The sequence below is a fragment of the Daphnia magna genome, linkage group LG4 (assembly GCF_020631705.1).
Source record: "Daphnia magna isolate NIES linkage group LG4, ASM2063170v1.1, whole genome shotgun sequence".
NCBI lineage: Eukaryota > Metazoa > Arthropoda > Branchiopoda > Diplostraca > Daphniidae > Daphnia > Daphnia magna.
In genome coordinates, this window is record NC_059185.1 from 2,650,572 (window position 1) to 2,879,174 (window position 228,603).

General features: G+C 39.7%; 36 protein-coding genes and 7 long non-coding RNA genes across 110 annotated transcripts; 20 read left to right on the plus strand and 23 right to left on the minus strand.

Moving 5' to 3' along the window:
* Positions 1–2,155: 2,155 nt before the first annotated feature.
* Positions 2,156–7,600, plus strand: LOC116920734 (rab5 GDP/GTP exchange factor). Of its 3 annotated transcripts, none has more exons than XM_032926835.2 (9): positions 2,156–2,279; positions 4,571–4,783; positions 4,843–5,267; positions 5,331–5,558; positions 5,620–5,947; positions 6,033–6,090; positions 6,175–6,306; positions 6,369–6,479; positions 6,552–7,600. In XM_032926835.2, exons 2-9 carry the CDS (start codon positions 4,572–4,574, stop codon positions 7,044–7,046), a joined length of 1,989 nt encoding a protein of 662 aa, XP_032782726.2. In that variant the 5' UTR covers positions 2,156–2,279; position 4,571; the 3' UTR covers positions 7,047–7,600. The 3 variants fall into 3 exon arrangements, with proteins under 3 accessions (XP_032782726.2, XP_032782724.2, XP_032782723.2); XM_032926833.2 differs by lacking the exon at positions 2,156–2,279 and adding an exon at positions 3,982–4,368; XM_032926832.2 differs by lacking the exon at positions 2,156–2,279 and adding an exon at positions 4,375–4,511.
* A 516-nt stretch (positions 7,601–8,116) lies between these two features.
* Positions 8,117–12,217, minus strand: LOC116920733 (vascular endothelial growth factor receptor 3). 2 transcript variants are annotated; one of them, XM_032926831.2, is made up of 14 exons: positions 11,630–12,217; positions 11,398–11,554; positions 11,153–11,325; positions 10,937–11,090; positions 10,694–10,867; positions 10,431–10,610; positions 10,212–10,354; positions 10,012–10,153; positions 9,717–9,944; positions 9,505–9,652; positions 9,241–9,433; positions 9,042–9,164; positions 8,854–8,983; positions 8,117–8,791 (listed from the first exon to the last, which is right to left on the minus strand). In XM_032926831.2, the coding sequence occupies exons 1-14, from the start codon at positions 11,930–11,932 to the stop codon at positions 8,406–8,408; spliced, it is 2,634 nt and encodes an 877-aa protein (XP_032782722.2). In that variant the 5' UTR covers positions 11,933–12,217; the 3' UTR covers positions 8,117–8,405. The 2 variants fall into 2 exon arrangements, with proteins under 2 accessions (XP_032782722.2, XP_032782721.2); XM_032926830.2 differs by having other exon boundaries at positions 10,212–10,357.
* A 3,570-nt stretch (positions 12,218–15,787) lies between these two features.
* LOC116920737 (coagulation factor XI) lies at positions 15,788–18,056 on the plus strand. Its single transcript, XM_032926838.2, has 8 exons — positions 15,788–16,021; positions 16,137–16,206; positions 16,333–16,400; positions 16,496–16,581; positions 16,710–16,833; positions 17,024–17,351; positions 17,438–17,574; positions 17,655–18,056. Exons 1-8 carry the CDS (start codon positions 16,004–16,006, stop codon positions 17,820–17,822), a joined length of 999 nt encoding a protein of 332 aa, XP_032782729.2. The 5' UTR covers positions 15,788–16,003; the 3' UTR covers positions 17,823–18,056.
* Positions 18,057–20,316: 2,260 nt separating this feature from the next.
* On the plus strand, positions 20,317–22,932 carry LOC116920735 (trypsin Blo t 3). The gene is made up of 8 exons (XM_032926836.2): positions 20,317–20,477; positions 20,586–20,655; positions 20,795–20,859; positions 21,002–21,087; positions 21,219–21,345; positions 21,646–22,228; positions 22,322–22,455; positions 22,538–22,932. Exons 1-8 carry the CDS (start codon positions 20,460–20,462, stop codon positions 22,691–22,693), a joined length of 1,239 nt encoding a protein of 412 aa, XP_032782727.1. The 5' UTR covers positions 20,317–20,459; the 3' UTR covers positions 22,694–22,932.
* Positions 22,933–28,694: 5,762 nt separating this feature from the next.
* LOC116920736 (trypsin Blo t 3) lies at positions 28,695–32,591 on the plus strand. Its single transcript, XM_032926837.2, is given in 9 exon segments — positions 28,695–30,240; positions 30,365–30,425; positions 30,513–30,580; positions 30,716–30,801; positions 30,924–31,062; positions 31,330–31,915; positions 32,008–32,098; positions 32,100–32,139; positions 32,222–32,591. Coding segments are annotated over 9 exon segments (1,245 nt in total). The 5' UTR covers positions 28,695–30,222; the 3' UTR covers positions 32,378–32,591.
* An 8,261-nt stretch (positions 32,592–40,852) lies between these two features.
* On the plus strand, positions 40,853–41,731 carry LOC116920728 (NADH dehydrogenase [ubiquinone] 1 beta subcomplex subunit 11, mitochondrial). The gene is made up of 3 exons (XM_032926829.2): positions 40,853–41,101; positions 41,312–41,445; positions 41,506–41,731. The coding sequence occupies exons 1-3, from the start codon at positions 40,898–40,900 to the stop codon at positions 41,654–41,656; spliced, it is 489 nt and encodes a 162-aa protein (XP_032782720.1). The 5' UTR covers positions 40,853–40,897; the 3' UTR covers positions 41,657–41,731.
* Positions 41,681–59,185, minus strand: LOC116920712 (E3 ubiquitin-protein ligase RNF220). 3 transcript variants are annotated; one of them, XM_045172190.1, is made up of 10 exons: positions 58,702–59,044; positions 58,368–58,508; positions 57,231–58,059; positions 43,305–43,552; positions 43,000–43,230; positions 42,801–42,921; positions 42,584–42,730; positions 42,361–42,512; positions 42,206–42,280; positions 41,681–42,133 (listed from the first exon to the last, which is right to left on the minus strand). In XM_045172190.1, exons 1-10 carry the CDS (start codon positions 58,711–58,713, stop codon positions 42,062–42,064), a joined length of 2,028 nt encoding a protein of 675 aa, XP_045028125.1. In that variant the 5' UTR covers positions 58,714–59,044; the 3' UTR covers positions 41,681–42,061. The 3 variants fall into 3 exon arrangements, with proteins under 3 accessions (XP_045028125.1, XP_045028126.1, XP_045028124.1); XM_045172191.1 differs by lacking the exons at positions 58,368–58,508; positions 58,702–59,044 and adding an exon at positions 59,063–59,185; XM_045172189.1 differs by having other exon boundaries at positions 58,368–59,044.
* Positions 59,186–59,334: 149 nt separating this feature from the next.
* On the plus strand, positions 59,335–61,016 carry LOC116920721 (AH receptor-interacting protein). Its single transcript, XM_045172196.1, has 8 exons — positions 59,335–59,468; positions 59,522–59,619; positions 59,684–59,884; positions 59,948–60,137; positions 60,195–60,381; positions 60,459–60,601; positions 60,661–60,740; positions 60,807–61,016. Exons 2-8 carry the CDS (start codon positions 59,542–59,544, stop codon positions 60,942–60,944), a joined length of 1,017 nt encoding a protein of 338 aa, XP_045028131.1. The 5' UTR covers positions 59,335–59,468; positions 59,522–59,541; the 3' UTR covers positions 60,945–61,016.
* Positions 60,805–63,349, minus strand: LOC116920718. Its single transcript, XM_032926816.2, has 6 exons — positions 62,777–63,349; positions 62,595–62,711; positions 62,364–62,525; positions 62,090–62,302; positions 61,238–61,934; positions 60,805–60,863 (listed from the first exon to the last, which is right to left on the minus strand). The coding sequence occupies exons 1-5, from the start codon at positions 63,227–63,229 to the stop codon at positions 61,740–61,742; spliced, it is 1,140 nt and encodes a 379-aa protein (XP_032782707.2). The 5' UTR covers positions 63,230–63,349; the 3' UTR covers positions 60,805–60,863; positions 61,238–61,739.
* A 308-nt stretch (positions 63,350–63,657) lies between these two features.
* LOC116920714 (trypsin) lies at positions 63,658–65,920 on the minus strand. The gene is made up of 8 exons (XM_045172192.1): positions 65,806–65,920; positions 65,613–65,682; positions 65,427–65,494; positions 65,268–65,353; positions 65,037–65,169; positions 64,298–64,808; positions 64,084–64,220; positions 63,658–64,005 (listed from the first exon to the last, which is right to left on the minus strand). Exons 1-8 carry the CDS (start codon positions 65,821–65,823, stop codon positions 63,853–63,855), a joined length of 1,176 nt encoding a protein of 391 aa, XP_045028127.1. The 5' UTR covers positions 65,824–65,920; the 3' UTR covers positions 63,658–63,852.
* An 828-nt stretch (positions 65,921–66,748) lies between these two features.
* On the minus strand, positions 66,749–67,977 carry LOC116920723 (chymotrypsin-C-like). The gene is made up of 4 exons (XM_045172199.1): positions 67,885–67,977; positions 67,679–67,770; positions 67,465–67,594; positions 66,749–67,259 (listed from the first exon to the last, which is right to left on the minus strand). The coding sequence occupies exons 1-4, from the start codon at positions 67,975–67,977 to the stop codon at positions 67,050–67,052; spliced, it is 525 nt and encodes a 174-aa protein (XP_045028134.1). The 3' UTR covers positions 66,749–67,049.
* A 1,777-nt stretch (positions 67,978–69,754) lies between these two features.
* LOC116920720 (trypsin Blo t 3) lies at positions 69,755–71,874 on the minus strand. The gene is made up of 8 exons (XM_032926818.2): positions 71,745–71,874; positions 71,595–71,655; positions 71,430–71,497; positions 71,251–71,342; positions 70,980–71,109; positions 70,412–70,793; positions 70,192–70,328; positions 69,755–70,121 (listed from the first exon to the last, which is right to left on the minus strand). Exons 1-8 carry the CDS (start codon positions 71,760–71,762, stop codon positions 69,966–69,968), a joined length of 1,044 nt encoding a protein of 347 aa, XP_032782709.2. The 5' UTR covers positions 71,763–71,874; the 3' UTR covers positions 69,755–69,965.
* Positions 71,875–72,304: 430 nt separating this feature from the next.
* Positions 72,305–74,480, minus strand: LOC116920731. Of its 2 annotated transcripts, XR_006645372.1 has the most exons (4): positions 74,208–74,480; positions 73,874–74,076; positions 73,593–73,796; positions 72,305–73,529 (listed from the first exon to the last, which is right to left on the minus strand). It is a non-coding gene; the product is annotated as an uncharacterized LOC116920731 (long non-coding RNA). The 2 variants fall into 2 exon arrangements; XR_006645371.1 differs by having other exon boundaries at positions 73,874–74,479.
* Positions 74,481–74,695: 215 nt separating this feature from the next.
* Positions 74,696–77,164, minus strand: LOC116920715 (trypsin). The gene is made up of 9 exons (XM_032926814.2): positions 76,979–77,164; positions 76,844–76,904; positions 76,671–76,738; positions 76,471–76,562; positions 76,215–76,344; positions 75,771–76,035; positions 75,471–75,605; positions 75,242–75,378; positions 74,696–75,165 (listed from the first exon to the last, which is right to left on the minus strand). The coding sequence occupies exons 1-9, from the start codon at positions 76,994–76,996 to the stop codon at positions 75,010–75,012; spliced, it is 1,062 nt and encodes a 353-aa protein (XP_032782705.2). The 5' UTR covers positions 76,997–77,164; the 3' UTR covers positions 74,696–75,009.
* Positions 77,165–77,340: 176 nt separating this feature from the next.
* Positions 77,341–79,142, plus strand: LOC116920730. Of its 4 annotated transcripts, none has more exons than XR_006645369.1 (4): positions 77,341–77,597; positions 77,684–78,039; positions 78,122–78,644; positions 78,710–79,142. It is a non-coding gene; the product is annotated as an uncharacterized LOC116920730 (long non-coding RNA). The 4 variants fall into 4 exon arrangements; XR_006645370.1 differs by having other exon boundaries at positions 77,518–78,039; positions 78,122–78,277; positions 78,362–78,644; XR_004392833.2 differs by having other exon boundaries at positions 77,518–78,039.
* Positions 79,143–79,369: 227 nt separating this feature from the next.
* On the minus strand, positions 79,370–82,412 carry LOC116920726 (trypsin). Of its 3 annotated transcripts, XM_032926825.2 has the most exons (10): positions 82,189–82,412; positions 82,015–82,081; positions 81,009–81,128; positions 80,875–80,935; positions 80,702–80,769; positions 80,515–80,606; positions 80,249–80,378; positions 80,026–80,158; positions 79,801–79,937; positions 79,370–79,719 (listed from the first exon to the last, which is right to left on the minus strand). In XM_032926825.2, the coding sequence occupies exons 3-10, from the start codon at positions 81,024–81,026 to the stop codon at positions 79,564–79,566; spliced, it is 795 nt and encodes a 264-aa protein (XP_032782716.1). In that variant the 5' UTR covers positions 81,027–81,128; positions 82,015–82,081; positions 82,189–82,412; the 3' UTR covers positions 79,370–79,563. The 3 variants fall into 3 exon arrangements, with proteins under 3 accessions (XP_032782716.1, XP_032782715.1, XP_045028133.1); XM_032926824.2 differs by having other exon boundaries at positions 82,015–82,412; XM_045172198.1 differs by having other exon boundaries at positions 81,009–81,366; positions 82,015–82,412.
* A 427-nt stretch (positions 82,413–82,839) lies between these two features.
* On the minus strand, positions 82,840–85,980 carry LOC116920719 (trypsin Blo t 3). Its single transcript, XM_032926817.2, has 8 exons — positions 84,795–85,980; positions 84,668–84,716; positions 84,502–84,566; positions 84,355–84,440; positions 84,070–84,202; positions 83,498–83,942; positions 83,290–83,426; positions 82,840–83,213 (listed from the first exon to the last, which is right to left on the minus strand). Exons 1-8 carry the CDS (start codon positions 84,810–84,812, stop codon positions 83,046–83,048), a joined length of 1,101 nt encoding a protein of 366 aa, XP_032782708.1. The 5' UTR covers positions 84,813–85,980; the 3' UTR covers positions 82,840–83,045.
* A 175-nt stretch (positions 85,981–86,155) lies between these two features.
* On the minus strand, positions 86,156–88,232 carry LOC116920722 (trypsin). Its single transcript, XM_032926821.2, has 8 exons — positions 88,078–88,232; positions 87,947–88,007; positions 87,778–87,845; positions 87,583–87,674; positions 87,321–87,450; positions 86,819–87,140; positions 86,589–86,725; positions 86,156–86,514 (listed from the first exon to the last, which is right to left on the minus strand). The coding sequence occupies exons 1-8, from the start codon at positions 88,093–88,095 to the stop codon at positions 86,359–86,361; spliced, it is 984 nt and encodes a 327-aa protein (XP_032782712.2). The 5' UTR covers positions 88,096–88,232; the 3' UTR covers positions 86,156–86,358.
* Positions 88,233–93,251: 5,019 nt separating this feature from the next.
* On the minus strand, positions 93,252–95,137 carry LOC116920725 (trypsin alpha-3). Its single transcript, XM_032926823.2, has 8 exons — positions 94,735–95,137; positions 94,604–94,673; positions 94,456–94,520; positions 94,304–94,392; positions 94,071–94,200; positions 93,849–93,987; positions 93,613–93,776; positions 93,252–93,498 (listed from the first exon to the last, which is right to left on the minus strand). The coding sequence occupies exons 1-8, from the start codon at positions 94,750–94,752 to the stop codon at positions 93,349–93,351; spliced, it is 825 nt and encodes a 274-aa protein (XP_032782714.2). The 5' UTR covers positions 94,753–95,137; the 3' UTR covers positions 93,252–93,348.
* Positions 95,138–96,600: 1,463 nt separating this feature from the next.
* LOC116920710 (vascular endothelial growth factor receptor 1) lies at positions 96,601–101,032 on the plus strand. The gene is made up of 15 exons (XM_032926804.2): positions 96,601–97,258; positions 97,360–97,516; positions 97,585–97,754; positions 97,845–97,998; positions 98,062–98,235; positions 98,310–98,489; positions 98,564–98,706; positions 98,771–98,912; positions 98,988–99,215; positions 99,278–99,425; positions 99,503–99,612; positions 99,671–99,834; positions 99,910–100,032; positions 100,095–100,224; positions 100,301–101,032. The coding sequence occupies exons 1-15, from the start codon at positions 96,962–96,964 to the stop codon at positions 100,687–100,689; spliced, it is 2,709 nt and encodes a 902-aa protein (XP_032782695.2). The 5' UTR covers positions 96,601–96,961; the 3' UTR covers positions 100,690–101,032.
* Positions 101,033–101,960: 928 nt separating this feature from the next.
* On the plus strand, positions 101,961–107,146 carry LOC116920711 (vascular endothelial growth factor receptor 1). Of its 4 annotated transcripts, none has more exons than XM_045172186.1 (16): positions 101,961–102,095; positions 102,165–102,282; positions 102,355–102,523; positions 102,593–102,792; positions 102,872–103,019; positions 103,091–103,255; positions 104,342–104,506; positions 104,575–104,681; positions 104,735–104,998; positions 105,093–105,234; positions 105,299–105,526; positions 105,599–105,814; positions 105,905–106,050; positions 106,113–106,235; positions 106,294–106,423; positions 106,495–107,146. In XM_045172186.1, exons 2-16 carry the CDS (start codon positions 102,166–102,168, stop codon positions 106,788–106,790), a joined length of 2,616 nt encoding a protein of 871 aa, XP_045028121.1. In that variant the 5' UTR covers positions 101,961–102,095; position 102,165; the 3' UTR covers positions 106,791–107,146. The 4 variants fall into 4 exon arrangements, with proteins under 4 accessions (XP_045028121.1, XP_045028120.1, XP_045028123.1 ...); XM_045172187.1 differs by having other exon boundaries at positions 102,080–102,095; positions 102,182–102,282; XM_045172185.1 differs by having other exon boundaries at positions 101,974–102,282.
* A 1,182-nt stretch (positions 107,147–108,328) lies between these two features.
* LOC116920716 (quinone oxidoreductase) lies at positions 108,329–110,540 on the plus strand. Of its 4 annotated transcripts, none has more exons than XM_045172195.1 (9): positions 108,329–108,494; positions 108,680–108,723; positions 109,018–109,116; positions 109,178–109,330; positions 109,433–109,593; positions 109,683–109,771; positions 109,848–110,062; positions 110,131–110,226; positions 110,287–110,540. In XM_045172195.1, exons 3-9 carry the CDS (start codon positions 109,027–109,029, stop codon positions 110,455–110,457), a joined length of 975 nt encoding a protein of 324 aa, XP_045028130.1. In that variant the 5' UTR covers positions 108,329–108,494; positions 108,680–108,723; positions 109,018–109,026; the 3' UTR covers positions 110,458–110,540. The 4 variants fall into 4 exon arrangements, with proteins under 4 accessions (XP_045028130.1, XP_045028128.1, XP_032782706.2 ...); XM_045172193.1 differs by lacking the exon at positions 108,680–108,723 and adding an exon at positions 108,769–108,916; XM_045172194.1 differs by lacking the exons at positions 108,329–108,494; positions 108,680–108,723 and adding exons at positions 108,530–108,679; positions 108,769–108,916.
* A 1,417-nt stretch (positions 110,541–111,957) lies between these two features.
* On the plus strand, positions 111,958–113,498 carry LOC116920724. Its single transcript, XM_032926822.2, has 6 exons — positions 111,958–112,098; positions 112,185–112,368; positions 112,431–112,580; positions 112,639–112,791; positions 112,853–112,975; positions 113,036–113,498. Exons 1-6 carry the CDS (start codon positions 112,088–112,090, stop codon positions 113,318–113,320), a joined length of 906 nt encoding a protein of 301 aa, XP_032782713.2. The 5' UTR covers positions 111,958–112,087; the 3' UTR covers positions 113,321–113,498.
* Positions 113,499–114,029: 531 nt separating this feature from the next.
* Positions 114,030–114,972, plus strand: LOC116920727. The gene is made up of 3 exons (XM_032926827.2): positions 114,030–114,195; positions 114,271–114,475; positions 114,548–114,972. Exons 1-3 carry the CDS (start codon positions 114,185–114,187, stop codon positions 114,833–114,835), a joined length of 504 nt encoding a protein of 167 aa, XP_032782718.2. The 5' UTR covers positions 114,030–114,184; the 3' UTR covers positions 114,836–114,972.
* Positions 114,973–115,135: 163 nt separating this feature from the next.
* On the minus strand, positions 115,136–122,721 carry LOC116920708 (brefeldin A-inhibited guanine nucleotide-exchange protein 3). 3 transcript variants are annotated; one of them, XM_032926802.2, is made up of 21 exons: positions 122,475–122,719; positions 122,267–122,400; positions 122,057–122,200; positions 121,359–121,991; positions 121,197–121,303; positions 120,930–121,123; positions 120,579–120,865; positions 120,368–120,515; positions 120,166–120,299; positions 119,926–120,106; positions 119,727–119,840; positions 119,480–119,638; positions 119,158–119,410; positions 118,882–119,079; positions 118,722–118,826; positions 117,900–118,657; positions 117,716–117,830; positions 117,351–117,643; positions 116,462–117,080; positions 115,598–116,387; positions 115,136–115,535 (listed from the first exon to the last, which is right to left on the minus strand). In XM_032926802.2, exons 1-21 carry the CDS (start codon positions 122,569–122,571, stop codon positions 115,308–115,310), a joined length of 5,691 nt encoding a protein of 1,896 aa, XP_032782693.2. In that variant the 5' UTR covers positions 122,572–122,719; the 3' UTR covers positions 115,136–115,307. The 3 variants fall into 3 exon arrangements, with proteins under 3 accessions (XP_032782693.2, XP_032782692.2, XP_032782694.2); XM_032926801.2 differs by having other exon boundaries at positions 118,722–118,829; XM_032926803.2 differs by lacking the exons at positions 115,136–115,535; positions 115,598–116,387 and adding an exon at positions 117,165–117,214 and having other exon boundaries at positions 116,917–117,080; positions 118,722–118,829; positions 122,475–122,721.
* A 971-nt stretch (positions 122,722–123,692) lies between these two features.
* Positions 123,693–127,022, plus strand: LOC116934553. 4 transcript variants are annotated; one of them, XR_006646032.1, is made up of 6 exons: positions 123,693–123,923; positions 124,932–125,049; positions 125,115–125,195; positions 125,265–125,512; positions 125,591–126,102; positions 126,169–127,022. It is a non-coding gene; the product is annotated as an uncharacterized LOC116934553 (long non-coding RNA). The 4 variants fall into 4 exon arrangements; XR_006646030.1 differs by having other exon boundaries at positions 124,932–125,195; XR_006646029.1 differs by having other exon boundaries at positions 124,932–125,512.
* A 262-nt stretch (positions 127,023–127,284) lies between these two features.
* LOC116916507 lies at positions 127,285–129,004 on the minus strand. 4 transcript variants are annotated; one of them, XM_045172888.1, is made up of 5 exons: positions 128,588–129,004; positions 128,195–128,376; positions 128,007–128,139; positions 127,816–127,922; positions 127,285–127,751 (listed from the first exon to the last, which is right to left on the minus strand). In XM_045172888.1, exons 2-5 carry the CDS (start codon positions 128,357–128,359, stop codon positions 127,395–127,397), a joined length of 762 nt encoding a protein of 253 aa, XP_045028823.1. In that variant the 5' UTR covers positions 128,360–128,376; positions 128,588–129,004; the 3' UTR covers positions 127,285–127,394. The 4 variants fall into 4 exon arrangements, with proteins under 4 accessions (XP_045028823.1, XP_045028822.1, XP_045028821.1 ...); XM_045172887.1 differs by having other exon boundaries at positions 128,195–128,474; positions 128,588–129,001; XM_045172886.1 differs by having other exon boundaries at positions 128,195–128,491; positions 128,588–129,001.
* Positions 129,005–129,285: 281 nt separating this feature from the next.
* Positions 129,286–130,936, minus strand: LOC123471495 (galactose-3-O-sulfotransferase 2-like). 2 transcript variants are annotated; one of them, XM_045172884.1, is made up of 5 exons: positions 130,709–130,936; positions 130,518–130,586; positions 130,254–130,434; positions 129,547–130,190; positions 129,286–129,487 (listed from the first exon to the last, which is right to left on the minus strand). In XM_045172884.1, the coding sequence occupies exons 1-5, from the start codon at positions 130,849–130,851 to the stop codon at positions 129,382–129,384; spliced, it is 1,143 nt and encodes a 380-aa protein (XP_045028819.1). In that variant the 5' UTR covers positions 130,852–130,936; the 3' UTR covers positions 129,286–129,381. The 2 variants fall into 2 exon arrangements, with proteins under 2 accessions (XP_045028819.1, XP_045028818.1); XM_045172883.1 differs by having other exon boundaries at positions 129,547–130,434.
* Positions 130,937–132,089: 1,153 nt separating this feature from the next.
* Positions 132,090–132,934, minus strand: LOC123471496. The gene is made up of 2 exons (XR_006646033.1): positions 132,228–132,934; positions 132,090–132,162 (listed from the first exon to the last, which is right to left on the minus strand). It is a non-coding gene; the product is annotated as an uncharacterized LOC123471496 (long non-coding RNA).
* A 46-nt stretch (positions 132,935–132,980) lies between these two features.
* LOC116921938 (synaptogenesis protein syg-2) lies at positions 132,981–154,825 on the plus strand. Of its 9 annotated transcripts, XM_045172880.1 has the most exons (29): positions 132,995–133,484; positions 133,541–133,647; positions 136,101–136,449; positions 139,187–139,319; positions 139,671–139,936; positions 140,237–140,344; positions 140,621–140,890; positions 142,857–143,008; positions 143,271–143,472; positions 145,474–145,604; positions 146,169–146,328; positions 146,417–146,511; positions 146,571–146,684; positions 147,830–148,262; positions 148,894–149,139; positions 149,216–149,564; positions 149,650–152,070; positions 152,134–152,370; positions 152,426–152,552; positions 152,649–152,733; positions 152,796–152,990; positions 153,053–153,177; positions 153,267–153,391; positions 153,497–153,602; positions 153,653–153,790; positions 153,860–154,005; positions 154,083–154,159; positions 154,223–154,383; positions 154,437–154,825. In XM_045172880.1, exons 3-16 carry the CDS (start codon positions 136,251–136,253, stop codon positions 149,461–149,463), a joined length of 2,757 nt encoding a protein of 918 aa, XP_045028815.1. In that variant the 5' UTR covers positions 132,995–133,484; positions 133,541–133,647; positions 136,101–136,250; the 3' UTR covers positions 149,464–149,564; positions 149,650–152,070; positions 152,134–152,370; positions 152,426–152,552; positions 152,649–152,733; positions 152,796–152,990; positions 153,053–153,177; positions 153,267–153,391; positions 153,497–153,602; positions 153,653–153,790; positions 153,860–154,005; positions 154,083–154,159; positions 154,223–154,383; positions 154,437–154,825. The 9 variants fall into 9 exon arrangements, with proteins under 9 accessions (XP_045028817.1, XP_045028812.1, XP_045028815.1 ...); XM_045172877.1 differs by having other exon boundaries at positions 132,994–133,484; positions 149,619–152,070; positions 153,860–154,159; XM_045172875.1 differs by having other exon boundaries at positions 153,267–153,398; positions 153,860–154,159.
* On the minus strand, positions 149,794–151,418 carry LOC116921939 (retinol-binding protein pinta). The gene is made up of 6 exons (XM_032928311.2): positions 151,259–151,418; positions 150,988–151,147; positions 150,583–150,841; positions 150,399–150,506; positions 150,227–150,332; positions 149,794–150,131 (listed from the first exon to the last, which is right to left on the minus strand). The coding sequence occupies exons 1-6, from the start codon at positions 151,416–151,418 to the stop codon at positions 149,977–149,979; spliced, it is 948 nt and encodes a 315-aa protein (XP_032784202.2). The 3' UTR covers positions 149,794–149,976.
* Positions 154,826–155,290: 465 nt separating the features above from the next.
* Positions 155,291–160,725, minus strand: LOC116921942. Of its 15 annotated transcripts, none has more exons than XR_006646021.1 (22): positions 160,460–160,725; positions 160,160–160,396; positions 159,978–160,104; positions 159,797–159,881; positions 159,540–159,734; positions 159,353–159,477; positions 159,132–159,263; positions 158,928–159,033; positions 158,740–158,877; positions 158,525–158,670; positions 158,371–158,447; positions 158,101–158,307; positions 157,901–158,019; positions 157,639–157,823; positions 157,429–157,548; positions 157,229–157,359; positions 156,695–156,752; positions 156,457–156,589; positions 156,272–156,389; positions 155,910–156,205; positions 155,686–155,851; positions 155,291–155,625 (listed from the first exon to the last, which is right to left on the minus strand). It is a non-coding gene; the product is annotated as an uncharacterized LOC116921942 (long non-coding RNA). The 15 variants fall into 15 exon arrangements; XR_006646027.1 differs by having other exon boundaries at positions 155,976–156,033; positions 156,092–156,205; positions 158,371–158,670; XR_006646022.1 differs by having other exon boundaries at positions 157,901–158,040; positions 158,101–158,140; positions 158,206–158,307; positions 158,371–158,670; positions 160,460–160,724.
* A 76-nt stretch (positions 160,726–160,801) lies between these two features.
* Positions 160,802–163,044, plus strand: LOC116920702. 4 transcript variants are annotated; one of them, XR_004392823.2, is made up of 5 exons: positions 160,802–161,179; positions 161,248–161,326; positions 161,400–161,627; positions 161,683–161,771; positions 161,836–163,044. It is a non-coding gene; the product is annotated as an uncharacterized LOC116920702 (long non-coding RNA). The 4 variants fall into 4 exon arrangements; XR_004392822.2 differs by having other exon boundaries at positions 161,400–161,602; XR_006646028.1 differs by having other exon boundaries at positions 161,024–161,179; positions 161,400–161,771; positions 161,836–162,156; positions 162,219–163,044.
* Positions 163,045–164,608: 1,564 nt separating this feature from the next.
* On the minus strand, positions 164,609–166,666 carry LOC116920939 (retinol-binding protein pinta). Of its 2 annotated transcripts, none has more exons than XM_032927113.2 (7): positions 166,257–166,666; positions 166,021–166,178; positions 165,784–165,943; positions 165,439–165,697; positions 165,251–165,358; positions 165,074–165,179; positions 164,609–164,913 (listed from the first exon to the last, which is right to left on the minus strand). In XM_032927113.2, exons 2-7 carry the CDS (start codon positions 166,163–166,165, stop codon positions 164,759–164,761), a joined length of 933 nt encoding a protein of 310 aa, XP_032783004.2. In that variant the 5' UTR covers positions 166,166–166,178; positions 166,257–166,666; the 3' UTR covers positions 164,609–164,758. The 2 variants fall into 2 exon arrangements, with proteins under 2 accessions (XP_032783004.2, XP_032783005.2); XM_032927114.2 differs by having other exon boundaries at positions 166,021–166,182.
* A 1,308-nt stretch (positions 166,667–167,974) lies between these two features.
* Positions 167,975–170,528, minus strand: LOC116920938. Of its 2 annotated transcripts, XM_032927109.2 has the most exons (8): positions 170,387–170,528; positions 170,210–170,304; positions 169,754–169,906; positions 169,233–169,403; positions 168,982–169,157; positions 168,713–168,907; positions 168,400–168,639; positions 167,975–168,322 (listed from the first exon to the last, which is right to left on the minus strand). In XM_032927109.2, exons 4-8 carry the CDS (start codon positions 169,285–169,287, stop codon positions 168,173–168,175), a joined length of 816 nt encoding a protein of 271 aa, XP_032783000.1. In that variant the 5' UTR covers positions 169,288–169,403; positions 169,754–169,906; positions 170,210–170,304; positions 170,387–170,528; the 3' UTR covers positions 167,975–168,172. The 2 variants fall into 2 exon arrangements, with proteins under 2 accessions (XP_032783000.1, XP_032782999.1); XM_032927108.2 differs by lacking the exons at positions 169,754–169,906; positions 170,210–170,304; positions 170,387–170,528 and having other exon boundaries at positions 169,233–169,546.
* LOC116920937 (beta-1,4-galactosyltransferase 3) lies at positions 169,961–171,558 on the plus strand. The gene is made up of 4 exons (XM_032927107.2): positions 169,961–170,282; positions 170,373–170,633; positions 170,726–170,921; positions 170,981–171,558. The coding sequence occupies exons 1-4, from the start codon at positions 170,066–170,068 to the stop codon at positions 171,354–171,356; spliced, it is 1,050 nt and encodes a 349-aa protein (XP_032782998.2). The 5' UTR covers positions 169,961–170,065; the 3' UTR covers positions 171,357–171,558.
* Positions 171,559–173,631: 2,073 nt separating this feature from the next.
* On the plus strand, positions 173,632–175,304 carry LOC116920933. Its single transcript, XM_032927105.2, has one exon. It carries the CDS (start codon positions 173,632–173,634, stop codon positions 174,730–174,732), a length of 1,101 nt encoding a protein of 366 aa, XP_032782996.2. The 3' UTR covers positions 174,733–175,304.
* Positions 175,305–176,833: 1,529 nt separating this feature from the next.
* On the plus strand, positions 176,834–178,665 carry LOC116920928. The gene is made up of 4 exons (XM_045172895.1): positions 176,834–177,039; positions 177,124–178,075; positions 178,141–178,354; positions 178,412–178,665. The coding sequence occupies exons 1-4, from the start codon at positions 176,845–176,847 to the stop codon at positions 178,620–178,622; spliced, it is 1,572 nt and encodes a 523-aa protein (XP_045028830.1). The 5' UTR covers positions 176,834–176,844; the 3' UTR covers positions 178,623–178,665.
* LOC116926058 lies at positions 177,321–180,951 on the minus strand. 2 transcript variants are annotated; one of them, XM_032932839.2, is made up of 4 exons: positions 180,816–180,951; positions 179,970–180,729; positions 179,750–179,895; positions 177,321–179,683 (listed from the first exon to the last, which is right to left on the minus strand). In XM_032932839.2, the coding sequence occupies exons 2-4, from the start codon at positions 180,727–180,729 to the stop codon at positions 179,498–179,500; spliced, it is 1,092 nt and encodes a 363-aa protein (XP_032788730.2). In that variant the 5' UTR covers positions 180,816–180,951; the 3' UTR covers positions 177,321–179,497. The 2 variants fall into 2 exon arrangements, with proteins under 2 accessions (XP_032788730.2, XP_032788729.2); XM_032932838.2 differs by having other exon boundaries at positions 177,321–179,895.
* A 254-nt stretch (positions 180,952–181,205) lies between these two features.
* Positions 181,206–182,544, plus strand: LOC116920930 (alpha-(1,3)-fucosyltransferase C-like). Its single transcript, XM_032927102.2, has 2 exons — positions 181,206–181,367; positions 181,435–182,544. Exons 1-2 carry the CDS (start codon positions 181,206–181,208, stop codon positions 182,464–182,466), a joined length of 1,194 nt encoding a protein of 397 aa, XP_032782993.2. The 3' UTR covers positions 182,467–182,544.
* A 488-nt stretch (positions 182,545–183,032) lies between these two features.
* On the minus strand, positions 183,033–205,766 carry LOC116920927 (synaptogenesis protein syg-2). 6 transcript variants are annotated; one of them, XM_045172891.1, is made up of 24 exons: positions 203,916–205,766; positions 203,370–203,843; positions 202,980–203,070; positions 202,737–202,822; positions 201,408–201,544; positions 201,224–201,297; positions 200,837–201,144; positions 200,617–200,776; positions 200,017–200,549; positions 199,842–199,952; positions 196,987–197,335; positions 193,965–194,097; positions 193,348–193,613; positions 192,939–193,046; positions 192,393–192,662; positions 189,896–190,047; positions 189,435–189,633; positions 187,300–187,430; positions 186,577–186,736; positions 186,394–186,488; positions 186,221–186,334; positions 184,608–185,040; positions 183,731–183,976; positions 183,033–183,654 (listed from the first exon to the last, which is right to left on the minus strand). In XM_045172891.1, the coding sequence occupies exons 11-24, from the start codon at positions 197,183–197,185 to the stop codon at positions 183,407–183,409; spliced, it is 2,754 nt and encodes a 917-aa protein (XP_045028826.1). In that variant the 5' UTR covers positions 197,186–197,335; positions 199,842–199,952; positions 200,017–200,549; positions 200,617–200,776; positions 200,837–201,144; positions 201,224–201,297; positions 201,408–201,544; positions 202,737–202,822; positions 202,980–203,070; positions 203,370–203,843; positions 203,916–205,766; the 3' UTR covers positions 183,033–183,406. The 6 variants fall into 6 exon arrangements, with proteins under 6 accessions (XP_045028826.1, XP_045028827.1, XP_045028824.1 ...); XM_045172892.1 differs by having other exon boundaries at positions 200,837–201,544; positions 203,370–203,642; positions 203,781–203,843; XM_045172889.1 differs by having other exon boundaries at positions 200,837–201,297.
* A 5,435-nt stretch (positions 205,767–211,201) lies between these two features.
* Positions 211,202–213,184, minus strand: LOC116920929 (WSC domain-containing protein 2). Its single transcript, XM_032927101.2, has 4 exons — positions 212,446–213,184; positions 212,005–212,304; positions 211,664–211,913; positions 211,202–211,571 (listed from the first exon to the last, which is right to left on the minus strand). The coding sequence occupies exons 1-4, from the start codon at positions 212,966–212,968 to the stop codon at positions 211,409–211,411; spliced, it is 1,236 nt and encodes a 411-aa protein (XP_032782992.2). The 5' UTR covers positions 212,969–213,184; the 3' UTR covers positions 211,202–211,408.
* Positions 213,185–213,986: 802 nt separating this feature from the next.
* LOC116920934 lies at positions 213,987–217,196 on the plus strand. Of its 9 annotated transcripts, none has more exons than XR_006646035.1 (7): positions 213,987–214,333; positions 214,396–215,162; positions 215,222–215,422; positions 215,516–215,963; positions 216,023–216,743; positions 216,942–216,989; positions 217,099–217,196. It is a non-coding gene; the product is annotated as an uncharacterized LOC116920934 (long non-coding RNA). The 9 variants fall into 9 exon arrangements; XR_006646036.1 differs by having other exon boundaries at positions 213,988–214,333; positions 214,396–215,112; XR_006646037.1 differs by having other exon boundaries at positions 213,988–214,333; positions 214,396–215,080.
* The last annotated feature ends 11,407 nt before the right edge of the window (positions 217,197–228,603 follow it).

The window sequence follows — 228,603 nt, forward strand, 5'->3', positions numbered from 1 at the left end:
TCTTCCGCTAATGAAAACAAATGAGGCGAAAAGATGTTTGCTGGCTGCATATCCGCAACAACGAGAGAGCAAAGTGTATATTTTGTTTTGTTTATTCCGGAGGGGGTTGTGTGGGATGTCCAATAGGAAGCGAGAAGCCATTCTTCCGGATGGATGTCAAAATAGTAGCAGTACATTTTTTTTTTTGTTTTTTTTTTTGCTGTTGTTTTTGTTTTTCGTTTGTGCGGAAAAAATAACAAGGAAAGAAAAACAAATTCTTCCCCTCCCCCCTCTTTTTATTTTTTATTTTTTTGGCCAGCGGATATGATGAGATCATCCGTCAATTCCAGTATTTAAAAAAAGGAAGAAATGAAACAAATAATAGCAACAAAAAAAAAAGATGGCGCACCAATGCCAAGAAAACAATCGATTGATTTCGAATGTCGTTCATATCAGACATCGAATTGAAAACGAATTTTTCGAAAACTATTGAAGAGCGCCTACTAAAAATTTAAAAAAACAAATGACTGATAAACGTTCGTATTTTTTTCTTTCTTCTTGACACATTGAAGTAGCAGTTGTTATTTTTCTCTGTAAAAAAAAAAATTTCGGGGGAGGGGGAGGGGGAGGAAAAAAAAAATGGAAGCATTCCGGCGCGACTTATATAGAACGAGCGCTAGCCGGAATGCTTACGCTGGCCGCGACGTCTCGCAGTTAAAATTTCTGACTCTTTAAAAAAAAGAAAAAATGCGTTCCCCACTTGTGTTGCAAGGTGGAATAACAAGAGTGAGGGCAAACGGCATATCATCCGTGGTGCATGTGCGTGATATTTATTTATAAAACACCGAAGAGCGCAGCACACCCCCAGACAGGCACATGCCATCAACTAAGCGAACCGCAACCGGCAGAAAACAAACGCGTCAGGACAACAACAAAAAGAAAACAAATTTTTTTTTTTTTTTTTATGTTTTTCTTTTTCTTCTGAAAACTTAAGACATGAAAACGGGATAATTTAAGAGAAAATACCTCCCCCCCCTCCCCTCGAACTCCTTGAAATATTTTTTTGTTTTTTGTTTTTTTTCGAATAGAGAATTTTTCGAGTGTTTTAAAAGAAAAAATAAATAAATAAAAAAAATGTATCGAAATGTTTCTATTTTTGGGGGGGTTTCGATGCGACAATGATGGTACATTTAAAGCATCAAGCAGAACGCGAAAACAAAACAAGTTCCACGCTCTCCATCCATCATCACCGACTGGTTGGCATATCTTTCCTTACTTTTTATATTATGCGTCTCATCTTTTACCCTTTGATACGAATTTTGCCAAATTTTGACGCGTATCAATCGAAATTTGTTTTAAAAATGAGGGCGGGACTCGACGCTTCACACGTCCATTAAAAAACTTCCAAAACTCTAAATTGAACATTTGCGGCTGGTCTGTAAATCATTTCATAAATTGACTGCAGTTAAAAAAAATAATAATTGAAAGTTTAATGTCGGCCAGTGCACATTGTAAATAGGCCATTAAAAAAAAAAAGGGAATCGCATTTCAACAATAAAAAAGGAGCCCCCCCCCCTCCGCCAAAGAGAATGTCTGTTTCTCTACCGATATACTTTTATACTAAACTTTAAAACACACACAAAAATAGGCGGAGGGTGGAAATCATCTTGTATAATAATGAAAAAAAAAACGATCCATCCGGATCCTTGTGGACTGCTTCTGTACGTGAAGGATGATGGCGTCGAAAGTTTTCGAACATTAGAGGGGTTGCTGCACCCCTGCTCCCTTTTCTTCTTTTTCAATAAAAGCCGATAGGGAAAGATCATAACATGTCGGATGCACATCCAAGCTCATAATTCTTCCGCAGCCGCTACTCGTGTATATACCGAGGCCGTCTAAAGTGTAGGGAGGAGTGTTTGCTCCGTCATCGTTGCAACACCCCCCCTCAATCTGATAAACCATCACGTCGATACATGTGCGTGCGTATCAAATATACGGTGAGAAACAGCCCAGAAAAAAAAAATGTATTTCATGTGATCGCCATCAAATGTTATGTTTAATCAACCAATCCGTGATCTTAGAGAGTGCGTTGTCTATTGCAAATAAAAACAAAAGACAATCGAAGTGCAGAAAAGAAAAAGAAAAAAAAAAAAACAAAAAACAATCGGCGACAATCATGTCGTCTTTCTTCTGTGTGTTGTGCCCCCCTTTTTTGTGTTTTGGACGACAGCCATTTTGGCTGCCGTTGCCGATCGTTTCCGTCGTCCACTGTCCTCGTGAATTTCTTCGTAATCCAATCGGTACGTATTATATAGTATACACGAGCAAAGATATGATAATGATCTTCTTCTTATCTATTATTGATTTCTGAGTCGTTGTCATATTCTGATGTGTATGTAAATATCGATGCCTCGCCATCGTGTCGATCGACACTCAAGTCAAACATAACTTTTCGTGTATCGCCCCTTCAAATGTGCATCTCGATTTATTCTTTTCGAATTTTCCTCGTCTACTTTTTGTTGTTGTTGAATCGCAAAATTTATACGAAACTGGTGGTGGGGACAAAACTTTTCATTTTAAAGATACATCAAAGTGATGTCGTAATACTGTGAAGAATATAGTACAGTCACTACGCTATGCACTATTATGGATGATGATGGCTGTCGTTTTCAATCGGTGATCATCCGCCATGCAAATGATCGGTTTCCCTCCCTCTCTTTTTGAACAAAAAAAAAACAAGTTTTATGGTCTGCGTTGATATGGTGATGTGGCTGGAGGTTATTTTGCAGAGGCTTTTTTTTTCTGAATAGAAAACCATCAATTCACGTTTGCCGGACGATTGGCCACGACGAAAAGAAACCAAGCAAAAAGACTTTTTTTTTTTCTCTTTTACGTTGTTTAATAGTGAAACAGAAAGTTGAAGGGTTCGATCATAAACGTTTTTACACAGCGCCACCCCATTTCCTTGCTTCTTCGTATCTTTTGCATCGTGAGAGGAGCTCTTTTATTCCATGAAAATGTTGATCTGAAAATCGAAATGCATTCACCACCTAGTAGCATTGTTGCCACGTAAGCAGCAGAATACAAGTCTGAGCCATAAGCATTCTTCATCCACTTTACGATCATTTCCTTTCGTTTTCGTTTGCTTGTTGTCATTTCATTTTTCTATTTCGAGAAAGAGAGAAGGGATTCCTGACGGATTAATGAGGAAGCAAATCATGTCTGGAGGTATAGAGCCACTCATAGAGGGCAACATGTACGTGTCTATACGGCACACACACACACATAAGGGGAGGGCATTTGAGATGTGGCAGTTGACAGCGGGAATGGCATCCGGACGGCTTGGCATATCCTCAACAAGAAAAGTCTTCCCGACTCCGCACGTCTTCTTGTGTTTTCCTGTCGAGTCAAACAGGCAAAACGAAAAATACCAGTTCTGATTTATAATAATTGATTCATTCGTGCCACTGGGGGTGAAGATGAGGCAACGCAGCACACACACACACACACGCACACACAAAAGCAGAAAAACAGTTTTAAAAATACACCCCGACATTCGAGAAAATTGGAAACCTGGAAACCATCAAACACAACAACTACTTAACTAAGACTCGAGAAAAATGCAGAACCGAAATTCAGAAAACTCTTTCTTTCTTTTTTCAGACGTGTGCCACAGCAGAGAGACAACGAAATAGCAATTCGATGCACGTCATAGACATTCGTACACTGCACTCGGGAATGCTGACGGTTGCACGTGTAAAATAATACGAAAGAATCTTTTCCTACCCATCGTTGGGGTATATTGTCTCTACGAGTAAAATCTGTTGGCTAGCAATAAAAACACATGATTCTGACGTGACGTCAAAAACCTGTTTTCATAAATTCATTCCTACGAGACTAGACGATATAGGTTATTCCTCGTTATCTACATTGTGCCGCCATTTGCCCGTGTCCGAATTGTTTCACAATATTATTACGAGCTTTCTGTATACATTAAGATCAAATCATTGTCTAGATTCGGGTTCTGTATGCATAAATCAGCGCAAACAATTTACTGTCCATGTACTGCGTATTTATTCAACGTTTTGTGATTTCAAGGATCGTTATATATACGCACTAGTAGACTTGCTGAGACGGTAACATTTTTGACAGACTAATTGGAATGGATTTTTGTAGAAAGACGACGCCATAATTCGGTCATGTGACGCGTGGCTTGTTTTGAACAGCTTCCAGGTTTTCCTTTTTTTCCCTTTCTTTTTTGTCTTCTTGGGCCGTGTTTATGAATAATAAACTTCCGAGATTTTGCCGGTTAACGAGCTACTTGGAATAACCGGCAAGGGACCCCAAAAACAAAAACAAAAAAGGCACACGCATAACTACACATTACGGGTGAGTAGAGGCATCAAATTAAACGGTACCGCAAGGATTTTCCCTTCTCTTTTTTCTTCATTTATTTCTTCCTTTGTATTGTTAAAACGTCAACACACTCACATGCTTGCATAATTTTTCATCGCTCTTTATTAGACAACAAAGTACGTGATTCTAAAATATATGTCTTAGATAATAATGTCATTGTTTTATTCTTTTGCAGAATGGAGTCGGGAGGTAATCGTTCGTCTCGTTCAGGACATGGCCCCAAACTTCACATTCCCCAGTCCGATTTAATTTGTAAAACTGGATGTGGATTTTTTGGGAACATCGCGTGGCAAGGCTACTGTTCAAAATGCTATAAAGAATATTTCCTACAGAGACAGCAACATCAAGATGCCTTTGCCGCTTCACCATCTGGTTCGCTGAGCAGAAAGTATGTGTGACGTCACTTGTCACTCTCCAATAAGTTAATAATGAAAATATTATTTGCAGAGTTGAAAGATCAATGAGCGATGCCAGCACGTTTTTCAACAATCCTGAGCAGAACTCATCTACCCTCCCTCGCCATGGCTTTTCCAGATTTGAAGAAAAGAAAAGACACAATCAGGAGATGAGGACGACAGCTGTAAAATCCCTCTTCCGTAAGACACCAACAAAAGGTTTAGGGAGCCCAAAATCTCGGGACAGAAGAGCTCCGAGTCCAGAATCTCATGCATCTATTGTAGAACTGGACCAGTTCCTTCAAACACTACCTCAAAATGCTGCCCATCACGCCTACAGTTTCTTGAGAGTGCAAGCTGATAAATTGGATCGTTTGGTATCTTCGGGTGTCCTCACTCCAATTGAAATATCTGACAGGGTTCACAACATCTACCAACTATTTGATGAAAAGCTGAAAACTCATTCAGGCTTCTTAGGCATGTTATTATTATGGCATCAATCATTTCAACTTTCAAATGTTAATGAACTTTTTGAAACAGATATGACCAGCAGCTCTATGGAATCTCTATTGGATCAAAGCGAGCGCTACTTGACGCGATTGTTGTACAAAAAACTCTTTTGCCCTCCCAACTGCGATGACGAAGAGCGGGATTTGGCCGTTCAGAAGCGTATCCGCAGTTTGAATTGGATATCGGCTCCGCTTCTTGACTGCCGAATTAACGAGCTTGATTCGAAAGTTCGTGACATTCTCGAAAAGGCCATCACGCGTACGTTTTACCCAATTAACCCCAACCCCAAACGTCTAAATTCTAAACGAGTTATTTTTAGATCTCATTGAAATGGACGGTCAAAGAGCACCTCAGGACAAACTAGCTTCTATTATAAATTGCAGCAAGTTGGTCTTTGAAATGCTTGGTTTGTCCAACAGTTCAAATGCCCATCAATCAAAAGCACGCACTCAAGAGTGTAATAATAGCGACCAAGGTCAAACTGGAGAACTAACGGAGAATGACGTGAATGATAAAGAGGAACCACCTTCATCAACCGTTCACAACTCGCAGCCGGTGAGTGCCGACGATTTCCTACCGGCACTCATTTACGTTGTCTTGCGTGCGAATCCGCCACGCATCCATTCCAATCTCAATTTCATCACAAGGTACACGCGATAAGAGTAATCATTATTTTCGTTTCTTTTTGCTGTGAAAAGACAGTTTTTACGCCAAGCCATTACCTATTATTAGATTTGCCGCCCCTGGTCGATTGCTTCAGGGCGAAGGTGGATACTACTTTACAAACTTGGTATTTTATATTCCATTATTATTCACCTTAATTAGAGCATAATGATTTGCCCTCTTTTCTTGTGCGATTTCCTCCGCCCCCCAGTGTTGCGCGGTGTCCTTTTTAGAAAACCTGACTAGCGATTCACTGGGTTTGTCAAGCGATGAATTCGACCGTTACATGAGTGGCAAGTCCATCCCTTTTGCATCACTTCAAGCCGGTGTTATGGTGTCTGAGGTAATTAACATATTTCATTGAATTTTTCTATTGATGCCCTGGAAACACTTGTTCATTCCCAGGGGTTGCGGCTCATGTATCAAAATATGTCGACACTGTCGGAGCTCCGACACAAGCAAATTAATCTCCAACAGCAAATACTTGAGCTTAAAAACGACATGGAATCCTTCAACGTAAGATTTTAAGCTGCTGCGTTTATCGTTAGTTTTGTAATCACCGTTGTTTATTACACATTTTTGACACAGGAATGTATGAGCAAAGAAGTGGTCGAATGTTTGCAAATGTTTCCCGTCCAGATTCGGGGTAAACGAGCCCCAATCAAGCCCGATGAGGTGCAGCCCGAAGAGAGCGATACCCTCAAGTTGTTGCCTCCTCCATTACTCCCTCATAAAATCAATTCTGAATCGCCTCTTCCTCCATTGGTGGAGTCGATATCACCCAATTTAGAGCATCTCGTCCCGGTCAGTGCCGCTGTGGTTGCTCCCGTGGGGCAGCCGTCATCACACAAGCATGCCCGAGTGGCCGACAATCAGCAAGACGGATCAATCCAGGAACTCGATCTGTTCGCTCTTAATGAATTGTCGATAAATTGCTCGTCCTCTGGAGAGCCAAACAATCTGGAGAATGCCGACGATGACCCTTTCAATTCCCTTTCGTTGACTGTTCAAGGCCGGATCATTCCGTGTATTCCCTGCGACAACATTTCCCCCACTGGCCAACAACCTCCACCCACCAACTAACCACTCGAAAAGATCGCAAACTCTTCTTCTTTTTTTTTTTTTTTTTTGCATTAAATAGTTTTTTTTTTTTCCCTTTTTTGTTTTTCGAATTGAAAACAGTTGAAAAGACAAGGAATTTAATTGCGATTCCTATTTGCGAGTTTAACTCTTCGTATTTAAGTAACCTAAAGATTGGAGTGTTGTGCTTTTTCTTAATCTTTTGGGCAGCATAAAGTGAAACGATGATTGCCGGACAGCTTAACATCTGTTTCTTACCCTCTTCTCGTTCTTATTCTAGTCTTTTATTTTTAAATTGCTATCTTACTGCTCTTGTATCCTGCCCGAGTGCTTTGCCAACTGTTTCGCTAATTCCCTACTTTTATGCGAGGAATTTAACGAACGTGTAATGAAACTCGTTGAGTGTTCCAGTTCAAAGCTAAAAAGATGACAGTGAAACTGTCTGAATTTCGTTGAAAAATTCCGGGTTCTTGGCAATGTTTGTTTATCGTGCAGAAGAAATGTTTCAAGAACATGTTAAACATCGAGAGAGTGATCCAATAGAAAATTACGCGTTTGCGCATTCGCTTATTCACTTTAATTTGTGACGAATTATTTAGGTTGAATATTGTTCTTCGTTCTTTTGCCGAGATGACGGACGTATTTTTTCCAAGGTACAGATTGCATTCAATAACAAATCGGCGTTTATGTCTCAGTTTTATTTTAGGGGAAGAACTGGCAAACGAGCTCGATATTCTTTCCTTTGCAGATTTGGAGGATGGTTTTGCAAGGTCTGTAACGATTTTGGCCACTTCAAAGTGGTCGTTTGGTGAGACAGCGTCTCTCAGTTCATCGACATTTTGCATTTGGAAGATTGATGTTTACATAGTTGGAGACTAGCGACATCTGGAATTGCAACGCCATCGTTTAGTTTCATTGGGAACCCATTGGTCTTTCTTCCAGACAACAATCGTGAAATCGACTTCTCCACACGACACTCTTTTGGGCTTTTACTCGTAAGTAAATGATCTGCTTCCATTGTATTGAACAAAGCAAATTTTTGCTTCGTTAACTAATTTTCTTATGTCGAGAGTTTCGTGGGTGAAGCATTTTATTGTTCTTCTAAAAAGAAACGAGTTTCAAGGTACATGTTGAAGTTCAAGACAGGAAATATTCACGAAGCTAAAGCTAGATAGATTGTTAATCTACATTTTTGACGTCCATATTGTTTGTGTGGGAGGGGGAGATCCGTAGTCATCACAAAACAACGTGAAGTTGGAAAGCCTACAGTCGGAGGCAACATCTGACTGTTAGTTTAAGAGAACTTTTATGTAACGTACGTACGTAAAGTGTCAGTTGATTCAGGATTTTTGTCAAAAGTTTTTAAATTCTCTGAGGAAACATCGAGTAGCGAACCGCATTTTCTGTCTTTCGAGAATGTGATTCGTTGTCACATTGCAATTTGTCATTCAACTGTGATTTCTCGTTCAGCATCTTTGCCAGGCCAAAAAGATCCGTTGGTCTAGCAGTGTCCTTCTCTTCGTTCATTTTAACGTATGCAGCGTTTAGATTCAAATAGGTGGAACTGATTGAGGTTTCCATGTGACTGCAGATCGTCTCCTCCAGTTGACTGAAGGTGGGCCTTTCATTCGGTTCACCTTTCCAACAATCGAATAAGATTTCTCCAAAGAAATTGGGAGCGTAGTCTGGTCTCTCCATACGATATCCTTTTCGAATTACTTGAACCAGTAAATGACCAGCGTCCATTCCTTAAAGAGGAAAACGTTACGTTTGCAATCGTGCTGGCGAGTAGGGTTAGCTATAGGTTCACCTGGATATGGAACTTTACCCAGAGAAAACAGTTCCCACAATAGAACTCCGTACGACCAGACATCCGATTGACTGGAAAAGATGCGATCCGTCAGGGATTCAATGGCCATCCACTTGACTGGCATCAATCCCTGTGAATGTAAATAAAGTTGGTGAGTCAGTTGATGACTGCAGAAAAAGTAGTGTTACCTGGCCGGTTTTCTCATAGTTTCTTTCGTAGTACATTTTCTTAGCCATTCCGAAATCTGCCACCTTGACAACACCGTCGTCTGCCAGCAAAACATTGCGTGCAGCTAAATCGCCGTGCAACACCTGAAAATTCAGGTTGAAAACGATGGTTTAGAATTTGACACAACTTTAAACGACAGGAATCGTTGAATGAACGAACGTTTTTGCTAGACAAGTAATTCATTCCACGGGCGATCTGAAACGACCACGAAATCAAATCGCGAGTGGAAAACGGCTCATTTAAAGTTGTGACCAGATCGGTCTCTTCCTCGTTGTATTTTGTTGCATTTTTCAATTGTGTAAGGTCATTTTGATTCTCCGTACCAGAGTGGCTTTCTTCCAAGCTTAGGCATCTTCAAATATTAATGAGTTGCCATGAAAGATGGACAACATATCGAAACAAAAACTTTTCTCTATTGTATACCTTCCCACGTGGTCAACGTCGTCTGTTTCGTTCTCTGATTTCATGTTACCAAATTCATCTACGAGGTTGATGAATTTGTGGCGGTGGTTGACCAAATAAGCTTGCAGATTACCATATCGGCAGTACTCGACGATAACCAACAGCTCACCTTTTAAAGCACTTAACAGGTGATGGCCGCTTTTAATGTGAAAATGTTTCGTGACTTCCCTTACCTTTGCGTATGCGTTTGGTACAGGCCCCCAGCAAATTAACCACGTTAAGATGAGAGCCCAGATAGATCAGGATTTTCAATTCACTAACAAGATTTTCCAATGCAGCGATATTGGTCTGCGATTTGACCATTTTGACGGCAACAGTTTTAACTGTCTCTTGAGCACGTTTGACTCCCACGGCTTCTGCTTTAACAACACGCCCAAAGCATCCGACTCCCAGTTGAGTACCTGAACATGAAAATGGTTAGATTTGAATTGTAAATGAAACCCCGTGAAAAAAAAAGTGGAGACTAACCAAGTTTGAGACGATACCTCGGGAATTCCCATCGTTTATCGTAAGGTAGATATTCAGTTTGTTCCTCTAGTGATAGCTGGCGATTGATTTCTTTTGTGCTTCCTCCAAGTAGCTTCTTCATTCCATGCAACGTTTGTTTTTTCTGTGATTTGAAAACAATGAATGCGACCCAGGTTTTTTAGCAGTTATATTTCACTCACTTTATCGAGATGCATTTTGACGCCAATGCCGATTCCGAGTAAGATTAGTATGATTAGAGTTAAAGAAAAGGCGACCGTGAAAATTGTTGCTGTTCCTTCCTTTTCCACCAAGATAAATTCTGATGTAGGGTCGTTTGTTTGATCTGCTTTAAGTTAATTACATCCATAACGAGAATGAGAATTGCCTTCCTCTTAATAGAAGAACATTGCCATCCTTACCCTTGATCCGAAATGAAATTGTTTTAGTTACCGCGTCCTTGTATTTGTTGGCTTTGCATTGGTACGTAGTGTACGTGTTTTTGTTTATCTTAAACAAATGCAATCGACTTTCGTAATAGTTCAGGTTGAAACCACTCGTGTTGTGTTTTTGCTTTTCTCCCTCCGTCTGGATGCGAAAGCCTAGAATTACGTGAAAATAGGCAACAAATTAGCAACTTCATTGTTCACAATTGAAATCGATAGCAGGTGATGCTCTGACGAACCTTCAGGCGGGTCTGTTTCATTTATAACTTGGATTCCAATTGCATTATTGATCTGATAGGCCCATTCGGGAGGAGCAGGATATTTAACTTCGGGGAAAATGGAACGACATATCAGAGTGATGTTACTTCCTACCAGCGGATCTTTCGGATCGCCAACTCTCTCCAACTCCATTCCTAATAATGTGGTCCAGCCAATCAAAAAGGTAAAAATTTCTAAACCTCATTTTTGTTGTTGTGGAGTACCTTTGACAGTAATTGTGAAATGTTTCTCATCCGTGACGTTGTTCATTGTACCAACGCATTTGTAATTGCCGGTGTTTCCAATCGTCACATCTTTCAACGTTAGTCCGCGTTCCGGTCCATAACTCCAACTGGAGTTGGGTTCAGCAAGCAGATCCTTTTGAAACAAACCGAGTCCATCAAATATCGCTAATTATTAAACAATAAGTGTTTATTTACCTGAAGTTCTGGATTGATGACGTTGAGTGCTTCAATCTGGATGAGGGAAACGGTGACATTTGGATGGGTCGGCTTGCATGGAATTTGAACACCCAATTCCCCTTGATGGAAAAAGAACAGGTAATAGTCGGGGAAGTAACTCTTGTCGTTCATGGTGACGAGGTTTGTTTCATCTAATGGACGTAAACCACACGTGTAAACAAATGGTCGTTATTATGATAATGGGCATTCAAAATTGAACAAACCAAAGACGTAAATGTATTGTTTCATCTCCATTTCGCCGTAGATGAATGTAAAATAGCCCGTGTCTTGATGAGTGACGTTATCCAATGTCATTGTCCATGACATGTGGGTTTCGTTCCTATCAGTTGCCTGGCTGAAACGTTCAATTGCGTTCGTGATCTGCAATCACATTGTGAAAAGAAAATCCTGAGATCCTCGTCCTCTTAAATTAGACAAAGGTGTTGAATTTTATACTTGCGGATATCTGGCGAGGAAGGGTGGCATTTGCCATTTCCCGGAAAAATTCTTGAAATGACTTTCAGGATCGTCCGCATAAACGTAAATGCAAGTAATTGTGAGAGCGGAATTGGCATCGACTACGCGATGCGTGCCATTTGGAGTCATCAGCCAAATATTTTTGTCATCTCTGACATGTTGGACGCTACTTTCACCTCTGATCACTGGGGAAAAACACAGTAAAACTACTGCCAAGTGCATGGACATGAAGGAGGGCTTGCACAACCCACAATCAACAAAGGGGGTCAGTGAAAGAAACATTTGAACGGACAGTTTCACATCATTAACATCTTAGACGAAGTCAACGACTTGTGTACCTGTAGCGTGTGAAAGTCAAGCTGTTTCTAGGACAATGTTCCGGTGGCGAGTGGTGCCCCAAACACAAAGTTGCTGCAATAAAAACGGGAGTGAGGTGCCCTTTGCGTGACACTACCTACAAGTGGCCTTTGTTTTTGCACACGCGCGTAGTCGTATGCTAAGAATTAACCTTTTCTTGTTACGTCGTTAACTTCAAAGATTTGAATTAGACTTTCTGGGAAGTTAAGTAGCTGACGAAACTACTTCAAAACAAGAATTGAAAACCCCTCGTTCGTTGATTTTACACTTTTGATTTGATTGCGCTGCTTTATTGCATTCTTCATTCAACATTGAGGCGTTATTTTCTTTTCGAGCTACTACCTACTATAACTACTGTTTAAATTTAAAAAAAGCTAACAAAATGGTACAATGAAATAGATTCAAAAGCTGCATCTTTTACGTAGTGCACATAATCAAGAAATGCCCATTTGTTCTTGATCAAACGCAATCAAAACTATCGCGTGATACACTGAATTAAAGGATACGCAGAGCTATTTCTACTTTTTCAAGGCTTCGGTAAAAGTTTCTTTATAAAATTAAATCTAGATTAATGTCTCCTTCGTGTAGAGAGCCTATGGTTTTTTTACCAGTGAATTTTCAATAACGTGCTGCCATTAGTCTCCTTCACGAACAAATATCTTAACACCACCTTTGGATCAGGGGATTGCGTGGTTTTCTGCCTACATCGTACAACCATTTTTAATTAACGCAAGTTTCGTCAACATGTGCATCATCAACATGACACGTTTACAAATTGAAGTGCAATCAACACAGAAAGGTATTCGTTACAAAACATACGGTTATCAATTTAGTTCAAGGTTTTCATTTCCAAGGGCACTAGAATGTGTGGGCAAAGACATCACACGCTTTAGTTTCGAGCCACTTCCCCGTTTATGTCGTCCCACCTCCGCAGGTGTTCCACCGGTACAAAATTTTGTTTTTACATTACTGACTAAATTTTGCAAATAACAATTTTTTTTTCTTCCAAAGGTAGGGATAGGTGAGCTTTCTCGCACGTTCTCTCTAGAAATTCGAGGAAAAGCAATCAGATGCAGATACAATGTCAAGGTTAGTTTGCTCGCCTCTCCCTTTATTTTCCGGAGGCTAGGAAATGTATAATTAAGAGTACATCGTCAGAATTTAGTCGTTGAAAAGCGTTGCGTGGTGATGGGTGTTATGTGACTGGTGTTCGTTTCGCTGGAGTGCAACACACTGTAGATGTAGTCCTTACTGACAGTTGGTCCTTCTCGATTGGTAACTGTAACGAAGGTCATTTTTCATGGTTTAGCATTTTTGCTATGTTGACGATAACTATTATTTCGTGACTGTCTGTAATGTTTTTCCACAACCAACAGCTAACACGAGCTATCTGCACGATTGGAGCGCCAGATTTCTCGGTTACATGTTCCAGGGAAATCATGTTTTTAGTTAATGTTGATAGTAGTTGTACTCGTGCACGACAAGTGTAATGGAGTATTTGTTTTTCTGCATTATTAATTGTGGAACTGTTTTGTTTTTACTCTTCAGTAACATGTAAACTTGTTTTTTAATCTGGTGTTTAATTTTCAATTTATGAAATAGGTATTTGCAGAAAGGAACTGACATTCCAATGACGGATATGCAGTGCTACGGCTGGTCTTCTGATTTGGAAGGTTCGGTACTTCATCAGCCACTCCCATGATCGACGTACGGTTCTCGAGCTGCTATCTACCGAGTCCCGGGATATTAAGGTGTCCGTCAGTCCACAAAGTAGAGGTAAATAATTACATATTTTAACGAGATGTGACAATGATCACCATCTGTGAAACTAGTCTAGCTTAGTTTTTATTAAAATTTCGAATTTTTAACTTTCGTGTTTACGTAATGTTACCGTCAATTTTAATTGCCCCCCTCATTTATTGTAGGAGGAATTTGCTATGGTTTCTCTCGAATCTGTTGGACGCGTATTCAGGCGTTTCTGCGGGCTTCTGTACACGAAATTCCCTTTGGATGTTTTGTGAGTAAATGGCTGTTTGCTATAGACGCACTGCATGTTTGCTAATCGAACACTTGATCATTGCTGGGTCTTGTCGGCGCCGCACTTTATAGCCCATTGCAAGAAGAATTACAAGGTACACTTGTGTTAAGAAACTTATTTCTAATATCCTGATATTCGCATCTATGTATGGTAGTGTTCTTAATTTACTTTGACCTATACAGCGTTTCGATATGGATAAATCTAATTGATTGGAGTTATTCATGTGACAATAGATCGTATAATCTAATTGAAGGTAGTTCTCATTCAGATCTGTTTTCTAACAACCGACTAAGATTTCCAGCGTAGTCAGGTTTTATCATACGAAATATTCTTTTTGATTTGCTTGAGCCACAAACGTTGTTATACTGTTTTTGTAGCTGGAAAATCTTCTCTACGAGCAACTGAGAATTTCCACTCGTTGTTTCGCCAAACCATTCGATGCCCATATGGGCACAAGTTTCGCTAACATCAACATGTCGCGTTCACAAATTGAAGTGCAATCAACACAGAGGTGTTCGTTACGAAACAGTTATCCATTTAGAAGGTTACCATTTTCAAGGGCCACTGGAATGTGCAGGCAAGGACATATAAGTAAAAACTTTTGTTGCAAGCCACTCCCCCCGGTTATGTTGTCCCACCTCTGCACGTGTTTCTCGGCCCAGATTTGATTTTCCATTCCCGACTAGAGTTTTGCAGACAGCAATTTTTCGTTTCTTTCAACGGGAGGGATAGGTGAGCTTTCTCGCACGTTCTCTCTCTCGAAATTCGAGGAAAAAGTAATTAGATTCAGGTAAAATGTCAAGGTTAGTTTGAGCGCCTCTCCCTAAATTTTTTTGAGGAAAGGAAACGTATGTAATAGAGAAGACACTGTCCACTTTCATTCGCTGTAAAACTCCGAGTGAAGATGGTGTGATGTATGAATGTTGTGTGTTTCGCTATGCGAAGTATGTTGTAAAGCGTTTGTCCTCATCGGCAGTTTTCTGGGGTGATGTGTAATGAAAATAAGTTGTTTCTTATGTTGATGGTAATCATTATTCTGTGACTGTCTGCAATTTGTTTCACAAACAGCTATCGTGAGCTATATCTGCATGATTGGTCGCTCAGATTTTTCGGTTAAATGTTTGTGGGAAGTCACATTCTTATATTATTTTATCATGCTTATTGTAACTATTGACTAAGTATTTAGTTAATGTTGCTTTTAGTTTTAATCATGTTGGCATCTTTAGTGCTGCGTTATTGATTGTGGGACAATCGTGATTTGTTTTTAACACGTTAACAGCCCCAGCGTGCAATCGATCGAAAACATTTTCTGTATTTATGTATGTATATGTATTTTCTGTATGATCGTCGATGTTGTATGTAGAAAATGTCATTTTTCATTGGCATCCGATCATAAAAAATGCTCTCAATCAGATATTCAGTTCAGAAATAAATTTCACCATATTTTTAAATTTTTTAAAATATAAACTGAGTCACGAAAAGCCACTGCCAATCATCTCATTCGGATAGTATCTAAGCGCAGAGTGTTTCTACGTCAGTTGTGAGATGTCTGGACTGATTGAAAAGATGCATGTGCAACTCCAACTGTGCAGCCAGGTCCAACCAGGTTTATACATTTTGTTTAAAAATAAAAATAAATAATGCACTTATCCTGCTTATATTGCTGGACTATTCGATACAATTGCAACACATTTTCAGGATGTGTGTGATTCCTTTCCTCTTTTCTCTGTGTGTAAGCAGCAATCTGGATTCAAATTTTTCGGTGCATGTGCAGCTCGTCCTCTTTTCTAGCGATGACAGATGGCTGCCAAAGCTTGTAGAAAAAGTGCATTTGGATACCTAAAATTCAAATAAAAGCAGGCCATTCGAACACATCGATCGTTAGTGTGTCGCCATCTCTGTCTAGCTGTGCTTTCGAGAGTGGTGACGTTTCCCCGATCTACTGTACGTCCTTCACGATGAGTATCGCTATTTGGGTAAAAATCACTTTCAATTTATTGGCTGATTTAAAACAGATTGTCTGCAATGTTAAATCTCGTTATAATAAAACGCTTTTGAAATGAATTTCAACTATATGTTGTGATGGAATAGATTTTAGGCTTATTTTGCCTGGTCGGTATCGTGCAATCGTACAAACTCACTGGCATCAGAAGTGGCAATAGTAAGGCTTTATTCTTTTTTTTTATATTTTCTATTTTGTTTGAATCGGATATGAAACAAAATAAGTAGAAATAAGTTTGAGTGTTCAATAATTAAATCTATAATAATTTGTGTTGGACTGATGTAGAGACTGACCTTCCAACTATATCCATCATCGGTGGAACTCCCGCTAGCGCCGGGGAATTTCCTTACATGGTAAACTAATTACGAGTAATGCAAATGAAGTATTTTTAAGGAATGCTGGATGTAAGTACATCGTTATTAAATTATTTATTGATGTGTTTTTTCAGGCTCTTCTTCATTTGGATGGAGCTCTGTGTGGTGGGACTTTGATTGGAGATTCAGTTGTCGTGACAGCAGCTCATTGTTTAGGCAGGTAAAATGACAAGACTCTTGCTACTACACGACTATCAACGTTAAAGAAATATTCCTACAACGAAATTTCAATCCATGCTATATTTTTTCTTTCACTTTTGCATGGATCCATTTGTTTCGTGATTTCAGTTCCAATTCTAGTCTTCCCTATTACACTGTGTATCTAAACACATTGTCAATTGACGGTGACGGAGACGGCACAATCGTCCGAGGAGTATCTTCCTTTGTTAAGCATGAAAACTACAGTGGCGGCGTAAGCGTTTGCAAAAAATCTTAGACCTGTAGCATTCATTTCAGGTAGTTCAAAGCTAAACGTGAAAGAGAAACGGGACATTTTATTTCCTTTGAGTTGTCATGTTGTAGTAATAGAAGCACATTACGATTAATATTTCTTACTTCCAAGAGATCTAGCCTCCTTTTTACTAACCATCACGTGATTCCAGTATAACGACATCGCTTTGCTGTTTTTGAATGAAACGGTTACTACAATCGCGTACGCCCCTCTTCCAGTAGACGATTCACCCGTAGAACCAACCGAAATTCCACCAACTACCAAAAAACCAACAACCAAAAAACCGACCACCAAAAGACCGACCACCAAAAGACCAACCACCAAAAGACCGACCACCAAAAGACCGACAACCAAAAGACCGACAACCAGAAAACCAACAACAACCAAACCTAGAACCACCAGACGACCATCAATGAGAGCTTTCCCTGATTACTCCAACGCAGCAGCAGTGGTTACTGGATGGGGAATAATCTCTAATGGTTAAATACATTGGGAAAACTTTAAATGTACGTATTTGCTATTTCTTATTCCTAACGAACAATCTCTTCTTTCATCGACTCAATAGAGGGAGGCGCGTCAAAGAAATTGCTGAAGGCCGATGTCACTATTCTGGATAACACAGTTTGCACCAGTCAATACGGAAATCTATTCGATGGCTTTGCTATGTTGTGTGCCGGTGGAGACGGAACAGACACTTGCTCGGTTATTCCCTCAATTTAAATATTCTTTCGTCGAATTTGAGGTGCAGACAATGGTTTTCAAATGGCAATTGGATTTTCTAGGGTGACAGTGGCGGCCCACTTTTGGTCAACGGTGTTCTAGTCGGCATCACCTCCTGGGGCGGTGCTCTATGTGCTGATCCTGATCATGCCGGCGGTTACACACGAGTTAGCAGTTACGTTGACTGGATTGCAAACACCCAAGCGAATAATCCTAACTTAGTGTCCTAAATATTTGTGTTGGCTTTTGCCAATGAACCCGATTTCCCAATGAACAGCTTTCACCGTTATACAACTGAACTTGTTTTCAAAACCCTTTTTATCTTTTCACCTTGCATTCAACATGTTTTTTAGTATCACCAATATGCCTATCATAGTAGCCTATTTTTAGTTTGATTATGCATGCGTGATAAAAAAAAAGTCCATTATATTGGCTAAATAAATTCTTTACTGAGCAAGCATAAACCTGTGATTGCGGCTATCTTTTCTGATCAAGACTTTGTCCCCTCAGTGTTATTCAATATCAGTCGTTTTTTTTTTTTCAAATAGTCCACAGTAGCACAACTTATGAGATTAGCTGAAGCGGTTTTGATCGTTCGTATAGCCTAGTTAACATACGTCTTTGTTTATCCAATCTTATGTTTTTAGTAAAATCAATGGCACTTCCATTAACAGATTGTTAGTAGAGAGATTTTACCATGAAATGATGAAGAAAGATTTTTAGGAATGTCTTGCAAGAGAAAAAGATGCAGCTAATAGTGAACATTTTGTTTTAAAGAGGTTTCAGCCCTAGCTCATATCTGATGTACATTCGCTCTTATATAGCAATTTTGAGGCCAAGGAGACTTCAGTTCTTGTTGCTATCGCCTATCTATATGGTTTATCAAATCATTTTTGGTTGTAGGTCTAGTCATACTCACGCCGTTGATCCTCACGAAACATGTTCTGCTTGGCACCGATAACTGTCGAACGATTTTAGCTTATTTTCTCACCCAGCATAAACCTGTGAAAATTGGTACAGCTATACGTTTGGCGTCACTTTGGTAAACATCACGCGGTACTTACTGAAAACGTCTTTAAATACGAAAACGTGTCAATTATTAGCAGCCTAAAAAGTTATAAAAAACAAAACAAAACATATTTAACTTTAGCATTCTATACGGCCAAGGTCGCCAAAAATGATCAACTTTCTTTTGACGTGTTTGACGAACCGAAACTTCCAGAAAGAAAGAAAAAAGAAAATGATTGCCACTTCTCCTTTTACTCTTTCTATTTAGATGACCTTTCCTCCTTTTTTCTTGAACAAGAGAATACCGGTTCAATCCTTACGTAATCCTTCTGGCCTTCAGTCCTTTCATTCCCTTTCATCATGCCGTATGCTACACAGTTTGCACGTCTGTTGAAACGTTTTTGTTCGACCGTCATTGTGTGTGACTAGTGCATTAGTTCTGCGTTTAATGCTGTCTTGAGACTGGGCTTGAACTTTTTGAATTGAATAAATGTTCGCCTGTGTTTGGATTTCCCTAGAAGTGCAGCACAAAATATCAAATACCGACATTCGTTTGTAGTTTACGTTGCTCTTTGTGCATGGCGTTTAATTCTAGTGTGGCGTTCAGAAATAAAAACAAATGGCCTACTAATAAACACTTGCCTAGGAGATTCCTTGTTGTTTACTTCGGTTTACTTGCAACTTTTCTTTTGACGTAGCAGACGTTCGGAATTGCGTCATGTAATCATCAAAATGTAATAGCCATAAATTTTTTTTTACTCGTTCTATGTATTCACAGATTGGCGCATTAAGGAAAAATTGCACGTTTGCTACATTTGAAACTATTCCTTTAAAATTGTTGAATTCCACAGTAAAAAAAAAATAGATGAAAGGGACCTTTTAATTTTAATCTGAATTAATAATCTACATTGAAAGCTTGACACATTTATCGCAATTGATTCATGTCTTTTGACTGTATACAGTTCAGACTGTAGAATTTTTTGCAGAAATTCAGTTTACATTATTTTCCATTTAAATAAAAATTACCTGTTGAGACTGGAAAGCAATTTAGACACGACTTGCGCGAACCCCCAATTTGGTACAACTAAAAGCCAATTTAAAATGTGCAAAGAAATTTGGAAAACGATATTATGGTTGGGTGAAACTTGTTTGGCACTCCTCGAACGCTATTGGATGCCTCCGTTTGTCGTCATATTGAGAAAAACAGCACAAAATGGAACGCATCTGTCTTAGTGTCGAAGACCTCGCCTTCTGCATAGAAATTGACTCGCTCTCTTCTCCTCCGTTCTCACCACAGCTTATCAATGCTCTAAATCAGCAGCTCGCTTTCAGAACGTATACCAAACTTTTTTTTTTTTTATAACATAGTCGTGGCAAAGTTGCTGTCAATCATTGCATTTGTGTGACTTCTGGATACTGTACGACATCTACGTCAGCGAAGGTGGCCGAACCAAACGAACCGAGACACATGTGCTGTGCGTTCTTCCAACTTACTGGTTTCACGTATATATTTTTTTCACACGTATGGTTTTGGATTGCGAGAATATCCAATAGAATTTCAGCACATGTTCAGTACGTGCGTGATTCGCACCTCCATGTTTTTTTTATTCGTTGCATTAGTCATATTTACCTAAATTCTAACTTATCGATGCGTGGGCAGCCCGTTCCTGTTTTCCAGCAACGATGGAAAACTGCCACGGCTTGTGGGACAAACGCAGTGTGGATATCCCTCGAATTCAAATAAAAAGGAGACGCTCGGACACGTTGATCATTCGTGGATCGCCATCTCTGCCTATTAGCTGTGCTTTCGAGATACAGGCGACGCGCTTTTCCAATCTATATACTGTACATCCTTCACGATGAGTCTTACCATTTGGGTAAAACAACTTTCATTTGATTATTTTAAGCTGAAATAGATGTTGTCTGCAATGTTTCGACTTTAATTTTCTTTTCTTTTATGAATTTAAACTATGTTTGGATTACAGGCTTTAGGCTTGATTTGCCTGGTGGGTTTTGTGCATCCGTACACACTCCGTGGTTACAAAAGTGGCAACAGTAAAGCGTTTTTCTTTTGTTTTAATTTGGTATCAAACACAATAAATAAAAAACAGTTCAGAATAGCTTCATTTTTTTTGAAATTCAAAATTATGATACCTTTGAATCCATAATAATTTGTGTTGGACTGTATATATAGACTCCCTGCCAACTATATCAATCGTCGGCGGAACCCCCGCTAGCGCTGGTGAATTTCCTAACTTGGTAAGAATCACCTGCATGCAAATGAATTATATTTAGGGAAAGTTTTTTGTTTTAATCAATGAAATGTTACAATTTCTTTCCCACGCGGTATACCGTAACGTAATTAATTGTGTATTTATGTATGTACTTATTTATTTTTCAGGCCAGTCTTGATTTGAATGGAGGTGGTTGCGGTGGGACTTTGATTGGAGAATTGCATGTCTTGACAGCGGCTCATTGTCTACAAGGGTAAACTAACAAGACCGTTTACTATCCATATTATGGAAATATTACAGCAACGGCTGAAATTTTAATCCATGCTATATTTTTTCGAATCTTTTGGTCTCTTGTGCGTGGATCCACTTGGTCTGTAATTTCAGTTCTCCCGATGTTTCCGCCTTCACTGTGCATCTAAATACGTTGTCAGTGGGCGGTGGAGGGGAGGGATCCATTACCAGAGGAGTGTCGTCCATTGTTATTCACGAAGCTTATGACGGCAGCACTATGGTGAGTGTCTGCAAAGAAAACTTACTCGTATAGCATACCTAGCATTTATTTCCGATAGTACAAAGCTATATAAGGTAGAAAATGATTGCGACATTTTATTTCGTCTGAGTTCTCTGTTATAGTACTAGAAGCACACTACCCTGTTTCTGATAGAAAATGGAAATATTTCCCCCCATATATTACGATCAATTTGATTATTCTGTTTTCGAAACTTACTATTTACTACTTGCAAGTGATCTAGTCTAGGCTACTCATTTTTTATGGGACTGCCGTGTAATTAAACCTTCACGTTAATTACAGAATAATGACATCGCATTGCTGGTTTTGAGTGAACCGGTGACAACTATCAGTTTTGTCACTCTTCCGCAAGACGAAGACACGACAACCGAAGTCCCGACGGGAGAACCGCCAACGGAACCGCCAACGGAGCCGCCAACGGAGCCACCAACGGAGCCGCCAACCGAGCCGCCAACCGAACCGCCAACCGAACCGCCAACCGAACCGCCAACCGAACCCACAACTACCACAAAACCTACTACTACTAGAAAACCGACAACCACAAAACCGACAACCAAAAAACCGACAACCAAAAAACCGACAACCAAAAAACCGACAACCAAAAAGCCAACCACGAAAAAACCAACTACTAAAAAACCAACAACTAAAAAACCGACAACCAAAAAACCGACAACTAAAAAACCGATGACCACAAAAAAACCAGCAACTACCAAAAAGCCAACAACAACAAAACCGAAAACTACCAAGAAACCAACGGTGAAAACAACAACCAAACCTAGAACCACCAGAAGACCAGCCTTGAGAGCTTTCCCTGATTACGCCAACGCAGCAGCCGTCATTGCTGGATGGGGAACAACCTCTTCGGGTTAATTATTCTCTATTCCTTTTCGATAAACTTGGAATGTATTTTCCATTTCTTTTTCCTAACAAAAAATTGTTTCTTTCGTTCACTCAAAAGGTGGAAGCGGGTCAAGCGAATTGCTGAAGGCTGACGTCACTGTTCTAGAGAACACGGTTTGCGCCGGTCAGTACTCAAATTTCAATGGCGATACTATGTTGTGTGCCGCCGGACCGGGTACAGACACTTGCCAGGTTATTACCTAAAGAAAGATTCAAACTTTTGTTGAATTTGCAATGCAGACAACAGTTTTCAAAATGTTAATTGATTTTACAGGGTGACAGTGGCGGTCCGATTTACGTTAACGGCGTTCAAGTCGGTATCACATCCTTCGGCAATGGTTGTGCTGATCCTGATTTTGCCGGTGTTTATACACGAGTTAGCACTTACATTGGCTGGATTGCTAACGCTCAAGCAAATAACAGTGGCTGAATATTTGACGGGTTTTTACCAAAACCTCTCTAAGGTACAGGTTCTCTAAGGTTTCACCGTTCAAGTGCAACTGAACTTGTTTTTGAAAACCTTTTTTGTCTTTTCACGTAGTAGCCACATTCAACCTGTTTTCAAAATATCCCCCCAAATACATATTCTAGTATTTAGTTTGATTATACGCACGTGTGATTGAAAAAAAAGCATTATGTTGACAAAATAAATTCTTTATTGAGCAAGAATTAAACTGTGGATGTGGCTTTCTTCTTATTAACACTCTGTCACCTCAACACTAACCAACTTCAAACCAAAGCAAAAACGAAATTGTATCGAACGTAGCGTAGTTTAAATACGTATACGTCTTTGTCTATCCAACACTGTGGTTTTAACAAAGTCAAATTCACTTTCGTTAACATTTCCATATAGGCCTAGTAAAGATTTTATTGTACTGTGATGAGGAAGATTTTTAGAGCTGTTTAAAAATGTTTTGCGTAAGCAAAAGTTGCAAGAATTCGATTTTTTCGTCCAAAAGTAGGTTTAGTAGTAGCTCAAATCAGCTGTGGTTGTTTTTGTTGGGCGACACTTTAAAAGAGAACGAGGGTTTAGCAGCCATGGCCAGTGGCACCTAAAAACGTATAAAAGAACGAGGGTTTAGTTCTTCTTCTGGCACCTTCTCTTTTGGGCACCTTCCATCATAGGGCCTTTCCATGGAAAATCGTATACAGGTGTTTGTTCATTATTTTGCAACCTAAAAATGATTCAATAATATAGAAATAACATGATTAGCATTAGGATTTCTACGGCCAAGGCCGTCAAAAATGATCAAGTTTATTTTTACCAATTTTCAACCTGTAACTTCTAGACGAGAAAAACAGAAAAAGGTTGCCACTTCCCTTTTTATTCCTTTCTATTTAGATCACCTTTCCTCCCTTTTTATTTTTTTCTATTTAAATCACCTTTCCTCCTTTTTTTCTTGAGAAAGGAAAAACCCGGTAGTCTGTTTTGTACATCTGCCGGCGTTTAGTCTACTTCTTTCCATTCGTGTTGATCATGACGTATACTACGGTTAGACGGATGGGCAACTGTTACGTTGCCCATCCGTCTAACCTTTTTATGTGACCGTCGTCATCGCGAATCGGCCCTTGCATAAGTTATGAGGCTATATTGTCGTTACGCTGGGAATGAAATTGTTTGTCTTGAACAATTGTTGGCTTGTGTGGATCTTCCTAAAAGTGCAGCATCAAATATCCGCTACATTTTTTGTGTAAAGCTGAATTGATTTATCAAATTTTTCTTTTCACTTCAGGCATGCAAAATATATGGAGTAGTTGAGTTTAGCCTTTTAGAGTTTAGGAAAAAGTTTTAGATACGAATGGCGTGCACTCTCGATTCAAAACAATTGAACCAGTTGTAGATGCGAAATTCGGAAAACGAAATGTTTGGGTGAAACGCGTGCCACTCCCTCCTTGAAGGCTGTCGAAAAGCTACGTTCGTCTGTGAGACACTCCTACACATGGAACGCACCTGCCTTACTGTCGTTGTGGACGGAGCTTTTGCGCAGAAGTTGATGAAACACTCGTTTTTTGTTCTCGCCGCATCTTATCAATGCACTAAATCAGACTGTTCATTTTCAAATGCATTCAACCCCTTTTTTTATAATATGCAATGTAGTCACGAAAAGCTACTGTTGTTGCATGTTCATAGCAACAGGATATACTATGCTGGCTGTTACATGAGTGAAAATGGCTGAACTTATACGGATGTACGTGTGCATTTTTCCAAATGCCATGTTTTTTTCCAGATGCTGCTCTCTTTTTTTGAAAACTTATTTTGTTACGTATATTTTTTGAACATCCAATAGAATTTCAACACATATCCAGGACTTTGGCATTTGCGTCATTGTCATCCGTGCCATTTGCATTTCCAGCATATGCATGTATTTGTTTAAATGGTGAACTAATTAACCTCAATTCAAACTCTTCGAAGCATGAGCAGCCATTCCTATTTTCAAAAAATTGACGGAGAGCTGCCAAGGCTTGTACGAAACACCATTGTTGGATGCTCCTTCTTGAATTCAAATTAAAAAGGACGACGTTCGACAAGGTGATCACTCGTTTACCTGTGCTTTCGAGATATAGACTACCGGTTTCACTTTTCCGAAGACGCACAACATCTTTCACGATGAATCTCGCTGTTTAGGTAATATGAATTGCAATTAAGGTTCCTATTTTAGCCGAGAGTTTATATTTCTCGAAAAACGTTCATTTTCTAGTAGCAAATTTGTTTCTAAAATAACATGAATGTGTTTCAAACGATACAGGCGTTAGGCTTATTTTGGCTGGTCGGTTTCGTGCATCCGTGCACACTTCTTGACATCAATAGTGGCAATGGTTAGGCATCCAATTAAATATATCCTAAGCTGTAGTCTACGTTTGAAACTATAATATTTTGTATTGGATTGAAGGGGTTTCGACGCCAAACATATCAATCGTCGGTGGAGTCCAAGCTGTCGACGGTGAATTTCCTCAATTGGTAAGCTAATAACTATCAAACAATTCCATAATCGTCCATAATTGGATTCGAGGAGGTTCTCAGTTTCAGTGACAGGCTTGTGTTGCTTCTTTCCCTATGCTACAACTGCTACACGGTTAATAATATATACATTATTTTTTTCATTTTCTCAGGCCCATCTGATTTTGAATGGATATGTGTGCGGTGGAACCTTGATTGGACCATATCATATCTTGACAGCGGCTCATTGTTTAGAAGGGTGAAATGACAAGATCAGTTACTATAACCATGTTGACGTTATATTCTTACAATGACACAAATTAAAATCGACGATCTACTTTTCAAATCCTAACGTTCTCTTTCGCGTGGTTCCATTTTGTTTTGTTCTTTCAGGTTTTCTGAATCCGATATTCCAAAATTCGATGTGCATCTAAATACGTTGTTTTATTACGGTGGAGGAGAGGGCTCTGTTTCTAGAGGAGTGTCTGCTTATGTCATGCACGAAAGCTACGACAAATTAACTAAGGTGACCGTTTACAAAGAAAACTTAATCTTTAAGCTTGCTGACGTTTATTTAAGATAGTTGAAAACTGAATATAAAAGAAATTTATGCGATTTATTTTCTGTGAGTTCCTTACGATAGTAACTGAAGAATTGCCACTTTTTTTGCGATAAATAATAGTAATTTAATAGCTGCTGTAGGTTATACTTAAATAGTAAAATCGGTTATCGTTTAAGGCAAATTTTATGATTTTGTTTGCGAAAAATATTTTCGGTTTCCTATAGTCAGCTATTTTATGTTTATGGGAACGCCACATTTGTAAAACGTCACATTAACTACAGAATAACGACATCGCTTTGCTGGTTTTGAACGAACCGGTTACAACTATTGGTTTCGTCACCCTTCCGAAAGACGAAGCACCCGTAGAACCAACTGAAATTCCAACGGAAGAACCCACGACTGAACCCCCGACCGAAACCCCGACCGAACCCCCGACTGAACCCCCGACTGAACCCCCGACAGAACCAACGACAACCACAAAACTGACAACCACAAAACCGACAACCACAAAACCAATGTCAAAACCAATGTGTGTACATTGACTGGATTGCAAATACCCAGATGAATAATCCTGGCAAAAAATCATTTGACTGACGTCATTAAATTTCAACTGGTGCAGCTTTTATCTCGATCCAACTGGATTTGTTTAAAAAGCCTTCAAATTTTTTTTTTCAATATTCATTCAGCGTCATTTTAGTATAGTAGACTATCACTGATTTGTATTTCGTGATATTATTACGAAACATGCCCCAAGAATGAGGCATATATTACTGGCATAATACCTTCTTTACTGAGCAAGCACACAGAACTGTTACGGTGGCTCCCTTCATTTGATTATAACACTGTCAACTCAATTCCGCCACAAATTAAACAAATAAACCAAAACGGTTTAAGTTGATCGGGAAAGGATGCTTTAACAAAACATTGTGAACATTAACTTCAATCGAAAAAGTGTCACTCTCTAGATCTACTGCGTATACCGCAATTGTCGATAGAAACATCTAAATAAACATTTATGTTTTGGTAGCTTTATCCTATTAACTACAAGTCACACATAAAAATGGATATGATTTTCGTATTCCCTGTTTAATCTTGAGTCCGAAATAAGGGTGAGTAACTAAATTCTGCAAAAAGAGAAAGAAAAGTAGAAACCTTTTTAGTTTTTACCCTGGAATCATCATTCTTTTGTTTTTTTCCTTTTTTCTTTCTTTTTTCCAAAAATCGCCCCCATACCCTGAAAACAGGAAAGGTTACGTAATATCCGCCTTTACTTTGAACACTTCTTTGTTTGATTTGGACCTCAAATACTTCAGTGATCTGAAACTGTTCGGCAAGTTCACTTCTTAAGGAGAGAAACTGCTCTTTCCAAATCGAGTAAGTCAGTTTCCTCTGTCGCGACAAGTTTTAATTTGGTAAATCATCTTCGTGTTACATTGAACGCCATCTCTGTTTTCCATCGGACTTATATATCATTGAAAAATTGAAATTTAGCGAGAAACAATTGGATTCAGGTAAAAGTGTCGAAGTTGTCTAGATTGTCTGTACCTTTTAGTTTTTTTTCGGAGGAAAAGAAATGTGATCGAGACATCCTTACCAAACCTGCTCGGGTCGTTCCACTGTACTGTCGTCTGCTATTTTTAAAATGTGCAATTTTTTGTGACAGTTGGTTTGTTTACGCTTGATACGTGTATAACTATAGATTTAGTAGCTGTTTAACGGTTTTCATTGAAGATCGTTCGAAAACCCACAGTGAATTGAATCTGGCTTGATTGATTTACGTTCCGATTGTTATGTACTGTCTACCAACTAGTTGAAATGTAAATTGAAGCCTGGTTACCATTAGATTTTTTCAGCAGGATTTTCGAGAAATTGGCCAGGTTGCAGGAAAAGGCTACTCCGGGGCTATCAGCAAATGCCTTGAAGGTTCTGAACTCATCGAATTCAAATTGCTACGTTATAAAGGTGTGCATGTAATGCGAGACGTGTTTATTGGTGATGATGATTGGGACACACATGTTCTACTGTTGACTGACTTCTTGGTTATCCAAAAGCCATTACCAAGTTGGTTTGAATTCAAATAAGTAGGATGTCTTAACAAGGTGAGTGCTGTTGCAACATGTTGTAATTAAAGCCAAAAATATGAGTCCAATTAAATAGGGTGTCATTGGCGGTCTGATTTATGTTGATGTTGTTCAAATGAGTATCACCTCCTTCTTTTATGGTTGTGTCGTTCCTGACTTTGCCCGGGTGTATAACCTACTCGAGTCAGCGCTCATAGGAAAAGATTGCAACCATGTGTGGATCCCAAAATCCAGGGGTCGAATTCTGACTTTCTTACTTTACTTAGTGTATTTTTCCTTCCTTTACTTTCGACAGTCAACTTTCAAAGTCAAAGTAGAATTTTCAATTCCTTACTTTCACCGAAAAAGTAAAGTTTGATTCTGAGTCAGATTGAACTTAAAAACAACGTCTACTTTCAAAGTAAGGATTTAGACTTTCCTTGACTTTGAGAACTTAACTTACGAGAAATCTAATGGTAAGAATCTCAAACAATCAAGCCTACGGGCATGCATAGCAGACGAAAGCGATTGACAACATGCTAACTACAATTGTTATTGTTTTCACAGCCCTATTAAAGTGCATTACATGCGTATTTTATAAAATGGGTCCCGAAAAGTCGGCTGGAAAAGAGATAAATGTGATTCCAATTAGTCGAAAGAAAAGAGAATATTCGACGGATGGTGAAATTGAATCTCAATGAATGAAATTGTTTCTCAAGTTAAACACATACTATGCATTTTTTGCATTAGTGCAATTACTCAGTATAAACTGGATACTATCCCTGTCGAATCTGAATGGCTTCATAATTCTGTCTTCAGAGAAGTAGCCAAAGATATCATTGCGTGTTTGATAAAACGGTAGCAATTTACTCATCTGATTCTTTTTGTTAGCTTTTTTATCTTCTTCATCACTTGATTTAGTGTTCTCTTCATCACTTAAATAAGCCAAATCTTCTAAAAAATAGTCTATTATGGCATTTTCACGAGCCATGTTTAAAAATATTCAAAACCGCGTAGTTGTCAGCTTTTTCTGCACATACAGTCGTGCCATTCTCAAATTATCGTATTTTTTCACACAAATAATACAAATTGTATACATATAGTGTTGCCGCTGTCAAATTTCATGCGATTTTCCAGTGAAAATAGCTAACTTTAAAAACCAACTTACCGAAAGTGACCTCGCGAGGTCACTTTCAAAAATCAAACTTTCGTGAAAGTTAGGGACCAACTTTTGAGTTTTGAAAGTGAAGTAGGCTACTTATTTTTGACGAATTTGTTTGAGAATACCACTTTGAAAAAAAGGCCGAAAGAAAAGTAAAAAACGGCTACTTTGGCCCGTTTGAAAGTAAAGTAAGTTACTTTGAGAGAGTCAGAATTCGACCCCAGGACGAGCACTGTCCGCTAAATGAAGTTTCAACTTTCAATCAAACGGGTTAGTTTTCGAATATTTTTTATGGCTTTGGCTTCCGAACATTTCGTCCTATTTGGGTAAGATGGTGGCTACTAGTTTTAGTGTTTATCCAACCTGGGTTTTTTTCGTTTGGCTCTACAATAACAATCTGTTAAACGTCATACTTTTTGCGATACATTAACATCGTGTTTTATTTTTATTTCTTTCTGTTATATTTGAGACTAATAATTTTATTCATTTGATATTTTTTAATGGTTAGATTTACATTTTCTTTCTAAAAGTACATAGCCTGTTGGGAATGGAAGGTTATTCAGGTACGACTGGTGCGAGCTACGGGTTCAGGATCAATAAACGTGCGACGAACATGTGCTCGAGTGAAACTTAGGCTCCCTCTCTGAACGCTGCACGATAACTTCGTAAAATGTCACGCGGTTCGTTGGTGAGAAACTTGTAGCAACATATGGAGCGCATCTGTTTTACTGTCGAGGGGCTAGCTCAATGCATAGAGTTTGACTCACTAGTTCTCATTCTACATCTTATCAATGCTGTCAATCAGAAATTCACTTTCAAAATGTCTCCCAACATTATTATTGCACACCGCAGTCACGAAATGCTACTGTCGGTTGTTGCATTTTCATGGATCCCGGATGCTTCTACGTAAGCGTAGATGATTGAACTGGCGAAACAGGTGCACATGCTTTATTTTGAACTTGCATTGCGATACCCAATAGAATTTCAGCACATGTTCACGATCTGCGTCATTCCTACCTCCATATTTTTCTTCCGGTATTCGTCATATTAACCTCGTTTCAATCTTATCGAAGCATGATTTTGCACCGGCTGTTTTCAAGCGACGACATGCTGTCGAGTGCACCTCAAATTCAAGTTACGTTCGAACCAATGTGATCATTCGATCATCGCCCTCTCTGCCTTCTCGTGCATTTAAGATACCGGTGACACTTTGCAAGTACGCCAAACTTCTTTCACGATGACTCTCGCCATTTGGGTAAGACGTATTCAAAAATTTAACTTTTTCATTTAAAGTATGTGTTATTTACAATGATCCATTTCATGGTAGTCTAGTGAATTGTTTTCAAAATTTAATAATTATGTGTTTCAATGTTATATAGGCGCTCGGCTTACTTTGCCTGGCCGGTTTCGTGCATCCGCGCACACTTCGTCGAGGCAACGGTAAGGCTATTATTTACACGTAATTTAAACCGTAAGTAATTAGTACAAATTACACCTGAATCCATGGTATTTTCTACTGATCCACAGGCACTTCGATTCCATCCATATCAATCGTCGGTGGAACTCCTGTTAGCGCCGGTGAACTTTCTCACTTGGTAAGTTCGAGTTCGTTAATTACGAGCATGCAAATTAATTTTTTTTTAAGGAAAGGTTCTTTTTATTCAACAATTGAATGGTAATAATTGTTTTTGTTTGTATGCCGTTAAGTTATTAATTATTGTTATTTTCAGGCCAGTTTGGCTTTGGAAACATTTTCATGCGGTGGGACTTTGATTGGACCATTTCATGTCTTGACAGCGGCTCATTGCTTGAATAGGTAATGGCAGTACCCGTTGCTATCCATATTAAGGCAATATTCTCGCAACGACAAAAAAAAAATGTAACTTATGCCATGCTTTTAACTCCACCGCTCTACGTGTGAACCATTTGTGATTTCAGCTTTACGTCTTCCGACCGACGACTTTCCGATTTCACCGTGTATCTAAACACTTTGTCAATTAACGGCGGAGAGGCGGACTCAGTTACTAGAAAAGTGTCGACTTTTGTTTTGCATGAAAATTTCGACGACAAAACTAACGTAAGCGTTTGCGAACAAAAATTTATTTCTTAGTTTTTGAAAAAATATTGAACTATTTAATTTCTTGCGAGTTCCGCGTAATAGTAAAATAAACACATTACCTTGTTGGCGATAAGAAATAGTAATAATTCCACCGTACAAATAAAACTCGAAATCTTTAAAGATCAATTTGATCATTATGTTTACGAAAAATGTTTCCAACTTAAACGTGATCTGATCATTTTTTATGAGACTACCACGTTCATAAACCTTTATCATTAATTGCAGAATAACGACATCGCTTTGTTGGTTTTGGATGAAGCCGTTACAACTATCGATTACGTTACCCTTCCTAAAGACGATGCACCCGTAGAACCAACGGCTGAACCGACTGAAGAACCAACGGCTGAACCGACTGAAGAACCAACGGCTGAACCGACTGAAGAACCAACGGCTGAACCGACTGAAGAACCAACGGCTGAACCGACTGAAGAACCAACGGCTGAACCGACTGAAGAACCAACGGCTGAACCGACTGAAGAACCAACGGCTGAACCGACTGAAGAACCAACGGCTGAACCCACAACTACTGAAAAATCCACTACTACCAAAAAACCAACTAAGAAACCCACACCTACCAAGAAACCCACACCCACCAAGAAACCCACACCCACCAAAAAACCAAATACCAAAAAACCTACCAGGAAGCCAACAACGATAAAATCGGGAACTACAATAAAATCGGGAACTACAATAAAACCAACCGTGAAACCAACAGTAAAACCTAAAACCACCAAGAAACCAGCAATGAGAGCCTTCCCTGATTACGCCAACAGAGCGGCCGTTATTGCCGGATGGGGAACAACCTTCTCAGGTTAAATACTTTCTGTTCCTTAGACAAATTTAAAATACATTTGTTATTGTTTGATCCTAACGATCGAATTCTTCTTTTGTACACCTTTAAAGGTGGAAGTTTTTCAAACGAATTGCTGAAGGCTGACGTCACTGTTCTAGAGAACACAGTTTGCGCCAGTCAGTACTCAAGTTTCAATGGCGATACTGTTGTGTGCCGCCGGACCGGATACAGACACTTGCCAGGTTATTGCCTAATGAAAGATTCAAACTTTTGTTGAATTTGCAATGCAGGCAACAGTTTTCAAAATGTTAACTGATTTTACAGGGTGACAGTGGCGGTCCGATTTACGTTGACGGCGTTCAAGTCGGTATTACATCCTTTGGCAAAGGTTGTGCTGATCCCGATTTTGCCGGTGTTTATACACGAGTTAGCACTTATGTTGGCTGGATTACTAAGACTCAGTCCAACAATCCCGGCTAAAAATTCTATGGCTTATACCAGCAAAATGCTGCTGTTGTCTAGCTTTGTTCATTGTAGCTGGAATTGATTAGAAAGCCAAAGTGTTTTTATTTTAACGGGCCTCCAGCGTGATTTTAATAGTGCTGATATGTATGTCGTAATCATAAGTTTCCTTAATCTCGCGTTATGGTAGAGGTATGATATTAACATGATAAATTTCGTGTTATGCAAGCAATTAAGAACGAGTTTTCTCTTACTTAAAACCTTCGCTTCACTAGGCAGTGACAGAAATATTGCACTAAAAACTTCATTGTGTTGGCAAACGATTACGTACACCAAACAGAAGTAAATTCTTATTCTAGGAAATGTCAAATTCGTGATTTCTCTTCAAAATTTTAAAAACTGACCCAAAATGTCAAAATAACCATTAGAGAACCACAAAAATTCACCTTCGAATTCAAAGTGGTTGTGCTAAAATCACTTTGATTACGTTTTATTCAAAATCTTACTCACTTTTTACGAAATACTTAACGGAAAAACTAACGTTTAATTCGGAATCATAAATCAATAGAGGAAAGTGGGGGCAATTGAGACACAGGGTAATTGAAACAAAAATTGTTTCTCTCGCCGTATAAGAGGAATTTTCTTGAAAAAATTTGGGTTAATAGAATGAGAGGGTTTACAAGTTTAGAAAAATTTACGAGTTTTTTTATTAAATAATTTTTAAGATATCCCGAAAAAACTGTTTTTTGTTCTCCGTCTGTTAAATTTGCGTTTTCAATTTTTTTGTTTTAACCCCTAAAACGCTACATTTTAGTAATAAAATTAGTTTCAGATGATTTGCAATTCATTTTTCTACAATTTAATGCCATTTAATTTTTCCCTGCTCTCTTAAATAATTTTAAATAATTAAATGTAACGATGACCCTATTGCAGGGCAATTGAAACACTTTGTTTATATTCCCTGGTTGCATTTTTTTTGCAAGTATTTGACGTAATTCATTTGAACAAATGTAAATCATCATGTTAACACAACTACAATACTTGTATTCCCTGTTTTGGATTTATTTTAAAAAGCATGTTGCTTAATGGTTTTTTTTTAAATTTAATTATTTAAATATTTTAAACTAAATTACGATCTACTTTAAGTATATTTTCAAAATCTGTAAATCGCATTGTACCTAATGGTAAAATTTGATCACACTAGCAGTTGTGGCTGCTGAGATATCGTGATTTTCATTTTATGTGGGTATGAAGAAGCTTCCTTATGGGAAAACCCACGTTGCAATTACATCGACACACCGTTTCAATTGCCCTGCTACCATGGCAATTGAAACACTCGAAGCGACCTCAGTTTTTTACAATTTACTTCTATTAAAATTAATCTTTTCTCATAAAAAAAAATATCCTTTAGTAGCTGAGATAATAAGCTACAATTCTATATAATTTTTATATTAAATTTTTCAGTTTTTTTTTCAAGAAATACAAAAAACCAAAAAGTGTATCAATTACCCCCACTCTCCCCTACTACGAATAACCAGGGATTTTTAATGAAGTCCAAGAATTGTCTTTTTTGGCAAATTTGACGAAAATGAAGAAAAACCAATCACTTAATCGAAATCAGGGTTCAATTTTGATTGTGCCATGTGATTTTGGTCGAATTTCAAGAGATGTCGTTTTTTGCAGATTTTGACAAAAGTGGGAAGGCTATACCCTTCCCACTTTTTCATTTTTGGCCAAATTTTAAATTTCGCTTAAAATACATCATTTCGATTGAGAATTGAATGAAAATCACTCAAATCAAGTTTATTTATCCATTGGCTTCGTAGTTTTTGAAATTATCGTAAAAAACCGAACATAAAATTATTGCGCTAAGACTACGGTTTTCGTTTATTTTTAAAATGGCTGGTTTAACGAGAAAACCAATCACTTAATCGAAATCAGGGTTCAATTTTGATTGTGCCATGTGATTTTGGTCGAATTTCAAGAGATGTCGTTTTTTGCAGATTTTGACAAAAGTGGGAAGGCTATACCCTTCCCACTTTTTCATTTTTGGCCAAATTTTAAATTTCGCTTAAAATACATCATTTCGATTGAGAATTGAATGAAAATCACTCAAATCAAGTTTATTTATCCATTGGCTTCGTAGTTTTTGAAATTATCGTAAAAAACCGAACATAAAATTATTGCGCTAAGACTACGGTTTTCGTTTATTTTTAAAATGGCTGGTTTAACGAGAAAACCAATCACTTAATCGAAATCAGGGTTCAATTTTGATTGTGCCATGTGATTTTGGTCGAATTTCAAGAGATGTCGTTTTTTGCAGATTTTGACAAAAGTGGGAAGGCTATACCCTTCCCACTTTTTCATTTTTGGCCAAATTTTAAATTTCGCTTAAAATACATCATTTCGATTGAGAATTGAATGAAAATCACTCAAATCAAGTTTATTTATCCATTGGCTTCGTAGTTTTTGAAATTATCGTAAAAAACCGAACATAAAATTATTGCGCTAAGACTACGGTTTTCGTTTATTTTTAAAATGGCTGGTTTAACGAGAAAACCAATCACTTAATCGAAATCAGGGTTCAATTTTGATTGTGCCATGTGATTTTGGTCGAATTTCAAGAGATGTCGTTTTTTGCAGATTTTGACAAAAGTGGGAAGGCTATACCCTTCCCACTTTTTCATTTTTGGCCAAATTTTAAATTTCGCTTAAAATACATCATTTCGATTGAGAATTGAATGAAAATCACTCAAATCAAGTTTATTTATCCATTGGCTTCGTAGTTTTTGAAATTATCGTAAAAAACCGAACATAAAATTATTGCGCTAAGACTACGGTTTTCGTTTATTTTTAAAATGGCTGGTTTAACGAGAAAACCAATCACTTAATCGAAATCAGGGTTCAATTTTGATTGTGCCATGTGATTTTGGTCGAATTTCAAGAGATGTCGTTTTTTGCAGATTTTGACAAAAGTGGGAAGGCTATACCCTTCCCACTTTTTCATTTTTGGCCAAATTTTAAATTTCGCTTAAAATACATCATTTCGATTGAGAATTGAATGAAAATCACTCAAATCAAGTTTATTTATCCATTGGCTTCGTAGTTTTTGAAATTATCGTAAAAAACCGAACATAAAATTATTGCGCTAAGACTACGGTTTTCGTTTATTTTTAAAATGGCTGGTTTAACGAGAAAACCAATCACTTAATCGAAATCAGGGTTCAATTTTGATTGTGCCATGTGATTTTGGTCGAATTTCAAGAGATGTCGTTTTTTGCAGATTTTGACAAAAGTGGGAAGGCTATACCCTTCCCACTTTTTCATTTTTGGCCAAATTTTAAATTTCGCTTAAAATACATCATTTCGATTGAGAATTGAATGAAAATCACTCAAATCAAGTTTATTTATCCATTGGCTTCGTAGTTTTTGAAATTATCGTAAAAAACCGAACATAAAATTATTGTTCTAAGACTATGGTTTTCGTTTATTTTTAAAATGGCTGGTTTAACGAGAAAACCAATCACTTAATCGAAATCAGGGTTCAATTTTGATTGTGCCATGTGATTTTGGTCGAATTTCAAGAGATGTCGTTTTTTGCAGATTTTGACAAAAGTGGGAAGGCTATACCCTTCCCACTTTTTCATTTTTGGCCAAATTTTAAATTTCGCTTAAAATACATCATTTCGATTGAGAATTGAATGAAAATCACTCAAATCAAGTTTATTTATCCATTGGCTTCGTAGTTTTTGAAATTATCGTAAAAAACCGAACATAAAATTATTGCGCTAAGACTACGGTTTTCGTTTATTTTTAAAATGGCTGGTTTAACGAGAAAACCAATCACTTAATCGAAATCAGGGTTCAATTTTGATTGTGCCATGTGATTTTGGTCGAATTTCAAGAGATGTCGTTTTTTGCAGATTTTGACAAAAGTGGGAAGGCTATACCCTTCCCACTTTTTCATTTTTGGCCAAATTTTAAATTTCGCTTAAAATACATCATTTCGATTGAGAATTGAATGAAAATCACTCAAATCAAGTTTATTTATCCATTTGGCTTGTTGTTTTTGAAATTATCGTAAAAAACCGAACATAAAATTATTGCGCTAAGACTACGGTTTTCGTTTATTTTTAAAATGGCTGGTTTAACGAGAAAACCAATCACTTAATCGAAATCAGGGTTCAATTTTGATTGTGCCATGTGATTTTGGTCGAATTTCAAGAGATGTCGTTTTTTGCAGATTTTGACAAAAGTGGGAAGGCTATACCCTTCCCACTTTTTCATTTTTGGCCAAATTTTAAATTTCGCTTAAAATACATCATTTCGATTGAGAATTGAATGAAAATCACTCAAATCAAGTTTATTTATCCATTGGCTTCGTAGTTTTTGAAATTATCGTAAAAAACCGAACATAAAATTATTGCGCTAAGACTACGGTTTTCGTTTATTTTTAAAATGGCTGGTTTAACGAGAAAACCAATCACTTAATCGAAATCAGGGTTCAATTTTGATTGTGCCATGTGATTTTGGTCGAATTTCAAGAGATGTCGTTTTTTGCAGATTTTGACAAAAGTGGGAAGGCTATACCCTTCCCACTTTTTCATTTTTGGCCAAATTTTAAATTTCGCTTAAAATACATCATTTCGATTGAGAATTGAATGAAAATCACTCAAATCAAGTTTATTTATCCATTGGCTTCGTAGTTTTTGAAATTATCGTAAAAAACCGAACATAAAATTATTGCGCTAAGACTACGGTTTTCGTTTATTTTTAAAATGGCTGGTTTAACGAGAAAACCAATCACTTAATCGAAATCAGGGTTCAATTTTGATTGTGCCATGTGATTTTGGTCGAATTTCAAGAGATGTCGTTTTTTGCAGATTTTGACAAAAGTGGGAAGGCTATACCCTTCCCACTTTTTCATTTTTGGCCAAATTTTAAATTTCGCTTAAAATACATCATTTCGATTGAGAATTGAATGAAAATCACTCAAATCAAGTTTATTTATCCATTGGCTTCGTAGTTTTTGAAATTATCGTAAAAAACCGAACATAAAATTATTGCGCTAAGACTACGGTTTTCGTTTATTTTTAAAATGGCTGGTTTAACGAGAAAACCAATCACTTAATCGAAATCAGGGTTCAATTTTGATTGTGCCATGTGATTTTGGTCGAATTTCAAGAGATGTCGTTTTTTGCAGATTTTGACAAAAGTGGGAAGGCTATACCCTTCCCACTTTTTCATTTTTGGCCAAATTTTAAATTTCGCTTAAAATACATCATTTCGATTGAGAATTGAATGAAAATCACTCAAATCAAGTTTATTTATCCATTGGCTTCGTAGTTTTTGAAATTATCGTAAAAAACCGAACATAAAATTATTGCGCTAAGACTACGGTTTTCGTTTATTTTTAAAATGGCTGGTTTAACGAGAAAACCAATCACTTAATCGAAATCAGGGTTCAATTTTGATTGTGCCATGTGATTTTGGTCGAATTTCAAGAGATGTCGTTTTTGGCAGATTTTGACAAAAGTGGGAAGGCTATACCCTTCCCACTTTTTCATTTTTGGCCAAATTTTAAATTTCGCTTAAAATACATCATTTCGATTGAGAATTGAATGAAAATCACTCAAATCAAGTTTATTTATCCATTGGCTTCGTAGTTTTTGAAATTATCGTAAAAAACCGAACATAAAATTATTGCGCTAAGACTACGGTTTTCGTTTATTTTTAAAATGGCTGGTTTAACGAGAAAACCAATCACTTAATCGAAATCAGGGTTCAATTTTGATTGTGCCATGTGATTTTGGTCGAATTTCAAGAGATGTCGTTTTTTGCAGATTTTGACAAAAGTGGGAAGGCTATACCCTTCCCACTTTTTCATTTTTGGCCAAATTTTAAATTTCGCTTAAAATACATCATTTCGATTGAGAATTGAATGAAAATCACTCAAATCAAGTTTATTTATCCATTGGCTTCGTAGTTTTTGAAATTATCGTAAAAAACCGAACATAAAATTATTGCGCTAAGACTACGGTTTTCGTTTATTTTTAAAATGGCTGGTTTAACGAGAAAACCAATCACTTAATCGAAATCAGGGTTCAATTTTGATTGTGCCATGTGATTTTGGTCGAATTTCAAGTTTTTTTTTTTTTTTTTTTTTTTTAAAAGGGGGGGGTTTTTTCCTTCCCCCTTTTTTTTTTTTGGCCAAATTTTAAATTTCGCTTAAAATACATCATTTCGATTGAGAATTGAATGAAAATCACTCAAATCAAGTTTATTTATCCATTGGCTTCGTAGTTTTTGAAATTATCGTAAAAAACCGAACATAAAATTATTGCGCTAAGACTACGGTTTTCGTTTATTTTTAAAATGGCTGGTTTAACGAGAAAACCAATCACTTAATCGAAATCAGGGTTCAATTTTGATTGTGCCATGTGATTTTGGTCGAATTTCAAGAGATGTCGTTTTTTGCAGATTTTGACAAAAGTGGGAAGGCTATACCCTTCCCACTTTTTCATTTTTGGCCAAATTTTAAATTTCGCTTAAAATACATCATTTCGATTGAGAATTGAATGAAAATCACTCAAATCAAGTTTATTTATCCATTGGCTTCGTAGTTTTTGAAATTATCGTAAAAAACCGAACATAAAATTATTGCGCTAAGACTACGGTTTTCGTTTATTTTTAAAATGGCTGGTTTAACGAGAAAACCAATCACTTAATCGAAATCAGGGTTCAATTTTGATTGTGCCATGTGATTTTGGTCGAATTTCAAGAGATGTCGTTTTTTGCAGATTTTGACAAAAGTGGGAAGGCTATACCCTTCCCACTTTTTCATTTTTGGCCAAATTTTAAATTTCGCTTAAAATACATCATTTCGATTGAGAATTGAATGAAAATCACTCAAATCAAGTTTATTTATCCATTGGCTTCGTAGTTTTTGAAATTATCGTAAAAAACCGAACATAAAATTATTGCGCTAAGACTACGGTTTTCGTTTATTTTTAAAATGGCTGGTTTAACGAGAAAACCAATCACTTAATCGAAATCAGGGTTCAATTTTGATTGTGCCATGTGATTTTGGTCGAATTTCAAGAGATGTCGTTTTTTGCAGATTTTGACAAAAGTGGGAAGGCTATACCCTTCCCACTTTTTCATTTTTGGCCAAATTTTAAATTTCGCTTAAAATACATCATTTCGATTGAGAATTGAATGAAAATCACTCAAATCAAGTTTATTTATCCATTGACTTCGTAGTTTTTGAAATTATCGTAAAAAACCGAACATAAAATTATTGCGCTAAGACTACGGTTTTCGTTTATTTTTAAAATGGCTGGTTTAACGAGAAAACCAATCACTTAATCGAAATCAGGGTTCAATTTTGATTGTGCCATGTGATTTTGGTCGAATTTCAAGAGATGTCGTTTTTTGCAGATTTTCACAAAAGTGGGAAGGCTATACCCTTCCCACTTTTTCATTTTTGGCCAAATTTTAAATTTCGCTTAAAATACATCATTTCGATTGAGAATTGAATGAAAATCACTCAAATCAAGTTTATTTATCCATTGGCTTCGTAGTTTTTGAAATTATCGTAAAAAACCGAACATAAAATTATTGCGCTAAGACTACGGTTTTCGTTTATTTTTAAAATGGCTGGTTTAACGAGAAAACCAATCACTTAATCGAAATCAGGGTTCAATTTTGATTGTGCCATGTGATTTTGGTCGAATTTCAAGAGATGTCGTTTTTTGCAGATTTTCACAAAAGTGGGAAGGCTATACCCTTCCCACTTTTTCATTTTTGGCCAAATTTTAAATTTCGCTTAAAATACATCATTTCGATTGAGAATTGAATGAAAATCACTCAAATCAAGTTTATTTATCCATTGGCTTCGTAGTTTTTGAAATTATCGTAAAAAACCGAACATAAAATTATTGCGCTAAGACTACGGTTTTCGTTTATTTTTAAAATGGCTGGTTTAACGAGAAAACCAATCACTTAATCGAAATCAGGGTTCAATTTTGATTGTGCCATGTGATTTTGGTCGAATTTCAAGAGATGTCGTTTTTTGCAGATTTTGACAAAAGTGGGAAGGCTATACCCTTCCCACTTTTTCATTTTTGGCCTAATTTTAAATTTCGCTTAAAATACATAATTTTGATTGAGAATTGAATAAAAATCATTCAAATCAAGTTCATTTATCCATTGGTCTCGTAGTTTTTTAATTAAACGTAAAAAACACTAAATCGAAATAGAGCCAACTCTGCATGAATCAGATGTTAAATTTAATGGCAATAATGAAACTCGAGTCAATTCTTGTATATATTATTGAATTTCACCTCCTCAAACTTCAAAATAAATATCGCAAAAATGTTTTAATAAATATTTCTTTGCTAAAGTGCCGACATTGCGCAGTTATCCCGACCGGTCTATTTGTACGTAGCGTTAGTAATGTCTACGTTAGGTGGCGCTGGGTTTCGTCGTCTGCACCAATATTTAGCGACTTGTAGTGGTGGATTTTCTTGAAGAAAAATGGCGTTCATCGTTCGTCAATCAGGAAGGCTTGTAGGCACTTTTAACAACTATCTTCAACCTGCCCATATTGGTAAACGCTGCATTTCCACGTCTAAAAAGAACGATGAAACGGCTGTCGTAACTGAAAAAATTCCCTCGCATAAAGCCACCCAAAACTCACACGATGTGAATACCACTGCTGCAGCAACGGCCGCTAAAAAGGTTTAAATGACAATTTTATAATAGTCTCCCCAGTGAAGCTTTATCTATCGTTAAAAATTAATGTAACAAGTTTCAATGTCAGTTGATGTGTCGTTCCTTACGGAAACTTTACTTACATGTATTTCTATTTGTAAGTCTTGTTTTGTTGCTGAGGCCACATCGGTACCATGAGCCCTTACAGAACTGATTGTGTTATCTTCTTGTTTTTAGAAGTGGATGAGTTATGGTTTCCATCCAACAGACCAATACGAGGATGTTGCATCTGCACACGTGTTCTCATTTCTTGGTGTGACATTGTGCATGGTTCTAGGTTCGTTGGTATACTATTATGGGCCCGACAGAACGTAAGTTGAATACCTTGAGGAAATAATTTACCAGTTTTTCATGTTTTCTCGGTTATCCAGTTTGAAAGATTGGGCCCAACGAGAAGCCTACCTGCTTGTTCGAGAAAGGGAGGCAAATGGACTTCCTCTATTAGACCCCAACTATGTCGAAGAGTCCAAAATTGTGTTGCCTTCTGAAGAAGAACTTGGGGACTTTGAGATAATAATTTAACACTAAATAAATAAGGAAAGAAAATAACTGTAGATGATGCTTTGTGTATACAATAAACCAACCAACTGAAAGGTAGACTAAAAACATGTTCTACCTGGCACTGAAATGAAATGGGGACAGAAAACAATTGGGAAAAAGCATTGCAAGATGCAAGAAGCCTGCTATATTTACAACATAGAGGACGCGCTAAACAACACCAAGAAAGGGTTGGAGGGGAACGTAAACATACAGAAGAGAGAAAAATCAGAGACTGTAATCTTATTGAATGGAAAAGAAAAAGAACGTTTGTCGGAAGAAAAAAAGGACAAAAAAATCAGAAGAGTTTAACGTTGAATTCAGAAATTCAGTGACTTTGAGAAACCAAAAACATTACTATGACATCACAAAAAAAGGGGGGAATTCAATTCACATGTAAATTCGTCTGAGATGAGTCGGCGAGGTAATCAAATTGCACTGAGGACATAATTTCTTATTTCCCTGTAAATTGTTTTCCAAAATAATTAGCAAACTCTATTCATTGGTATTCAATTTGTTTTCAAATGTGTTTACCAATGCTTGAAGCCAGCACTCTTCACAGTGGACGTGCCAGCACGACGTCGAAACTACAGGCTGCCGATAGTCTCCCTGCAGAAGACAAGTATTATTGAGTTATTAATTTTCCAATAGAAAAAAAAACAAAACCAAAAATGGCTAAATTAAATCACCAGACAGATGAGACAGCGATTTTTCTGCTTGGCTTCTTTGTTCATTTCTTCTAAATCACAAACGCGATTCTTCAAAGCGTTAATAATGTGATCTTTAGAATCGGTTTCCTTGTATGTGGTCATCTGTGCATCCCGCTCGCATTTGACTAAACCTGCATCGCAACATTTTCGTTATTATTGACAACGATTGACAAAGTTGGGCAAAGCTGCTTGCACGCTTTACCTTCTTCTTGGGAGGAATGCTCAGCTGCGGCTGATTGGATGTCGTTCTCGTTGAACTGTGGCTGACCGAAGGCGGCCGTGTCGTCACCGTCGACCACCACATCTTCCGTTTCCTCATCGCCGGCTTTAGAAATGTGCATACCGACACCTTTAGAAGTAGGAAATGAGTTCATCTTTCTTTCATTGACTGACGAATTGTTAGCTTTCAGGGTAATTACCGCCAAAGCCTCCTTCTAGCAGAGTGCTGGCCCGCACACGACGCTGGCCGGCCCATTCGTATTCTTCGTAACTGTCGCCTTCGACGTCTAACGGCTCATCTTCGTCGGGGTCTTCTCCATTCTGTTTTCATAAATTTTGTGCAATCTCAATGAAATTGACGTTCCAAGGAGAATGTAAGCACGAAATAAGGAAACTTGCCCGTCTCAGACATTGGACCACATGCTGATTGAGTTCTTCAGCCGATCCGTACATTCTCTGTCCGCAAATGGGGCACGGAGTGCTGGAACATCCGGCTATTCCACTGGCACCGTTACCGTGTTGCAGATGATGGTGGCCGTTCTCGGGAGTGCCTTCACGTTCGTCAGCTCGACGTTTACGAGCTTTGGCCCTGACTCGATTAGTCCGATTGATTCGGATGCGATGAAATGTCTAAGTCGTTTGAGAGAATGAGAAATCAGTTTGTTTCAATGAGAGAAGCGTCCATTCGATTTCAAACCATTTACCTCCCAACGAGTATCCTGTTCACGTTTTTGAACTTGAGATGTGGCGGCTGGTGCAGACATGCCGGACGGACTGATGCTGCTGCCACTGGCGCCGGATGCGTGGTGATGATGCGACGATGAACGAAATGTGCGTGAAACGCGTTCAAGACGTTCCAATTCCTGGACGAAATGCACTTCCAAATCGGACGATCGCAGCGTGATGCCACAAACTGGGCAGCACGACGGATCCAGTGGAGACTTCTTCCGGCCTATTCAAATTGAATGGAAATTTATATTTTTATTATATATATATTTTTTTTCAATTCTAGTTTCTCTGTTGGCCGCTAGATGGCAGATTTAGTCTAATCGCCCCAAATCGCATAGAATTTTTTGTGAATGGGGTTTCTTTACAAGAAAAAATAAATATAAAAGAGGAAGGGAAGGGGGAGGGGAATTAATTTCCCAGTCGAAATACAAACGCGCTCGGCATAAGAAATAACAATCGTGTATATCGTGTATATAGATTTATAGTCTTTTAAATATTCCCGCCGCCGCCGGTAGAAATCTCAGCAGGCTCCGATCGGAAGGCAAGCAAATTTTTTTCCCTGGCGGCGGCAGTGACTCTTGCTCGGCGGCGGCAAGCCGGAGTTATAAGACTCCCCTTAAAGATCATAAAATTAAAAAAGAAACTCTCTCTCTCTCTCTCTCTCTCTCTCTTTCTATTGGTGAATGAGAGGAAGGAAAAAAAGAAGAGACCGCCGACCGGGCCAGCACAGCAAGAGACCAAAGGGAGACGATAAGGAGAAACGAAACTCTTTCTAGATGGCTGGAAAGTCTAAACAGCAGCAGCCAGCATTGAACACACACACACACAAGACTTAAAAAATAAAATACCATTTTGAGGGGGGGTCATCCGATGGCGATCTAACACACAACCGTGAAGTGTGTGAAGCCCGCGCCAAAAAAAAAAAAAAAAAAAAACGAGGGTTGGTTGAAGAAGAAAAATCACTGGCCCAATAAGACAACATTCTTCTGTTGTGTGAATTTCTCAAAACCGGAAGAGGAGGAGGAGTTTTTTTTATATTTTATTTAAAAAAAGACATTCTCGTGTGCCAGTTGAAATCAACTGTTACTTGCAATAAAACCAAGATCCATTTCCGCTTTTTTCTCGCGTTTGAAATGTTCCAAACACACACACACACAGAGAAAAAGACGAGCAACGTCATCCTTAACCACAAGCAAATCCAGCGTCTGTGTGATTTTGTTTTTCTTCTCCTTCTTCTAGAAACGGCCTGCCCTCTCGCCAGAAAGAAAGAGAAAAAAAACAGCTGTAACCCGAGATTCGTGAAATCGTCACATCAAAAAACATCATTTTCACTCGGTTTGTATCAAATTCGATCGCGTCGTTTCTTTTGTTTCAAAAAAGAAAAGGGGAAAAACAACAAAATAAAAAAGACTTTCACGACAGTCGGCGACTTCTTCTTCCGTTCGTCAAGTCTCTCGGTCGCAAGGTATTTCCACAATATCAGCTGACACTATCTCCCCCCCAAAAAATCCCAGTGTCTTTTTATACCCCCCCCAAATGAAACACCTACAACCAACTACTTACCAACTTAAAAAGAAGAAGAAGAAGAAGAGAAGCGTATCCATTTCGAAGTGAGTGGAGAGGGGGACTAGGTATGCAATACATTATGATGCTGCTAACGTGTGTGTGTGTGTGTGTGTGTATAACTTAAAACAAAGACCACTGAAGCCGCTTTAAATTACACGAAACGGTGGTGGTGGTGATGGTGGGAAATATTCAAAATCTTCTTTCCAACCGGATCGTGTGACACAGAACGAGAAACGAAGGCAAAAGGTTCGGTTTTGTGCGTTCCACAATGGCCGAGAGACGGTGGATCAAAGAGAAGCCAATCGGAAGCTTTGCAGCAGAGTATCAATTCGAATGTGACATCCCTCCCTTCATCGAATTATCATCATTTTTAAGTCAGCGACTAGCTCCTTTTTTTGCGCAGTGTCGAGTGAGAGCAGACACCAACATATTTTTTCAATAGATTCGAGCACAAAACGAGCCGTTTAGTATTTTTTAAAAAATAAGTTAGTCGAATAAAGTAGAATGGACGTAGCGCCGACCTATTGGAGAAGAAAAAAAAAGGGAGCATTTAAAAAGAAAACGACTTTTAGGGGAACTAAACAACAACATCACAGGCTGGAAGGGGGTCTCTCTCTCTCTCTCCATCATCCGCTCTTATTATATGAATGAGGATCACACACACACGGACACAAAAAGGAGAATCGATTGATGGCTTGGCTGTGGGGTTTCCAACTTCAAACTGACTCTACACAGACAGAAGGGAGGGGAGGGCCATCTTTTGTCGAGTGTCAAACAATTGCACGGTGCCCATTTTGTTTTGTTACAAATAAGCGACACGCACATCGAATAATAAAAAAAAATATATCAAATCGCTTTTAGGCCTGAAATGCAGGCAAAGCTGCTGATGTGACTCTAAATGCATCCGACAAAAGAATCACTGACGATATAGAGAGAGAGAGAGGGACCCTTCTCTTGTTGGGGAAAAAAAAATAAAAGGGGGTCCCCCTTGCGCTCTCGGTAAGAAAGGCCAAGCGGAAGCTCCTCTGCCAACTAGCACCACAGACGCGCACCTTTTGCCAGTAAAGTCATCCATCACGTCAAATTATCGATTCAATCGACCGTTGAGAGAGAGAGAGTCAATGTCGATTTTTTTTGGAAGGCTTTTGTGTTGCGCTTCTTTTTTCAACGGCCAAATGGAAGGCTAATGTCTTACAATAGTTCCACACACACACACACACACATCCAAATCACACCTGAAAACATTTGAATGGGAAACGGATTTTTTTTTCTTTTTGGAAACCTTCATCCGGTTCTTTTCTTGGTCGGCCCAAGAGGAAATTCGAAAATCTGGGGCTGCACTTCATCAAAAGAAAATTTAAAAAAAAAAAAGGCAAAACGTTTTGGTCGATTAAAAACGGGTGAAAATGAAAGCAAAAACAACAAAAAAATGGCTACGGTGGGTGATTCTTCGACAAGACAAATTGAATAACAATTAAACATAATTGCGTTTTATAACGACAGAAAAGCCCAAAACATTTTCAAAAAAACATCCGGATGAACCAAAGAATTTCAATCAGCCGACCCAGCCCATGTTTGTTTGTTTTTTGTTCCCCTTTCAGTCCTTTAGAACGTGATCGTAAATATCGCAGCGGGAAATTGAATTATTCAAAAATGGGCAAACCTCCCCGCAGTGAATTCTTTTTTGGCTACTTATTTGTGTCGAATAAAATTGACGATTATTGGCCCCTTTCTCTCGTCTCTCTCTTTGTAGACTAAGACTTATCTATTCACTACTTAAAACTACTAAATAGTGAATCATTCCCAGAGTCGTGAAAAACAACCGAAACTTTGTGTTTGTTTGTTTTTTTTTGTTTAATTTTAATTCCAACCGATCGGGAATTTTTTTCCGTCGGATAAACCACCCACAGCGTTTCGCTTTTGTTTAAGAAAACAATGTCCGCATTCAAATAACTTTGAAAAAAAACTAAACAAAAAAGAACCGGAATGTTTCGTCAAATATTTTTGTTAGGCCTACGAAAATTCCTCATCTCTTCTATTGAAAACATAAAACAAAAAAAACTTGTTCAATAATTTCAAATCTATTCATCATTCCAAAAAGACTCTTGTCTGGTCGGCTGCTGATTTCCGCTTTGCGCACATTATGGCACAGACGGATGGCTGGATGGAATGTTGTTCATCACATGGCCAAAAACATAAAATATTAAATAAAAGGGAGGGAAGGAATTGAGAAATCATCAAAGGGGTAAATAGCAAAACGGGGCACGTGCTGCACAGCAATTTGAATGATTGAAGATACGACCGGCTTTCATTCTCCTGTTCAAAACAAACCCCCCTTTCCCTTAAAAAAAAAATATCATATCATCAGAAAAGCCAGAAAGAACGGAGAGATACATCAAACGACGTGTAGACACACAGAGAGAGAAGCGCGGCCCTCTGTATAAATGGTAACAAACACGGACCGCTAGCGAAAAGGATGGGAAACAGCTGCTGCTATAGGAGGAGCTGTGTGTGTGTGTGTGGCAAATTGGATCATAAAACAGATTGTGCCGAGAGTTTGCTGCCGCCGATTTCGGTTCTCCCCTTTATATCTTCCACGGCTCTCTAGACGCCAATTAGTCGCTCTCTAATTGACAAACATCGGCGATACACGGCCTATAATATAACGGCGAGTATCAACACTCACCACACAAACACGGCCGGGCTGGGCAAGCGATTCTTCATACTAAATGTATAGGATAAGGGCGAGCGAAAGAAAGAAAGAAAGGGAGGGGGGGAATGATTTTTTAATATTATCAAACAGTTAACACATGTCGGCCGACTGTGCGTGTATGCATACTTAACAATAGCCGACACGACGATGGGTGTCAATTCCCCCCCTCCGTTGAAATCGAGTTTGCCTATCGCATTTTCGATAGCGTTTACTCAACAGCTGTCGTTGTATCGAAAAATGAGCCGACACCACACGTTTCATTTTGCTCTTCAAGTATGAATAATTAACAAGCCTTTTATTTTTTTCGTGTGTTTCAAGTCGAATATTCTGAATCATCAATGAAAAGCAAAAAAAAAAAAGAAGGAGCTTTTCCTTCTTAATTTATTAATAAGATGTTTAATAATGTCAGTAGGATCTCAGGGCTTGGGCAAAGAGGATGCTTATAAACACGACTATTTCTACCGCACAAAAGCGGCCGCCATTTTAGGTCTTCTCACAAACACGAGTCTCGAGTGGGTAGGCCAAAGACGTTCAACCAAAGAAATGACTTCTTGTTCCTACTTTTTTCTTTTGGCTTTAGGTTTTATACGCGTATTACACACACACACACACAGGGGAGCAGGAAAATATAAACTACCATTTCAAAAAAAAAGAAAAGAAAAAAGGCAAAGAGTAAAAAGAAAATCCCTGTGAAACCTCGCATCAAAAGGTAGTGTGTGTGTGTGTGAGTGATAATGCGCTACACACACAAGAGAACGAGAGAGGACACATTCATCTTCATATCGTCCGACAGGGACCGTCATCTTTTTCTTTCTACCAGAAGCTTTAGGCTTTTTTATTTTATTTTTGTCGTTTCCCGAGTTTGAAATAAAATAAAAAGTGGGGGGGGATGACGATGCCCGAAACAATCTCAATAAAAAATAAAGGAGGAAAAAGAAAACGACGACACAGGTGTCTAATGTTATTCCAAGATCTTCAAGTTGCGAGTCCATTCCACCCCGATCCCCTCAAACGGGCTCGACTCTTTTTGATGTCATCAAAACGTTGCCTCTCTCTCTCTCAATCCTCTGAAATGATTTGAATAGGAAAGAAGCATTGATACACTATAGAAGAAAGAGAGAGAGAGACCTGGCTTCTTACAACGCCCCCCAAAGGCACAAGAAGCTTCAGACAGTTCGCCAGAGTGTGACTAAATCTTTCACAAAGTCAACGAAATAAAAAGAGAGAGACATAGAAAGCCGCTGACAAATGGACGAGGCTCAATCACCTCCTTTTTAGAAATCAATTAGGCGCATAAGAAGAGTTAAAAAAAAAAAAAGAAAACTCTTCGGCAGACAAACTGCCAGAAGGAAAAGAGAAAAACAGTTTCATGTGAAAAATCGCACACACTTCTTCAAGATGCTAAAAAAAGAAAGAAAAAGAAAAAAAGAAGGTTCTGACATGTCTGATGTACATAAACAGAGGGGCAGGACATTTTGTGCGACGTCGCGTGCTGGCGCGGTGTTGATGTTCGGTCGGGTCTTTCGGACTTGTTTATGTGTATCGGTACAGAGAAGACACACACGGGCCATTCATCGCAATCAAAACGTTTAGCCACCTGGAAATAAGGATTTTTCTTTCTTGTTCGGCTACCGGTTACACATTTTCACGCACCAGCGAGTCGTGTGCATTGCACGAGATAAAATACGTGCAAAGGGGCTGATGTGTGTGCTGTGTTGGATGACAAGAAAGAAGAAAACAAATGACAACCACCTGTGCTACCGTGTGTCCATAGCCGTTTAACACAGTCGAAAATCATAATATGAAGGGGAAATCTCAGTTCCATTCTCTTTTATCCCCTTTTTTTTTTAGATTTTTTTAAACTTGTCAAGTCAAGTGAAAGAGACAGCCGGAAACGGTACCTCATTCTCCACACAAAACACACACATGTAATATGTTCTTCTTCTTCTTCTTCTTCTTCTTTTATTTTTTTTTTTTAAAGGGAAGCCTACGGGACCGCATTTTAAATGAAAAAAAAAAAGGGTCCTCGTTTATATTAGACACAGAGATAGCGAAAAAGGGAGTAACAGCAGCTGGATGCATCCGAGCGTTACCTGATGCGATTTACACGACCACGCGCTCCCGTTTATTGAAACTCGTACAGTCGTCATTTTTCCTCAATTTCTTCTTCTTCCCCCACCACCACCCTTCCCATCCTTCTCCCTCTCTCTTAATAATAAAAATAAAAAATAAATAAATTCAACCCACACCCTCAAAGGCGCATTCGAATCTACATCTTTTAAAGGAAAGAGAGACAATTCTTTAGTACGAGCTTCACTTTGAAATCAACAAGGAAAAGAGGAGAAATTGAAGGACGACATGAAGATAGAACCACTTATCACTCGTAGTCGTCGTCGTTGTAGTTGTCATTTTTTTTTTCTTTTCTCGAGGCCTCTGCAAGTCAGTGGTCGTATAATAATAACCCAAAACGGGTGTGTGTGTGTGTGTGTGTGTGTTAGAGGGAAGGAAAGAAGAAAAACGATGACAGCGCGTGAAATTGCCGCGACGATTTCCGCTAGCGTTTGGGTCGTCAACTTATATAACCGAACGAGAGAGAGAGAGAAGACGGGAGGGAATATAAATAAATAAATAAATAAAAAATAAAAGAGGGGAAAAAAAAAAACTTGGGTCGACGACAATAACAAGGGAAAACACATTTTACCACCATGCCGAACGTTCGAATTAGGATGACAACGAGGTGATTGAGCAACAACACGCGTGACTACATTTATACATCTGGCTCTCCCTTCTTCTTTTTTGAAAAAATAATAATAATCAATAAAAATAAAAAATGAAAAAAAGATTCTCAGATCCTCAAAAAGGCAAAAAAAAAAGAAACAAATCTTTTCTTCACGGAAGGTTGTTTGGGTCCGTGTGTGATGGGCATCCCGTCATAAAAAAATGGAGACGTACAATTTGCTAGACGGTTGTTTAGATATGTTCAGCAGACAACAACAACAGCAACAACTACAACTACTACTACTACTCCTAAAAATGAAAAAAAAAAATACTTATCAACTGGGACGCGTATCGACAACTCGGCGCTACACAACAAAAAAATTCACGCGGCTCGTAAAAAATAAATAAATAAACTTTTTCTTTATTTATTATTATAACGACCCGTTTTTTTTGGTCTGTTGTCATCATAAAAACAACAAGAGTAGCCGCCATTTTTCTTTCGATTTCCATCACACACACAAAAAAAGAAAAGGGTAATGTTTAACACGATGATTCTGTTCACGGAACACTATTATCTTGCCTCTATTATTATCACATCGTTTTTATGTAAATTGCACCGGACCCAAAGCGGAAATAGCCCCCACCCCCTTCTCTCTCTTTTTCCTTTGATCCTCTGGTGGTTGAGATGTCCGCATCAATAAAACATGACCTCACCACTCTCGGTGGGGGTGAAAGAAAAAAAAACAGGAGGACAATGGTCGAACGGATCCTAAAACGTTACACACACACACACACACACACAAAATAAAAGATAAAAAGAAAAAAGGGCAATATCGTTTTGGGTTTTGGCCCATCTGCTGGTTAAAGTATGTGTCAACGAGATAAGCGCGTCGACGGGTGCGTGTACCCAGGGAGGGGGTTTAAGGGTGTAGTTGGGAGTAGTGGCGTGAAGGAGACAATAAGCCAGCCAATCAACGAGGGATATACTTTGTTACCCTCCCTGTCAAGTGGAGAGAGAGACGGGAAAGATCTTCTTCTTCTTCTTCTTCTTCTTCTTCTTCGTGTTTTGAGGGGAGGGGAAGGGGAATTACGGCTGGACATCAGATAAAGACACCACATCGAAAATCCCATTGCCAAGTTATTTCTTTCCAAAATAAGGAAGGGGATCAAGGTGGGCGTGAAACAAGCGGGATTTACACCGAATCTCGCGTTTAAACGAAACTGCTGCCGAAGCGGGAAAATCAAAACAAAATAAAAAAGGAATTTGAAGTTCACAGAGTAAGGTGAAAATCAAAATGTGCAGACAAGCAAAGATAATTTTGGTTTTTTTTTTTCTCATATCCTCTCCCCCCCCTTCCCCTACCCACACTTCGTTTTAGAATCGTTCAACCAAAATCAAAAAAGAAGGGGGAAGAAGAAAAATGACAGGCAGAAGAGGAAGAAGGGGCGGAATCTGCTCAATTTCTTTCAATCCCGACGGGTGACACATTTTTTTTTTTTAAAGAAGAAAATCACTTGAATGTAATGCAATCATCTTTCCTTGCTATTAAAAAAAGAAAAAAACCCTTCTAGCAAAATGAAGAAGGAAAAAAAAAATCATTCCAATCACGTTTCTATTTCACGTTATTTAAGCAAACGCAGTTTAACACGACCGCCAAATAAAAAAATAAACATTCACGCAAACCCCGTGCTCCCATCGCTCGTCTAAACGTGCGTGTGTAATCATGTACAACACATAACCACCACCAACCACCACCACCCCCAACCCAACCATCGTTTTTGGATGTCCTCCCTCTTTTTAACTCAATGGAGCGGCAAAAATAAGAGCATTTCCCGCTTTAGGCGTTTCTTCGTTTGTCGGTAGAGGATTTTAAAAGAAAAAAAGAAAATAAGAAACAGTTTCAGCAACACGAATCAAGAGCCCTCTTTTTAATGTTGCTGTTAGATGCCTCCCCCCCACCCTCGAGCGTTTGGAACATTCCGGCGACGGGCTAAAAAAAAAAACGGGCGATCAATTTGATTTTTTTTTTCTGGTTGCCGCGCGTGAACGTTTCGCGTTGGAATTTTCTCATTTCGACCAACGACACAGAGCAGCGCACAACCATCGATTCGTCTAAATGACGTCATAGCAGGCAAAAGCGCGTCCTTTAGCCGACAATGTTTTATTTGTTAACAAGCCAAGGAAATAGGCGATCCGTGGTGTTGAAGAAGAAAGAGAGAAAAAAAGGGGGGATGGGGGGAGAGGGAGATGGATGACTTGTGATTACAAACCTTCGCTTTGCCTGCCTCACCCGCAAAATGTAGTTAGCGTGACGTTATTGCCACCTCGTCATCATTTGTCCGCCAGACTTGCGGCAGAACGTTTTGGGAGGGCAGGGAGGGGCGGGCTGGCAATAATCCACACACAACAGAGTCTTGGTCGTCTTCTCTCCCAACCCCACCGCACCCCCCCCCCCTTTTTTTTCGCAAGTAAAAGAGGGCCAATGATAATAATAAATCGGATAAATAAATAACCAACACGAGATTATTATTGGGAGGATTTCCACACAGCCAGGCAGCAGCAAGATGGCGTCCTAACCGCTTTGCAAAGCCACACACATTTGTGTGTGTGTAGTAGTAGTTGTGTTTGATGGGCAAAATGGATCCGATATTATCCACTTTTTGTAACAATCTCCTCTCCCCCCCTGTGGTGTGTGCCAAACATCGTAAATCCTACACTCGGACGCCATTTTCTTTTTTTCTCTTTCATAATTCTAAATCACACACACACACACACAAAATAAACGGGAACGGGGAGGGTTTACAACAATTGGCTTCCAAAATCCCTACCCCCCGTTCCATATCAGAACAAGTTAAAAAGTCGTTTTCTTCGTGTTTGTTATATAGTACAACTAGTACGTACTAGTAGTAAGTTCTCTATTGTGTCCATCCCACCCCTCTTTTGATCATGTCGGGTGGAGGGGGAGGAGGAGGAGGAGACAAGTCACGCTCTCTGATCTTTCTTCTTCACCGTATGTTATTTGCCTTTTTTGGCCAAACCCTCCCATCGTGTCCATTCTCCTCCCTCTTGCGTCAACTGCGGCCCAACTCGTACGGGCCTATTTGACCTTTTATTCGCAATGAAATTGAAGAGTTTCGATTTTGTTTTTGATTAAAACGCCATTGAAAATCACAAGAAAAAAGAAGAAAAATGAGAATTGTTGAAGATACGCACCCAAGGGGGGTGAAACGGGGAGGGTTGGCGGCTCTTCTTTTTGTTTTTAAAAAACAAAAACGAGGGGCGCACGAGCTTCTTTTTCATCAAGCACCTGTTAATGGCCCCAAGTTAAAAAGAATAGAGGGGGGAGGAGGCAAGAATGAAAAAGCCATCCGATGCAGCCCCGAAATGAAAAAGAAGACATCAAACGGGGGGTGCCCCTACCCAACAGTTGAAATTGAATGAAAACAAAAGACAGGTGCGTCCACAAACGCGCCACCTGTTTTTTTTTCTGTTTCTGCATCTCCCAACGGCATTATGCAAATCAAAGATGTTTCTCATCTCCAATAAGTTCGCCTCTAGAGGCAGGAACAACAACAAAGTTTCATCTATTCAAAACATTTTCGATTTTTTTCTTCTTTTTTACCTTTACGACGATCTTGTGAAAAGAAAAAAAGAAAATGATTTCCTTCTGGTCGACGGGTAAAAAAAATAAAAAAAGTTGACGACAATGAAAACTCGTTGACGACAGACACATTTCATTTCATTTTTTTAAAAAAAAGGAAAGATGGGGGGAACAAAAATGAAAAATGGCTTTGAAAAAGGAAAAAAAAAAATAAGGAGAAATAATAAAAACCGGATCTGCGCTTATTGGTGGGACAGTCCCTTGGTAGAATGAAGGAAAAGAAAACGAGAAATGATATGCGAGATGGATTCACATTAATCATTCGTTATTTCGTCTTTCTCTTCTTCATCTTTCAAAAAGGGAAAATGCCTAACAGTAGCAAAGTGACTCGACTGGGCCCCCCTTTTCGGCCCATTTTTGGTGGCGGCGGTTGTTTTCTTTTTTCCCTCTCTTTTTTCTTTTTTTTTCTAATTGAATATCATTTGATTTTGATTCGACAGTCTCTGTTTCTACCGACTGAAGAAACAAAAAACAAAACAAGGAAAAAACGCATCCGAAAAAAACGTGAAAGAAACAAAGAAAAAGAAGATAAATGACTCGACTGATGTCAAGTGAAAGGTTTTCCGTGTTGGTGGTGCCCCCCTTTTACCCGTTTTTGGGGGTGGAAAAGAGTTGCGACTCTTTTCATTTGATTTCATTTTTGAAAAAAAGAAAAGAAAAAGAAAATGCCACAGCGTGAACACGAGACTCTCTTTCTCTCCTTCTCCCCTCTTGTCTTGTATCGATGTGTGACAGGTGCCGTGAGAGGGTTCGCGACCGGCATCCCAAATGTGCCGCCATCTCCGTTTTTCTATAAGCCCCGCCAGTTTCTTGTTTTAATTCAAAATCTCGTTCCATTTAGAAACGTTTTTTTCTTTTTCTTTATTTTTTTCCCCCCACGAATGTTTCCACCGGTAGCGCAAAAGGAGAATTAGGAAAAAGATAAGGCTCTCTCTCTCTTTCTCTCCCTTTTCCCAGTTGATTCCAGTGTGTGTGTGTGTAGGTACGCAACCATCTTATTAATCGCCTGTCAATTGTCGGGCTATTCTCTTGCCTTCGCGGTGAATCCCATCAAAAGACAAGTCCCTTCCATTGTATCTTTTGATTTTGATTTTCATTTCCCTATTTTTTTTTGCGCTTGCGCTTGCGCGTGATGCGGAATCGACCAGCCGGATTACAACAAACATTGAAAGAAAGAAAGAAAACTCTCATCTGCCGTGTGTGTGTGTGTGTGTGGAAGGGAACGGGCGACGGACGTTTGCATTTCAGGGAGAGAGAGAGCGCGCGCGCGCGCGCCAGCGCTCACCTACAAAGTCAAACTCGCCGCCACAAATTCTCCGCTTTGCGGCAAAAGAGAAAAATCATTTTGCCCCTCCGCGTCTCTCACTCGCCCTTAACCCCCACCTCTCCTCCAAATTTTTATTATGATATCTATTCGTCCGATATACGACCCCCACGTTAAACCCAAAATAAAAAAATGAAATAAAAGGGGAGCCAGTCCATTTGTGCGCCTCTACCACCGAATAAGGCAAATACGTCGTTTCTCTTTTTTCTAGAAGAAGAAGAAGAAGAAGAGGAAGCCGATTGGAGTTTCAAGTAAAGAAAGAAAAGAAGAGAGCCCGAAAATAGAAGTGGTAGAGGATAACAATCCTCCATCTATATTGACACCCACTTGTCATTTGACACTGTTATTAAGCGAAGAGGAAACGGATCAAAACTTTGAAAAATCAAAGGAAAGAATAAATTCATTTTTGCGCCATTTTTCGAACGTGTCGTAAAAAGCAAAAAGAGTCCAATCACAAATTCCCTGGGCTAAGAAAAAGAAAAACGACGCGAATGTCAACGCACCGATTGATCGCCAACTCGGAAAAAACGAAAAAAATTTACTATTTTATGATCCTCCTTAAATTTTTTTTTCTTTTTCTTTCTTGCCAACAACACAGCAAGAGAAAGAGAGAAAGACAAAACGAAAACAATCTGATTTTCTGGGGGAACTGGCAGAGTGGCGCATCCAGTGCATAAAAAGATGGCGCCGCACTAGTATATACTACCCCCACACACACACACACACTCGTCCCGTCTTCGTGTTGCCGACAAAAGGGCGCGGCTCCCACAAGAAAACCCCCCAAAAATATTTTCTTCCCCCCCCCCCCAAAAAAAGAGAGGACATCATAAACTTGGAAGAAAAAAAGACATATTTTTATTTTCCTCTTTTAAATGACGAGATAGTGCCAAAAAAAAAAAAGGGAAAAAGGTTTTTGGCTCGAATGCAACAACGAAGGAAAAAAGGAAAATCATAATTCAACATGTTGGAATGATTTAAAGAGACGAGTGCATCATAATTCACAAAATGGAGTTGTACACGTTGCCCATCAAACAAAATGATTTGCTCGGGTCACGCGTCCACCCCTTTTTTCTTTCTTCTTCTTCTTCTTTCCTGACCAACGTTTTTACGACACCCCAAAATAAAATAAAATACAAAAATTCGGGATTTTTACGGATAGACTCGGACACGAGTGTCGTCGTTTATCATCGAAAAAGAAAAAGGTCGAAAAGAAAAGATGAGGGGAAAAAACAGAATTTTTGACAAAAAAAAAATTTTCTAAACGTCAGTCGCCTCAATAAAATTAAAAAAAAAAAAAATCTCGTCTTCAACGGACGTGACCGTGTTAGATTTTTTAACGCGTCTTCTTTTTTGACATGTGGCAATGAATCAATGCCCTTTCGCTCCTACACATTTCTATTTTTTTTTATTTAGAGAAGCAAAACGTTGCCAAAGACAAAATCAGCTTTTCTCATTTGTGTTTCGTCTTTTCCTCTCGTCTCTTCCGTTTAGCGCATCGCTTCACCTCAACCGATTTCTTCTTGGACAAAAAGACAAAAAAATTGGGGTGGGGGAAGGAGGAGGAGGAGGAGGGACAACTCATCAAATGGAGCGGCGCATGCTCTCACTCCACAATTCTGTTTTCCTCCTTTTCTTTTCTTTTTATGAGCGAGCGAGAGAGACACACACGCACAACACAACTCCTGTGTTGCCATTGGCTGAAACGGCCGCCGGTTCCACACGATAAGGGGGAAAAGGGGCGGAGCGGCGCTCTTTTCCCCCCCCCCCCACCCCTCTTCTGGCAACACATTCCCGTCGAGGGAAGAAGCCAAAAAACGCGACGCAACCAATGACGAGTGGAGACGGCGCCGACGCCGCCTCCCCACAACTGGACCAAACACGAAAAAAAAAAAAAAGAAAAAGAAAATGAAAGACTCACGTCGTGAGGTGCGGATGTCATCCGGAGTCGAACGTTCGGTAGCCGCATCCGAAAGGGGCGTTCCGGCAGCATCGCGGCCATCATTGTTGTTGTGATGGGCACTGGAAGACGAAGCGGCCGACGACGGATGAGACGACGAATCGGCACAACCGGCCGACGCCATCGTCGGTGACATGGCCGATGCGGCGGCGGCAGCAGCAGCTCCATTATGATGATGATGATGATTATTATTATTATTGGAAGGCGATTCCGGCTGACCTTGGATGACAACCCTCTGTCCATTGGAGTTGAAGACGAGGCGGCCGGCAGCCGCCATCGACGACTCCATGGCCGAATTGAACAGCGGATTGTAGCGGCTCAAATTGAATGGCAAACTCTCAATTTTACCACCACCACCAGCAGCACCACCAGCACCACTTCCGCCACCACCGCCGGAATGGGGGTGCCCCTTTTGCTGTTGTTGTTGCTGTTGATGATGCGGAGAAGTCAATCCGGCGGCAGCAAAAGCGGCTGCTGCTGCGCTGCTGCCGCCTCCTCCTCCTCCAGGATGAAACGACGAAGACGACGAGCAAGACTTTAAATTCTGAAGCTCTTCGGCCGGCGTGAGGGGCCGGAAGGCGCCCGTGCCAAACGGCAATCTCGGATCGAGAGACGGAACGTGATGGAAGAACGGATTCTGCAAGTGCAGAAACGGCCAAGCCAATCCGTGGTGATGGGCAGCGGCTGCGGCGGCGGCGGCGGCTGCAGCGGCGGCACCGACCTCCGACGGACGTAATCCACCCAGATTCACAGTCGAAAATGGATTATTTAAATCCTTGCCATCCGAATTCTGCAAAGCGCATTTCGATTTCCAAAATACAATTAATACTTAAAGTGAAGTCGCTTCCAGTCTGGACATGGACACAATTTCAGGGGGGGGGAAAAAAACAAAATTGAAAGATTCCGTTCAACGATAAGAAGCAAAAAACGAGGCAAAAGGTCAAAAAGGGTGGGGTCATGTATCTACAGACAGGAGAGGAAGGGAAAGCTTTTGAGAAGAAGAACATGGAGGCTCCTCTTCCGATGAAACTGAAATATTAAAAAAGAGAGAGAGAGAAAGAGAGGACAGAAAAACTTGGCGACGGGTTGTTGTTTCACCTGGGGAAAGGGTCGCGACAATCGCAGCGCTTCGCTCAGACTACTGGCCTGCGAAAAAGCCACGAGAGCCGCCGCTGGATGAGACTGATGAGTCGGGATCGGAGACGGACCATGACCGTGGTAAGCCGAGCTATTTTCCATCTGATTATAATTAAGCAACGGTTCACAAAAGCCCGAAGATGAAGACATTTTTGGTTTGTTGTTTTCTTTTGTTTTTTTTTGCCCACCCCACCCCCTTCTCTACGAGTATTTTCTTTTTTTTTTCCCACCCAACCAATGGCAATTTGTTTTTTTTTTTTTGCTAACCCTTTTTTCTTTTGAATTAAACACTTACTTTGCCTTGCATCGCCTTTTTCAAAGAAATGCGTAACGCTTAATGCAAAGAGAACGGCACAGAAATGATATCGAGGGAATTCGCAATTTCGTTCCGAATTTCGATGACGTCGTTTAGCGAAGACACTTGATAACGTGGGGGGTCAGGAGGAGGATGGGAAGTGCTTTAGATCCGTTTGGTAGGCAGAGAGGCGATTGATAAGAAAGAGAAGGGCGAAAAAAAAAACACTCAATCAATTCGAAGTAGGGCGATCAATCTCGGTGGCGAATTGATCCGATTGATATCGCGAAAAGACGAGAGCACAGGATGACAAAGATACTGGGCGCTGCAGCGCCAGAAAGAAAACTGGAGAGCAACTCACCTTAGACGGTCGTGTTGATCCGGCACATGGACGTTGTGTGAGCTGTCTTGGCTCCGCCCACTTATCTCGTTGCCATCGACAGAGGATTGCTTTTCTAGCCGCTAGATGGTAGTCGTGCGTAGGCTAACCTGGAAAAGGGAAAAAAAATAAATATTTTGTTTTCACTTTTAATTTGCAGATATTAAAACCATTGTAGGGATTAATAAATGAAATAAATTAATCATTAAACAAATGATTTGAGTGATGTTTGAAATGATTTGACTAAAGTCTTAAGTAAAAATCGACGAATTCGGAAGCAACATTGCCGGCTATTATTACTCGTACTAGTATTTCTTCTGTCAAAACAAACGGATTAAGTCTGTATTGATTCAGATCCAGCTTATTGAACGAAAATTAATTGAACATTGTAATAACAAGCGCACGTGAAGAACTGACGCACTAACTTGTTTTTGGTTTTAGGAGGAAACGTGGAAAGCAAAATGAGTAATCCACCCATACAAAAGAAAATTATACACGCTGGTAACCACAAAGTCAACGATTTCCCACCCGATACCAAAGTATTCTTCGTTCATTCGTTATTTCAAAACAACTACCGAAAACTAATGACCGTGTGTGTTGCAGGTGCGGTTTCATTTCATCGCCCAAGTTATTACCAAAAATTCAAAAGGAGAAATTGTAATCGGAGATGTTATTGATGACAGTCATAACTATTCTCAGCCCATCGAAATTTTGATTGGCAAAAAATTTAAACTTGAAGTTTGGGAGACGATAGTACAGACTATGGCAGTCAATGAAGTGGCAGAGTTTCATGTCGAAAAGAATGTAACGCTTTTGATAACAAGTTCTATTTGTTGAAGCAACTAGTTAAACTTGTTTGAATTCCAGCTGTGCTTGGCCTACCCTTTGGTTGCCAAGACACTCCGAGATGCCTATGCCAAAGACAAATCAAAAACCCATGAACATGCACCTTCTTCCCACTGTTGCGGGGCAATGGCTTTAGCAAATGGCCCCAAACTGGGCTACGACGACCTGAATCAACTCATGGAAAAACCCACTGATCTTCTCTTCAGAATAGGTAAGTTAGCTTGACTAAACACCAGGAAGGTAGCTAAATTTAATTTACATTTCACAGAGCTTCTCGGCGTTGATTTGCCACAATCGTATCAAAAGGAGACGTGGCAAATGGACGAAAGAGAACGACTGGACGCATTGCCCAGACTAAAGCACGAGGGTAACAACTTGTATCAAAATAAGAAGAATGCTGAAGCATCCTTGATTTATGCTCAAGCCATAGGGATAATCGAACAACTGCAACTCAAGTATTTCCAGTCATCTAATTGGACGTTCACAATGATTTGAAAAGTTTTTTTTTTTTTTGTATGTTTGTTTTACATAGAGAAAAGCCAGGCGAAGAAGAATGGGAAACCTTGGCAGACATGAAGATCCCTTTTCTACTCAACTACTCTCAGTGCCAATTGTTGTTAGGAAATTACTACGAAGTTATTGAACAATGTTCGCAGGTTTTAAATCACCAACCAGGTACTTTCTGATTCCTTACTTCTCAAAAAGTGAAAAATTATTTAATTATGTTTCTACAGATAATGTGAAGGCACTGTTTAGGAGGGGCAAAGCACATTTAAATGCCTGGAATCCCAAAGAAGCGAAAAGTGATTTTGAAGTGGGTGTCTCATTTTGATACTCTGTTTGCAATAAAATACTAAGAAAATTGTCTTACCTTTTTCAGAAAGCTGCTGTCATTGACCCTTCATTGTCGAAAGCAGTTCAGCAACAACTCAACCAACTAGAAGAGATGATAAAAGAGAAAAATAAGTCAGATAAAGCATGGTTGAGTCAAGCATTTGGGAAAACAACGTCATCCTAAGCTATTACACCAGGACTTTCATTGTTCACTTCATTGTTAACATACACAAAATAAAGGTTGATTGAAAACAAACCAGTTTTTTTATCTACAGTGTATCTTTAGAACAGTATTGATTTCCACCTTTCAATTAAATCATGTAAATTTTTTGTTTGTGATGAAATAAAATAAAACTACAAAACAAAATTTACAATGTTTTAATCTCAAACAGAAAAGATGACAAACATAAAATGTTTGAGATGAAATCAATCTAGGGCATTTTCTACATAAGACGTATTAGCGGAAGAAAATTGTACCTTAGTAAACGCTGCGGTTTTATTGATACTAATCGTGTTAGTATGGATTCTGCATCACTAAGCAACTAGAGTCTATAAAGTCACCTGATAAATCACGTATAACTCAACAACTATTAAGGTTTAACGGAAACTCTCTAGTACACTGAATTATTTCAATTTCACTTTAATATTTTACAGTGTTATTGAGCCTTGTAAATTTAAACATTACACCGATATTTAAAGATAATCTTTGTTGTACTTGAACTTCTATCAACACGTTTGTTTTCGCATTTCAGAAATCTGTCGTCTGCTAAGGTAAAACTACCATGACAACTGAAAAAGCGCGCGAAATATGAGCAGGATATAAGAAACTGTTGCAATATGTTACGAATTCCAATTATTCCGCTAATTCTATTTCTATTCTATCTACCTTAATCGGTATTCGATAACAACCGATGATTTCGTGAAAAATTAGATTATTTTACGATGAATGAAAGAATAAAAAAAAAAAGACAGGCTGTTGTTATGGGCGGGACGAAAGAATGGGTACTTGCGAAGGGGAAATATTTTTAATTAAATCTGCGCATTTACATATTCTTAGTCGTGTTTCTTCATCAGCCAATTTTCCACTTGCTAGCTTGAATAAGACCCAAGACAAATGGCTGGTAAACTGTGGTTCCAGACATACCCAGCAATACTCAACGATTTGTTCCATGACCTGGCCAAAAATAAATAAAATATAAATAATTGTATTACTTTAACTAGGAGCTTCTTTAAAATAGGAAAACTAGTCATCAAAATGAAATTATTTGTAAAAGTAGCCAAAATGCCTCAATGAAGAAAACGAGGGGGAAAAAATTTATTTTGTTTTACCTCAACCGTCAAAACGTGAATATCGGGAGCAACACCAACTGTAATGTAGTTGTCTAGCACAGCAATTACAGAAGGAAGAAACTTTGCCATTTTGATTTTCATTGAATGAAAAAGAATAACCAGAATCTTTAGGTTGCATGTTGCTGCAGATGGTGAATCTTGGACTAGAGTTGATTGTAACAAATCATTCACAAGAATATCATATTCATCATCCTGATAGAAGTATAATAATTTAATGCTTAAGGAATTTAAAAAAAATTGAAAAGTTTTCTACTTTCTTCCAGTTGGATGGGCTTTCCAAATCCAACGTCTGAAGTTTTAGGCAAATGTCAAGACATTTGTACAAATTCAAGCGATCATTGAATTGAGTATTTTTCTTCAAGCTGCTAAAGATGACTTCAAGCCATCCCCTTTGTTGCAGAGATTTAGGATTTTGCTGCCAAATAAAAAAATACAATTAAATGACAGAAGTGAGAAAATCCTATAGGTAAGTCTTCTTCTGTACATTTAGTATATGAGATATGCAGTCAAGACCTTTCTGCTGGTAGGCTGGTTCCCAATCATCAAATAGTACCAAGGAAACAGGTATGGCAAAGTCTACAGATTCATCAATGGCAGGTAACTGAAAAGAAAATGACAACAGGAAATTCATTATTATGAGTCAATTTAAGTTTCAAATATTTATACCATAGTGTTGCTGATAACCCAAAGGAAACAATTTACTGCTGCAGGGTATGTTTTTATTTGATTTTTTCCTAATTTTGGTTTAAGTTGTTGAAGAATTGCGTGAGAAACTCCCTCGCAGCAAAATGTATCACAAATGTTTTCAGCATCGAGTTTTAGGAGCAAAAGTTTGAGAAGATCTTTTACATTCTCCACTAGTTTCTGGGTATTCCACTCAGCACAAACATTGTGTTCACCACACAGTATAAGTAACTGTAATATATCTTTGTCATTCTCAATTAATTTGTCTTTAGAGGGAAACGAACAATTCGGTATCATCTTCTTCAAATCTGATACTGCAGAGTCTACTTTGGTAGCCCATTGACGCTGAAAACCTTCCTCAAAGAAACTTCGATCATTGGTTACCTGTACAGGCAAGAGGAAAGCTTCTCTGGCAACTTTGGCTAACTCGTTCATAGCGCAATGGTTTAATATTTCTCAAAAACGTGCACGGCTTAACAAAAACATGCCACTGAAGAAGCAATGGGAACTAGGTAAATTTGAAGTTACGGCATTGACATGGCATTGATAACAGATGCAGACGACAAAACGAATTCGCCACCTTACGTTAGAAATCGAAACTTGCTATATTATTACTTGAATTGGCTGTAACAGCGTGAACTTTCAAATGCCTACCTATAGTATTATACTTACTGGGTTTACTTAATTGGGTTTACTTTAACCTAGCAATATATGAACTAGAACGTGTCAATACTTTTTGAAATGGTCCAATACACTTGAAAATGACTGCAAATTTTTTAACAAGTGCCAGTTCTTCGCTCCCAAAACAAATAAATGTGCGGGGCTAATCTTGCTTTGCTCGGGATCATTAAGAAACAGTGTTATTTGCTGCATACCAATTTTATTTCTGCCATTCCCAATCAATCAAAAGAAAGTAAAATTCATAATTATGCACATTGAAATGCAACAGCTCAAGCAAAACAGAAAACTTCGTTACAGCCAATTTGAAATGAAAAATTCAGTTTCGTTATTTCGCCGGTTATCCAATGAATAACTGGGAACGATATTTCAAATTTTTCCTATGGATTATTGGCTCGCGTTTTCGCTATCCAGTCAACGTAGGTAGAAACTCTGGTATACACTCCGGCATAATCAGGAAGAGCGCAGCCGTTGCCGTAGGAGGTGATACCTATTTGAACTCCCTTGACGATAATTGGGCCACCACTGTCACCCTATGTGACAAATTTTATTTTTGTGTTAGGATCCTGTTTAAAAATTAATCAGAAGAAGCAATATGTTTAATAGCTAACCTGGCAAGTGTCTTTGCCCGGAGCGGCGGCACACAACTGATCAGCGCCCACGAAAGTGCTGCCATATTGGCTGGAACAAATCGAGTTGGCCAGAACGGTGACGTTGGCTTTCAGCAACACAGTAGAAATAGCGCCACCTTTTATTTGGTTGAGAAAATTCATTATTTATTGTTAAATATTTTTTTTTTTTATATGAAAATGAAATTTTAGTAACCAAAAGATGTTGTTCCCCATCCAGCGATGACGGCCGTCTCGTTCGTGTAGCTACTAAAAGCTCGCACTACTGGCGTTTTGGTTGTTATCTTTAACGTAGTTTTTACTGTAGTCTTTACAGTAGATTTCGTAGTGGTGGGTTTGGTTGTAGTGGGTCTGGTTGTAGTGGGTCTGGTTGTAGTGCGTTTGGTTGTAGTGGGTCTGGTTGTAGTGGGTCTGGTTGTAGTGGGTCTGGTTGTAGTGGGTCTGGTTGTAGTGGGTCTGGTTGTAGTGGGTCTGGTTGTAGTGGGTCTGGTTGTAGTGGGTCTGGTTGTAGTGGGTCTGGTTGTAGTGGGTCTGGTTGTAGTGGGTTTGGTAGTGGTGGGTTTCGTGGTAGTCGTTGGTTTCGTTGTGGTCTTTACAGTTGTTGTTAGGTTTGGGTTAAGAGTTGTTGCGGCTGGATCGGTTGGAAGGGCAATGAAAGGGACGGTGGTAATGGTGGTATTCAAAACCAGAATAGCCACGTCGTTATCCTGTAGACAATTCGCCGAATTTAATGGTCATGCAAGCCCTTTGCACGAAATTGTATTAATAGCAATAAAATCATTTGAAGTACAAAAGCTTCTAAAATCGTAAGCCCGTACGTTTAATGCACGATTCTTAACTGCAATCGTATATGGCTTTACGGAAAACTGTTTAGCTACAGGTTTTCAGTGCAGGATATTTCACTTACAATGAAATTGATGGAAAAATATACTTACGTTATTGTTGGCGTTGTAGTTCTCATGGATGATGAATTTCTTGACTCCACTCGTAACAGAGCCAGTTCCGCCGCCATTCACTGACAAAGTGTTTGCGAAAACTTTGAATCCCGAAACGGCTGTGGCAGGAAAACTGAAAGCATTTTACGTCGACCACAAATTAGGTACTCGAAAACGTTTAAAATTACAAGAACGTGTTTGGTTTCGGTTCTCTATACGATCATATCTTACTCGGAGAGACAGTGGGCAGCAGTCAAAACGTGATTAGGTCCAATTAAAGTACCACCGCACAAATAGCCGCTTAAACGCAAAACAGTCTGACAGAGACAAAAACATAATGCGATAAATGCATTCAACATCAAATAATATGTCGTAAAAATTAGCGCGTACCAAGTAAGGAAATTCCCCAGCCACAGCCGGCGTTCCACCGACGATAGAAATGGTGGGTAGTTCAGCTCCTTTGATCAAAACAGAATAATTCATGAAATGTAAGATTTAGAAAAATAACATTTAACAAATATCAAAGCACCCGTTACATTTACGCGTTCCAGGTGTTTTGATTTAAAAAATGCTTACCAGTATGGCGTCTTAGATTGGCCAGGGAATTTGAATGAACGAATCCAGCGAGGCAGAGCAAGGCAATAGCCTGTTAATTAAAACAAAATGCAAACGTTATAAAATTCAAACATACATAACGAAAATAAACAGAGAAAGGGATATAGACTAACATACAATGGCAGAAGGAGACAAAAATGAATCAAACTGTTACCGAAATGGAGAAACGCATCGTGAAAGATATTGGCGGAATTGGTTAGAACGAGACGGCGATGGGACTCGAACTGATGATCGGGTTGAAGAAGCATCGCCTTTTTTATACGGATTTCTAATACAGTTGGCTATTGACGTAGAACCTCATCGGCATATGCTGAGTGGAGCTACTGCCACGAGTACTGGGCACGAACCGGACCAACGTTTCTGCTCTAACAAATCTCACAAAACATATTAAAATAACTGATTAAAACGTATATCGGGAGATTATAGGAAAGTGAGTCACGCAATATTTTGTCAACCGCATGAAAAAAAAGTGCTTTGACGTGACAAGTATGGCGCAGCATGTACGGAAATGTCATTCAACCCCATCCGAAAAAAAAAAATTATACTAGATATTCCACAAAGCAAAGAAAGATAGAGCCAATACGATTAGAATCAAACAGGTGCGCTCCGGGCAGAGAGCTAATCATCAGCGGCCGGCCAACTAGTCACATTAAACAACGTTAACGAACGCGCTGTTGCGTGCTTCATATTGATAGCATGTGTTCCAACTGTTGGAATGATAACTGCTATAGAAATGGAATAGAAAAATAAGAGTTACAGGATCTGAAGCAACAAGGTCCCTTTTTTTCTTCTACATCAATACACAAATTTATCATTGAATAGACCAAATGCGTTGCAGATGTCAATGTGGCTTTCACTGGTAAGCTGCCCTTATTCTGCAGCGCGAGAAACTCGATTGGTGGTGTGCACGTTGAGCCCGCCCACCTTTCTCGATAGATCCACGAATGAGTGGATTGTTCGAAAATTCACCTAGTTCAAATTTTGGGTGCCTTACACGAAGACGTGAGCAAACTACAGTGGCCATTTAGGTGAGTATTCTATCAAGTTTTTTTCCTGTAAATGCTTCAAGGCTTCATTTAACTTATATTTACTGAACGCTGCTGAATGACTAAATTCTATTATGCCCCATCCAATGCAAACACACGGCAAACAAAGCTTAAAAGACAATCACAGCAATGACGAATATCTACCGTTTCATAAAAACACCAAAACCAATGGTGTTGGTGAAACGGTCGATACACGCCAAAGTCAATTTTAAAAGAAATTCCATGTCGTGTTAGTCTGGCTGTCTATATATACTGAATAGCGCCATATTTCTACGCTGGGTTGTTGGCCACCGTTTTTGCGATTCAGTCAACATACGTTGTGACACGTGCATAAATTCCAGCAAAGTTGGGATCAGCACAGCCGAAACCCCAACCCCAACCAAACCCAACAAGTACACGAACATGGTGCTTTTGTGGTTGGCCGTTTTGTGGTTGGTAATTTCGTGGTTGGTCGTTTTGTGGTTGGTTTCTTTGTGGTCAAAGCTGTTGAATCCGTCGGAAGTTTAGTAAAGGCAATTGTTGTGATGGGTGAATTCAACACCACAATGGCAATGTCATTTTTCTGCGTGTTAGAATATGCATTTGGTTGGTAAATGAGCAGTTGTTGGCCAACAATCGAAACATAAACCAACAGTTTTTAATTTTTTTTTGAACCCATATAGGACTCTAATCTTCATTTTTGCGTTGTTGGTATAGTTCATTGAAAATTAAACTTTAAATAAAAAAAAAAAAAGGGAATGCGATAATAAACCAATAAAAATACTTACCGTACCAACGGGGTTCCAATTTTCATGAATGATGGCTCTCTTCACTGTTCTAGCGACGGAACCCGTTCCGCCATTCCACGTCAAAGAGTTAAAGATTAAGCTATACCTGCTTACAACTTCAGGACGTAATCTAACAGTGATGAGGAGTAAATGTTAATGGACAAAAGAGACGACAAAATCAATCGAATTTGCTATACGACTAAAGGCTTGTTACCCTGATAGACAATGGGCAGCCGTCAGGACGTGGGAAGGTGCAATTAAAGTTCCACCACAAACGAGGACGCCGCTGTCATCACGCATGGCACCCTGTAAATATCAGTTAACCTGAATTTATGACGTGCAGCACTTTCTACTCCATGTAAATGATCTATAAATCATTGCAAAACTGGGTGATAGAAAATGATGGCTATGGATTCATACCAATGCTGGAAATTCGCCACGAAGAGCTGGAGTTCCACCGACGATATAGAGATGCTTGGCTGGCGATTTTCTTTGAACATTATTCAAAACCATAAAACAATTAAATGACAGTAAATTTCATTCAGGTCATTGTCGGATTTGAATAACCCTTCATGTTTACGAATAAAAGCACAAATACCTTCATTAGAATTAGCGATTCTCCATGACAGCACCAAACCAGCAAGGTAAAGTAAACCTGCAGCCTTAAGTTCAAACAAGATTTTTAAATGGAATAGAAAAATCTAGTTTAATTCTTTTTTTTTAGGCATAACACAGAAAATAAAAAAATTCTTTACCCATAAGGTGAAATGCATCTCGACGAAAGACTCCAAATTTCAGATAGAGCGACTTGAAAATGACAGGTAAGCCACTAATGAAAGCTTGATGCTCTGGAGCCCCACTTTTATTTAAAACAAAAAAGGGACTGCAGAACAGACGGGCTTTATTGTAGACCATATATGCAACAGTTGTTTAAAGCAGACTTTTTCAGTTGGCAGAAACCATTGGGACCCATTACGCACGCTTTCGTGCACTCAACGAAACAGACTCAAATTGAGACAACAGACTTGTCTTACGAATGGTCTGAATTGAATAAGGAATGACGCAGGTAAGCGGCGCTGGTGTGTCATTTTTCAGAAAAAACATTTTGCATAGAAACCAAGGACTAAAAACAAGAGAACAACAATGAAACTGGAACGAAACGGCAGCTGTGACCTTCGTTGAAAACAAAAACAAAATCGCTCGAAAATTCACTAATCGAAATGTTACCTTATTGTTGGGAGAAGGGATTCGAAGCCAACACATTAGAGGTGCATTCATTGTACTGCATTACGGTTACACAACAAAATTATTTCTCTCCTATCCTAAACTTACCCGACGAGATGAACGGGATGCACCGAAGACACTGTCCATTCGTCCACGATGTATAGCACTTTTTGCGATAAATTGACGAGCCGATTATGAACCCTTTTACCGAGTAAAAACCATTTAACAAAACCCACCGTTTTTGCTCTTGTAAGCTTTATAGAATCTGCAATTGATGTCTCATAAGTTGCATTTGTACGATGACTTGTAGCCCAGCCCCTAATGTGGACAGGTAACATCAGACACAAGACAATTTTGATCCCAAACATTCCCAGAATAATAGTGTGGACTCTTTAAGTTTCGCAGGCAGATAATTATTCTACAGATGGCTTCAAACAATGCTAACAATTTTTGTCGATGAACCGTGATGCGTAAAAGCCACTAAAGATCAAGATAAAAGAAATCACATCCTTTCGCAAACTACGAGAATCGCACACCACCGTCCTGACGGGCGCAGGTAAATCCACTGAATCAAGGACGCTGACCTTTTGCTTCTATTACGTAAGACGTTTTGTGTTTTGTCTCCTATCCTCTAGAAAATAATTGGGATGGGTCACCTAAATAAAATACCCCGTCCTTATACGGTAGGAAATGGTTGCCAAACAAGGAGAAATGGCTCCCAGTGTTGTCCCCATCTACGCTTTAAATGAATAACGTGTAATTGTATACATGTAAAGAAAAAATCCAATTTTCAGGGAATCTTGGATACAGAAACCGTAGAACAAAAACATATAGAAGAGCAGATTGGAAAGAAATCTACGTTGCCGTGATCAAATGAAAATTTCGTATTTTGCATGAAGATTGAAGATTTTTTTCGAAGACGAAATGATCTTTTATATAGGTTTACAAGTTGCCCGTGAGTACATCGGCGTTCACTTGTGTTTGACGGCATAATATTTCAACAGTTTGTTCATTTTTTTAATAACATTTTTGGGGGGTTTTTTGTGTGGTTAACTTATACTCGATATTGCTGCTAAATGATTACATTTTATTATGCCCCATCCAATGCAAACCAAATAAAACTTAAAAGAAAATCATAGCCATGACGAATACCGTTTCATAAAACACTATCAAACAGAGTCATGGTGTTATACATTGTCGTTACACGCGCCAAAGTCAATGAAAACGAATTTCAAAGTCGTATTGATTTTGATTGTTGATTGAATAGCGGCAAATATCTAGGACGGGTTGTTGGCCAAGGTGTTGGCGATCCAGTCAACATACGTCGTGACTCGTGTGTAGATTCCAGCATAGTCAGGATCAGCACATCCGTAGCCCCAGCTGGTAATGCCAACTTGAACACCGTCAACGTAAAGAGGACCACCGCTGTCACCCTAGATATTCACGTTTAAAAAACATGTTTTTGAAACGTGATTTAGTTAGACTAATTGAAGAAAAACTAACCTGGCAGGTATCTTTACCCGGAGCGGAGGCGCACAACATCTCAACGGGGAAGAACTCACTACCGTATTGACTAGAACAAACTGAATTGCTTTGAACGGTCACGTTGGCTTTCAATAAAACGGTTGAACCGCTGCCACCTTTTCAATTGGACAAAGAAGAAGTTAAAATAGTATGCAATAGAAAGTCTGACTATAGATTTTTTAATGTAAAGAAATTCGACCAGAAGACGTTGCTCCCCATCCAGCAACGACGGCCGAGGCGTTCGCGTAGCTACTGAAAGCTCTCGAATCTAGGGCTTCTGTTTTTGCCTGTACTTTTTGTTTCCTCGTGGTTGGTCGTCTTGTGGTTGTTCGTCTGGTGGTTGGTCTTGTGGTTGGTCTTGCAGTCGGTCTTGTGGTCGGTCTTGTTGTCGGTCTTGTGGTTGGTCTTGTGGTCGGTCTTGTGGTCGGTCTTGTGGTCGGTCTTGTGGTTGGTCTTGTGGTCGGTCTTGTGGTTGGTCTTGTGGTCGGTCTTGTGGTCAAAACTGCTGAATCCGTTGGAAGTTTAGTGAAGGCAATGGTTGTGATGGGTGAACTCAATATCATCACGGCAATGTCATTTTCCTGTGATTTAACATGCAATTTTAGTTCATAGTTATTAACTGTTATTGGATGGTGGTCGACATTCAAAATAACTGTTATCTCTAATGGCGATAAAGGGTTCTCTTAGACCACAGCTTTTCACCGGAAATTTATCTTTAAACAAAAATCTTACATAAAGAAATGAATTGCAGAAAAAAAACTGCTTACGTAGGAATTGTCGTCGTAATTTTCATGAAGGATGGCACTATTCACATTTCTAGCAATGGAGCCATTTCCGCCACTCACCGTCAACGTGTTGAAGATCATGTTTAACGAGCTAATAGTTGTAGCACTCATTCTAATAGAGATAGCAGAGAATGTAAATAGACGAACAAGAACAACGAAATCAATCGACTTGGTTACAAAGTACGCTAGCACAAACACGAACAAGTGAATGCTGATTATATATTCTCAAACAAGAAACAACGGCTATCGTTACCCGTATAGACAATGTGCAGCCGTCAAGACGTGCACAGATGTAATTAAAGTTCCAGCGCAATTAAGTCGGCCGTTGCTGAAACGCATAGCACCCTGAAATCACAACAATCGAAATTTATACGACGTAAATTCAAGCAAACGATCTGCTGTATGACGGTGCAAAACTATAAATAATTTTACCAATGCTCTAAATTCGCCAGGGAGGGCTGGAATTCCTCCAACGATAAAAATGCTTGGCTGGCGATTTTCTTTGAATTGAATACCAAATATTGACAAATTAAAACTTTACAAAAGAATAGCTCTCTATAGTATGTCTATGTGTATACGTATATAATGCGCAAATACCTTCATCAGAGCTCGCAACTCTCGATGATACCAAACCAACAAGGCAAAACAAGCCGGCAACCTTCAGTTAATATAAAAATGTGAATTTTTTGATGGAAAAATCCAGTACAATAATATTAGATAATGCAGAGAAAGAAAGAAATTCTTTACCCATAAAGTGAAATGCATCTCGAAGAAATTTCAGAGGAAAGACTTGAAAATGACGGAGTCCGCTAACGCCAGTCCACTAGTGTCATATTGGAACGCTGGAGCCGCATTTATATTTCAAAAGTTGAGCACAGGAGAGATGGGTTATTGCAAACCACGTGCTACAATGTTTGCAGCAGACTTTTCTGGCTGTAGGACCCACTGTATAGCCACGCACGCTATGACGAATTCAACGAAACAGACGACTGGGGACAAAAAAAATTGTCTTACGGATGGAAAAACTTGAATACCAAATGACGCAGGTAAGCAGTGCTGGTGTGCGTCATTTCTCAAAAAGATGCACGCTTAGTTCCGGATTTGCATAGAAAACAAGGACTGAAACAACAGCGAAACGGAAACGAAACGGCAGCTGTGGCTTCGTCGAATAAAAAAAAGTTGGCTCGCAAATTCACTAAACGAAATGTACAGCACTTAGACGTCGATTCACTGCAAGCATTACTGGTTCATTGCAAGTTTGTTTCCCTTTTGTTCTATCCTACTCTTACCTTCAATTCCCGATTGGTTAGCATTTAGATGCCTGGACTGCATATAGCGGCCAGCGCATTGCTGTCTAAACCGATCTCCGATAGATAGTTTGAATATTCACGATCCCTTCGCTTTACCGAGTAGATCAATTTAGAAAATTCTACCGTTCTTCAAACTTTAGAAATCTGCGATTAAAGAGAAACATTTACTTGAACTTTTTATCCACCCATGTATGATATGAACAAGTGACATCAAACACAGAACAACCACGCAGAACCCAGAGTTATTATATGAGGCAGACGCAGGTAGGTCAACTAAATACAACTCAACTACAGAAGTTTGCCAAACTGTACCATCACCTGATATTTGTAAGCTTCAGAGTTTGCCATTGATGAGAAACTTCTACGATGTTTTGTTGTCCACCTAATGTGGACAGGTAACATCAGACATAAGACAGTTTAGCCCCCCAAACACTTCCCTAAATAATAGCAGTAGACTCATTAATCTAAGCACACAGTCAATCAGCAAATGGCTTCAAATAATGCTTAAATTGTTTTCATGAACCTTCTCGTGACGTTTTCGACACCAAAGACCACAGGAAATACAATCACAAGCGGAAATGTTGCAAACTTAAGTCTTTGGCGCTCGGAATTATCAGCACACTACCGTCCTCGGCAGCCATTATACGTAATGATTTTTTGTTTTGTCTCTCTTCCTCGAGGAAGAATTGGGAAGGGACACCTAAATAAACGGCCCCATCCCTACAGCAGGAAATGCTGGCCAAAGAAAGGAGGAATGGCTCTCCGTTTTGAAATCGCTCTCCGTTGTGAATTTTCCGAAGAATACGTAAACCGCAGAGAAATACAGAAATAGAAACTCGTTTCAAGGATGAAATGTTTCTCCAGGTACGATTAGACATCGCAGCATTACTCCGGCGTTCATTAGTATTTAACTACATCTTATTTCAACAATTTAATCACTCGTTTCATTAAACACACCCATGAAATTGCTGCTGAATGAATAATTTTATAGTGATATATAGTCGATATATGTCGTCGATGTATTTTATAGTCGATATATGTCAAAGTCAATTAAAACCAAGTTCAGAGTCGTGTTAGTTTAAATGTCCACGTCCAGCCAAGATAAGTTGGGATTCGTGTATACATTCCAGCAAGTTAGTCAGGACTATACCACAAACGCATAGTCCCAAATGGTAATGCCAACTTGAACACCGTTCACGTAAAGAGGACCACCTACGTCACCCTGAATATTTACGTTTAAATCAAAATCATGTTTTTGAAACGTATTTTAGTTCATTGAAAATACTCATTAGGCAGGCATGTTTACTTGGACGTTCCCCATCCAGCAACGACGGCCGCTTGAAAATTCTCGAATCATCGACTTTGGTCTCGACCTTTTGTTTCCCCACTGGCGATGGGCAGGTACACGAACATGGGGCTATAACGCAAACCATTTGCTACAATTGTTTGCAGCAGATTTTTCTGGCTGTTGATTTTGGGTCACAGCCTGCTATGACGAATTCAAACAAAACAGGTATACTGAGACAGCAGACTTGTCTTGCGAATGGGAAAAAAAAAATTGAATACCGAACGACGCAGGTAGTACGCAGTGCTAGTGTGTGTGTCATTTCTCACAAAGATGCATTTTTCAGTTTTTGGATCTGCATTGATGCCAAGGACTGAACTGATGAACAACAGCGAAATTAGAACGAAAAGGCAGTTGTGGCTGTTGTGGCCTCGTTCGGTATCGAAACAGAGTTCGCTCTAAAACTCACTAAACGAAATGTGCACTTGTCGAAAAAAAAAAGAGGATAAGATACCAACACATTATACGTTGATTCTCTGCACTGCACTGTTGCATTCCAAGTTTTTGTTGTTGTTGTTGTCCTTTTTTCTATATTCTACTCGATCCTACTCTTACCTCCAACTCCTGATTGGTTGGCATTTGCCTGGGCTGCATATACCGTCCAGCAATAAAGCATTCACGATCCCTTCTCTTTACCGAGTAGATTATCTTAGCAAATTCTACCGTTCTTCAAACTTTAGAAATCTAGGATGAATGAGAAACATTTGCAATAACTTTTTCTTCACCCAAAATCTGGACAGCATCAGACGCAAGCCAAACACGCAGAACTCTAGAGTTGTAAGCACACTGCCGTCCTGGCAGACGAAGGTAGATCAACTAAATCAAGGACACTATAGCAGTTTACCTACTGCAGCTATACCATTAATTACGATTTGTGTTTTGTTTTGTTTTTTGTCTCCCTCCCTCGGTCAAAAGAAGATGGGATAAGTTACATAAATAAATGCCCCCTTTCTATAACGCGGGAAATACTGGATCACGCAAGGAGGAATGGCTCTCAAATTTGTAGCCAAGTGCGATTTAGTAAGATATCATGCAATCACACATAAAGAAAAAACTATTTATTTTGAGACATTAAATCCAGATGTATGTTTGCTGATGTGATTAGACGCTGCGAAACGCGAAACATCTGATCATTGTTTACAGTAAACTCGTGCACGATATTGCTGCTGAATAATAAATTTTAGTTCGTCCCATTCAATTCAAACACACAGAAAACAAAACTTGAAGAAAAATCAACGGTGATGATAGATACACGAAAACCAGGTAATGTTACGTGACAAACGTTAAAGTCAAGTTAGATGTAGTTCCGAGATCCGAGTCGTTTTAGTTTGATTGTCCACTGGATAGCGATACCTACCTACGCCGGGTTGCTGGCCACCGTTTCAGTGATCCAGTTAACATAAGTTGTGACTCGCGTATAGATTCCAGCATATTCAGGATCAGCACATCCGTAGCCCCAGCTGGTAATGCCAACTTGAACACCGTCAACGTAGAGAGGGCCACCGCTGTCACCCTAAAACATCAAAGTGTTTTCTTATAATTAAGCACATTTGTTCGTAGAATATTATTGACTTGATTGAGATACTCACCTGACAGGTGTCTTTACCCGGGGCGGCGGCACCCAGCATCGCCAGGGGGAGGAAGGAACTACCATATTGAGTAGCGACAACTGAATTGGCTAAAACCGTGACGTTGGCCTTCAATAAAATGGAAGAAATGCTGCCCCCTGTTGAATTGAAATTCAAAAAATCATTTTTCAAATCTATTCGGAAATGATGAAAGTATATAAATGTAAATGCAAATGTTAAGAAATCCAACCGGAAGACGTTGTCCCCCATCCAGCAATGACGGCCGGCTCATTCTCGTACGTACTAAAAGCTCTCGAATCAACGGCTTGGGTTTTAGGCTGAACCTTTTGTCTCACCGTTGCTGGTGGACAGGTACACGAACATGAGGGTTTTTTGGTTGTCGCTGCTTTTCTTGTTGTCGCTGGTTGCCTTGCTGTTACTGCTTTTCTTGTTGTCCCTGCTTTTCTTGTTGTCCCTGCTTTTCTTGTTGTCCCTGCTTTTCTAGTTATCGCTGCTTTTCTTGTTGTCGCTGGTCGCCTTGCTGTCACTGGTGCTTTTGTGGTCCGTCTTGCTGTGGTCCGCCTTGATGTGGTTCGCCTTGATGTGGTCCGCCTTAATGTGGTCCGCCTTGATGTGGTCCGCCTTGATGTGGTCCGCCTTGATGTGGTCCGCATTGCTGTGGTCCGCCTTGTTGTCGGTGGTCTTGTGGTCGTCGGTGGCGCTATTGTGGTCGCAATAGCTGAATCCGTTGGAAGTTTAGTGAGTTCGATGGTTGTGATAGGTGAATTTAACAGCATTACGGCAACGTCGAATCCCTGTGGGTTAATGTACACATTTAATCGGAGATATAAACTGTTTTTAAGTTTTCGTCGACATTCAAAATAAATTGAGAAGCTCAATTCCCCCTGTTTTGCGGCGGGTAGAAAATTTATGTTAAAACAAAATTATTCTAAAAGGAAATAAACTGCAGTAGTAAAGCATTAGCAATACTAACATCGATAGTGCTGGTGTAACTTGGATGGATGATTGCACTCGTCACGTTTCTAGCGATAGAGCCGGTGTCGCCGCTCACCGTCAACGAGTTGAACATCATTCTTAACGAGCTAATGGCAGTCGCACTCAGTCTAAACGATGATAAAAATCAATTTTAATTGACGTTCGACAACAATAAAATCCATCGACTTAGTTATACAAAAGAAGACAAACAAAAATACGTGAATGCTGTTAAAAACTGTTTAACGGCTTGTTACCCTGACAGACAATGTGCAGCCGTCAAGACGTGGGAAGGTGTAATTAAAGTTCCACCACAACGAAGGGCACCACTGCTAGTGCGCATAGCACCCTGAAATCACATTAATCAAAATTCACGTGAACTTTCTGTTTTAAGCAAACGATCCATAAAACAGTCCAATCAATAGTGGATGATAAAAACGAGGGCTATAATTTTTACCAATGCTGGAAATTCGCCAAGAAGAGCTGGAGTTCCACCGACGATAGAGATGCTTGGCTGCCGATTTTCTTTAAATGGAATTTTAAAAATAACAAGAAATTGAACATTTGCAATTTTGCGCCAAACCTTTAAAATTTAAGTGCTCGCTGCATCATAAGAAAGAACGGACATACCTTCGTTAGAGTCTGCAGATCTCGCCGACACCAAACCAACAAGGCAAAACAAGCCTACGACCTTTAGTTAATACCAAAAATTAATACATAAATGAAATAATTAAGTGTACAGTAAAAAAAATAGACAATCTTTACCCATAAGGTGAAACGCATTTTGATGGAAGAGTCGGAATTTCAGATAGTGCGCTCGAAAAATGAGAGGCAGCTATTGGACAAGTTGATCCGACCCTTTGTGATTGGAAAGGGAACCTGCTCCACAATGTTTATTGCAGACCATATGCTGCACTTGTTTGCACCATGTTTTTCTGTTAGCGTGCAACCATCGCAGTCCAACACGCTCTAATAAATTGAATGGCAACAGACGCATTGACGATGATGTTAGTTTGGGCTACGAATGAAACAAGTGGAATATCGAATGACGCACATACGCAGCTCGCGTTCGCCGTTTCTCTTTAAACATGTGCGTTTCAGTTCCGGTTATGCAGAGAAAACGTAGACAGAAATATTAAAAAATGGCAGTTGTGCCCCGCTTAACACGTCGCTTGCAAGTTCCCAACTCATAGTGAACACTTGTTGATTGGAAAAAAAGATTAGGTACTAGTGTCAAGGCCCTTCGCACAACGCCACGAGAAATTACTTAGCAACACCAAAATACGAGTCGTCTCAAGGTATAAGCGAACAGTTCGTGAAACCTGTCGACATTTCTCGACATATCCTGTCAACTTCACTTGACGGACGGACGTTACTCATCCAGGTCCAGCAAGGCGGTGTCGTTATCTCAACAAGGGATTTATAGTTTTGCACACATTTAAGAAAGCTGTCCTTTTTACTATACAACAGAATTCCGTGCAGGATGGATCTAGTCACTCCTGGTGACAGAGAGCCTGTTCAACCACCGTCAATTGACAACGTCTTTATAAAAACGGCAAAGACAACCCACCTCGGACTGATCGTCAATGATAGATCGGGAAACAGATTCATTTCATTTAAGGAAAAAGACGTAAAATTTACAGCCAAATTACCCCAACGATGAAGGGTATCTTGAACAGCTTCGAAATTGAGTGAAAGATTCAAAGCGATAGCGCTCAACTGATGACTAATAGCCAGGATGAAGAACGGATGACAAACTATGAAATCAAACAAATGAATAACGTTACGGGATGACGTGTTTCTTACCTGATGTGGACGCAAAATAGGTACAAGACAATCCAACTCGACTGGTTTTCAAAATATTGGCTATTATCAAGTCCACTAACCGTTTACTTTGCGTTACGCAAGACTTGCTTGATTTTATTTTTTGTCTCCCTTCCTCGAGACTCGCAAAAATTGGGACAAATCACCTAGATAAACGCCCCACCCCTACGGCAGCGAATGTTGGCCAAACAAGGAGAAATGGCTTATTCCGTTCTGTGTCGCAATCTACGATTTAGACGAGTAACGTTAAATTTATTAAAATAAAGAACACGCAATCTTTCAGAGGACGTTTAATAGCATTTACAGCAATTTTCCTGTTTACAGAAACCTAACCTAAGAGTACACTTTTTATTGGATGCCTACACACCACACTCGAAATGCCAGTCTCTTACACATTATATACTAGTTACTGGATATTTCATTCACAGAACGTCGTGTTCCCCACACAATATGAATAACTGCAATATAATTATCTAATTATTTTCAGATGGAAACTGATAATTTCTTAGTCATCTTCTTCAATCTGACACTGCAAAGGCCCATCAACACTAGAACGCCAACTGGATTGAGGACAATTTACTTTTGAACTTAAACAATTGACAACTAGGTACAAAAAATTAATCACTTAAGTTACACAAAACTTCAAATAATACTCGAATAATTTTTTATAAGCTTTACCTGTGATGTGTCTGACAGTGGGGACGAGAACAATACGCCATTACAACGAGCGATTGCAAACTGGGAAGTCGACTAGGATAATAGACACACCACCCATCCTAACAGTCGGAGCTAGGACAACTAAATCGAAAGAACAGCTGATGTCAAATTTCTGTTCCATATTGCTTTGTCTGTTTTTTTGTCTCCCTTCCTCTGGAAAGCGATGGGATAGGTCACTTAAATCAATTCTTCGAAGAAGCGAAAGGATTCGTCACTGAAAGAGAACGGGTTCGCAATTTCGTTGCTGTGTACAAATGAGTTAAATAACGTTCATGACGTTATCTAATCTTGTAGCAATGATGAAAGTTTTTCTACTATAATATCATGCCATAAATTATTTCCATCTTTTTGCATGCTAAATAAAGTCATTGATTGTGTCGCCACTTCATTCAATCTGTGGTCTTATTATCAAGTCTCGTCACTATTCAAATCAGGCAATCAGGTTAAGCGTTCATTACATACCACTTTTGTTTGTCTTCCTTCCTCGGGAAAGCAATGGGGTAGGTCACTTAATGAGCACTTGGAATGAGAAATGGATCTTAGTTTTTTCGCTGTGCTAAAAGCTAGATGGATAAGGTAAAATGATTCATAGTTATCTGATACACAAAATTGCTGTTGAATAACGAATTTTATTATGTCCCATCCAATGCAAAAGAAACACAAAACTAAAAAGAAAATGGATGAAAATCGATTCATGATGCACCAAAACCATGTAATGTTATGTAGTCGACTTGAATCACAGTCAGTTCAAAAGCAGTTGAAAATTGTGTTGCTTTTGATGAAAGGTCCACTGGATAGCGCCAAAATATCTACTTCGGGTTGTTGATCAACGTTCTTTTGATCCAGTCAACATAACTTGTGAGTCGGGCATAGATTCTAGGTTTGGCAGGATCAGTACAACTCAGGCCCCAGTTTGTAATGCCAACTTGAACACCCTTGACGTAAAGAGGACCGCCCATGTCACCCTAAAAAATTCAATTGATTTAGAATAATGTACATTTGACCAATAATTATAAAAAGGCTTTAGACTTGGTTGAAAAACTGACCTGGCAGGTGTTATTATCCGGGGCAGCGGCACCCATCATCACTTTTGGAACGAATGAGTCACCGTATTGAGCAGTGACAAATGCATTGGTTAGAATCTTGACGTTGGCTTTCAACATAACGGGTGAAATGCTACCACCTTATAAATTGGATTTCAAAAAATTCATTGTCAAAACGACTTGGAAGTGATGGAAGTATGTAAATGCAAAATGTTGAGAAAATCCAACCTTGAGCCGTTGTCCCCCATCCAGCGAGGACGGCCATTACGTTTTCATACGAACCGCTTGAAGCTGTCGGAAGTTTAGTGAACGGAATCTCTGTGACGTTTTTCGTTAACAACATCACGGCAACATTGAATTTCTGTTGGTTAAATGGATGCGTAGAACATTAGTGTTTGAACAAAGATATTACAAATTGAAATAAACTGCAGTTTTAAAATGAAGGCAATACTCTGTTAGTGATGCTGTAATTTGGATGAACGATGCACTTTCTCACACCTCTAGAGATAGAGCCGACTCCGCCAGTCACCCGCAATGACTTGAACACCATTGTAAACAACGAAAGAGCATCCGAATTCATTCTAATGAGAAGAAAATTGATTTTAATAGAAGAACGCACACAATAAAAAGAAATCGACTTGGTTAACGAATAACACTATAGCCCAAACACGAATAAGTGATTGCTTGTTATTTAGAAACCATTGAAAGGTTTGTTACCCAAATACACAAGCTGCAGCCGTCAAGACGTGGTAAGGTCCAATTAAAGTCCCAGTACAACGAAGGGAACCGGTACTTGCGCGCATGGCACCCTGCAAACATATCAATCGAAATTGGGAACATGAACTTACTATTTTATTAAAAGCGATCCATAAGGCGTGACAAAAATGAGGGCTATAGCTTTTACCAATGCTGGAAAATCGCCGGGAAGAGCTGGAGTTCCACGGGTGATATTGATGTTTGGCTGGAGATTCGCTTTAAAAATTGAGTACGAAATAACAAGAAATGAAACCTTTGTATAATCTTGCGCAAAACTTTAAAAAACGCCCTCTGTATAGCACAACACAAAATGGAAAATACCTTCAGTAGAGTCTGCAATCTTCGTTGACACGAAACCAACAAGGCAAAACAAGCCTACAGTCTTTAGTTAATACAAAATTATTAATACGTGGATGAACTAATGAAGTGTGCAGAAAATAGTAGAAAATATTTACCCATAAGTTGAAAAGCATCTTGATAATATGCAAATAACTTCAGGCAGAGCTCTTGAAAAATGACAGGTAATGGAAGGCAGTCAGCTAATGGACAACTTGATCCGTTGGAGCTCCTTTATACTGAAAAATGAAGTGTCCTTTTTGGATAAGATATTTGGGTACACGGTGTATTGCAGAACACATGGTGCACTTGTTTGCAGCAGGTTTTTTCTGTTGGTAGTAGCCAATGGAGCCATTTACACGCTTCAATGAATTCAAGGGGAACAGACGGATTGATGATGGTGTTAGATTTGTCCTACGAATGGACTAAGTTGAATTTCAAATGACGCACATACGCAGCTTTCGTTCGTCATTTTTTCTAAAACACGTGTATGGAGTTTTAGTTTTGCATAGAAAATAAGGACAAATTTTTTGAAAACTAGAAATAAATGCAGCTGTGGCCTTGCTTAAGAACACACGTCGCTTGAAAGTTCCAAAAATGTATTCTAGTTGATTTTGAAAAAAAGATTAGGTACTAACGTCAAGGTTGTAAGCTTATACGGCAATATAAGAAAATACGGTGGCGTATAGTCGCACAACTCTGAGAGGGACACGAGTACCCAAAATAATTTGAGCGGTTGCTAAGGTAAGCAAACAGACTATTATGAAAAAATCTGTCAAAATTGTCCCAACGTATCTCGCGAACGTCCCCTCACAGATGGAAGCTATTTATGAGTTGAGTAATCGGCCATAAACACACAGGGTTCTTTAACAACAACGATTCATTTAAATCACGTAAATTATAACTTGAAACATCACAATGATAACAAATGACGCAATGCAAGAGTTTCAACGTGATACCCACAGCGTGATAAAACTCTTGAAATCACAGCACCCAATTCATTTGCGAAATCAAATGACTAACATCAAATAATTGTAAATAATCTAGTAGTAGCTACATAATGCAGACAGACATTGAGAGGCAGTTAGGACATAGAATAAAAAATGATTTTGCTAATAACTTTACCTTATTTCTATCAAATTCTGTGTCGTCAACAGACGTGAAAATCCAGCACGTCGGCAACTGCTAGACACTTTCATTGGGAGGAGTGACATTAAATTCAGTGAATAGCTTTGCGTTCGCAGATGTAAAACAACACATAATTGAATAATGAAGTCAACAAAGTTCTGTTCACCGTACCCGTACTCGTCGAACGAAAGGCTGGTAATGATATAATTATTAAACAGGACGAACACCAAATGCCAATAACTATGGAATCAAACAACTGAATAACGTTAAGGGATGACGTGTTCCTTTGCCTGATGGGAACACAAAACAGGTACAAAACAATCGAGTCCCAATCGTTGTCGAAATATTAGTTAGCTCCCTTAATACGTAAGAGATAGATTTAGACTATGCTAACATCTCCATGAACTTAAATCGAATGTGTCAAGGACATCGTCACCACAACGAAATTTTACACACTATATGTGTGCACACCGCCGTCCTGATAGCCGGAGGTGTTTAACCTGGATAGCACCCTAAACCTCCGTTACATAACACTTTGTTTTGTTTTTTGTCACCCTTCCTTGGGAAATCGATGGGGTTGGTCACCTAAAAAATACTTCAAAAGCGGGGAAATGCCGGTCACACAAAGAGAAATGGATTTCAGTTTTTTCGCTGTGCTAAAAAGCTAGATGAATATAAAGTAACGACAGGGCGTGCTTATTTCGTTTCAAGCGAACGATCTATTGGTCAGATCAAAAGTGGATGATGAACGTCATGGCTATGATGTAGCAATGATAAAAGTTGTTCTACTATATAATATGACGCCATAAATTATTTGCCATCTTTTTGCATGCTAAATAAAGTAATTTATTGTGTCGCCACTTCATTCAATCTGTGGTCTTATTATCAAGTCTCGTCATCACTATTCAAATCAGGCAAACGACAATAATTAAAAATTCAATTGAAACAAAACAAAAAAAGCTCGTTTTCATATCAGGTCTAGGTCCGGTTGGAATGGTGAAAGAGATTAGTGCTCCGCTGGTAAAACTTTATCCAACTGTTGTAGGAGGATTGTTGGCCTTGGTGGTTGCGATCCAACCAAGGTAAGTGGTAACACGGGTGTACACGCCAGCAAAGTTAGGATCGGCACAACCAGCACCGAAGGAAGTAATACCCACTTGAACTCCGCCGACGTAAAGAGGACCTCCGCTATCACCCTGTACAAAATTACATTCAACGTTTCATTTAAATGAACCCTCCTAAGCAGCTGCAGCTGTTTAAAATAAAATTTACCTGGCAAGTATCGGTGCCCGGAGCAGAGGCACACAACATATCAGCAGCGATAAATCCAGCACCATATTGACTCGAACAAACTGAATTGTCTAGAACAGTGACGTCAGCTTTCAACAACACCTGCGAAACGCTTCCTCCTTTGGATTCAAATGAGAAAACAAAGGATTGAAACCAAAAGAACGAAAGACTAATTGAAATACGTCAAAACCTGAAGATGTTGTTCCCCATCCGGCAATGATGGCCGGGCTGTTGGCGTAGGTGCTGAAAGCTTTCATCGCTGGGGTAGTCGGTGGTGGACAGGTACACGAACACGTTGGTTTAGTGGTCGTTGTTTTCACCGTTGTGGTCGGTTTGGTTGTGGTTGGTTTGGTTGTTGTGGTCGGTTTGGTTGTGGTTGGTTTGGTTGTGGTTGGTTTGGTTGTTGTGGTCGGCTTTGTCGTTGTTCTGGTTGTTGTTGTTGGTTTAGTCGTTGTTGTTGGTTTGGTCGTCGACGTTGAAGGTTTGGTTGTTGTCGTCGGTTTAGTTGTCGTCGTTATTGGTTTCGTGGTTGTAGTAGGTTTTGTGGTTGTTGTCACAGATGGGTCGGACGGAAGGGTAACGGGCGCGATTGTAGTCACCGGCGAGTCCAGGACCATCAAAGCGATGTCGTTATCCTAATAAATCATTTGCAGATGTGTGTTGACTGAAACTATAAGACTAATCTACTATAGTGTAGCTGTTCTTTCTTTTTCTCGGTACCCTGAAATGTTCCAGTTCTTTGTCTACATACTAGAGACTTACTTGGGTGTTGGCGTTGTAGCTTTCGTGCACGATGAATTTGGTCACTCCGCGCGACAGAGATCCTGTTCCACCGCCGCTAATTGACAACGTGTTTAGATGCACGGTGAAAGAGCTCACTTCCGACTGAGCGTGACTGACAGACCAAAAAAACAAACTGCTGATTTCAATTTTGTAAAAAGACGCAAAAATGCATCTTTTTCAACAAGTTAATTCATTCAAGCTTAAAGTGTTGAAAAAAAGGTCTCTAAAAAGTTAGACTCTAGAAGCTAGAAAAAACAATCTTACTCGGCCAAGCAATGAGCAGCCGTCAGGACGTAAGAAGGAGCAATTAAGGTCCCACCGCACAGGTAGCCATTCAAATGTAAAACCGTCTGAAAAGTGAGAAAATTAACTTTTGTTGCTGCTGTATAGAAGATCCTATAAAGCTCATACTATGGAAGGGAATTCTCCAGCAGCTGCCGGGACTCCATTGACGATTTTGCCATCATCCACCAGGCCTATTGAAACCAAATTCAGCACGAAATTGAAACAAACAGATTCGTCATGGATTATGGTATGAATTAAGATTTTCTAAGGGCATCGTTCAAAAAAGACACACCTTCGCGAGCAGGATGGGAACAAACAGATACGACGACCCAAAGGAATACCTGTGGCAGTTGGAAATAATTGTTTGTTTATATTAGTATTAGTGCATTAAACTATAGGAGAGACAATAATAGGATTACCCCAACCGTGAAACGCATCGTGAAGAGCTTGGAAATGATGTGAAAATGACTAGAAGCAATGGCGCTCAACTGATGGTCATGTCAGTCTTTTAGGGTCCTTTTTATTCAAAATCCAAACACAAGTTTAGGGCTAACTATACGTAACCCAAAGTCTGGAGAGCTGTCCTTTTTAATAGCCGTATGTTGTCCAGTACGTCGGTTATCAGCTAGACACTTCCATAGGTGGAAGCGACATAAAAATACTTAATGGATAGCTTTGCGTCTGCAGATGTAATGCAAAGAATAATGGAATGACGCACGACGCTTATTCAGATTTGTATGCAAATCCGGTTCTGAATAATGTTCGAGAGAGATATTTTTTTTTATATTTTTCGGGCCAAGTGTTAGTGAAGAGCTTGTTGACAATCCGCCATATGTGTTCCGTCTGGGCAGCGTCTAGGTGCCCATCATTGAGCCGGACGTATGTACTGTTCAGTGCAGAGGATGCCATTTATTACCACCGTTTATGAGCATATGCACTATTAACGCCCAGGAAATTCAATAGAGCTCTTTCAATTATGGACTGTAGAGGGTTTGTAAGAGCTCCAAACAGCACATGGATCTGAAAGACGTACACACTCGAACGGGAAATCAACTACACAAAATCCAAGTATAATTCGGTAGAACGAGACGCTTCGTTTCAACTGTTGATCTTTTTGCGACTGTTTGGGGTATAATAGTCTCCAAATCTCATGTCCCGTGATGGCCGTGAACCAAGCGATCCTTTAGACTGGGGTAGGTCAACTGAATTTCATTGCCGACTTAGCATGGAGGTAGGACTGATAGGATCTTGCGAGTGTCACGTCAGCTTTCTTCTTTTTTAGGATTGAATAAGCCGCTTAAAACATAGATTTTAATGAATGAGAATAACAGAGAAGGGGTTCTCAATTCACACATGACCAAGAGGGAAAATAAATTCAAAAAATGGGACCTTGGACACGACAACCTTGCATCGGTAAAAGATTAAATGAAGAAAGCTCAATTAGACTTTGATACAAATGTGTGGGTTACGTAATTTTAAAAAAGACTGTACGAGAACAGTCACTGGAAACCGAAAGGACATGTCAGCACGACGGAATTTTGCAAACTGTGAGCTGTTGAGTTGGTACGTCGTTGTCTAGACCGCTGGAGGTATACGAAAAAAGTACTACCCTAAGCGTTCATTACATAACTTTTTGGTGGTCTCCCTTCCTCGGGAAAGCAATGGGATGGGTCACCTAATGAGCACTTTAAAAGCGGGGAAATGTCGGTCACACAAAGATTTTTCGCTGTGCTGAAAGCTAGATGAATAAAGTAAAATAAAAGTTATCTGATGCATAAAATTGCTGCTGAATAACGAATTTTATTATACCCCATCCAATGCAAAAGGAAAACAAAGCTTAAAAAAAAATCATAGCATCTATGAAAACCTATTCATGACGCATCAAAACCAGATATTGTTACGTGGTTGACATAAATCAAAGTCAATTAAGAAGTCGTACAAAGTCGTGTTAGTTTGAATGTCCACTGCATAGCGCCAATAGATCTACACCGGATTGCTGGTCACCGTTTGAGCGATCCAGTCAACATAAGTAGTGACTCGCGTATAGATTCCAGCGAAGTCAGGATCAGCACAGCCGCTGCCCCAGCTGGTAATGCCAACTTGAACACCTTTAACGTAAAGAGGGCCACCGCTGTCACCCTAAATAATCAAGTGTTTTCTTATAACTAAGCACATTTTTGGTCGAATATTATTGACTTGGTTGAGAAACTCACCTGGCAGGTGTCTTTACCCGGGGCGGCGGCACCCAGCATCGCTAGGGGGAGGAAGGAACTACCATATTGAGAAGCGACAACTGAATTGGCTAAAACCGTGACGTTGGCCTTCAATAAAATGGAAGAAATGCTGCCCCCTTTTGAATTGAAATTTTAAAAAATTAGTTTTCAAATCTATTCGGAAATGACGAAAGTATATAAATGTAAAGGCAAATGTTAAGAAATCCAACCGGAAGACGTTGTCCCCCATCCAGCAATGACGGCCGGCTCGTTCTCGTATGTACTAAAAGCTCTCGAATCAACGGCTTGGGTTTTAGGCTGGACCTTTTGTCTCACCGTTGCTGGTGGACAGGTACACGAACATGATGGTTTTGTGGTTGGTCTTGTTGTGGTCCGTCTTGTTGTGGTCCGTCTTGTTGTGGTCCGTCCTGTTGTGGTCCGTCTTGTTGTTGTTGGTCTTATTGTGGTCGCAATAGCTGAATCCGTTGGAAGTTTAGTTAGGGCGATGGTTGTGATAGGTGAATTTAACAGCATCACGGCAACGTCGAATCCCTGTGGGTTAATGTACACATTTAATTCGGAGACATAAACTGTTTTTAAGTTTTCGTCGACATTCAAAATAAATGAGGAAGCTCAAGAATTCTCCCCTGTTTTGCGGCAGGTAGAAAATTTATGTTAAAACACAATTCTTATGAAAGGAAATTAATTGTAGCAGTCAAACATTAGCAATACTCTGGTAACGGAGGTGTAACTTGGATGAATGATGGCTCTCGTCACGTTTCTAGCGATAGAGCCGGTGTCGCCGCTCACCGTCAACGAGTTGAACATCATTCTTAACGAGCTAATGGCAGTCGCACTCAGTCTAAACGATGATAAAAATCAATTTTAATTGACGTTCGACAACAATAAAATCCATCGACTTGGTTATACAAAAGAAGACAAACACGAATACGTGAATGCTGGTTATTTAAATATTTTTTTAACGGCGTGTTACCCTGACAGACAATGTGCGGCCGTCAAAACGTGTGAAGGTGTAATTAAAGTTCCACCACAACGAAGGGCACCACTGCTAGTGCGCATAGCACCCTGAAATCACATCAATCAAAATTCACGGCACGAAATTTATGTTTTAAGCAACTCATGTGTTTAGACAGTGTTAAACTAAATGAAAAAATTGAGGGCTATTTACCAATGCTGGAAATTCGCCAAGAAGAGCTGCAGTTCCACCGACGATAGAAATGCTGGGCTGGCGATTCTCTTTGGAAATGGAATACGAAATAACAAGAAATTAAACCTTATCATATCGGGTCATTCTGGTATGCAAAAATTGCTCTCTGTTATCGTAAAGCCCAAAATACCTTCGTTAGACATTTCAATATTCGATGACACCAAACCAACAAGGCAAAACAAGCCGACAACCTTTAGTTAATACAAATGATTATTACAAGTAACGAAACAATGATTGGCCGACAAGAAGAACAATATTTACCCATAAAGTGAAACGCATCTTGACGAAAGACCCGAAATTTCGGACAGAGTGCTTGAAAAATGACAGGTAAGTGAGGTCAGTCAGCTAATGGACAAGTCGATCCGTTCGAGCTCCTTTTATTTAGAAAGTGAAGAGTCCCTTTTTGATTAGAAAGGGAACTCGAGCTACAAATGTTTATTGCAGACCATATGCTGCACTTGTTTGCAGCATATTTTTTTTTCTGTTAGCGGCAACCAATGCAGCCCTACACGCTCTGATGAATTAAGTGGAAACAGATGAATTGATGATGTTAGTTTGGGCTACGAATGAAACAAGTGGAATATCGAATGACGCACATACTCAGCTCTCGTTCGTCATTTTTTATAAAAACATGTGCGTTTCAGTTCCGGTTATGCAGAGGACACGAGGACTGAAAAATAAAAAATAAAAATAAAAAGCAGCTGTGCCCCGCTTAAGTGTGCACGTTGCTTGCAAGTTCCCAACTCAGAGTGGACACTTGTTGATTGGAAAAAAAAGATTAGGTACGAGCATCAAAGTCCTTTACACAACGCCACGAGGAATTACTTAGCAACAACAAAAATACGAGTCGTTGTCAAGGTAAGCGAACAGTTCATGAAACCTGTCGACATTTCTCAACATATCCTGCCAACATCACCTGACGGACGGACGCCACTTACCGAGGACGAGCAAGGCGATATCGTTATCGTAACAATTAACTTATAGTTTTGCATAAATCAAAAGGGGCTAGCTGGAAACTTGGAATACGGTCCTCTTTTTTTTCTAGAGCAGAAGAAACTGTTGCAGTTGTTTGCATACGTTTAAGACGAAAGGCGGCGGTGTAGCTTTTGTGCAGGATGAACTTAGTCACTCCTCGTGACAGAAAAAAAGAACACTAAAATCAACCGACCTGTCTATAAAAACATCAGTGCTCATTTACTAATCAGTAGATCTTGATTATTTGAAAGCTATAACGGCTTGTTAGCCGAATAGACAATGTCCAGCCGTGACAAGGTGCAATTAAGGTTCCACAGACGTACGTACAGACGACGTACAGACGATGACACTAGAGCAACAAAGCAAAACAAGCCGTCTGCCTTCAGTTAATACAAGTTATTGGTATATTGTTAGAAGACATCAGCTCTACTGATGGTCCTTCTAAACTACGAGAATTTCCGAACGTCTATTGTTCTTTTTTATGACATAAGATAGAAACATATGGACCATATACGACGCAATACAAACATAAGACGATCGGCTGCCCCAATTGATTTTAGCGTCACGACCACCGTCATAGAACTCTTGCTGGTATGACCAACAAAGAATTATGAATCACTTCGTACATAATGCAGAACGAGTTGCAGGTAGGAAATCAAAATATCCATGCTTCCTATCAACTAAATGGACGTCAAGAAACTTTATAATCCGTAACGCAGTATCACGTAATAAGTTTACCTAGCCACGTGCATTTGAAATGTCATTACGAATGCTGAATAAAGTTTTTATTATCTTTTGTTATCTACCTCCATATTAATTTTTCAACCCAATAACTAAAGGCATCATGTTTGTGTTCCGAGAAAAAGAAAAACATTTCAGCAAACGTACAACATTGGTTAATAAGTCGATAAAACCGTATCTAGTACATGGGTCTGGTACTCAGGTAAAAATGAATTTTTACCCATCCGCTCTAGAATAATTGTTGGCCTGGGTGGTTGCAATCCAACCGACGTAGGTGGTGAGACGAGTGTAAACACTAGCATATGTGATTAGCACAAGCAACGCCGAAGGAAGCAATACCCACTTGAACCCCAAAACTTCACAAAGAGTCCTCCTTTCGATTCAATCGAGAAATTAAATTTTTTAGATAAATGACACAAGACATTGAATCACGTCAAAAGCGTAAAGATGTTAACCTCCATCCAGCAATTGTGGCAAAGTTGATCGCGTGTTTAGGAAAACGGTAAATTTGCTCGCGTCTGATGGAACATAACTGAAAAACAAGAATAATTTCAATCCACTGAAAGAACAATTACAGCATTTTTAAAATTCAAGATATTTAATCTATTTTGCACAAAGTTCTCGATTGAAAGAACACCTGTCTAGATTCTATCAAATCCAACACGTATAGTACTGATTTAAATAAAGAGGTTTATTCAAGCATTTGTAATTAAAACGTATACTTACTCTATCACGCAATGAGCCGCTGTCAGGATATTAAAGTGAGTAATTAAAGTCCCACCACACAGGCCACCATCCAAATCTAAAGACGCCTGGAAAGGTGATCAATGTTCCAACAAATGAATCAAGTTTGTTGCCGTTTGAACATTAAAGCTCACATCAACGAAGGGAAGTCTCCAAGAGCATCCGGCACTTCGTTGACAATTTTTTCTGAAACCAAATTCAACGTGAAATGTAATCGAATAAATTCGCCGTGAACTCTGGTATTAAATAACATTTTCTAAGCCCAGTATACATAAGACATACGGTGGTTGGCATCATGGAACATACAGTTGCGGCGATCCACAGGATTACCTTAAGCCAGTCAGAATAAGCACATTTAAACGTATGCAAAAATTTCAGTTTAAAAGATGCCTTTATTAACCCGACGGTGAAACGCATCGTAAAGACTAGGTCTAGAAACTGCGTGGAACTGGCTAGAAGCGATGGCGCTCAACTTATCATATCAGTTTTCTGGGGGTCTTTTGTATTCAAAATGCCAAAACGCAGTTGCGGGCAGGTTTTCACTACGTAATACCAATTCTGCAGATTTTTCTTCGTATTGCCACATGGTAGCCGAAGGTGGAGGTTTCACGAAAACGACAACGATAGATTCACGTCCCCAGTTGTATGAAGAGGACGGTAGAACAACACACGACACTTGTTTGCATTTTTAGGCACCAATTCATTCACATCCATGAAAACCCGGCTCAGGACGAGTATCAAAAACGGCGATTGCGTGTTTTAGGAAAAAGCACAACTAAAGAGCTTGTTACTCATGTGGCAAGTGTGTACCATGCACGCATCTGTGCAGCTTCGTAGATTTGTATCGGTGAGTTAGATGCAAGTGACAAACGTATACAGGAACGTCCCATGAACTACAGCGAGCAATTAAGGGGATGAGAGGAAACGGTTGAGTAAAAATGAGAAAAAATCCGACACCTTATAAAACCCCAGTCTTCGGGCCAATTCCTTCTATAGTATAATCGTAGTTGTCAACATGGGCGAATTTAGATGTGACAACACGCAAACCCCGTTACGAAGTTGCCTCACAGTTAAGAACGTTGAGCTGCGCATATGTTAAATGTCAAAAAGAAAGTGGTTAATGAGTTAGAGAATTCTAAACAGAAAACAGGAAAATTAAAATACCAACCAGTGGATATCCTCATGAAAAGTCCAACCCCTGTTGTTAACCAGCGTTCTGTCAGTCACAGAGAACACTAACCTATAAACAAAAACCAACAAAAAAAACCAACATATCAATGGGTTTAATATTCACACAGGTGGGCACTAAATTGCAATACCAACGTCTTGGATTTAGATGCGACTTAATAAGTAATTGCACCTTGGCAATGTATTTCCATTACCGTGTAAATCCACAAAACGCCAGAGCCACAGGTACGGCAAATGCAAAAGGATCAACTCCCCAGCCTTGAATAATTATCTTGAACATGGACAACCCCGAAGCAAAACTTGAAATTTAAAGACACAACCATTAATCAATTAAAATCTTTAATAAAAATGGTTTGGTTGCTTATTTTTAAAAAGAACGCAAATCTAAATTTGATCTACAGATGGCTGCACCGCAGCAAAAACACGAAGCAACTCATTAACGAGGAGCCGCTATTCAGCTCAGCTAATGCGGTCGTTTGCTGTATAAAACAAATTAAACAAACACAATTTTCCTTGCAGCCCGTGACGGACACGATCGTGCAAAATCCAACTGTTGATTCATCAAAACAAACAAAGCGTAGCAGAATACCTGTACAGAACGATAAATGTTATGGAACACGGGAGGATTGAGTTCTTGTTTCCATTCCCAAGTCTTGATGTTCCCAACTGCTGCTAATCGCACAGCCCCACAAGACTTGCAATAGCAAAACAGTTATTGCTGACAGATAAAAACCCAATTTTTGAAAATGTTAATTGCATAAGGAGTTTTACCTCTACAGACTTCCCTGCTTCTGACAAACGCCAACTGCAGACTCCTCCCCGAAAGATTAACAGGTGTAGGGTAACAGTCAAGAAAAAACCTGGACGTCTTCACGCACACTAAAGAATTCCAGTTCAACTGCTGAGGATTTGTAGGTTCCTATTTAGACATCCACGACAAACGATTTGAAAATTGAGAACCTCAAGTGCAGTCATGTTTGTGATACCTTCATCCCCGGATGCTCGATTAAGCAAGACTTCGATTCCGTATTTCATTTCATTTGTATGTCCAGCCTAAAAGTTCAAGGAGACAAGGATGACACTTGCCTAACGAATCGTACTCACGTAACAATTAGTCGCTAGGAGTTGATGCCAGTCAAACGGATGGCCATTGTATCGCTAACGGATCGCATCTTCTCCAGCCAATCGGACGTCTGGTCGTACGGCATCCTCTGGGAAGTTTTCACCCTCGGCAAAGTTTCATATCCAGGTGAGAACAAGTGAAGACGAACCTCTCCTCTACACTTTCAAATTTTTTATGTCGTCTGGAACTGCTAAGAAATGAAAGTCTGTCACTTGCTGATACAAGAAATTCAAAATTGATAACGTACGGAGAAACCAAGCAACACACCCAACTTCATTGCAGACATCATGGCAGATTTGCTGGAAACCGGAACCGGACGACAGACCAACTTCGTGGGGCAGTTGAAATCGTCCGTCCAGCTATTCCAACATGAACGACAACCATGTCCAAATTTTTTGTTCGAAATTGTTGAACGAAAAGTCCCGGTTGGTAGGTAAACCCAACCAACCGAAGAAGTCTTTTCCCAAAATGATCTTCAAAGAAACAGGCGTCCAAACAGTATTCCGAAAAATAAATGCAATTCCATAGAAACCAAACAAGCTTTCGAGCAACAAATACACCCCATCTTTGTCTGAATAACTATCATGAATGTGATGATATACCATTATGCATTTAATGTGTGTACGCCTTCAGCAAGGAACCCCAGGATATTTACAAAAATAGCTCTACGGGTATGGTAACTGTATTATTCATAAACTGTAATCCTCCACCCTACACCCAAGACCCGTTCGCCTTTGCACGGCTTGTTGCGCGACAAAGTTTTAAATCCTCCTCTGAGTGTCTGCAATCCAGCCAAGATAATTGGTGACGCGGGTATACACGCCGGCGAATCTCGGATCGGCACAACCCCTACCGAAGCTGGTAATACCCACTTGACACCCAGCGTAGAGCAGTGGACCGCCACTATCACCCTGTAATGAATGATACAGAATCAGTCCCAAAAACCAAACTTTGCTTAACATTAAATTCATTAAAACACTTAAAATACTAATAAAAACTATCAACATTCAAAGACAGGGACAGACCTGACAAGTGTCTTTCCCGGCAGCAGCGGCACACAACATCTCGCCAGGATAGAACGCACTCGATAAAACAAAACCCAAGATTGTCCTTCCATACTGTCTACGACATACCCTGTTCTCAAGAATACTAACCGTTGCTTTAAGCAACACGCTCGACACACTTCCACCTAACGATGGCAAAACGATAAGGTATAAGCAACACCACATGCAAATGAATTTTATTTATGTTATGCACCCACCAGAAGATGTTGTACCCCATCCGGCAATAACTGTACTCCGGCCCTCATACGAAGTGCCCGCGTCGGAGAAAAACGGAAGCGGAACAGGCGTGATATTGGTAACAGGCGTGCTCAAAGCCATGATGGCAACATCGTTTTGCTGCAATCATCGAATACGATTAATCTTCATCGACTGGAAATAAAAAAAATCCGTAATCACCAAAAACGAATAAAAACCCTCACCTTTGTTCCGGAATTGTACGATGGATGCACAAGGAACCTCCTTACAGTCCTCACTTCAGCACCGGATCCGCCACTCGCTGCTACCGTGTTTAAGGTCACCTGCAGCGATCCCGTGGACGAGGCCGGTACACTACGAAAATTGTGAACGATTGATTAGAATTGCGCACGAATCAATTTAATCAGAACGTGTTATCACCGAGGAAAAAGCTAAGCAAGCGAAAAGTTAGACTTACTTGGCTAGACAATGGGCAGCTGTCAAGATAAAAGAAGGCGCAATCAACGTTCCACCACAGAAGAAATCGCCGTTGCGGCGTAAAATCGCCTAAAGAGATTTTACAAAATGAACCAACCAACGGGCATTACGACCGAAGAATCCATGTCTTACCATATACGGAAATTCCCCAGCAGCAGCTTGGGTCCCACCAACGATCTGATCAATTTCCTCAGTTTCTTTTTTTTTTTTGAAATTTTATTTAAAAATACTACGAATAAATGATGCAGTAACAGAAGCCACAATAGGATACAACACTCACCATTGTTGAGACTTGCTCCAGAAATGGAATCTGAACATACACAACCGAAAATGCAAAGCAGCAAAAAACTCTACAGAATTTGAAAAAGTTAGGCGGTTCGTTAATACCACCGAAAAGAAGCAGAAATTTACCTGAACTGTTGAATGCATGGCTAGTGTTGGGGATCGCCAGACGTGCCTCACCAAGCCTCGATTAATCAGCAATGCAAATCGACTGTGGTGATTGAATGCGGTGGCATGCCGCTTTTTATACCACAGCCTTCAACGCAATTTCAGCCTTCAAGCCAAACAGATGTTGCAAGATTAAGGCTGTCCCTAACCCGAATCCAAACAGAGGATGCAAACACAGTTGGCTACTAGCACACGCCGCGAAATCTAATAGGGAGAAACATACGCGCCAGAACAAACACCAATTAAAATGTAACCAATGAGAAAGTTTCAGTTACCATCCAACCCAAGTGGATTTGGAGGGATGCACACTTGATTTGCCCAGCTGTGCATCAGATCAGCCGGTCCTAATGAAGCGCATTTGCATTTCCCAATATCTGCAAACGGAAAATAGGATTAGACTAGTTGTAAAAGATAAATCGTGCAAGGCCGTCAAACAGTAGATTTGCATCCTAAGCGTGTCAAAGCAACATAGCTTTGTAATTGATTTACACTTAATAAAAAACTCGAGGCAAAGACGATCGATGCACGAATTCTTATATTGTACTACATACCTCATAATGTCGATCCATAAAAGATGTTGATTTAAAAACATGGTGTGCACTAACTTGGGCAATAAAACAGCAGATGAGAACGTCGTACATTTCTCTGCAAACTGCTCTACTGCACTGAAGAACAATGCAACACAAAGCTAGGTATTTAAACCCTTTATATTAAAAGGGTTCCGGTAACCAAGTATAGCCTCGGGACTCTGAAAGTCCAAATTTCTTTTAAGAAACATATTCAAATTATGCAACATTTCAATTTGATCTCTTTTCTCTCTCTTAAAGTGCTAGGGAAGGGTTTGCTTTTAGCGTCTTTATAAGCTAAGGGATAAAGAGCAAAAATAAAATAGGAAACACATTGCGTATTGCACGTAAAGGAGGGGAGAGAAAATGGAAACAAATGCAAAATAAGAAAAGTGGGGAAAAGGTTGGAAAACACGTGGATTACGTATTCGGTCCCTTCCTTGCTCTAAAGGGCAAAGTGAACGCTCTTGAAAGGAGAGTTTTAATCTATTCAACACATCGTCGTTGCTGAAACGAAAATGTAAAATTAGGACTAAATGTGATTCAGAGCATTTGCTGGCTGAAAACCTCCCTTTCCCCCTAATCAATGTTTGCGCGTCTACGTGCAATCAGTTTTCGACGCAAATCTAATTAGCGTTTAGCCGCTACAGTAAAAAACAAAAATTTTGATTAATTCATTTGTTGGTACACCTACTACGCAACTGTTAAACAATTTCAACACAGCTATAATAACATTGGCAAACAATACAAGAAAAGGGGCCTCGTGCCAATCAAAGTCGAACGGCAGCTCACGATTCGACATTCGAATTTCCTCGTCAAACAACAGCCAATAACTGGTGGTTATTTGTAACATGTAATTTTAAAAAAGGTCTGGAAAGGCAGAGAGGCCATAAGAGAAAACACTTCTTCAGTTGATTGAATTCTCTAGGAAGTAGGTCACGTTTGATTAGTTTGTTCCATGGGAACAAACCAGAGATCCAACTTTAGCGGTTCGTGAAAATATGCAATCACCTTGATACACTCAACGAGATTTACTTAATGATAATGACAACCACGTTTTTTTTTTTGGCGAATTATCAACAATGCACGGGGGGGAGGGGGGCAGAGATGAATGTCAATAACTTCCAAAGTCATTCCCAGCACAATCAGAATCTGCGTTTATATGGTGAAACAACCATAAAACAATTAATCTGACCACGAAAATACAATTTTATTTATTGCTAGTAGGTTAACGACGCAGTTGTCGATTAGAAATCGATCGGCAGATCAATCAATGAGGCACTTTGGTCATGTGGGGACGTGTCCCAAGTGTTCACGCAAATATAAGTGATCTGCCCTAATAGGGCCGCCGGCAAATGGGGGGAGGAGGACTAAGTGTGTCTCCGTAGCAACAGGCGTGAGAATAACGTGATGTGCGCCTGTCGACGCCAACCGGCGAGGCCAACTGAATATGACCGAAAAACTCTCGGCTCTTTCATCCCCCGCAAACATCTGGCCAGGACAGCACTCGTTACAGAAACGTTTACACGAAAACACGTGAAAATACAAGTTGGTACGGTACGTTTGTTATGTCGTTCAGTCCCTTCGTTTGACGTGAAACTGTGCATCATACACCCCAGTCAATGTTTTCACAACTGTTTGTTGCCCACGGCTTCCGCGGGCCGTCAGTTTCATCGCAATTGGAGCTGTTTTTGTTGTGTTTCTTTCTCATTTCCAGCGGAGAAATTAGAGTCCACGGAGTTGAAGATAACGTGGGTGTTTGGCTGATGATTCCGGATCAAAAGTATCGGCTAGTTGAAGCGAATGAATCGCTCACAATAACGAGCAGCTACGTTTACGAAAATGATACCGAAGCCAAACACACGGTGATGCTTCCATGGAAATGGGAATTGCCCGATTTTCTCACCAAACATCCACAAGTATGTAAATGAATATGTACAAATAAATAAAACCCCAACCCTAACGTAGCCCTTGTAAATTTCGTGATTTTCGCCCCCCCCCCCTGACAATGTCATTGCAGCTGACAAAAGTAGACGAACGTTTTCAACAAACGTTTGATACGAACAAAACTCACGTGACATCTTCGATGACGCTGCACAACGTCACGCACCAAGACACGGGCTACTTCCGATATCACTACGGCGACGTGGAATTGAAACAATACGTCTACATTTTCGGTGCGTTAACGTAGTAAAAATAGTTGGAATTTAAAAATTAATAGAAGCGATGCACATGTTCGTTTTAGATGGAAAGAATCTCGTCACAATCACCGACAAGAGCTACTACCCCAATTACTACCTGTTCTTTTTCCACCAAGGTGAACTGGAGGTTCAAATTCCTTGCAAGCCAACCCACCCCAACGTGACCGTGTCTCTCGTTCACGTTGATCAACTCAACAAAGAACCAAATTTTGACGTAATCAGATTATTATTATTATTTTTTTAAATTAACCTCTATGACTAGGAATTAATGCTCTTCAAATTGAATTTTGAAAACAACAAATAGGATGTGTTAACCGAACAAAATTCGAAATGGTTGTTTGAACCGGAACGTGGGATGATGTTGAAACACGTGACGATAAACAACACTGGAAATTATCGATGCATCGGCACCAAAGATAACGTCACGAACGAGAAACATTTTACCGTTAGCGTTAAAGGTATGGCCTAGTCAGAACAGCTAGTTTGATTAACTAAATGAATTAAAAAAAAAAAAAAAAAAGGAATGGAGTTGGAAAGGATTGGCGATTCAGATGGCCCTTTCGAAGGAAGCAACGTCACTTTAATTTGTCGCACAATTTATCCTGAGGTCAAATTCCCCGCCCCACCAGAATGGGCCTATCAGGTCAACAACACGGGAAGATTGCAAGTTATAAATGAAGCAATCCCACCCAAAGGTTCGAGCTATTTCGATCATTCATTTAAAAAAAAAAACGAATAATCCTCTGCTTTAAACAAAAACAAACTTCAGGTGTTCAAATAACAACACGTGACTACAGCAACCAGCGAAATACTGGAGGATTCAAATTGAACTACTACGAGAGTCGATTGGAGCTGACTGCGATCACTCGAAATACGTTTACAACGTTCCAATGCAAAGCCAATAGAGATAAAGACGCTGTTACTAAAACCATTTCTTTTCGAATTAAAGGTAAGATCATTTTTGTCCCCTCTACTAACAGAAGATAGTTTAGAATTTAAAGCCAAGTCCAAAAAAATTTGTAGATGAAAGACACGATCCGTTGTCTAATTTGGGTCACTTGAACGAGCAAAGGACAGAGGGCATTGCCACAATCGCTTTTTCCGTTTTTATGGCAATATTCTTGGTGCTTGGAATCGGCATCAGTGTTAAACTCTATTTCGAGAAGGTGAGTCGCAAAAGAGTTCGAACGATTCGTCATTCGCATGTCTACACATGTTCGCACCCTACAGAAACGCAAAGTCATACCGGGCGTAAAGAAATTACTGGAGGGAAATGCGCAAGAGATCAACAACCAATTGCCTATGGATGAGCAAACTGAACTCTTGCCCTACGATAAACGATGGGAATTTCCGAGGAATCGTCTCACACTCGGTTTGTTTTTGAATCGCGGCAAGGGATTTCGCTGTTAATTTCAGGTAAAGATGTGTGCACAACTTACCCATCTAGGAATCCAACTGGGCACTGGATGTTTTGGAAGGGTCGTCAAGGCCGAGGCAGTCGGGATCAAAGGCTCTGATGAAATCGTCAAAACGGTGGCCGTCAAAATGGTCCGCTCGCAAAGCAACGTTGCCGCAATGGAAGCTCTCGTCAGCGAATTAAAAATACTCATCCACTTGGGGTCGCATCTTAACGTCGTCAATTTATTAGGAGCCTGCACTAAGAAAATATCGAAAGGTCTTTTTAAACGTTACAATAAAACTCTATTTTAATTACCTCATTTTTTCCCCCTTGTACAGGTGAGCTTTTGATCATTGTCGAATACTGTCGGTTCGGCAATTTGCAATCGTACTTGGTCAATCACCGGAGCAGCTTCATTAATTTAGTAGACGAGTTTGGAAATATGCGACCAAATAACGAGACGGAAGCATTCGACCACATATTAAGGTATTCCTATGTGCAGATTACGTCAAAAATGGCACTGACTTGCTGATTCGTAATGTCGAATTTCAAATGCGACTCAGGGACGAAAGTGTCGGCAATACGTCGAGCGAAGAAAACGACCTCGTCTCCCACTTGACAAAATCCCTGGTCAGCTCATCTGGGCGAAATTCCCTCGACTACGAATGCCCAGGTAAATCTAATACACTCCGTTCTAAGAGTTGCCGAAACCAATGTCGCTTACGTTCAAGAAATGTCGCCGCTGGAAATCCTGGAGGACGCACCGGTAACCGAATCCTTTTGGCAATACCAGCAAGATCCAGATGTCACTCTAAACCGGCCCATTTCCACGCGTGATTTGATCTCCTGGTCCTACCAAATCGCAAGAGGAATGGATTATTTGGCTACCAAAAAGGTAACGTGCGTCTCATCTAAATTAGGCAGACATACAATTGAAAAGCATTTTTGTTTTCGTTACCACCTTTAAAAGGTTCTGCATGGCGATTTAGCTGCCCGCAATGTCTTGCTGGCCGATGACGGGGTAGTCAAAGTGGCAGATTTCGGCATGGCCAAGAAAATGTACTATGAAGGCAATTACGAGAAGACAGGTCAAGTAAGATTATTTTAAATCGGCACTAGAATATCAGATCAGTTCCTTTTTTGTCTTACCGACAGGGATTGATGCCCGTCAAATGGATGGCCATTGAATCCTTGACGGATCGCGTCTTTTCCAGCCAGTCTGACGTTTGGTCCTACGGAGTTCTACTCTGGGAACTCTTTTCTTTGGGTAAAGTTCCATATCCAGGTAAGAATGATCCTATGAAATATGCACTCGATTGAAAATAGTTGATTTTTGGCTAATGATTTTTACCTGATCCAAGGAATGGAAGCTGGTCATTTGCTCATCAAAACAATCCAGCAGGGATACAGAATGGAGAAACCGGACAACGCCCCTAATTTCTTCGGTGAAATTTTGAGCAATTGCTGGAAAACGGACCCGAAAGATCGGCCAACGTTCAACCAATTGGAAGCGACGATCTGCGGTCACATGGAAACATCAATCAGTTTCAACTATCTGAATCTAAACGCGCCATACGTCAAATTCAACGAAGAGAAAGACACAGCCACTCCAACGAATCTTTTCGGGCTGGCCAAACTGTTGAACGAGAAATCCCATTTGGGGGATGACAAGTTGCACTTGAACGCGAATTTGCATTCTCAAAGTAAAGAGGACGTGATCCGCTATTCCGTGTTTCCTCGGCGAACCTAAAAGAAAACGAAACCCGAATGGATTATGAAAGTTATGGTTTTGTTTCCCCCGATATTTGGAGCAAAAATTGAAACCGACCCGCTCCCACCTAAACACATTTTATATTAAGCTGTTAACTTCAGCGCACGACGTAATAGATTGAAATAGCTTTATATATTCAAGCTCTGTTGATGTCACCTATTTCCGACTCATAGCGCTAACTTGGAAAGCCGCTTTCATCGGACATCAATTTAGTCGACCAACTGTATCCATGTTTTGCTTGAAATTAATCAGTTGCGCATTTGATTATTACTTTATTTTATTTGCATCAACGGACGATGAATAAAATTCCTGTTTCAATGTATTAAGCCAATAAGCCAAGTCATGATAAGTTTGCAACCACAGTTGCATCAATGACGATGGACTTTATGCGGTGCTTATGGTCCCAACTACCGCCAACTAATCGTAGGGGAAAATCAACCCTGCGATTTACCTTATAAGCACCTCGTTGAACTGTCGCCATCTGTCGCCATTCACCACATAAAAATGTCACAGAGAAAAGAAGGTTACCTTTGCGTAGTAATTGTCTGCTCTGTCATCAATGTCACTTGTCTACAGTTCATAAATGGCCACTTGTTTTAGTCGTCCGGGGAGGGTCCTTTGTCCTCTTTTGCCACCTAAGTGAATGAAAAATGAAGAAGGGAATTAAATTCAACGAAAGAGGAAGACGCTGCCCCAGTTGAGGATCTTTTAAAATGAGCTCAAGTGTAGAACGAGAAATCAATTGATGCCAATCAAATGGGTGATTCATTAACATTTAGCTTATTATAATCTCTTCTCTTTTTGATAATCTCATACAAACACGTTTTAGCTTGCCAAAAAATTATCCGTCACTCGAACAATAATAAAAAACAAAAACAATTCAGAATATCAAAAGTGAAGCAAAATGTCGTTGCTGCCGCTTTAACCATTGCTGATTACGGATCGAGCATGTTATCCTCGTCCTCCTCATTATAAGCTATGCGCTGACAGCGACATCATCTGCCACATGCCAGTTGGTAGATAAACGATGGACGACTAACTTCATTTTAGACGTTTGCGCTTTCCCCATTTTAAATCTGTTGGCAAAGTCAAAATGCAGCACGTCGATGGACACGCTTCGTCACACACCGCTCTTGATACTAAAAGCGAAAAATTGCGGTTAAGGCAAAGTAGGAAACAGCGGTCGGCGAATGCGATCGATTTTGACGCGTGACGGGAAATCCTTCCGTAATCTTTTTGATTATTGCGCAAAGTGAGCGACAGAGCAGCCTGACAACGTACGTCTTTAAACGCGGTCCCGGACTCGTCGATTGTGTTAAAAAAATGCTAATCTTACGGTCATTTCCAAATTCTGCACCTCGTAAGCCCTCATTCTGTGTCAAATGGTTTGTTCTTTTCTTTTTATTTCATCTGGCCAAGCAAGACGAAGTGGACGATCCTTCCAATTTTTTAAGAATGATACCCGATACAGAGTGGCAGGTGATTGAGCCTGGTTCATCGCTGACGCTGACTTGCATCTCCAAAGAAAGGATCTCGTCGTGGTGGCTACCGGGTAATTTCAACAACAAACGGGTACGACATGACACTTTCGATCCGTCCTTAATATTCCAGCAATAAATTTTGCTTCTAAAATATGTCAAAAAGAGATTCAATTCCATCCGTGTGCGCAAAACGTTTGACAAGAACGAAACGCATTTTTTTTCGACATTGACTCTCAGAAACGCAACAACCGCAGACATGGGCAGCTACGGTTGTACTTTGCTTAAGAGATCATGGGATCGAACAATCAGAAAGCAATACGTCTACGTTTCCAGTTTGTTTTGAATTACTGTTCGCATGGGTGGACAACGATGGCCATATTTAACACTGTCTCATTCATTAGCTGACAGAGATCTCGTGTTCCTCGACCGAAACTCCTGGAGCATCAATTACGGATTCCATTTGGGTGTACTTATTTTAGATGTTCCACAACATCGCCCCGGAGTTATTCCCTGCCTGCCTACCCACCCCAACGTCACTATTTCGCTTGTACACCAGCCCAACATAATCAACGACCCTGAATTCGAAAAGAAGAATATTACAGTATGTGTGAATCTAACGAAAAAATTGTCGACGTGAACACGTACATGCAAACGCTAATACTTTCGTTGCTGCCCAACAGATTTCGATACCCAATTCCAGATGGTCGTTCGATCCAGAACGTGGATTAACGCTAAATAACTCAAAGCTGAGCGACAACGGAGAGTATTTTTGTGTGGCATCAAAGGGCAATGTCACGCGAAGGAAAATGTTTGCAATTAATGTCATGGGTATTTGTACAGCCAAAGAAGATTGGACAATTCTATACTGGCATTAAACAATGATGTTTCGACTACTATAGGAATAGAGCTGGAAAGAATGGGCGATCCTAGTGATCCGCGTGAAGGCGAAAACGTTACATTGGTCTGTAGTTACATTGGCAAGAGCTCCGCTTCGCTGGATTGGTTCTTCCCAAACAGTAGTACTGGGAAAATGCAAATTATAAATGAAAACAACCATCCGAAAGGTCGTAAGAAAGAAGTTTCTTGGTGAACAAAAAGAGTTTGATTTTAATGTACAGTATGTTCCAAAAAAATCCGACCACCCTTTTCAAATAAAAATGCCCCCTATTGTCAAATAGCACAATTGCATCGAGTTTAAGGCCAAATTTAAGCACATGGTAAAATGTGGAAAAACCATGTAAGAAATTGCCATGGAAACGAGACAACCATTAGTTAGCTCGCATCCTTACATCAGTGTGTGCTGTGAATACTTGCCGTTAGGCATAGCCAAGAATTTTACAAAGTTTTATCATTTTTTTACTCTACTGGTCTACGCGAGACAGACTAAAGGAATGGAAATCTCGTTTCTATGACAACCAGACATTTATTTTAGGTGGATTTGCTCAACCACCAAAACAAAAGAATATTTTTATTATATCATTATTAAATTATAATAATATAATTTAAATTACTATTTATAAAAATTTTTTAACTGAAATAAAATAATATATAACTTCTTTTTATGAATATTAGATTTATTTATTACAATAGTAAATTATTATGCATTCTTTTGTTTTGAAACGTTTTCATTAAAAGAGTACTTAATAAGTCACTATTATAATTAATATATTTAATATATATTAGTAATTCTAATTGTTATTTTTTAATAAATTGTGATTTATATTATATTATTATAATTTAATAATGATATAATTAAAGTATTCTTTTGTTTTTGTTGGTTAAGCAAATCCGCCTACAACTAATGTTTGGTTGCCATAGAAACGAAACTTCCATTCCTTTAGTCTGTCTCGCGTAGACCAGTAGAATAGAAAAATGATAAAACTTTGTAAAATTCTTGGCTATGCCTAACGGCAAGTATTCACAGCACACACTGATGTAAGGATGCGAGCTAACTAATGGTTGTCTCGTTTCCATGGCAATTTCTTACATGGTTTTTCCACATTTTACCATGTGCTTCAATTTGGCCTAAAACTCGATGCAATTGTGCTATTTGACAATAGGGGGCATTTTTATTTGAAAAGGGTGGTCGGATTTTTTTGGAACATACTGTACAAGTTGTTCAATAACGTCTAAATTGTTTGAAATGTTAGGCTTTGAAATAGCGACGCATTCGAGAAGTACGGGCAGGTTTTATGTTGGTTTTCACACGCAAAGTTATTTGCGTATCGTCGGAATTCATCTGAACACGCCTTCAGCTTTTCAATGCCAAAGCAAATTTAGGGGCTATTTCAAATCAATTTCATTTCGAATTTTGGGTACTAATCTAGTTCGATTATTCGCATTCACGAGTAACAGATTGAAATTTTAAAACGTCTACTTGCAGAAGCCATCAGCGATCCCGTGGACAATTTGGTCACAATAGAAAAAAATGCAGCTCAGAATCTAACTTGCAGACGGCCGCCAATCAGCGATCACATCCGATGGCTCAAGGTAAATTCTTTAAACAAGTCTGTACACAAACTATAATCACACGATATTTCCAGGACGGACAATCATTCGATTCGGATCAAATACTTTTGACACGCAATTTCTCCATAGTGCCGCTTAAAGGAGCTCGGGAAGAAATCGGTACGTACACGTGTCAATGGGAAAACAGCATAGGGGAAGTGAAACATAGGAATTTCACCGTGGTGTTCAATGACACGGCGACGGAAAACATGGACAAGACTATCATCCCCTTATCTGTTATTTTGCCAGTTTTATTTCTGATTGGAGTTGGGATCGGCATTAAACTCTGTTTGGATCGGGTGAGCAAAATCATTTAAAAAGAAAATGAAATTCAGTTTTATAAAAGAGGCTGCCATTGAAATTTTTTTTTTCGGCAAAAAAAAAAAAAAACAGAAGAAAAAATCTTTTGTGGTTGCAGAAGAATTAATGAGGGGAAAGACCAATGAAATCAATGAAGACATTCCCAAGGAATATCAAATTGAATATTTACCCTACGACAGACAATGGGAATTTCCGAGACATCGGCTCAAACTGGGTTCGTTACATTTTCAGTTTCTTCTATTTCAAGAAAATAAAGCGGCGAACACACACATCTAAAGGGGATCAACTGGGAGTTGGATGTTTCGGTCGGGTCGTGAAAGCAGAAGCTGTTGGACTAAAAGACTCGGATGAAACTGTTAAAACGGTGGCAGTTAAAATGGTTCGATCCGCAACAAACGATGCCGAAATGGAAGCTCTAATCAGAGAGTTGAAAATCTTGATCTACCTTGGATCGCACTTTAATGTTGTCAATTTACTGGGAGCCTGCACGAAAAGAGCATCCAGAGGTTTGCGAGATTTCCGCATTTTTAAGTAAAAAGAAAAAACGTTTTCTTCCCTACGTGTTTCATCGGTTACAGGAGAACTTTTGATCATCATCGATTATTGTCGATTCGGAAATTTGCAAACCTATTTGATGAACAACCGGGACAATTTTATCAATCAAGTGGACAAATATGGTCAGCTGAATAGCGAAAAATTAAAAGAGGCTAAAAACGAAATGAAAGTCCAATCGACGAATCTGCCAGATTGCACTTTATCCGACAAAAACAAAACCGCAAGGACATCAATTTCATGTGAGTGAATCGATCTTCGACGAAGTTTTAGGACGACATTGATAATGAATCGACTGACTCGTTACTGTTCCTCGTTTTGTCTCTTGGTAGTTAAATCCATCTCTGACCGATTGTACCCGTCACCGCCTTTCTCGCAACAACAACAAGATCCAAATTCTATCTCCATCTCCACAAGGGACTTGATCTCCTGGTCTTACCAAATAGTTCGAGGAATGGATTATTTGGCCAGCAAAAAGGTATCATTTCACAATCTACGTTATTTAAATTTTTAAAAAATTATGCATCCCGTGAAATCAAGGTCATCCACGGAGATTTAGCTGCTCGTAATATTCTGTTGGCCGACAACGGAGTGGTCAAAGTATCGGATTTCGGTATGGCCAAGAAAATGTACTACAAAAGCAATTATGTGAAAAAAGGCCAGGTATTGTGTGCTAAACAAATTTGATCACGACCATTAATGGAATTCTCAATATCGACAGTACCTGATGCCAGTCAAATGGATGGCCATCGAAACGCTGACGGATAATATTTTTTCAACTCAATCGGACGTTTGGTCGTACGGTGTTCTTCTCTGGGAACTGTTTTCGCTTGGCGAAGTGCCATACCCAGGTGAAAATTGTTTTAAAAAATCGATTTTAAAAGTTTGTATCAACATATAAACCGCCCACGTCAATTTCAAGGAATGGATGTTGCCCACGTCCTCGTGAAGGAAATCCGGAAAGGATATCGCATGGAAAAACCTGATTTCGCACCGAGTTTTTTTGGAAAGATAATGGCAGATTGTTGGAAAACGAAACGCAACGAGAGACCAACATTTGGTCAATTAGACGAATTGATAGTCGGACAGTTGGAGTCGTCTGTCACCTCTAGCTATTTAAATATGAACAATCAATGCGGAAAACTTGACGAAGAAAACGGTACACCAACCAACCACAATGTGCTGGTGGAGAGTGTGGACAGGGATAGTATGGCTTAGTATGGTTGATTGCAAACTAACAATGGAAAATGTCTTTGGTCAAGGAATCACATCCATGTGCCCCCTGAATTGTTGAACCCAAAATTGCTCTGCCCATACTGAAAACCACTCTATCACATTTTAACGTTTACTTGCTTTACTTCTTCTTTCTTGATAATTTATGACTTGATAAGTTCTTGTTCTCCTAAAATATCTACGCCATCCAACGAAAAAACTCTGACAATCTAAAGTGGGGGGAGGAAAAACAAGTTGTTCTGACTGCCTGTGAAAGACATGCTCTGCTTGACAGCCGTTCCTTTCGTTTCTGTGTTGTTTAGCCATCGGTCAAATGAAAATATCACAGGAAAAGAACCTTACCTTTATGTTCAAATTTATTCCAATGGCACCGACCAGTTTCTGATGTTGAATTTCGTCGTTAGCCATGTCCACTAGTCGTCTGATCCAGTCCTGTGTCGTCTCTGCCAATTAAGCAGAACTGAAAATTAAACAAGTTACAATTACTGTTAATGTCAATATACTTATTCCACAAGCAAAAACGACGAGAATGAAAATATAATTCCAACAACCATCTTGGATTGCCCTCCTTTGTTGAGTTGAAAACACATTATCCAAAAGACAATGTATTGCAACTGCTTTTCTTTTTCGTTTTCTGAGAATTCGTAGATGATATCTGTAGTCATTGCTTGACCCTTGCGTTGCAACAACAATGGAATATTCAATTTTTCCAACCGTAAAGAGAAACGAGTTTTTTCCCTCCTAACCAGACTGAAGGACACTAGGACGTATTGTACCCCCAAGCCATTTCCTTTTCATCTATACCCTCTTTTTTCTTCACATTTTTTTAAATTCATTATTCTTTTATTGAAATAAACATTTACGTGAAAAGAAAGCTTACCTTTCTGCTATGAATTTGTTCTAGTGACTAGCAGCTTTCGCTGGCAAAATGCCACTACACATGTAGCCTTCGACGTGAGGATGCTCCATGCTTTCACTTAATGGCTGTGCCCGCTGGCGATCTAGGGACTTCCCTTTGTCCCAGCTCCCAGGCTAGACGCCAATTAATTAAAAAACAAATGAAGGACGACTTTTTCATTGTTGTAGTTAAATCTGGCATTCTGTATCACAGCAATTGCATTCGACCTATATAACCCGAAAATAGTTTTATTTTTTTCACGTCCAATTGTTCAACGTTATTTTCGTTTAGAAAAATAGTTGCTGTTTGCTGCCTCTAGGCATTTTTTGGTTCCCACATTGACGAAGGTACGTAAGAAATACGATAAAGTGACATTGAATCGCAAACCTATTGGGGTGAGGTTCTTTCGAGAAAATGTGGATCACCTTGATGGCACCCTACGTGTGTCCTACTTGAATCACGCTCGAGTTAAATGTGTCCTCCATCCATTCAAGTCTCGTCCCCTCCGCCCAAAGAACTTTTAATCTAGGTTTTCTTCTTTTTTTTTCTGGAATTGTTTTTCATAGTCAACCATAGTTTCGTGATTGCTCCGGTAAAGGCGTATAAAAAGCCAACAGCTCTGAGACGCCTCATGTTAGTCCGTCTTCGTGATTCTTTTGGATAACACGCCGCTATCTGAATCACGTTTTGTGATTAAGCATCAAAACTTGTGCCAGTACAGGAAAGTTAGAAAAAGTGTTTGCAGCGATAAAACTAGTTCTGAAATTTGTTACATCCTGGAAAACTCTGCGGTAAATAGTAACTAGCAAAGGAAACTAACAGGGTGAACCACATTTGAGGATACGATCTGATTACGACCAATTTCAGCTTCCTTAACAATCGATAACAGCAAACCCGTAGCATTTCATTAAAACTAAACCGACAGTGTTTCTCCAAAATTAGAAAAAAAAAACACTCACGACGAGTTATTCATTAGGTTCGTTCGTTCAACAGGTCCTGCAGTTTTCCCCGCAAAAGCCCGTAAGGCAATTTTAGTTTGTCCTAAACCGTATGCTCAATTTCCAGGTGGCAATCCCTTTTTATCCAATATCTGGTGACTTGAACAGCTCAGTCAAATTTGTTCCACCTAACTGAGTAAACACGTAAAAATAAAAGAGGAGCGTGAAAAATGTTCCAGAAGAATCCCTTGGCAAAACTTAGTTCCATTAATGAAGTGAAGTGACTCTTACACTATCTCATTGAAAATAATAGCTTTTTGTTTCTTTCGTCGTTCATTTTCTAAAATAATCGCTGAATTTTTTGTTCGTTTTGCAGGCAGGGACAATGAAAGCTGTACGAGTCCATACATTTGGAGGTCCAGAAGTCCTGAAACTCGAACACGATGTTCCAATTCCTATCCCTAGTGAGACTCAGGTAATTCATTTTTACATTTATCAACAAAAATACAGAAAATCTAACAGAAAACTGATGGTAGGCTTTGATTCGAGTTGGTGCAGCTGGTGTTAATCCTGTAGACACGTACATCCGTATGGGATTATTTGCTCAATTGCCAATTCTGCCTTACATCCCTGGACGTGATGGCTCTGGAACTGTGGAAAAAATTGGCTCTGAAGTTACTACACTCAAGGTTTGTATTAGTAACCCCATTTAACAACACCTCCAAGGGCATAGAAGCTCAAACACAGAACTAGTTTGTTCTCATTTTTCGTTTGGCCTCGTGACTCTTTAGGTGGGAGATCGCGTCTTTTTCTCTGGAGCAACTGGATCTTATGCCGAGTATGTTACTTGCGAATCGCACTCGGTTTACCACCTGCCTGATCGCCTCACCTTCGCTCAAGGGGCAGCCCTAGGCGTCCCGTACTTCACAGCTTATCGCGCAATCTTTATCAAGTAAAATGAAAAAAGCCTTTCTCCTTTTCATTTTAGATGATCGTGGGGAAAGGCAAAAGTGGAATTAATTGTTTTACTTGTTTACACAGAGGAAAGGCCAAACCGGGCGATCGAATACTCGTACACGGCGCTAGCGGAGCAGTTGGTTTAGCAGCTTGTCAACTTGCTAAAGCCCATGGTAACCAATAATTTAACTATAACCGCATAAGGTGAACAACGATCGTGTGCTAAGACATGAAGGTCATTTCAAACAGGTTTGATCGTCGTTGGAACGGCTGGCTCTCCACAGGGGTTGGAACTGGTGAAGAAAAATGGTGCTCATTGGGTATTCAATCACAAAGAGAAGGGCTACCTAGAAGAAGCCGCCAAAGCAGCAGGTGGTGAAGGTTTCGACATAATTATTGAAAACGCATCCGACATCAATCTTGACAAAGATTTGACCGTTATTGGTCCTGATGCTCGTATTGTGGTACGTATAGGATGGTTTTTTAAAATGTTATTGAACTGGTTCACCTTTGGGTTCATTTGCGTACGCAGGTTGTGGGTAATCGAGGCAATGTTGATATTAGTCCTCGTTTCTTGATGGCAGTAGAAGCTTCCATTGTTGGTTGCGCTCTATTCAGGTCCACTCCGGTAAGGCGAATAGAATTTCGATAAAATTTACAAAACCTACTTACTGTCATCGTTGTGCAGGACGAGTGGGTCCAAACGGCTGCAGCGGTAGTTTCAGGCTTGGATGTAGGTTTCCTGACTCCGTTTGTCGATAAAGAATATGCAATGGAAGGTGTTCAAGAGGCTCATGCCAACGTACTTAGTCACGAGGGAGGATCTCGTGGCAAACTGGTCCTGAAAATAATGAAGTAGCTCAATCATTCGTGTGGCACCATTTATGGAAAACGAATATTCAACCAATTGGTTTATTAAAATGAATAAATTCTGGATGTGGACTCTGGTTTTTCTTTTTTTATGGCCTTTTAAAATTAAGTGATGAAAACATATGGCAATCACAATGAACGGTCTTAGAAAAGTAAGGACTTACCCAATTATGTCGTAAATATGGTTGTTTAACTTGCTAAATCCATAATATTTAAGGGGAGAAAGTTATGGCTAATCAATCTCTGTGCATGTCCTTATGGAATAGTGTACGATTGGGAACGAAACATACGAACCTGTTTTATTGCAAAACATTATATCTATTCCATACAAACTTGGCAAGAAAATGCAAATTCCCATTGATGTGAAGGTTGCATTTTTATATACTTTGGATAACTACCATTATTCTTTATCTCATGGCTAAAATATAGAGAGAAACGTTTCGACGGAAATGGGGTATAAAATCGTGCAACTGGTGAAACCAATTCCAATTTTACGGTGTACCTAATACTTTACTTAACAACCCACCTAGACGAGAAACGGTTATCAATTGTATAACTGCTAGAAACACCCAGAACATGACCTATATAGGTTAGACTAATTGTGTATGCATGGGAACACTTGCCCAAACATACTTGCCCAAACTGTTGGTTTGTAATGATCCAATTCCCTATAAGTTATCCAAATGTTGTGGTTTCTCTTGTTGACGTAATCTGAGGTCTCAAATCTGGAGTAAAAGGCAATTGGTTAACCACGACATTCGTCAGGGAAAGCACTTACAAATAAGAGCATAATTATACAACCAAAACAAGCAAACGATGTTGGTTCTAGCTTTACCGGAAGGGTTCCATAGAGGTTTAGGATTATAATCTTTCATACCTTTTTTGCACATCGTAACAAGACTGTATTCAAGTAAAATTGTTCCTCATCGGCTTGAGGTAACTGGAAACACCGTGATGTGGTCCCGATGCAAAGCTAAAATACACAAAGGCATTACCTCTAAATTGATAACTTTCATGGCCATGGATGCAGGTGGAGTGAGAGTTGGGTTTGTCAACTGAGTCTGAAGTTATGCAATTTAAAAAAAAATAAACATTAACAATAGTCCAATGGAACGTTCGGTTGAGTTGGGGGAAAATAGCTGTAAACTTAGTCTGCTTTCTACCAGGTATGACGTTTGCAAATGAGATCTTTTTTTTTTCTCGATTGATCGTAGAGGAAAACCGTCTATCAGACACACACAGAGTGAGAAAAATGTCACCTATCCTTCCTTTTTTATCGTCTCACAATCACCATGAAAAAAAATTCCTTTTAGGGGTCTTCAGTTCACCTGGTTGTGGTACAAACCAGACATAACGTCTGATTTCTTTTGCGCCTAAAATATCTGTCTTAAATAGCGCGGGTAAAGGTGACAAAAGACTATGCTTTTTCACATACATCGTAAAGGATCGGGTAGCCAGCGGGAGATATTATTTGGGGTATAAAAGAAACAATGAAACTGCATCAGGTCATCAGTTGCTATCAAGTGTCAAGTACAGCAATTGCCTATCTTATCTTCCACCTTGATTTTAATTGGTTTTAATATTAGATTCCAAGTTTCTCAAGTTCATCTTATATAACCATGTCTATCAGGTAAACATTTTACTATTAAACCCAACTGGGTTGGTTTTTATCATTAAAAAATGGAATGATGGATGTAAATTGCATGTTGTATCTAGAATCTTTGTCGCTGTTGCTTTTCTGCTAAGTGTCACGTACGGTGTCTCGAGTGCGAGCGTAGCTGTAGATCTCATCGATACATCTATGACAGTCGACAATGCTACCATCGTAGACAATTCGACAAAATCTCTGAACGTGAGCGGTGCTAGTTTCATCAAGATTCGAGATGTTGTTGAAGTGGCGGTAAGACCATTTAACTTTTAAATGTGTAGTTGAACTAGAAAATTAATGTTTATCTTTGACAGAAACTGGGCCCTATGTGCCAGTGTTTGTGTACCAACGTCACTGATGTCGATGTGCAAATCAAAAGTGTTCCTCGTTTGGACAGCTCTACGGACAGTGCTTCAAAAGAGAGCAGCCATTTTTTCGAAGTGCGAGCTGTCCGGCAAGTAAATGTAAGGCTCTTTTACTGCATACTTTTTTTCTTGCAATTTAACTATTTCTTGACATTAGGAGTCTGGTGCTAATGTCAAACTGGGTTCCGAAAACAGTGAGCTGTTTGATAGTTCGACGGACAAGGCTTTGAACGGAAGTGAGGCCAATGTAACCGACAGTGCCACTCTTTCGCCTTCCATTGTAGTTCGGGATGTTGACGTCCAACTAGTGGTGACAAAACTTAATTTTTTAAAGGTAAAATATTTAGTTGAATCTTTGAAATAATCAATAGAAGCTGGATGCCAACGTCTCTGACGCATCTGCTGCCAACTCAAGTTTGAATTCAACAGATGATTTGGCTTTTCTGAGTTCCTTGGAGGAGCGTGATGCAGTTGATGGCTCTGAAATCGACGAGGTAAGTTTACTTAATTCCGTGTTTCGTACTCTAGTTACTAGTCAATTTAAATTTGTTTAGGAGTTTTTGGGAGACACTGCCACCATTTCCAACATTACCAGCATGATTCTGGAATTTGTATTCGATGTAGCTCCAAATGCTTCGCAGGCGAATGTTTCGTCGATGGTTGGCGAGCGGGAAACTGGTGAGGATGTGCAGGAATTTGCCGACACTGGTTTCGATGAGTCTGACATGGATCTCGAGGGCCTGGTTTTATTGAAAGATGAGAATAACTCAAATGCTAAAGTAAATAGCACTACGTCTGCTGATTTGGAAGGATTTGAGATGGAAGCAAGTGACGAGTAAAATCGTTCGGGACTTGGGAAGCGAGTATGCTGTGTACTTGTAAATATCTAGCTCCAGTTTGTGAACGGCTGTATATCGATCCTGTTGTCTTCTGTAAGGTGTTGTCTATATTTCAAAATGTGTACAGAGCTATAATTTTAATCTGTGTAAAGTACACGATAATTTTAAACTCTTAAAATTTTTCTGATTTTGAACTAAACTCCAAATATTTTAGAGTTTCAAGGTCATTCGACATGTATGCTGTTAGAAGCATTAAATACCGTCGCAAAAACATTTCATTATTATATGAACTGTTTAAACTAAACAACTTTTTTAATAATAAAAAAAAAATCCATGCTTTCGGAATAACTGAATTATGTTTCGCTCATCAATTTGCACACATGGATCATTTCGGGACTCGTTTCACGTGTTATTAGCAGATAATTATATTATATTAGTTTATCAGCAGTTATTAATACCTGTACGTGTTTCATGTGTGTCACGTGGTCCCGCCAAGTCGTCAGAATGAATAGAACGTGATGGACAACAAATTTATGTTAAGAAGCTAAATTGTTTTCAGAAGACACTGTCCTTGAAACAAAGGATTAAACAATTTACCAATGCTCCCAAGCCGTGGAGTGACATATGATGAGGGGTAAGTTCCTGGAACGCCACTCCGGTGAAATGACGAATCAATAGCCAAGGCATTCCTGGAAATGGATCGATTTGCATGGCTAACTAGGGGAAAACAATTGATGGGTTTAAAGATCCGACATAGTCAGAGAACATTCATCAGTTACCTGTAAGATTCTAAACCAGGCACATACAGTCTGCATATCTTCAAAATTGCTTAGATTTTTATCATAGTCATCACAAAAGTTAACAATGTTTTACAGGTAAAAACCAACGGCACTGTGTCCAGCGCAATACAATGTAATCAAACTAACCTGATTTTCTTATGGATCGTTTAGCAGGTTTGTCGTCGCTGTGTTCTTGTTGAGTGTCGCATACACAGTTTTGGGTGCCAGCGCCGCTGTGGATGACAACGATTCGGAGGAGTCGATTGAAAACAGTTCCAAAGAGGCGACTGAAAATGGTTCCGAGCTGAGCAAAGCCGTTAAGTCTTTGAATGAAACCAGCATCATCAAGTTGCGCGATGTCAGCAGCCAATTACAGGTAACATTACCAACTTGCATTATTCACTGCTTATTGCAATGTAAGTCTAACGACATAAAAATTTTTAAACAGAAATTGAAAGCCAAAGTCTCTGACAACGAGCCAGTTGTAAACAAAGCCCGTAATCCAACCTCAAGAACTTCTGACGTCAAACTGGGCGATGAGAATGTAGGGCCTTCTGCTAGGACAACTTGCTTTACTAAGAATGGCACTACGATATGCACCCCAGCTACTGACTGCACTACCACTAAAGCTGATACTTCTGTTAAACTGTTGAAACAAAGAACGATGAAAGCCATTATTACTGCCAAAACGCCAATCTTGGACATCTCGTCAGATACCCTGCCAAAGAAAATCTAAAATTATTGTTAGATTTAAGCTCTTTTTATCTTGTTTGATTATGTCGTATGACAAAGATTTTCTTCTAAATTTGATACTAACGTATTGTAACGCAATTCCTTATCGACAGCTAAAATAAATGGCGATGATGGCCTAAATTTGGGAATGTTTTTTCCACTCTAAAGAAGCCACTCTGTTCTAATCCTTTTCAAAACAGATGATAAAATGGCTGTTTTGTTAATCAATCATTTTACTCGTTTCGGTTTAAGCATCCAATTCACGCATAACTACCTGGAATAAATGTTGAAAAATTTTGATGGATACCATTTAAATGTAATTGTAATATGGAAACAACACAACCTGTTAATAAAGGTTAATTTGTAAAAATAACCTGTAATACAAATCTGACCGTAAATAAAAGTGGAAAGAGGTCCAGAAATTATGACAAAGAAAAAGAAATGACTAGAAACAAAAGATTTTCCCAACACGATGCTTACGGGCACGCTGGGTTTTGACAACCATCGGATTCAGACGGGTAAAGAGGAAACAGTTTTTCAAACTCTTCGTGAGCTTTACGTATCTGTTGGTCCGAACAATGGAGATTCAATCGTGACATGATATTCCATACAATTTGGAATGAGTTCTGGACACTCTTATCGAGTAGAGACAACAGTCGAATAGCTGAAAGTAGTATAACTTTTGATATGATTTCCGGGGCAGCCTGGCCAATAAATAAAAATCAACTATTATAAATCTTTCGTTTGCTCTTTGTTTTGGTTATACCTTTATCACCCTGACTGATTTTGGTTCAGTTGAATTAATAATTCTCGTCTGCAATCTCTTTTGCCTCCTGTAGGACTCCAGTGCTGCCTCCATCTGTTGTTTGTCTATATGGTCATCTTCTTGCGGAGTCTTTTCTCCAGAAAGAGATTCAGATGAAGACGGACTTTGACTACTACTATCATTTTCTTCTTTCGTTTCCAGCGAGTCACTAGTCTTTTTAATTAATGGTTTCTGCTCGCTCAATTCTTCGATTGATGCAGATTTTACTTGCAATGTTTCAAGTTCGTTGGAATCTCCTTCAATCCTTTGTTTAGTGTCTAATTGGTTCGAAGTTGATTTGTCGATGTGTTTCGATATTTCGTTATCAGTAGATGTCACACCTTCCTTGGACTTGCTCGAAGATACCAGCTGGAACTCGGGTATAAACATAGTGGGATGGGAGTCGGTGGGTGCAAGCTCATTGCCCGATTCTTGGAAGTAGAAATCGATGAGAAAGTCGAGCCATTGTTCAAGATCTCTCATGTGACATGAATAATGTAGAGCAATGTTGGTCAAAGCGATGATCAGCAAATCCGAGGTAAGCCCAGTCACCTGGGCCAAACTGGGGAGCTGGGAGAAACCGTAAAGCTTCTGAAGATGCCTCCGCATGCCAAGTGCAATTTCAAAGTCGATTCCGAATTCACAACCGCTACGTAAAACACCACTCAAGATGGCCAGGATCTTTGGCTCAACTGCAGCGCAAGATTGCATGTTCTCAGCAAAAACAGCTGATTCGAGGATCTTTTCATTTCTAGACAAGCAAACAAAGACCAGTGATGCTACATCATAACAGAGTAAACTACGAACTATTATTATGTAATTTACCCTGTCAGGATCACGTTGCTGTAACAGACGACATTGGCGATGGTGTTGATAGCCAACTGGTAGGAAAGTAAAGCGACAAATAGGTTGCAACTGCACATCGGAGAAAGTGACTCGGCCACAGGTTGGTTGAAGATTTGCATAGATAAATGTTGCAGCCGAAATTGCTGTCGTTCTTGTTGCTCACCAGCTTTTTCACTTTGAATCAGCCTTTGCACAGAGGTGAGGTTGCAACGAACAATCAGGCAAAGAGCCGAAGCCGCCACTTCCCATAACTCGCCGGAAGGGCAAAGAGTCTGGAAATGTTGACCGCAGTTGACAATCAAGTGACGCAGACATGAATTGCCTATGCGGACAAGAGATTCATCATCTTGCACCGCGCATCCCACGTAGAATAGGGTGACTTCACGAAACAGGGCAGACACGTCAGCTGTATCCACTTGGCTGGCCGTTTTTTCAGCTGCGAAAAGTCGGGTCATGACTTCGCAAAGGAGGCCGCATACTTGTTTGAATGTGCCTAAACCGGCTTGACACGATCTGTTGATGCTCAGTAGACTTGTCAACCAATGGCTCATACCAGGCAGTATGGAACATCTCAGACAGAGAAGTGCAAACTCGTATTCTGCAAAGAAGAATAGAGGATATTACAGCTCTCCAAAGAAAGAGGATAATGCAATTTTATGTTCTATCGTAAGCGTAAACTTACCAACGTGATAAAAACCAAAAAAGAAGCAACTGAGATTTGCTCGAGACGAACTAAAAAAAATCATAAGCCAGCGTGGAAGCAAACAAGCAAAAACAAAATTAAATTAAAAACACAAAAAGAAGAGGTAAGGGGAAAAAAAATCTATAATTCTGGCAAAAATAGGCCGAATTGGAAGACCATATAAACCTTGAATGTCGACAAGTAGTATCAGCGTAGCCATAACGACTTCACCGATGGATTTTTGAACAGGATCTTTGGCGTGCGTTAGGCAGCAGGTAATTCCATCCACTAACAGGTAAAACACTTTGTAAATGCCTGTGGTATTATCCCACAGCTTTACGGCGTGACCGCATTGAGGCCTGGGTACGTCGAACAGATTAGACCAGCAACCATAATCTTCGGCTTCCATCTGATCGCGATGTTCGGTCGCCAGAGCGATCAGCGGTTCAAAGTCGCATTCGTTGGCTAAAAATGTCAAACTTGACGGAATTCGGTAAAAGAACCATGTAAATCTGAGTCTAATATTCTAAAGATATGTTCAAATACAATACCTCATGGCAGAATAGAACACAGGCGATTGGTTCGATTTAACGCAGAGCTGGCCAAGCATTTTGGCAAATTTTTGGAGGTAATCCAATGCCGGATCCGAGAGCTCTGCCACGTACCCTGTTCATCCAAACGACGTCACTTTCATAATTTAAAATTAAGAAGAATATAAATTGAAAACCACTCAACTGTAACACTTAAGGTAGTGCAGTTGACAGAGAATGGCGTCCATTGCTGCATTGGCAAAAATGAGCGGATTGCCGCCGCCTTGTTGGACAAAGGCAGCCAATACTTCTTTGACGGTGCTGATATTCTCGGAATGGATAAGCCGATTGCTGCTGCAAATGTCGGCCGGTCCCTGTGGTGGAGGAGGCCAGCGGCGGAGGCAAGCGAATAATGGACGCCATCCCGAACGAATTTCACCACTCCAACATTCCACCAGTTCACACAGGGAACTCATCACCTGATCCTGAAGATCAGGATTCAAATTTTCTCTACAAAGGACATGCTCGAAAGGTTTAAACAGCGCCTCGTTGAAATGAAAGTGAAGGGGTTCCGGTTGTTCCTGCAAAACGTGACTGATGATTGACCGCAGGATCTCTACCGATGTCTTGGCAATAGCTGAATCGTTGCTACAGGCCGCTTTCAGCAGAGTAGGCCCGACAATGGCCCAGCAATGTAGAGCGTGGTAGAGTGGTCGTCCTGTTTTAACGCTCCTTAACATCACCTCTCCAATTCGATGTAAGACCCAATGGCATTGCAAACTGATGTTATCTTCGTCAAGGTGGCTCAACTGGACGTGACACAACTGACAGAGTTCTTCTATCAAAAGCAGTAGACTTTTCAGGTTCAGTTTAGCAGCTGCGTCCTCCATAAGCAAATCAACGCGTTCACTCAACACTCCGATGATTCGGGCAACCAATTTGGTGTCCATCTGACCATTATTTCTGTTCATTTTGAAATGATACGAAATAAGCTATGAACGTTGATCGCATGTAAACTTACACTAACCGATAATTGTCGCATTTGACTGCTTTCTCCAATAACTGCTGGATGTCGTTGTCGCTGTTGGGGAGCTGGCTTGCTGCCGTTAAGAAACTGTAACTGTCAGTAGAACTGCTAAAAAGCTTCATGAGTATATATTCCAATAATTAAAGATAATCGTATAGACCTGTCTTCATCTAATCCTCCAAAGGTGGTTGAGGCCAAGTTCAAATCATCATTCGACTGATCCTTTGAACTACCTGAATTGCTCAATTTCCATTTGATTTTAGAGGTATACTGTTTTAGTTGAGCGGTCACTTTGAATTTGTCGTTCTTTCGAGATTGGTAAACGCGTCGTTCTAGTTCCGTCACGTACAAGCAGCACCTACAAAATTGCAGCAATCAACAAATGTGAAAGAGCAAATCCATAAACTATACGAAGAGGTCAGATTTTATAGCGTACCTGAGAATGTGAGTCCAGGCTTCTTTGTTGTACGATGCCAATTCAAGGCCTTTGTTCAACACTACATCGAGGCTGAGGATATGTGGTAGGTCGATATCAAACAGAGGTTTTGATATTAATCCAGCCATACGAGCCTTCATTAAACGATTTTTGAGGGAGGATTTCTGACGAACCAAGGCACTGCCAAGCTGTGGATTGCCGCAAGCGACAGAGGCCAATAAGGAGAAGATGGTGCCACATCGATCCTGCAATCCTGCATTAGGAAAATCAAGGTTTTCACCGAAATGTTGACGCTAACTGGCACACAAATCAAATAAAGTACCGAGAATGTTGGCTAATTTTGCGGCATTCTGCAGACATTCTAGCGCCTGAGAAATGGCTTGATTGTCCGTTTCATTGGACGTCGGTGACACTCCATTAGAATAGATAAAGAGGAATGAGTCCCAGAAGCAGGTTAGGAGCCGGCGAGCAAACTTGAGGCCTGCACAGAATAAAGTCAATAATAAACTGATTATGAAGTCAAGTCCCAAATTCAATTTGCGCTGGGGTGGTAGGCGTTAGAAAGTGACCTGCTTGTCGACGAGGTTCGCGCAGCAAGAAGTTGGGTGTAAAGGCGAAATGAAGTTTACGGCAGTCGGACAGGAAACAAGTCGCCTGTTCAGTGCACTTGACTTGTCTAACGTCTATGTTGTTGGCGTCAAAGTTGAAAAGTTAAAATGTATTAACGATCGTTCAACCAAGACCATATTATGTATTCATCGTACGTACCAGTTAGAAGATTGATAAATGCACAACTGGACATCATCGATGTGTTGGAATCTGCATTAACATGAAATCCCGCGTTACCGATTACATCGCAGACCAGCACACCCTGGTAAACTTCCGCTAAGAATTCGGGTGTCAAATAAACCAGTATCCCGCTGTTGAGTACACTAGCGATGAAATCGTCCTATTTAAAAAAATAAATAAATCAACTGCAGGAAAAAATGGGCTACGAGTTGGAATTACCTCGCTTTGTGCGACGAATCCGGTGCGCGACGGATAATAATCTCGTTTAGCAAGCTCAAAGTTCAATAAAAGAGTCACGTAAGTTGCCAAGTAGATTCCATCAGCGTTAAAGATGACGTGTTCTTGTCCAGCGCCTATGAAAAAATCATGTTACTACCTAACAGCTATTGATCTTTTCCGAGTTTACTAAACAACTCCCTACTTTCACAATAGCTGGAAGCGAATTGCTGCAACGCCAAGTCCACCTCCAGGGGACTACGCCAAGAGCCAAGATTAGGGATGAAAGATTGAAGATCTTCAAGAAACTTGCGAGCGGCCAGTCTTTCTAAATCAACGTGATTCGAACGAGCCTAGTAAAATCAGAATAAAATGAAAGAAATGTATGTACATCAATGACGTGAATAGTTCAATACGGCGTATCCATCGATTGGGCCGAAAAGCTCGATTTCGTTTTCAGATTCTTTGTCCATCGACTCGATGTCTTGATCAACAATCTCTGGTCCTTCAGTCACCCCAGATGCAGTGCTGCAATTATCGTCATCATTATTAATCATCATAGTTTCCTTCGCTTCCTCGTCTTCCATTAAATGGGTTAGATCGATTGTGATGGTTGGTGGCTTCACGGGAATATTAGTTTGATCTTTCAGTAATTGCTCATAGGTTTTGGGCATTCGTAATCTAGTTGGATAGCTCAGAGCACCTATCAAACCAAGCAATGCAATAGAGGAAAGTGTTCCTACGTGATGAAACTATGCTACACATACCGATATAGTCACAACTTTGCAAATCGTCGTAGAGCAAGTTGATTTTTTCCATGAAACAATCAGACATTTGCACCGAAGTTGGAGAGACCGTCAGACTCAAAAGGGAAGTCAATAGCGTATTTGCACACGTCAGAACAATCGTTCTTAACTCGACATTTTCAGTTTGCATGCTTTCCTCCATTCCATCAAATAATCTGGAAACGAAAACAAACATTGGAGACTTGATAACAAATCGTTTGAAAGTAAAGTAAATTCAAGGCAACGTACACTCGGAGAATGCCGAATTCATTGGGCTCAGGAAACGTTTCTTGATTGTTTGCTTCGATGAGAAACGGTCCACCAATGACTAACAACCGGTGAGATTTTGAAAAGACCTAAAAGCGAAATAGATTTTAGATGGCGTATTACATCTAATAATAAACGGTTTACCTCTTTGATGGTTTTAAATATTTCGATTCGAGTGGCGATATGATCAGTGACCAATAGGCGGTGGAATAGGGATTCTAACGGTGCACGTAGCACACTGACATTGCCAAATAGACGTAACAGCTCGCAACCTATGCTGGCGACAGATCGCAGATCAGAGATTCTGCAATCGGTGGTAGCTGGAGCATTGGGACAAGGGACACCAACAAGTTTCAGAAGAGTCGGGCAGAGAGTTCTCCAAACAAAACTGTGGCTTCTCGAGCTAAGCACGACGCCATCAGGTAAATTGCTGAGCAAAGCTTGGATAGACTCCAGCGAGAATTCGATGGGGAATAATTGGGATGTCACCAGGCCATCTTCTAGTTTGTCACATAGAAACTGAATGATTGGAATTATTTGGTTGACGTCGCAATCACCAGGAACGACGTTCTGTGGATTGAGTGTCACGCTGGTGGCTATATTTTTAGCAAATGTTTGTAAGTTTTGAACAGATGCTGTTTGGAGTGATAATTGGTGTTTGCGCGATCTTACGCCTCCATTTTGACCCATGTCTAGCAGTCGGGTAAGGAGATCTACTGTGACGTGTGCGTTTAAATTGAGATATTTTGGTTCCAAGCAAGCAAAATTGATATAAATCTGAAGAGATAAAAGCTTGGGTCAAACAATTTGCATTTTAAAAACACTACTAGAGTAATGAGTACCTTTGACATTTCAATCTGGATTTCTTCTGAAATTTTGACCCAACATGGAAATGAAAGGCAATCCAGTAACTGAGACAACAGCCACTGACGATCATCTGGAGGATCACAGTGCTTTGAAACAAAATGATTGTCTCGTAGTAATTTCTGTATTACAAAAATGTTGGAATTAACCAAGAAAAAGAAATACATGTACATTAAGAACTATGATACCTGCACACCCATCAGTCCTAGTTTGAGTAAGTGGCCTGAGTTGGAAATGAGAGCAGAATGCAGAGCGACAAAACATTTTTCTCTGAGTTCATGTGGTGTGCTCTGCAGTAGTCCAGTTTGGGATTCCAACATTTCTGGAAATGAAAATTGGTAAAGAAAATAATTGTTCTTTTACAGTCAGAAAATTAATAGTAAATATTATTCATACCCAAAGCTACTTGACTCTGTTGCTTGATGTGCAAGAAGCCACGTCCGAGGGCTTGCGAATCCCGAATGAGACATTTCAGAACGTTCTCCATGGCCATTTTACACTCTTGAGATCAAGAGAACTTTCCTGATATATTTCTTTTTTATAAGAAGAGACGAAATGACGAAGAAATACAAAAGATCCAAAACGGGAAACAGGAGCCCAATCAATAATATTTGGCACAACCTGTTAGTTACTAGAAACGTCGTCTGCTTGCAACCAGTGCTTCCACTTTTTCACCAGCAAAAACCCTGTGACGTTGCCAGAAAACCTAAAATAGGTTTTTTTTTTGTAAAAAACCCTAAAAAAACCCTGACAGTTTACATTCAAAAAACCCCCCAAAACCCCCAAAAAAGCCAGAAAAAGTAATTAAAAACGCTGTAGATCATGTGTGTTATACTTATCAAATTGAACATACTTAAAAAAATAGTAAAGTTTTTAGATAAGTATTTTTAAAGAAATTAAGTACTTAAAAAAAATAAAGTGCCATAAGTCAACGTACTTTATTTTTATTTACATACTTATTTGTAAAACAAAACTTTTCATTAAAGTATTTTATAGAAAAGCAAGTGCTTTCATACTTTTATTTCAATTTCCCGTCGTCTACGTTACCTCACACACTCACATTTCTCAATTACCTCACATTTTTGTGAGGAAACAAAAAAAAATTTCTAAGTCCTTATTCGAATCCCCAACATACATAGCAAAATAATTTGTTATTTATATGAATAAATAGCTAAGTGGTTAGAGCGGGTGACTAGCGATCTTGTGGCAAAGAGGTGCAGTGTTCAAACCCCACCGAAGACTTGCTTTTTTTTCGTATTTAAGTATAAGTACTCTCCAACCGCTGTTCATTTTTCGAAGGTTAAATACTTCGAAAAATGAAAGTTTCGTTTGGCGTAAATCGAAACGTGGAAACTAATTCAGTTTTCGAAGGTTATTAACCTTCGATCTGGGTTGTTGACAATTCGAAGGTTTTTTCGTTCGAAAAACGAATGACTTTTTTAACAGTGTTTGCTTTACAAATGAACAAAGAAAACTCCACATGTGTTGTCGATCGAGGTGTAAAGGAAAAGGAAAAAGCAGAAACTGATGAACAATTATTGGAGGTAATGCGTTATTTTTGCTCGTGATGTATTGGAAGTATAGTTGAGGACTACTAACTGCACAGGTCCATCGAGGTCATAAAGGGTCCCCATCAAACCCAATAATTATGGTCAACGTTCGTTCCTGTTCGCTTGTCCCGCCTTCCATTCCACTACAAAGTGCAAACTGTGGTAATAAAAACAGAATAGGGCGAACGAGTGAAAGGAATGACTACGATAAATCCGTTTCTGCTTCGTTCGTGACTGGACCCCATTAAAATCAAGCAACCGGCTGAGCTCCTTTATAAGCGTAAACACACTTCATGTAAGTATACAACAATGGCAATTTGTCTGATTCTTTGTTTAAAAAATGAGACTGAAACCCTTTTTTTCCTAAATGAATTTTTTGTCCATGAAAGCTATAATGAGGGATATACTGTATAAAAAGTAGAAGCCAAAGCTCGGTTTGTTTGCCAATTAAGTAAACAGATTTATTACGCAAATAAGAAACATTTTATTAACGACTATAGCACCGACCAACTGAGTGTCTTCCCTTCTCATTGCCAAGTGGGTTTTTCACGATTTCATTTTGTCATTAAATGATGAAGTATCTCTCGGTGCCTGTGGCGCTGAGGAAAGTAGTGGGTGTAGTGTTATACGCAGCAGATAGCAAGTCCAATTAAGAAAGCAAAAAAAATGGAAAGAATCCTGAAGAAAGGACAAAGAAAAGTATTGATCCATAAATATTGCACTTTTTTTTATTAAAGAAATAGCTAGAAGCTATTAGCTACTATCAATCCATCACTCGCTTATACAACACGGCCCGCCCTTCATTTCAACGGACTTGTTTATATTTTTTGGGGTGGATAAAGTGATTCATCATTTAAATTTTTCTCTAGGGGAGGAGATCAACGCTGCCATCGAAATAATTGGGGCCTCATTCAGTCATTTGTCTCTCGTGCCGGAACCACCATCACCTGAGGGAAAGAGTTTTGTATACGCTCACAAAAGAAGAAAAAAAAAGAATTTTTTCTTCGTGATTTGCCGACCTTTATTCTGCGTACACAACCAACAGGGGATATCAGCTGCGTTCTGAGCCAATGGCAAGCGTCGTTCGTGTTGCACTTATTCCTGGGGAAAAAACAAAGGAGTCATAAGATCTGGGTTGCGATGTCGTAAATCAATTCAGTTTGTCATTCCATCAATCCTGGATAGAAGCTATTTTTTATTTGATAAAATTGTGGCTGAAAAACGAAAGAAGACAATAAACCAATACCATTTCAAAAGAAAGGCCACACCTGGGAGCATTTTTAAATCTATTTTTTTGCTTTAGTGCGCAGCCGGTAATGCATTTACAACCTCGGTGAGCTCCATCGCAGCACCTCGTTAAAAATTAACGAGCTCATTGCATGACACTAGCGTCTTCTAAAATAACTTTGTCCTATAAAAAGGTATTTTCAATCTTGTTATGATTTTTTAATCAGTTTTTTTTTTTCAGTTTGGTTGATGTGCCTAGATCAAAAGCAATGGGCATTTTTATTGGTAAGATGGATGCATGGTACTCCCGTATCGGGAATGGAAAAAGGTATACGTATTGGTGATTCCACTTAAAAAATTCAAACTTTTTATTGTTACCCTCAATCCAAATTATCTGCCGACCTGCTAGAAAGTGAAATGCACAAGAGCATCGGATGCTGTCATCCCAAAATACGAATGGACTAAGTGACAAGACAGTCGCAAGTCGGTCGCATATGCAAAGTGATTCAATTTCGCCACCACTTTTTATCCGGTCACCATCGTAGCTGAAAGTGCGACAGATGTTAAGCAAAGTTTGACGAGGTGACGTGAAGAAAAGTTTGAAAAGCAAAGGCGTTAGCAACTAGTAGAAAACAGAATAAAAGAACTATGGAAAAAGTAAAAATGCCTTCAGTTCAAAAGCTCAACTAGCATTATTACTGTCAAAACTTGATAATCTTAATCTTTATCTCCTAGGGTCTCATCACGAAGTTTGCAGTTTTCGTCGTTCCATTTGTTTCTTCTTTGTGGAGTCTTTTAATTCGAGTCCGTTTGAGCAATGCCACCAGGATGCAAGAAGACAAACCACTTGACAAGACGTTGCATCTTGTGCTGGTGGGACTAGCTACTTAAATCTATGCACAATTTGGGGAGCTTCAGTATCCCAGCGACAACTGGACAGTGGACTGCCGTTGTACAGAACATCATCCATAGCCGCATCAGCCTGTTGTAGTTTTTGTTGTCATAAACGTGAGCAAGCCCATCACGATAATGAAGAGAGAGGGAGAGAGTGTCCAGGACGGAGGCGGAATATAACCTTGGATGTACAGAGGAAAGGACAGACGGACATCAGCTGGTCTAATGCCAAACTTTGGATAGCCCTATACATGACAAAACCAAGACTGCAAGTCTACAAGCTGTGATCCATCATTGCACTGGATGAGAAGATTCAAATGGAAGTAAGAGAGGGAGCTCGAGAAAATACGATGGTATTTGGTGATTTTTCTGGTAAATTCACCATGATTACCAAAGTTCTTTTCTTGCTTCTTTTTTAGAAAATCGGACAGAACAGAACGACCGGAGGGCAGCTGAAGTCATTCAACAACAGTCAGAAAGGGAAACAGAACCACTTTTACTACTCTTCGACGGGCAAGACAAGCAAGACAAGCAAGGCCGAAGGGTAAACGACGAACGAGCGGCTGTCATGACAACGGTGTCGATGTCGTGCAATGATAAGGGTGGGCGTTGGGGAGACGTGATCGCTGTTGGCTACAGCCCGTGGAAATAATAGACAACACACTACATATGCTATAATTCTTCTAACAAACAAACAACGCCACTTTACTTGATGAAATGAGTCAGCGCTCATTCGCCGCCCTCTGGTGGATAACATGCGTCAACCACCAGAATATTGTCGATTTCGGCCTTTGGAATATTTTTGGTGGTTTTATTGACTCTCTCCTCACCATAAATGGTAGAACACGCCCTAAACTATGGAACTTTATTTTTGTGCTGGCTACATGCAAGGTGATTTCGTTTTCTTGTTTTGTTCCTTGATTGCGGTCGGTAAATCAGACAAAATGTGCTACAATAGTCACAGTTTTTACATCAAATTTTAGATGGGTTAGTGAGATTGATCGTCGAGGTTCAGTCATGGCACTAATGTGTAGAGGGAATTTGCAATACCTTTCCCGTAGATGATGATCCATCATGGCCGACATTTGCACTCCCTTCCTCTTATATCGTATATTGTTTTCTACCTACTATTTGTGAAATTAGGCTATCGTCAGAAAGAAAAATTCGATTTGATGAAACAGTCAATAGTTTGAGTAACAAAATTTGCATTATTTTCTTGCCTATAGCTTTAGGTTGACGTAAAAAAGAAAAAAAAAAGGCAAACACTTCTGTGTAAAACAAGAATGCACACAGTCAAAAATGGAAACCCCACTTAAGCCCACTTTAAAGTGGGGAAAATGAAAGTATACACTTATTGGGGTAGACGCCCACTATCTAGTGTATATATACACTTAGGCGTACACTTTTTAAAAAGTGTAGCAGCCCACTTAGGCCGAAGGTGGGCATTGGTTTATATTAGGTGTACCTACGTGTGGTACACTAATTAGTGGACAACCAGGTGGATTTATAGGGGTAGATGAATGAAATAAACAAAATTTAGATTTTAGAAAAAGCAGGTGATGCTGTCATTTATTCATTAAGGCTGGATTTGGTATGCAGTAAACGAATAAAGGTGAAAAAACAAGCGGTATATCAAAGAATGAATTTAACTTTGCTGCTGTTGTTTGAGGGACTGCGGAATTGTTGCAGATGCAACATTGTCGAGACAGTTTGCAAATTCTTGATTGCAAGCGCTGATATTCTTTCCAATTTGAAAAACAAATTGTTCGAAAAAAAGAAAAAATTTGTCAAGATATTGAGGATATTCTAATCGGAAAATGAAAAAAGATGTAAATAGCACATGAAAGGCATGAGCACAGTTACTACCAACTGGAATGGCAGTTTTTTCTATGACGAGAAAGAATGATAAAGGATGTTCCAGGGTTCCAGAGACGATCAAGAATGGCTGTTTATGATAGATTTCGTCTTTTGATTCTACAATAGAAGATATACTAGCATTTTCCTGGAAAAAAGAAATGACATTCAGTCAGGTCGATGAAAGTAAAAAATAATAAAACAGAAATTACTTTGACGAAGTAAAAAAGGCGACCCAGTTTTGATGAAAAATCAGCCTTCTTAATCCTGGATACACTGGGCATTACTTTCAAACACAAAACTAATGCCCCAAGAGATTCTATAAAGCGCGTAAAAGATATTAAATGTTTTAAAATTGTTTCCATGCCTTCAATTCTACAAGTAATAAACGTTTTTATCATACCGTCAGTAGATTTTGTAACTTCCACTTTTTTCCTTTCCGCTAATCCAACCAAAGCGTTCTGGAACCGTCCGAAGAAACGCGTTTCCAAGCAGGAGTGTGCGTCCTTATATTTTCGATAAAAATCGTGCAATATCTAACAAAAAATAGATTATAGTAAAAAAATTACGTAATTTAACTGTATGAATTACCAAAGATCCGTTTTCAAAATCCACGTAACGTGGATATTCTTCGAAAATTTGAGAAGCGGACGTTAAGGTTACAGAAATTTGCTGCTCCCGGTAATCAAACGTACTCTCCATATACTCATGGATCTTGGCTTTATTTGTGATAGATTGCTGCTGTTTTAAAACCATGTTGAATCCTAAAGTGTCTACTTAATGCTGTGTAAGGGCCAGGGATAATCTTTTCACATTTAAAACACGAGAAGTCACTACGTCGCTTCTCCACACTTGACATGGCACTATGGCACTGCCAGAAACCAAGAACTAAAAATTTGTTACAACACTCTGCCGTCAAGCTGAAACGCCACGCTGCTTAGCTTACACGATCAACGAAAAAAAAACACAAAAAACAGCACTTACTACAGTTAAGGATCGTTGCACTCGATGCTGATAAACGCGGATAAAACACAGCAGGTAATGACCTATCTGGACCTTCAACGACGATGTAACTGGCAATGGCGATCAGAGCTGCAACTTTGAACACACCCACACTGTTGTGGCTACTGTCTGTCTTTTGTTTTTAGCAATATTGCACAGAAGAAGTGAGTCATTCGACCTTGGAGGCGTTTCACCTTAGGGCGCAGATAAGGGTTGATACAAAAGGGGTGGGGAGAAAGAATTGCCACTGGCTGTAAGGCCAGCATTGTCTCAGAGATATGGTATACACTTGTCATTGAGTACCGGAATTAGTGTACTTCAGCACTTTTGGCAAGTGTTGCGCTGGACCACTTAACTCACACTTACGAGTTATACACTTACTAGGTGTACTAAAAGTGGGCAAACTTTTTTAACTGTGCAGTCCTTAGAGAAAATCATTTTCCACTCATGGTAAGTCACATTTGTTTTTATTTATACAGAAGATTTATTTATTAGATTAGGTCTGCGTTGGGGAGACGTGATCGCTGTCGGCTACAGTCCGTAGAAATTAAAGTCAATAGCAAAGACTCCAAGGCAACATATCCAGTTTCATGAATGGCAGATGCCAAATGTTCCAAACAGAAATGTGATAGACCTCTAGACTCGACTTACATCATCAAATACAAAGAATTCCGGTCAACTCTGTGGATCTTCAATTTTGGTGTTGATGAAATGCACGGTGATTTATTTGTTTTATTCTAGTTGCTACAGTAAATCAGTCATATTCATTACTTTCTTTAATTAGATGCTGAGGTGTTAGAAACTCTGGACAGTAGTAAATGTTCGAACAACTTCAAGTAGGCTGGTTCACTCATGGAGTACAAGTCGCACCCCTGCTGCTCTCTGCAAAGGCAACTCAATCATGTTATTACAATCCAAAGGAACGAAGGTAATGAACTTACTCATTTATGATGAACCCCATGGTATTGTTGTTGTATTCTTTAAATTTTCCACTGAGCTTTTCATTACCAACCTCTTGAAGAACGCAACGTTTGTACAGTTCTTTATTGGCTTTTTCCAGTAGCTGTCTTTGTGTCTTCATCGCCGAATTGAAATTGAAGAGTTCGCCCATCAGAAATGTTGATGGCGATGACTGCTGCCAATTGAACTGTGCAACTCTTTCGTCGAATCGGCGAGAGAAATGTTCAAATATTTGGACATCTGCAGCTAACCATTCCGATAGCACCTTCCTTTCATGTGCATTCAACGATGGGGTCCGTTTTTCCGGCTTCCGTCGATTCAAATTCAGATGAATGACATTTTGTAAAGGCCAGTTGAGCAGGTGCTTTAATAGGATAAGTGACTCTTCCATCCGGTTGGAAACCATCACGAGATCAAACTCACGATCCAGTCGTTCAATTTCTTTGTTCACAGCAACTTTATCATCAAAGATGTCGGGTGACAGCCCCATATCCCACGCCATTTGATTGCGACCAACAAAACCTAGCCAGCGTTTATTTAAGGCAGAATACGATATCGACGTGTTTTGGATCGAATTGACCATATCGTGAATGTCTTTGACATCGTAGAACTCTCTGACTGGATCCTGAAAGTAGAACATGGACACAAATACTTCAATGGGGTCACGTACGATCGTGAAGGTTCTCACTTCTTCACGTAGCAACGCCATTACTTCCTTTTTATTCCAACGACTGTGCAAACAGAAAATGTCAAAATTTACATCCTTCCATTTTGCGGTGTTCAGTGATGTGTGATTGAAGAGTTCAACAGTGGATAGGTAATTGCCATTCGCAGGTAAAACAACATTCAGTTTGTTGTTCCAGGCGAATCTAAATTTGAATATTTTCTCCCGTGAAATTGCTACGTACGTATCACAAAATAAAGTTGTCGCTCCCACTGTGCTTGCACTTACCGAAATATGATGTTTTCAACGACGGTGCTGGCGCACTTGTGACTTTTCAAGAAAGCGAATTTCCTCGAACTGAAAATTTGAAAAAATGAATGTACAATAGAGAGACGAAAATTGTTATAACTGCGATGTCTATATGGGCTGCCCATATCATCATTACCATAAAATAACTATTTACGATCTAATTATTATACCTGATGTATTTTTGGGGTTGTAATAGTTTTGAATATTGTGATGGAATTCGTTGGATTGCCAAAACTATTAGACAACAACTAATAGCCAAGAAGAAACCCTTTTTGCATAAACGATGGTTGAATAAAACAGATGCGCCGAACATGCTAGCAATAAGATAACAGCCTATGAAAACGAGCACTATCGAATATTTGTTGATTCCCTTTGTCTGACTGACGGTATAAGACTGATACGTGGTTCATATGGGTGATAAAGCTATAGGTGTGGAACCTCTGCACATGTTAGCTGCATCAGTTGCAGCTGCCAATAGCGCTTCAATATTGTCGTTACAGTTTTGTGCTACCAAAACATAATACATTTGCGATAGAATTGTGTTGTTTACCTTAGTCATTATGCGCGACGTGGGGCAGTTGGGGGGAGAAGGAACTTTTCCCAGTTGGTATAGGTTTGACCCGCTTAGCAGATCCCAATTAGGGTATGGGCGTACTCGTGGGTTTGGGCAACCCGAATATAGACCTAAGAGTGGTTACTCCATGCACAAGTGTGGGTTGAAGAACGACATGCTTAACCACACACAAACTCGTTTTTCCCCAATAAAACGGATTCCAGTGTGCCATTGTATTAAAAGACTTTTGTGGACCGTAGCAATTAAAAATCTATTAGGTGTGGAATTTACGTTTTTTTATCCATAAAAAAATTATCCATATTATCAAATAATGTTATTATTTTTCCTACCCGAGTATGACTCATACGCCGTGTTGCATCATCCAAACGGTTCGGACGAAATGACTGTTGCTGATCAAAGGCGCAAGAGGAACAATCGCCTGGGACGCCAATTTCGCTGGTTGGTCTTTATCTTAGTTAGACAAGTGCTACTTGTGTCTCCTCATGTCAAAATTTTGGAAAAAGAAACACTTTGTTCCAATGAAATTCGAGCGGCTTTCGTATATAGAGTCGTCACAACGGCAGTTATTAACCAGCGTATACTATTACATGTGAGGACTGAAAACAATGAGAATGGCTTCATTATATGTTCGTAAGTATAAAATAAAACTTTCAAGTCAACTTTTGTTGAAACGAAACCCTTGCAATAGATATAGCATCGTGGGTCCCGAGTTCATTTTTCTTTTTCCAAAAAAGTGTTCCGTTGTAATCCGCTTTTGCTGCACGCGTGACTGTGTAAATAATACTTTTATGCGGCTGCTTGTATGTATACTTATGGTAAGCCAGCCGTATAAGGAGGTTGGACGACGAAACCCTGCTAGTAAGCCTCTTTTTCTCTTCCTTTTGTATTTCAGCAGATTATCTGGTTACCAACAGGCTGTAATGTAATTCAGCCCACTGCAGCCGAATAATAAAATTCTGGACATGCTGAAAATCTCACCGAGATGAACAACTGTGTCGAATCTTGATTTGCAACATCCTCCTCTTCTGATTTTAAAAATCCCTTTATTTGCTAATGGAAAGAACAAGAGTAATTCACACAAATAAGTATATGATTTAATGTTTTTCACTCTTTACCTTTTATTGTTTATTCTTTGAGTCTCCATTTTCTGGCCAGACGAAAAACGAAGTGAACCAGCGTGTCTCTCGTTCGACTGGGTGATGCGTCAATGTCGCACCAGCAGATGGACTCCCTGTTTCTCTTTTTCTTTATTGTGGATGTGCTGGGGGTGTCGAACGCACCGGTGTTGGCTTATTCATCATGCAAACATAAAGTACAACGTGCACGTAATACAAGGAAAATGAGAAGAACAACAACGTCTAATCACAATATAAGAAAAAAGGGTTTTCATTTTATCGCCAGATTCAACATTTCTTTTTCTGCTCCTACATTTGTTGACTACAACTCCTACTTCCTTTTGGTTTTCTTTCTCTTTTACCCATCCATCATCCAACCACTGACACCAGATACACACACGCGAACAGTGTGTGTGCGTCATCATTGCCAACAGTTTCTTTATTGAAAATGTTTCATTAAGTCCTCAAAAAGATCCGAGAAAAGTTTCCTAGTCAACTGTTTAATTAGATCGACTCGTTTGGTTCTACTGCCACACGTCTGCCAACACTCCTACAGCCAAAACCTGGGAATTGAATCGATCTTTCATCTCGTCTTTCATGGGCGTTTTCTTTACCTAAACATCATCACATTCAGTTCAAAAAGGAGAAGCTCTTTTGGTAATTACAGCCTCGATAAATCACTTAAGCAAATCATTCAAGTTCATGCCACATTTTACCTGTTCGGCCTAGGAGAAATGAGAGGAAGCAGACGAAATTTCGTTAAGGAGAGTAGGCCATTATTAGGCGAATACCACGCCATGAACTACGAGGAATGCCTTCATTAAATGCAAAGTGGATCCATCAAAGTTTCAAGAGAAAAGGATCAAACGAAAATGCATTTTTTTTTTTCAATGAGATTTCAAAACAGAAACTGGCGGCAACTGCGCCGACGCCAAAGTTTCCGATCTCAGTCACTGAGGTCACTGCTGTAGACAACAGTCAACCTACCCCAATTGTTCCCGCCAGCGAACACGTGAGGGTTTAGTGCAAAAAGGGTGGCTAGATTTCATCAGTCGCCCAGTCGGTCGTTAGCTTTCGAGTCGTGCGCAATCCATTGGATTCCTCGAGTCCGTCACTTTTGCACGATTTTACATGTCTGTGTTAAAGTTTTTTGGTTCGCTCTTTTGCCAACAAGCCGGAATTTCATAGTTGACTGGGAAACAAAAGTGCCACGTCAGCAACGTCGACTGGTCGTCGTCTTGTGGGGACATTCAACCGGTGATTTTTGTGGTCATCGATCTGTTGGCCAGAGTTTCATTTTATTTTCATTTCAGGTTGAAAGCAACAGATTTCCTTGTAAAAATTCACCCTCGTCTACGAAAATATTCCAAGTTGAAGTGGTTCATCTTTTTCGTCGTTGGTCATGAAGTTCTGCATTCAGGTAAAAGCCATTTGTTATTGATTCTTTTTATCTCGTAAATATTTAAGTATTTTACTGCTTTGAATGTTTCTTCCAGTGGATTTTCCATTCTTGACGTTGCTCATTCCACGAACTATTCTAAACCAAATGGCCATATTTCCAAAGCGAAACACAAAATGGTGGAACAAAGAAATTAGGCGGGAAACCTTTTGCAAATTGAGCTGCATCTCTTTTTTCTCCGGCAAGGGGCTATCAGTTACCAGCAATTGCATATTCTTGACTGCACTCATCTTTTTTAGCCTTTCACTTTACGCCGTTGCTGAGATTTACGTGCAACTTCTAGACGTTGTTTCTCGCGCTTGATGTGTTGTTAAGTTAGTCACCAAGGAAGTTGCTACTCGACATTTTTATTTACTTGCCGTCTCAATGAACCGAACTTTCGGTTCATGAAGACACGAATAGTTTCCTCGGCCATCTTTCATTAATGAGACCCATTCGCGTGGTGGACGTGAATTCCCAAGTTTGAAAGTTGGTGATTATCAGATTTACTTTCCGTGTTCGACATTCTACTCTTTGCACATTATTATGGGAATAATAGCTTCATTCTGTGCTTTACCTACTTGATCTTTTCATTTCACTAGCTGTTTCCCGAGTAGTTATGGTTGCAACGGTAGAAGCTTGATACTTGATATATACCAGACGTGCTAAGCGATGTTTCCATGGCCACGCACGGCCATGGGGTATCCAACCTTCTTGTCTAATAGAATTTGGGGCCAAATCCATTTGACATGAGACTTGCAACGAGGAATTATGTCTCTTTCGTGTTTTCCAATTCCCGAACGTGAACGTTAACGTTAACGGCAAGTCTGCGTTGTATTTAATTATTGCGATGGGGTCATTATCTTTTGTTTTACCTTTTGTCACCATTCACTGCCTCTTTATCTTGCTCAGCCGGATCACGAACTTTCTGTGCGTAACGATGTACGTGCTGCTTTTCCCAAACGTACTAGAATGCATTTATGATGGCGAAACGAGAACAGGGGGGATTGACGGAGAAACAAAAAGAAAGAGAATAGACGTGCGAGTGAGTGTACATTATATCAGCCCAGTCTCAAGTCCTTTGAAACAATTTCTCCTTTTTAATTACGTTGAAGGGAGTTGTACTCCTTTTATTGAATTATTTGGGTTGATATATGCTTCCGATCTCATGCGCAATTTTGTTTAAGTCGCGTAAAAGGTGGAGATCGTCATGAGTGTGTCCCTCAGTTAATCGATTGATAACCAACAACAGTGAACGAATGAAGCTGTTATTCGTTCACGAGCAAAAACAACGAATTAACTAATAATATCCGTGACATGCAACGCAGACTTGTGGAATGGGGGCGTTCCCGGACCAAAAAAAAAGGCTCCGTGTTGTCTTTGCATTGCCGGAAATGTTGACGGATTCCTCTTCTCGCAGCTTATATCGATCTTCCTATTTATCAGACGGAATCCATGCAAATGTGCTGGAGAAAACAGCCAGATCCATTGTTTAAACTGGTGTGGTATCGCTGACGTTTATTTCTGGGACATTAGGCGGGGCGTTGTGCTGTAAATAGTTCGATTTGATTGACTGGTCTGTGCAATTTAATCCAACCATTTGGACAGCTGGAGGAACGTTAACTATTCAAACTATTGATAGCTAAGGCCTTGGTAAGAGACTCGAAATTCCGCTTATGTCACATTGACGTTTTATGTCGAATGCAAGTGGCGGATACATCGATCCGGAGCGTTGGGTTGAAGATTTAAAAAAAAAAAAAACAACGTCGAAGGAATTAGCAGATTAGGCCGTTTCTTTTTTAAAATTCCGTGGTAGGAAGGCATTCTAAGAATCTCTTCGTGTTCTTTTACGTTCCATTTGTTGCCATCTCTTCAAAAGGAATCCTATGGAAATCACGTCTAAATAGGTATCGACCAACTCCACTGCATCTTTCATAAAAATTGTTAAGAATTTGAATCGTACATGTTAATTCCATTGAATCAACAAAGTGGCCCATTTGTTAAATATCCTCCATATTCGGTTGTTAACGATAAAAAACACGGCTAATAAAATTACGCCATCATCGGTTGCTTTTGAAATTGGATTTGAGTTAGTGAACCATATTTTCATGGAAATCCAATTAAGAGGGCAGCTCGTTAGGATCGTGGGGTCAGGTTGGGCAGCTAAACCCACGTACAAATAGCAATTGCGATCAATTGTTACGGATATTTATTTGTAAATAAATGTATGACAATTGCATTGTCCAGAAGTACAGTCTTGCCCCCTTGAAGAAAATGTACTAGGTGCCAAGTGGCGAGTTTGTTTGCATATTGGAGGTTCTTGCAGTTTGTACGTGGCTAGTGAATGGCAAGGTCCCCACGTCAGCAATAATTACTTCCCAAATCTTGATCCTTAAAAAGAAATTAATATTTTAAACTCTTTAATGTTAAAACAGGATCTAATAGGAGTGTGATGCTACCGAGACGATCCCTTTGCTGTTAAACATCAGCTCCGATCGTTTGGACTCAACTTGCTTTCGCTGGACATTGCCCGTCACTTCCAGCATATTCAGTGAAGCGACGAAAAGAAAAATCCGTATTGATCGATGATGGATCGTCATGGAATGGCTAGACGATCGACGATGATCCTGGTGTTTGTGACAACGGCCCACTTCTTCGTGGTTTCACTCGTCATGGTCGAGTCGTCGTCTTCTTCGGCTTCCCTGCTGCCCATTCCAGCAGAAGTTTTTTCCCGTTCGACGGACAAAATACTGGCCAATACCATCGGCACCTCAGAAGATGAATGTAAGTCCACCTCCGCATCCGCTTACTCTCTTTTGTTACGTTCATTCACTGTCCGGCAGCGCGATTCTGTCACGATGGGATCGTTGAGGACGAAGGAGCGACGGGAAATGCGTCCATTTCCACCTGACTCGGTCAGTTGAATGAGTTGTTCTCTGTTGGATGTCCTCTTTTTAAGGTGATCCAGCAGCTCAGATTCGGACGTGTTCGCACGGCCTTTCGCGGCAACTTCCGACTTCGCTTTGAACAGGTCACTTAGTACATCAGGCGTTTGTGCCGAGCAGCTCTTTTAATTTGATTAGCTGATTCTATGACGTTGTTGCCAGATGGGCATCACAAACTTGAAATGTCCAACTGCCCAATGTCATTTACTGAAGTCCCATCACGCTTTTGTACTATCGGGAGTGAAACGACTAAGGAGACGGACTGATCCAGGAAATCCCTTTTTACATTTGTTTGTTTGTCTAAAGACAGTCCGTTCGTTTAAAATTTATAGCGCAGAGAAAAGATAAGGGATGTAGCGGGATTGGGTGGATCGAATGGATGCGTTGAATATTCCGATTGCCATCGAATATGTGCTCCCGCGTTGGTTCGGTTTTTGATAGATCAGAGGAGAGACAAGCAGTAGATTGAAAGATATTCATTTCGTAGTTACATGGGTAGTTGAAAACGTCCATACCACCATTTGTGCCAGATCTTTGAAATGGATGCAAAGCTTCATCAGAATGGAGCTTATGCCAATCCGATTCCATCAGTTGGATTCAGATAATTTTTTGCTGCTGGATCAGCTCGTATTGCGTTTGTGACGAATTCTTGTTAAACCGTAGTGTTCAATACTGAAATACTAAGAAGGTATTTGACAGATCGTAGTTCGACATTCGATTTCCGTCCGCATTGTAGAGCCTAGTTTGTTCCCTGTTGCTATTCAAGACGTCGTTTTGAATAAATCCAGCTTTTAATAGTTAAATCTATCGATTGAAAGTAGTGGCATACCTCCCGCTCAGAACCACATTTTCAAGAATTCATGGGATTTTCTTCTTACGTATGTGTTACCGTACTACAAAGGGTTACGTGAAAAATAGACATATTGTGTGCACCTGCTGTTTTATTGATTTTCCAAGTCTCTTTATGCGTTGGAGCATTGGAATGGACAATCTTTTTCCATTCCAGAAATAGAAGAAGTATTTTCTAATGTTGAGCTCGCACAAATGGCGATCGGCAAAGGAGCTTCTTAGGTTGCGTGAAATCTAAATGTGAGTGGTGTCATTCTTGAATAAAAAGGAGAGGAGTAATTAGTTATCTCACGGTTAAGCGTAGTTAATCGACCAACTCGTGTAAATGAGAGATCGATTGAAAAGGAACAAAGGACACGAAGGGGAGCAGGGCAATGAGGAGACACGTATCACGAGTAGTCGATTTCATTGCACCTGGTTTCCTGTCAAGAACCTCCTTTTGATTCCGTGACAACGTGTTATTGATTTTTGTCATTGTTTAAATTTCTTTTGAATTTTAAATAGCTTTCTTTTAAATTATTGGAATAGAACTGACTCGCCTTTATCTGGCCGTTTCAGCCTTTGTTGAAAATGAAAGAAAACAAAGTTGAGAAGTGCATCTTTTTCATGTTTGCGTGGGCCAAACGAAACTCATTCAGTCTATGTAGGAGAATAGGAGATTGTGGGTGTGTTTGTTTTGTCGCATATCCAAACGATAGAGGAAAAAGATGACTATTGACAAAAGAAGTTTGATCGCGTTTGAATTGCGTGGGGGCTTTCTATGAATTTTTATATCAAATAGAATTGTATAATGTGGAATTGCCGTACGACACAATTCCCTTTCCATCTCGACGTCTTTTCGTATTTATTGATGCGTTCGGCATCTGTTGTTGTTGCATTGTTATAACAAAGAAATGTGGTTTCCATGGTGTCTTCCAAGTGCAAGACAGAAACGATGAAACCTGTCCCTTCATCCTCCCGGCCACCAGCAGAGAGTTTATGTCGTCCGTAGGGCCATGGCCATACGTCAGATTGAAATAGGCGACGCCCTTGCGACGTCGGTAGCAAATTTTCTGGTACAATAGCGGCGATTGATACCAGCAACAAATATTTCACGTTTCCTGCGCTAAATCGTGGCAATAAATGTCGGATAAAGAGAGCGCAAACATTCGCGTCGTCGTTAAAACTTTGGATAAATCGTCATGGAACGCCCTCGCCCCGCCCCTTTTTCGTTACTTTGTTTTTATAAAGGCATCACCGAATAAGGATCGTGCGAATATAAAAGGGTTTGTTTGGCACAAGCTTGCGTGTTCCATGAAATCCTTAATTTTTGAATGTTGCAGTTTTACGCAATTGATTATCAATTTCTAGTTCCTTTTTGTCCATACTTGAGACTTTTTCCCGAACGAAATTCTGTCACGTTCGTTTTTCAAAGGGCACCTAAACAAAGGTTTAAAAGGCTGGACATGACTCAACTCAGCAAAACGAATTCAGTTGTCCAAAGAGCGATAGCACTTTTTTTTTTATTTTGAATAACCGGTGAACCTTTCAAAATCGAACGTTCACAAACGACTTGATCCTTCTTTAGTCAACGAATCTATTGCATGAAAAATTGATTTTCTATCCAGTCCTTGATGAATGAAGCCCTGCCTTTCCTGACCGCACCCATCGTTAATCATTTGAATCTTTTCTCAAACTATGTTCATCGTGATGATATTAAAATAAAATTTTCATTTTCATCCCAACAGCCATTAAGTTGGAGAAGGTGTCGGTGCTGAGCGGAAGGACAGCCGAACTGCCGTGTGACATTTCCCCGCCACCTCTCGACTCTCTTTACCTCGTCCTGTGGTACAAAAACGATTCGGATTTCCCCATTTACAAGTAAGATTTGGCTAATTGTTTGCTATTACGATGGCCTAATGTCTTTGGAAGTTGCATGTCCCATACGAAGTATTGTAGAATTGAATTGCAGATAAGCTAAACGAATGGCCCTTTGGAAAGTTCAATAGAAGCGCTTTCCGCCATCATTTTTGACAGGATTGTTTGTAAACTGGACAGTGCATTTGCACATGCCATTTTCTCTTTACGAATTGAATTGTAAAGAGAATCAAATGGAAGAATTCATCAATTGTTTGTGTGTCTGGTCCAAGATGAAGTGCCAACACAATGAAACTTGAACTGATGGAATGACAGACCAAGGTAAACTGATGCAAAATTGGATGTAATATGCAGGTACGATGCTCGTCGTTCGAGGGAAAGTTATCGCCAACAACAGACGCAGCACGACAGTCAAATGCTCTTGTTGCAACAACAGCAAGAACAAGGCCAATACACGGCTGCCTCAACAGCAACACGAGTCCATTTCCAATTCGATAGTTATCCGGTGGCTCTTTTATTATTGAACAACGCGGCCGATCACGACGAGGGAATCTATCGATGTCGGGTCGATTTTGGCCGTTCGCCAACTCGCAATGTCCTCGTTCAGCTCACCGTCGTAGGTATCGGCCTCGTCGTTTGTTTCTCTTTTTGAACTTGATTGATGATTTTCAAGTTTTTTCAAACGGTATACGATAAGAGTGTATTTCACAGTTCTGCCATTTAATTGAAAGTTACTGCCATCAACCCAAATCAAGAAATGTAACTCGAAGTTACAATGAGAAAGAAGGATTAGTCTTGTAATCAATAGTTTATGGGACAACCATAGCAGCAGCTAATTGAAATTGTGTAGCAAAGCAAAAGTGATGTAAAAGCAGAAAAAAATCAAAAATAAAAAAAAAAAATTCCGAATGAAATTGCAGTTCCACCTGGGAAGATTCGGATCATCGAGGACAATCGTCAAGTCTCGTCGGTCATTGGCCCTTACGACGAAGGGGCACAACTTTCGCTCAATTGCATCGTCACTGGAGGTAAATTATTTGGACATTCATCTGCGCATAGTCGACAATTGTTCCATCGCCTTCAATACTTGCGTTGATTGCATTCACTCGTCGTTTCTTGATGTCTTTCTATTTGCGTCCTCTTTCACATGAAACAGCCAAACGACAATCAGCGGCTTCATTATTGTCTTCTCGCCCCCATCTCTCTCGATGATTTGTGTCTTATTCTTGGTTTCATTCGAAGCTGATGGATCTCATTCTCTTTTTCTTCCCCTTTTTTGTTTGCGAATCCTGTCGTACAACAAGGTCGACCACGTCCAGAAGTCAGTTGGTGGTTGGACAACAAATTAGTGGACCACACCTTCATTGGCACGTCGGAGAACGTCGTCCAAAATGTTCTGGTCATCCCGCAACTTCAACGTCACCACCTGCACGCCATTTTGCGTTGCCAGGCGTCAAACTATTTTGGTGCGCGCAACACCACGTCAACGTCCCATCTTGGCCTCAATTCCTATGGACATCACAATCGACAACAACAAAACACGATCGTCTCCAGCGTGCAACTTGATCTCAATCGTAAGTCTTTCATTTTTCTTCTTCCAGTTCCAACTTCCCATACCAACGCTGATTTTTTATGGTTTGTTTTGCCGTAAATCACATCGGATGGTGCATTATACATCACTGGTCAGAACTAGGGTTCAATTGCTAATTCCATTGCGCAGACTTTGTGAATTGGTTGTTGCGCCATTGATAACAGTTAACAATTGTTATATTTTGACATGCGTTGGCTGCCGACCTTCGCGCGGTTTTACAAATCAAGAGAATGGCCATTAACCGAAACCATTCAGTCTGTAAATATTCACGGCCGCCATGATCATTTATGAGAGAAATAGCGCATAGTCGAGCGATAGCGGACGATGTAGTACATGCCAAAAGGCTGTGTAACGTAAACAAGGCCAATATCCACGGCCATTTCAGCGCCGATGGGCACGCGAATATCAAACATTTTTTGGTCCCGACGCGACATGGACGGATAAACTCAGATATACCAACAGGAGGGTCTGGGTTTTTAATATTCCGAGGATTGCGTGTGCTATCCTTTGCTTTTATTATGTAAATAGAACCTCACGTATAGTCTAGGAAAGGGTTTCGGGTGTAAGACGAAATAGATCGACCTTATGCAAACCAAACGGCGATTGTTGCCGCTTTGTATCGGACGTATTTTTAAGCGAATAAACTACACGCAAGAAAGTTGAAAGAAAAAAAAAATAACGCGCAACCGTAGCTTTTGGGGAGGTCCATGAGAATAGCATCATCATTTATGCCCACACGCCATGGATGTGAATTTTTATGTAAAACTGGCAAACGGCTTTCTTTTCTTGGCAAGAAAAAAGAGTCGACACGCACGGGACAACCCGTAAAATCCCAGTCTTCTATCGCTATTTTTCTCCACCATTTCACGCACACCTTCTATCGTTGTTTGCATCCCGTCAGGAAAAGGAAGATTTCTTCGTAGAAAATTGAAACTGGCGTTTATTTTCTTGCCGCTGTAATATTTCGATGAATGCGTCGATGGCCTCCCTCAAGAACACATTTGGCACCCGACGTCTCACAATACCTGCGCGCTTATTCTACTCTGTGGTTTGTATAAATATTCCATTTCCAATATGCGCAAAAACAACAAAACAAAAGAAAACAGGAAAAATTGGCATTCACCCAAAAGGTGGCGAAAGATCAATTGTTTTGTTTTTTTGCGTCATTTTTTTTTTAAATTTATCAGGTGAATGCCCATCTTTCCGTTTTGCTTAGACGGGAACAAAAAGTAACTAATTATACCTTTCGCTAAACCTTGGATTTTTGATTTTATCTTAAGGAAAAGGCAATTAAGCGAGGAAAATACTTCATGCTTCCAGCAATAATCCAAACCAATTGAATTTGCTGAAATGGAACAAAAGATATATTCGTATAGGGTCTAGATAGAATAAGCCAAGTTTGTGTCATTCATTTTGGGGCAACGCCGACTGTAAAGAAGAAAAATGAAAAAAAAAAAAAAAAAAGAAAGTCATCGCTCACGAGGGATATCCTGGGATGTGATTTACTTGTGGGGTGGGTGGCAAAGTTTTATGCTGTCAGTGCCCAGTGCAAAAACTTCCGGCAGAGAAAATAAAGCCACGCGAGGCCATTGCGGATGCGGTGGGTCGTTCAGACGTATTCAATCCACTAGTGTGAACTGATGATGATGAAAGACGAGAAAAAAGAAAACTGGTCAAACTGTTATTGGCAAATGCATAACGTATCACTGAATGGCGTCTCGGTTACATCCAGCCCTTGCTAAAACACTCGTTCCACCTTTTATTTTGAGCATTCGAGACGTGACGAAATAGACGGAGACATGATCGTATCGAACGGTCGTTGATCCATTTTTTCTGCTGCGGATTATTTGCCGAAAGACTTTTACTTTTCAAAATTTAAGCTGATCCACGTTTGGTGTCATTTGGTTGTGATGAAATAGATGTTAATGTATAATGAAGTTTATTTGCAGTGAAGCCGACGTGGGTGACAATCAGCGGGACAGAGAAACCGTTTTCTGCCGGCAAATGTTACACGATTGAATGTTCCACTGGTGGATCACGTCCATCCGCCAGTATCCATTGGTACCTGCACTCGATCCAACAGCAACCAACCAGAGAGCGGGTATGACATTCCCCCCTCCTGAATTGTTCATTTAAAACAAGTACTTAATGCGAATGGTTGCACACGACTGGATGTAGGATGTAAAGTTTCCTAGTTTTTACACTGTCGCATTGACAGTTTAAATCATTACATGTTCATAAATTAGGGACTTGGTTCTGTACTATGTGAACGTTGTAGACTGGATTAAAACTCGATCAAAGTGAACCTGACGAGAATGCAATCAGCCATTTCATTCATTTTTCTTTCTCCGCGCACATTTCAGATAACGATGGACGGACGCAACACGACGAGCACGTTGAAGCTGACGCCGACGGCCAAGGATCACGATGCCGAATTGATCTGCTCAGCGTTCAATCCCGCAATGATTTCAACGTCTAGTCACAACAGCAGCGATGGCAATAATTTGAGCGACAGGACCTCGTCGTCGTCGTCCATCGAGACTCGTCGAAAACTTGTCGTCCATTGTAAGAACGGCGACTTGATATTTTCTTCTTTTTCTTTCATTTTCTTTTTTTAGCTTTGACAACCTCTCGTCTCTTTTTATTTCTTTGTGCAAAGACACTCCTCGCGATGACGACGATGATGAGATTTTCAATAATGGGACGTGACGGCAAAGGCGTCGGTCTCTATTGGGAATGGAGAGGGAATTCTTTTTCTTTTCAGGAACGGCAACATCTACCGCCGAAAAAAAATCCCAACTTTCCCTTGTAAAGCCATTTTTTTTTTTTTTTTTCATTCATCAAAAGAAGAAGGCGTGACACACAGATAAAAGGGACCATGTATCACTTCTTTTCTGTGTATGTTCTGTGTGTGCCGTTCGTTGGTGAATCGGTTTGAACATCAGAGTGGACCCGACAAGAGACGACGCCACCAGGGGCAGAAGGGGTCAACGAGAAATTCCGGAAATTGAGGGAAAAGGAACTCTGCAAGTAATCCGAATCGGCATCTTAGCGTAAGCTTCATCCGGTAGCGATAACTTTATCGATCAGTAACAGCACCACACACAAGGTGCTGTGTTGGGATTTTTGGGTACATTCCTTCAGCCGACAGTTGACGAAAGGAAATGAACAGCGCAGTTTATTAATCAAGTGCAAGGACATTTCTCCACAAGGATGCAGAATAATCGGTTTGTACCACTTTGACCAGTTTGAGCGTACGTGATTGAAAGTATCGATTGGATGGGGACGGGGAAAGAGTCAGAAAACGTGTGGGATGACTTGATCGAGTCTCGTGATTCGATTACTCGAAAACCCCCAATTCGTTGGCACAAGCTGCGCAGAATTCGCCGTCTGCTCGTACGAATCGAAAAAAAGAAAGAATTTGAATGGAAAGAAACTTTGTTGCAACATGACGACACTTTGTACAAACAACGCGACGTTGTGTTGCACGTTGACGATCGATAGACTGAAAGGCAAACAGGAGTTAAAAGGAAGCCTCTATTTTGAGGATTGTTGATTTGTCAACTTTTGTCTCTTCTTCTCGAAATCTACGGTGACAACAGCATCGACTTGAAAGCAGAAACAAACAAAGAGATAAAAGATGACAAAAAACGCAAGGGCAGAAAGAACAAACAAACGGATTATGTATCGGGAAGCGAAAGAATCGGCTCATTCAACCGAATTCCAATACCGTCGGGTATTTTCTTAATTTGAAAAATGGGTGAAGCAATTTCGCAGAGTGTCGCACCACCGCAGCGCGGCAAAACGCAGTCGGTTAAACATCGAACGGGAGGCCAATTTCAATCAGGTTTGGGGGCCAAAGACTAAACGAATTCGTCAAATTCTTCGTACCGCCTAATTATTGAATTTCTTCAATCGTCGTTTCCATTTCCAGCGCGAGTTCTGGTATACATTTTTGAAATCCAGCATTCGAGTCATAATATTGGGATGTCAAAGTAAAATGATCACGCAGGAAAAGTCTATTTTTTTGCCTCCTGCATCCTTTCAGCTGATGGTCCTACTCGTCAATAATCAAAAGAGCGACGTGCGTTCGGCGAAGCCCCAAGCGCTGCGGCTGCCGTTCTCGGCGGGATGCGTCGCCCATATTACATTTCTTTTAGCCTTTTGTAGCGCACTGTGCCTGTCTTGTGTAATGCGCGTGTGATTGGCTTCTGGCGTCTCTTGTTCAGACTCGTCGACAGCGGATCACGTAGCGTCTTCACAGTCGCAACGAGACCCTTTTTTTTTATTTTTTATTTCACGACATCTTCACATTGTTTCTGTCTTCCACGGGGCCGTCGCCAGTCGGAATAAATGCATCATTCCAATTATCGGAAACAGGCACCAGTTCCTTTTTTTTCTCCTTTTTTTTCCCATCTTTTTTCGTGTTTGTTTCCTTTTTCGTACGGATATTCTTTTTCATGTTAGTTTATTTTTTTAAATTTGAATTCCGTAAAAACAACTAATCAAATATTATTTTCTTGCATTTTCAAACACCCGACAAACTGAAACGTAACAAAATACCAGTTGCTCCAACGACGGAATTGGAACTCGGTCGCAATTTGAAACCGGATTCAATTGTGGAAGGCAACGACGTCTATTTCGAGTGCCGCATCCGCTCCAATCCGCCGCCGCATCGCATCATTTGGACTCACGAGGTACGTCTTTCTACTGGCATGTTAAAAAGTCGTTATTGCCTCCCGCTGCTATTAAATTTTATCGATCCGCACCCTTGAAGCAAAAAGACAAACAAACACACTCTAAACAAAAAAAATGTTTTTTGCTCCCGTTCTTATTCGCTGAACTTATTTTTTAAAAATTCAATTGGATGCCGCCATTTCGCTTAAATCGAACAAACTACGAAATTCTTCCATCCCGTCTGTCTTGTTGTACTTGTTATTTTTTTAAATTTTCGGATGATAAACCCAATGATGGATGTGATACTGCGTAGCATTCGACTGCAGTTTTACAGTACCTTGTTGTTCTCTTGCTCCATTAAAAACAATCCAATTTAATTGGATACTTGGGGTGTAGTGTAGTATAGTGTAGTGTAGTGTAGCGCCATCAAATAGTTGACGCTCCTGAACCAAAAGGCTAACGGTAAAATGTTTCTTCTATCCCGTTATGGCTGATTCTTTAAACTAAAACTAAACTGAATAGAATAGACGTCAGACTTTTAAGTGTGTCTAATTCACTTTTGCGTTTATGATTTCATTTGACAGGGTCAGACTGTACGAGAAAATGCGACAGCTGGAGTCCTTGTGGTGGAGCAAAGTTTAGTCATCCGGCGAGTTTCTCGTTTCCATTCGGGCCGCTATTCTTGCACGGCCATCAATACGGAGGGAACTGGACTTAGCAACACCGTCCAGTTGCGCGTCATGTGTAAGAAAAACATTTCACCTCCAAAAGCTTCGGTTGTTGACAGGCGTTTAATCATCTGATTTGTTTGCATGTGGTCCATCGACCGCAGTCCAGCCGGTCTGCCGTCCAAATCAGAAAATCATGTACGGAGTGGCCAGACAGGAGACGGCCGTCGTCCGATGTCAAACCGACGCTATTCCACCAGTAAAATTGGACGCATTTCGTTTGAGTGAAGCCATTTTTAATTCGTGTGCAAATGACAGGCCCGTTCGCATAGGTGGGCGTTTAACGCGTCGACGTCGTCAGAAGTGACCGACCTGGCCGTCAATCGAACCCAAATTCTTCAGCAGACACGATTCGAGAGCAGCCACGTCGAGGTACGTAGTGAGCCACCTCATAATGGTCGAATTGGTAAGTAAAATAGTAAGAAAGAGGAGCGAAACTCGTCGTTTCGATGTGAAACTTCACCCGAACAAAGTGGGCGTTTAAGTTGCCACGTTATTTGCCATAATCACGTGGAAATTTCTCGTTTGATTGGACATTTTCAAGTCGTTTTTCTTTCACGTGATCGAAAAATGGCGTCCAATTTGTTCGCCTCGTTCCTTTTCCAAAGTGTCATCGTCCATCTCATTTTACCTAATGGAAAATCCATCCATCCGTTGGAATGTATTACGATTTCGTCGCCTATCCATCACCAAAATGGATTTTCCTCATTTTTATTGATTCTCGCCTGTCACACCTCAATCCTACAATTCAACTGTTACGAACGAGGCGATGAAAGGGCGTCAGCACCAAAAAACGCCGCAACGTATCAAAATGAGATGAATGTACTTGGGCAAAAGCACGACTAACGCGTCAATCTTATTTACATGCACGATCAACTGCCGTTCTTGTCCCCTGCATGAACCTTTCATCATCCCAGTCACGTAAATCTTTAAAACAAAAGAAAACGCGTCATTTTGTTTCTTTTTTGTTTTGTTGTTGGTCTGCAGACCAAATGCGAGGACGTAATGCAACGGACAGCCAAATCCCAGTCGCATCGGATGCAGGGCCGGGATTTGTTGATCTCTTTCGTGACCATCACGTTATTACGCCCGTCCTCGACCGACGCATTGTTTTCATCCCACTTATTCATTCCTTCCTATTCGACCCACCAAATAGAGAAGAATACGAGATTCCATCCCTGCATTAAAACCGTTAGAGGGGCAACACACAAATCTCATTCAATCGTATTTTATGTTTTCAGCGACCACAAACTTCAGCTGATTTCACATTTTAATAGCTTATGTATTTCTGAAAGCGTTTGTTTTGTTCCTTGTGAGCCGGTCCAATCTTGTTGAAAGCCAGTGAGACGTGAAACAAGATACGTAGATCATCGAATAATATGATGGAAGGCTCTTTAGACTATTAGCATATTACATAGTAGATGTAATAAAATTAAAAGGCCCCACAAAAACTGTCGATAGTCAACGTCTGTTTTGCTTGTCCATTCAAATATTCAAATGTTTTCAAATAAATGCAGGAAGCGGCAGACGCGCTGGATAGCGTTTTCTCTTATTCGCCCCAATCGGATCGGGATTACGGAAGTCTCCTCTGCTGGGCTCGTAACGACATCGGCGAACAACGGGAGCCTTGCGCCTATCGCATTTTCCTTGGTGTTCGTCCCGATCCGCCCGTCAATTGTTCAGTGGTGAACCAAACAGCCGACGCCGTCGAAGTTTGGTGTCGTCCGGGATTCGATGGCGGCCAATCGCAACAGTTCCAGTTCGAAATATTCGACACCCAATCTGCCGTTTTGCTTTACAACAAATCGGGAAGGTATCCGCATTTGAGGGTCGGCAACTTGGAATCCGGTCTCAAACTGTTCATCCAAGTGTCGGCATTTAATCAGCGCGGCAGATCTGCCCTCGTCCCTTTGGAGGCCTACACCGTCAAAATCGCTGACAAACAAACAGGTAAGAGAACCAACGACGCAGAGACACTCCTACCCTATTGATCACGACTTTCACCTGCACACAAGCTTTTCTCTTTAGTTTCGTTTCCGCCCACCAGAAATGTGACGCCTCGCGAGTTTCTTACTCAACTTTGGCATTCAAAGTTGTGAATAATCCCAAGACTTGGACGAAATAGTGCAACTCGTGTTAACTCGACTCGAGTCAACTTGTCTCTTTGACTGCACTGCATGACGAAACATGATCAAATGGCTGTTGGTGCAATACCATAGGGATTTTTGCGTGTAAATATTGAAGTTTCGGTTAAGTCATACAAGACAAAATGAGGTGAATGTCGCAAAGCATTAGCGCTCTCCGGAAGTAAACAGGAAGGACATCTTGTAGCTCTTTGGGGAGGAAAGTGCCGCCATTTGCTGCCGCTGTTGAGACTCTCAATGCACTCGACGATATTCCACTATTTTTCAATGTTTCCCGAGGGTCCATCACCTTTCGTGCAACATCTTCAGCCAAGTCCTTTTGATCCCCAAGAAATCAGCCAGGCACGGAAGCAACAGCCAGAGGCTGTCTGATCTATGCGCCTTGGTTTCACATGTTTAATTTGTTTTCGTTGCGGCTTTTCCCTCATTTCGTTTAGTTATCATGGAAACGACGGACTTGAGTTCGGTGTTGGGCATTGCCGGCGGAGTCTCTGCCTCCGTCTTAATTGTCTGCGTAGCCATCGCTTTAACGACTAGGTTCCGTCGTCATCACCGCGCACCGAGCAACTCGACTCAACATCATGCCCACGGCATCCAACATCCAGTTGACAAGAGTAAAAAAACAGACAATCAACCGTACGACTTGGATGCTGATCCCGACGTTATCATCAACAGTCAACTTGGTAACAACGTCATCACAACTGCATTGCTAACATTTGCATCTTGCATAATACGAGCAAATTTTGTTTGGTGGAACAGTAAACGACATGCAGCAGGTGAATCGCAATGCCTCCATCCAAAGGAGTCACCGGAGTAACAATGCAACAGCGAGCCAACCACAACAGTTATTGATGGTCGTCGATCCTACACGTCCCTTCACTAGTGCTGGACATTCACATCCTGCTCATTACAGTCCGACGGCTGTCGGTGTTACGACGAATAACATTGAAGTCGTGGCTGTGAAATCGCCTCACCGTCACAAACAAGATCCTGAAACGTCTATTTGATTTTTTTTAAATGGAAGCGAATGCAGCACATTCGACAAGAAACACGACCAAAGCTTCTCCATTGTTTACATACTTTCCGCCATTTCGCCGAATGCTGTGAAGTAAGTTTGATTACTATTACTACTCAAAATGCATAACCGTTATAAAAATCTCAGATTGTCTTAAAATATTCTCATTGATTCCTAGTCTGTGATGAAGAAAACTTCTGGCCCTTGCTCGATCTATACATCCCGAAAAGATGTCTCTCAGATTTAACCCCCGATATGTGCATCGCAATTGATGTTAGTCACAGCCAACAGTGATCTTTGTGCTACTTTGAATAAAAAGATGTTTAAGGTAAATGTTTTTGTTATTCGGAAAAATAAGGCATTTTAAGGAACGAAATGAAATACCCCACATACCAATTACTCTTGACAGTCAATTTCTCCCTATTAGTGGCAGTTTACCTTAATATCGAACATACTATTGAGATATGGACAAGCCATTTATGGTAGATCGGTACTTCGAGACGTACTAATCCACATTGAGTTTTCGGAAGGATCCTTCGATGCCAAAGAGATCCTGGGCCGTCTTAGATTTACCCGGACGGCGTGACTCGTCGACGCGGAAGTTTTTTTCTGATGCAATGAGAAACGCTCTGTTGTCTTCAACTTTTTTCTTCCAGCAATCTATCAGCAAAATATATGAATATTTAAAATAAAATGACAACTAATCGAAAGAAGCCCAACACGCGCCACACTAGGAATAATAATTATGAAATCACCTGTGAGCTCTGCGAAAGATATTCCATCGCCCCCGTAATCCTTTGGAAGAATCTTCCGATCTATTTCTTTGTATAGCGATTGGAAATCGGAACCATGGATCTTTACCTATAAAAAGTCAAACGAATTTGGTATAATTAAAATAACTTATTTAGCTCCTTTCGTTTATCATACCCTTTGTTTTATCTTATCTTTGAGCATGTTCATCACCACGCCATATACCGAGTGAAACACTGAATTTGTTCGAATAAAGTGGATAGTTTTTGGACTAATAGGAGCACTCTACAAGTAGACAGACCATATTTTAGACAGTTTCACTCATTCCTCTTTTGAGTGTTTCAAATTATTATTCAAATACCTGCAAAAAACACAACTGTTTTTTACTCAGCGCAAGTGGCCTTTGTGTGAAGTGATTCAACGTGTAACCGTGGCAATCTACGATTATCACCATTCCCGTAACAAACATTTGTTCTTCCTCTCTGCCCATGATATCAAGCACCATGAAATTGGCTTTTTCTATATCTTCTGGTTTGAATTGGCATGGATCGAAGCATCCAGGACGCATAACGATCACTTTTCTGCCATGCTTGTCATAATTTGGCAATGGGAGATACGACCTAAGTGCAATATTTTTTTTTTTTACAATAATTGTAAAATTCAATACATGCTTTACCACAGTTCAGTAAAATATTAGCGAAATGATAAACATAAAATATTAGTGTAAACCCATTCAAATCAGATTTTTTTTTTTTAATTGTCTTACCCACATGCAAGAGCCTCTTGTAATCTGGGTTTCAATGGGTCCCTTCCTGAGAAGAATTCTGGCAAGGCTGTTCTCAGAGTGTATTGCAAATCTATCTTATGCTTCATCTTCTCCAAGCTATACTTGCACCCACGGGCAAAACACACGATACTGTATTCATCTAAAATGAAATTTAATGTAGTGATATTGCTAAAAACCTATATCATTCCAATATCTCAATCGATAATGTTGAGATATGTAACTATGTAATGTGTGCACATTGGGGAATTACCTAAGAGTATATGTTGCAAATGTGGCTGCTTTGCCATCCACTGGCGAATTATTTCTATTGCCTCTTGTCGTCGTTCTCCATCCTCTCCTAATTCAGAAGACGCCACTTTAAGAATAACTTCATTCAGTTTAGTGTGGAAGGGTTTGATTTTGATCGACATTTCAGAGGTACGGCCAACAAGGCATATGAACACTTAATGAAAACTAGTCCAGCCAAGTCAAGAATATGAATCTTGCTGGCAGAGTGTCGAAACAAGATTACATGATGGTACTTTCTTTTCATCTAGTAGGTCACCCAGTGGCTGTCCAGAAATGCGGTCGAAGAGAAACTGTTTCGTCGTCTGCAAAAGAAAACATAGCATTGCACGACTTCACATTCTTCCCTAATAGTGCAAAAAGTTGACTGCTGATGGCGCCATAAAGTCACCTCTTGGGAAAAGTGGGGACTTCTCAGAGCTTAGGTGCCAGGTACGGAACGCCGTTTGATCCATTTTTTTATAGACAGCTCTTATCGCTAGCTGATCGTTTATGTAGCAAATAAATAGCTAACTAGCATTGCCATCTAACGGTAAAAAATGACACTAATAGAATGGATTTGAATTGACCACACCTTCAACGAAGGAGGACTGGAGGAGTCCACTACATATTGAATTTATCAATCGATTGTTAGGCCCATTTCGATCGCTACTGTACAGTCAATGGCGGCGAAGCGCATTGTAAGTTTGTAACTTGGAAGTGTATGCATGTGCCACTTGATGTGGTGTTGCATGTAGGAGGCCCCGTTGGCAGTACTCTGAGTGATGGTGACATATGGTAAAAAGATAGAGCAGTATAAATATTTGCTGCATCATTACTTCTATTATTTATTTCTTCAAGCTATCTTACTGACTTCTACTGGTTTTATTTGTGGAAAGAATATCTTGAGTGGGAGAATTGGATCACAATTGACTACATATTTTACTATTTTAAATGAGTTTATCACAAAGAATTTTTTACTCATTCATGTTCTGTTTCTGTAATGTAGGTAGAATAATCGCAATGTCGTGGTAGTAATTCGCGAGAGATATGCCAATAGGGTTTCCCTATTGACATACTGATACAGGCCTGTTTTCAGTAAGTGTATCAGCAAGAATATTATACTGAAGCATATTTAATTTCTTTAATGTAGATTCTCAATCGTAATGGATTCGAAGAGGATATTGATGGAGTTTTGGTATAAAAAAGTATAAGTACATGCTCGTTGGAAGGGCAACCAAAGAGTTCCGTCGGATCCTTTTACTATTGCACATATTATGGTATTTTTACAAAATCATTGAAGTGCTTATCTGGACCCCCTTGTTTTCTGTGGCCCCATTTCCCCTTGACTTATATTATTTTCTTTGACCCTTCAGTGTGTGTAAAACTAAAGGCTAAAAGAGGAAGAAGAATGATTCAAAAGTTCTGGGAGAGAATTATCAAAGAATTATACTCGTTTAGGTAATCCAAGGAAATAAGAGAGTATTAACTCGACTCAGTTTTTGATTCCATCTTTTTAAAAGCTGTTTTTACTGTGCGTGGAACTTTTTTGGTCGAGACGTTATGGGTGTCTTAAAGGCACTGAAGGTTGCGTTAGATGTTATAATCCACAACAAAAAGGAAACGCTGAAAATCCCAGGTGACGATGGGAATTAGTGGCAATGTTACGGTGTAGATAACTTCAGAAAGTGTGACGCTAGCTGATGTAAACCGCCTAGGTATCTGTTCTAACAAAATTTGTCTTATCAAATTTTCCTTTTGGTAAATGATTCTCATTTAGCAGGAAAAGGTTGTGAGAGTAGCAGAAGAAGAGGAAATTGCAGTAAACCCGGTTTTGAAAGAAGCCAAACATTCCGATGATATGGGAGCCCAGCCTGTGGAAAGAAAAACCCTATGTTTCAGATAGTAAGCTATCTCGACATTCGACAAACCCAAAGTTTCACACATAGATCTGCTTAAACATTCTTTGTTTCTTAAATTTATATCGACATCAGGAAAGACCAAAGGAACACGTCGTTCCTCAGCTACTTCTGAGGACCACTGTCACCGAAAGAAAATCCCCTCGCTTATAGACTCGGAAGTTGAAAGCGAGATCAAAAAATTTGCGACAACGAAGCAAGTAAAAAGTATTTTGTCGGATTATCGTGCACGCAAAGCTAAACAGCCAATTCAATAAAATTTCCTTAACACATTTTACATGACCATTCGCTTAAAACGATTTTAGGTCCTCCACCGTTACAGACCACAATGTGTAAATGCGTCACATCCGGGAAATTAATACTGCAGTAACCAGAGCGATAAAAAAATTGGCACCAACTCGTACATATCAGGTAGACTTATCCCATTCGGAAAAACAGATCTGTAGAAAAGTTCTTTGTAGATTTTGCCGCAAAGCATTCAAGAATGGAGCTTAATAGCTTGCAGGACTGAAGAAAATGATAAAAAAGAATTAGAACAAATTTGCTGGCAGCAAAACAAACCACGGGAAGCTCAGGAAGAGCTGGATCTTAAACAAAAGGTTTTACTTAGTCTTGAAGTTTCTTCATTTTTATGTTTTTTACTTATGATGATGTGTTACTTGTTCTAGTGCTCAAAAGGAACTAGATAACCACAGCAAAGGCTAAAAAAATTATGGTTGACATAAACTTTCACGAAGAAGCAGTTAAAGTAGGCGAAAGGGAATCGAGTGCGCTACTGTCCCGTGCGTCACTTGCGGCATCATTATTGCGGCAAGTAAGGCATCCGACACATGGGGATGTTTCAACAAATAAAACAAACGGGGTTCGGTTCAATCTTTTAAACCAAAATAGAGTGCAGTAATAAGTTCCAAATATACTGGAGGCGACTTCGTGCATTAAGTCCGGTGCATTGCAAAAATCTTGATAAGGTAATCCTACAAATTAGTTTCTGGAACTACAAGATGTAATCCATTGTTGTCCATTTTTGTCAGAAAACTGATGTAGGCTATCGGTATCCTGTAGTACGAGAAGTTTACCGATAGGAATCCATCGGCTTCTTCACGCGCTGATGCCACAAAGAAGAATCATCACAACAATTTCGAAATGGTTCATCAGTTGCGCGTTTACGGCCTTGTTGTAGAGGTGTCCTAAGGTGATATTTGAATTAATTGTTAATAGTTGAAGTTTTTTAAATCATGCTTTCAGGTCTTTGGGATCTACCTGATGTACTGTGGTGGCTGCAAAATCATTTAATGACTTGGTTCAATCCAGGACTTGTTTTTTTCGATAGTGGTTTACAGTTTTAATTTGAAAAGATCCTGGAGGCACCTGATGTGTTTCATTGGCGTTGGAGTCAATCGGTTACAGAAGAGAATGACACTAATGTTATGTTTTCAGTGTAATTAAAGCATTTCCAGTATCATTCTTGTGTTTGTTGAATTATTACCTCATTCAACGGAAACAAAGGAGTTAAAGAACGTAATGGTTAATTCCTTTTGTGATGGCACCATGTGAAGTTAGTTTGTTTCAGTCATTTTTTCAAGTGATCGCACTTGAAGTCAATCGGAATAAAGAAAACAATTTTTTCATTGATGTTTCACCGACTGTGAAATCTATTGAAATAAGTACTAGTGAGATGACTGGATTTGGAGTGAAATAGCTTGGGAAAACGAATAATCTAAGTTTATCTTTGATTTGCATAAATTCGAATAAGGTGAAATGAAATAAACACGAAGAATAAATTCAAATTGAAATTGTTTTTATTGTCCCACCTCCTCCCAACAATTCCACCACTATTTTACATGACAATAAATATACACACACATATTTACATAAACATACATACACTTAACTTAAGTTAACCCGTTGGCTGCCAGGCCACGCAACCCGTTGGTTGCTTAAACTACAGTAACTAAGCATCGCGTCTTAAGGATCGCGAACAAGGTGGGACTTGTCCGAAGACAAGTCCGGGCTGACACGGTGACGGAATCCTTTACAGGGAATGCACACCCTCAGGAATCCGCCACCGCATCGACAAAGAGAAGTCCCTACTGGTGCATTGCCTAAGGCGCCTTGCGGCGAAGGCCATTGCGGCCGGTCCCTACAAGCTAAAAAAAAAATGGGACGCAAACGGGGTGGCAGCCAACGGGTTAACTTAAACAAAACAATGCAAAATAAAACAATACCAGGACGACGATCCACGGTGAATTCCCTACGTGAAGGGCGAAGGAGAAGCCGGCGACGAAGTGATGGCGTAGAAAAAGACGGCGATGAAACAAAGGCGAAGACGGCCAAGACGACGAGACGGAGATGAAGGCGAAGACGGCCAAGAAGACGAGACGGAGATGAAGGCGAAGACGGCCAAGACGACGAAGGAAGATGACTATTTGCAGTCCTGTCACAGAAGTTTTTCTTACAACACAACAATGCTCCATAACATAGAAACTTAAAATACCAAAAAATGGAGATGTTGTTAAAGCCTATCCATGTGAGCTGGCTAAGTAACGGTGAGAAGAACAGCAGCTGGATAATCCACCAAATTAAAATACCATGGAAAGGCAATGACGATGAACCTTATTCAATGTTGGCATTCAGCAGACTAAGAAGAGAGGAAGAGAAGCCTGTAGAGAAAATTGTTACAGATGTGTGTAGTGGAAGATAAGTAATGTTCTGAAATACCACAATGAAGAGCTGAAGGGTATGGATGATGGTTGGCTAATCAGATAAACTTGGAAATCTGGATACCTGGGATGCTGAGGGCTGATGGTTAGCAACACAAAGTAGATGAAGACTCTGTTGTTGACTGACGAGAGAACACATCACTAAGCTTAAACAAAAGGCTTGAGGTCCATTAACAGTACTTGAACTGGATGGTGATCTTCATGTAAGGAATAGTAGCCTTCTTAAACTGTCAGGATCCCTTGTGGTACATTGATAGCTGACAAGGGGAAACACCACCACATACAAAAAGCTATCTATTTCAAGGGTTTCCTTTTCAATACATACCCAACGATAGCAATACTAAATAGATAACAACATACCGTAAATTTTTTGACGAAAAATCCTTTGAAACACATAACAGGGTAACGTAACAAACACGTAACTTGTCACTCATGATCTTCATTATAGTCGCACATCAACGCCATCTAGAGTTTCCACCTAGAACCAAAAATTCTATTTTACTTTGAATGTTGAAATAAGTACTACAATACTTGCTTTTAAGTACTTGAATTTTTCTAATCTCTGATAGCTGAATTCCAATTTTAGGCATAACATCCTAGAATATCAACTACTAGTTGCAGCACGAAACGCTAACATTTGTAGGTAAAACTGTCGTAGCTCGTAGGATCAGCATCAGGCTGTAGTGTTGAAAGCAAGAAAAAAACGGAATAATAACTTATCACACCCTAACGCATGCGAGAAAAGTATTTTAAATTGTTAGAACAATACAGCTCATTTTTTACTTTTTGCAGATTGTCAGGAAGTAACCGGAAGTAGTCCATATCTCCGGAAATAGAGATCCTATAACAAAACAAAGAGGATTTTCGTGATCGTTATTAAATTTGGGTTGGGAACGATTTGTTTTTAGGGAAAAGTCGGATTTGACCAAAATCGCGATTTTTCATGAACTATATGTTCAGGAAAATTAACGATTTTTGACGATATTGAGGTACTTTGAGTTGATACATGGAGTCGACCCAAAATTTGACGAGGATCACGAAATTATGAATCTGTTTTCTGACAGACTAACAAATAAGGATTTATTTGGCATTTTTAAACCGGAAGTAAAACCGGAAGTCGAAATTCCAGAAATATAAAAAATGAACTTTGTTCTCCTTTAAACGGTTAACAAGATTATGATAGTTGTAAAAGTAAACTATTGTTAATAAAAGCTATGCGGTGTTTTAAAAGTTCTAAAAGTACAATTTCAGTTCTGACACCTAAATAGACTTGAATCGAAAAATCATACATTTAACACGATTAAACCACTTACTTACTTGGTATTTAGAGAAAAACTGCAACCGAAATAGGACATTACTCGTCAAAACAATGTTTTTGGTTCTACTAGAATCTGTCTGGATGCAGCTAGACTGCGCAAGGCCCTTTCAATGGTTCGTCTGCTCACGAACTGCCGCGTATGCGAAATGAAAATGCCATGAGGAATTACAGTTTTATACTTTAATTACCCACCACTTACCCATGTATTGGTATTTTTCATGGATTAATCAACAATTATCATCAATAAATACCCCTGAAAAGTAAAGTGAACACCTCTGGGTTTTGAGAATAAAGATTGGGTGCCACTGCTAAACGCCGCCTGTCAGTTCCAAGCACAGATTCATTGGGCAAAGCAAAGGATCCATTATTAAAACCGTCATTTGACGCTTGTACTAATTGTTCGATTTACGGAGTCTTGTTGTTTCGTTGTCTTGAGTGTTCGTGTCTTGATGCCTGGAGCGAAGTCGAAATGTCCGGGTCATAACACTATGTTCCTTGTTCCAAGAAGCAGGCAAATATTTGATACAAGAGTCTTCTAAAGAAAGTCCACAGCTACAAATTTCTTTAAGGGAAGTCTTTTAATACTGTGTAGTCCTATGTACAAAAACAGTTTAGCTATTATAAATATTTTACAGATTTACAAGTGAAAACCAAATTTAAACCAAAATTACTGTTCATAGGTCATTTCAAGATTGCTTAATGAAGCTGGCATTGTGCAGATCAGCATGATGAGCAGATTTTGTCCACCATCTATTTTTGCACACTGCAGGGCTGCAGATAAGAACTGCACCTAAAGATATGGAAACATTGTCTGACAGCAGATAAAAACTGAAAGAAATATCATGCAAATTAGCAAATATACTGAATGTACCATTCAAATGACGTCTAGTTGCAAAACGTGTTAAACGTTTCTGAACCACCTCAAAACCTGTGTTAAATACCTATTACAGCTAACGCAGTCTATTGAGAGGAATACCGTTAAAAACGGAGTCGGTGGTGACTATATCATCTCATCAACACAGGATCCCTATCGGTAAACTTCTTGTACTACAGGATACCGATAGCCTACATCATTTTTCTGACATAAATGGACAACAATGGATTACATCTTGTAGTTCCAGAAACTAATTTGTAGGATTACCTTATCAAGATTTTTGCAATGCACCGGACTTAATGCACGAAGTCGCCTCCAGTATATTTGGAACTTATTACTGCACTCTATTTTGGTTTAAAAGATTGAACCGAACCCCGTTTGTTTTATTTGTTGAAACATCCCCATGTGTCGGATGCCTTACTTGCCGCAATAATGATGCCGCAAGTGACGCACGGGACAGTAGCGCACTCGATTCCCTTTCGCCTACTTTAACTGCTTCTTCGTGAAAGTTTATGTCAACCATAATTTTTTTAGCCTTTGCTGTGGTTATCTAGTTCCTTTTGAGCACTAGAACAAGTAACACATCATCATAAGTAAAAAACATAAAAATGAAGAAACTTCAAGACTAAGTAAAACCTTTTGTTTAAGATCCAGCTCTTCCTGAGCTTCCCGTGGTTTGTTTTGCTGCCAGCAAATTTGTTCTAATTCTTTTTTATCATTTTCTTCAGTCCTGCAAGCTATTAAGCTCCATTCTTGAATGCTTTGCGGCAAAATCTACACAGAACTTTTCTACAGATCTGTTTTTCCGAATGGGATAAGTCTACCTGATATGTACGAGTTGGTGCCAATTTTTTTATCGCTCTGGTTACTGCAGTATTAATTTCTCGGATGTGACGCATTTACACATTGTGGTCTGTAACGGTGGAGGACCTAAAATCGTTTTAAGCGAATGGTCATGTAAAATGTGTTCAGGAAATTTTATTGAATTGGCTGTTTAGCTTTGCGTGCACGATAATCTGACAAAATACTTTTTACTTGCTTCGTTGTCGCAAATTTTTTGATCTCGCTTTCAACTTCCGAGTCTATAAGCGAGGGGATTTTCTTTCGGTGACAGTGGTCCTCAGAAGTAGCTGAGGAACGACGTGTTCCTTTGGTCTTTCCTGATGTCGATATAAATTTAAGAAACAAAGAATGTTTAAGCAGATCTATGTGTGAAACTTTGGGTTTGTCGAATGTCGAGATAGCTTACTATCTGAAACATAGGGTTTTTCTTTCAACAGGCTGGGCTCCCATATCATCGGAATGTTTGGCTTCTTTCAAAACCGGGTTTACTGCAATTTCCTCTTCTTCTGCTACTCTCACAACCTTTTCCTGCTAAATGAGAATCATTTAACAAAAGGAAAATTTGATAAGGCAAATTTTGTTAGAACAGATACCTAGGCGGTTTACATCAGCTAGCGTCACACTTTCTGAAGTCATCTACACCGTAACATTGCCACTAATTCCCATCGTCACCTGGGATTTTCAGCGTTTCCTTTTTGTTGTGGATTATAACATCTAACGCAACCTTCAGTGCCTTTAAGACACCCATAACGTCTCGACCAAAAAAGTTCCACGCACAGTAAAAACAGCTTTTAAAAAGATGGAATCAAAGACTGAGTCGAGTTAATACTCTCTTATTTCCTTGGATTACCTAAACGAGTATAATTCTTTGATAATTCTCTCCCAGAACTTTTGAATCATTCTTCTTCCTCTTTTAGCCTTTAGTTTTACACACACTGAAGGGTCAAAGAAAATAATATAAGTCAAGGGGAAATGGGGCCACAGAAAACAAGGGGGTCCAGATAAGCACTTCAATGATTTTGTAAAAATACCATAATATGTGCAATAGTAAAAGGATCCGACGGAACTCTTTGGTTGCCCTTCCAACGAGCATGTACTTATACTTTTTTATACCAAAACTCCATCAATATCCTCTTCGAATCCATTACGATTGAGAATCTACATTAAAGAAATTAAATATGCTTCAGTATAATATTCTTGCTGATACACTTACTGAAAACAGGCCTGTATCAGTATGTCAATAGGGAAACCCTATTGGCATATCTCTCGCGAATTACTACCACGACATTGCGATCATTCTACCTACATTACAGAAACAGAACATGAATGAGTAAAAAATTCTTTGTGATAAACTCATTTAAAATAGTAAAATATGTAGTCAATTGTGATCCAATTCTCCCACTCAAGATATTCTTTCCACAAATAAAACCAGTAGAAGTCAGTAAGATAGCTTGAAGAAATAAATAATAGAATTAATGATGCAGCAAATATTTATACTGCTCTATCTTTTTACCATATGTCACCATCACTCAGAGTACTGCCAACGGGGCCTCCCACATGCAACGCCACATCAAGTGGCACATGCATACACTTCCAAGTTACAAACTTACAATGCGCTTCGCCGACATTGACTGTAAAGTAGCGATCGAAATGGGCCTAACAATCGATTGATAAATTCAATATGTAGTGGACTCCTCCTTCGTTGAAGGTGTGGTCTATTCAAATCCCTTCTATTAGTGTCATTTTTTTCCGTTAGATGGCAATGCTAGTTAGCTATTTATTTGCTACATAAACGATCAGCTAGCGGTAAGAGCTGTCTATAAAAAAATGGATCAAACGGCGTTCCGTAGCCAGGCCTAGTTGCAGAAAAATGGGATTCATTTACGGAACGCCGAATTACCCCCTAAATTTTCAAATTTTCAGCACCCCAGGAAGCCACGGAAGCCGTTTGACCCACTTTTTTTTTTATCAACTCTTTTTCGATGGGTTGTCCCTTGTCCGTTTATTTTGCAAATAAATAGATAAATTCCATAGCCATCTAGCGGTCAAAATCGTCACTTGAAGGAGGAATTTAAATAGATGACACCTTTAAGGGAGGAGGGGTCTACCTAACTATTGTTGATCGATTGTTAGGTCGATTTCGATCGCCATTGTACAGTTAATGGCGTCGCGCATTGGAAGTATATGCGTGTGTGAATTTCGATGAGTGTTGCACACCTTGGAGGCCTCGTTGGTAATCGTATTGATAATAAAGGTATGTAACGCAATTAGTTGTGGAATAATTTCTCACTTTGTTCTTAGACTCGCCAGTCGAAGATACGTGTGCACAGTGTTAGTGCTTGGGTGCCTCGAGAGGAAATTGCAGAACATAGCCATACAGGTAAAAGTCAGAAGTTTTCTTGTTTTTTTTCAAACATGTTTCATTGTAATTTAATTTTGTGTTGTTCATGCAGTATGGTGTCCTTCAACAATTTCCAACCATGAAATGAGTCACATGTGACTGAGACAAACAAATGTTGCTTTTGCATATTGAATGTTTAAATTTTTATAATTGTATTTCATACAAGCTTCTGGCCTGCGTCAGCCAATAGGGTCCAGAAATCGTATGGTCCGCTTTGACTGTGTAGTGTAACCTACATCCTTCCTAACTGAAAATGTTTGGCTATGTTATAGCTTCAACAGTATGAACAATTTTGTTAATTTATTTTTATTTTTATTGTTTTTTTTTTTTTTCAGGTGTTGGAACAAACGAGTCTGGAGATGAAGCTTCAATTTGGGAGGTGATTTGTCAACTGTTGGTTGAGATAGCAAAAGAGCATGGATTGGTAAGAATTGTATAATAATTGTTAATATTTCAACTCTGGTTATTTTGTTTATTGGCCTGTATAGGATCAACATTTTGTTCTGCACTCATCTTTAGAATCCTGGTGTGCTCGTAGTTGTAGCGGAACATTCTCGTTTGTTCAGGTCACAAATAACGTACGAGAAATCTATCATCCACATGAAACGTGGAGCCTGTTCTGGCTCACCGATTTGTTCCCTGTGCGTCCAAAATTTTCACCCTTCCAGAGATTATTGTCCGCGTCCGAGAAAGTTGTACGACGATGATACCTGAATCGCTTGCTTAACTGACGAGCTAAAAATTACGAGCCAATGGCCAACCCAGTGGAATCCTGGATACTTAATCATACGTGGTCAACACAATTTCAAGTAGTCAGCCCACCCTGATGGTAAATTGGTAAAATGAAACCACACATGACCTATTATTTTAGGTTCGACATTTGTGGATTGCAAGGAGGTTTCCCATTGGAGAAACGCGAGCAGCAGTGTAACGATTACATCCGGCGTACGGTCGGACGTGATAAAATCGTGTTGCGCCGTTTGTGCTGCCCTTTTTCATAAAACACTTCTGCAGGTTGGCGACGCGTCGCGAGTGCAGGCCATCTATATCGATAACGGTTTCCTGCGTAAAGACGAATAAGAACAGGTCGTCACTAGTTTACAGCAACTCGGGCTCAATCTTCGGGTAATTTGAGATACTTTTCTAGACCGTTCAGAATCTTATAATTGGAAAACATTTCCAAAATTCGTCGTCCTGTCACATCTCGGAATCTGTTTGGGTATAGCGTTTTGGGTTTAAATCCTTACAGAATTGAATGGCTACCTTTGTCGAATGCTTTGTTTCGTTTACATCGATTATGCTTCAATCCTTTACAAGTGGGAAAAGGTTGCGTTTAAGCAACAAGAAGGTATTGTGCGTGTCCACGTACGAATCATGGCTTATTGGGTGAGCATCAGATTGCGGCGCTGGATGATTGTGGATCAAATCCCATTAGAGGTAGAAAGTACACAATATGTTTGCTGATTCACTTTATTGACGTTATCACTGACAGTTTACAAGCGTTTTTGCAATTTTAAATTATTACAAGTGTGAACATGTTAACTTTAAACTCCTGGTACAAGTTAAAATTGTGATTCATGGCTCAATGGTAGAGCATCGGAGTGGTACGCCGAAGGTTTAGGGTTCGATTCCCAATAGTCACGTTACTTTCCAATGTAAATATAAATATCTTCGCGAAATAAAACGTTCACAGCATATTAATGTCTTTGGATATAGTTCTGATGTATAGGTTACAAAATCTCTGCTATACAGCAAAGTCCTATTCTACAAAGGTGCTATTGGTCGCACATAATAGAAAATTTCAACTCAGATGAACTTGTAGTTGAACACATACAATGGTGATAAATTCCACTCAATTTATAGTTTGTTAATAAAAAACAATTAAGGTGGTTAACTTTACAATTTTTCAATATGGAATTTATCATGGATACTGATTTCTGCTAAACTTGAATTGGATTCGAACCTAAAGTATATACTATTCCAGTCCAGCGCTCTACCATTGAGCTATGAGAGATATTACATCGAAATCTAAGTCTTCAACACATTAAGCTACCTGTGCAAAGTTGTACATAGGGGATCAAATATCGTTGGGGGGGATATAGGGGGGGGTTGCCAGGAAGGTATCGCATCCGCCTAGCAACTCTAAAGTCCGTGGTTCGATTCCAGGAGCTTCCCGATGTCCTGGGCGTCCAACCTCCCCAGGTGTCTGCCTTCCACGTTGCCAGTCGGGTCGAGAAACTTCCCCATTACGAAGTAATGGGACGGATATTTTGGCAATGTTTAATTTAATATCCAATAACAAATTCTAATAAATTGTTCATTTTGTTTTGTTGGCGTGAATGCGTAGTTTGTTACTTGTACACTTTGCAACGGAGTTTAAGACATTCTCTGCTTAGGGGACTATTACCTACTGCCTGATCATGATAATAATGTCAGTCTTAGCATGATATGAATGTCATAAATATTCTTTAAATTGAAACTGTCGAGTAATTTTTACAATTCTTTACTTTTATTTTATTTACAAGGGATTTGAACCTTAAACCTTCGGCATACCATGCCAAGGCTCTACCACTGAGCCATAATTCATGATTATAGAGTATCTATATTTTCATGTCTATCGAGTTCAACAAATTTGGACTTAGAATTTTTTTGTAGCATGATTCGAAATAATTTCCTATTAACATGTCCACAATAAATCCATCTAATAGAAATGCAATGAAATTACAACATTTAATTTCATTTGACATATTAACTTTCTCACAGGATTCGAACCCGAGATCTTTGAATTCGTACACCAATGTTCTGCCACAAAGCTATGATCCTTAAAAATACGATTACGATTACGATTACGAGTTTATAAAAATTGCCTTTACAATATTATCTTTTCACAAATTCTAATATTAGTGCAATATTAAATGTAACTCATGGCTCAACGGTTGAGCATCGGCAATGTACGCCGAAAGTTAAGGGATCGATACGCGAATTACTTAAAATAAAATCTGTATTAGTATTCCAATGCATCTGATTAACCGATTTATAAATATATGTATATATATATATATATATAAAACGTGTGTTAAGGCTCATGGGGCGTTCCGCAGCAAAGTTCGTGACGTATACAATATCGTAAGATATTTATAGATAGTAAGACTGAAAATTAGTTGACGCTTAAAAGATATGTTTAGATAGAATAGAAATTTGAGTAATAAGGGCAACTGTTAAGGAAACTTCAAAAAAATAAGCTAAAATATAAAGCAATAATATTTCAACTAGCACGATAATATTATTGATTCATCTCTTGTGTAATGTGTACAAACGCACTTGCCACGACACCTTAATTTATAGATTAACATAACCAAATATGAATTTTTCTTCATATACTGACATTTCCGTTAATTAAGAAGGAAAATGTTAATCTACATTAAGCTTCCTGAACGATCCTTCGATGCCAAAAATGTCCTGGGTGGTTTTTGCTTTACCGGGTCGCCGTGATTCGTCAACACGCCAGTTGTTCTCCGATTCAATTAGGAATTCTCTTTTCTCTTCGACTTTTTGTTTCCAGTAATCTAGTGACAGAGAACATATGTTTATATTTCGCAAATTCGGTCTAAGCCATTACTTGTTAAATAACGAACAATAATAACAAATAAACAATAATAAATAATAACAATATTCCATGGAAATAACGAAACTTTCCAGTCATATAAATATAGTTTTAGGCACAACCTGTCAGCTTTTCTAGAGAAATTCCCTCGCCTCCAAAATCTTTTGGAAGAACCTTTTGGTCCACCTCTTGGTATAGTGACTCCAAATTCGAACCGTGGACCCTTAACTGTAAAACAAATCAGCAATCACTGTTACGTAAATACCAAAGAAAAATAACTCCTACAAGTTAAAGATTACCCGTTGTTTCATTTTCTCGTTGACCATAGTAGACATCACATTGTAGGCCGTCTGAAACACTGAGTTAGTTCGAATAAAGTTGATAGTTTTAGGACTTAGGGGCGCACTCTTAAACAAGATAATTTCATATCAAATGATATGACGAATCAGAAATCATTTTGCTTTCGATAGAAACGTAATAAAAATACCTGTAAATAATACATGTGTTTTTTCGTCAAGGACAGTGGCCTCTGTGTAAGGTGGTTCAGTGTGTAGCCTTGACAATCATAGATGATCACCATACCAGTAACAAACATCTGTTCATCGTCAAGCACCATGATTTCAGAAATCATGAAACTGGCTTTTTCGATGTCTTCGGGTTTGAAACGGTAAGGGTCATAACATCCAGGACGCATAACAATCACTTTTCTTCCATGCTGATCATAATCAGGTAGTGGTAAAAATGAACTAAGCATGAATATTAAAAAAAAAACTATTTTAATATGCATTTATATTATCTGGGAAAGACAATCGTTTCAAAGAGGATCGCTTACCCACATGCAAGGGCAGCTTGAATTTCCGGCTTCATTGGATCCCACCCGGAAAAGAATTCCGGCAAAGCCGTCCGCAATGTGAACATCAAATCAATTTTATTCTTTATCTTTTCCAAGCTGTACTTGCACCCACGAGCAAAACACACAATGCTGTAATCATCTGTAAGTCAATTTTAAATCAGTGAGTTTCAAGATGACATGTACAACAAATTATTTCTCTTAAAGGTATTACATCACCTAAGCGTATCTGATGCAAATGTGGTTGCTGTATCAACCATTGGCGAATAATTTGGATGACCTGTTCTCGCCTGTCTTCATCCTCCCCTAGTTCACATTTAGCTTTTTGTTGGATAGCTTCATTCAGTTTAGTTTGAAAAGCCATGGTGTAAAAAGATCTAACTTCCAACAAGTTGTTTGGATCATTACTTAAGATGGGATATAGGATCTATGATAGGTATAAATTTAACTAATACCTTATCTTAGGTGCACCACATCGATCTGTTCATCTGCCTAGATGAGCAGCAGGTGAGGTAATGCTGTAATCTGAATGCCTAGAATGACGATCACTGAAACCCACCCAAAGCTTGCACAGCCCATAGTCTTATGTCACTGTGTGGGTTTATTTTTTATCTATTGGTACTCAATCTTATGCAACAAAGATTACTAAATTGATTGACGGGTCCTCAGTAGCACAACATACTCTCCCGGCACATCTGACAGCTATCTGTGTAACGTGGTGTCGATCGATGATCGATCGTTTAGATTAATGGCCATTGTCAATAAATTCAAGCACCTTGTACGAAATATTGGCGAAAATCACTGTTAAACGAAGAATATTGTCACGCTCACACGGATAGGGTAAGGGTGTAGCCGAATCGGTACAACGGCGCAGACGACTGGCTCACATCCACTATCCGACAGGGCCCGACCAGACTGGGACCACCGTCGAGAGAGACAGTCCCTCCTTTTCATGCCATCAGCACGACCAGACTACGACTATACGATTTAACTACGTTTAAGTTTCCCCTTATTCCTTAACCTATCGAGAGATGAGGGGGTGAACCACCCCGATTCCAAATAGCTAATAGACAAACAGTTTCCTTGTACATGACAATATGTAAAATATGATTTTAAGAAGTCCAATGTTAGATAAGCTTTAATTAGGTCACGTCACATGTGTTTCCATGGAACTCACATTGCAATTGTTTGGCACTGTAACTGTGGAGCATGGTATATAAGGACTGATCAGAATTAATGCAAATAGAAATTGAATTATTCCCAAATAGAATCAGTCCCATATACCATGCTGTGGAGTGTAGCACCTTACTACTGTTTTTCGTCTCCATCCCACTGTAACGAATACCAACTACAGAACATGTTTCTTTCCCCTTTTCAGCAAGTCACATGTTTACGAAACGCCATTTAACTGACATTTATAGACAACTCCTGCTCTCTGGTTTGCCCAAAATTAAGTTCATTTCGACTTAGGATTTATATAGTTAAGGAATTATTCAACTTCAAAGTGGATGCAATAAAACTACTTTGATTCCATCTTATTCAAAAACCGCTTAAATTGCGGGAAAACAAATATTTTATTCGGAATCAGCGTTCCGCAGTAATTCAAATGTTTAAGCTCAACTTCTTGTTTAAAACAGTCGGACTTAAAATGGCGGGCTTATTTCGCTTATAGGGGCGAAATATTGCGCCACTCCCCACTCCCCCCGGAGGGAGTGGCGCAATCCCGAAGTTTGGCATCTGTTGCTCTAACGCAGCAATCGTCAGGTTGCCGATCCTTTCATGATTACGCAAAACAAAGTCCAAAAACCAAGCACATTGAGGAAAAGAACAAATCCTGACAGTTGTTTATTTCAGGCATGAATTATTTCGAGTAACAGAGCCTTCAACTCACTGCGGAAATGACTTCGTCATTAATTCAATCCTGTTTATGACACTGTATCTTCACTTTACCACTGCTTTTTTATTTTTCGACCAAACACTTTGGTCTGTTAGGGAACGTTTTCTTATTTCGACACATCAGTTGAAACCCATCACAACCGTATCTAACTAGGGACGACAAGTTTTCTTATCCTACGTTATCACACAAAGCTTCATACTGTATGCTGATGATATAGTACAGCAGATTTTTCCTTATTTACTCCCGAGATAATTTAAGTAAAGAGAAAACTATCCATTTCAAGTCACGCAAACCATACGAATTTGTAAGACGGCCTTTTTCATTCGTCAACCGTCAACGAATCCGTCGAAAATGAGTGTATTACATAGGTACGAATGAAATTCATTCGTGAGCTGAGGCCTGCTCTGTTTTCGATTGAAACGAGAAATAACCGACAGCTTCAACATTAAAAAAACAAGTCGACAATGTGGGTAATTAATGAATATTAATTAGATCTTTAATGAAGATGACGTCTCTACTCCATAAAAAATCAAATGCGCCGATCTTGATGAAACCACTTTCTTCCATGAAGCGGATTAAGGCTTCCTGTCCTTCCGGTATGTGGTCCCATTCAACCGTTAATGACTAAAACGACAACCATCGCACATTGATATTAAGTTTCCGCTGTGATTCAGACGATAGGACGATAGAATGTTGCATACCTTAATATCAACTTTATGCCACGGTATTGTCTTGAGAATTTTCAGTTCATGGCCTTCGACGTCAAGGCTGAAAAAATCCACCTGCGTTTGTCCTACTGCCAGCAGAATAGAATAGAACGGAAAGCACTGGACTGTTACCAAATCAGGATCAACACCGGGAATTCCAGGTTTCTGCAACGTTTTTGCCGCACCTTCGATGTGGCTGTGGCCAGGATCACCAACTTTCATCTGGAAAGTCACCTGAAGAACATAAGTGGATATTAAAAACTAGTTCCAAGGCAAAAGCAGAAGAGATTAGCTAACTGATGTTCACCTGTGTAGGAAAAGGTTCCAAGCTGAGACAGGCAGGTAGGGTCCACGCTTTACGATTACGTGAGATAAGCTTCTTGAAAGTTTCAGGATTGGCTTCAATCAAAATTCCTCCCCAATTGAATTTGCGCTCCAAGTCGATCGTGTTCGACATGAATTCACCATTCAAAGCGCCACATTCCACAAAAAAACCTTTCGTCTGGCAAAAATTGTAAAAAAAAAACACATCGAAATAAAATTTTAATAAGGTTTTCAAAAATTTAGTGTGGATACCTGGTTTTTCAAGAGCCGGAATATAACTCCAGTCTGTCCTGGTGATCGATCTTGATCGTCATCAGTGTCAAGCTTGAGAGGAACATCAGGTGGCGAAGGTTTGTTCAGGTAATGTTTTCGGATAGTTTCAATCACGCAAGGATGATCTTGCGGTAGTTTATTGGTGTTCATGTAATCTGTCATCCAATCACGTAATAAAAGACACCACTCTTTACAGCTAATGCAAACTGATCATGCAAAATCTACTTTACCTAATGTGCATTCGTCTTTGTTGTTGAAAATCGATTGTCCGTCAGATTCTTCCATCAGGTTGTACGTTTTGCCACTTTGGTGTAACAATCGAATTTCTCGCGTGATCAACTGCTGAAGCTTTTCGGTTTGATCCGGTAGTTCATTATGATCAACATTTCTCGTCTGATGCACTAATAAGAGAAAAATCGACAGAACAATCAAACAAGCACATAATAATTGCACTTTAGCTCGAGACTGGAAAAAATAGAAGCCGCTCATCGTATTCCCTACTTCTCGCCTAGCTACAAACTTTCAAACTGCTAGCCTGTTTGGCTATTTGCTTTCAAGAAGATAAGGCGACAGCACTTGGTTGAGCAAAGAAGGGAAGGTAAGGAGGCGGAGTCATACAACGTTTGCATATCTATCCGCCGACCGGGAGAAAACCGCATTACGAAACAAATCGTTATTTATGGCCCGACTAGAACTTGGTATTTTTTTAAAGCTTTCTTTCGGGTAGCGGTATTGAACACAATTAACTAACCTCTAATCTTGAACGAGTTTCACCCTTTCAGATTGTTTTTGTGGTCCGATTGCGTCAGGATCATCTTGGCAATAGGTGCACATTTACAAGTCTCGCTTGATTTTGGAATCTGCGATCCGCATTCTGTGTCGTGGCAGCACTAAGCAAATATTTCTGTAAGACACAAAACAAGAAAAGAAACGAAAACCTTGAGAATATGTTCTGGCTGGTTTACGAAATGGAAGTCGTGTTTTCTTAGCTAGCCGTCAAGTTCTTTTCTTTATCCACTGTAGTAGTTAGCATTCAACCGCTAGAGCCGGCAGCTGTTCCAACATGTTGCTGCACAGTCCACCATATTTGTTCACTTCAAAAGTCTTTCGTGTCTTAATCATAGGATTTTTACTAATTACAGTTTCAATGCAATACTACAATCATCATAAACCCAAATTCAATTGCGTAGAAATTGTGCCAACTCACGTGAATGACCCTCAAACTGAAGATGGCGATCGGCAAAGCGTCCCACCGTGTCCAACAATTTCACCCAAGTTGAGTAAGTGTTTACAAGATTACACCTGAAAAACTGTTCATTAAATACTCGGCGATGTTCATCATGGATTGAAATCGATTTAAAATGTAATAGTTGGCTGGACAAACCTTTCTGCTGAGACGATGTCGTCTATTCTAGAAGAAGATGAAAACGTTGTGGATCTGCGGATGAAAGAAGCTGGACTTGAAGCTGGAGGTAAATACGAGCCGAAAGAATGCCGATCGCACCAGCGAGTCGCAATCATCGTTCCAGTACGAGACCGCAAAGAGCATTTGACTGTCTTCTTGCGCTACATGCATCCCTTCCTACAGAGAAAGCAAATGAGCTACGTCATCATCGTTGTGGAACAATCTGGTGAATCGCATTCTTAACATGTCACGTATATAGTCGACATGAATGGCCTCAAAATTTTGTTTACTTATTTTTCGTTTTTGGAAACAAAAAAGAACATTTGCCATTCAACCGAGGAATGCTGATGAACATTGGATTTAAAGAGGTTCAATTATTTGAAGAGAAATACCAATGTCTCATTTTGCACGACGTCGACATGCTTCCGGAACACGACGGCAATCCGTACGCCTGTCCAGAGGAAGGCAGGCCTCGACAAATGGCTTTTTCCATGAACTATTTTAAGAACTATACGTATGGTTGTCCATTATTACGTAGTAACCTATACTGATAATCCTTTTGCTTTCCGATAGGCCGGTGGGTGAAGGATTTTTCGGAGCAGTGACGGCAATATCGACGGCTGATTTCCAACGAATCAATGGCTTCTCAAATTCATTTTGGGGTTGGGGCGGCGAGGATGAAAATCTCTATCATCGTGTTATCGCACAAAAGCTCACCGTTGTTAGGCCGTTCGATGGCCAGCCGTTGCATTCGGTGCGTTACATGATGCAATCCCATAAGAGAGCCGTACCCAGCCCGGGCCGCTTCGATGTCATGAAGGGAGGTCGAAGTGGATTCCAGGCCGACGGACTAGTCAACCTGAAATATCAAAAACTCGATTATCAACTCAAACCACTATGTACTCACGTCCTTGTCGATTTGCAACCATCAAACACGTCAGCTACGTAACCGGTGCGATGTCATCAAACGTATTTTGTCTTTTCACTGTGGGAAAAAATTGTAAAGAAAACATATTCCGTTTAAAAAATAAACTACACAGACGGGAATTAACATTGCTTACATTACTAAATTATACCTTGTAAATCAGAAATAACATTTTACGGTCATTAGAAAGCATTGTGCATTCGACAATATAATTATCACTGGTCCATCTCTATGTTTCTATTAATTCTGCTTAGATTTTCGCCCAAATTTAATTTGATGAACCGCACCGCACGTGAACGTATCAACGTGGTAACACAAATTTTAAAAAAAGGTATGCTAATTATATTCATTTTCTTCTTCACAATTGACGAAGAAAAATGCTATGAACATCTACGCTTTACGTACAAAACAAAGCGTCATTAAAGACATCTGTTCGATTCGCGTTACTAGACTACCGGGGCTTTCTCACACGCTATAACGAAAGATCTGCGTGCAAGCGAGCGCATTGAACGACCCCCCCTCTGTCTCTCCAAATGCTTTAGGAGTCGCTTACTTTAATGACTCGAGAAATTACCTTGTCAAATAACGTATTCAAAGTATTTCCGGATAATTAAACCATTCGTTGCGGTCGTCTTTCCTGTTTCACGTTCACATTTTCTTACATCTGGTGTTTTGTTGGCACTGGTCCCAGAGGCGATCGTCGAAGTTATGCTGATTCGTTCGTCTTCAGCAGAAGCTAACAACAGAAAATAAGAGAAGAACTTGTAATCATAATAAAAGAAACGAACTGAATGTGGTGGTAGGAAAATATTTAAAAAAAAACCAAAAAAAAAGATGAAAAACGTCGTTCACTTTCAGGTTCGCTGAGTAGTGGCGCTGAGTTAAGCAGCTGGCGGACAGTAACCTATAGCCATAACGTAAACGAGCGGTGATTTCGCCTCTTGTCGCACTTGCTACAGTCAACCAGCTGATATAGCCTTGAAATAAACGGTGCCGTTAAGAAGAAGACTTTTGCTTCTGTCCAGTTATTTAGCCACAAAAAGAAAAGAAGTGGAGGGCTTGGGAAGAAAACGAATGTGCAACACAGGAAAGGGAAATGAGTGACTCGGCTAAAGAATAAACCAAGTCGGCAATTTCCTACCAATAAAAATTGAATAATGTACCGAAAGGTAAAGAAAACAAATGCAAGGACTGGACAAAATAAAATAAAACCGGCAGATGCTTACTTGAGTGACTCAACTGATTATCTTGTCTAATTGGGTATTCAAGCTATTTTTCCACATAATTACACCATTCATCCTTTATGCTGCGGACGCTTTCTTGTTGCACTGTGAGATTTTTGTCATCTGGTGTTTAGCGTAACCAGCTGCCGGTCAAACGACCAAAAACAAGGAAGGGATGAAGGAAAACAAATGTGCAAATCCATGTCCTAAACTACATGACACAACAAAATGCCATTATGAAAGAATAACTCACATGCAAAGATGATTGTTTTCAACGAAAAGAAAGAAAGCCTTGGACACAATATTACCTAATCGTTTGTGATGCGATGTAGAAGCAACGGCGGGCAACTTCGCTTGGCCCGTCACCTCACCTTTCCCTCTCCGTAGTCCCTGTTTATATCTCGTTCAAGATGTATCTTAATCATCATCATTTAGTTTCGCCTTGCAAAAATGTGTTCAGTATAGCCATGGCACATCTTAAGTGGCTACCTCCGCTTACGTCTACTTTTAAGACCGTATCGTTTAATGTCTTCAAATTAGAAATATAGACGTGACACTAAAACAGAAGTGGCGTATCTGTTGTTGTCCCGTTAAACAAACAGATGGGGTTAATTAGGGATTTAAAAAGTGCAGCGTGATAAGAAGATGGATCGATCATAGAAGATTAAGGATAGAAGGGTATCAGACGCAACTGGCTTACAACCAGTGGCCAACAGTTGAATAGATTCGTCTCAAAGAAAATGGTTTGCACACCATTTGGCTGAAAACAAATGCTGGTCCAGAAACTGCTAGAGTAGGGTCCCCGGTAGAGTAGAACCCCGGGGTCTATGACTCTGGCTACACCCACGTTCTTTACAGAGGAGAAGGGGCAGGACTTCATTAGAAACCCAAAAGTTTTCACGCGTATATAACCAATGTAAACGACACACTCAAATCCACAGTAGTTTTCCCAAAGACGAAATCTTGGTGATTGCTTTTCTCCGATGTGCATCCCTTGTGGAATTTGGCTCGTTTAGAATTTAAAGAAAGCCCTGTGTCACAACGGTGAAGGGTGGTAACAGTTCCAAAACAACGTCATGTCTCAATTCCATCGGCTACCGATCGTACTCGTGTTGCTAACTTTGCTTGCCGTTTTAGTAATTCACCAACTGAATAAAGACATAGTGTTAGATCAACAAACCTTACCTTTGCAGTTGGTCCAACTCGATGAAATCAAGAGTTATCACGTTGTGGAAACGCCATCAGTCAATTACGTGGTTTTTGGATCCAACACTCCCAATGGTGAAAGCTATCGTTCGTACGACTACGCTTTTAATTTACCTTTAACCGCTTTAGCCTGGGAACGGATTGGCTTCCAATCAGTCGTATTGATCATCGGTTCTCGTTGCGAATGGGAAAACGATCCAGCTTTGAGCACCATCCTTTCACATCTTGAAGGCCGGCAAACAACCATCATCTTCATCGCCTCTCCAACAGATCAACGGTCAAAACTCAGTCAGACGGCCAGACCTTTCGCTGTTAATTTGCCGGGATTTCCTGGAAAAGATAACGACTACCTGATTACAAGTGATTCGGATCTTTGGCCATTGCGGAAAGAGCACTACATCCCCCGTCCGAACAAGAACCTTGTTCTCGTTCACAGTCAATGTTGCGGCTTCTTCCAATGGAATAACAAATCCTATCCCATGTACCCGATGAGCAACATAGGTGCCACTGTGGCCACTTGGCGGCAAGCAATGAACGATAATCATTCGATTGCTTACGACGCTGATACTATCTTGAATTACCTGGAAGACGTATTTGGAGAAATGTCCAGAGGTCCATTAATCGTCGGCCAGCCGACGTGGTACATGGATCAACGGGTGACGAGCATCCGACTGACAGAGTGGATGGAAAAATACGGAGACAAGTCCGTCTATCGGGTTTCAGACGTTGGGTTTAATCGCCTCGATCGAAGTTATTGGAACGTTGCCACCATGTCGCAAGCAAATTTCTCGTTAAAGTTTGACACGCATTTGCCACTGAGAATGTATTTACCAGCCAATTGGGACAAAATGAGGCCTCTACTCTACTTGATGTATGGTAGAGACTCGTGGCAAGCCAAGTGGTGCGATGAATATGCGAGAAAATTCTTGAGTAAAGTGGGAAACTATTTGAGTTTTGCCTACGTCGGTTAGCTATTCACTGTAAAATAACTAATAATTACAGGGTTCCTACTTTGTAAAAATAATGAAATTCAAGAATATTCAGTTGTGACTGCTACTTTATAATCGGTTTGTGTTTTTCTGCCAGTCCCCGAGGAGACATCTCTTTTTACTTAAGAAGCTCACATGAACTGTACCACTATCAACTACACTGTTCAATTTTCAAGAATCACGTGAGTCACGGTATTGTAGTCTGCTATAAATTGGGATACTATGGCTAACAGTGTGCGTAGGTCGTTGCCATATTGCCAAAAAAATTTGGAAAACTAGCAAAATAGGGATTTTCAAAGACTTATCCGAAATATCTTCCAATATTCAAAGATACCAAAGAACTCCAGACCGTACTTTAAATTCAAAGAGTTTTCAAAGAATTTCAAGAGTTCATTACTGGTGGGAACCCTGAATTACTCTGTGCTGCATCCTAATGTCACTGCTCTTCGTAATACCATGAACTACTGAAATTGTTATATTTGCAAACTAAAGTTACAGTGTATAACAATGATGCTTCTGGCATTTGGAAGAAAATACAAGTTGAGACCAAGAAAGAAGTCGACAATAACTCACGCGCCTAGCTGTATAAAAGAAACGTACTGCAATATCTATTCGAACAGCAGCAAATTGTTGGAATGTGAAAATAAATAAATTTAATCACGAACCCTTAAAATTATGTTTTGTGCCACTCGACATTGTCTACTCAAGCTCAATAATAAAAAAAACTTACAATAATAAATAAAAAAACCGACGATTTTTGCATTCGAAAACGTACCGTCAGTTTTCGTCGGTTAAATAGTACGTCACTTGTCCGCCGCTTTCAGACTATTTTTGGGTATGAAAACCGCTAACAAAAATTAACAGTGTAGTCATCAAAAAGGAAAGAGTTTTGTTACGAAAAAGATGTCAAGTTCACATTTTGGGAAGGTGCTAATTGTATGTTCCTGTCTAAAATTTTTAGTTTGCCTTTGTTTGCACAAGATGTACGTAAGTTATGGTGATTAGGCTAAAAATAAAGATTTCTGATTACCTTTTGAGAGAATTCTAGTCGCAAAATACTTGGTCCCAGTTCGACACGTCATGACGCAGTTGTTTTAAGCCTACACATTCAACAAACAATAAATTAGAGAACTTAATCGTGTGTATTCAAACGGCTAGAAATTACTGAAGAGAGACAGCACACTTTAGGACAGAGTCAGAAAAATTTATCACCTAGGTGTTGGAGGCAGGGTCAGAACCCCTGAGATGAGGCGAAGGTTATGTCAACTTTTAAAAAGGTGCAACACGTGTATCATAAAAGTTTAGTGCAAATAATATCTAAAGCCCTCGGGTGCGTAAAGTCGAATTCGACATAGAATAGAATCTGAAGAAAATCATAAACTTTGGATACATTTGCAGCGCAACTGAGGCATATGGCTTAAAGGTGGTGAAACAGTTGCTAGACAAACACGTCGGCTACTGAAAAACAACAAAATAATAAAAACACGAAATGCTAACTATATGCATTTGGGAGCTCAATGACCCTGTATATCCGGCCCGGAATCGTTGCGTTGCCCGGAACAACATGGTGCAACAAGAACGTGAAGGAAACGAAAGGTAATTATCTAGCCATAAGTTTGTATTTATATGAAACATGGACTTAATGGATGGCCACAACTTTTCGAGTAGAAAGTCTTTGGCTTTCTACCTTCACGTCCTTTTTTTTCCCCTTTAGAACATCCAAATGGAATAAGCTAAAGAATAAAATGTGAAAATGGTCATAGCGCTAGATATTACCATGGACGTTCAAAAATCAGCTAATCATACAGCAGGTATATAGTCTAATCTTTGATTATAGTTTTTAGATTTAAATACTGGCATACATTATGTAGGCTACGTCTAATATCAGCTAGAACTTATCGCCCATCATGTCCCTCGCCTCTGTAATACCAATGGAGCGAATCAAACAGCTGAACTCCTGTCGTCTGCATTTCAACATACCACGGTATCACCTTCTCGTCCGGAATGGCCACTGTTCTTTTAATCATTTCAACAGTTGCTGCCCCGTGTTAATGTCCCTCCCCTAAGAGCGTGTTCAACGTCAAGGTAGTGGCGATGGGGCTGGAGCCATCAGTATGTTTTATACCAGGAAACGTGAAACGTACCACGTTCTCAAAAAAAGAAATGTCGTTCAATAATCAGTTTTCATTGCTTATTGTAGGCTGGTTTTTCCTAGTCATCAGTAGTGCTATTTATTTCACCTATTTCGTCTACTTCCTCCAGCCGGCGACCAACTTAATCCATCAAAAAGTGAGTATTGATTTTTAAAATTTAAATTGCGTACTTTGGTGAATTTGAATCAACCAAAACTAATTCGGAATCCTTGCCGGTCAGCCTGAGTCACGAGCTCGGACGAATGCCATGACAGAAGTGCTGAAATTGGGTGAAGAAACAGTCGAGGACTTGGTAGAGAAATTAAATCAAGAAAACCAAATGCTTAAAGATAACGTAAACAGGTGTCGAGAAGACAGAACAGGCATGGTTGCGTTATTAGAAACTGGACAAGAAAGTCTTGGGCAAATCAATACAACTTTAACTGCCAAAATTGTATTGTTAGAAGGAGAATTGAAGCAAGAAAAAGAACAAGCCGATCGTTTAGCAAAGACAATCGCGGAAGAGAAGAAAAGTATTGAAGCAAATGTAAGGATACAAAAAGAACTTTTCGATTTCGTTTCTCTTGTTTCACGTAACGGGCCGTACCCTGGAGTTGCAAATTACACCACATATGCAGTGGCTCGTTTGGGATTGTTGCCATTAACCAACGTGGAGCCGCTCGAGCCCGACTTTGGTCCAGTTATCAACAACGTGACGTCGTTCCAATATTCGACTACCATTCCACCGTGTCGAGAAGTTCGCATCAACCGCAGTGTTTTCATTTCTGTTAATTCAGCTCCTGGCAATTTCGAAAAACGAAACATTATCCGGCAAACATGGGCAAAGCATTTGCAAGCTGAAAACGAAAAAGGTTCGCTGGGCGTTGGAGGTTTTGCTTTCATTTTGGGATTGGCGGACAATGATGTGACGCAAAATAGAATCAAAGAAGAGAGTGAGACTTTCGGGGATATCATCCAGGTAAAGATGTCTGATTTCTACAGAAATTTAACGTTGAAAGTTGCCGGTCTGTTGAACTGGTTGCACAGAAACTGTGCCACCATTGACTTTGTCCTCAAAGTGGACGACGATGTTTACGTCAATGCACGTAATCTAGCAACTTTTGTCCAATCCTATCATCGTTCCAACCACAGCATGTTTGGCTTATCGGCTGGATTCTTCATTGCTAACAGAGGTTTCATTATTCATAATTGTTCATTTCGAACGCTGCTCGCAGTTTCGTTTTCTTTTCCCCATCAGTTGGCAAATGGAATATCTCTTACGAGGAGTGGCCGTGGAAGCAGTATCCTCCGTATTACTACGGTCCAGCCATAATAATGCCCGGAAGCACAGTCCGTCCATTGTTAGCGGCCTTTCAAACGACGCCCTTCATGCCTTTTGACGATGTCTACTACAGTGGCATCTGCACGGAAAAAGCTGGCATTAAAATTCACGTTTCATCCAATTCGTTCAAGTGAGTGAAGCTAATTCTACTCGATTGCTGATTTGATGAGTAACTGGAAACGTGTAGCGTCTTCGTGATGAGGCAATCTCTTGTTCCCGATGCATGCGACGTCCGCCGGTTTGTTGCTTGGCTCACCGTTTCCGGCAATCACATGAACAACTCTCACGTGGCAACAGATGATTTCTACCACAACAGGACCCAGTGCATCGTGTCTGATTCGCATGGAACCAACAGAACAATCGACTATAACGAAGCTGTCCAATTTCTCTTTGTTTAGTTTACATTAAGGTGTTTGAAATACAACTACGTATGTAAAAATATACAGTATGATTAGTGTTAATTTGATGAGTATCACGTTAGTCAATTAGAAAATCAATACGTTCGTTTGTAAAGAAATGATACGTACTCTAATTGGCAGTTTCAAAAATAAACGAAGCTCTTTCATTCGAAACGCCTTTTCGGCTTAGTTTGGCCTATCCAATGGCAGATTGTCGCATTCTGAAAGAGCAGCGATCGATCGCGACTATGTCTTTAGGAAACTTGCTTCAGGAAATCATCCCTGGTTTTCAGTTGGATCACTAAACATTTGACATATTCGAAAACCGCTTCGACATGGTAAAGCGGTGATTACAATGGAATAGATCCCCCCCCCCCAATCTGTTAACAACAAGATTTAACATGGATTAGTGGGCTGCATTTTATTTTCGGAATTGCTCCCGAGCGGCAGCTGCAGTCATGCGAACAAATATTTTGGTAGACACAACGGATTGGCAGATTGTCGCATTCTGAAAGAGCAGCGATCGATCGCGATAATGTCCTTATAAGCCATGCTTCAGGAAATCATCCCTCGTTTCAGTCCGATCACCAAACATTTGACATATTCGAAATACCTTCGAGTTCCGGTTCCGATAAGCTTATAAATATGATCAACGACTGAAAGCTACGATTTAACCGCATTGTTTTGTTTTTTCAGAGAAGATTTTTCTATTCAGAAAAATTCAATTTTCATAGAGCCCCCGAATTGGCATTTTGAACTTGAACCACAACCGCATAGTTTGCAACGCTAACAACAAATAGAATGTACAACGAGTTATATGCCAACACGCAATACATGTGAGTCTCTATTAACATCCAAGTTGACTTGGCATTGAACTAGCAATACTCCCAATCCTTGTGATCTGGTGGTCTGCACACTTCCGGGCACTTATCTGGATACAAATCATGTCCAGCTCCTCCTACATAATACCTGCCATCGCGTCTGGTGGGAAACGGGCGAACTTTTAACGACGACAACCGGACGAGTTGCTCATTTTGGCATCCGTAAGTGTCATGGGCCATCTGTTGCATTCCCCAAAAATTAACATCCAACCAATGTTTGCTAAAAGGAATGCATAGCATTGTTACCACATCATATTTAGCAATTGGCCAAACGATATCGGCAAGCGATAATTGGTCCTGAAATTTGATTTGTTGCTGGCCTGAGACGATGAGCGCTCGCATTAGTCCTTGGATTAGATCTCTGCGCTGCCATATTTTGGCTCCCCACATCCCTACATATTAGAATTCAAATGCCTATTATGGTGTCACAATCACACAATGACAAACAGGTAAATTAAAAGCTTACCTGCTAAAATGGCTGACTGATGGTTCGTGTGATCTCTCATGACGTGGAACGTGTAATTGGATCGAAGCCATTCTTCCACAGCATCAACTTCCCTCCGCCAAATGAGACTGTCGACATCCCTCGAAATAAAGACGTCCGCATTCGGATCCAACATGACCAAATAGCGGAACATTCGCGGATTGAGTCTTTGAAGAGAAGCTGGATCCACGGGTGTCGTATTATTACCAATGCGTTCGATTAATAACGGAACGCTGCACAAATCGACATGGTCAAATTGGCAATAAACTTGGCACAGCTGATCGTGCGCTTCTTTCGCTGGTCCTCTCCCATCCGGAATATCGTGATAAATGCGGATTATCCAACCAGGGTAATCCCTTTGCGCCGTCAACGATATGTTTCTCAACAGCGAATAGTAGCGATTAAAGATGGAAGCGTTTTTGGCATCCCCGTACAGCGTGTAGGAAATGACTTTCTGGTTCGGTCCGCGGACGGTCGATTCGCGGCTGCACCAGTCGAACACATCCGGATCTGTGTGAAGATTATCAGCCGTCGTGGCTATCTCTTTTCTACAATTGCAGAGGAAAGAAATGGACTTGATGGGATTAGCAGATTTGCTAATTTCATCCCAACGTCTCGGGCAATGCGCAATCGAACTGAAGTCAGAACTCTGAAAGTTGTAGGACGTAATGGCGAGAGTGAGTAATGCGACGACAACCAAAGGATAGAAAGGGATCCGGCGAAGTTGATGGCGCAGAGGCATCTGGTTAAAGATTTTGATCATCTATTATTACTTAATCTAATATAGGCCCTTAATAAATATAGGTAGTAGAAAAATATATATTTTACATTATCTTGGACTCTGAAGCCTGGATACGGATGAAACGATAGCCGTTGTTTCTTAGCTGCTTCGTGGTCGCTGAATGAAAGCACAAGGCCATCTAGACTACCAGAAGCTCTAGTTGAGGGAGGCAACTTCAGATGATGAGGGTGGTATCCAAGAAAAGCTACGCCCACTTGTTTTAGCCAGAGGTGCAAGTAAAACGGCACAAAACCTCAGAGGTACAGTACGTATGGTCAGTCAGTAGGCAGCGAGCTCTTCTAGGCGAACTTGGCTTGAGCTTCAAGACTAGTTCTCTGCTGTGCATGGTAATTTACGTGAGAAGTATTGACTCCAGTATTTGTCATACAGGGTAGTTAAGTGGGATTGCAACAAAGAACTTAATAAACCATAGTAAAATGAACATTTTACGGTTTTACCTGCTGAATATTAGTGTAGTATTGCTCGAAGCATCTTTTCTTGCTACTGGTTTGCTTCACGAAAAAGACAATTGCCCATCGTCAAACCAAATCGATTCCGCTCAAGTGGACAGAGACAGCGACCTAGTGACAAAGAATGAGGTAAAGTTAAAACAGATTCAATTTTTAAATACATTTTTTCTACCTAAAATTATTACTCCCGAAATAGCCGTCATCAATTGAAGCAGATCATTCAAACAGCAAGCCCAAAATCATCCTGTTTTGGAACACATTTCACAATCAAACTGACATGATGTTCGGCTTCGGTCAACAGCCGTTCATTGATGCCGGATGTCAAATCACGAACTGCCTCACCACCGACGACAGAAGTCTATTCAGCCAAAGTGACGGAGTTGTCATTCACGCAGGCGATTACGAAGAACGTGACCTGCCAACTGACCGTTCTCCTGATCAAACATTCATTTTCCTAAATCAAGACCCACTTGCCAATGAATCCCGTTTACCGTGTTTTTCTCATCCGCATTTCTACAACTGGACCATGACCCATCGGCGGGATTCAGACGTTTACTTCGGCACGCCGTACGCTGCGATAAGGCGTCGAGAGAACACGGAGATCAGCAATCTAATCTCATCAAGACAACACTGTTTTCAATTAGCCAATAGAAAAAAGCTGATCGTTTGGTTTAACTCGCGTTGTTCGACGCAGAGTCAACGTGAACATTACGTCAAACAATTGGCCGAATTTATTCCGGTGGACATTTACGGCAAATGTGGCGCGCTCGAGTGTTTGCCACGAAACGATCCCCACTGCGAGACACGCCTACTGGCCCATTACAAATTTTATTTAGCGGCCGAAGATTCTCTCTGCCCTGACTACATCACAGAACATTTTTACCACGCACTAATGAACAACATTGTCCCTGTAGTTTACGGTGGAGCTGATTACACTCAATTTGCTCCGCTGAATTCGTACATCAACGTTGCCGATTTCAAATCGGCCAAGGACTTGGCCGAGTATCTAATGTTGTTGCATAACAACGACGCTCTGTATAGAAAACATTTTGATTGGAAACAAGATTACGAGTTGATACGGAAACCATCGAACGGTTGGTGCAATTTGTGTCAGAAATTAAACGATCCAGCGAGGGTGAGGAAAAGCTACCAAGATTTGTTCCAGTGGTGGAATGAACAAGTTCCTTGTTGGCCGGGATCGTCCTATTTAGCTACAATTCAATCCTAGAGTGAAATGTATCTCGTACGATGACATGTATAATTATTTCATGAACGTTTGATTGTCAATACATTTTCATTCGATGCGCGTGTTTTACACATCCGGTGATACGAATACGAACTAGTCTCGGAAAGGGGAATAAAGAGCAAACAAAAAAGAGGTACTACCTTGATTCAACGAGAAGTCCGTCCAATTTTATTAAGTGGAATTCAGAAGGGCTTCACACAGCACGTCGTAACTGTGTACAGCTTTATCATTAACGACGTGTCGCTAGAGAAAAGGAGTTAAAAAAAAAGAGATTAGCAATGCCGCAAATTTGGTAACAGTTTTAACTTTTGTGCATACCTGCATTCCTCGTGGATTATAGCATTTTGATTTTTAAGGTAGATCTCTAGCCTGGAGCCTGGTGAATAATCCTATCCATGTTAATTGCAGATGGAATTTTTTAAGTCCTTTTGTGGAATTCAGTACCCAACGATCTTCGGGACATGGACGTCATCGCTCCACCGAGGCGCGGATGAATGGCAAAACAACGTAAGCGAAGAAAAGGGCCTTTGAAGAGCACCGGCTCCACGTAGAATTACAGAGGCGTGTATTTCCCCTTTTGTTAGTTAAACGAAATTACGATGGATGCAAACAAGTGTTGACGGTTATCTTAAAACGACAACAACTCGCACCACATCACAACCAAAGATGCGCACGACAGATGTACGAACATCAGGATAAAGAGTCAAAACGATTTCCATCACAGACTGGGAGTCAAAATAAGACATTCTGGGATACAAAAATGAGATCGTTATCAATAATAATGTGTGTAACAAATAACTAGAATCAATAACTATGCGATGTACTGCGAAATGGTGAAAATGAGATGAATTACTGGAAAAGCATTTGGTCAGGTTTCTTTTTTTAAATCGAATGTGCTGCATTCGCTTCCATTTTACAAAAATTAAATAGACGTTTCAGGATCTTGTTTGTGACGGTGAGGCGATTTCACAGCCACGACTTCAATGTTATTCGTCGTAACACCGACAGCCGTCGGACTGTAATGAGCGGGATGTGAATGTCCAGCACTAGTGAAGGGACGTGTAGGATCGACGGCCATCAATAACTGTTGTGGTTGGCTCGCTGTTGCATTGTTACTGCGGTGACTCCTTTGGATGGAGGCATTGCGATTCACCTGCTGCATGTCGTTTACTGTTCCACCAAACAAAATTTGCTCGTATTATGCAAGATGCAAATGTTAGCAATGCAGTTGTGATGACGTTGTTACCAAGTTGACTGTTGATGATAACGTCGGGATCAGCATCCAAGTCGTACGGTTGATTGTCTGTTTTTTTACTCTTGTCAACTGGATGTTGGATGCCGTGGGCATGATGTTGAGTCGAGTTGCTCGGTGCGCGGTGATGACGACGGAACCTAGTCGTTAAAGCGATGGCTACGCAGACAATTAAGACGGAGGCAGAGACTCCGCCGGCAATGCCCAACACCGAACTCAAGTCCGTCGTTTCCATAATAACTAAACGAAATGAGGGAAAAGCCGCAACGAAAACAAATTAAACATGTGAAACCAAGGCGCATAGATCAGACAGCCTCTGACTGTTGCTTCCGTGCCTGGCTGATTTCTTGGGGATCAAAAGGACTTGGCTGAAGATGTTGCACGAAAGGTGATGGACCCTCGGGAAACATTGAAAAATAGTGGAATATCGTCGAGTGCATTGAGAGTCTCAACAGCGGCAGCAAATGGCGGCACTTTCCTCCCCAAAGAGCTACAAGATGTCCTTCCTGTTTACTTCCGGAGAGCGCTAATGCTTTGCGACATTCACCTCATTTTGTCTTGTATGACTTAACCGAAACTTCAATATTTACACGCAAAAATCCCTATGGTATTGCACCAACAGCCATTTGATCATGTTTCGTCATGCAGTGCAGTCAAAGAGACAAGTTGACTCGAGTCGAGTTAACACGAGTTGCACTATTTCGTCCAAGTCTTGGGATTATTCACAACTTTGAATGCCAAAGTTGAGTAAGAAACTCGCGAGGCGTCACATTTCTGGTGGGCGGAAACGAAACTAAAGAGAAAAGCTTGTGTGCAGGTGAAAGTCGTGATCAATAGGGTAGGAGTGTCTCTGCGTCGTTGGTTCTCTTACCTGTTTGTTTGTCAGCGATTTTGACGGTGTAGGCCTCCAAAGGGACGAGGGCAGATCTGCCGCGCTGATTAAATGCCGACACTTGGATGAACAGTTTGAGACCGGATTCCAAGTTGCCGACCCTCAAATGCGGATACCTTCCCGATTTGTTGTAAAGCAAAACGGCAGATTGGGTGTCGAATATTTCGAACTGGAACTGTTGCGATTGGCCGCCATCGAATCCCGGACGACACCAAACTTCGACGGCGTCGGCTGTTTGGTTCACCACTGAACAATTGACGGGCGGATCGGGACGAACACCAAGGAAAATGCGATAGGCGCAAGGCTCCCGTTGTTCGCCGATGTCGTTACGAGCCCAGCAGAGGAGACTTCCGTAATCCCGATCCGATTGGGGCGAATAAGAGAAAACGCTATCCAGCGCGTCTGCCCCTTCCTGCATTTATTTGATAACATTTGAATATTTGAATGGGCAAGCAAAACAGACGTTGACTATCGACAGTTTTTGTGGGGCCTTTTAATTTTATTACATCTACTATGTAATATGCTAATAGTCTAAAGAGCCTTCCATCATATTATTCTATGATCTACGTATCTTGTTTCACGTCTCACTGGCTTTCAACAAGATTGGACCGGCTCACAAGGAACAAAACAAACGCTTTCAGAAATACATAAGCTATTAAAATGTGAAATCAGCTGAAGTTTGTGGTCGCTGAAAACATAAAATACGATTGAATGAGATTTGTGTGTTGCCCCTCTAACGGTTTTAATGCAGGGATGGAATCTCCTATTCTTCTCTATTTGGTGGGTCGAATAGGAAGGAATGAATAAGTGGGATGAAAACAATGCGTCGGTCGAGGACGGGCCTCTTTGGACGAGCGTAATAACGTGATGGTCACGAAAGAGATCAACAAATCCCGGCCCTGCATCCGATGCGACTGGGATTTGGCTGTCCGTTGCATTACGTCCTCGCAGTTGGTCTGCGGGCCAACAACAAAACAAAAAAGAAACAAAATGACGCGTTTTCTTTTGTTTTAAAGATTTACGTGACTGGAATGACGAAAGGTTCATGCAGGGGACAAGAACGGCAGTTGATCGTGCATGTAAATAAGATTGACGCGTTAGTCGTGCTTTTGCCCAAGTACATTCATCTCATTTTGATACGTTGCGGCATTTTTTGGTGCTGACGCCCTTTCATCGCCTCGCTCGACACAGTTGAACTGTAGGATTGAGGTGTGACAGGCGAGAATCAATAAAAATGAGGAAAATCCATTTTGGTGATGGATAGGCGACGAAATCGTAATACATTCCAACGGATGGATGGATTTTCCATTATGTAAAATGAGATGGACGATGACACTTTGGAAAAGGAACGAGGCGAACAAATTGGACGCCATTTTTCGATCACGTGAAAGAAAAACGACTTGAAAATGTCCAATCAAACGAGAAATTTCCACGTGATTATGGCAAATAACGTGGCAACTTAAACGCCCACTTTGTTCGGGTGAAGTTTCACATCGAAATGACGAGTTTCGCTCCTCTTTCTTACTAATTTAATAATATTTATAACGATAAACAAAACGATTTGGACGATTTTGAGATGGCTCACAACGTACCTCGACGTGGCTGCTCTCGAATCGTGTCTGCTGAAGAATTTGGGTTCGATTGACGGCCAGGTCGGTCATTTCTGACGACGTCGACGCGTTAAACGCCCACCTATGCGAACGGGCCTGTCATTTGCACACGAATTAAAAATGGCTTCACTCAAACGAAATGCGTCCAATTTTACTGGTGGAATAGCGTCGGTTTGACATCGGACGACGGCCGTCTCCTGTCTGGCCACTCCGTACATGATTTTCTGATTTGGACGGCAGACCGGCTGGACTGCGGTCGATGGACCACATGCAAACAAATCAGATGATTAAACGTCTGTCAACAACCGAAGCTTTTGGCGGTGAAATGTTTTTCTTACACATGACGCGCAACTGGACGGTGTTGCTAAGTCCAGTTCCCTCCGTATTGATGGCCGTGCAAGAATAGCGGCCCGAATGGAAACGAGAAACTCGCCGGATGACTAAACTTTGCTCCACCACAAGGACTCCAGCTGTCGCATTTTCTCGTACAGTCTGACCCTGTCAAATGAAATCATAAACGCAAAAGTGAATTAGACACACTTAAAAGTCTGACGTCTATACTATTCAGTTTAGTTTTAGTTTAAAGAATCAGCCATAACGGGATAGAAGAAACATTTTACCGTTAGCCTTTTGGTTCAGGAGCGTCAACTATTTGATGGCGCTACACTACACTACACTATACTACACTACACCCCAAGTATCCAATTAAATTGGATTGTTTTTAATAGAGCAAGAGAACAACAAGGTACTGTAAAACTGCAGTCGAATGCTACGCAGCATCACATCCATCATTGGGTTTATCATCCGAAAATTTAAAAAAATAACAAGTACAACAAGACAGACGGGATGGAAGAATTTCGTAGTTTGTTCGATTTAAGCGAAATGGCGGCATCCAATTGAATTTTTAAAAAATAAGTTCAGCGAATAAGAACGGGAGCAAAACAAAATTTTTTGTTTAGAATGTGTTTGTTTGTCTTTTTGCTTCAAGGGTGCGGATCGATAAAATTTAATAGCAGTGGGAGGCAATAACGACTTTTAAAAATGCCAGTAGAGAGACGAACCTCGTGAGTCCAAATGATGCGATGCGGCGGCGGATTGGAGCGGATGCGGCACTCGAAATAGACGTCGTTGCCTTCCACAATTGAATCCGGTTTCAAATTGCGACCGAGTTCCAATTCCGTCGTTGGAGCAACTGGTATTTGTTACGTTTCAGTTTGTCGGGTGTTAGAAAATGCAAGAAAATAATATTTGATTAGTTGTTTTTACGGAATTCAAATTTAAAAAAATAAACTAACATGAAAAAGAATATCCGTACGAAAAAGGAAACAAACACGAAAAAAGATGGGAAAAAAAAGGAGAAAAAAAAAGGAACTGGTGCCTGTTTCCGATAATTGGAATGATGCATTTATTCCGACTGGCGACGGCCTCGTGGAAGACAGAAACAATGTGAAGATGTCGTGAAATAAAAAATAAAAAAAAAGGGTCTCGATGCGACTGTGAAGACGCTACGTGATCCGCTGTCGACGAGTCTGAACAAGAGACGCCAGAAGCCAATCACACGCGCATTACACAAGACAGGCACAGTGCGCTACAAAAGGCTAAAAGAAATGTAATATGGGCGTCGCATCCCGCCGAGAACGGCAGCCGCAGCGCTTGGGGCTTCGCCGAACGCACGTCGCTCTTTTGATTATTGACGAGTAGGACCATCAGCTGAACGGATGCAGGAGGCAAAAAAATAGACTTTTCCTGCGTGATCATTTTACTTTGACATCCCAATATTATGACTCGAATGCTGGATTTCAAAAATGTATACCAGAACTCGCGCTGGAAATGGAAACGACGATTGAAGAAATTCAATAATTAGGCGGTACGAAGAATTTGACGAATTCGTTTAGTCTTTCGCCCCCAAACCTGATTGAAATGGGCCTCCCGTTCGATGTTAAACCGACAGCGTTTTGCCGCGCTGCGGTGGTGCGACACTCTGCAAAATTGTTTCACCCATTTTTCAAATTAAGAAAATACCCGACGGTATTGGAATTCGGTTGAACGAGCCGATTCTTTCGCTTCCCGATACATAATCCGTTTGTTTGTTCTTTCTGCCCTTGCGTTTTTTGTCATCTTTTATCTCTTTGTTTGTTTCTGCTTTCAAGTCGATGCTGTTGTCACCGTAGATTTCGAGAAGAAGAGACAAAAGTTGACAAATCAACAATCCTCAAAATAGAGGCTTCCTTTTAACTCCTGTTTGCCTTTCAGTCTATCGATCGTCAACGTGCAACACAACGTCGCGTTGTTTGGTACAAAGTGTCGTCATGTTGCAACAAAGTTTTTTTTCCATTCAAATCCTTTCTTTTTTCGATTCGTACGAGCAGACGGCGAATTCTGCGCAGCTTGTGCCAACGAATTGGGGGTTTTCGAGTAATCGAATCACGAGACTCGATCAAGTCATCCCACTCGTTTTCTGACACTTTCCCCGTCCCTATCCAATCGATACTTTCAATCACGTACGCTCAAACTGGTCAAAGTGGTACAAACCGATTATTCTGCATCCTTGTGGAGAAATGTCCTTGCACTTGATTAATAAACTGCGCTGTTCATTTCCTTTCGTCAACTGTCGGCTGAAGGAATGTACCCAAAAATCCCAACACAGCACCTTGTGTGTGGTGCTGTTACTGTTCGATAAAGTTATCGATACCGGATGAAGCTTACGCTAAGATGCAGATTCGGATTACTCGCAGAGTTTCTTTTCCCTCAATTTCCGGCATTTCTCGTTGACCCCTTCTGCCTCTGGTGGCGTCGTCTCTTGTCGGGTCCACTCTGATGTTCAAACCGATTCACCAACGAACGGCACACACAGAACATACACAGAAAAGAAGTGATACACGGTCCCTTTTATCTGTGTGTCACGCCTTCTTCTTTTGATGAATGAAAAAAAAAAAAAAAAAAAATGGCTACACAAGGGAAAGTTGGGATTTTTTTCGGCGGTAGATGTTGCCGTTCCCGAAAAGAAAAAGAATTCCCTCTCCATTCCCAATAGAGACCGACGCCTTTGCCGTCACGTCCCATTATTGAAAATCTCATCATCGTCGTCATCGCGAGGAGTGTCTTTGCACAAAGAAATAAAAAGAGACGAGAGGTTGTCAAAGCTAAAAAAAGAAAATGAAAGAAAAAGAAGAAAATATCAAGTCGCCGTTCTTACAATGGACGACAAGTTTTCGACGAGTCTCGATGGACGACGACGAGGTCCTGTCGCTCAAATTATTGCCATCGCTGCTGTTGTGACTAGACGTTGAAATCATTACGGGATTGAACGCCGAGCAGATCAATTCGGCGTCGTGATCCTTGGCCGTCGGCGTCAGCTTCAACGTGCTCGTCGTGTTGCGTCCGTCCATCGTTATCTGAAATGTGCGCGGAGAAAGAAAAATGAATGAAATGGCTGATTTTATTCTCGTCAGGTTCACTTTGATCGAGTTTTAATCCAGTCTACAACGTTCACATAGTACAGACCCAAGTCCTTAATTTATGAACATGTAATGATTTAAACTGTCAATGCGACAGTGTAAAAACTAGGAAACTTTACATCCTACATCCAGTCGTGTGCAACCATTCGCATTAAGTACTTGTTTTAAATGAACAATTCAGGAGGGGGGAATGTCATACCCTCTCTCTGGTTGGTTGCTGTTGGATCGAGTGCAGGTACCAATGGATACTGGCGGATGGACGTGATCCACCAGTGGAACATTCGATCGTGTAACATTTGCCGGCAGAAAACGGTTTCTCTGTCCCGCTGATTGTCACCCACATCGGCTTCACTGCAAATAAACTTCATTATACATCAACATCTATTTCATCACAACCAAATGACACCAAACGTGGATCAGCTTAGATTTTGAAAAGTTTAAGTCTTTCGGCAGATAATCCGCAGCAGAAAAAATGGATCAACGACCGTTCGATACGATCATGTCTCCGTCTATTTCGTCACGTCTCGAATGGTCAAAATAAAAGGTGGAACGAGTGTTTTAGCAAGGGCTGGATGTAACCGAGACGCCATTCAGTGATACGTTATGCATTTGCCAATAACAGTTTGACCAGTTTTCTTTTTTCTCGTCTTTCATCATCATCAGTTCACACTAGTGGATTGAACACGTCTGAACGACCCACCGCATCCGCAATGGCCTCGTGTGGCTTCATTTTCTCTGCCGGAAGTTTTTGCACTGGGCACTGACAGCATAAAACTTTGCCACCCACCCCACAAGTAAATCACATCCCAGGATATCCCTCGTGAGCGATGACTTTCTTTTTTTTTTTTCATTTTTCTTCTTCACCGTCGGCGTTGCCCCAAAATGAATGACACAAACTTGGCTAGACCGTATACGAATAATCCGTTGTGCTATTTTAGCAAATTCAATGGATTTCGACTGGATTGCTGGAATGTGGCACAACATCTAACATCGCCAAATTGCCTTGTCGTGAAGCGAAAACGCAAAAAAAAGAGATCAGTTTTTGGCCGATTTCATTCGTTTCCCTCCTCCCATTTGTCAACAATTTATTACACGTCACTTACATCTATCGACTTTTCTTCATGGGGCACTGCACGGCAATGACTGGTATTACTTTATCGACCAACCAATTCGGTCGGCCATTAATTACGGAAAGAATTACCAAGTTGCGCAACACTCGGTTACGATATTGCAGAGTTCCATTACGAACCAATGTATCAGACGAAATTAAATGTTTTGATTTGGGAAACCAAATCAATCGAACAGGAAATATTGAACGGGAAGAAACGATTCAAGAGGCTCCCACACAAACTGAATCGTTGCTGCAGCCAATTGCATAACCAGAAGTATCAACGATGCAAATCGCCGGTTTCTCTTCACATAGGCAAGCCAATCTTGTTTTCATTGTTCCCGACTAAACAAAAAATGGAAAGAGAAGCGCATTCTCCCCGGGAAAATGTTAATGAACGGAGAAAAAGACAATAGATCCTGTGCCACTCTTTGTGTGCAGGCCAATTGTGTCTTTTTTTTTTTTAGCCGCATATTGGAAATTGAATATTTATATCAACTACAGGGTGCAGGTTACGTAACACATCGAGTGCCAAATGTGTTTTGGTGGGAGGCCATCGATGCATGCGCCAATATATCACGGCGGCAAGAAAATAAAACGCCATTACCAACTTTCTGTGAGGAAATCTTTCTTTTCTTAGCGGGAGACGAACAACAATAGGATGGGGTGTGCGTTCAATGGTCGAGAAACAAAAAAATAACGATACGGATATGGGATTTCACATTCTGCCTCATGCATGATGCTACATGCGAGTCAACTCTTTTTTTCTTGCCAAAAAAGAAAATCCCGTTTGCCATTTTGCATAAAACTGATATCCATAGTGTGGGATGAGAGGAAAAAAAACGATGCTATTGTCACGAAGCTCCCCCAAAGCTAAGGTTGCGTGTTTTTTTCTTTCAACTTTTAACTTTTGTGTGTGGTTTTATTCGCTTAAAAATACATTTCGATACACCGTGGCAACAATCGCCGTTCGGTTTGTATAAGGTCGATCTATTTCGCCTTACACTCGAAACCCTTTCGTAGACTATACGTGAGGTTCTATTTACATAATAAAAGCAATGGAAGGGATATCACACGCGATCCCTTGAATATTATAAGCCCAGCTCTCTTATTAGAATTTCCGAGTATGTCCGCTGGTGTCGCGTTCGGCCCAAAAAATGTTTGATATTCGTGTGCCCATCGGCGCTGAAATGGTCGTGGATATTGGCCTTGTTTACGTTACACAGCCTTTTGGCATGTACTACATCGTCCGCTATCGCTCAACTGTTCGCTGTTTTTCTCCTAAATGATCCCAGTGTCTGGGAATATTTTTAGATCGAATGGGTTTCATAAACGTTCAAGCTTTTGATTTGTAATTCAGGGCAGAGATCCACGACCAGCACATATCAAAATCCAACAATCAGTCATTGTCATCCGCTGACGCAACAGCCAATTCACAAAGTCTGCGCAATGGAATTAGCAATTGAATCCTAGTACTGATCAGTGATGGATAATGCACCATCCGATGTGATTTACGGCAAAACAAACCATAAAAAATCAGCGTTGGTATGGGAAGTTGGAACTGGAAGAAGAAAAATGAAAGACTTACGATTGAGATCAAGTTGCACGCTGGAGACGATCGTGTTTTGTTGTTGTCGATTGTGATGTCCATAGGAATTGAGGCCAAGATGGGACGTTGACGTGGTGTTGCGCGCACCAAAATAGTTTGACGCCTGGCAACGCAAAATGGCGTGCAGGTGGTGACGTTGAAGTTGCGGGATGACCAGAACATTTTGGACGACGTTCTCCGACGTGCCAATGAAGGTGTGGTCCACTAATTTGTTGTCCAACCACCAACTGACTTCTGGACGTGGTCGACCTTGTTGTACGACAGGATTCGCAAACAAAAAAGGGGAAGAAAAAGAGAATGAGATCCATCAGCTTCGAATGAAACCAAGAATAAGACACAAATCATCGAGAGAGATGGGGGCGAGAAGACAATAATGAAGCCGCTGATTGTCGTTTGGCTGTTTCATGTGAAAGAGGACGCAAATAGAAAGACATCAAGAAACGACGAGTGAATGCAATCAACGCAAGTATTGAAGGCGATGGAACAATTGTCGACTATGCGCAGATGAATGTCCAAATAATTTACCTCCAGTGACGATGCAATTGAGCGAAAGTTGTGCCCCTTCGTCGTAAGGGCCAATGACCGACGAGACTTGACGATTGTCCTCGATGATCCGAATCTTCCCAGGTGGAACTGCAATTTCATTCGGAATTTTTTCAAATTATTATTGATTTTTTTTCTGCTGTTACATCACTTTTGCTTTGCTACACAATTTCAATTAGCTGCTGCTATGGTTGTCCCATAAACTATTGATTACAAGACTAATCCTTCTTTCTCATTACAACTTCGAGTTACATTTCTTGATTTGGGTTGATGGCAGTAACTTTCAATTAAATGGCAGAACTGTGAAATACACTCTTATCGTATACCGTTTGAACAAACTTGAAAATCATCAATCAAGTTCAAAAAGAGAAACAAACGACGAGGCCGATACCTACGACGGTGAGCTGAACGAGGACATTGCGAGTTGGCGAACGGCCAAAATCGACCCGACATCGATAGATTCCCTCGTCGTGATCGGCCGCGTTGTTCAATAATAAAAGAGCCACCGGATGACTATCGAATTGGAAATGGACTCGTGTCGCTGTTGAGGCGGCCGTGTATTGGCCTTGTTCTTGCTGTTGTTGCAACAAGAGCATTTGACTGTCGTGTTGCGTCTGTTGTTGGCGATAACTTTCCCTCGAACGACGAGCATCGTACCTGCATATTACATCCAATTTTGCATCAGTTTACCTTGGTCTGTCATTCCATCTGTTCAAGTTTCATTGTGTTGGCACTTCATCTTGGACCAGACACACAAACAATTGATGAATTCTTCCATTTGATTCTCTTTGCAATTCGATTCGTAAAGAGAAAATTGCATGTGCAAATGCACTGTCCAGTTTACAAACAGTCCTGTCAAAAATGATGGCGGCAAGCGCTTCTATTGAACTTTCCAAAGGGCCATTCGTTTAGCTTATCTGCAATTCAATTCTACAATACTTCGTATGGGACATGCAACTTCCAAAGACATTAGGCCATCGTAATAGCAAATAATTAGCCAAATCTTACTTGTAAATGGGGAAATCCGAATCGTTTTTGTACCACAGGACGAGGTAAAGAGAGTCGAGAGGTGGCGGGGAAATGTCACACGGCAGTTCGGCTGTCCTTCCGCTCAGCACCGACACCTTCTCCAACTTAATGGCTGTTGGGGTGAAAATGAAAATTTTATTTTAATATCATCACGATGAACATAGTTTGAGAAAAGATCCAAATGATTAACGATGGGTGCGGTCAGGAAAGGCAGGGCTTCATTCATCAAGGACTGGATAGAAAATCAATTTTTCATGCAATAGATTCGTTGACTAAAGAAGGATCAAGTCGTTTGTGAACGTTCGATTTTGAACGGTTCACCGGTTATTCAAAATAAAATAAAAAAAAGTGCTATCGCTCTTTGGACAACTGAATTCGTTTTGCTGAGTTGAGTCATGTCCAGCCTATTAAACCTTTTTTTAGGTGCCCTTTGAAAAACGAACGTGATAGAATTTCGTTCGGGAAGAGCAGGATATTTTGACAATAAAGACATTAGAAATTCACAATCAATTCTGAAGAATTACAACATTCAAAAGTTAAAAATTTCATATGAAAACGCAAATTGTGCCAAACGTTTTTTGAGACTCGTTTAAGTGCTTACAAAAACAATCGCACAAAGAATGGGGCGAACCTTATACGTCGATATATCCTGAACTGAAGGACGAAGTGAGTCTTTGCGCTCTATTCATTCAATTTTATTAGCACGATATGAACCATGAGGCGCGAAATATATGTTGCTGATAAAATCGCCGCTATGCTGGTAGCAGAAAATTTGCTACCGACGTCGTAAGGGTGTCGCCCATTTCAATCTGACGTATGGTCATGGCCCTACGGACGACACAAACTCTCTGCTGGTGGTCGGGAGGATGAAGGGACAGGTTTCATCGTTTCTGTCTTGCACTTGGAAGACACCATGGAAACCATATTTCTTTGTTATAACAATGCAACAACAACAGATGCCGAACGCATCAATAAATACGAAAAGACGTCGAGATGGAAAGGGAGTTGAGTCGTACGGCCATTCCACTATATACAACTGTACATTGTATTTGATTAAAAAATTCATAGGGAGTCCTACGCACTTGCAATGCAATCAAAATTCTGTTTTCAATGTTCATCTTTCTCCTATACCGTTTGGATATGCGACAGTATAAACACACCCACAATCTCCTTTTCTTCTACAGTGTGTTCATGAATTTAACGAGTTGAAGTAGGCACGCACAAACAGTAAGAAGATGCACCTACCAACCTTGTTCCATTTCATTTGTTGAACGGTTGTTGAAACAGTTAGATAAAAGCGAATCGGTTCTCTTCCAACTCAACCAACGCACAAGATACATGACGTTGGCTTAAACAATGGCAAATATCAATGACACGTCGTCACACACACACACACACACAAAAAGTTCTTGACAGGAAACCAGGTGCCATGAAATCGACTACTCGTGATCGCTCGTGATACTTGTCCCCTCACTGCCCTGCTCCCCTTCATGTCCTTTGTTCTTTTACAATCAATTCCTCTGCACGCTTCTCATTAACGTGAGTCGGTCGATGTCTACGCTAACAACTACGGTTTGATAGCAAATTGTTTCTCACCTTTTCATCCGTGATTGGTCACCATTCACATTTAGATATCACGCAATCTAAGAACCTTCTTTTATCGATCGCCAAAAATAATCGTGTCATGACTGCACGGGCTCCACTATTGTTACATTAGAAAATACGTGATCTCTTTGCGGATTGCGCAAACTTTCCAATGCCAAGGCATCAAGACTATTGAAAAATCAATAAATCAGCAGGTGCATACAAAAGTTTTACTCGCCGCATGGCCTCTTTGTGCTATACGATAACACATGTAAAGGAAACCCAATGAATTTTTGAAAATGTGATGTTGAGCGGGTGTTATGCTACCATTTCCAATCAATAAACTATGCCAGTTGAAGCCGGATATCTTCAAAACAAACATCTTTTGTAGTAACAGGGTACAAACTATTTTTTTTATAAGGCGACCGGAAATCGGATGTCGAAACAAACTCCTTACGTTTTTGAACATGTTCAACCTTATTTGCTCCGGAATACAGGCATCTCTAAACAACTTGTTCTGCGATCTGTCAAATAACTTCTTGAAATTGCAATTCCCTACGAATAGTACGAGAGGATTTTTACAGGAACATGTCACAAAAGGAATAATACGATTTGATCCAACAGCGGAAAATTATTTGAATTAAACTGATGGAATCGGATTGGCATAAGCTCCGTTCTGATGAAGCTTGGCATCCATTTCAAAGATCACGCACGCATGATGGTATGGACGTTTACAACTACCCGTGTAACTATAGAATGAATAACTTTCAATGTTCTGCTCGTCTTTCTTCAGATTTACCCCCAAAAACTGAAATCAACCGACGCTGTTGCGCATTATTGATTTCAATCGGAATATTCAACGCATCCATTCGATCCACCCGCTTCCTACTCGCCAATCGCTAATCTACTCCCAGCTGTATATTTTTTTTTGCAAAATGAAAGGGCCTTATTTGGACAAAAAGGACGAAGACAAAATAGGATCGACTGGATCAGTTTTTCTCACGCGTGCCACTCACGATAGTACAAAACGTGAAAAGAGCTGAATAAATGAATCGAGCGGTTGGACATTTCAAGTGTGTGATGCCCATCTGGCAACAACGTCATAGAATCAGCTAATGAAATGAAAAGGGTTACTCGGCACAAGCGCTTGTAAGTGACCTGCTCAAAGCGAAATCGGAAGTTGCCGGGAAAGGCCATGCGAACACGTCCGAACGACATGTCATATCTGAGCCGCTGGATCACCTTCAAAAGAGAACACTGAACAGAGAGCAACTGATCCAACTGACCGAGTCAGGTGGAAATGGACGCATTTCCCGTCGCTTCTTCGTCCTCAACGATCCCATCGTGACAGAATCACGCTGCCGGACAGCGAGGGAATGTAACAAAAGAGAGTAAGCGGATGCGGAGATGGACTTACATTCATCTTCTGAGGTGTCGATGGTATTGACCAGCATCTTGTCTGTCGCCCGGGAAGAAACTTCTGCTGGAATGGGCAGCAGGGCCGCCGAGGCAGACGACGACTCGACCATGACGGGTGAAACCACAAAGAGGTGGGCCGTTGTCACAAGCACCAGGATCATCGTGGACCGTCTAGCTGTTCCATGATGATCCATCATCAATCAAAACGGATTTTTCTTTTCGTCGCTCCACTGAATTCGCTGGATGTGACGGGCAATGTCCAGCGAAAGCAAGTCGGGTCCAGCCGATCGGAGCTGATGTTTAACAGCAAAGGGGTCGTCTCGGTAGCATCACACTCCAATTAGATCCTGTTTTAACATTAAGAGTTTAAAATATTGATTTCTTTTCACGGACCAAGACACTTGAATCTGTTATCGCTAGAATGGTGTTACCGCATGAATTCCATACCACCGCGTGTGAACTCAGTTCTTAGATCTCCAGTCTACGATCCTCCGTTAGACAAACAAAACTCACCACTTTGGCATGGCCAATGCCCTTCTATGCGACAACACTATACTGCTAGACTAGGCTACGCGAGTTCTATATTTATTTTATTTACAACAAAAAAATATCCGTAACTATTGGACAAATTTCTGTCCCTACGGAATGAGCCCAGCTGCCCGGTCTAGTTCTTCTAACGCGCTGCACTCTAATTGAATTTCTTCTTTTGTACTGGGCGGCTCGATATCGCCGACCTACTAAAAGCCTCACATATACTCGGATTGCAGATAAGATCTCTCGTTACACTAATGTAAAAAAACAGGGCTCAACTACATTTACTGAAATTCAAAAGCAATTAACGAAACTCGATGGCCTCCGTGTCGGTCTAATGGCCGAACCTGGGAAACGGATAATTCAACGTATATGAGCCAATTTGCTGATTTAGGGGATTGACGCATTTGGGTCGAATTCAACACAGTTTTAATAAACGAAGGATTGGAGTTGACGGCACTCTGAACAAATGGGCAACGAATAGAATGTAAATGAACAACAGCCTTGCTTTCAGAAAACCATTGGTTTCCCGATCTTCAATCCGTCGGTTCGGCTCGATGGATCCGCCACTTTTATCCGACACCGAACGTCTGCACCATATAGGGAATGGGGGCAAAATTCGAATATTGGGCCACGTTCTTAGCCCCCCATATTGTTGAATAATTAACGTTCATCCGCCTGTCCAAAGGGTGGGATTAAATTGCGTCAATCAAATCGCAGTATTTACGACAAAATAGCGGCCAGCCTGATTCCCAGTAATGAACGTCAACGATACCACACCAGTGGCGTATGTTTAAACAAAGGCTACGACTGATGTCCCTGGTTTGCATAGTCAGTCCCCTTCCGTCGGATAAGGAAGACGATCGATTTAAGCCGCGAGAAGCGGCATCCGTTCATGTTACTGGCAATGCAAACAAACCTCGAATCTTTTGGTCGGACACGCCCATATTCCACAAGTCTACATTGCATGTTGCGAATATTATCCTGCCCTTACTTGCTGTGTGATCGAATCCCATAGTTTATATTTGTGTAGCTCCCTGGTTAAGTTTAGTGCGTCAGGAAACTACGGGATTCGTTCACGACAATCTCCACTTGGTCTGCAATGGCCTTTCACGCCCCTTAGAAAAAAAATTCAAAGAGATCATAAGTCTATCCTATACCAATATCTACGATCAAATTTCCCCGTTAGAGACCTAAAGGATGCATTGGTTGGTGGGCTGCAAGGGAGTCAGTCTGGGATGGCAAACATTCACTAGAAAGTCTATTCGATTTATATCATTCCTTTTGTCTCCCCGTAAATTCTCGTTGTTCCCGTTTCGCCGTCATGAATATACTCAACGCTCTTTATCGCTTTAGAAGAGCATCACGTACATCGTTACACACACATAATGTTCGTGATCCGGCTGAAAAAGATAAAGAGGCAGCGAATGGTGACAAAAGGTTAAAAAAAGATAGCGACTCCATCGCCATAATTAAATACAACGCAGACTTGCTATTAAAGTTCACGTTGGGGAATTGGGAAACAAAGAAAGGGACATAATTCCTCGTTGCAAGTCTCATGTCAAATGGGTTTTGCCTCAAATTCTATTAGGCAGGAAGGTGAATGTTGGATACTCCATGAGCCTGCTGGCCATGGAAACGTCGCTGGCACATCTGGTACATCACGCGTTGCGAGTATAACTACGCCTTAAACAGGCAGTGCAATGAAAGGATTGTGTAGGTAGGGCTCTGAACTACGATTGAGTCGCGCTGTTATTTGACTAATAATTTAAACAGGGTAAAATGTCGAACAAGGGCACGACTACTCAACAAAAGTCTCCTACAACATTTGGAATTTACGTTTGCTAAGAGAATTGGTCGATATAATGAAAATTAGATGGACAATTCACGTTCTCGTCTATACTATCCCAACCATCGGTGCACGAGGCAGCATTTAAGATAAAATGTTTAGTACTAATTCCAGCTGAATTTTGTTGAATAAACGAACAAACACTTGAAACCGACGAACCAGTACCATGTCAAAGAGTTTCGAACAAATCGCAACAACCATGTTTTATAAAAAGCCAGAAGGAAGAGGAAAGCAGCCACGACTATGCACTTGGTAACTAATCACCCAATCCCAGAAAATAAATAATTGCTTTATGTGCATTGAGAAAACAGCCAATATCACCTACGTTATGGAAAATGGCGCCAATGGGTGGGATCGGTTTGTGGAAAGGGCAGAGAGTAAATCGATTGCTTATTCAGAAATTGAAACGAAATAGGGCAACAAACACAACAATACAATACTGGCAAATGTAATAAAAAGAAGGGAATTTTTACCTGAAAGCTGAACTTCATAACCAAGGACGGAAAACATTCGACGACCTCAAATTAGAATTTTTCCGTGGACGAGATTCACTTTTTTAAAAATGGAAATCTGTGGATTTCAACCTGAAATCGAAAGTAAAATGAAACATTTGCCAACATATTGAAACCCCATGATCACAAAAATCACCGGTTGAATGTCACCACAAACAAGACGACGACCGGGTGACGTTGATGAGGTGGCACTTTTGTCTACCAGTCAACTATGAAATTCCGACTTGTTGGCAAAAGAGCGAACCAAAAAGCTTTAGCTTGTAATCGGACATGTAAAATCGTGAAACAGTGATGAATTCAATGAGTGCACTGGATTGTGCACGACTCGACAGCTAACGACCAACTGATCGAATCTAGCCAGTCCTTTCGCACCAAACCCACACGTGTTCGCTGGCGGGAACAACTGGAGTAGGTCGACTGTTGTCTACAGCAGTGACCTCAGTGACTAAAATCGGAAACTTTGGCGTCGGCGCAGTTGCCGCAGTTTTTGCTTTGAAATCTCATTGGGAAAAAAAATGCATTTTCGTTTGATCCTTTTCTCTTGAAACTTTGATGGATCTACTTTGCATTTAATGAAGGCATTTCTCGTAGTTCATCGCGTGGTATTCGTCTAATAATGGCCTACTCTCCTTAACGAAATTTCGTCTGCTTCCTCTCATTTCTCCTAGGCTGAACAGGTAAAATGGGGCATGGACTTGAATGATTTGCTTAAGTGATTTATCGAGGCTGTAATTACCAAAAGAGCTTCTCCTTTTTGAACTGAATGTGATGATGTTCAGGTAAAGAAAACGTCCATGAAAGACGAGATGAAAAATCAATTCAATTCCCAGGTTTTGGCTGTGGGAGTGTTGGCAGACGTGTGGCAGAATAGAACCAAACGAAACACGAGAGTCGATCTAATTAGACAGTTAACTATAGGAAACTTTTTTCGAATCCTTTCCATGGACTTAATTTACCTCAATTTTGTGAAACATTTTCAATAATGAAACTGCTGGCAACGATGACATACACTGTTCGTGAATGTGTACATTGGTGGGTCGATGATGGATGGGTAAAAGAGAAAGAAAACCAAATGTCGGCCTACAATTCAAGTGGCGAAGAAAAAAGTTTTCGAATCAGATGATGAACAAAAAGATTTTTATTTCTTAGGGTGCGATTGGATGTTCTTGTTTTTCTTATTATCCTCGCATTACGTGCACGTTGTACTTGATGTTCGCATGATGAATAAGCCGACACCGGTGCGTTCGACAACACCACATCCACACTAAAGAAAAAGAACCAAAATTGTAGGCGCGTTGGGAGAAACTGGGAGTCCATCTGCTGGTACGACATTGACGCATTACCCAGTTGAACCAGACACGCACCCACTCATTCACTTCATTTTTTTTCAGTTGCCAGCCAATGGAGACCTGTCAGACTTTAAAAAAAAAAATTATAAATGGTAACGAGTGAAAAACATTAAAGCATCCTTATTTGTAAAGATTGTCCTTATATTCTTTCCATTTACGAATTAAGTTTTTTTCTAACCGAAAGAAATGGAATTTTGTGTATTAGATTCGACACGTTTGGTCATCTTGATAAGGTTTTCTATAGATGATTGGAACTCGATATTCGGCTGCAGTCTGCTGAATTACATTAAAGCCCGTTGGTAACCAGATAATCTGCTGAAATACAAAAGGAAGAGAAAAAGAGGCTTACCAGGGTTTCGTCGTCCAACTTCCTTACGGCTGGCTTACCATAAGTATACAAGCAGCCGCATAAAAGTATTATTTACACAGTCACGCGTGCAGCAAAAGCGGATTATAAGGAAATACTTTTTTGGGGAAAAAAGCAGAAAAATGAACTAGAAAGAAACCCGTGATGCGATGTATTACAAGGGTTTCGTTACTGAAAAAAAGTTGATTTCAAACTTTCGCGACTTATGGTCACGTGCAGCTATTCTCATTATTTTCAATCTTCACATGGAGTAATGCGCTTGCTAATAACTGACGTTATGTCGTCGGTCCTATGTGAATGCTACTCGATTTTCATTGGGACAAACTGTTTTTCGTTCGTCCTTTAACAAGTTTGTGATGAGTAGACACAAGCACGACTTGTCTCTAAGATTAACTGTGCAAACTTGATGGTTGATGAATGAGAATATTTTTTAATGATACTTATTGTGTAACAGTCACCGTCGGGATGGTTCTAGAATTGTTTTTATTGTTTCGACTCAGTCTGGAATACTCGCAGTTGTTTTCATTTTCTTTTGAAATTTCGCCACGACATTATTTGTAAGGCAGACACACACCGCCACCTACTCCATTCTTTTGAACTGTTTTGTTGTTATCCAACTTTTTATCTTTTATTTGCGTCTTTTTTACGGTGCCTAGTGGGTTGTGTCTGTAGTTTTTTCTGATTCTCACGTCCTTTTATTTTCTCCCTTTTAGTTGGTCGATCAATAAAAGTCGAACGTAGTGCACTGGCCGTTTGTAGGTCGCAATTTAACCGGGACAACAATGGACCCATTGTTGTAATAGATGGACAACGTCCTTTTTACGATATGATCTAACCATCATCGACAAAAGGAAAATCATTTTGGTGATTTAACAGGCAATAGACCAGACAATAGCTACGCCTCGTTCAGAATGGAAAATTAAACGAGCATGGACCCTGACATGTTGATAGCTGATATTGCCCGTCATCGTCAACTATTCCTTCACAATGATGTTACTATATGCACATACGTAAAGACTGCTGGGCCACATTGTGCCCTTTCCAACGGCTCGATTACAAGCCCAAATGGCATCTTTATACTGGCGATATTATGCAGACACAAGTAAAGATATTGTAAAAATTAAAACAAATGTGACTTACCATGAGTGAACACTGATTTTCTCTGTGGACTGTATTCTTGTTTTACATGTAATAGTATTGTTTGTTTTTTCCTTTTTCATGTCAACCTATAGGTAAATAAATAATGCAAATTTTATTACTCAAACTATTGACTGTTTCATCAAATCGAATTTTTCTTTCTGACGATAGCCTAATTTCACAAATAGTAGCCTAAAGGTAGAAAAACATCACGAAAACAAAGAAAAAAAAAACAGAATGGTATACCACGTACGACGCAATTTGGTGATTGCGCAATATCGGTGTCCAAGGGCTGGTGACGAATCGGCTGAGAATGATGACGAAAAAGTTGAATTATCTAATTATAAAATAAGGAAAAATAAACGATTCTGCATTGAACTAGAATCGAAAAATGTTTGTAATAATATTAACTATAAAATAAAAGATGTCAGACTAAAATTTCAAGTTAAAAAATTAACATAAAGCGAAAGATTGCGATTGCTGGTATGACATTGGGGCACGGTACGCATATAAGCAAAATAATTAATTTTTGAATACTTATTGTTACGTTAAGTAATATTCTCAATTGTTGCAAGTGAACAAAGTTTCGAGTTTTCTTGATTGAATTGTGATTTATTTTCACTGTAATCTGCTTACCTTGTCAAGTGAAAATGCCTGCGAAAAGTCAGTGTTTGGCGATCAAGCCTCTTCCTGGCACAAAGAAGGACTTTGCCCACGTTCGTAGCCGCGTGATCAGTTTTCGAGTAGCGAAACCATCCGCAGCGAACAAATTCGTTTCGCCTTCTGTGACCATTAGCGTCATTGGAAACACTGGCTTTCATTCGCGAATTCCGGTAAGACGAGTGACGAAATTGGCATCACAGGCGATCCTTCCTCTTTCGCATTATTTGGCCCCTAACCAGCAGCAGTCTATTCCCTCAAAGATCCCCGTTCGTTTGAATCGTCTCGATGATGCAGGACGGCAGCGGTTGGGATTGCGTGATGTTGAAAAGCAACTCGTTCCCAACTGCCGTCGTCAAGTGTCACTGGACGATCTAGATCTGGTACCTGATCAACGGATTAACCTTGCGTCTGCTGATGACGAGCTCCGAGTGGGCCTAATGCTGAATCCTGAAGAGGAAGATGATTTGTGGAAATTTGAAGTCATGGAGCAATTGATTCTCGACGGATTGACGTATTTACCTGCCCTTGTGTTGGACCCGATTGAGGAGGCAGAGCTGCATGCATTTGAGCTTCTTGAAAACACCATCATTCAAGAAGAGCTCGAACAACGCAGCCCTACAGCCGCCATTATCATGCCCACACAAGTTAACACCAGGCAACGTTTCACACCGAAACTGGATACGATTCCGGAAGAATCAGTGGATGAGGAGCGGCGAAGAGAGATTCGCAAACAGAAAAACAGAGCTCTAAATGCTAGACGTTCTAAGAAGAAGAAGGCCCAGTATGAGGCCAAAAAGGCTTTACAAGAGGTTCATAAGGTTCATTAGTTTAAGCTGGACGAAAACGACCCCGATGGGTTGCCCATTTCTACCAAGGAATGGATCGGGATACATGTGCCACTTATCCAACTACCAACCCTGAATTCTTACTTAATAATGTAAATAGTATCTCCCACACTTCAAAATTTCATTCCTTTGTTTTTTTTCGGCTTGAATGTAAATAAATCTCAATGTTAATATCTATCTTTGTTTTTTTGTTTTCCTTGTTATTACTTTGCTACCATTTTCGGCTTTCCCTTGCACATATTTACCCATACAGTAAATTCTTTATCTTATACCCTACAATCCAATGTTGTTGTTTTACTTTATTTCATCCCCTTTAATTATTCCTTAATTTAGAATTAAATTCCAAAAGGAAAAAACGTCCAAAGAGCTTTCACTTCAGGGCAAAATGACAAAAGATTTTAAGCCATATCAAATAGGGAGTATTTAGAATCAACTAGTACTCAGTAGTATAAATGCAGTTGCAAATATAATGAGACATGAAAAATAATAACACTTATGGTACTTATCATATAGTTTGCTAGCAGTAAGTAAAATTGTTATCATAAGGAGGAGAAAGATGGAGAAAGTTGAGAACACAAAAACAATCGTACGAATGGCAGACAAAGGAAAAAATTGAGAAGAGTAAGGGAGTGAAAATGTCGGCCATGATGGATTATCATCTACGGGAAGGGTATTGCAAATTCCCTCTAAACATCAGTGCCATGACTGAACCTCGAGGATCAATCTCACTAACCCATCTGAAATTTGAAGTAAAAACTGCAACTATTGTAGCACATTTTGTCTGATTTACCGACCGCAATCAACGAAAAAAACAAGAAAACGAAATCACCTTGCATGTAGCCAGCACAAAAATAAAGTTCCATAGTTTAGGGCGTGTTCTAGCATTTATCTGATGATGCACGCCGAGACTAAAGGACCATCATTTCTCTGTTTGGAATCTTTATGGCTTTTTTTTTTTTTACTTTCTCCTTTCCAACTAAACACCACCATCTGTCAGAACTCTGAAATGGAATTAAATTTGAAAACAAAGTTATGTGGGGTCTTCTCACACTCACTAGGGCCTTTGCTATTGCACTGGGTCGAGTTAGGACTGTTGCTGACTGATTCAACTGCAACATACAAGGTACAACGAGGTTAATCAGTTCATCTTATGGAATAATGAAATGTTCCATAGATCGGAAACATAGGGCAAAAGTTGGTAAACTTTACGGTGAGGAGAGAGTAAATAAAACCCCCAAAATATTCCCAAGGCCGAAATCGACAATCTTCTGGTGGTTGACGCATGTTATCCACCAGAGGGCGGCGAATGAGCACTGACTCATTTCATCAAGTAAAGTGGCGTTGTTTGTTTGTTAGAAGAATTATAGCATATGTAGTTTGTTGTCTATTATTTCCAAGGGCTGTAAGCCAACAGCGATCACGTCTCCCCAACGCCCCCCTTATCCTTGCACGACATCGACACCCGTTGTCATGGCAACCGCTCGTTCGTCGTTTACCCGCCGGCCCTGCATGTTGTCCACTACGATCCAGTCGTAGAGTAGCAACAGAGGCCTTTTTTTATCCCTTTCTGGCTGTTGTTGTTGTTTTTGTTGTTCTTCAACTTCAGCTGCCCTCCGGTCGTTCCATTCCGTCCGATTTCCTTCAAAACAAGAAGCAAGAGTGGAGGAGAGTTTCTTTAATCATCGTGGATTGTCCAGCAGAATCACCGAGTACAATCTTATTTTCTCTCGAGCTCCTTCTTTTTAATTTCATTTGAATCTCCTCATCCAATGCAATGATACGGCAGAGCTAGTAGATTTGCGTTCTTGGTTTCGTCGTGTAATGTCATCCAGAGTTTGGCATTAGGCCAGCTGCGATGAGCTTTGTCCGTCTGTCCCTTCATAGCGTCCGTTCACCCCAGCTTCTGTCCTGGACGCTCTCACCCTCTCTGTTCATTATCACGATGAGCTTGCTCGCGTTTTTATGACAACGAAAACAACAACAGGCTGATGCGGCTATGGATGATATTCCGGCCAATGGCAGCCCATTGCCCAGTTGTCGCTAGGATACTGAAGCTCCCCATATACTGTACTACATAATTTCTGAGTAGTTCCACTAGCACAAGATGCAACGTGTCATCAAGTTACTTGTCATCTTGTAATCTGGTGGCGTCGCTCAATCAGACTCGCATTACAAGACGCCACAGAGAAGAGACAAATGAAATGACGAAAACCGCAAGCCCTATTACGAAACACTGGCAGACCACAAAATTAGAAAAGAAAAAAGAACTATTCAATTGATTAGATTATTTAAAGTTTTGACAGTAACAATCCTATGTTGATCCTTTAAACAAAAGGCAACTTTTATTATTTCCCTTGTACTTTTATTTCATTTTTTTCTACTGCTGGCTGCTAACGCCTTTGCTTTTCAAACTTTTTTTTCACGTCACCTCGTCAAACTTTTGCTTAATATCTGCCGCAGACTTTTAACTACGATGGAAGGTTCTGCTGCAGTCGTTCTGCATAGAAAGTGGTGGCAAAATTGAATCACTTGATTCAATTTGCATACACGTCCGACTCGTGTCTCTCCCGTCACTTATTCCATTTCGCATTTTGGGTCGACAGCATCCGATGCCCTTGTGCGTGTCACTTTCTGGCGAGTCGTCAGATGATTTGGATTTATGGTCACAATGAAAAGTTTGAATAAAATAAATGGATTCATCAATCCATTATTTCCCATTCCCAATACGGTAAGAACCCGATGCATCCATCCTACAAATAACAAAGACGCCCATAGCCTTTGATCTCGTCATCCAACGACACACAAACCGATTGAAAAATCATAAGAAGATTTACGGATTTACCTTCGGATAGTGCAACAGTATTTTTAGAGACCCAGTACCATCCAATGTGCTCGTTTATTTTTGATGATGTGCTATGATGGAGTTCACCTAGGTCGTCAAGGCACCACTGGCTGCGCATTAAGGTAAAAATACTAGCTATATTCAAAAATGACTTGCAAGTGTGGCCTTTCTTTTGAATTGCTATCGGTTAATTGTGTCTCTCCGCCGCGATTTGTCCCCCCCCCCCCCTTCAATAACAAAAATGTCTTCGGGAGTGATGAAATGGCAAACTGAATATTGATTTACGACATCACAACGCAGATCTATAACTGCCTTTTTTTATTCCCGAAAAGAACTGCAACACGAACGACGTCTGCCATTAGCATTGGCTCATAGCGCAGCTGATGTCCCTCGTTGGTTGTGTACGCAGAATACAAAGGTCGGAAAATCATAAAAGACAAAGTCCCCGTCTTTCTTTTGTGAACGTAAACAAAACATTATTTTTTTTTTTCTCCTCAGGTGGTGGCGGTTCCGGCACGAGAGACAAATGACTGAGTGAGGCCCCAATTATTTAGACGATAGCCTACGTATATAGTTGAAACTGCGGCCCGTCCACAAAAAAGAACTGATGAATCATCCATTACAAAAAATTTGGGAACAATAAAAATAAGTCCATTGAAAATAAAGGTGGCTGTGATGTGCAGGCGGATGATGAATGATCGTGATGGACTTTCAGTGGCTGTTAGCTAGTAGCTTCTAGCTTTTTTCTCAAAATGAAACAAAATGCAACATTTGATGGATCAATACTTTCCTCTTCCATTTCCCTTGATTCTTTCCGTTGCGTTTTTTCTTTTTCTTAATTGCATTTTTATCGCTCTGCTTGTATACGCCGCGGACTCAACACAACACGAGCTGATATGCTTCAGCGTTTAATGACGATGAACAAAAATGAGGAAAAATACATTTGCGAATGAGGCGAAAAATGTTCGTCAGAAGGCACTAGACGATATGCGCCCATTTTATATCACATCGTTTACTCCAGTGAAGACGATAACAAATTAAAATCATTCCACCCTACTTTCGCTTTTGACCTCTCATTAAGTTCAATGGATAAAAAATTAAAAAATCAGAAGAGGTCGTTTGTTTTTGCGCAGTTGACATCTCGTTTTCCAAGAGCAACGACTCGGATTGCTGTCACCATCGCCCAGTGGTTCTATTACGATTGAAAAGTAGAGTCGAGCCGCTTGTTGATTTTAATGAGGCCCAGTCACGGAACTTCACTGAAGTGGACGTAGGGATTATTACTGACGGAATAATTGCCATCGTCCTCCCCTGTTCTTGTTTGATAATCGTAGTGAGCACAGCATGCCGGAAGAACGAGGAAACACAGCAAGACGGACAGGTATCATTTATGTTTTTATTTTTTTTACAAAAACAAAAAAAATCCATCATCTACTTCGACAGACCTTGAGATCGTATATTGTTAATCCTTAGCGGTGCAATTCGCCCGTGTAATCTTAAATGATTGTTACCAATTTGCCATCAAAATTTTCCGTGTTGCACGCGGGAATGCGGGAACAGGCAACTGTTTGTCTGATGGCCATTTTATTGCTGGAAAAAACGTAATAACGATTACCTTTTGTTCTTGATTTTCAAGTCTATGATGGCCGTGTTTCGTGTCGTCTGACACTTTGTTCCACGCAACGGTTAGATCGTTCGCTAACAAGCAAATTAAATAGGCAAAAGAAAAATGTATCGCATCGCGCGAGTTCTGTTTCGTTGTGCCCGTTTCGGCTAAGCTCATTATGTCGTCAAGCGACCTAAATATTGCAGCGTAAGGTCGTTGAGCTCGAGAGCAGCAAGTGGCCATGAAAAGCGTACCGAAAACATCACATTAAAACAATGCGGAAGCACCAGGACGTGGCTACTTGAACGACAAGTAACAGAAAGTCGAGTATAGCTCTCCTACTTTTTACGAACTTTGACGCTATTGCATGGAACAATCCACCGTCTTTTACCCCTTTTCCCTTTTTCTGAAATAATTGCGTCAAAATAAGAAGTGCCATACAGTTTGAACTATGGATAAGTATCCACGTCTGTCAAACGAACTTTACGCTCTTTACAATAATGTTAGTGCAATATTACTTATCTTCTGTATAGGTTACACCGCCGAATAATATTTTCACATGTGACTGGACTGCTGGAACTCGAACAACTTTTTCTCGCTCTGATGCCAGTTCACGGCGAGTGCAACCCATTTATCAATTCGGCAGTATTCAATTTGTCCTTGTAAATCCACCCGGGCATGACCGAGAAGTGCTGGACATCCACACACACACACACACAAATCGCAATTCCATTTCTCCAACAACACATTAAAAAATTAACAAATCTTTTGAATGACACAATGTCCAGACATTGCGTAAAAGTCTTTATACGTTGTGCAGCTTTAAAATAAAAATCGACTTAAGCGACTACCTATCAGCTATCCGGCAATTAACGACCGCAGTTAATCTATAGTCAGACTGTATATAGTGAGTGCATCGAACGTATAATCTACAGTTATTGCGCTTAATCTCTTTACTTCGGCTGTCATCCGCTTGAGCACTGCGGATGATGACTCTCTCCGCCGAAAGTAATGGCGCTCGACGACCAGTCTTTATCGTCTATCCTTCGTCTTGACGTGAAAACGTAACGAGTCCATCATCGCGAAAAATGAATTGGTCAAATCTCTTAAGACGTCTATCGTATAGGAATTAGTTACATCTGTAACTACACACGGACTTGCTTACGTGATTGCTGGCTCTCCTTTTTAGTAAAAGAGAAGTGCAAATCCGATTATTAAAACGTCTTTATCATCTTACCATGTCGTACGTGTTATCCTCAATAATGGTCCACTATACGTCCCCCACTATACGCCTTATTTGTATTGCAAAGAGCTTTTGTCGCCCACCAACGTAACGCAATAAGGCTGATCGCCGTCAATCCATTATGCAAGTTTGAGAGGACTCACGTAAATATGTAAGCATATTACATCAATTAATATAGGGAGTTACTCAAGTACCTTGTTGTACCATGCAAAGCGTATAGGTCATTCACCGGCAAAGAATCACGCCCACCGGTTTCGTTTGTTTACAGAAAGCACGGGAGACAAAGGAAAGTGATGGAAGTTCATTATTTTTGACCTGCCTTTGCGTGCAACTGTTTGTATTGTACCCCCGCGCCAACTGCCACCGTTTTCTGTTAGTTATACCCACTAACCGGCTGGTTCGTGACGGGAGGCACTCACGCACGCATTGGCCCTATCTAGCGGTGGGCATCCACAGCAAAAGAAAACGCAATAAGAAAAAATAAATACGTAACGCTAGATGGCTTTAACGATAGACCATTTTATCGATTTGAATTCAAACGTTTTTACCGCCTGTGTTGGAGAGTGACGTCATGACCGTAGTACAGTACTACGTGCACTGCGCGGAGATGAAACCCATTCAAGTGAAGTAGTTGAGTTGTAGCCGTCCATTTAGTTGATTATGGCAGGGACGGTCACCAACTTTTGAACCCTCTCGCAGATGGTGGGACTCTGCCATAATTAAGTTTCCTTTCCTCTGCATCCTTGACACGACACACTGGCGAATTCATCCAGCTGAAAATCTGAGGAGAAACAAGTTGCAGAACTAGGAAGCTTATCCCTTCAATAAGTTTAGCTATTCCAACTCCCTTAATGGGAGATAATAGTTGAGTAATTACAAATCATGAAATAAGTCAACACTTAAACGAATTGATTTTCTTACTTACTGAGAAATGCCTTTCGTGTGGTCGCGAGGTTCGAAGCCGCACTACTGAGCCGATGATTTTTGAATGACAAATAATGAAGAAAAGAAAGGGGGCGTGTTAGTTTGTCCTTCCTTCCCAAGTTCCTCACCCTGCCTTTCGTTCTAAATTTAAAATATTCAGTCGGCAACGCAAACGACTCAAATTTCTGTCACGAAATACCAGACGGTTTCATGTAATGCTTTTTTCAAGGTTTCAGACTGTGACTCTGTTCCCGTCACGTGGAACACAAAGGACCTCCTGTTATACGCTATATACGATCACTATTACAAAAAAGGTAATGGATGTATCATTTACTGAGAGAGATGAACCTTTTTAAAGGGCGTGTATAATTAGTGAATATCATATCAAAATTGCAGATTAAACAATACATTACACAGCCATTGGTAACAATGTCACAATACTTTAGGTTGAACAATAGGTTTCAATTCTTTAATTAGGAAACGCTTCAATCTTAACATGCATAATCTTAACATGAATAGATTTTTTTTTAATGTAAAAAAAAAAAAATGCAATCACAGGGCATAATAGCCGATCGAATGACCGTATTGGTACATTGGCGTGTAGAAATCGTACATCTCGACAGGTAACGGGTCGAGCCCTCGTTCTTTCAATGCCATTTGGACGCTTTGAATGGATTTCAATATCAGCAAATGTTGGCTCTCCGTAAATGGATTCCTGATTGGCAAACGAATAAGTTAAAAAAGAAAAAAAAAAAGGTAGCCTATATTGCACGAAAATCGTCCAAAATTGAATTTGATTAGACCTACTTTGGATAATTCTTCGGGCCAGATTCGCTTCGTTTGAACGTGTTGTCCTGATTGTGACGTAGAACGCAATCTAACCGATCTTTATTCACGTTTGGAATGCCCAACATCTCGGCCATCCGCAACAGCTGCGGGCCCGTGTCCCGACGCAGTTTCTCGTAGTAGACGACGCCACCACGTTTCAATCCTCTGATCCAGACTGTTGCCAACATTTCCCAACTAGCGACGCTGCGGCTGACGAACTGATCCCATGCTTTCAAAAATCATTTAAATGCAGCTGTTCATTTCCTTTAGAGTAGTCAAACAAAACAATCAGCATCACGTTGATCACGAATTAAACTCACTGGATATTTTTCGGTTTCCAATTCGAACGGGTTCAAGTCCTTGAGAAAAAGCTTCGACTGGAGCTAAGCCGGCCATGTTTCCACCGAAGGCAAAATTACGATAGGACAAGATAGCCTTGAAAGGATTACGAATAACAAGGATTCCATCTCCACGGAATTGTTCAACTTCCTGGTGGATCCGTTTTTCGGTCGACTTGTTGGCCATTGCCATGTTGTAAATCACCGAGAAAAGCGACAGGTCATGAGTTTTCTGTAGTAACGAACAATTGCAGTCCTTGTTTAATTCGTACGTGCTACCAGCTGTTTCGTTCCGTCGTGGGATCGGGAAAAAAAAGAAACAAAAATTAAAAATTAAACGAGACAAACTTAAAATGCTAATTTTTAACTGTTGCAATTGCCTTTTCGAGAAATGCCGACGACCGAAAAATAGCCGCACTATACCTTTGGACACGAAGAGTTCATCGCCCGGGTAGATGGTATCGACGTACAGTCCAGTCACGCCCATCAACAACATACGCAACCAAGTGTTTCCGCTGCCAGGGAAAGACACTAGAGCTCGAGGTTGTACACTGTTCTCTTCAAGAAGATGAACAGTGAACTGATTGCAATACGTATCATTTGACCACAAATCGAGCCAATTGAGCGTTTTGTTTGGATTTGTGGACGGTGCTCCCATGGCTGGCAAATGTTCAATCCTATCGATTTTCTTTGGCACGGCATCTGTCACTGGTTGCTGGATTTCTACTTTGGCAGCATGTGCTGCATGAGGCAGTACTTGAATTTCATCTTGAAATTCAATGAGCACACCATTTTTAACGTCCCCTAATTGCTGATGCTCTGGCTGATTGCTTATGTCTTTAGCATCGTTCTTCGAAGAAGTTTTAAGCAACATGACGTAACAGCAAGAAATAATGGCGACTGTGGAGAAGTAATGAAAATGGCGGCGAATCGAAACGAGTCGCATTTTCTTTTCTTTCTTTTTAGCACTGTGATGTTAGGTCACAAACCAAACACTGGCTGCGTCCCTTCAACGTGTCAACTTTTCAAGGATGACTGACGCATTCAAACTCTGGTCAGTCGCTATTTGGTCAAGTCGGCTGCTAAACAAAAGGAATACTTGCGTTCTTCACCGGTTGGTATCGAACAACTGACTGCCGTCTAGTTATGTCGAGCGAATGGTTTCCAACCAAACCGACACAAGGTTATACTTGGATGCACTATAGTCGCATCACGTGTCAGATGGGCCGTAGGCGCCCATCAGATGGTCTATTGACCATCTGCGGAGACTCTGAGAATAAGCGCAAACATTGACTGGGGAAAAGGAATTCAAAATGATTCATAAATCCTGTAACAGAGACTAACAGGTGGTCTAGTATTGCAATTTTTTTCATTTTTTTTCCACCTGGAAGTTTCTTAGGGTAAGTATGAAAAAAATAAAACAAAACTCGTTAAAAAGTTTAAGTTACGTAATAAAGGGATCCGTCTGTGGCCGGTGTTATCCAATCTGTGGTCTCTGTCAGCACTCTATTTTTGTACATACGTACGTACTTCAATAGACAAAAGGGCTATTCTATCTGTGAACCATAAATGACAAAAAAGAATGCTATACTTTTCTTTTCGACCGTTTTCGTGTTCCATGTCCGGTTGGCTAAAGACTATTTTCTCGTCAGTCAACTCAACAATTGTCCAACACTAAAACTACAATAGGCCTACTTCATGTAACCAGCTAACAATAACCTTGTATTTAACTATATACGCAACAATCTAAATATTACAAGGATTTATTTAATTACCGGAAATAGTCTACTCAACCAATGTGGCGATTCCAGAACGGATATACAGGTCCATTAAACTTCCATCACGATGTACCAGGTACATCGTGGCCAGAACACAGTCGCTGGGCGGGCCCCCTCAATATACAATGCCCAGTTGCCCACCGAGGGTGGGCATTGTATATTGCTATAAAATTACATGATTTGCATTCAAAATTCAACGACAATGTCGAAAAATTTAGTTCAATTTTCTTGGAAGTAACAATATGAATGATTTTTTGAACAAGAAATTCTGGCTTACTTCGCTTATGGAAAAGTGGGAGGGTTTCAAGTTTGGTTTAAAAGTGGGTGGCGCCTTGACCACTATTGTATATTTTCAAGACATCTAGAGGAGAAATGGCTAACTCCGTAGAATTTTTATGTAAGCTGTTTCATTTCGCGTGCTTCGGACTGAGTATGGATGCATAAACGAACGTCTCTCTCCTTGAAATTTCACCACCGATTCCGTGTGTTTTGAGCTGCTTGTTGGGAATTCTATGAATGCAGAGTTGTTCAAGGTATTATGGTAAATATTCATGTCAAAGAAACATCGTACCACATATATTTTTAAATTTTAAAGGAGAAGCATGGCTTGGCTTTGCCACAGACTACGAAGTAAAGACTACGATCGGGGATAGGGCTGAGAGGAATGATCAAAGCTATGCTCGTCCTATGCCGTATGGTGGCGCGTCGAACGAACTTTCTGAAAGCCATTATTTTTCGTCGTTTGCTTACTGATTTGGGTCTTCACACACCGTAAACTTGTAAGTAAACCATTAACCTTTCAATGTTGTATTTTTTTGTAGATATAGCTTAGATATTCCCCTTGTTGTGTGAATTTTTTTAAATTTCTATCTGATCTCTAGTCATGATCTATAAATTCCTTTATTAAACCACCTTTTTCCCCCTTTTCCCCCTTTTTCCCCCACCCCCTCTATCTTTCTTTTGAAAAAGGGGGTGTAATAAAGGAATTTATAGATCATGACTAGAGATCAGATAGAAATTTAAAAAAATTCACACAACAAGGGGAATATCTAAGCTATATCTACAAAAAAATACAACATTGAAAGGTTAATGGTTTACTTACAAGTTTACGGTGTGTGAAGACCCAAATCAGTAAGCAAACGAGAAAAAATAATGGCTTTCAGAAAGTTCGTTCGACGCGCCACCATACGGCATAGGACGAGCATAGCTTCAAGGGGTTTATAGCCGTTCGTAGTCTTTACTTCGTAGTCTGTGGCTTTGCTAGCACGTTTTCCATCTCCGTTAGTCTAATACACCCATTCTGTACCAAAAAGTAGTTTTTTATAATCTATTTCCATATCTAAATCTCTTAGATTCTTGAAGGTGTCATCAGGTGTTAAAATTTATTGTTAATAGTTAAGTTTTTGTAATTGTGGTTTCAGGTCTTTGGGATGTACCTGATGTACTGTGGTGGCCGCAGAATCATTCAGTGACTTGGTCGAACACACCACCACACACAAAAAGCAATCTATTTCAAGGGTTTGCTTTCCAATACATACCCAACAATAGCAATGCTGAATAGATAACAACATACCAGAAACATTACATTTATGGACAAAAAATCCTTTGAAACACAAAATATGGTAAGTAACAAATACCACTTTAACTTATCACTCGTAATCTTCCTCATAGACGCACATCAACGCTATCTAAAAGCCAGATTTTGTGTAAACCAGATACCAGTATTTCTTCTGGCCATCCTTTTCTGTTTGAATTGGTGAAATCGGTAATATTTCCAATTTACTGGCTACAGAAGCTAATGTATTGTCTATTTTACCTGAGAAAGTTTTATCCATCAAGAGGCTGGAGGACTGCAGAAATGAAGAATTCTTCTTACCCCCTGTGGCCTGTGCTAAAATGAAGCACAACTGTAGTGTGTACTTCTTCAAAGAAGGATAAACACTTATTACCTGCAACAATGTTGATAATGACATTATAAGAAAACTTCAAAATCTAGTATTGTCAGTTGATTCGTAGGTTGAAATTCCGCTCAGGCTTTACACATTCTACAGTTAAAGTACTGACAGGTGACATGTAAAGTTGAATTTATGTGTGGTGATGACACAAACATGTGGAGATTCGCTGGCAAAATGTTGGACCCTTCATCGGAAACGATTTTATTAAGTCTGAAAGAGCTTTTTGATATTGTGAAGAAATACTTCATCTAATCACATTTCTCTTAGAAACTTTCTGCTACCAGTGTGTTTTTGTTCCTCTTCCTGTAAAGGAAACACCAAACTTGATGTTGCTCTTGTGATGATGAATCTGGATTATTGGTAAGGTCTGCTTATAGTTGCACTAATCTTTGTGATACCTCTTTACTAAGGGAAATATTGAAATATAAAATGATTAGTCATTTAAGTTATGAAAATTCCTTCATAATAAACAAATTTCATAAATCTGGAACAGTTTGTTGAAACTTTGAAGAAATACTTCATCCTATCTTATTTCTCTTAGAATCTTTTCATTGCTAGAGTATTTTCCTCTTCTCATTAAGGAATAACCTAACTTAATGTTGCCTTGTGATGGATTGGGATTATTGGTAAGTTCTGCTTTTATTCTGACAAATTCTTGTTAGACTGTTATTAAAGGTTCTTTTCCACATTTTGGTACTAAACTAATTTGTCACAGCTATTCCTTTCATATATGTTATCGTGGCGAATGGTAATGTTAATGTTTGTCTGAGGTCGGAAAATAGAAAGCGTCACCAACTATCTGATCGCTCTCATCTTCGGTAAGGAGCTTTTAAAAACCTGTGCTGATAAATTTTTGGTGGAAAATTTTACGTCGAAGACTGGTGAACTTGCTTGGTCCCACGGTTACGTCAAAATCTGGGACACGTCCGTGTCATTGACTGAAAGCGAGCGACTCATCATCTCATCCAGTTGGCTTCTAGCCTGTTTGGTATGTGTTTTCTCGACTTTATTCGTACGTTTACAGCAATTGAATGTGCTTCCATCTGAATATGGAAACCAGTCAATACGAGCCCATTCTGCAAAGCAGAGCTAAACTAGAATTGCCTCAAGAAAGTGAATAATTGCATGCAGAATCATCATATCTTTTTTTAATTTCTATTTTCGTGGATCATTCGTGTCTGTTAAGGATTTCGACAAAAAGGAGTCACTGCTGGTGGATATCCCATCAATTCTGGTAAGAATCAAGCTTTTATTTTGACTACTCATATTTTTAAACACATGCCAGTTCCCCGAGATGGACTAGCAACATTCTGTTGATGGATAATCGATAAAATTTTTTATAGCAACATTCCACATGATTCCTCGACTGCATCTGATTGTCAACGATGTGGATGAAATCGTCATTTCGCTAAACCAGCACACGGCTAGTCTAAAGAGAAAACCAATGACTAAATCGAAATCAGCGTTCAATTTCGATTATGCCGTCTGATTTTTGGATAATTTCAAGAGATGTCGTTTTTAGCCCGTTTTGACAAAAGTGGGAAGGCTATACCCTTCCCACTTTTTCATTTATGGCCAAATTTCAAATTTGGCTTAAAATACATGATTTAGATTCACAATTGAATGAAAATCACGGAAATCAGGTTTATTTTTCTATTGGTCATATAGTTTTTCATTTGCATGTTAAAAACCATAAATGAAGTTGGTGCGCTAACAGAACTGTTTTCGTTAATTTTTTTAACAGCTAGTCTAAAGAGAAAACCAATGACTAAATCGAAATCAGCGTTCAATTTCGATTATGCCGTCTGATTTTTGGAGAATTTCAAGAGATGTCGTTTTTGGCCCATTTTGACAAAAGTGAGAAGGCAATACCCTTCCCACTTTTTCATTTTTGACCAAATTTCAAATTTGGCTTAAAATACATGATTTAGATTCAGAATTGAATGAAAATAACAGAAATCAGGCTTATTTTTCTATTGGTCTTATAGTTTTTTTATTTACATGTAAAAAACCATAAATGAAGTTGGTGCGCTAACAGAACTGTTTTCGTTAAATTTTTTAACGGCTAGTCTAAAGAGAAAACCAATGACTAAATCGAAATCAGCGTTCAATTTCGATTATGCCGTCTGATTTTTGGAGAATTTCAAGAGATGTCGTTTTTGGCCCGTTTTGACAAAAGTGGGAAGGCTATAACCCTTCCCACTTTTTTATTTTTGGCCAAATTTCAAATTTGGCTTAAAATACATGATTTAGATTCAGAATTGAATGAAAATCACGGAAATCAGGTTTATTTTTCTATTGGTTTTATAGTTTTTCATTTACATGTTAAAAACCATAAATGAAGTTTGTGCGCTAACAGAACTGTTTTCGTTAATTTTTTAAACGGCTAGTCTAAAGAGAAAACCAATGACTAAATCGAAATCAGCGGTCAATTTTGATTATACCGTCAGATTTTTGGAGATTTTCAACAGATGTCATTTTTGGCCGATTTTGACAAATGTGGAAAGGCTATACCCTTCCCACTTTTTCATTTTTGGCCAAATTTCAAATTGGGCTTAAAATACATGATTTAGATTCAGAATGGAATAGAAATAACGGAAATCAGGTTTATTTTTCTATTGGTCTTACAGTTTTTCATTTACATGTTAAAAACCATAAATGAAGTTGGTGCGCTAACAGAACTGTTTTCGTTAATTTTTTTAACGGCTAGTCTAAAGAGAAAACCAATGACTAAATCGAAATCAGTGGTCAATTTTGATTATACTATCTGATTTTTGGAGAATTTCAAGAGATGTTGGTTTTGGCCGATTTTGACAAAAGTGGGAAGGCGGGATGAAGGCGTTGATGATCAGCGCACGCCTCATAGGACATGTTTACGGAGTCTGTTTTGCCGGAAGAGCAAACGGTTTCCGAGATATTATGGCGAATTGGCGACCAGGCCGTACCCTATCGGGAACTTCCTGAACGGATTGAGGGCCCCTAGTAGACGACCATGATCGAAACAATGGAGCTCACACGGCCTGTGAAAAAACCTGTCCGTTGCCGGGCGACGCACAAAGCCTCGCCTTGAAAAATAACTTCGCGACCTGATTTTTCCCTATCTTCATGACCAACGCGCCATCTCTCTGAAAAAAAATCTCCAGAAATGTCGAGTCGCTCTTAGATTGCTCCGCATTCCTTTATTGTTGAGCCGATAATTGACAGGACCCCTTCGTTAATCTCCGCGTTATCTCCTCTACAACACGACGTCAAGTTTTGCGACGCAGCATCTAAAATAAGAAAACGTATAAAGGATACGTACGAGACCCTGAAATCGACTCGAGTTGGCTGACTAAACTGCTCCACACTCCTTCGTCGTTCAGCCGATAAAAACGGGGACTCGACCGAGAGCTGCTGCGTTATTTCCTCTACAAATGGAGACCAATCTCAGCGGCACAGCATCTAAAAAAAAAAAACGAACAAAAGACTAGGGGCCCTCACTCCGTTCAGGAAGTTCCCGATAGGGTACGGCCTGGTCGCCAATTTCCCATAATATCTCGGAAACCGTTTGCTCTTCCGGCAAAACAGACTCCGTATACATGTCCTATGAGGCGTGCGCTGATCATCAACGCCTTCATCCCGCCTTTCCACTTTTGTCAAAATCGCCGAAAAATGACATCTCTTGAAATTCTCCAAAAATCAGACGGTATTATCGAAATTGAACGCTAATTTCGATTTAGTCATTGGTTTTCTCTTTAGAATAGCCGTTTAAAAAATTAACGAAAACAGTTCTGATAGCGCACCAAATTCATTTATGGTTTTTAAAATGTAAATGAAAAATTATAAGACCAATAGAAAAATAAACCGGATTTCCGTGATTTTCATTCAATTCTGAATCTAAATCAAGTATTTTAAGCCAAATTTGAAATTTGGTCAAAAATGAAAAAGTGGGAAGGATATAGCCTTTCCACTTTTGTCAAAATCGGCCAAAAATGACATCTCTTGAAATTCTCCAAAAATCAGACGGTATAATCGAAATTGAACGCTGATTTCGATTTAGTCATTGGTTTTCTCTTTAGACTAGCCGTTAAAAAAATTAACGAAAACAGTTCTGTTAGCGCACCAACTTCATTTATGGTTTTTAACATGTAAATGAAAAACTATAAGACCAATAGAAGAAAAAACCTGATTTCCGTGATTTTCATTCAATTCTGAATCTAAATCATGTATTTTAAGCCAAATTTGAAATTTGGTTAAAAATGAAAAAGTGGGAATGGTATAGCCTTTCCACTTTTGTCAAAATCGGCCAAAAATGACATCTCATGAAATTCTCCAAAAATCACACGGAATAATCGAAATTGAACGCTGATTTCGATTTAGTGATTGGTTTTCTCGTTAAACCAGCCGTTTCAAAAATTAACGAAACAGTGCTGTTAGCGCAACAACTTAATTTAGGGTTTTTAAGGATTAAATCAAAAACTATAAGACCAATAGGAAAATAAACCTGATTTTCGTGATTTTCATTCAATTTTGATTCGAATTCATGTATTTTAAGCAAAATTTGAAATTTGGCCAAAAATGAAAAAGTGGGAAGGGTATAGCCTTCCCACTTTAGTCAAAATCTACCAAAAACGACATCTCTTGAAATTCTCCAAAAATCACACGGAATAATCGAAATTGAACGCTGATTTCGATTTAGTTATTGGTTTTCTCGTTAAACCAGCCGTTTCAAAAATTAACGAAACAGTGCTGTTAGCGCAACAACTTAATTTAGGGTTTTTAAGGATTAAATCAAAAACTATAAGACCAATAGGAAAATAAACCTGATTTTCGTGATTTTCATTCCATTTTGATTCGAATTCATGTATTTTAAGCAAAATTTGAAATTTGGCCAAAAATGAAAAAGGTGGGAAGGGTATAGCCTTCCCACTTTTGTCAAAATCTACCAAAAACGACATCTCTTGAAATTCTCCAAAAATCACACGGAATAATCGAAATTGAACGCTGATTTCGATTTAGTTATTGGTTTTCTCGTTAAACCAGCCGTTTCAAAAATTAACGAAACAGTGCTGTTAGCGCAACAACTTAATTTAGGGTTTTTAAGGATTAAATCAAAAACTATAAGACCAATAGGAAAATAAACCTGATTTTCGTGATTTTCATTCCATTTTGATTCGAATTCATGTATTTTAAGCAAAATTTGAAATTTGGCCAAAAATGAAAAAGTGGGAAGGGTATAGCCTTCCCACTTTTGTCAAAATCTACCAAAAACGACATCTCTTGAAATTCTCAAAAAATCACACGGAATAATCGAAATTGAACGCTGATTTCGATTTAGTTATTAGTTTTCTCGTTAAACCAGCCGTTTCAAAAATTAACGAAACAGTGCTGTTAGCGCAACAACTTAATTTAGGGTTTTTAAGGATTAAATCAAAAACTATAAGACCAATAGGAAAATAAACCTGATTTTCGTGATTTTCATTCCATTTTGATTCGAATTCATGTATTTTAAGCAAAATTTGAAATTTGGCCAAAAATGAAAAAGTGGGAAGGGTATAGCCTTCCCACTTTTGTCAAAATCTACCAAAAACGACATCTCTTGAAATTCTCCAAAAATCACACGGAATAATCGAAATTGAACGCTGTTTTCGATTTAGTTATTGGTTTTCTCGTTAAACCAGCCGTTTCAAAAATTAACGAAACAGTGCTGTTAGCGCAACAACTTAATTTAGGGTTTTTAAGGATTAAATCAAAAACTATAAGACCAATAGGAAAATAAACCTGATTTTCGTGATTTTCATTCAATTTTGATTCGAATTCATATATTTTAAGCAAAATTTGAAATTTGGCCAAAAATGAAAAAGTGGGAAGGGTATAGCCTTCCCACTTTTTCATCAAAATCTACCAAAAACGACTTCCCTTTAAATTTTCCAAAAATCACACGGAATAATCGAAATTGAACGCTGATTTCGATTTAGATATTGGGTTTTTCTCGTTAAACCAGCCGTTTCAAAAATTAACGAAACAGTGCTGTTAGCGCAACAACTTAATTTAGGGTTTTTAAGGATTAAATCAAAAACTATAAGACCAATAGGAAAATAAACCTGATTTTCGTGATTTTCATTCCATTTTGATTCGAATTCATGTATTTTAAGCAAAATTTGAAATTTGGCCAAAAAGGAAAAAGTGGGAAGGGTATATAGCTTCTCCAAAAATCACACGGAATAATCGAAATTGAACGCTGATTTCGATTTAGTTATTGGTTTTCTCGTTAAACCAGCCGTTTCAAAAATTAACGAAACAGTGCTGTTAGCGCAACAACTTAATTTAGGGTTTTTAAGGATTAAATCAAAAACTATAAGACCAATAGGAAAATAAACCTGATTTTCGTGATTTTCATTCCATTTTGATTCGAATTCATGTATTTTAAGCAAAATTTGAAATTTGGCCAAAAATGAAAAAGTGGGAAGGGGTATAGCCTTCCCACTTTTGTCAAAATTTTCCAAAAACGACATCTATTGAAATTCTCCAAAAATCACACGGAATAATCGAAATTGAACGCTGATTTCGATTTAGTTATTGGTTTTCTCGTTAAACCAGCCGTTTCAAAAATTAACGAAACAGTGCTGTTAGCGCAACAACTTAATTTAGGGTTTTTAAGGATTAAATCAAAAACTATAAGACCAATAGGAAAATAAACCTGATTTTCGTGATTTTCATTCCATTTTGATTCGAATTCATGTATTTTAAGCAAAATTTGAAATTTGGCCAAAAATGAAAAAGTGGGGAGGGTATAGCCTTCCCACTTTTGCCAAAATCTACCAAAAACGACATCTCTTGAAATTCTCCAAAAATCACACGGAATAATCGAAATTGAACGCTGATTTCGATTTAGTTATTTGTTTTCTCGTTAAACCAGCCGTTTCAAAAATTAACGAAACAGTGCTGTTAGCGCAACAACTTAATTTAGGGTTTTTAAGGATTAAATCAAAAACTATAAGACCAATAGGAAAATAAACCTGATTTTCGTGATTTTCATTCAATTTTGATTCGAATTCATGTATTTTAAGCAAAAATTTAAATTTTGGTAAAAGGAAAAAGTGGGAAGGGTATAGCCTTCCCACTTTTGTCAAAATCTACCAAAAACGACATCTCTTGAAATTCTCCAAAAATCAAACGGAATAATCGAAATTGAACGCTGATTTCGATTTAGTTATTGGGTTTTCTCGTTAAACCAGCCGTTTCAAAAATTAACGAAACAGTGCTGATAGCGCAACAACTTAATTTAGGGTTTTTAAGGATTAAATCAAAAACTATAAGACCAATAGGAAAATAAACCTGATTTTCGTGATTTTCATTCCATTTTGATTCGAATTCATGTATTTTAAGCAAAATTTGAAATTTGGCCAAAAATGAAAAAGTGGGAAGGGTATAGCCTTCCCACTTTTGTCAAAATCTACCAAAAACGACATCTCTTGAAATTCTCCAAAAATCACACGGAATAATCGAAATTGAACGCTGTTTTCGATTTAGTTATTGGTTTTCTCGTTAAACCAGCCGTTTCAAAAATTAACGAAACAGTGCTGTTAGCGCAACAACTTAATTTAGGGTTTTTAAGGATTAAATCAAAAACTATAAGACCAATAGGAAAATAAACCTGATTTTCGTGATTTTCATTCCATTTTGATTCGAATTCATGTATTTTAAGCAAAATTTGAAATTTGGCCAAAAAGGAAAAAGTGGGAAGGGTATATAGCTTCTCCAAAAATCACACGGAATAATCGAAATTGAACGCTGATTTCGATTTAGTTATTGGTTTTCTCGTTAAACCAGCCGTTTCAAAAATTAACGAAACAGTGCTGTTAGCGCAACAACTTAATTTAGGGTTTTTAAGGATTAAATCAAAAACTATAAGACCAATAGGAAAATAAACCTGATTTTCGTGATTTTCATTCCATTTTGATTCGAATTCATGTATTTTAAGCAAAATTTGAAATTTGGCCAAAAATGAAAAAGTGGGAAGGGTATAGCCTTCCCACTTTTGTCAAAATCTACCAAAAACGACATCTATTGAAATTCTCCAAAAATCACACGGAATAATCGAAATTGAACGCTGATTTCGATTTAGTTATTGGTTTTCTCGTTAAACCAGCCGTTTCAAAAATTAACGAAACAGTGCTGTTAGCGCAACAACTTAATTTAGGGTTTTTAAGGATTAAATCAAAAACTATAAGACCAATAGGAAAATAAACCTGATTTTCGTGATTTTCATTCCATTTTGATTCGAATTCATGTATTTTAAGCAAAATTTGAAATTTGGCCAAAAATGAAAAAGTGGGAAGGGTATAGCCTTCCCACTTTTGGTCAAAATCTACCAAAAACGACATCTCTTGAAATTCTCAAAAAATCACACGGAATAATCGAAATTGAACGCTGATTTCGATTTAGTTATTAGTTTTCTCGTTAAACCAGCCGTTTCAAAAATTAACGAAACAGTGCTGTTAGCGCAACAACTTAATTTAGGGTTTTTAAGGATTAAATCAAAAACTATAAGACCAATAGGAAAATAAACCTGATTTTCGTGATTTTCATTCAATTTTGATTCGAATTCATGTATTTTAAGCAAAATTTGAAATTTGGACCAAAAGGGAAAAAAGGGGAAGGGTATAGCCTTCCCACTTTTGTCAAAATCTACCAAAAACGACATCTCTTGAAATTCTCCAAAATCAAACGGATCAAACGGAATAATCGAAATTGAACGCTGATTTCGATTTAGTTATTGGTTTTCTCGTTAAACCAGCCGTTTCAAAAATTAACGAAACAGTGCTGATAGCGCAACAACTTAATTTAGGGTTTTTAAGGATTAAATCAAAAACTATAAGACCAATAGGAAAATAAACCTGATTTTCGTGATTTTCATTCCATTTTGATTCGAATTCATGTATTTTAAAAGCAAAATTTGAAATTTTTGGCCAAAAAAGTGGGAAAAGAAGGGTATAGCCTTCCCACTTCCTTTGTCAAAATCTACCAAAAACGACATCTCTTGAAATTCTCCAAAAATCACACGGAATAATCGAAATTGAACGCTGTTTTCGATTTAGTTATTGGTTTTCTCGTTAAACCAGCCGTTTCAAAAATTAACGAAACAGTGCTGTTAGCGCAACAACTTAATTTAGGGTTTTTAAGGATTAAATCAAAAACTATAAGACCAATAGGAAAATAAACCTGATTTTCGTGATTTTCATTCAATTTTGATTCGAATTCATGTATTTTAAGCAAAATTTGAAATTTGGGCAAAAAAAAAAGGAAAGGTATAGCTTCCCACTTCCCTTGTCAAAATCTACCAAAAACGACATCTCTTAAAATTCTCAAAAAATCACACGGAATAATCGAAATTGAACGCTGATTTCGATTTAGATATTGGTTTTCTCGTTAAACCAGCCGTTTCAAAAATTAACGAAACAGTGCTGTTAGCGCAACAACTTAATTTAGGGTTTTTAAAGGATTAAATCAAAAACTATAAGACCAATAGGAAAATAAACCTGATTTTCGTGATTTTCATTCCATTTTGATTCGAATTCATGTATTTTAAGCAAAATTTGAAATTTGGCCAAAAAGGAAAAAGTGGGAAGGGTATATAGCTTCTCCAAAAATCACACGGAATAATCGAAATTGAACGCTGATTTCGATTTAGTTATTGGTTTTCTCGTTAAACCAGCCGTTTCAAAAATTAACGAAACAGTGCTGTTAGCGCAACAACTTAATTTAGGGTTTTTAAGGATTAAATCAAAAACTATAAGACCAATAGGAAAATAAACCTGATTTTCGTGATTTTCATTCAATTTTGATTCGAATTCATGTATTTTAAGCGAAATTTGAAATTTGGCCAAAAATGAAACAGGGGGAAGGGTATAGCCTTCCCACTTTTGTCAAAATCTACCAAAAACGACATCTCTTGAAATTCTCCAAAAATCACACGGAATAATCGAAATTGAACGCTGATTTCGATTTAGTTATTGGTTTTCTCGTTAAACCAGCCGTTTCAAAAATTAACGAAACAGTGCTGTTAGCGCAACAACTTAATTTAGGGTTTTTAAGGATTAAATCAAAAACTATAAGACCAATAGGAAAATAAACCTGATTTTCGTGATTTTCATTCAATTTTGATTCGAATTCATGTATTTTAAGCAAAATTTGAAATTTGGCCAAAAATGAAAAAGTGGGAAGGGTACAGCCTTCCCACTTTAGTCAAAATCTACCAAAAACGACATCTCTTGAAATTCTCCAAAAATCACACGGAATAATCGAAATTGAACGCTGATTTCGATTTAGTTATTGGTTTTCTCGTTAAACCAGCCGTTTAAAAAATTAACGAAACAGTGCTGTTAGCGCAACAACTTAATTTAGGGTTTTTAAGGATTAAATCAAAAACTATAAGACCAATAGGAAAATAAACCTGATTTTCGTGATTTTCATTCCATTTTGATTCGAATTCATGTATTTTAAGCAAAATTTGAAATTTGGCCAAAAATGAAAAAGTGGGAAGGGTATAGCCTTCCCACTTTTGTCAAAATCTACCAAAAACGACATCTCTTGAAATTCTCCAAAAATCACACGGAATAATCGAAATTGAACGCTGATTTCGATTTAGTTATTGGTTTTCTCGTTAAACCCGCCGTTTCAAAAATTAACGAAACAGTGCTGTTAGCGCAACAACTTAATTTAGGGTTTTTAAGGATTAAATCAAAAACTATAAGATCAATAGGAAAATAAACCTGATTTTCGTGATTTTCATTCAATTTTGATTCGAATTCCTGTATTTTAAGCAAAATTTGAAATTTGGCCAAAAATGAAAAAGTGGGAAGGGTATAGCCTTCCCACTTTTGTCAAAATCTACCAAAAACGACATCTCTTGAAATTCTCCAAAAATCACACGGAATAATCGAAATTGAACGCTGATTTCGATTTAGTTATTGGTTTTCTCGTTAAACCAGCCGTTTCAAAAATTAACGAAACAGTGCTGTTAGCGCAACAACTTAATTTAGGGTTTTTAAGGATTAAATCAAAAACTATAAGACCAATAGGAAAATAAACCTGATTTTCGTGATTTTCATTCCATTTTGATTCGAATTCATGTATTTTAAGCAAAATTTGAAATTTGGCCAAAAAATGAAAAAGTGGGAAGGGTATAGCCTTCCCACTTTTGTCAAAATCTACCAAAAACGACATCTCTTGAAATTCTCCAAAAATCACACGGAATAATCGAAATTGAACGCTGATTTCGATTTAGTTATTAGTTTTCTCGTTAAACCAGCCGTTTCAAAAATTAACGAAACAGTGCTGTTAGCGCAACAACTTAATTTAGGGTTTTTAAGGATTAAATCAAAAACTATAAGACCAATAGGAAAATAAACCTGATTTTCGTGATTTTCATTCAATTTTGATTCGAATTCATGTATTTTAAGCAAAATTTGAAATTTGGCCAAAAATGAAAAAGTGGGAAGGGTATAGCCTTCCCACTTTTGTCAAAATCTACCAAAAACGACATCTCTTGAAATTCTCAAAAAATCACACGGAATAATCGAAATTGAACGCTGATTTCGATTTAGTTATTAGTTTTCTCGTTAAACCAGCCGTTTCAAAAATTAACGAAACAGTGCTGTTAGCGCAACAACTTAATTTAGGGTTTTTAAGGATTAAATCAAAAACTATAAGACCAATAGGAAAATAAACCTGATTTTCGTGATTTTCATTCCATTTTGATTCGAATTCATGTATTTTAAGCAAAATTTGAAATTTGGCCAAAAATGAAAAAGTGGGAAGGGTATATAGCCTTCCCACTTTAGTCAAAATCTACCAAAAACAACATCTCTTGAAATTCTCCAAAAATCACACGGAATAATCGAAATTGAACGCTGATTTCGATTTAGTTATTGGTTTTCTCGTTAAACATGCCGTTTCAAAAATTAACAAAACAGTGCTGTTAGCGCAACAACTTAATTTAGGGTTTTTAAGGATTAAATCAAAAACTATAAGACCAATAGGAAAATAAACCTGATTTTCGTGATTTTCATTCAATTTTGATTCGAATTCATGTATTTTAAGCAAAATTTGAAATTTGGCCAAAAGGAAAAAGTGGGAAGGGTATAGCCTTCCCACTTTTGTCAAAATCTACCAAAAACGACATCTCTTGAAATTCTCCAAAAATCAAACGGAATAATCGAAATTGAACGCTGATTTCGATTTAGTTATTGGTTTTCTCGTTAAACCAGCCGTTTCAAAAATTAACGAAACAGTGCTGATAGCGCAACAACTTAATTTAGGGTTTTTAAGGATTAAATCAAAAACTATAAGACCAATAGGAAAATAAACCTGATTTTCGTGATTTTCATTCCATTTTGATTCGAATTCATGTATTTTAAGCAAAATTTGAAATTTGGCCAAAATGAAAAAGTGGGAAGGGTATAGCCTTCCCACTTTTGTCAAAATCTACCAAAAACGACATCTCTTGAAATTCTCCAAAAATCACACGGAATAATCGAAATTGAACGCTGTTTTCGATTTAGTTATTGGTTTTCTCGTTAAACCAGCCGTTTCAAAAATTAACGAAACAGTGCTGTTAGCGCAACAACTTAATTTAGGGTTTTTAAGGATTAAATCAAAAACTATAAGACCAATAGGAAAATAAACCTGATTTTCGTGATTTTCATTCAATTTTGATTCGAATTCATGTATTTTAAGCAAAATTTGAAATTTGGCCAAAAATGAAAAAGTGGGAAGGGTATAGCCTTCCCACTTTTGTCAAAATCTACCAAAAACGACATCTCTTAAAATTCTCCAAAAATCACACGGAATAATCGAAATTGAAC

Excerpts from the sequence above, each read along its gene's own strand:
- LOC116920734 (XM_032926835.2), top strand. The coding sequence starts at position 4,572 with ATGGAGTCGGGAGGTAATCGTTCGTCTCGTTCAGGACATGGCCCCAAA. Across the intron at positions 5,948-6,032 it reads AATCTCAATTTCATCACAAG|ATTTGCCGCCCCTGGTCGAT; the intron begins GTACACGCGATA and ends ACCTATTATTAG. Across the intron at positions 6,307-6,368 it reads CCGGTGTTATGGTGTCTGAG|GGGTTGCGGCTCATGTATCA; the intron begins GTAATTAACATA and ends GTTCATTCCCAG.
- LOC116920733 (XM_032926830.2), bottom strand. The coding sequence starts at position 11,932 with ATGTTTCTTTCACTGACCCCCTTTGTTGATTGTGGGTTGTGCAAGCCC. Across the intron at positions 10,868-10,936 it reads TTTCACAATTACTGTCAAAG|GAATGGAGTTGGAGAGAGTT; the intron begins GTACTCCACAAC and ends CCACATTATTAG. Across the intron at positions 8,792-8,853 it reads GGGTAAAGTTCCATATCCAG|GAATGGACGCTGGTCATTTA; the intron begins GTGAACCTATAG and ends TTCCTCTTTAAG.
- LOC116920737 (XM_032926838.2), top strand. Across the intron at positions 16,207-16,332 it reads TGGCATCAGAAGTGGCAATA|AGACTGACCTTCCAACTATA; the intron begins GTAAGGCTTTAT and ends GGACTGATGTAG. Across the intron at positions 16,401-16,495 it reads CCGGGGAATTTCCTTACATG|GCTCTTCTTCATTTGGATGG; the intron begins GTAAACTAATTA and ends GTGTTTTTTCAG.
- LOC116920735 (XM_032926836.2), top strand. Across the intron at positions 21,088-21,218 it reads GCGGCTCATTGTCTACAAGG|TTCTCCCGATGTTTCCGCCT; the intron begins GTAAACTAACAA and ends CTGTAATTTCAG. Across the intron at positions 21,346-21,645 it reads CTTATGACGGCAGCACTATG|AATAATGACATCGCATTGCT; the intron begins GTGAGTGTCTGC and ends CGTTAATTACAG.
- LOC116920728 (XM_032926829.2), top strand. The coding sequence starts at position 40,898 with ATGGCGTTCATCGTTCGTCAATCAGGAAGGCTTGTAGGCACTTTTAAC. Across the intron at positions 41,102-41,311 it reads CAGCAACGGCCGCTAAAAAG|AAGTGGATGAGTTATGGTTT; the intron begins GTTTAAATGACA and ends TCTTGTTTTTAG. Across the intron at positions 41,446-41,505 it reads TATTATGGGCCCGACAGAAC|TTTGAAAGATTGGGCCCAAC; the intron begins GTAAGTTGAATA and ends TCGGTTATCCAG.
- LOC116920712 (XM_045172189.1), bottom strand. The coding sequence starts at position 58,556 with ATGTCTTCATCTTCGGGCTTTTGTGAACCGTTGCTTAATTATAATCAG. Across the intron at positions 43,231-43,304 it reads AACAGGATACTCGTTGGGAG|ACATTTCATCGCATCCGAAT; the intron begins GTAAATGGTTTG and ends CAAACGACTTAG. Across the intron at positions 42,513-42,583 it reads GCATTCCTCCCAAGAAGAAG|GTTTAGTCAAATGCGAGCGG; the intron begins GTAAAGCGTGCA and ends GTTGCGATGCAG.
- LOC116920721 (XM_045172196.1), top strand. The coding sequence starts at position 59,542 with ATGAGTAATCCACCCATACAAAAGAAAATTATACACGCTGGTAACCAC. Across the intron at positions 60,138-60,194 it reads TGATCTTCTCTTCAGAATAG|AGCTTCTCGGCGTTGATTTG; the intron begins GTAAGTTAGCTT and ends TACATTTCACAG. Across the intron at positions 60,382-60,458 it reads ATCGAACAACTGCAACTCAA|AGAAAAGCCAGGCGAAGAAG; the intron begins GTATTTCCAGTC and ends TGTTTTACATAG.
- LOC116920718 (XM_032926816.2), bottom strand. The coding sequence starts at position 63,229 with ATGAACGAGTTAGCCAAAGTTGCCAGAGAAGCTTTCCTCTTGCCTGTA. Across the intron at positions 62,712-62,776 it reads GGGTTATCAGCAACACTATG|TTACCTGCCATTGATGAATC; the intron begins GTATAAATATTT and ends TTTTCTTTTCAG. Across the intron at positions 61,935-62,089 it reads TTCACGTTTTGACGGTTGAG|GTCATGGAACAAATCGTTGA; the intron begins GTAAAACAAAAT and ends ATTTTTGGCCAG.
- LOC116920714 (XM_045172192.1), bottom strand. Across the intron at positions 65,495-65,612 it reads CAATCTAAGACGCCATACTG|GAGCTGAACTACCCACCATT; the intron begins GTAAGCATTTTT and ends TTTTGATCAAAG. Across the intron at positions 64,006-64,083 it reads CGGGCAAAGACACTTGCCAG|GGTGACAGTGGTGGCCCAAT; the intron begins GTTAGCTATTAA and ends TTTGTCACATAG.
- LOC116920723 (XM_045172199.1), bottom strand. The coding sequence starts at position 67,977 with ATGGTTTTGAATAATGTTCAAAGAAAATCGCCAGCCAAGCATCTCTAT. Across the intron at positions 67,771-67,884 it reads GTGGCGAATTTCCAGCATTG|GGTGCCATGCGTGATGACAG; the intron begins GTATGAATCCAT and ends TGATATTTACAG. Across the intron at positions 67,595-67,678 it reads GCTGCCCATTGTCTATCAGG|ATTACGTCCTGAAGTTGTAA; the intron begins GTAACAAGCCTT and ends CATCACTGTTAG.
- LOC116920720 (XM_032926818.2), bottom strand. Across the intron at positions 71,498-71,594 it reads AGTTGCGAGCTCTGATGAAG|AAAATCGCCAGCCAAGCATT; the intron begins GTATTTGCGCAT and ends TTCAATTCAAAG. Across the intron at positions 70,122-70,191 it reads CGGGTAAAGATACCTGCCAG|GGTGACAGCGGTGGTCCTCT; the intron begins GTTAGTTTTTCT and ends GTGAATATCTAG.
- LOC116920715 (XM_032926814.2), bottom strand. Across the intron at positions 75,606-75,770 it reads AAGACGGACCACAAAAGCAC|CATGTTCGTGTACCTGTCCA; the intron begins CAGTGACAGCAA and ends CCAAAAAACCCT. Across the intron at positions 75,166-75,241 it reads CGGGTAAAGACACCTGTCAG|GGTGACAGCGGTGGCCCTCT; the intron begins GTGAGTATCTCA and ends TTGATGTTTTAG.
- LOC116920726 (XM_032926825.2), bottom strand. Across the intron at positions 80,159-80,248 it reads ATTACAGCATCACTAACAGA|AAATTCAATGTTGCCGTGAT; the intron begins GTATTGCCTTCA and ends TTTAACCAACAG. Across the intron at positions 79,938-80,025 it reads ATGGGGGACAACGGCTCAAG|GTGGTAGCATTTCACCCGTT; the intron begins GTTGGATTTTCT and ends CCAATTTATAAG.
- LOC116920719 (XM_032926817.2), bottom strand. Across the intron at positions 83,427-83,497 it reads ATGGGGAACAACATCTTCAG|GAGGAAGCGTTTCGCAGGTG; the intron begins GTTTTGACGTAT and ends TTGAATCCAAAG. Across the intron at positions 83,214-83,289 it reads CGGGCACCGATACTTGCCAG|GGTGATAGCGGAGGTCCTCT; the intron begins GTAAATTTTATT and ends AATTTTGTACAG.
- LOC116920722 (XM_032926821.2), bottom strand. Across the intron at positions 87,675-87,777 it reads TTGGCGAATTTCCAGCATTG|GGTGCTATGCGCACTAGCAG; the intron begins GTAAATAGCCCT and ends ATGTGATTTCAG. Across the intron at positions 86,515-86,588 it reads CGGGTAAAGACACCTGCCAG|GGTGACAGCGGTGGCCCTCT; the intron begins GTGAGTTTCTCA and ends TTGATTATTTAG.
- LOC116920725 (XM_032926823.2), bottom strand. Across the intron at positions 94,201-94,303 it reads GCTGCCCATTGTCTAGCCAA|TGTACCGGCCTCGTCCACGG; the intron begins GTAAGTCTAACT and ends CAATTTTCGTAG. Across the intron at positions 93,499-93,612 it reads CCGGGAAAGACACTTGTCAG|GGTGATAGTGGCGGTCCACT; the intron begins GTCTGTCCCTGT and ends CATTCATTACAG.
- LOC116920710 (XM_032926804.2), top strand. The coding sequence starts at position 96,962 with ATGTTTTCACAACTGTTTGTTGCCCACGGCTTCCGCGGGCCGTCAGTT. Across the intron at positions 99,216-99,277 it reads CACTAAGAAAATATCGAAAG|GTGAGCTTTTGATCATTGTC; the intron begins GTCTTTTTAAAC and ends CCCCTTGTACAG. Across the intron at positions 100,033-100,094 it reads ATTACGAGAAGACAGGTCAA|GGATTGATGCCCGTCAAATG; the intron begins GTAAGATTATTT and ends TCTTACCGACAG.
- LOC116920711 (XM_045172185.1), top strand. The coding sequence starts at position 102,034 with ATGCTAATCTTACGGTCATTTCCAAATTCTGCACCTCGTAAGCCCTCA. Across the intron at positions 103,256-104,341 it reads TGAAAACAACCATCCGAAAG|GCTTTGAAATAGCGACGCAT; the intron begins GTCGTAAGAAAG and ends TTGAAATGTTAG. Across the intron at positions 105,527-105,598 it reads CACGAAAAGAGCATCCAGAG|GAGAACTTTTGATCATCATC; the intron begins GTTTGCGAGATT and ends CATCGGTTACAG.
- LOC116920716 (XM_045172193.1), top strand. The coding sequence starts at position 108,872 with ATGTTCCAGAAGAATCCCTTGGCAAAACTTAGTTCCATTAATGAA. Across the intron at positions 108,917-109,017 it reads AACTTAGTTCCATTAATGAA|GCAGGGACAATGAAAGCTGT; the intron begins GTGAAGTGACTC and ends TTCGTTTTGCAG. Across the intron at positions 110,227-110,286 it reads CTCTATTCAGGTCCACTCCG|GACGAGTGGGTCCAAACGGC; the intron begins GTAAGGCGAATA and ends ATCGTTGTGCAG.
- LOC116920724 (XM_032926822.2), top strand. Across the intron at positions 112,792-112,852 it reads ATGTTGACGTCCAACTAGTG|AAGCTGGATGCCAACGTCTC; the intron begins GTGACAAAACTT and ends AATAATCAATAG. Across the intron at positions 112,976-113,035 it reads ATGGCTCTGAAATCGACGAG|GAGTTTTTGGGAGACACTGC; the intron begins GTAAGTTTACTT and ends AAATTTGTTTAG.
- LOC116920727 (XM_032926827.2), top strand. Across the intron at positions 114,476-114,547 it reads ATGTCAGCAGCCAATTACAG|AAATTGAAAGCCAAAGTCTC; the intron begins GTAACATTACCA and ends ATTTTTAAACAG.
- LOC116920708 (XM_032926801.2), bottom strand. The coding sequence starts at position 122,571 with ATGGCCATGGAGAACGTTCTGAAATGTCTCATTCGGGATTCGCAAGCC. Across the intron at positions 120,866-120,929 it reads GCAAAGTTGTGACTATATCG|GTGCTCTGAGCTATCCAACT; the intron begins GTATGTGTAGCA and ends TTGGTTTGATAG. Across the intron at positions 118,658-118,721 it reads GTCAAATGCGACAATTATCG|AAATAATGGTCAGATGGACA; the intron begins GTTAGTGTAAGT and ends CAAAATGAACAG.
- LOC116916507 (XM_045172888.1), bottom strand. The coding sequence starts at position 128,359 with ATGGTTTTAAAACAGCAGCAATCTATCACAAATAAAGCCAAGATCCAT. Across the intron at positions 127,923-128,006 it reads AGTTACAAAATCTACTGACG|AATCTCTTGGGGCATTAGTT; the intron begins GTATGATAAAAA and ends CGCGCTTTATAG. Across the intron at positions 127,752-127,815 it reads GCCTTTTTTACTTCGTCAAA|GAAAATGCTAGTATATCTTC; the intron begins GTAATTTCTGTT and ends TCTTTTTTCCAG.
- LOC123471495 (XM_045172883.1), bottom strand. The coding sequence starts at position 130,851 with ATGTTCGGCGCATCTGTTTTATTCAACCATCGTTTATGCAAAAAGGGT. Across the intron at positions 130,587-130,708 it reads CAACCCCAAAAATACATCAG|TTCGAGGAAATTCGCTTTCT; the intron begins GTATAATAATTA and ends TCAAATTTTCAG. Across the intron at positions 130,435-130,517 it reads GTTGAAAACATCATATTTCG|ATTCGCCTGGAACAACAAAC; the intron begins GTAAGTGCAAGC and ends ATTCAAATTTAG.
- LOC116921938 (XM_045172877.1), top strand. The coding sequence starts at position 136,251 with ATGATGGATCGTCATGGAATGGCTAGACGATCGACGATGATCCTGGTG. Across the intron at positions 139,937-140,236 it reads CGTTCAGCTCACCGTCGTAG|TTCCACCTGGGAAGATTCGG; the intron begins GTATCGGCCTCG and ends ATGAAATTGCAG. Across the intron at positions 146,685-147,829 it reads TCGAGAGCAGCCACGTCGAG|GAAGCGGCAGACGCGCTGGA; the intron begins GTACGTAGTGAG and ends AAATAAATGCAG.
- LOC116921939 (XM_032928311.2), bottom strand. The coding sequence starts at position 151,418 with ATGTCGATCAAAATCAAACCCTTCCACACTAAACTGAATGAAGTTATT. Across the intron at positions 151,148-151,258 it reads TTTGCAACATATACTCTTAG|ATGAATACAGTATCGTGTGT; the intron begins GTAATTCCCCAA and ends ATTTCATTTTAG. Across the intron at positions 150,507-150,582 it reads AACAGTTGTGTTTTTTGCAG|AGTGCTCCTATTAGTCCAAA; the intron begins GTATTTGAATAA and ends GTCTACTTGTAG.
- LOC116920939 (XM_032927113.2), bottom strand. The coding sequence starts at position 166,165 with ATGGCTTTTCAAACTAAACTGAATGAAGCTATCCAACAAAAAGCTAAA. Across the intron at positions 165,698-165,783 it reads CAAGCTGCCCTTGCATGTGG|TTCATTTTTACCACTACCTG; the intron begins GTAAGCGATCCT and ends ATTCATGCTTAG. Across the intron at positions 165,180-165,250 it reads ACGAGAAAATGAAACAACGG|TTAAGGGTCCACGGTTCGAA; the intron begins GTAATCTTTAAC and ends TTTGTTTTACAG.
- LOC116920938 (XM_032927108.2), bottom strand. The coding sequence starts at position 169,491 with ATGAGCGGCTTCTATTTTTTCCAGTCTCGAGCTAAAGTGCAATTATTA. Across the intron at positions 169,158-169,232 it reads CAAAGACGAATGCACATTAG|ATTACATGAACACCAATAAA; the intron begins GTAAAGTAGATT and ends ATTGGATGACAG. Across the intron at positions 168,908-168,981 it reads TCCGGCTCTTGAAAAACCAG|ACGAAAGGTTTTTTTGTGGA; the intron begins GTATCCACACTA and ends AATTTTTGCCAG.
- LOC116920937 (XM_032927107.2), top strand. The coding sequence starts at position 170,066 with ATGTTGCTGCACAGTCCACCATATTTGTTCACTTCAAAAGTCTTTCGT. Across the intron at positions 170,634-170,725 it reads CATCGTTGTGGAACAATCTG|AACATTTGCCATTCAACCGA; the intron begins GTGAATCGCATT and ends GAAACAAAAAAG. Across the intron at positions 170,922-170,980 it reads AACTATTTTAAGAACTATAC|GCCGGTGGGTGAAGGATTTT; the intron begins GTATGGTTGTCC and ends GCTTTCCGATAG.
- LOC116920933 (XM_032927105.2), top strand. The coding sequence starts at position 173,632 with ATGTCTCAATTCCATCGGCTACCGATCGTACTCGTGTTGCTAACTTTG.
- LOC116920928 (XM_045172895.1), top strand. The coding sequence starts at position 176,845 with ATGGGGCTGGAGCCATCAGTATGTTTTATACCAGGAAACGTGAAACGT. Across the intron at positions 178,076-178,140 it reads ATTCTTCATTGCTAACAGAG|TTGGCAAATGGAATATCTCT; the intron begins GTTTCATTATTC and ends TTTCCCCATCAG. Across the intron at positions 178,355-178,411 it reads GTTTCATCCAATTCGTTCAA|CGTCTTCGTGATGAGGCAAT; the intron begins GTGAGTGAAGCT and ends GGAAACGTGTAG.
- LOC116926058 (XM_032932838.2), bottom strand. The coding sequence starts at position 180,729 with ATGCCTCTGCGCCATCAACTTCGCCGGATCCCTTTCTATCCTTTGGTT. Across the intron at positions 179,896-179,969 it reads TCAGTCAGCCATTTTAGCAG|GGATGTGGGGAGCCAAAATA; the intron begins GTAAGCTTTTAA and ends TCTAATATGTAG.
- LOC116920930 (XM_032927102.2), top strand. The coding sequence starts at position 181,206 with ATGAACATTTTACGGTTTTACCTGCTGAATATTAGTGTAGTATTGCTC. Across the intron at positions 181,368-181,434 it reads ACCTAGTGACAAAGAATGAG|CCGTCATCAATTGAAGCAGA; the intron begins GTAAAGTTAAAA and ends CTCCCGAAATAG.
- LOC116920927 (XM_045172892.1), bottom strand. The coding sequence starts at position 197,185 with ATGATGGATCATCATGGAACAGCTAGACGGTCCACGATGATCCTGGTG. Across the intron at positions 190,048-192,392 it reads CGTGCAACTTGATCTCAATC|TGAAGCCGATGTGGGTGACA; the intron begins GTAAGTCTTTCA and ends GTTTATTTGCAG. Across the intron at positions 185,041-186,220 it reads TCGAGAGCAGCCACGTCGAG|GAAGGGGCAGACGCGCTGGA; the intron begins GTACGTTGTGAG and ends AAATAAATGCAG.
- LOC116920929 (XM_032927101.2), bottom strand. The coding sequence starts at position 212,968 with ATGCGACTCGTTTCGATTCGCCGCCATTTTCATTACTTCTCCACAGTC. Across the intron at positions 212,305-212,445 it reads TGAACTCTTCGTGTCCAAAG|CTGGTAGCACGTACGAATTA; the intron begins GTATAGTGCGGC and ends GGAACGAAACAG. Across the intron at positions 211,914-212,004 it reads TGGAAACCGAAAAATATCCA|CATGGGATCAGTTCGTCAGC; the intron begins GTGAGTTTAATT and ends GATTTTTGAAAG.